This window comes from Ornithodoros turicata, unplaced genomic scaffold (assembly GCF_037126465.1).
Source record: "Ornithodoros turicata isolate Travis unplaced genomic scaffold, ASM3712646v1 Chromosome62, whole genome shotgun sequence".
In the NCBI taxonomy this organism is placed as follows: Eukaryota; Metazoa; Arthropoda; class Arachnida; order Ixodida; family Argasidae; genus Ornithodoros; species Ornithodoros turicata.
In genome coordinates, this window is record NW_026999386.1 from 476,043 (window position 1) to 764,400 (window position 288,358).

General features: G+C 47.0%; 3 protein-coding genes and 1 long non-coding RNA gene across 4 annotated transcripts; 3 read left to right on the forward strand and 1 right to left on the reverse strand.

Annotated features, from left to right (window-relative positions):
• Positions 1-3,633: 3,633 nt before the first annotated feature.
• Positions 3,634-236,865, forward strand: LOC135374465 (uncharacterized). Its single transcript, XM_064607421.1, has 9 exons — positions 3,634-3,700; positions 85,673-85,819; positions 87,557-87,679; positions 119,064-119,207; positions 120,301-120,426; positions 138,884-138,945; positions 166,773-166,884; positions 214,933-215,136; positions 236,646-236,865. Exons 1-9 carry the CDS (start codon positions 3,692-3,694, stop codon positions 236,751-236,753), a joined length of 1,035 nt encoding a protein of 344 aa, XP_064463491.1. The 5' UTR covers positions 3,634-3,691; the 3' UTR covers positions 236,754-236,865.
• On the reverse strand, positions 67,028-71,069 carry LOC135374464 (uncharacterized). The gene is made up of 4 exons (XM_064607420.1): positions 70,995-71,069; positions 69,246-69,304; positions 68,946-69,168; positions 67,028-67,128 (listed from the first exon to the last, which is right to left on the reverse strand). Exons 1-4 carry the CDS (start codon positions 71,053-71,055, stop codon positions 67,112-67,114), a joined length of 360 nt encoding a protein of 119 aa, XP_064463490.1. The 5' UTR covers positions 71,056-71,069; the 3' UTR covers positions 67,028-67,111.
• Positions 236,866-256,819: 19,954 nt separating the features above from the next.
• Positions 256,820-257,262, forward strand: LOC135374459 (uncharacterized). The gene is made up of 3 exons (XR_010416908.1): positions 256,820-256,872; positions 257,009-257,103; positions 257,227-257,262. It is a non-coding gene; the product is annotated as an uncharacterized LOC135374459 (long non-coding RNA).
• A 16,979-nt stretch (positions 257,263-274,241) lies between these two features.
• On the forward strand, positions 274,242-275,904 carry LOC135374457 (uncharacterized). Its single transcript, XM_064607414.1, has 5 exons — positions 274,242-274,293; positions 274,465-274,584; positions 274,713-274,766; positions 274,848-275,628; positions 275,684-275,904. Exons 2-5 carry the CDS (start codon positions 274,576-274,578, stop codon positions 275,902-275,904), a joined length of 1,065 nt encoding a protein of 354 aa, XP_064463484.1. The 5' UTR covers positions 274,242-274,293; positions 274,465-274,575.
• Positions 275,905-288,358: the final 12,454 nt, after the last annotated feature.

Here is a 288,358-nt window from a genome sequence, read left to right on the forward strand (position 1 = left end):
CAAGACAACGTAACGTTTGAGTGTTGTCTATAACAGGATGCGACTGCCGCACATAAATGTGATTGGACAATAAGCTGAACAACTCAGCGTTGTGCAGGATGCGCATATTTCAGTTAAGCGGCACGCCGACTAAGAAGAGCTCAAATATGTGTATATAAAAAAAACTAGTATATAAAAAAAGTAAAAAAGGTGAATACAAGACATGCTTCCACAATATACCCAATGGACACAAGCAGAAACGCCACGGACACACAAACATACAGGAATCAGGCTTCTTGTAATAAGCCAGCTAGCGCACAGTGTCCCTGTGTGTGACGCAGTCCACGCTCTACGGGAATGTGCTCATGTTCGTCACGACACCGCAGGCGGAGCAGAGGCTTCACTTGGTCCGATAACTTGAATTAGATGATGAAAGCCCCATTGGGGTCAACTGCAAGCACAGCAAAGGACAGCTGTGTGACGAAAAGGGAATTATGGTACATGTACCAATGCAGTATGAATACACAGTCTGGCGAAAGGGTTGCACTACGAGGACCTCTCCTGCGAGTTGTATTTCTTCTTGTAGTCAGGGTCCCTGATCGGCATACTACGTAGTGTATACGCCTGGGTCAACGAGCACTGGAAGCAGCTAGTCATTATAGAACCGCTCAAGGTATACCCAACCCATGGATAGCACCCCGGAAACAGCTGCTGTGTTCACGTCCGTACAATCTGACATGCTATCTGGTGGGCCCTCAGTATCTACAACGGCCTTCAGCAACCACACTTTGCATTGCAGCATCATTTCGTTATATCCACGTCTGCAAGTGCGCAGTTGAACGGACTGTGGATTCCCATGCTTGAAATCTGTTGAACAAGTGCACAAGGAATAGCAAGTCGGCTTGTGCCTGGCTGACCTTTCCTTTTTGCCTGCCTTTTTCTTCTTTTTTCGTAATAAACACCCCCCCCCCCAACAAACACACACAAAATGCTTCGCCCTCCGTTTCCGGACGTTCCTGCGGACACGTCTTGCGTACTGTCGCTTCTCCTAGCTCTCGATTGCTTGATTCGTGAGAGTCTGATACTACTGAAAGATTATCCAGATGCCTTTTCTGGTAGGAGCTCAAGACTTGTTCTTTGCGTATCATCCGTTTTCCGCACATAGGTTTCCTGCTATGTGAAAAACCGACCACATCATCATCAAATTTATGTGTGCGTGTGTGCACGCGAAAAACCGTGACTGTGGAGGCACAGCACAACCACTGAACGAAGGATTCCGAGATAAGAGCAATAGCTGCGCGCCCACACTCCATTTATTATCACATGCAAAAAGACAGATTGTGACAATTTATCCAGTTTTTCCCGCTTGTGCAGATTTCTGTGGCATGCAGACAGATGGCACCACCGCGCACAGCCAAAATCCCAGCGGGTCAGCACTGGAAAACCATTGCTCACGAGAATCCGTGTAGCAACTCTATCCTTCGACATAAACAAAATCTTTCGGGACATATCGATTTTAGACATATTTTTCTAGTACTTAGTGGGATTAAAATTCTCACCTTAGGTCTATTTATTTTGTGACCGGCCAACAGAATTGAAGGAAGAGCGAAACGCAATTTCTGACGTCTGCGGAAACATACCAACATAAAAGATGAATTTCAGGCACATTAAGTACTAGAACCCATTGAGATCTTCAATTGAAGACTTATTTTATGCAAATTGAGCAATTTCTTGCGGAGTTATGCTGTTTGAAAAATGCATGAGGAATGCCATTGGACCAGGAGGGTGTTGCACCCCCTTAAAAGTATAAAAGTATACTTACCCGCCATTGCGCAATTCTCTCACAATCTAATAGGATGAACGAAATAGTTTCCGAGCCACCGCGCGTAACTTATCGCTGAGCAAAGAACATACAAGACAGACTAGTAAATGCCAAAGTTAACAAACGCACAGAAGATAACATTGGTTGTCACCGTTGTAATGCAAGTAGATGCCAAATCTGTAAATCAATGCAAGACGCTAAATCTGCAGAAAGTACCAATTCTAATTATCAGGTCAAAATCAATGGCGAAAATTTGAACTGCAATTCTTCAAATGTTGTCTTCCTTCTTCAGTGCAATGCATGTAGCGTCTAATATATCGGCCAGACAGCTACGTCATTCAGAACGCGGTTCAATAACCACAAATCTGACGTCGCAAAAAAACCTAATCTGCCAGTATCACGTCACTTCAGTAAACCAGGTCACTCTGTCACCAACATATCTATTTTCATCCTACAGTCAGGCTTTCCATGCAGGCAGTGCAGGGAACACTGCGAATCTTATCTCATTCATAAATTCCAGTGTCAGATTAACGAAGACCCAGGAATCCTTTCATCTATTCGTCACCTACATTCTCAGTCCTTTCACAATGCATACGTCCTTTAGTCTCTTTCGAGGCTCACGGGTCAAGATCCTGCTGCACAGTTCCTGTCATTCACCTTTCACATGTCATTTCCCAACCTATGATACTCATGGCAAAAGCGCATGCGCTGCAGTCTTTCCCTTGTACATAACCCCATCCCATATATAAAGCATGTTCTTGTCACCAAACCCCAGTACCGTCGAAGCGCCCCAAACCAAGCGCTGACTGCCGAAACGTCGACTCCTATCCCTATATGTGTTAATAAACTCCCCTTGTGTTTTCCTGTAAGCTCTTTGTTGTCTTCTGATTTTTCCTGCTTATTTCATTCTCGTGGTCAACCGCCCTCCTAACCCTTTGAATACATATACGTAAGCAAAATAATAAGACGTGGACGACAGATTACAGGAAAGTTAACAAAAACTAGTTTATTTAGAGGGTAATCTAATACAAATGTTACAATATACTATGAAACGTTTAAAAGAACGGTCGACGTTTCGACAGTGGCACTGTCTTCGTGGTCCTGACGAAGACAGCCGAAGACATCCACTGTCTAAACGTCGACCGTTCTTCTAAACGTTTCATAGTATATTATAATCTTTGTGTCAGATTACCCATTAAATAAACTAGTTTTTGTTAACTTTCCTCTAGTCTGTCGTCCACGTTTTATTATATTGCTTTTATTGAACTTCGCAGCCGTCTGATATATCAACCGCTTTAACCTCTATATATAGATATATAATAAGGGCCCTAAGGGCACACTGCATGGCTTCTACCATGTTGAATGTATATCCTTACCTGGCTGCAACATTGCATACCAATGCAGGTTACAAAGACATTTTGTCTTTTGGTCGTAATGAGACAGCGCCGTAATGAGATACAATCAGACTATCGGTCGTAATGAGACTTCGGCCGTAATGAGATGTTACCCACTTTCCTTATGTTAACCACGCTCTGAGAGGTATGTATGTTCAATCGCAGCAGTCACTCCTTCGACGTGTGGCTGTCATCAAGGGCGGATCTAGAGGGGGGGGATGTCTTGACCCCCTCCTCAGTTTCTGTCTTCACATAGTGTAATTGACCCAAATCATTTAATTACTATGCTGGCCAAGGCTGGTCCCCCTCTCAGAAATATCTTTGATCTGCCCCTGGCTGTCAGTTACCTTTGCGTATCTCCGTATGTCAGTGCGTTCGTCAGACATGACGCTATCCGGTGTTGAATCAGCATTCGCACACGGCTTCCGCTTCCCGCAGTCGCGGAATCCTCAAAGGAAACCCTCGTTCTGTGGAGCGTCTTCTCACATATTCCAGCATGAGCACGGCAAGTTGATTTTATATTTTCTTCTCCGCGTCTGTCTTATCTTACAATTATGAAGCACAATTCATGTGCACAGTAATACTAATAATTGGGAGTAGGTATGTAATGTAATGTTATGTGGACAGTAATGTTCAGTGCCTTATGTAGCTTCTGCACAATGTAGTTGTAGTTGTGGAATTCGTTATTCTCGACCTCATTAACGAATAATCTGCTTGCCAGCCAGAAATCGGAGCCTCAAACTTACTGTCATCAATAATGTCTTCACGACTTTTGCGAAATATGAATAGTAAAATGGAACTAGAGCCTTTAATGAGTTGTGTAGTGAGCAGCTTCAGCGAGGCAGTATGAAACGAATGGAACGACATTTTTTGTTTATACCTCTGGTTATGACGACAACACGATCTCAAATTCTGTGCATGACGCCTGAACTCAGCAGTGTGTCTACTCTCATATGATCCAAGGGCGCTTTCACTTGTGACTGAATAATATAATAACGGGGTCGCGAGACAAGCACGGCCATTGGCGACGTCACAGTGGCCTTGCGAAGTGCAAAATATTTTCTATTCTATAAACGTTTTATTTAGCAACTTCAAACAATATTTCTCGTTACAAATACAGTGTAAAAGAGCGAAATTACAGAAAATATATGAACTTGCGAAGCGCGTATTTATAGTTTCCTTCCAAAGGGCGTCCGCATGAAATTCGCCTGATATGCGTATACAGTTTCTCATGGCATAATGTTTCCTAGCACTACGGTCCAAGTTTTGTTTACTTTGTACGCGAAACAGTGTATATTTATATATATACCATATAAATATTTCGGGAACGGTTCTATGGGGACTTTACATGGTGGAGGAGGATTACCCCTCCTTTTCCTCTACCAAATGCACTATCAAAAGTACCATTTCGGGGGTGGACAACCAGAACCCCCCCCCCCCCGGCTATGCCACTGTTACTCATCGACAACATTGAAGAACTACTACTAGTTCGTGAAGTCCCCGTGTTGAAGGGAAATTCATGGCAAGTCAGGTTCAAAAATCTGAGAAAATGTGGGGAAAAATTGACATTGTCACATAGTATTCTAAAACTGCGATCTAACGATGGACACACATACTTCCTGACTACTACTGGATTGCATTAGACTCCTTAGTCGAACACCGTGCTTTCTTCTATTTTTTCTTTTATTGGAAGCTACCTGGAAACACTTAATTCATTCCTAATTTTATTAATATATCACTCATTTAACTTTTCACATGTATCAGGGTAGGGTACCGTTTCTCCCGACGTCTTTGTTGTTGGCATTCAATCACTTAGCAGTTGCAAACTGTGTCAACTGATGCCCCGTTTTGACATGGAGGAAGGAAAAGAGGAGGAGCCCTATTGCTCTGAGAAGTGAAGTCGAGATTAGAGGCTACTCTAGTGACATCATCGCTCGCCTTCCGGTTTCGGTTACATACATCTCTATGGGAGCCCCAACGCATAGTTTCGGAATACGTGGAGGGGTGTGGTGCTAGCGCGCCGAAGTGGCCCCCAAAGTAGCGTGTGCAAAGCGACCTCATTGGGCTATTCAGGTATCGTGACCCCCGTGTGCCTCCAAAGAAGCTACAGCTCATCTCCTATCCTCACGTCACTTGCCCCACGCTTCTCTCTTCCGTTAAAGAGCCGTTGGGGCGCCTCTTTTTGTTCTTTCCTCCATGCGTTTAGATAATCTATCTTTCAAACTTGAGGAAACATGTTTAGAAACATGTGCGTCAGATGCTATCACGTTAATTGAGAAAGATGGCGCGAGTGTGTGCGCCTGAGTGAGTGCGACTCGCAACGATGTAAAAGAAAATGTGTGCGTGGTTCTCGCCGTGGCTTGGTGTGTTCATGAAAAGATATCTAGCCTGTTTCGCGGTCACCGACCTCACAAGAACAAGAAACAAAGGCAACTTCGCAATCGCCACCTAAGATCACCTAGCGTGCACGCTCAGTGTTGACTTTGAACCAAACGGCGTCTTCCCGAACGCACAGTCAAACGCAACATTTTCTCCTTTGGGAACAAGATACATAGCACGATCCCCAACACAGTTGTGTTTATGATGTCATACCAAGGTATATGTAAGAAGGTAGCGATACCCCCATAAGGCCCTGCGTCTTCAAATCTACGCCATCTTTTGGCGGTCAGCGCCATCCATCCGTTGTGCGGACAACTACAATTGTGACGTCACTCATGACATCTAGTGACGTCACAGTCGGGGTCAGTTGTGACGTCGGTTCACGCACTCCCGTTTACTACCCTTTCCCTCTCATCCCGCAACCGCATCGTTTTCTTTACTTCCATCGCGACATCGAACAGTTCCAACAGTTGTTCCAAGGCCGATGGACCGCCTGTTTGACCATGGAAGTAGCCCACTGAACAGAGCAATGAAATACAAGACAGACAACACTTCATGTAAGCGGGCACAGGTAACATGTTTAATGACAAATCACACATAGTTACATATAACAAATCGTGCGAACAGTGTGGTAGCCTGACGTTTAGAGGACCCGCTATCAGCCATACGCAAGGCTACACTCTAAATCTGGTACCTTCTAGTAAAGGGTAAAAATTTCAAAATTTTTACCCTCTATTTCACAAGTTACTCTGTTAACCTACAGGTAATACCCTCTATAAACGTTATACAGATCACCTATAAATAGAGGTTTCTGTTTCCTAACCGCCACACTGACGTAAAAGTTACAGTTTCGCCAGGCTAAGACGCCGGTCTCTTAACAGACGCTACAGTACAAATGATGCTCAAAATGTGATATCATCAGTGCAGAACGCATGCTGTCATTCGCAACATATAGCTATAATACACGTAATTCATCTAAAGGCATCCATTGGCGAAAAGCGAGTGATCACTACATGTACAGATTCATATGCACAACAAATGAAAGAAAGAAATATTTGCAACTGCAGCATATGTATTATTTAATTGGCAAACCTGGGACTACAACCGAGGCAAGAGCACGAAGACGTCACAATGTCAACACTTCAGCTGTGGTGAACGACATTCAGTTTCAAGGCGGCATGCTCTTTACAGTCCTCACGTTGTTGCAACTCCCTCTCCAGTGCGCCGGAAACATTTCTATTCTTTTCTAATATGTCAGAATGACACATCAGCGACGCGGCTACGGTTAATGAGAAGCACACGAAGAAGTAAATCACAAGGATGACAAAGAACTAAGCAAATAACGGACGTAAGATACACACGTACACACTGTGCTGAACCGTTGAACCGTGTTGGAGAGACAGACTGTGCTGCGATTAATATTCCTAGACTGTCCAGCGAAAACGTAACTACGTAAACTTTGTAGTGAATGTACGCGTAGAAATACCCTGATAAAGTTCTATCACTTCAGCCTTATGCTTTCTTCGCAATTCGGAACACGATCCGCAGTTCGTGCAGACGCAAAGACAGAATAACGACACACGCACACTGATCCGAAACTCTCGTACTGAATGATTGAATGTACGGCTTGAACGAGAACACAGTGACTTTTGAGCAGTACCTTTTATAAAGGTTACCTTGCAAAGAAACAAGAAAAACAAACGAAGGAAATTCAAACGCTGAATTTGTTTAAGGTTACAACGTTCCTATAAAGGATACAGTTATAAGTTACGACGATTGGATTTCTGTTGTCCTCTGAAGTAACCTCTATTGCTCCTCCAGTGTCACGTTACAAGTCGTGGTTAAGAGGGGATATCACCGAGGAGCCATCTCCGATTCACGACTTTGTCGCATGTAGATGGCGCCACACAAACATCCGGGTCTCATCAAGGTGAAAGCTCTAATCAATACCCCTGTTACGAGTTTCTCCTCCGCGGGATTGTGTAGTTCCATAAACACGTGTGACCTCCTTGACTATTGAGGTGCCGGGATCTCCCGTCATGTGTGGGCTGCCAAGGTCAACTGAGCTAAAGGAAAAAAGACAGGTCCGACCAAGGCGAATTCCTCTTCATTGTCTCTTTGTGGACTGCATCTCCTGACTTCTGGGGCTGACGTTATCTTTGCTTTCCTAAGCTTTCCATATCTGAGTTCTTCGACACCAGCACGCAAAGTCGAAGTGTTACGTTTCGTTCGCCGCGCTCATTTCTTTAAAATTATATTGACCTGCTGATGTTTCTTTGGCTGGGAGTTACAAAACATTTCGCAGATAGAAGCTAGGCTTTCGTAAAGCCAAGTGCTGTGTATTCACAGAAAAAGTGTGGTGCATTGATTGATTGATTACATTACCATATAGAATTTCTCCAATCTGCAAAAAACACACGCAAGCGAACCTATGCTTGATTAACGATGAAAGAAGAAAGTCACTGAAAAGGTTAGCCAGCTGTAGGACTCGAACCCACATCTTAGTTCTTTCATGTCTATGCTTGATGTTTACGAGTCTCATACCATTTTTTATTTCTCCTTTATTGGAAACGGTCACAATCGGGCAGGGGGACACAAATAGGCGACAAAACACTTTTGTTTAGAACTTCTACTACAATGTCATACCTTCGTCCTATTCGATGTCTGACTTATGGGTGACGGAATAAATGGTCCTAGAATATGAACCCACAGAAGAAAAAGAAAAGGCCATGGCAGTAAAAGAGTCGCAGTCGGTAAAAATGTGAGCGATATCGTTGGGTGAGCTCTTGTCCGATGAGCGATTGTCGGCGCCCTGGTGAACTTCATTCCGATAGAAATTAATTCGCAGTGGCACTACATGCGAAACGAATTGTAAATAGCTGTATTCGAAACGAATCTGCGAAATTTTCCTTCTTTTTTTTTGTTTGGTTTTTCAGCTGAAGAGGGGAGACCACTGGTTATTTTCATATCTTTGTCATTCACGAACAGCACAGCGGAATAGAACAGTGCGGAACAATCACGCATACCAGTAGGACACATATTGAAAAAAAAAAAAAATTACCCCAAGCTGGGAGCAACCTCTACATTTTCTGGGCACCTTTTTCATTGGTAGGGAAAGATCTGAAATGGGATAGCGATATGTGCGCGTAAGCTACCCGAAATCTGCGGGTGCTACGAAGATAATTTCGCCATGGTACAACGAAAAATATTGAATTAACAGCCATATAAAACCTTAGTTCAACGTTGTTTATAGTATGCATCTGCAGTCTTTCGATTTTCGGTTTCGGTGAATCTGCGTTTGAAGAAACGTTCATTCGACGAAATGGCGTTCGATGAAACGGTGCTCTATGAAATGTCCAGGAACGAGTTCATATCTCCATTCTTATAAAATACATTTCTATATTTTGTGTGTGTTCCGAGTAATCGATTACCCAGTAATTGGTTACTTTTCTGGCAGAGATTAACTTGTCTTTCTGATGTTCCGCACCAAGTCAAGCCCGTCAGCCTTAGTTGGGCCGTTCTTCTTTTTTAGTGACTCTAGTTCTACTATAGCAAGCGGAGGTCATTGTAATAACGTTCTGGAATCTCAGGGTCTCTCTCCCTAATCCCTTCCTACACCAGAGGTGTGGTACATGAAGCTTTTGGGGTTTAGTGAGTCATGGGGAAGTTCCACGCAATGTTCTCCCACAATCGGGTCAATGGCTTCTGGGGCCATAAATACAGTAGCCGTACAGATCTACCTCTTCTACTGTGTTTTTTGCTGTTCTTCAGCTGTTCCGCTGTTGAACGGCTTCTTCTTTTCCTTTACTTTCTTTCTTTTCTTCTTTTTTTTTCTTGAGGCACACAAGGACGGGTATAATTTGCGTGAATGTAGAGTAACGACCGGACTAACGCGTTACTTTTCTACTCGTTACTCAATCACATTTGGGGTCGAGTAATCGAGTAGTCGACTTTTCTTCTTTTTTTTCTTGAGGCACATAAGAACGGGTATAATTTGCGTGAATGTAGAGTAACGACCGGAGTAACGCGTTACTTTTCTACTCGTTACTCGATCACATTTGGAGTCCAGTAATTGGTAACGGTAATCAATTAGCTTTTGCGTAGAAGTAACGGCAACGGTAATCAATTACTTTTGTCGAGTAACGGGCACAAGACTGCTTGAGGGGCCATTTTTTGTCGACCATTTTTTTCTACACCCGTACGCATGGTATCCACCACATGCGAAATCATTGTTCAGCACGAAAAGGACGTTAATCTTTAAATTTCCTTATCAACTTAGCTTATCTTGCTACAATTTACCTAGACGTTTCGTGTCCTCCGTTGCTTTCCATGCTGGAGCAGCGCTCACATTATTTTATGCCCTCTAGTCTAACGTGCGCAGCTTCGACATTATTGAAATGTTTCTCCCTGGTTTTCTTTTAAATAATCAATCAATCAATTATTGAAATGTGTTCGGTTTAGACGAAACATCGATGCGATTAGGAATTCGAGCGTCGAATTGCATGTTTGATTCGGAATTCAAACAGAATATACGACTACTCACTTCGGTTGACCTTTCCTTTTTTCCCTTTTCTTTAATTCATCTTCATATCCCCCGCCCCTCGGTGTTTATTCACACTGTAGCAAAAAGCCGACGTCCAAAGTGAACAAGCCCACGCGCATCAATATTGGATGTCCCTCAGGGGACATTTTTTTGTGCACATTTCTTCCAGCTGATAATTTTTTCGGTGGCATTTTGATTTTTTGGGGGGTGGGGGCATTTTTTCCTAAACCCCTGCACCGGTGCAACTAATAACAAAAGCAGTGCCGATTTTCATACTCAGTGCAATTAAAAACTTGTATGCTTTCAAAGACAGCACCATATAAAAGTAGGATACATGGTCCTTTCACCGAAAAATTGGCGGCCACTGTGCACAGAAAACAAACAAGGGTGATCGACATAGCTGCAGACTTGCCTGCCGGAAAACTTGCATTGCCATACCGATCAGGTCGGAAAACCCTAGGCAGGGAACAGACTGGGAGATTGCGACACACATACTATCTCCAACAATCCCAAACAGCAGACGCTTTTGTCATTCCCTTACCTAATCTCCCAAAAAGAGCTGTTTCAAAGCCTTCATCAGAGGGAATGGAACCTTTCAGGAAAGGGAATCTAGGATAGGGTGTTGGATTTACGCTGCTGTGTGGCGGAGTGATTCTTTGGACCCCTTTAGCCCGCGATATGGCGCCACAGGGAGGCGCAAAATGCAGCGCGTTACCAACCTTCACATTTTATCATATATCGAGAGAACAGATAATCGGATGTGGATGATCCTCGTGTTAAAATGCTCTAGAAAGATCTTTGCTTTGCCGCTCCAGGAAACTTTCCGCATAGGTCTCTTAGTTTTTTTATCAAAGCGTGTCAAAGCTTGAGTATCCAATTTTGGTAATTTTTTGTACTTCAATAACTCGTTTAGAAAAATGTATTGAGAAAAGCAATATTTTTTTCCTGAAGCGACAAAGCGCATTCCCGAATGCTATCCAACAAGACCAGTTTCGTGAAAATCGGTTCATTATTTACCGAAAGAGACTGCAAAGTTTGTCCCATAGAAAATACATGGGGCCGCCGGAGGTGGTATCCCCTCTTAACCTCTAAATAGAGGTATCGGACGTGTAACCTTTACGATATTTGGAAATCTACGACTATATAAAGGTTACACCTTGTTAAAAGTTACAATAGAGGGAACCGAGTTAAGAGTGTATGCACAGTACAAGACATTGTGTGGTGCACTTATAATCTCATAAGGGTCCTGGTCAAGTTTGGATTACAGGAAAGCTTTCAAAGAAGCTAGTTCACTGCACCATCTCAAGTCACTGCAACGCGAGGCCTACAATGTGTGGGAGTGCACTATGCAATATATGCCACTGGTATTGTACCACATGCTATAACGCTCAATATACAATATGTATATCACCTGTAACTTTTTTTGTCCTGACGAAGACAGTGCCACTGTCGAAACGTCGACCATTCTTTTTTTAATCTATGTGTTAAATTACACATTAAATATTGTTAACGTTGCTACGTCTTATTATTTCACTTTTATTCAACTTCGTAGCCGTCTGATGTATTAACCTATTTGACCTGTAACTTCCACATGCAGATAACAAGTGAACGTAGGACACAACGAGGCGGCACTCGAAAGGGTATGGATGGTTACTTTACCTGGCACATGTGTCATAATGCTGTGTGGATTGCTTCACCTTTCTAAAACGTGTTGAGTAATTCAAGGTAGCAATTCTCAGACGCTGAAAGAGGCCAAAAAGCAGCAAGTGTGCATGGCCCCTTGTCCATGGTATATGCACATGTCAGTCAACCTGAGACACTCAAGATAACAGAATCCAAAGCACAAAATGCTTGACAAGCACCAAGCCACACTATATTACTTAGTAAAGCAGTCCGTACTACGAAAATGTTTCTAAGCTACCCAGAAACATTTACGTGGTCTTCATGTGCACCGAGCAAAATTATGAAAGAGGTCAGACAAATATGTACAAACAGCAGCCCAACAACCACAACCTCAGTCTTGCAACTTGCCCTGTTGTCCTCGGATGCACTGTACGGTCCTTCAACCTTGCATTTCTGCGTCCTCACAGATCAAAACAAACGCACTCGAAGAAAAGGACTGAATAAGTCAGCATACACGGACAGAGAACACAAAGTTGAAATGTTTCGTTTGACCATATCTAATCCTTCCTGAGAGCTTACCCCCTGACCCCTTATGCGGTAAGAAACCTGTCAACTTTTGGAAGAAGAAGCTCAGAAGCTTCTTCACAGGTGTTAGCAAATGCCGCCATGTTCTTTCAGACTCTGCACGAATTCACAGTTTGTTCTTGATTGCTGACGTCGCTGTAGACCTTTGTGCAGTTTTTCGTTGCAAGCCTGGAGTCTGTGCACCTTTTCGCGCAGTTCCTGCAGCTTGCTCCTTGGGTGTTGAAGTGCTGTCTCGTATTTAATCACATGCTGCTGAAGAAGGCATTGCTCACCCGTGCCTATAGGAATGATGAAGGTCACGAATTGCAGTAATTGTGAGAACAAAGCTACTCAATAGGCGTGCATACCTGCAGCTTGGGTTGGTGGTCCTGATGGCACTTGTAGAATATTGTCAAGTGCAGATGCACAGACCCTGCTCGCATAGCAGTGGTCCTGAAGGGAGGAGTCGTGCGTCACGATGCTCAGTAATCTGCTGGGTGGTGAGATCTCTGTCCCATTCCCTGTTGTGCAATGCAAGGTGGTGCACTGTTAACTTCAGCTTATGCCACTTTCTCATGTCAGTGTACCTGTCTATCAGGGTGATGGTAATGATCCTGAAGGGGTAAGTGCGGTGACACAGTGCTCTCCGTATCATCTCCTATCCCTGCAGTTTCATCACAGACGGGCCTGCTGGGCACCAAGATGATGGCATGTTGTCTGCTGTCCTCCCCGACGGGTCAGCTTTATGCTATACGGTGTCAACATACGTCTGTACAACAATACATGCATCTGTTTTACTCCTTTTGAGGTCATGCTGATGTAATGAAAACACAGAAAATATTGCGCAGTTCTATGTTTCTGTTGGCCCCATACTTACCGGTACTATATGAAGAGCACTAAGTGTCGCGACTGCATCCCACCTGAGCCTTCCTGTACGTAAAATTGCAGCCTGTGCAAAGTGTTGTGCACAGAGCAACGCGAGGTGCGAAGGAAACAGAACAGCTCTGCAGCTTCACGTCACAAAATTCCAGCCATGCTAGCACCTGTAAAATGGTTCCCATTGTAACTAGAGGTTACACAAAAATGTAAGCAGCATATTGTACAAGAACTGGCCGGTATACCAAGCATGCATCTGACTGTGGAACACCAAGCACCACATGTAGCAACAGCCCTTAACAAAAAGAGCAAGGGAGCTCCTAAACCACCACTTTCTCATCCCTTCCACAAGCGCGATGGGGCAGTGTACCGCCATAACGACGGAGAATGACCCACCACATCATCATCCCATTTATGTGTGTGTGTGTGTGCGCGCGCGCGCGGTAAACTGCCAAGAGCGCAGTTAGACTAACTGGAACAGGAACATGCAGACACCGAACTTGTACTGACCTAATAAAAAAACTAACCAACGTGCTGTTCCGTCGTGTCCGCCCTGCTAAGCGTAAGCCGCTAAAATGTGGCTTTCGTTCGCTAAAATGACTTGGACAGACATCGAAATTTCGTGAATATGTGTGGTAAATAGTGAGGTAAATAGTGATGTCGGATTTTTGAACATGGTATATCATCTTACGAAGCAATTGAGCATTCTCGTTGGTTTTCCTTGTTTCGAGAAAGTGAATTGGGGTTCCAGAAAAATGGCCCCTGATTCCGTGGGCGGAAATAATGGTCCCGCGTTGTCCGTGCGTCGAAAAATACAGGTGCATCATTGTGAACAACTGAGGAAGCGGATCATAAACGATCAACTGCTATGATTCGCCCTCATTATTTGTTGAAATTGGGACACAGGCTTGTTTAAAATTAACATTGATTTTAAAGAACAATAAAAGCTACAAGCCATTGAACGAGGAATATAAAAGAGGTTACATTCGCTGCACCGCTTGTATTGCGCGGATTGTATCTGTTCTTTCTATTCCGCTCTCCCTCTATTTTATTTTGCTGACTACAGGCAACATGGCCAGATTAGGAAGCAATTCTACAACAAAAGTTAAATCTTCAAATATTTCATGTGGAACAAGAAAATATATGCTTTTTTTGTGTAAAATAACTCCTGAAGCGTATTTTTTCCCTCCAGATTTCGTCGTGTTGGACGCCGAGGTTTCAGTTAATTCAATTCAAACTTAAAAAAACGTGTAATTCGTCATGAAAAAAAAAACTGAAACACGGCACACTTTAATTGTGAGCAAGTTTATGCGTATTTTAGGCAAATCACTATTCTTGTAGGGCAACACAGACACAAATGAACAAAATGGGGGTTTCCAGAGATGAATCTGAGCGCTGGTCAATTGCCAATTGAAGGAATGATCACGGAGAAGTTATTTCATATAATCAAAGCTCGCCCGAGAGGCCGATTTTTCGAAGGCTGTTATCTCGCCGGGTTCCGGAAAAACGGTCCCGAAAAAATTTGGTCCCCGAAAAAATGGTCCCTGATTGCATGGGCGGAAATAATGACCCCTCAGGGTTCCGCACGGCGAAAAATACAAAAGCTGTGGGACCCTTTTCCCACGTCTCGGAACCATGCTCGCTCGCCTGGCTAGCCCGGCGAAAAGGAATGGAACGGATTACAGCGACAAGCAATGTATGTTTGTTTTACCTTGATACCAACCGCCTTCCGCTCCAGTTCTCCGAACGCTCACACACCCCATGCGGCCCAATGAAGGAACGTCCCGCATGAGTCAATGCATCAATGAGGAAAAGGTTTATTGCATACCTTCGTTCAGAATGCCCCAGGCGACTGCCCGACAACGCAGCTCTCCCTGACGAGCTCGATGCTCCGCTTTTTATCCCATTTTTCCCTCGCCCCCCGCGATGCTGTCAGCATATCAGAGCAAGCAACGCCGCCTCGGGGCGCGCAACACAAGTTGTGGTTCTCACATCTCCCCCCACCAAAAAAAGGGAAACAGGAAAACGCGTCGGGCACTCGAAAATTACAATTGTCCATCGGGGTCCAAGTCGATGAGATCATTATCTGCTGGGTCTGGTTGTACCTGTTGTCGTTCTGTTTCCCGTAGAAGATCTGGACGGAGTCGACGAAGCGTTGAGAGGGCGGTAGAGACATCGATGGATTCCGGTCGAGCCTGCTCAATGCGGGAACGGTGAAGCTCACCCAGCCGGTGGGCTGTGCGGTGCACTTCTGGTACTTCACAAACGGGGCATAATATACGCTGCTCCTCTGCTGACAAGGGTTGGAGTGGGTCTGCTGGGTTTCGCTCCAGCATAGTGAGACCCCGAAACGGTAGTGGGGTGGATGCCGGGTCCGCATTCCTAAGGGGGCGGGGCTGCGCAGACCATCTGTTGTGTGAAGCCCAGGAAACCGGGTAGCCCAGGTGGACTACCGTCCAGGTAGACACCGATCTTTGTTGAGGGCCAGGAGACCGGGACTGCTCAGTCCTCCAAGGGGGCCGTCAAGAGCGACGAGACGGCCGGGGGTCGTTCATATGTTAATGTTGCGTGCTGAAGCTAGAAGAGAAGGGAACAGCAGTAAGAGGGTGACTCCGTACCGCGAGTGCCTGCAGCTGCCAGGCGCTCGAGCAGGCCGGAAAACTCGGGACGTTCACCGCCCACTCAGTAGTGCTGAAACTTTGAGACGATTGCGTGAAAAAAACAAAACAAAAGAAACACTGGGGTTTCCGGCTATGCTGTCCTCCCGACAGGCATACCGGCCGCCCAGTCCCCGGGACAACAGCGCGAGGCTGTTACAGACTTCCCTAAATAAGAAAGGTTAAAAAAAAAACATGGATACGCATTCCGGCCTCCCGGTTCACATCGCCGGTGGAACGGGTCTACCTCCAAAACGTTGGGCGCCACTTGTGGGACCCTTTTCCCACGTCTCGGAACCATGCTCGCTCGCCTGGCTAGCCCGGCGAAAAGGAATGGAACGGATTACCGCCACAAGCAATGGATGTTTGTTTTACCTTGATACCAACCGCCTTCCGCTCCAGTTCTCCGAACGCTCACACACCCCATGCGGCCCAATGAAGGAACGTCCCACATGAGTCAATGCATCAATGAGGAAGAGGTTTATTGCATACCTTCAGAATGCCCCAGGCGACTGCCAGACAACGCAGCTCTCCCTGACGAGCTCGATGCTCCGCTTTTTATCCCATTTTTCCCTCGCCCCCCGCAATGCTATCAGCATATCACAGCAAGCAACGCCCCCTCGGAGCGCGCAACACAAGTTGTGGTTCCCACAGAGCATAGTTGTGAACAACTGGGGAAACGAATCATAGTCGATCAAGTGCTATCATTCGCCCTCGTTATTTGTTGAAATTGGGACACAGGCTTTTTAAAATTAACATTGATTTTAATGAACAATAAAAGCTGCATGCCATTGAACAGGGAACATCAAAGCGGTTACATTCGCTGCGCCGCTTGTATTGTGGGGATTGCATCTGTTCTTTCTGTTCCTCTCTCCCTCTACTTTATTTTGCTGAGTACGGACAACGCGGCAAGATTAGGAAGCAATTATCCAACAACAAATAAATCTTATGATAATGATAATAATGATAATAATAATATGATAATAAAATTATGACAGGAGCCGTTTGATCGAATGCGTGACGTTTGGTCGAAAGCCATTTGATCGAAACGGCAGCGGTCGTTTGATCGTTTTTCTTATCGGTTCACCTGGAGCGTTGATAAGAAAAAAGAAAAATGAAAAAAGAAAGAAAGAGAACAGCAAAGAAATTCCTCATGCTAACCCACTTTTTCACATCCAAAAAGCCGTCCAAGGGCCGGGTTGTTCACCCCGGCCCGGCACTAAACATGCCATACATGTCTTTCATTCCTAATCCCCGCCCCTTTTTCAAGTAATAATTGATGTAACAAATAAACATTCTTGACAAATAAATAAATGACATCTTTGGATGATTTGGATGATGCTCACTGGGTGGTGCTCCTATATCGCATATCGCAGAGCCGTTTATAGGGAGAGTTTGGCCATTAGGAGGAGCCTAACTTAAAGCGCGTCATGCGACGTCACGGCTAAGCCACCTTCCTTGCCGTGCTCTATTGTTGTCCCGTTGTCAGCCGGTCGCCGACGCCATATTGATGCTGGTCGTCGTTTACGATGCAAGGCGGCCAGACACGTGCGTACATTGTCCTTCGAAAGCCCTTCGTCCTTGAACTCTTTCAGTTTGGCAACAAAGCCCCTTATCACAGGCGGCTGTGGGTCATAAGCCGGTTATTCCTGTAGATTGCATTCATTGCGACAACAAAGCTGGCGGACAGCATCAATATGGCGCGCACCAGATGGCTGATAAGCGGATTCTGCTTGGATTCAGGCTTTTTAGGCGGCGCATCGACGACTCTGACGTCGAAATAGGCTCCACCCACGAGGCGGCAAAAGATCAAAGAATGGCCAAACTCTCCCTATAAATGGCTCTGGCATATCGTATTTCCTATATCGTATTTTCCTATTGTTGGTGAGACACAGACTTTGCAGTTGTTCTCTCATGCTTTCTATGTCAATGAACCGTATCTCCAGCAGAAGCGGAGTTGTACGAGCAATGAAACAATGAATAAACGGGTGTACAGTTTCTATTGTCCATAACGTCGACACAGAAAAGATGAAGGGGAAAAAAGTAAAACCCCTGTCCGGCCAACAGTAGAAAAATACTAGCATCCAGAGAAGGACATCACTAGCGCACTAGTGCAGCGAATGATATCGATTTTATTTTGCGCATTGAATGGAATTTCAACAAATCGAGAGAGCGAAATAATAGCACTCGGTCGGCTGTGACGTGCTTCATGGGATATCTGCAACTACGCTCCTGTATTTTTGGCAGCGCTTTTTTCTAGCGGCCATTTTTTTTTGCCGCTCACACAACCAGGGAACCTTTTTTTCCGGGACCATTTTTCCCTATACCCCGTGAATTTCGAGATCTGGGATTTCGCAACCGGGAATATCGAGGTCCTCCCGAAACCTTCATAAGTTCAGAACTGACTGAGGCGTACACTCTTAGCGAAAAGAAAAGAAAACGGCGATTTAGTATTATGGGAGCCGACGGTAGAATTTCAAGCATTGCTTCATCATTACGAACATTACAGGAGCGTCTTGTTGAACGTTACTGGAATGACTGTAAAGCCCGGCTTGCAGTAACAGGAAATACGAGATATTCTCTTTAGCATTATGAGACAGCTCATATAGTTGGCTGTGTCCGTGTAAACTCGAACCGGCATAATCGGGCAAATTGACGTTTCACGTGAAGCTCATAAATTCGTCTCACTTCTCTTTACGCGCACCATGCACAAAGAGAGAGAGAGAGAGAGAGAGAAAGAAAAGAAGAGGGTTGTTGGCCTTAGAGTCACTAAATAAGCTTCGCTTCAGAGTATCGACACTGAAGTCTCAGGGAGAGCGCGAGCGCCATATTGTTTCCGCACTGCACCGCTACCATCCCCAGTTGAGGATCAAAGACGACAAACATAATGCTCGCTGTAGGATAGAGAAGCGTGCAATGAGTGCTGTGCGATAATCTATATATTTATTGTCCACCCGAGCGTCCCGAGGACGTCAAGGTGAGCTCAGGGCCGTTAACCTTGATGGGCTGCTTACAAGACGAAGGAGCATTTTACCCACGCACGGTAGATGGCATCGTGCGCTAATGTGCGCTCTGAAGTGCGCGTGGCTACCGAGCCGCCGAAACAAGATGGCGCATGCTCGCTCAACGCTGCTCATCGCTTAACCCCTGAATGGACTTCACTGCAAATCCGAATCTACAGTCCTGTTTTTCCCTTTTTTTTTCACTTTTTTTACGGACCTGCGTTAGTCGTGACGTTGCCCGCCTTGCGAGGCCGACTACGGCAAGCAGTTACACCACCACCACCACCTTGGAAGTCAGTGTCGATACTCTGAAGCAAAGCTTATTTAGTGACTCTAGTTGGTCTCAGTGTGCTTTCGCTTTACATTACATGGCCCACGACTATGCAGGCTCAGAGGATAATCCCTTTATGCCTTTATGAGCAGCTAAGCAACCTTTTGTAGTGGTCTCTAAGGCCATGCCCTAAGTCAGTGGGCCATGAAAGTGAAGGGGGCGAGAGAGAGAGAGAGAGAGGATGCAGGAACCAGCCACCTCCAGTCCAATGCGCGCCGGCGCAACGCGCAATCTGCGGAAGGATACCGCCAAGTGCAGCTTTCCCTATGCAACACCAGATGGCGGCATATGGCGACATGGTCCCCACAGCGTTTAGTGGTGGAGTAGAGGACTTCAGTTTTTACGTTTTTGCGTGAGAGATGATGAAAGTCGTAGTTATGACATTTTGATGTCTATGGTTTCTTAGAACATTTTTAAGTCGATTCTGACCAACGGATTTTCCCTGCTCGTAGTAGAAATGGGCCACGAAAATAATGCGTTCTCGACGAACGTTCACGGGGTCTGGACTTGAGAACCGACCCATCTCGTCATCCTCTTTCCAATGAGTCCACCAGTGTTAAAGGATGTGGGAACCGCGGCCCACAAACCCGGGGTGGTTCCGTAATCGACCCGCCGCAACCCCGAAGAACACGAACACCGCAATTGAACAAGAGAAACAGTGTTTATTCTCTTACATGTTCAAGCGCAGAGCAGCGTCGGTCGTGTCGCCGCAAGACGCAGTCCAGGCAAAAACTAGCTCCCGCTGCCTTCCACCGTCGCTTAAGTAACATCTCGGAGACAGGGGCGTCTCCCCCAATCGCACAAACCTTATCTCTAGGTGTACACATGTCTGAACCGGAAGCGGCAGCCCACACCTCCCCTCCCTTTAAATGTCCGGTAAGTCCAGAATGATATCTTCCGTGTTGCGAGAAGTCAGAGGCCGAGCCAACAACTGTGGAGCGAAGCGAGTGACGAGGTGTATCGCCATGGTCATATCCTGGGGTGAAGGGGTGGTCTGAAGCTGAGGGGTCACTTGAGGGGAGCGTGACACATGAAGAGCGCCGGCCAGATGAGTCTCGGGGTGGATCAGTAATGTCCCGCAGGTAGAGCATAGACGGAAGCGTTCCTCGTTGGTGTAGGTGGGCGCTGGCTAGGTAGGATGCCTGTCGTCCAGGCATTGTCCTCGAAACGGTTCAGGGATGGCGGGTCACCCTTCAGTGGGCGGGCCTGGTTCCTCCAACGGGTTCGAGAGCAGTAGCCCACGCTGGCGTCTCCCACTAGTACAGTCCACGTCGCAACGCTAGTGGAGCGAGGAAGTCGCAGACGAATTCCGGTTGGTAGGCGTAGGGGCGTTGCGCTGAGCAAGCCAACGACGTTCACCGCCACGGCGGCGAGAGGTGGGTGGTCCCCGGGAGGGTGGCGGACGACTCAGGGCAGAACGGCCCCCAGGCATCTGCGAAAAACAAAGGAAAACCATCCCCTTGGAGGTTTACGAGGGCGAAGGTTATAACGAGGGGACCCCGGTAACCCGCCCTGAGCTGTCCCATCATCAGCGGGCTGTGCCTCCGTGTCGATGGGGCCGTGGAAGGGTTGGGATTGCGACGAACTTGTGCCGGAGTCCTCTTGCCCTTCATCTTGCTCCAAGATGCGATCGATGAATCCCTTGAGGTCTGTGATGTGAACCGGGCCAGTCTCTTCGCTTGTACTGCAATGTTCAAGTCTGTAAGTAACGGGTGTAAGTTGCGCACTCACCCGGTGAGGCCCATCCCATCGGTCCGCGAGAGAAGCTGCGAAGCCCTTCGCCGCGTCGCTAAGTGGATGCGTCCGCCTCAAGTCTCCTACGCGTTATGTTACCTGGCGTCGACCCTTGTTGTACTGGGATGCTTGCTCCAGTCGTGCGACATCAAGATTCTCACGTGCACAACGAACTGCAGTTGAGAGACGGTTGCGAATGTCTTCCGCATATCGTGCATACGGGCGACGGGGTTGTTCCCTCAGTGTTCGTAGCGTGTTTTCGAGTGGAAATACTATTTCCCGTCCAAAATTCAAATAGGCAGGGGTGAACCCAGTGGACCTATTTTCCGTCGTACGAGTGGCGAAGCCAATCTCCGTTAGACGCGCGTCCCAATCCTTATGCCTGCTAGTAAGCGTTACCACCATTTTGATATTCCTATTAACCCGCTCAGCTATGTTTGCCTGAGGGTGATAGGGGGACGTCTTCTTGTGTCGGATACTCAATGCCGAGCATGTGTCGACGAACACCTTACTTGTAAAGTACGAGGCGTTATCCGTGATAAGCTGGTCCGGGAATCCAAACCGCGAAAAGACATCTAGCAGTCGATCCCAGATCCGAGCTGACACCAATTTCCGCAGGGGATACAGCTCAACCCACTTCGTGAAGTGATCTGTAATGACTAACAGGTATTGGTTACCACGGGGACTTCTGGGGTATGGCCCCATTACGTCACATGCGACTATCTGCCAAGGCTCCTGACTGACAATCGGTTGCAGCAATCCTGGCGGCTGTCCGCCCCTAGGTTTCGACTTCTGACACACTGGACAGCTGCGAGTAAACCGCAAAACATCCAGTCTCATGCCCGGCCACGTCGCGATACGACATAACTTAGAATAAGTCTTGCTGCCGCTACCGTGACCTGCCAAAGCAGAGTCATGGAAATATCTGAGGAAAAACTTACGTAGCTTTCGTGGTACTACGATCCTGAAAGTGTTGCCACCGACCTCCTCGTCGTCCGCCTGGGGAATGTACCTCACCAGAAGACCATCCTCGCTCAGCTGATAGGAGTCGAACCTCTCTTCAGCGTCTCCGGCGTCCGCTGGGCCCGTTGTCTCCAGCCACCTTACTACACGCTGACAGAGTCCGTCCGTCCTCTGGGCGTCCACGATGTCCTTCCGGCTCACGATGTGTCCCCACGCCGCTCTGTCCGTTCCGACTTGTCCAACCGCGGCTACGAGCTCCTGCGTGGTAACGACGTCCTCCAGGGGCAGAGGTGCTCGAGACAGCGCATCTGCCACTTTGTTAGAGGTCCCCCTCCGATGTTCGATCGAGAAGTCGTACCGTTGCAACGTCAGACTCCAACGTGCAAGTCTTCCGGCGGGATTTTTCAATCTACTCAGCCAGGTGAGTGCCTGATGGTCAGTCTTGATTGCAAATTTCGCACCATCCAGATACATGTCAAACTTATTCAGTGCGAACATGATAGCTAGGCAGTCTTTCTCTGTCACGGTGTAATTTGGTTCCGGTGATGTCAGCGTGCGGCTTGCAAATGCCACCGGCCGAAGTTCACCTTCGTGCTGTTGTAACCACACTGCGCCCAGTCCATAATCGCTCGAGTCTGTCTGCGTTACAAATGGGCGATTAAGATCTGGGAGATACAGATAGGTTATCTGCGGTATCGCTTCCGTCAGGGCGGAGAATGCATTCTCCTGTGCTTCTCCCCATGACCAGCGCGCACCTTTCCGCAATAGCCAGGTTAGTGGCTGCGTCATGTCCGAACACCGCGGTATGAATTGTCTATAAAATCCAATCATACCAAGGAAGCGCTGCAAGCTCTTTACGTCCTGCGGGCGAGGGTAGTCTAGGATAGCCTCCAGCTTGTCCTCGTTCGGCCTGACCGTGCCGGACTCCACTGTAAACCCGAGCAGATCGATGCGGTTAGTCGCCAACTGCATCTTTCGAGGATTGACCGTCAACCCAGCAGCTTGCATACGTCCTAACACCACTTTCAGGTGTGAAAGGTGTTCCTGGAATGAACGTGAAAAAATTACTACGTCATCCATATAAGCCATGGCGAAGTTGTACTTCGCATCGCCGAGCACCTCGTCCATCATACGCTGAAAACTAGCCGGGGAATTGGACTGTCCGAAGGGAAGCCGGACGAACTCAAACAGTCCCCTATGACAGGTAAAAGGCTGTCTTTTCGACATCATTAGGTGCTATCGGTATCTGCAGGAATCCTCGACTGCAGCCCAAGATTGTAAACACACGGGCTGATCCCAGCGTGTACATGATCGAGTCTATAGAGGGAAATGGATACGAATCTCTCACCGTCACCTCGTTCAACCGGCGGTAGTCCACGCACAACCTTGCGGTTCCATCTTTCTTCGGAGCGAATACCACCGGAAAGGCCCACGGGCTGCGCGAGGGTCTCACAGCACCCGTCTCGATCATTTCGTTCAGCGCAGCATCGAGCAACTTGCGCTTGTGGACGCTAAGCGGCCGCAGGTTGCATCTCCAAGGCCTTGCGTTGCCGGTGTCTATGCCGTGTTCCAAGACTTCGGTCAAACCTGGTTTTTCCGTAAACATCCGGGAAAAGGGTAGCAATGCTTGCTCCAGCATTTCTCGTTGCTCTGAGGTTCCAGGAAACCCTTGCAGACCCTAGTGCAAGGCAGCAGTTGCAACTACAGGAGTTTGGTATCCCGTTCCGTGATGCTGTCCAACGGGCAGTGATGGTCCAGCGCCGCGAAGTACTCCAGCGGCTTGCTGCTTTCCCGGTTCATCGCTGTTGCCAGTCGGTTCCCGGTTTCGCTTTGGGCAGTCGTCCTGGGTTCCCTCACCAGTCCGGCGTTGGTCCGCTCCAGGGGTTGTCCACTCCAGGAATGGGTAGAAGGTACTGCTGCATGCATGCTGGTAGCCTACGCGACGCAAGTCCAGGACAAGTCCCATCCGGATAATGAAGTCGCGTCCCAGGATCATTGCTCCTGCCAGTCCAGGAAGGTAAACAAAGCGTTGTCTGTCCATCGACAGTCAAGGTAAGGCGCACCGCGCCACCGGCAGGGACAACCGCATCAGAGGCCAGCCTTAGGAGAGTCCTGGTCGTCCGTACCGAGATGTTCCGCTCCCGGCACCAGTCGTGGATGGTGTCGCCGATCAGGGAAACAGCTGCTCCGGTGTCCACCAAACCTGCAACGTCTTTGCCCAGAACGCGCACCACGATGAACGGTCCAATGTTGCAGATGTCATCTTGCAATCGGCACGCAAACGGGACCGAGGCCACTGTAGTATCAGAAAAGATAGCACGGTTAGAAGTAACTTGCCTCTTATCAATGTTCGCTCCGGCCGACGACGGGAATTCGTAATCTGCGGTTACCGCCGTCGGCGTTCCGAGTTTCCCTGGGGGGTTCTTTCGGGGGTGGCCGAAGTACGATGTGGGCAGTCCCGAGGGATGTGTCCGTGTTGCCCGCAACCGTAACAACGCGGTCTCCCAACGTTTAGTCCATTAAAGCGCGGTGGGGTTGATCCTTAGTCCTGTCGTTGCGCCGGTATTCTGACGTTCGGCGACGTTCGCTACCGATCTGTCCTGCGCTCCTCGAAGTCTCCTCAACAAGCCTCGCTCGGTTCCTTTGCTCGTGCGCAAAAGGATCGAGTGAGCGGTGTGAAGGACCTGCCGACGCTCCGCTATTCGGTCCTGCAGGCCAACGGGGATGCAGCTCCGTTGCCTGTACCGGTCCGCCCCATGCACAACTAGGCTCAAGAGTCTCCTCCGGTCTAGGGGGTGGGCGGTAACGCAGTTCAGCTAGGAAGTCGGCCTGAATGCTGCGCGCTTCTGTAGCTAACTCCGACAGGGAAGTAAAACTTCGACCCCGTAAATATGGCTTGAACCGAGGGTGGCACTGTCGGATAACGCGTGCCACCTGCTCTTTTTCGTCTACGAGAGGGTCCGCTCTCCGATACAGTTCCTGAATCGCCCGAATGTATTCCAAAAGGCTCTCATCACTATGCTGCGTTCGGGCTGCAAGCTCTTCGCGCATACGCATTTCGTAATCCGGAGGCAAAAATTCCTCCCGAAACAGCCGCTGAAATTCGGTCATAGACGGAAATGCGGGTTGAGACCGGCGCCACACAGCAGCTGAGCTTACCAATGCAGCGGGTAGTATCCGGCGCAGGACGGCTTCGTCGGTTGCTCCAACGGCTGTCTGGTAAGCTTCCAGGTCCGCAAGGAAATCTTCGACGGACTTGGCGTCGCTGTAGCCCGAAACTGTCGGTACCGTCAGATTCAGGCGTAGCGGCGTGTCCGGGGACGGCTGGGCGGCGGGCGTACTGCTACCAAGCTGCTGCGTCAGTAACGTACAGAGGGATGCCATCTGTCGAAGCAAGTCCTCAGCCACTGGCGCAGGCTCGTCCTCGTCGCTGTCTGGGTCGTGCTTCTTCCTGGGAGGCATCTCCGGTCGAAGAACCTGCGCTGCAACGCAGACGGCGGCAGAACGAAAAACAAACAAAACAAAGATGCACACTACCTGCAACTATGCTGTGCCCTCCGGGGAAAACGGTACGGCGAGTCGAAAACACCACTGTTGGGCGCCAATTTTGTGGGAACCGCGGCCCACAAACCCGGGGTGGTTCCGTAATCGACCCACCGCAACCCCGAAGAACACGAACACCGCAACTGAACAAGAGAAACTGTGTTTATTCTCTTACATGTTCAAGCGCAGAGCAGCGTCGGTCGTGTCGCAGCAAGACCCAGTCCAGGCAAAAACTAGCTCCCGCTGCCTTCCACCGTCGCTTAAGTAACATTTCGGAGACAGGGGCGTCTCCCTCTATCGCACAAACCTTATGTCTAGGTGTACACGTGTCTGAACCGGAAGCGGCAGCCCACAAGGAGCATGGAAGTGAGCCCCAAAATATATTTTTGTTTTTTTCTGCAACGTCTCCTGTAACGAATAAAATGAGCTCCTGCGAAACAACGATGAGCGCAGGTAACCTACAGAGCGCGCGCAAGGCTCTGTTCCACACACTTTTCAAAAACCCTCTCCACATCCAAAGAGCGCATCGGTGAAGCAGAAGACGTTGTGACGTACCGGCACGTGTCCAGTGATGTCCAACGGCACAGCTCAAGCATGTATAAGCGGCGCGTGAGCCGAGAAGAAAAACAAAAAACAAAGATAAAAGACCCTGAGCAGTTTCTACGTTGGGCTACGCGGGGCTCGTGTCTCTCGTCCGCGACTCCTTTTTCCGACTGTCTTTTGTATATTTTATTGCGCAGTGACAATACGCCGCGGAGCGAAAATATGTTGCATGATGACTCCTTGTGGACAGCTTCACAGATGAAGTAGGGTTTCGAGTCATGTTAAACGACACTTTCATGCTCCATTAATATCTGTCGACTAGTTTTCGAGAAAAACCATAAATCGGCTCGATAGAAAATACATGGGGACGGAGAGCTGCTATGCCCTCTTAAGAGCGGGGACAGGTCATCACCTCTCAAATCTCGACCGATCTCTTTGACCAGCATATGCTGTAAAATCCTTGAACACATCATTTATTCGGCACTTTATTTGGAATCTAACAACTACCTCTTCCGATATCAGCACAGCTTTCGTAAGGGGTTCTCCTGCGAAACTCAGTTAGCATCATTCATCTTCGATATCACATCTCACATGGTTCATTCTGTCCAGACTGATGCGATTTTTCTGGACTTCAAAAAAGCATTCGATTTTGTGTCTTATGCTGGCCTGCTTGATAAATTATCTCTGCTCAATATTTACCCTGGTGTCTTCCGTTGGATCCGGAGTTACCTTTCTGACCTAACGCAGGCCACACACATTAAAGGAGCTCTGAAAGCCATCTAAAAAAATTTCCGTTCCGAACGCGTTGTGGAAGCAGGTAACATAACTTGATGATTAACACGAAAATTTTCTCTGTACGCGATGTTTTTCGTAGAAAAAAAGACAGAACATCGCCGCGCGCGTTCCCACTTGACTCGCTCCTCCGGGTCAAACGAGGAGGAGAATGAAAAAAACGTCATTGGTGACGTAATAAAAGCTGAAAGCGGCGACCGCGCTTCTGTCCGGGTCAGTGCTGACTGGTTTTCTTTTCTTTCTTTCCGTTTTCTTTCCCCCTGCTTTCTCCCTGTCAAGCGATGAATAACGGAGGACCTCGATAGTCCTGGTCGTGAAACCCCCGTTCTCGAAATTCATGTTCTGGAAACAAGGAAAACCGGGGGAAATGCTGCTTCGTAAGATGATATGCAGCGATTAAGAGCATCACTATTTAACCACTTCAATTCAGGGGTTTTCTATATGTGTCCAAGTCGTCTTAGCGAACGAAAGACACGTTTTAGCAGCCATTTGGCTTAGCAGGGCGGCATGTTGGTTAGTTGTGTGCTTGCAATATTATGGCTGGGATAGTCACAGTTTGCCGTTGGCAGTTTTCCGCGCGCGACATGTGCATTTTATAGTCAGCTAAAATTTACGCTAGTCACGTGTTGTTTCAGTGCAGGTTGATATGATGGGGGACGCAAACTTAACTGGCGTTGTTGGTCACTATATGGTGGATAAAACTGATGCATTTTATGGTGACAAAACAAAAGGCGCCGAGCACGGATGAACTCAAACTTGCGTGTCTGCGTCGTCCACATTTGTAGTCTGCATCGGCCAATTCTCGTTTAGCTCGATGATTGGTAAGTTGACCATAAACTATGGTGGTCTTATGACACTGCTTGGCTATGTTGGTGTGTAACTCAGACAATGAATGTTCAACCCCTGATACCACGATGTCCCGGCGACGGCATATTGCGATAGATTTCACTGGATTGTATATGACAACGTATGGGCAAGAACACTGCTCCAGCTGAATAAGGAATTAACTGAATGGCTAACAAAGTTGCTAGTCGAAGTGACGGGCACTAGTGATCATAGCGAATTAGTGATGTAGCGAATATTGATATAGTGACATAGCGAACGGAATTAGTAATCATAGCGATGCAGCGATCATTTTGAGGCATGAACTGAAGCAGCGCTTAGTGCTGCACTGTGTTTATACGTATTGCCACCAACAACACAACAACAAACAGTCACCACGATAACGAACAGCATACAAAACACAGACACGGACAGAACAGCGTTCAACTGGCACCTGAAGTTTATTTTCGTAATCCACCTACTCCGGAAGGTCGCATTAGAGAAAGCAAGGTCGAGCGGGGTGAGGTGGACCGATTTTGGTTGACTTTGCTCGGGGAGTTCAATGAGGATGGCCTTCACAAATTCACGGCCTAACCTTGAACAGTGTCTGTAGACCAATCTTCGTTTACTGTATCTGATAAACCAAAGGAAAAGCAAAAATAAACCTCTTCCACCGTTGCGGCGGGATTCCGGGTGAAAAATAGCAGACGACGTTCCTCGAAACCAATCAGCGGCTCCACTTTTCTGACGTCAAAATGACGCAAGCGGCTCGACGGCTCGTTCCGGGCATTGCCACCGTTGCGCACGGTCGCGATTTTCAAAATCGAATTCTGCGATATTTGTGCACCTGTTGATAGAATTACTTCGCATGGTGCGTTTTAATAAGCTTACGAACCGCTTGGTTAAAAAAAATGGTAGCGATTAAAGTGCTTTCCGAGCTCCTTTAACGACGTTCTTTCTCCTTTCCTCCCTGTTTTTTTTTTGTGTGTGTGTGTGTTCCGCAAGGTTTCGTTCTCGGACCTCTGCTTTTCTGTCTTCATGAACGATCCCCTAGTTCTATAAGATCTTCTATCAGTCTTTTTGCAGATGACTGTGTGCTCTATCGGCCTATACGTTCTCCTTCTGACCAGTTGGCCCTCCAGCAGGACCTCAACTCCATCTTTACTTGGTGTACTTTATGGCTGCTATACCACGAAATGCTTCAAAATGTCGGCACCTACCTTTTTCTCGGTCCAGGTCAGCCCTGGCCCATCAATACTACATTGGTCCTCCTCCCGTCCTCCAATTCTTACAAATACCTGGGCCTTAACCTCTCTACTAGCCTCTCTTGGTCCGACCATATCGAAGCTGTTGTTAACGATGCAAATCGGGGCTTAGGATTCCTTCGTCGTACTTTAAAGTAGCACAGAAGTCATTTTTAACACCCTGTTTTCTTCCTATGAAACTGTTAATTAGGCCAGTAAGGTGCACCATGAGAAGTAATTCACACCACAGGGTCATAATTATCGCATAAATTGAATTTAAAGTACACCTCAAAAAGCGACCGTGCGCAATGGCCGTGGAGAGCAGTACCAGCCTGTGAGCTGCCTAGGACCTCGCGCTGATGCAACAGGAGCCACGCTCGCTGATTGGCCCAGAGAAATGTTGTGTGCTACTCCGCTATCGTCTACTACTAGTATGGTGGCTAGATGAATATTCGCGTCTTTCGCCAAATCGACGCCGCACAGCGGTGAAACTCGGGACTAGCCGATCCAGGTATATACACACGGCCGACCCCGCGTTCTATTGCGGAGAAGTTGCTGCTTTTCGCATGCGTCACTGACCTGCACCTGTATTTTGCTGTTGAAATCATGGATGAAGGAAACAGTGCAGAGAACGACCAGCAAATTAGACTAAACTACTTTTGTTCTGTGCTGCAATGCGACTTCGCGCCGAGGGGCAGCCAGTTTGTCTTTCCGCGTTTTCTTCTTTCCACACATGGAATACCGCCTACTTTGACGCATCCTCGGAAGAGATGGATTGAGCGATTCGAAATCAGCAAACCTGATTCATCAGCAATGGTTGTGTTTGTATGGCAGAGCTCTTGGAGCGGTACTGCCTACATATCTGATGAACGTTCTTATTTTTCTTTTTCTATGCAACACTGTGTTTCACACTTCTGTGCAACTCACGTCAGGAAGGGAAGCACAACCTTGTCTAGGCAAAACATAACTTTTTTTTTAACAATTGAGCAGCCATTATGTGCAGGAAAGCGCAGGGAATAGCGCGAAAACATATACCAAGTCAGTTTTATAACTGTGCATTTGAATCAGCGCGTCAAATCACTTGGAGAGAGAATTCAGAAAGAATGCGACGTTTCGTTAAAGGGACCATGAAACGATATTTGACAAGCCCACAATTATTTTTAATTAGTTCCCCTGTAATAAAGCATTCACTCTGTGAAATATGAAGTTGAAAATCGTACAAATAGTGAAAATATTGTATATTTACTACAGGCGTGAACGGCGGCTGCTACGGCCCGCCTCCAAGGTGAACTGGCCGTGACATCATACACAGAACATGTTGCCGATTCGCGGACGGGCTTTTGCGAGCAAAGTGCAAAATTTTCAAACAAGCTTGCATACTTCATCATGAAATATGTTTTAATTTGACTTGAAGACAAGATTGTAACTAACCGTTAACACAGAATCCTACGAGAAATGTAATATAGCCGTTGACTATCAACATGGTTACCGGAGCACTTTTTCCCCTTTGAACTTCTTCTTCGTCGGAACATTCCTTCGTACATTTTACGAGGTGCTGCGTACCGAACGATCCATAGACGCTGTGTGTGTCGCATAGCCTCTTCCTCCATTGCTGATAGTTTGCCTTTCGCCATATTTTAAGTGATTTCGACGGGAGATATATAACGCCGTTGTTGTCCAAACCGAAACCATGCACCCACGTGGTCCGGCGGGGTGTGTCCTCCTCGTCGTTCACAGTTGGCTGAGAGGATTGGATGGCGATGACGTAAGCCCACTTCGAAGGCATATATCCAGCGGTCACGCCCTGTTATTTTTGTCTGGCAACTGCGCCCCCGTTGTACTGAATACAGTTAAAAGTCGATGTGTGTACGATAGTGATGGATCATGAGAACGGTTTCCTCCAGAGTACTCGGGATTCTCGAAAATCATTTCATGGTCCCTTTAAGGTTTCCCCAAAACATGCGCACCAGTGACACACGGGTGTGGCAACATTACCCTGTAAATTCTAAACTACATTCCTACATGCGCTACATGTCTCTGACATTCCTGCAGCGGAGTACACTCGCTGCTTGCTATTTCGGCCTCGCAACCGGTAAACGTGGAATTCACCTTCACGAAGTGTGTTTGATCAAACAAGCCGGAACTTCGCAAATAATACGCTACAACTATAGCCCTTTGGACAACTCGATTACGCCGGCGGGAAGTATATGAGCAGCGTTTAGTACACGGTCGCCTTCAACGCATCGAGAATCAACATAGCAGTTCAGAAATATCAAAATCGAAACTAACGACAACCTGGTTACGTTCGCCATGTTGGAGGTTAGATGCGCCACCTACAGGTCGCGCAAAACTCGAATTGTGTGGTGTGAGGAGCGGCCACAGCCTCCTACCCGACGGAGCGGGACTGTTGCGGAAGACGGCCACCAAGCACGCTGCTCCACGGATGTATGCTAGTTTCTGGTCGCTCTGGCTTGTCCCCGGGCAGAGTTCTTCTGTGCGTGACGTATCAGAGGGTGGGATAGCGACGCTGTCGCGTCTTTGAAGTGCTTTATTTTACTTTATCGTCGGCTGTGCACTGTTTCTGTGGAATGGTGAACCTCGAGAAGACGTCTGACGCCCCTGTGAAGAAAAAGCAGCGTGCAAAAACGAACAGAGCGCAGTCCATACGTCGTCGTACATGAACGAATTCAACAGGGGGGCCTACGCTACTGTTCAGAAACACTCTTCAAGCGTTTCTCCAAACTTGAAGATACATTCACAAGGTTGTTTTCGTGTCATAAAGGGCATGCAGACAGCCTACTAGAAGTCATGGCATGTGATACGGGAAGTGATGGGCAGTACTTGATGTACCAAGTACTCAAGTAGTACTTTAAGTACTTGTACTTTACTTTCTGTGTACTTGTACTTTACTTTAAAGTGACTATGAAATTTCCCGAACCCCCACATTTTTTTGCTGGAAACTCCTTCCCGCCGGATGAGGCAGCAAAACGCGGCACACGCACTGCTGCAGTATTTTTCGACATTAAACAGGCCTTCAATATGGTTTCACACAAAGCGCCCTCGACGCACTAACAGCAGTAGGCATTGGCGTGCGTACAGTGCGCTTCGTCTACGCTTTTCTTACTGACCGGCATTTTGAAGTACGTCTTGGAAACATCTTCAGCAGTACCAGATTACAGAATGTAGGACAACCGCAAGGCAATGTGCCGAGCCCGCTACTTTTCAATCTCGTTATGGCAGGACATCCAGCAGCCATCCCTGAGACGACACCATGTATCAAGATATCCTTGTATGCGGACGATATCTGCATATGGGCAGCAAGCAAAAGTCTCAGTACTGCGCTGCCAATCCTCGCTCAATCTTACTCGGAGACTAGCAAGCCCCACTTCAGGCTGTCCACAGAGCACTATACAACTCGTTCATAGTGCCCTTACAGTGGCTAGACTCATGTACGCTTACCCGCTCTAAGTTCCCGTGAGCCCTTTTCTTTTTTGATTCCCCTTTTTGTTTTTTCTTTCTCCTTCCTTTTCTTTTTCGTTTTCCCCTTCCCCCTTTCTTCCTTTTTTTCGGAATAGCAAGCCGGCTCTCTGTCTGCTAACCTTTCCTTTCTTTTTTTTTCTTAATAAACATATCCCCCCGTACGCAAAGCTTAGTGAGTCGTCACGAATAGTGCTAGAAAGGATTCACCTCAGGGTACTGAAAAGTGCCATCGGAGTTCCTCTGAGTACGAGAAACGTAGCAACGTATGCAGGAGTTCCAGCGGTGCCTCTTCCCCTACTCGCAACCAAACAACTGCTACAACAAATCACTAGATTGGAGAAGACAAAACCAAGAAGAGCTCTCCTTAACCGACTTAAGAACAGACAACCCTCTCGCTTTGTAACAACGCTGAGAACTCGCAGGTTGATCGGAATCCACACAGCAAGACCGCCAAAAAGCCCAGCTCCATGGTCTGTACGCCAACCACATTGTAAGACAATTCCATGCATGAAGAAAAAAGGAAATACGCCACACATAGTTGTTTGGAAGCTAACCGAGACTACATACACGAACACCACTATGCTTCACTACAAATATTCACGGACGCATCAATTGTCAGAAATACTGGGAACAGGGCAGCAGCATTCTGCATTCCAGCTCTGAACGTCGATTGGGCAGAAGCCATCCATGGGACGACGTCGACTAGGGATGCTGAAATGACCGCTATCCTGGCTGCAGTAATGAAAACAAATGAAATGAATCAACAGCCTGGCCCCATGGTAATTCTATCAGACTCAAAAGCCCCCTTCAAACAATATCCAACAACTACGAAGACCACCCTGTTGCATTGCAAATTCTCGAAATCAAAAAAGAACTAGAGATCAGAGGCAATATAATCGCCTTGCAATGGGTGCCATCGCACATGGGCCTACCTGGAAATGAAAGAGCCGACACACTAGCCAAGGAGGCTGCAAGGCTTCCTCCTACACTCCTCGCTATTCCAAGTAATGCTCAAGCACAAACTGCTATAAATGAACATGTATGGCGCTTTCACACCGATGCCAGGACAGCGATGCAAACAGCTCCCCCCCCCCCTCTGCGTCACAAGGGGTTTCACAAGGGAAGAAACTTCGCTTCTAATGTGATTGCGAACTCGAAGCGCCAAGACTAAGGACGTCCTCTGCATCACAGGACGAAGTAAAGATGCGCTGTGCAACACCTGTGATGTCGAGGAAAATATAGAACATATCTTGCTTCCCTGCAGAACGTACGAACAGCAAAGGAAACGCCTAATGAAAAAAATAAGGAACCTAGGTCATCCAGACCCCTTTCTAGAGTCACTCATTTACCCTACTGGACCAATGTCAACGCGGCGGGCAACACAAATCATAGTCCTAGATTTCATGAGGGAGAGTAACCTCCTCGGTATTCTCTGACAGCAAAGAAGAAATAGACAACACTGTGAACTGAGTTACCAACAAGCTATGACAACTGTGAACAACGAACCTGTGACCAGCTGAAAGTGATTATGGTGAACTGTATGGTGTGAGCGGAAGGTGACCACCAGATGGCAGAGCCACCGAACTTTGCACTGCACGTAACATCGCCATGTGGCATGTGTCTAGTTGCTGTGTCCCGTTTTTTTCTTGCCTTTGTTTTCTTTTTTTTTTCTCTCTGTGGCAACTTGCCGCCCGTCTCGGGAAGCAGACCGTCCTCTCTATCTTATTTTTTAAAATTCTTTAGATAAACGATACCCCCCCCCCCCTTTGCCGAGAAACTAATATGCCAGAAATGTTTCCGGGCGAAATCGCTCGCTCCACTCTGTGAGAAGCGCGCGCCTGAAGTCTCCCTTCCGCATTCCTCCTCTCCCGCGCGCACTCTCCTGTATATTGAGCAACTGTACGGACTGTTCTCCGACCTGCGTTACGTCCCGGAGTTGCGCAATGGCAAGTAATGCTCGCCATAGGCAGCTGAGCCCGCTGCCGCTGGCAGTCCTCCTCAGGTAACCGAGGATGCGGCTGTAGAGTATGTACCACTGCGCCGATCTACAACGTTACAAGCTAATTGGCCGAGACTGTGCACGCGCTCCGATTGGTCGACAATGTTTTGAAATCGCATTTTGTACGCGCTCATGTGCGTGCAGCGTCCCGGCGACCGTTTCAGCATCGTTTCGAAATAGGACGCATCGGCTGGCACGGCGTCCGTCCTTTTGTGTTCCGCGTTTCGGTGGTGTCAATCGGCAGAACATTTTGTGATTCTACGCGTGTTGTGCTGTTCCTGGACACAACTATTATCCCACGAACTGTCTGTCAACTCCGGAACTGGAATGCTTCGTGAGTTGGAGCGGTTGAAGAGTGAAGAACACACTCGGGCGCCATTAGATTTAGAGGGCTGACAACAAAGACAGCATTACGTGCCACACAAGCGCTTTTAAGGCTTCGGTCCCACTCCTCTTGTGAAAACTGCCATGTTTGCCAAGAGACTGGGCCGCTCCTGTTTGTCTGACTTTGGAAGTATTGATATCCTAGGAAAGCATTTTTTCTATACAAATGTTCTACAGCGCCCTTTTGTTTATACATCGCTCAGCTGTTCTACTATAAAGCGAGGAACATGACCATAGTCTCATTTTTTGCTCATCTTTGCCAAGGTTTTACGCGAAGAAAAAAGAAAATAGCGCTATGTAGTTTTTTGCAGCGTTGTGTCCTGGGATACAAAAAGTGTGCCACAGCCCCGTATTATTGATATTTGACGTAGGTAATTTATAAACACTCCCAAGAAAACCTGAAAAATTGGATTTTTCAACTTTTCATTTTGTATTGTTCTAATGCTTCTTTGGAAGCCAAATCCGCACTGAAGAGAGACAATTATGCACAGAACAAAATCCTGAAATTTTCACCGTAATCGGAATGTATTGTGGCGGCGCCGAAGACGATCGCACCACCCGTACCACCCGCGCTTCTTCTCGCGCCTTTACCGGTGCGTGCACTACTTCGATTCCTGTCCGGCTCCGGTGAACAGCACCGTTCCCCGGCTGCAGTCTTGTAAATAAACTCAGATGGCTTCCCCTCAAGCTGGTGACCCGAACGCGGACCTTGCCCCTTCCGCTTCGCCGTCAGCGATACCGGCCTCTTCAGCCAGCCCGGCATTAAGCATCTCGGCTTCCACGCAAGTCCGTCTCCCCCCATTCTGGGCCCATGATCCCCTCCTCTGGTTTGTCCAGGTGGACAATTTCTTCCACATGCGACACATCACATCAGAAACCACCAAGTACCAGCACCTGGTTGAAAGTCTTCCCCCGTCCGCCGCCGCTGAGGTTCGGGACATTCTCCTCGCGCCGGCGGCAGACAAACCCTATTCAGTCCTCCGGGACGCTCTCGTTAAACGGCTCATGTCATCCCAGGAGCACCGTTTGCAGCAAGTGCTTTCATCTGAAGAGCTCGGTGATCGTCGCCCCACTCAATTTCTCCGCCATCTGCAGTTCCTTCTTGGCGACAAGGCATCATCTATTGACCCTGCTATCCTCAAGGAACTTTTCCTCCAGAGACTCCCTCCCCATGTACGCGTGTCACTAGCAGCATCGGGCGCCCTGCCCCTCTCAGAGCTAGCAGAACTCGCCGACCGCGTCCTGGACATCGCCCCTCCCACCGTCGCCGCGATGCCCTGCAATACGCAATCTGATGATTCCGAACTCGGCCAGCTGCGCCAGGAAGTTGCGCGCCTCGCCGAACTTGTCTCACACCTGTCGCAGCAGCGCTTCCCGAACCGCCGGGCAAGCCCCTCACGGCGCACACCTTCGCCGGCGCGTCGTTTGCAGTCCCCCACGCGCTCCCGCCGCACTTCACCACCGGCCTCCACCTACTGTTGGTACCATCACACATTCCGCAACCGCGCTCGTCGCTGCCAGCAGCCCTGTACTTGGCCGTCGGGAAACGGCCTGGGCGATCATTAACGGCGGCTAGTGATTCCCACCCCCCTGAGTGCCGTCTCTTTTTCGTCACGGACAAGATTTCCGGCACCCGTTTTCTCGTGGATACTGGTGCCGAAGTCAGTATTATTCCGACGACGCCATTCTACAAAAGAACTCGGCAGCAAACCTCTCCACTACGGGCCGTCAACTCATCCTCCATTGCCACGTACGGCCAACGTTCGCTCACCATCGACGTTGGCCTTCGCCGCCGCTTTCAGTGGTTATTTTGGATTGCCACTATCCGTCATGCTATCCTTGGAGCCGATTTCCTCCGCCACTTTGGACTCCTTGTCGACGTCGCCCGCCGCCGCCTTGTTGACGCCAATACACACCTTACTGTTCACGGCGTTGCCACCGCATTGCAACCGCTGCACCCCACTTTCGTGCCGGCTCCCGCCACGTCTGTTTTTGAGGCGATACTTCAAGAGTTTCCCGATATCACTCGTCCACCTAACGTCAACAGCCCGGTCAAGCACCATGTCACACATTTCATCACGACAACGGGCCCGCCAGTACATTGCCGCCCACGGCGACTCGCTCCAGAACGCCTTACCATCGCCCGCGCGGAGTTTGAGCATCTCCTACAACTGGGCTTTGTCCGACCTTCGTCAAGTCCATGGTCATCCGCATTACACATGGTCCCTAAAAAGACCGGCGACTGGAGACCATGTGGCGACTACCGCGCGCTCAACAACGTGACAGTTCCTGATCGATATCCCTTGCCGAACATACAAGATTGCACGGCCCATCTGCACGAATGCACTACCTTCAGCAAGATTGATCTCATCAAAGCATATCATCAGATTCCGGTTGAGCCCTCCGACATCCCAAAAACCGCCATCACCACACCATTTGGTTTATTTGAGTACCTGAGGATGCCATTTGGTCTGCGAAACGCTGCACAGACATTTCAGAGATTCATTGACGAAGCATTGCGAGACCTTCCCTTCTGCTTTGCGTATCTCGACGACTTGCTCATCGCCAGCGCCGACGAGGAACAGCACATGATGCACCTCCGTCAACTTTTCCGTCGTCTCCACGAGTACGGCATCGTCATAAATCCTGCCAAGTGCCAGTTTGGCGTGTCCGAGCTGGACTTCCTCGGACACCGAGTAACCGCCGCAGGAATTCGTCCCCTCGACGGCAAGGTTGAGGCAGTCCGGAACTTCCCCCAGCCCACCACCAAACGCAAGCTGCGTGAGTTCCTTGGACTGGTCAATTTCTACCGGCGTTTCATTCCCGGTTGCTCGGCCATCATACACCATCTGGAAGCGATGCTTTCTTCTGCTGCGCCGCGTACCACCCTCGACTGGACACCTTCGGCCATCGAAGCTTTCAGCGCCATCAAAGCCGCATTGGCGAATGCCTCGCTCCTTGTGTATCCAATTCCAGGCTCTCCAACATGCCTGATGGTGGATGCTTCCAACATTGCTTTAGGAGCTGTCCTTCAACAGAAGTTGCATGGCGTCTGGCAACCCATTTCATATTTTTCACGTAAGCTCAAACCACCGGAGACACGGTACAGCACTTTCGGCAGGGAGCTGCTCGCCATCTATAGTGCTGTACGTCATTTCCAACATTTCTTGGAAGGCCGTAACTTCTTCGTGTGCACTGACCACAAGCCGCTCACCTCAGCCATTACGTCGAACTCTACCAACCGCTCACCGCGCGAAGCTCGCCATTTATCCTTCATCGCCGAGTTCACTTCCGACATCAGGCACGTCAGCGCCAAGGATAACCCCGTCGCTGACGCGCTTTCACGAATCTCCGTGGGTGCCCTTACCTTTCCCTGCACTGCTACTCCCTCCATGGATGACATCGCTGCCTGTCAAGATACCGACCCTGAATTACTCACCCTTCGATCGTCAACCTCCACTCCGCTCCGCTTCGACGACATCACCCTACCGCACTCCTCTAGACCTGTGGTTTGTGACACCTCCACCGGCACGCCACGTCCTTATATCCCTCTTCGGTACCGCAAGCTTATATTCGACGTTCTCCACAACCTATCCCATCCCAGCATCCGAGCGACACAACAGCTCATCACCAGCAGATACGTCTGGCCTGGCATCAATCGCGACATCAGATACTGGACCCGCGCATGCATCCCGTGCCAGCGTGCCAAAGTTCATCGGCACACTCATCCGCCCACCGGGCAGTTCCTTCCACCTGACGCCCGTTTCAGCCACGTCCACCTGGACATTGTAGGGCCCCTACCCCCCAGCAACGGTTACTCTTACATCCTCACCTGCATCGACCGCTTTACTCGCTGGCCAGAAGCGATCCCCATTTCCAACATCACTGCAGACACCGTCGCGCAAGCTTTCGTCGTGGGGTGGATCAGCCGCTTCGGGGTGCCCGCCACAATTACAACTGACCGCGGACGTCAGTTCGAGTCGGCGCTCTTCAACAGACTCTTGCGAACGTTCGGCTGTAGGCGCGTCCGAACTACCGCGTACCACCCCATGGCCAATGGGCTCGTCGAAAGGTTGCACCGACAACTCAAGTCAGCCATCCGTGCCTATCCGGCTGGAGAGTCATGGACGGAGATTCTTCCTTTAGCCCTCCTTGGCATCCGCACCGCCATCAAGAAGGATATGGGCTGCACTGTTTCGGAGATGGTGTACGGCACATCCCTCCGCCTTCCCGGCGATTTCTTCCCGTCATCCCCCTATCCGCCCCCTGACTATACCACGTACGTCAACCGCCTCCGTTCCGCCATGCATTCTCTCCACCCTCCGCCGTCACGCAACTCGCAGCCGCGGTCCATCTACGTGCCGGTGGCACTGGAGACCGCCTCGCACGTCTTCATCCGCAAAGACTCCGTGCGGGGTCCCCTCCAGCCTCCCTATGAAGGCCCATACCCCGTGCTTGCTCGCTCGGAACACCACTTCACCGTCCAACTCCCTCGACGACAGGACGTCGTCGCGAAGGCAAGACTGAAGCCCGCCTTTCTAGACGAAACCGCAACCACCCTTCCTGTGCCTACATCTGGGCCCCCTCTGCTACCGCCGAAACGCCCCCGCAGGGTTCACTGGGCGCTACCGCTTCTCCGGGTGGGGGGCTCCTGTGGCGGCGCCGAAGACGATCGCACCACCCGTACCACCCGCGCTTCTTCTCGCGCCTTTACCGGTGCGTGCACTACTTCGATTCCTGTCCGGCTCCGGTGAACAGCACCGTTCCCCGGCTGCAGTCTTGTAAATAAACTCAGATGGCTTCCCCTCAGTATCAAGGGGAGCCCGAATGCCTAAAAGCTACCCGCTCACCGCCCAGCGAAACCGAAACCGATGGGCTGTGGCAAGCGAGATTTACCGCGTAAGTTGGTAACCATGGTTTGTAAGTCCCAGCCTTCCCCGAGAGATGTCGCAGGCAAATACCGAAAGAAGATGTTTTCTGCTACAGCTATACCAGCTGTTTCTGCACTTTTCGTTGTATGTTTTTTTTTTTCATTTTCTGTCATGAACTTTCTGTGAATTATGCCGTTCATTTCCTTCATTCTTTTTTTTTAATGTAGTGTATTGGTTTCATTGAATTGAACTCGGGAACTTGCAGTCAGTCACTGTAACCGACCGTCTGCGAACTTTTTTCCTTTTCAACCGTATTGATCTTCCTCGTGTTTATTATTATTATTATTATTATTATTATTTAGATTTTATTTTTTTATCTACATGGCTAACAATGCGCTTTGTGCCTTTCGCTTTCCACTAAACCTGCCGTGCACTTTTGGTTTCGATAAAGAAAAGTTGGATTAGCTTGTCAATATTATCAGCATATTTACTGGAATTAAGATGAATTATGTAAATACGTAATGGCAGGTTACGGCAAAGGTTCACACTACCCAGGCAGCACAATGTACTGAAAGTCGAGTGCAATGGGGGTGGACGGGTAGGTGGAAGGCCTTTAACAGAGCCGTGAAACTAAAGAACGTTGATAAGACACATGCCGTCTACCCCTGTTGCATTCGACTTTCAGTACATTGTGCTGCTTGGGTAAGAAGACTGCCTACCGCACACATTTTTCCGGCTTATATTTTGGAGTGGTAATCAGGACGTGTTGCTCGCCCATCTCAGAATCACAATATAATTGTTCTTATTCCTATCTTGTGTTTGTATCTTGTTCGTAAAAGGTCTCTATTCCATATCCGCACCCTCTAAGCTAATCCGCGCATAGTTTGTCTAGATGCAACCAACCCGATAATATTCCTGTGTCAAGCCACTTAGATGGTTGTGATAATAAATTGCACGTAGAGAACATTTCATTATTAAAGATGAATGGCGAAGTTGCAAAATTTATGTGTACCTGAGAAGGCGCTTGCTTCATTTCTTTTTTACTGGTCAGTCAAATCGGTTTCTAATACGAAAAGGAAATAGGAGTGTCCTCTTTAGCATAACCGGGTTGTGCCTAGAATAAGTAATCAATGTTGTGCAAGAACCAGTAGTCAGTTTCGTACAGACTAGGACTCGAGCTATAGGCTAAATTTTCGTCTATTTTCATCTCGTTCTCATATACATTTGCAAAGCATGCTAAGAACAGCGCAAATTCACCGGTGGTTGAACCCCGGAAAACACAATCTGGAGGTTCCTTCCCGTCCCTGGTTGACCTTGTTTATTGCAAAACGCGACAAGACGCGTCTTTTTGCCCCTGTGTATTGTTTGTGAATGTAACGTAGAGTAGTCATAGTTAGGTTTAAGATCTTGGGGCGCCCTCGAGGGCGCCGAACGGCAGGCCCTGGCAGGTTGGTTGGACAGGATAAAGCGGGAACGAAGGAAATTTGAATTTACGATCTCGGCAGTGCAAATAAGCGTTTTCGTTTCTTTGTTTACTGGGCTTCTGACGGCACTTGGAGAAGGGGGGGGGGGGGCTTCAGATTTACCCTGCCCTGGCCGCAAACTTGCCTCGCTACGGCTCTGATCGTGGGGAATTCCTCTTTGTGTCGTTTGCAGGGTGATTGCCCTGCGGATCGTCTGAGAAACCTTTGGGTACTGTAACCCTAAAAGAAGGCATGCATACTCATACGAAGAGAGAAAACTGATCAGATTAGGTAACGTTCGTTGTGGAAGTCGTTTCCGTTGATATAGCGAAACTAATTGTGCATGGTTGCTACGAGTAAAAAATGATTCCTTAGCATCAGCACACGTAAACAAAAGCCGAGCCAAGAGTATAGTACTCATTTGAAATATCATTCCTTTATTATATTATGGAGGGTGTTTCACCTAAGGTGATAAAACATTCTAACTGGTTACGTACTCGCCGGAGGATTGTCAGACTTCCGGCAATTACCTTCTGGAAAATTTTGGCACCATTGAGGAATACTTTGGATAATTTTTAATTGCAGAAAATTTACTTTTTCAATTGAACTTTGAAAATTGCCAAGCGATCGAACCTCACTTTTTTATAGAAATATGAAGTCCTCCAGGGGATAACCACAGATCCCCCAAAATTAGTACAAATTCGGCTTTGGCGCCGCCTGCTTGGTTGTCACAAAGAAAAGGCCACGGTATTTGAGGGGAGAGGGGGAAGTGCTCCGGCCTTTTGTTTTACCTTCCTTTTCGCCGCGTTGACATTGATGCTGGTGACAACCGTCTTATCACAAAGAAAACAACCGGTCTTGATCACAAAGGCCAAAACAAATGAAGGCGGGAGACACTTTCTCGTGTAGACTTAGATTTCGCGTACGTTTCTCTGCGAAAATCAAGCAGGCGGGGCTACAGCGTAATTTTTACATTCTATTTTGTTTTTCTTACTATTTCGGTTGCGATACTGTGCATAGTCTTTGTTGGGTCTGCGGTTATCCCTGGAGGACACCATATTTCTGTAAAAAAGAAGTAAGGTACGCTTGGCAATCTTCGAAGTTCAATTGCAAAAAATAAATTTCCCCCAATTACAAATTTTCCAAAGCCTTCTGTAGTCTGGTCTTTCGCATTGCATGATCTCGAAAAGCTTCCGAAAACGTTCCTTCCATCTCCAACGTCCTTGACTCTTGCGAGTGAACATGCACGCGTCCTTACATATGTGGCTTCTCAGCTAATAGTTCTTCTTATGAAGCCACAAAAATGTGGTTGTTAGTTAGTTAGATAACTTAGTAAAATAAAAATAAAAACACGGTATTTCTGTAACCATGTCAACTGCTTTACATGGCATATCGTATAACCAAAAATGCAACAATGCAATTCACCTTCCTGAAGTTGTACAAGTTGATGCATAACTTTCCAATCAAGACAAGAAGAAAAGAAAAAAAAGGGTGCCGCGGAAGACACGACGGAGCTACGGCAGACGAGGACAATACGGAAAGGACGGAAAGGGCACCACACCGCCCTTTTCCGTATTGTACTCTGTAGGAAGAGCGCTCCTTAACCGACTTAAGAGGGGATATCACCGAGGAGCCATCTCCGATTCACGACTTTGTCGCATGTAGATGGCGCCACACAAACATCCGGGTCTCATCAAGGTGAAAGCTCTAATCAATACCCCTGTTACGAGTTTCTCCTCCGCGGGATTGTGTAGTTCCATAAACACGTGTGACCTCCTTGACTATTGAGGTGCCGGGATCTCCCGTCATGTGTGGGCTGCCAAGGTCAACTGAGCTAAAGGAAAAAAGACAGGTCCGACCAAGGCGAATTCCTCTTCATTGTCTCTTTGTGGACTGCATCTCCTGACTTCTGGGGCTGACGTTATCTTTGCTTTCCTAAGCTTTCCATATCTGAGTTCTTCGACACCAGCACGCAAAGTCGAAGTGTTACGTTTCGTTCGCCGCGCTCATTTCTTTAAAATTATATTGACCTGCTGATGTTTCTTTGGCTGGGAGTTACAAAACATTTCGCAGATAGAAGCTAGGCTTTCGTAAAGCCAAGTGCTGTGTATTCACAGAAAAAGTGTGGTGCATTGATTGATTGATTACATTACCATATAGAATTTCTCCAATCTGCAAAAAACACACGCAAGCGAACCTATGCTTGATTAACGATGAAAGAAGAAAGTCACTGAAAAGGTTAGCCAGCTGTAGGACTCGAACCCACATCTTAGTTCTTTCATGTCTATGCTTGATGTTTACGAGTCTCATACCATTTTTTATTTCTCCTTTATTGGAAACGGTCACAATCGGGCAGGGGGACACAAATAGGCGACAAAACACTTTTGTTTAGAACTTCTACTACAATGTCATACCTTCGTCCTATTCGATGTCTGACTTATGGGTGACGGAATAAATGGTCCTAGAATATGAACCCACAGAAGAAAAAGAAAAGGCCATGGCAGTAAAAGAGTCGCAGTCGGTAAAAATGTGAGCGATATCGTTGGGTGAGCTCTTGTCCGATGAGCGATTGTCGGCGCCCTGGTGAACTTCATTCCGATAGAAATTAATTCGCAGTGGCACTACATGCGAAACGAATTGTAAATAGCTGTATTCGAAACGAATCTGCGAAATTTTCCTTCTTTTTTTTTGTTTGGTTTTTCAGCTGAAGAGGGGAGACCACTGGTTATTTTCATATCTTTGTCATTCACGAACAGCACAGCGGAATAGAACAGTGCGGAACAATCACGCATACCAGTAGGACACATATTGAAAAAAAAAAAAAATTACCCCAAGCTGGGAGCAACCTCTACATTTTCTGGGCACCTTTTTCATTGGTAGGGAAAGATCTGAAATGGGATAGCGATATGTGCGCGTAAGCTACCTGAAATCTGCGGGTGCTACGAAGATAATTTCGCCATGGTACAACGAAAAATATTGAATTAACAGCCATATAAAACCTTAGTTCAACGTTGTTTATAGTATGCATCTGCAGTCTTTCGATTTTCGGTTTCGGTGAATCTGCGTTTGAAGAAACGTTCATTCGACGAAATGGCGTTCGATGAAACGGTGCTCTATGAAATGTCCAGGAACGAGTTCATATCTCCATTCTTATAAAATACATTTCTATATTTTGTGTGTGTTCCGAGTAATCGATTACCCAGTAATTGGTTACTTTTCTGGCAGAGATTAACTTGTCTTTCTGATGTTCCGCACCAAGTCAAGCCCGTCAGCCTTAGTTGGGCCGTTCTTCTTTTTTAGTGACTCTAGTTCTACTATAGCAAGCGGAGGTCATTGTAATAACGTTCTGGAATCTCAGGGTCTCTCTCCCTAATCCCTTCCTACACCAGAGGTGTGGTACATGAAGCTTTTGGGGTTTAGTGAGTCATGGGGAAGTTCCACGCAATGTTCTCCCACAATCGGGTCAATGGCTTCTGGGGCCATAAATACAGTAGCCGTACAGATCTACCTCTTCTACTGTGTTTTTTGCTGTTCTTCAGCTGTTCCGCTGTTGAACGGCTTCTTCTTTTCCTTTACTTTCTTTCTTTTCTTCTTTTTTTTTCTTGAGGCACACAAGGACGGGTATAATTTGCGTGAATGTAGAGTAACGACCGGACTAACGCGTTACTTTTCTACTCGTTACTCAATCACATTTGGGGTCGAGTAATCGAGTAGTCGACTTTTCTTCTTTTTTTTCTTGAGGCACATAAGAACGGGTATAATTTGCGTGAATGTAGAGTAACGACCGGAGTAACGCGTTACTTTTCTACTCGTTACTCGATCACATTTGGAGTCCAGTAATTGGTAACGGTAATCAATTAGCTTTTGCGTAGAAGTAACGGCAACGGTAATCAATTACTTTTGTCGAGTAACGGGCACAAGACTGCTTGAGGGGCCATTTTTTGTCGACCATTTTTTTCTACAGCCGTACGCATGGTATCCACCACATGCGAAATCATTGTTCAGCACGAAAAGGACGTTAATCTTTAAATTTCCTTATCAACTTAGCTTATCTTGCTACAATTTACCTAGACGTTTCGTGTCCTCCGTTGCTTTCCATGCTGGAGCAGCGCTCACATTATTTTATGCCCTCTAGTCTAACGTGCGCAGCTTCGACATTATTGAAATGTTTCTCCCTGGTTTTCTTTTAAATAATCAATCAATCAATTATTGAAATGTGTTCGGTTTAGACGAAACATCGATGCGATTAGGAATTCGAGCGTCGAATTGCATGTTTGATTCGGAATTCAAACAGAATATACGACTACTCACTTCGGTTGACCTTTCCTTTTTTCCCTTTTCTTTAATTCATCTTCATATCCCCCCCCCCCCTCGGTGTTTATTCACACTGTAGCAAAAAGCCGACGTCCAAAGTGAACAAGCCCACGCGCATCAATATTGGATGTCCCTCAGGGGACATTTTTTTGTGCACATTTCTTCCAGCTGATAATTTTTTCGGTGGCATTTTGATTTTTTGGGGGGTGGGGGCATTTTTTCCTAAACCCCTGCACCGGTGCAACTAATAACAAAAGCAGTGCCGATTTTCATACTCAGTGCAATTAAAAACTTGTATGCTTTCAAAGACAGCACCATATAAAAGTAGGATACATGGTCCTTTCACCGAAAAATTGGCGGCCACTGTGCACAGAAAACAAACAAGGGTGATCGACATAGCTGCAGACTTGCCTGCCGGAAAACTTGCATTGCCATACCGATCAGGTCGGAAAACCCTAGGCAGGGAACAGACTGGGAGATTGCGACACACATACTATCTCCAACAATCCCAAACAGCAGACGCTTTTGTCATTCCCTTACCTAATCTCCCAAAAAGAGCTGTTTCAAAGCCTTCATCAGAGGGAATGGAACCTTTCAGGAAAGGGAATCTAGGATAGGGTGTTGGATTTACGCTGCTGTGTGGCGGAGTGATTCTTTGGACCCCTTTAGCCCGCGATATGGCGCCACAGGGAGGCGCAAAATGCAGCGCGTTACCAACCTTCACATTTTATCATATATCGAGAGAACAGATAATCGGATGTGGATGATCCTCGTGTTAAAATGCTCTAGAAAGATCTTTGCTTTGCCGCTCCAGGAAACTTTCCGCATAGGTCTCTTAGTTTTTTTATCAAAGCGTGTCAAAGCTTGAGTATCCAATTTTGGTAATTTTTTGTACTTCAATAACTCGTTTAGAAAAATGTATTGAGAAAAGCAATATTTTTTTCCTGAAGCGACAAAGCGCATTCCCGAATGCTATCCAACAAGACCAGTTTCGTGAAAATCGGTTCATTATTTACCGAAAGAGACTGCAAAGTTTGTCCCATAGAAAATACATGGGGCCGCCGGAGGTGGTATCCCCTCTTAAGAACAGACAACGCTCTCGCTTTGTAACAACGCTGAGAACTCGCAGGTTGATCGGAATCCACACAGCAAGACCGCCAAAAAGCCCAGCTCCATGGTCTGTACGCCAACCACGTTGTAAGACAATTCCATGCATGAAGAAAAAAGGAAATACGCCAGACATAGTTGCTCGGAAGCTAACCGAGACTACATACACGGACACCACTATGCTTCACTACAAATATTCACGGACGCATCAATTGTCAGAAATACTGGGACCAGGGCAGCAGCATTCTGCATTCCAGCTCTGAACGTCGATTGGGCAGAAGCCATCCATGGGACGACGTCGACTAGGGATGCTGAAATGACCGCTATCCTGGCTGCAGTAATGAAAACAAAAGAAATGAATCAACAACCTGGCCCCATGGTAATTCTATCAGACTCAAAAGCCCCCTTCAAACAATATCCAACAACTACGAGGACCACCCTGTCACCATCATAAAATGGTACGCACTCACAAGACTGCCTCGGTATTAAGAAATGAACGGTGTGTTCGTCTTGCTTCAAGTTCGAACGTGGCTGCAGTATGTCAACAACGCAGTGGACTTTGTATTTGCAGTGCACCCATGTATTAGGTCTTTGAATCAGTGCTTTGTGTCAAATAAATATTTCTTTTAGCCAAAAGAAGCTTCAGTTATTTTGAATATCGGGTAACGGCGGTAGGCGTGAAATCCGGTAGAAGTCAATGGTAGCCAGAACCGGCCGAAAGGTCAGCCAAAGTTAAGGCTCCTGATTGGCCGACTGGCTATGCATAAATTCTACAACGTTGCACTGTCCTTGGTCGTGTGCCCAGTGTTGTGTGAATCATCTCAAACTATGGGCTGTATGGGGAGCTGTTGGAGCCTGCCGCTGGCTCCAGCCAGTCGCATCTATAAGGTCACAAGGTCTCTGGTCGCGTCTGAGGGGTAAAGCATTACGTTTGTCTTGGTCGCTGGCGTTCTTACGTTCGGATAACACGCTATAATGAACAGCTTTTTGTGTGTGAATCGTTTACTACACTTGCGCTGGCAGGTATGACGTGAGAGCGGCACTTTTTCATCGAATGTAATCGTCTTCTGCTGGAATGTAATCGTCTTCGGCTGCCGTTCACAACAAGGAAGCCAAGCATCTCTGTGGCTACGAGATTTCTGCTGAGGAGTTACGTGGCCTCTAGGGATTCACCGCAACGTTGCACTGGTTCTATCGTCGTCACCAATGGAAAGTGTCTGGTGGATGCCTGGCGTTGCAATTACATTGACGTTAGTTGCAGTTATATTTACGTGTTGGCAATCTGACAACAAAGCCAGTGCGTTGTGGAGTGCGACTGCTATATTTGGAAGCTGTCTCCCTTTGTTGCTCGATTTATTTGCACGAGTTACCGTACAAGACTGGGTAGTGTAATGTGTTGTTGTACTGTGTTTTAACTCGTGTTCTTCGTTATCATTACTATTATTATACAAAGCAGCTTCGCGCTTTCAAGCGATTCTGATTTACTCTGCATTTTGTGGTCTACAGACGGGACGGGCTGGTTGTATTTCCTTCCGTCGAAGGACTTGTTGTTTGCCTAAGAATAGGTTTCACGCAAGAACTTGTGTTTTATGAGGTATTCAATGTTGAGCACGTCGTAAATCTGAACAGTTAGCTTTAACAACAACCATGCCTACAGAAACTCAACTGCAGCGTATTCTGTAAGAGTATGCTGCACATCGTATTTATTTCTAAGAACTGTTTGTTGTTTATTAACTTCATTGTTCAACCAGGTTTCTAATATTATTAATACGTCCATAACCCCTAGACTGAGGGACACAAACTAACGACACCAGCTCACCTGCTTCATTACCACCTTATGATATTGTGTTACATAGGCTTGAAGTCACCAGTTGAGGTACCTGGAAAGAAGCAAAAAGCCCCAGTAGTCACGTAACATGCCCTATATTAACGAGAAGAAATTGGTACTATTTCAAATAAACTGCTTTTTGGTCTTCTGGCAGAAATCTGCCTTCTTTGTAAAAGAACTGTTCAATTTGCGACTTGGACAGGGTCCTCAGCTGTGCAGGCTACACCGAGGATGTCGACCCACTTGTATATGTGTCAGGGATGAGGGCACCAGGCTCAAACAGCTGAAATGTCGGCATTTAGTTCAAGTAGTACCATAACACATTATATGCACACAATAGTACACATTATATGCTACACGTGCATAATTTTTATGCATTTGCAAACACAGGATGTATTCTGTTTTACACTGTCACACAGCTGTATTTGCACCAATGTTACCAGCAAATATGAGCTAAAGTACGTAGCTGCACAGGCTTAGCAGGATGCCCAGAGTAAGTTGAACTGTTGGTTGAACTCAGCAGAGCACCACTGGTAATGGTTGGTAAGGTCATTTTTGGTAATGTAAAACAAAGTGCAGAGTTGTAGCAGGAACAAAATCTCCTGAGGACATAGTGCATCAAACTTAGGTTTATTTATTTTAGAGGTGAACTGCAGAGCACTGGCTGTAGTGTTTCTGGCATGTCACCCTGGTGAAAGACTTCAGCTGCCATACACATGGGTTGCCCTGGTTTGAGGGAAGAAAATGAATACCGCAGTATGCAACTCCAGTTCGGGTGAATGTAAATGGATGTAGTAATCCAGTAATGATTATAAGATAAGGAACAAAAGTGTGCACCTGTTAAAAGCATCGTAGCTTATTCAGGTGTAACGTGAAAGGGTGAAAATGTCCCCCTCAATATCATATTTGTGCACATGCTGAATAAAACTGAAATCAAATAATAAAAAAAGAACTTGTCAACAACACACAGAGCCCAATGGTGGGCAAGACAATGCTGCAAAGAGGAATCTCGAAGGAGTCTGCACAACATTGGTCTGCTCTGAATTGTGGGTTGCAGTGATCATGCTGTCTCACCTCGGGGGTTTCAGGCTCCGCTGAGGAAGTTACCTGTAAACATGAACATGAAAGCAGATGAGTGAAGAGAAAAGAACGGATACATATGTTCAATGTATTACATAAATATTCTGTTAAAGTATGCTTTCTAAGATCATGCTAAACGGAGTCTGTTTTTATCAACAGTGTCCCACCAGAGTTTACTGACTAACTTCTATTTTGTCTTTCTTTTACTCTCTCTCTCTCTCCCTCTTGTGTGCCGTAATCGGCCGCAAGATTACAACTTCCCAAGTCACGCAGATGAGAATTAACCATTTACGCATTCCTGAAATATGTGATATCATTTGGACATCACGCACAGAGAGACGTTTGCTAGCCGCAATAACGAAAAGTACTTGTAGTCACTGCAAAGCTACTAGAACAATAATTAGGTCGGGTTCACGTTGGCAGAGAGTTTAATGACCAGCTCTCCGGGAACAGCTGAAGAACAGCAGCTGATCAGCTGTGGGCCAGCTGACGAATGAAACAGCAGGTCACGAGCCTCGCTCCGTCATACCTCGGTCGTCGTTGTCTACATCAGTACTCACACTTTTGCGCCGTTTAGGTGGATGTTCTTTCCCCGGTGAGGACACGTATTGTGATGGTGCTACAACTCGATTCAATTCAACAAACGACACTCAGCTCGTTATCCAGTACGTTGAAGAGATTCAGCGCTTCGTAATCGCAATCATGCAAATGTTCGCTACAAACAGGAGCAGTCGACGTCACTGCACCGTCTTTCCATTCCGGCGGTCCGATTGCTTCGTGGCATCAAAAGCTGTCCGTCTCCTCTCTGGGAAGCATATGACATTGGATGCCCAGCGAATATTGACGTGAATTAGGGCAAACAACCATCCAACATCGTCTCGGCATGTCGGCGAAAACCACAGGATGCGACTGCGATATACTGCGACGATCTCCCGGAAGCTGGCGCCATGGAGGTTTCCACTCCCGATGAGCTCATACGCGGGAAACTTACGGCGCATGCTCCTGGCAGGACCGCGACACGTCACGATGACGTGTCGTGGACCTGGCCGTGGTCCCGCCAAGTTGCTCGCTGTGCTTCCGCGCGGCAGCTTGCCACAGCGCGGCGCCAGCAGTACTCCCCTCACCACTTCGTTTAAATTCGCTCCCGAGAATGCTACTTGCATGGCGAACGTAAAATTTTGGTTCTAGGCTCAGAAAAAGGTTTTCTCTCTGATGAAAGCGAGAAAAAAATCATTTCATAGTCCCTTTAAGTACATTTTAAACCGTGTACATTGTACCGTACTTAAAGTACTTCTTTCCGAGTACTTTCCCATGAAGTGCTCAAGTACACAAACGTGGACTCCAGACCAAAGTTCACAAAAGAGTATCAAAAATGCACCCTAAAATGCCCTCTAATGCTCCCTTAATGACCCCGAAATGACCCCTATGATGATAAAATGACCCCTAAAATGCGCCCTAAATGACAATAAGAAAACGAAAACACACAGATAGCGTTATCTGTGTGTTTTCGTCTTCTTGCTGTCAATTTGGCGCTTTTAGTGGGGATGCAGTACCAAGAGTCCCATTCTAACATTTTACCAAAAAGGATTTTTGTGCTGTTAAAGAGCATATTTGTTGAAGCAAATTTATTGTTGAGACGCTTGGAACGTTGAGAAAGTATCAATACTTCTATGATTATGTAAAACGAATGGAATGCACAGACATCCACACATTATTACACTGCAACCGGCAGCACAATGACTTGGTCAATTGTCATTTCAGTTCTTCCAATGCAGGGTTCTATGCTTTTTTTATATTATTTCCTTCATTGGCAATTAATAATCATTTTATATCACAATGTGTGATTGCATTACACGATGAACAATCTGAAAGACTCACATGCTTTAATTTTTACATTTTACGTTTTTTTAATTGGTCGCATGGATTACATTGCTGCAGATCACAGTCGTATAAAAATGATGGCTTACATTGTGCTTCATCCTTTTTTACTTTCTTCATACTCTTTTTTTAAGCATGTTGTATTTCAAAAAGCAGCACGGAATGCCCAGAAACCGGAACACCACACTAGGCAGGTGATCTTCGATCAGTCATTCGATCCGTTCGACGGGACGCCGTTGGATGAATCAGCAGCCTACCACAGCTCCCCCCCAGGGAATGAAAAGCTTGATATGGCATCTCCTGGTGCCTTATACGAGTCCAATGTTTCGCTGGCAGGCTCTTACGAGAACATCAACTTTGAAAAGCCGTGGACTAATTGCCCTAAATTTCCCACTATTGAGAGGAGCAGGAACCCAGAGATTCCCTCCACAGTGACAACAGAGGGTATAATACATAATCACAGGCCAGATGACTGATTACCTCTCTACGTGCAACTGCAAATTTTGTCATCTGATTAAGTTCATACTCACGGGTTAGCACTAACTTAGAACTTTAAGGCTTTAGAGCATTTGTCAAGAATGCTCGCTAAAGTTTTGCCAAAGAAGCAAGCCAAATATACTAAGCAGTGAAATGCAAAGTGATACAAATTAAATTCGCAATGTTCTTGGTGAATACTTCAAGTACTTTGCCTAGTACTTTGTACTTTACTTGAAGTACATTTGGAATTGGGTATTTTGTACTGTACTTGAAGTACTAATGACGCCAGGTACTTGGTACTTCACTTGAAGTATAATTTTTAGGTACTTTGCCCATCACTGCCTAGGAGAAGCCTTGAGATTGTTGGCTGTCAAACCCATAGTGAATATCTCACAATGAACATTGTAAGATTCTAGGCTGTCATGAGAATGCACTTCCTCGTATCGGGCATTGACCGTTTTCACGCAGCGCGGAGCAAAAAGCAGAAACTTTCAAAGGAGGCGCGTCTCCAGTGAATACACTTATGTGAGCATTCAGACTCGTGTACAGATGTTCTTTGTTTTCATTGTGTGCATATGTATGTACATATATATCATGATGAGGTGACGAAACAGGTTGTTTATATTGCTGTGTATATAATAAGTCTTGTTTTGGCATTGCAGGGTTGAAATTTTGAGATGATCATGTCTTCACTGACTGATATGAAACTTTATACATCGAGGAACAAAAAGAAAGATTAACCGGCCTTGTTGCTGTGACATTCAAAAAAAGAAAACTAAAAGTAAAAATGACCAAAGAAAAATAACCTGATAAAAGGAAGAGTTACAAAAGTTGAAAACGGAGGTTGCCAGCAATTTGTCACGTCCGAGCTACGCATTGGACATACAAAGCTGGGTACCTGATCCTTTGCATGCTTGGATAAACGATCTTCAATGTGTTTTAAGCTATGACCATTACTGTTTTGTTTTCCATTGATATTTACCCCTCACCGTTCTATTCCTCCGCAAAACTTCTCGGCCACATGGGCGAAAATGGCCCGTTCAGCAGACGCGCTTCGGGAGCGTTCGGGAGAATCTTCGCATTTAGACCTGTGCGCCGCCGATTCGCGCCGCCGTCGCCGCCGATCCGCCTTACGCCGGCGCCGCCGCTGGCGCCAGCCCGGCGCGCCGAGGGACCACGCGCGTTCGGTACGGCGTTCCGTGGTTGATCTCGTTTCGTGTGCGGACGAGCGCAAGCGGGAAGCTCAAAACGATTGCGCGGTGCTGCCTTCGAGGTTTGCCATGACATCGGAAACGAGTTGTCCGTTCCGAAGGAAAGTGTCGTTGTTCTCTATCGATAAAAGTTCAAAGGCCACAAAAACGAGCGGGGTCTGGCGCTACTTTGGTGGTCTTGTTCTGCAAGATGGTGACAAGAAGAGGAACATCGGTTCTGATTTATTCTGTGAAGAGTGCCTGGTGCGCGCGAAGGAGAAGGACGGAGACAAATCATTTGAAAAGTTAGTATCTTGAAGAAGCATCTGTCTGATGTCTGACAGTTCTGCTTTTTGCGCAATAGGAAACCACACGCGTTTATGCGCGTAGTGCCTCCTCGCACGCAAATAACCAGATGATTACTGCTACATCCCATGTTAGGTACCACAGGGCCCACGCTGGCCCACGCTAATGGCAACGGTTAGCATCTGCATGCTCGCGCCGCCGACGCCGCCGACCGAAAAACCGGCTTGACGCCGCCGCCGGTCAAACTGCCATCGGCGCACAGGTCTACTTCGCATACATCCGTGTTGGCGCGTCACCTGACGGCGTCTTCCGCGAACGGGCCGCCCCTCACACCAGACAATATTCATCAAGCAACCATACCACTCGGCTGTTCCGAGTTCTGAAAAAGCATTGCTTCTGGCTCGGTCGTAATGCGGCCGCTCCTTCTATCCCAAATTCTCCGAGAGAACTGGCAAAACTGGTTTACGGCGGCAAAGGGACAGGGCGCTGACCCCCACTAATCCGCGAGATAGAACCAGGCTCCCACAGCTCCCCATAGAGCCCATAGTTTGAGATAATTCAGGCAACACTGGACTTGAACCAATGAAAATGAACTATGATGCCTACCTTTCGGCCAATCAGGGGTCTCTCAGTTTGGCTCGCCTTTCGTCCCGGTACTGGCCAGCAGTGATGGCCAGTAGTTAACTACATGTAGTTAAACTACTAGTTAAACTACCTGATTGTAGTTAAAAAGTAGTTATCAACTACTTGCAGAAATGTAGTGGCAACTACTAGTTAAACTACTATTTTAAGTAGTTAACTACAGTAGTTGGGTTACTGAAGGCGCCAACTACTTCCGATTTTGCCGTAACCTTTACGGCACGATTGTGCTTCCGACTTTTACCTTGAGCTACTGGTTTGATGAGAACGGAGGTGCAGAGCAATTGTGTCGTGCATGTGTACTAAATCTTCACTTTTAATGCTTTAAAACAGGTTGCTTTAAAACAATGTTTAAAACAGGTTGTTGAACGTACACCATAGCTGATCTGTTCTGTTTCCCACCACTGTACTACCGCACATGCTTTATTTGTTGTTTTTTTGTAACGTCCGCAGTTTGATTCCAAAGCGTAAGGATTTGTGTAGTTTGTTGCAATCCTGTGAATGTGACCCTGTTGCACTTCCTGAAACTTGGTTATCGCCAGATATAAGAGACAGTGAGCTGTTACCAGAGTGTCCTGGCTTTACCTTCTATCGCTGTGATCGCTAAATAGACGAGAAGGTGGTGTTTGACTCGCCGTTAAAAACTGTTTTAAATCATATGCTGTTCATTGTACACTTCCTATCGAAGTCACGTGGGTATTGATTGACTGCGTCACGTGTAGATTAGTAGTTGGTGCATGCTATCGACCTCCCTCAAGCAATGCATTCATCCCAGAATTCAAAGGTTATTCTTCTTGGTGATTTCAACTACCCCTCAATTAATTGGAGATCCACCTGAGCCTCTGGCAGTGAAGAACGTTCTTTCATTGATTTGTGTCATGTGTTTGACCTTCATCAGGTGGTTCATGAACCCACCCGTGTAACTCCCACCTCATCAAACATCCTAGACCTAATCCTCACTAACGACCCAGATATAGTAGGTTCTGTATTTTCTCCATGCGCCTTGAGTGATCACAAAGTACTACACTTTACTATACATGTCCCCAGCGTGCCCCGTCGTTCCTCGTGCAAACGCATAAGATCGATAAGGGTAACTACGACCAAATAAATTCTGAATTATCCAATTACTTGGCTAACTTTCTCGCTAATTTTGAAGTACGGACAGTTGAGGAAAACTGGTATTTATACAAATCCAAGATTAATGCACTTATTGAAGCCTATATACCCTCCATTATCATCAAGACATATTGTCATGCCCCATGGTACAATCATGAAATCAAACTGTTCGCCCGTAAAAAGAAACGTCTGTACAGGCTTGCTAAGCGCTGTAAGTCTGCATCATCACTGCTAATATCAAGAGTGCGCCCGGAAATACGTCTCATTGGTGACTTCTTCAAAACGCAGGTTCTATAGCGAGGGCCTCGTTAACCTCTTGAAGCACAACCCCAAAGCATTCTACAAAGTTATAAACCCAAAATCTCCATCGGTAAACATCCAACTGAAAGATCGTAATGGTAATTTTGTTAGAGATAACCAGTGTTCTCTTATCTTCAATAACGCATTTGCAAGCGTGTTCACCAACGAAGACACAACTCCCCCTGCCGCGCCTCCCACATCCATCTTCAATGGCATATGTCACCGATAGCGATATCTCCTGCTGGCATTGAAAAGATTATCTCTTCCATCAAGGTTTCCTCCTCTGCTGGTTTCGATGGAATAAACAGCAAAATTCTTAAAAACACAAAGGCTCACTCGAGCAGATTTCTTGCTGCAATATTCCAACAATCACTTAATAGTTCATAGATGGGTAGAAATCCAGCGAACCGGTAGAGATGTAGGAAGGGAGTTGCCTCAGGACAGAAGCCGCCGATATTTCGAACAGAGACTGTTCTTCTTCTGGGCACCGTCCTCATCATTGGCATGATTTAAAGGGACAATTCGCATGAACCTTTGAACACGTCACACCTAACCCTTTATATACCATGCCAATGATGAGGACGGTGCCCAGAAAAAGAACAGTCTCTGTTCGAAATATCGGCGGCTTCTCTCATGAGGCAACTCCCTTCCTACTTAATAGTTCAGTTCTGCCAGAAGACTGGCGTCGGGGAATGATAATACCAGTGCATAAAAGTGGTGTCACTCATTCACCGTTGAACTATAGACCAATCTCCATTACCCGCGTCCCCTGCAAAATCATGGAACACATTATATATTCGCAGGTAATCAACTTCCTAGAGTCAAATGCTTTCTTTCCCCCCTGCCAGCATGGCTTCCGTAAAAATTTCTCACAACTATATAGCTGGTTTTATCCACGACCTCCACTCAAATATGGACAGTTCTACTCAAACAGATGCCGTGTTCCTGGACTTTGCTAAAGCCTTTGATTCTGTACCGCACGCTAGATTAATGGTTAAACTCTCACAACTAGGCCTTGATGCACATGTTCTCTCCTGGATTAATATGTTCTTAACTGACCGCCTCCAGTCCACTTTCGTGAACAACCATTCCTCGTCCTTTTGTCACGTATCAACTGGTGTCCCCCAGGGTATGGCTTTTGGGGTATGTGAATAAATAAATAAATAATGCTTGTCTAGTGAAGCCTCATTTGCTGTGAAATAATTCTGCAATTTAGTTTATCGCGTAGGCACAAAAAGAATTTCGCCGCAAGCTTTGTGTTTGACGATCGTAGCAATGGCTTGAGCCAAAGTTTATCATTGCTTGTGATTCATATTTAGGTGTCCAAGAACACTACAAGGGATTGGTGTTGATGGACAACGTTAAGTAGTTATAGATGTAGTTAAACTACATTGCAGTAGTTAAGAAGTAGTTTTAACTACTCCCCTGAAAAGTAGTTGAACTACGAGTTAAACTACTCAATCGCAAAGTAGTTAGTAGTTATAGTTAAACTACTGTAGAAGTAGTTAGTGGCCATCACTGCTGGCCAGTACTGGCTACCATCGGCTTTAACTTTTACTGTTTTCATGCCCGACGCTTGTTATTCCGTATTCCAGAACTACTAGGCCAATTTTTGACAAAATACGCATTTATTTGAAACATCGTACTGATTCAATAGCCTGACACAAATATTCACCGTGCCTACAGAGTCCAAATCGTTGCGTTCGTTGACCAAGTTCGGACTCGAAAAACACACACACACTCTACTCCCAGAAGTGAGCGACGCTCACACGAGTGCATGCGATTTCACAGTGAGCCTTTCACCTTTCGTTGGTTGCAGTGCGAAGGTTTCGACGAAGCGGGCAATGCTTGTCGCACGGACACCGAATCCTGTCTCCGTTGTGACTGCATTTGAAAATGCGACGGCGCTCACAAGTGTTCCTCAGGCGTCAGCTCACCACTGCATTCCAGTTCTGAACTCGAGAGACTGTTCGTACGTAGGATAGTTGTGTCGGGAAATATCACAACACGCGCTGAGCCACTTTGACACACGAACAAATCTGAGACTTCTCTTTGAACAATGCCATCATACCGTGGTGTCAACTGACATCGTCGAGACGCGAGACGCCGCTGCCACTTCTCTCCCTTCTCTTCTCGTAACTGCCCGCCAGACAGGCAGCCCGCGAAAGAATGCGGGGAATGAACAGGGGCGCGAAGCTGTAGTAGAAATCTATTGTAGCTGAAAACTCACGTGACCTCCGGAGCTCGACCAATGACTGAGGACTAGCCACCCTATTTTTTTTCTTTTTTGATTATGTCGCGAATGACGTAAATGACGTGTTATCCGTTTTTCTCTCACTACTTTCCTCCTCTCTGCTCTGCTTCCCGTCTTCTTTTGTTGTTCCTTTTTTTTTCTTCCATGCACTGTTTTTTGGTTCGCGTTTGTCGGAATGCAGTGGGAGTTACAGGAATACGACAGAGCCTTGGTTGTTTGTCACATGAAGTATTTTATTGTGCAACATACGGTTATGCAAGCAAGACGTACACAGGATGACATTAATATTGCTCCAGAATTTGCTTGAAGAAGCTTGATAATGTCGGACTGCCTCTGGCAAGGACTGCTACTGGGAACTGGAGTTCAGTGGCTGCAAGATGAAAAAAAAATTGTATCAGATATACGGTTATGCATGTGAAAGTTGCAATGTAAATAGAAAGAATAAAGGTGCTATTGAACGCGAAAAAGAAGAGCGGTGGTAGGGTTGCGAGAAGCTCGCAGCCATGGGGTGTGATGAGCGACCTTAGTATAAAAAATACCTTTTATTGCGCTACTTCACAATGATATATTCCGGCCGATTAGCCTGACAATCTTGGCTTTGGCGCTACGTACAGAACAGCTACTAAGTCAACGCGTCGTACGAAACTTGTCGAGCGAAATCACCAAGAATCAGACTTACAGTAGCGTCATACCTTTATACAGTACGACGTGAACGGGTATTTAATCATAACGTTTAGATGATATTGTTTCACGAAAAGAAATATAGTCTACCATCGTATCTGCAAAGCTACGCTGTCTGTCTCGGTCACCGCGTATTCCGGTAACTGTTAAGCAACTTATTCACAATACACGAAGTGAATGCGGTGTTGTAAGGCAACAAGCAACGACAAATGACTTACCTCTCCGCAGTCGTTGACCAGGTATCGGGTACGAGGCGTTCGGGCGCTCGAATACTTTCTACACCAAGAAGCAGAGCACAAATGTTGCGCAGGCATCTTCCCTGGCAGCTGTTACTGTTCGAGGACACTCACATGATACAGCTTGCGTTTTTAAACAGGAAAAATCAGAACTCATAGTCCAACACAACCGCTACACAACACGAGCCGTCCGAAACGGACGCCGTCGACTCCGTGGACGCCGGTTCCAACCGGCACAGCCGCCGCGCTGTCGCCTGTTCGAGCGCCCGCGAACAAATTTGAAAACGGCCAATCATCGCTCAGAAAACGAATTCATCCTCATGGGAACCAATCAGTAATCACTAGCCACCGGATGTCTCCATGACGTTCAATTTATGACGTTTTCTGACGTCCGATGACGTGAAACGCATGAAGCGCCTCACTTTATCCCGCAAAGGAACTGGCGAGTTTCGGGCCCTTGGAATGAACGTGTAGTATATTTCTATTGTCGGGAAAAACTCACGTGACCTCTGACGTCGGGCCAATCGTTGGGCCTCGGTAGAGAAGTTTTTTGCTTTCTTTTATTTTGTCTCCCTGGGTGACGGGTGACGTAAAGCGACGCTACCGAGGCGTTCTTTTTCCCTTTCCCCTCTGTTCTCTCCCCCGCTTTGGCGGTTCTGCATTTTCGTTCGCATCCAGTGAAATAAATAAAACGCGGAAGCGTTGGCTCTTTCTGTTGCACAAGGTGCTTTATTTTTCGGGATTGGTATTTCCAAATCATACATATGCAGTCTTCTGTATCTGCGCGAAACACAAACTTCACATGAACATTGTTTCTGAAGTTCGAGTAATATATGCCGAAGCAACTCCGCTTTCACTGTGAGCTGATATGTCTCACGTGGAAGATTTCACAGTAGATCAGTAAATTAACTGCACAGGCACACACATTCACAAATCCAGCATGACAGAAAACATGTTCATATTCCTTTGCTGCTTGTGTAGTGGCACATGTCAAGGCTGACCCGTCACAAAGGAACCTGTGCTGCTGCTAAACCAAAAGATGATGTTCCAACCACTCAGAGTGGCATATCCATTCTATTGCGTCCATGCAGATGCTTTTCTGAAGCAGATATGAGTTGAGCAGTACCTAGTTGATACCTGAGCAAGAAAGGCCAGAACAGGGATCAGAAAACGTGAAAACTAAAAATTCTACCGGCCGAAATGTTGCGTATATGCCACAGGTGCGGTGCTATGCTATGTTACTCTAAGCGGCAGAATGGAATAGGAACTGACTTACCTGCCATCGAGTGGAAAAACACAGATGCTTCTTGAATCGTTGTCGCGCCAAGCAAGCGAAGCAGTCCTGCCTTCCACTTATCTATCACTGAATTTACTTGCAGAAGTATCCAAGAGGATTCGACTTTTGCAGAGTCGGTATCGACGGGCACTAAAACCATCCAAAGCGGCACCGGCAAAGATGCTTTGCGTGCGTCCCTGCTGCACCATATATTTCGAAACTTTACGGCGAGCTGCTCCGGCCGCTCCGGCACTCCAGACAGGCGCCCACAGCTCCCCATAGAGCCCATAGTTTGAGATAATTCAGGCAACACTGGACATACGACCAATGAAAATGCGTCGTGATGCCTAGCAGCCAACCAATCAGCAACCTCTCAGTTTGGCTCGGCTTTCGGCCGGCCCTGGCTGCCATTGACTTCAACTGGTTTTCATACCTGGCGCCCGTTATTCCAAAATAACCAAGACATTTTTGATAGGCGAAATACATATTTATTGATGCAACGTATAAACTCAAATGTTTGACTCATATATTCACCGTGCGTACAGGACGTTTCGTTCCTTGAATAGACAGCAACAAACCAAGTTCGAACTTGCAAAGCACACATACAGTCTACTTCTGGAAGCGAGCGAAGTCCACGAGTGCGTGCGTTTCACAGATGAGCATCTTCTTCTCATTCTGGCGATGCACCGTAGGTCACACAGTCACGGGAAATACTTTTGTCGTTACGAACACTCTCTTCTTAGTCACTGTATTTGAAAATGCGACAGCGCTCGAAAGTGTTCCTCAGGCGTCAGCTCACCAAACATTCCAGTTCCGACCCGGCAAGAATGTCCGTAGGTTGACACTTTATCGGAGATCAGTACATGGCCAGAGTCACTATAGCTCACGAACAAACCCGCGCGTACACTTCCTCCTTTGGTCGTTGTGGTCAACCGACATCGGCGAGCCGCGGAGACGCAGCGACCTTGCTTGGAGCTGCCCGCCTGGCCGACTGCCCAGACTGCCCGCGAAAAGTGAGCTGTCAGATATTTCGAAACTTTATCAACCAATCCCGGAGCGCGCATCCTCCTTTGGCCAATGGGCATCCGTCATGATGCCTGACGATGTAATACCACGTGACTGTGACGTGATTTTATTTTTCTACTGCCGCAAATGCGGGGAGCTGTGGAGGCCTGCTCCAGACACGGCGGTGCCGGCTTTCCCGCGCCATGAAGAGGTTATAATTTCAAACCGACCAATGAGCGCTCGCATACCAGAGGAGCGGCCGCAGGAGCCAATGGGATGCTCTCGGTAGAGAACTCGTGCTTCGACGTAAAAATTTTGACGTTTCATGACGTTTGATGACGCGAAAGGCTCGCAGCGCCTCACTTTAGTCCGCAAAGGAACTCGCGAGTTTCATCCCCTTGGAATGCTCTTTTGAAACTTTGCCAACCAATAGCGGAGCGCGCAATGTCCTTCTGCCAATGGGTATCAACTATGATGCCTGACGGAGTAATATCACGTGTTTATGACGTGCAAACATTTTTTTAGAGCCGCGAAGAGGGGGAGCTGTGGGGGCCTGATAGAACGAGTTCCTTCTGTTACGTCGTGGGTGACGTGGGATCATATCTTCTCCTCCTCGTTATACCCGGAGTGACGAGTTAAGGGTGAACTCGCGGAGCCATGTTTATGTGAGTTTTTTTTTTTTTTCTGGGAAACAAATTGCACACGTCAAAACCTTTCGCGCTATTCGGTAAAATGACACACATATACATTCATTAGACTCCATAATCTGAAAAAATAACAAATATTGGATTGCCCTCTGTACTTCTCTAAAAGCAGCACCACAAACACACATGAATGGGATGATGATGTGGTGGGTCATTCTCCGCCGTTATGGCGGTAGACTTCCCCATTGCGCTTGTGGAAGGGGTGAGAAAGTGGTGATGATGGAAAGGTGTCCTATTAGAGTTCGTCCATTAGTCCAGTGCTGGAGAGAAAAAGCAGCACCAGCCTCTGTCAGATGACTTGCGTATCAGGCACTAGTTCGGCCTAAATTAGAATTCGCAACGAGCATCTGGAACCCTCGTCATGCTAATCACATCAGTCTTCTAGAATCTGTGCAAAATCGCGCTACCAGGTTTATCCTCTCCAATTACGCTTACCCTTCAAGCATCACTTCGCTTAAGTCATCACTTGGTCTGCCGTTACTCTGTTTACGTAGGGAATGTTCCCACATATGTGTCTTTCACAAACTCTACTATTGTTCTTCCATTCGCCCTCGTTTCATACGTCCTACCAACTACATCCCATCTAGGCGAGATCATTCCTGTAAAGTAGAGCCCATCAGTTGTCACAGTTGCTACCTCATGCACTCGTTTTTTTCTAGAGCGATATCCGACTGGAACGACCTACTGCAGTCACTCGTATCCATAACTAACATTGCCTCACTTCGTTGTAATTGCCTCATTTCGTTGAATGCCAGTGTCAGCCAGCATATATATTTTGTCTTTATATTTATGTATTCCCCGGTCATGTATCGCCTCTGTATGGCATTTATGGTTATTGTCATAAATAATAAATAAATAAATATACCTTCTCGTTCTGGGGAACCAAAAACGTCCACTAATTTTTGCGACCGTTCTCTCTTTGGCGAAGTGTCCCATTAATGGCGTAGTTCGCTCTCTAGCGAAACTTGAAAAAACGTGCTGGATGTGTGGTGGTGACGGAAACCAGTTTGCCATTGTTGGCTTCACTTACATGCGAAGCGTCACCACTGTAGCCAGGATGACATAAGATGATGTGATAACAGATGAAAGAATGGTGACGGCCGAAAGTTAAGATCTAGGGCAGTCACTATCAGAATTGGTGAGAAGTCCGAGCAGTACTCATATACCTGTATTCACAAACTTCCTTAAACCATTGGTTTAGTGACGTCGGGTTTAAATTGATCACATGAGACTTTCGTTCGCCAATCCTGGATCACCACCACAGCGAGCTTCCTGCATGGTGCATGCTCATTTCGCCAGACTCTGCCAGAAGCGGTGGTGACTGGTAGGCCTAATCCCCGGTTCACGAAGAATTTTTCATCAAATCTTGGGTAAGTTTTGATTGATATAATTACTAGAAGCGCACAGGAGGCGGATTTTATCGCAATAGGGCGAATATTTGCTTCAAATATTCCATTTCGATCATCTACCCAAGCTGCTTAAACCACTGGTTTAAGACCTATGCATTTGAATGGAACGTATTTTAAACTAGGGGATGGGCTAGTTTAAAGTCGGTCTAAGTACGTTACAACTGTGAACCTGTGTATTGAAAAAAAAAAACTACCGTAGAGTGGTTGCGGTAGGGTGTTTGCACTAATTCGAAGTCTGACTGGTGTAAAAATGAAGCAGAATCGTTTTAAATGCACAGTTAGTAAAGAAAAGCGGCGTAACGCTTGACCGGGTGCACGGAATGTTGCAGTTGTTTTTAGAAGACGCTATTGCGAAGTCTTGCATGTTGAACGCAAAAAGCACCGTCAAAGTGTGGTCAAAGAGATTGACATCGACATGTGCCACTGGAGAAAATCCAAATACGAATCCAATGGGCAGAGAGAGGGCGTGCAGATGGCCGAACGTCAATGTGCATCTTCAAAAACAAACTATAAGTAGTGCTGGCGCTTATTATGAGTGTCATCTCCTGTGATACACACTGAAGGCACCCACGTCATTGTACAGTAAGAGCAATAACATGCTAGATGGTTGTTGCGAGCCCCGATGGAGAAATTGAAGGGAGTTATCCACTGGCATGTTTATCAACCATCCCAGTATGGCAGTATCTATCATCTCTTCGCAGCGCGTCTAATCTCCAGAGACATTTAACCGTGCGATAGGACTGATCGTAAAGTGCATTAGCTTCTTGCGGTTGTTGTGTGGGTACTGTCGAGGCATGGGGATATTGCATGTTGCTGCGCTGCACTGAACACGAAATTTGAGCAGGTTTTGCTTTCCCAGATTATGAAAATACCGGAACAAAAGCGAACGAGGTCCCCATTTTCCCTGGATTCACATGCAAGCATAGGTGAAACTGAGATGTGTGTTGCTACAGCAGAAGAGACCGTGTTATTGCAGCTACATTAGAAAACATTCAAAAGGCAGCTGCTTACTTCTACTTTAATGTATCGTCTGTAACAGTAGATCTGCTTCTGTAGGGCTGCTTCTGCAAAAGACACTACACAGCAACGTGCTAAAGGAGGCTGCAAACCTTTTGGAAGCATCATTACTTTTGGTGGTTAACTCTAGCAGGTACATAACCATGACCAATCACTGACAGCTTTTGTGCATCATATAAGCACAGATATTCTGGAGATCCTTTCTCGAGAATTATCTGCTATGGACTCATTTATCATAGCAACTTTGTATTCGTGAGCTTTTTGTTTATATGCAGAAAATAAAGGCTATTACGTAGTTCCACAAGGATGACTTTTTTCATAGAAGTGTGCACTCTGAATATACTGCTCAATTAGTTGCCAAGGTCACATGAGAACATAAGTGAACAATGGTGTACAAGGAAAAAAAATCCTTGCTAAATTCCACATGCTGACTCCACTAATATATCTGAGGTGTCGTACTGCAATAGAGCTGAATCGTACAGGAATAAAGTGCAATGTGTACAGGAATTCGAAGCTCCCTTGCTCCCATTGCAGGGCACTTAAAGTTCAAAATTAGATCAACTGCAATTACTGCATATATTGCCTTCCAGATGAATATAACAAAACGTAGGCTATAGACTCATCAATGGATAGTATTGACAATTATAATAGTAGTATAATGGTATATTGGTAAATGGTAATGGTAGCATAATAGTAGTATGTATAATGGAAATGTGGTTCTGCCATAGCTGTAGCATGAGCGCATGGATAAATTGTACATGGCCACATGACTGTTGTCAACTACTTAAAGGTGCTGTAAAGCAGCAGACAAACAGTTTATGTTGACGGCATCGTCTAACAGCTTGTTGCTTGTAAACTCAGCCGAACAAGTTATACGTGTGATAGACAACACAAAATATTTTTAATTTGCAAGGAAAATTGCGCTAAAACAGCTCGGGGCGACGCCAGGTGGGAAAAAAACGTCAAATCGTCAAGCAACAGTGATACACGTCCCGGAATTTCCGGAACTATTGCAACTTGAGTTGGCGCCCCTAGTGGCCACGTAGCTTAATTTTTTTCTGTCTTTATTTATTCCTCGAATGTACCCAAACAACTCAACTTGGGCACTTACGGGTTTTTATTAATTTACAAGACAGATTGCACCCTCAGTAAATACATCTCACCGAAGCGATCGTAGCGCAGGCGCACAACCGTCGCACCTTGCGCTGACATTCGCACCATCAGCACAGGAGTGCCACTGCGAGAGTTTCGCGGCCGTGCCAAGTGTGTCGCAACGGTAGTATCGATTGGGGCGCCATCACTTCGCAAGACTTCTTCATCACGAAAACAAAACTCGACTTAATAAGTGTACTTCTTCTACAACAACTGGACATAGTGCGAGCCTATGTTTCTTTGAGTAAACTCGTTCTCTTCGATTTAGAATCGTTACGGCAGTTGCAGGTAATTTGTAGCATTAATACCGCATAGAATAGATTACTCGCGCTGCAGCTTTGACAGGTTTTGCGTATTATCCCGTTACGCAGGAATAGTCCTTAATCTGTGCACAGTTCGCAGGGCGCAAGTCCGGTGAACGACACAACGGCCATGCCGAACGTGGTGCATAACATCCCAGGCAAAAATCTAGAGTGGGACCAGTTCAAAGTGGTTTTTGAGACAGGTCTCATGCTGGTCCCCATTCCCAGGTTGTCCCTGTAGGGAACCACTCTGGAATGGGGACTGATTGGGATCTGGAACCAGTCAGGAACTGGGACCACTTGACGGATGGTATTTCCAGTCCGGGCCCTGATCCCAAATTGGTGTCGGATGCGGAGCGTCCCGGACCGAATGCAATGGTTCCCTCAGCTAAAGGGCACGAAAAGTAGCTACATAGCTGTTGGGATGATTAGACCAGTGCTGAAAGGAAGCTTGATTTTGTGCACATGTATATCATCCTATTAAAATATTTATGGCAAGCCTACAGTTCTACATTGTATTCAGCACTGTGAATGATATAGTATATACGTAGTATACCGAAACATTGCAAAAAGATACTGGGAACATAGGCACGTTACATACCCCCGTTAAGGACTAATGAGCCAATATATTAGCAAAAAATGTTAATAAAACAGAAATGAGATTAAGAAAAGAGGGAGCACAAAGGTACATTGCACAACCCCGTGAAGGACGGATGAGTCAGCACATTAGCAAAAAATGTGAATGACACACAAATGAGACTCAGAAAAGTGGCGTGTAAGTCTACAGCAGTTACTAATAGAACTGTGGGTGCAAAACATGTACGTAAAATGAGACAAGATATCCGAATGTACAACAACTCACTCAGAATGTGCACGCAGAGAAAGACTGAATAGGATGATAAGAGCTAATATTACACGCATTCCAAAAATCAATGAGCAGGAAAACGGCAGACCATACAAGACAGGCTTGAACTGACAAAACGAGAATCTGAAGAACTGAAAAGCAGAAGCAGGTCATTTAAGGAAGGGGGAATGTGGCTGCCGCTGCATAAGACAGGTGAAGAGGAGCCTGTCTTTGTGGGGCCCAGGTAGCCGCATTCCCCCTTCCTTACGTGACCTGATTCTGCTTTTGTGGGGCTGTGCTTGGCGTCTAAATTAAGAAGTTCAGTTGTCAGTTCGAACCTGATTTGTATCGTTTGTTGTATTTCTGGTCGTTGATATGTGCCATGCGTTTCAATCAACTAGCCTTGCTTTCTGCGCTGAATATGGATCTTCCCCTGCGCTCCCAGTGCTTGGTGTCTAATGGAGTGAGCAGTATTTCCACTACTATCCAGGAAGTCCACAGCAAAACAGGTACAGACAAACAGGGCACTTTTGTTAACTTACAAGTGTCAAAGATTTGTAGGCTCAAATAAAGTATACAGCACACCCCATTTATTCTTCATAAGCTGCACTTCGCAGAACTGTTTGCGATATTACTGTTGATGACGTAAATAATAAAAGAACAAACATCTTCAACCAGCTTCTATCTTCTTAAATCACTGAATGTACCGCACATTTGCTGGCTCCGTGTGTACTGACGGAAATGTGCCCACAGCGGCAAGAAAAAAAAAGACAAAGTGACAATCATGTTGTAACTGTTCATTGCTTGCAGTAATTCCTGCAGACACCTAACACTGTAACAATAACTTGTGCGAGTGACCGCTGCTCACGATGGTGCTTCACATAGGAATGCGCCTCTTTACAGCCTTTCGTGCATCTTGGATCTTTTCGGATAGAATGACTCCTCTTTTCTCGATGTATGAAGACACATCTACTTGCTTCTGCTTGCCTCAGTATGTGACAGTATCTGAAATAACCAGTATTAAAAAATATGTCAATAAAAACGATAACGTTTCTTACTCAGATGAATCCATACATTATTTATTGTCATCATATACTATTTGGAAATGCAGTCATGGATTCAGGATTCTTTTTACAAGATTGCCATTTCATATGAATCAATGTAACAATGTTGCTTCATCTTCTGTGTCACCTCCCCATGTAACCCTGCCATGAGTTCATTTGCCCACCATTATCACCTTTCCAGTAGACCACTCTCTTTAAAGTAAAGAATCATGAACCAGCTGATATTCAATGGTACAGGTGGAGAGGTCCACGATAAAAAGTTCCGGATTTGCGCACAGATTCCTACAAATACCTTGGTGTTCACCACTCTTCCAACTTAACCTGGAACGAACACATTAATCATATCGTGTCCAATGCCTCTCACACCTTGAGCTTTGTCAGATGCACTCCGAAATCTGCCCCTGCCCATCTCAAGCTTCTAGCCTTCACCACTCTGGTACGTGGTAAGCCTCCCGTCATCAATTGCAACCATTAACGACCATACAGTTTTCCGCAGCTCCCTTTCTCAATTTCTTCAACTTCAAATATGTTAGTTTTGTTGTATTTCTAGGTTATCCCTCTGTATAGTTGGTTGTATTTGTTCTTATTCTGTTATTCCAAGATTTTGTGGTTGTTTTGTTTCCTTTTTTCCTGTGTTTTCGTTGTCATTGTATTCTTGATGTTCCCACCCCTATGTAATGTTCTCCGGACCCTTGGTTTTTTTTTAAATAAATAAATAAATAAACTTGCAAACTGCAAAAATGACGCCAGAATACGAGAAAAGCATAGTGGCATTCACAATGATGGAGGCTTGGAGAGGATATCTCCCGGAAGCGTGGAGGTGCAAGACTTTTCGGAAGGATCAATTGTGCTACCGAAATATGCAAACACAGGGAGAAAAAGAACAAAGAAACATATTCAGCCATTTCGTTTAGGAGTATAAAAGGCAGTATGTGAACAGTAATCGCTGTCAAGGAAATGATGTGGGACAAATATACAAGCGGCAGCACTACACATTGCGGTCACAGGAGAGGTGAAGCGACTGTGTTAAAACTGATTCAAAAAGGGCGAGCTGGTTATGAAGGAACCTGAATGTGTGACTAATAGCCTGAGAAGACGAAGAGAATGTTGGTTAAGGCTTCACATGATGGAAACGTGAAAAGACGCAGCTCTCAAGGATACTGACGACCCCACTGGAGGTCGCCTTTGTATTACTTTACCTTCCTGGCCGAGTTGTTGTTGGTCAATAAACCAGTTGAACGCCATCCGTATCCGTTAGTTTTTTCTGTTCCTTTCATGTCAAATATGACTAATATTTGCTAATTAGGCATTTTCATATTTTTGCAGATATTTCATGATTTCAAAATAATAGTAAATATGAATAAGGAGGTGGCTCTGATAAATCATTTATACATGAAATGAGAACAATCAAGTGGAAATAGTTTGATTACCGACAAAAGCAGGCTATTTGAGCTTGCCCTGTGTTCTTGCTCCATACAGAGGGTGCAGTACACCCTCAGGGCCCGTCATGCGATGGACGGAAGGTTCCCTCAGGGTGCACTGCACCCTGACGATTAAGCTGGGTTTATTGTTTGTCTACACTTATTTTTTATCATTAAAGAGTTAATGAGATTTCTACATCTGCAACTAAATTCAAAAGTGTTCAAAATACAGGTATTAAATATACAAGCTCATTATGCATCAGGTATACGTAAATACAGCTCAGCGTAAAAATGAGCACACCTATACAAAGCAGGAAAGAATGGTTCGTGATCGTACCGACAATAAGGGCGACTTTCGCTGGTGTGAGCTCTTTCCTTGATGGGGTATCAGGATCCTGGCGGTCCTTTGGTGAAGCCTTCCCACTGTATGTGCGTTGAGCACGGACGGAGTCTACCCATATAATTTTAGCCATATCTTTCATTACAAGTGTTGGCCTCTTGTTGCTGAATATTTTCAGACCTTGTGCCTCTGTCAGGAAAAATCCATTCGTGATATGGAACTGCAAAATGCAATATGGAAATGCAATAAAAATATATTGTCAAACACGACAACAAGGTTGTAGTTCGGTGAGCTTACCCGTCCATCGGCCAACTTTGTCAAGGGCTGTGCGCTGCTCAAGGTGCGGTCATAAATACCTGCATAAGAATAGACAAATTTACATGGTGTCAGAATTACATTTTATGCTATGAGAATGAGCATTTCTAAAGATGGAGTAAAATGCAAAGGACATCATATTGCAGCATCTTGTGGCAAAGCTGTATCTCTGTAGAGAGGAAGGCATAATTTTTTTCGCGCTTAACTTCGGATGGCAAAACACCCTAAGCACAGCATCAGAACACGTGGGAATAAATTCTCCACTTCCTACAGCACCTTATACAGTGCAATTTTTTTTACCTGCAACATACCTTTTTTTTATAAAAAAAGGCAAGTTGCATTTGTGCAGCTTTTATTTACATACATTTATATACAGCAAAGCCACTCGGAGTGCCGGTTACCAAGCCAAAGAGCGCTTCTACAGTTCAGCGGCTAATTAACAAGAATATTTTGATTAACTTTTTTAATGGGTGACATTAGAGGGCATATTGCAACTGTGCAATTGAAGCCCAGCTTATTATTAAACTACACGCTCACATTTCCCCAAGCACTACCATTGCCCGAGTTATTAGTCTAATTTATTCACCTCCACAGACTGCTTAAAATAAAAAAAATTATGTGGTGAGCGGTAAGAGTGACAACAACATCTATATCTCTGCCTTGTCTTACGCCATAGAAACATTAGATTCCAACATGTCCCTATTGTGGTGCGCACTGCACTTTTTGGTTTTCTATTTGCTTTCTTTCATTCTTTTTGTGTTCACAGTCGGTGATTCATTCACATCATCCTGCTAGAGACGCCCTCCTCGGTGGCTCAGTCGGTAGCGTGTCCGCCTACTGATCCCGAGATTGTGGGTTCGAACCCTGCCGACGACAGTGACAACTTGTTGGAAGGGTACAAGTTGCTCGGCCACGCGGTCTTCCGCAAGGGACCATAAATACGGTGCGCTGTGTGTCACGGTTTCGGCGCACGTTAAAGAACCACGGTCAGCCAAAAACCCGACCACTGTGGCGCCAATATTATTCGCTGGAGACTAGTCTCGGCTTTCACTTGAGCTTTAACAGCTGCTGCATGCACAGCCAAGCGAAATAGGAACACAAAAAAGAACAAAAGAAAGCAAAAAGAAAACAAGCATCAACCATACCATGACAGGGGTGTTTCAGAATCGCATATGACTTCTTTCTGTGATGTAGAGCAAAGCAAAGATTTGGACGTCACTGCTGTCCTTTTCCCCACTTAGTTTCCATTTGAAGCAGCCCACGAATGTGAATGAATGAATTAGGCTAATAACTCAAACAGCGGTATAGCGCAGGCACTAATTTGAGAGTGCAGTTAAGATGATATGGAGGCTGGACTTCAAGGCTATAATTGCAATATGCCCTCTAAAACCACACCCAAAATGCTTCCACTCCAAGTTACCACTTCCACTACCAAGCTTCCACTAAGTTTACAGCAAAATCAAAACTCTGCTAATGAAAGCTGTCTTTTTAAGATATGTCGCCCGAAAAAAGGAACACCTTGTTTTATAGCTAGTGCCTCCCATAACGATGAGCAATATTATTTATCTTATCAGGATTTAATGTACAACAAAGCACAAATGACTCATGCATTACATTTGCCGTCGGTCCAATTGCAACTACATATTCTCACCAGGGGAACCGGAGGCAGGTGCAACAATAGGTCTTAATTGTAATTGTAGGTAATTGTTGTCGCCGGGCACACTGGGGTACCTTTCTGTTTGTTCTTTGCTGGAGTTTCTGGGGCTTGAACATCCGGGCACCCAGTTGTCATGGCATGGAGTTTGAGGTTGCATCTCATCGGCAGCCCCTTCTGTGATAACGTTTCCCCCAGAAATAGTTCAAAAAGGGAAATTTCACATGAGATGCTGATTATGAATGTTTCCTACAGGGTAAAGCTCTAACCTGCGTTTCCTGGCTCGTCATGCATGACAATGTCATCATCCATGTCCTCAACATCTAAGTTCAGTTCACAGTCACTGACTTGCAATCTGCCTGCAGTTAACACAGCTTCTTTAAAAGAGTATTCAAGTGCCAGAAAGGAATATTCTGGTTTTGACTATAATTGAAGGTATGACCACAGAATAGCATTTTCCTGCAAGAGTTACGGCCCTGGGTGAAAGAATGACAAGCACAGGTGATGTTTCTTTTCCCTCCTTGAGAACAGCACTCTCTATTTTTTGTAACCCAATGTATTTTTGTAACTTCGTCAGAGGTCATGCAAAGCTCTGACCTAAATTATCATAGCCACTCTCAGCGCTGCTTGGGGGTTCACCTCACAGGCATGCGCGGTATAGCCTTACTATTGTTCCCCTGTCCTACCCTGCTCCTTTTTGGAGCGATTAGTGCCAATTCCAGGTGCACAACTGTTATTTGTCATTTTTAGAATTTTCTGAGTGTGCCATAAAACATTATTGTGCCACCTCCTTGCTTAAAATTTCATATATTAAAAAAAAACAAGGATAAACAAATGCTAACTTTTTCACACAGCTTGAAACCTTCACTTGGAGTGTATCCCAAACAATATCAAGTTTAGACACGATATATTTCTGTCATAGATATTCCTGTCGATTGCACACAAACCAGAACTTCAGATTGCCTTTTAGCAGACAAAATTGGCATTTGAATGCTCTTTTAATGTCAGCATAGCAAGTATCACTCAACATTTTGTTATCATAAACCTATTACTGTGCAACTGTTTACTAATTTTCATGGATCCTCCTGAGGACAGCAGCGTGTTCAAGTTCCCCACCATGTCATGCACTGAAGAGAGAAAGTTTCATCACTTATCTGTGATATCAAGGCAGTGTTCTCATGTCTACAGCTTACTTTCTGTCACCTTCGCGTCCATCATGGACTCTAGAAATACCACACGTGCCATCAGGTCGGCAGTTTTTTGTTGTTCCACCTTCAGCTCTGTCCTCAACCTGGCTGCTTCTTTTTCTGCAATTTTCACGTGTGATAACAAAGCAATGCTGTCATCACTCCCGCTGTCGCTGTCAATGTTCAGTGGCGACTGCCTCCGCACCCTCTTTTTTAGTCTCTGGAAGGTAGTCACGTTAGCATTTGGTATGCACACTATGATAATAAGGGGGCGTTCACATGGGCCGATTTTCAGCACCAACTCAGACAAACTCAAAGCAACGTCTTTGTACCAACTTCAAGACAGTACCGTCTCAATGTTCACACGTACCAACTCGTTAGCTCCGTCCACAACCAACCTTACGGCAATCGGGGTGTATGGGTTCAAGTCGAACCGCTGGTGACTTTTTTAAAACTGTCATTAATCAAAGCGAAGTCATTTTATTTCGCCAGAAGAACACCAGTATCCCCAAAAGATGTCTCTATTGATATATATTGATATGTTTATATGCCGCTAGTAACAACAAAAAAAAAAAAAAAAACATTCTCAAGTAACCCTGTAGGATTTGAACCCATGCCAGGCAATACGACAGGAACGAAATCGCTTGACGCCCTCTAGGGCCACGTGGCAATGCTCCTCACGTTGATTGGTTAGACCACCACCAACTCTTGGAAGTTTTCGCTCGGCGACCGATTCCCAGCAACTCGAGTTGGTCATGGTTGGTGATGTGGGCCAACTGCCACCAACTCCAAGGTTGGTCCGAGTTGGTGCAGAAAATTGGCCTGTGTGAACGCCCAAAAAGTGTCGTGTAGCAACATATTTAGCACACATACTTAAACAAAACATATTATGGCGTAGAACAGCATGACTGGTTAATGCATGATGAGTTCTTTCACACTGAAAGTTCATCCCATAACACAATTTCAGGTCACATCATCAGTGCAAGGAAATAATTTAGAGAGGGGGGAATGAGAGATGAAAACCGGTAAATCAAATAGAAGCGAGACAGGTTTATGAGACCTCACAATATGGGCTGCATGGGTATATATATATGCTTGTCAGCTCGGCAGCAGTATTTGGATCCAGCAGCCACCATCACCAGTGTATGGAACTGTAACCTACTTTGAGTGACAAAGTATAGTAGCTTATATATACTAAGTTTTATACGTGACCAACACTCAAGCACTCAGAACTCCGACTGGTCAAGAGATTGGTAATATGGAAGTGAAGTCGCGCAGTCACTGAAGCCCGCAGTCGTGACTCACATTTGGTGGTTGTAACTCCGCCTCCTTCTTTTTGGCATGCAGAAAACGTGCCAAAATCTCATCAGCCTGGATTTTTGTCGCATCACGTGCGTTTTGTCGTTTCTTCTTTTCAGCCTGTAGGTGAATTGTGCAGTGGAAAAAAATTACAGCCAGCCTTGTGCTGGAAACAAGACGCTCAGACAAAAAATAAACCTTGTTGTCCTGTGACGACACGCCCACATCGTACTCTTCCACTTCGGACATCGGCACTTTCGGAATCCGAACGCGTTTATTTCCCTGCTTTTCCTGTAGCTCGGCCTCAGTTGCTGAAATTAAGTTTGGTCAGAGGCGTTCAAGGTACATTAAAAACACATACCTGCTACCATTAACACTAAAACGGAGTACGTCCCGCTGACACTGTCATCCTTCGGGTCTTTCCAATACGCCGTGTACATCTTGTTGGGGTCAAAGTTGTTGCTCTCCTCGGGGAAGTTTATGATGTCCCTGACGGGGATCACGTAGTTCTTATCATCGAACTGTTTCAGGAATCGCACGAGTGCGAACATTGTGGTACAATCCGGTAAAGACGCCAACAATCAGGACTGAGACGCAAAACCAAAACCGCCAAAACATGCGTTCACGCGTTTTCACTTTGCACTGTCGGTTGGCTTTGGCTTGGCCGTTGTAACGTTAAAACGGTCTCGGCTAGGAGGCGATACGCCGCGTCGCCTGGAGTGCGCAGTGCAACTGAAACTGCATAAACTGAACTGCATTATATAATTATTAACAGTGAGGATTACGTAAGCTCCGAACTACAGAACTGACTCACGTTTTGTGCTCGTTTCGTGTGTTTTAACGTTTAAGATAAGATAATAAATACTAACGTTCGAATGTAATTAAGTAGAGTATAAATACATCAAAATTAAAGTAATTAAGATAGAGTACAAAATACTTCAAGAAGTATTTGAAATACAATTAAGTTACTATTTATCCTTGAACGCAAAAAGTCACCGGTCACTGGTCAATGCGGCAAGTCGCCGCTATGTCACATGAATTACCTAAACCCCGCGCACTACGCTAGCCGCCGCTGTGTGATAGGAGTCATCTAAACACAAGTCCCAAAAGAGATGACAAATGATACCACATAACTCCACTAAGTATATGTGACCCAGAACAAAGCAAACTTCTAGCAGGTCCCTGCTCGGCGAGGTCAGAATTCGGCATCACTGCGTCAGGGCACACATAATAGAACCCTCACTGGCCAATGATTAGTACACATGGGGCAAGATCTCTAAATGGAGACTTCCAGAAAGGGCCAATGTGTGGGCTTGGAGTCACTATACGGGTCAAGTCCGAGGGACTCAGGAAATTTCCACTGAACAAGCAAGATATAATGGAAAGATGAGACACAGAATGTTTGAGTGGGAGATCCAAAACATGTAAATAGAGTATTGAGTAGAAAATACCATAAAATATATTTTAAATAGAGTACAAATACACACAAGAAAAAGTATTGAGTAGAGTACCAAAATACCGCAAATTGTATTTAAAATACAGTATTTTAAATACAATACTCCAAATACGTACAAGTCTGGTTCTATGGAGAACAATGGGGGATGCCGCACTGAGTTTTTCATGTTACCATAACCTCAATCTGCGTCTGCTCTCTACTCGCCGAATAATAACTTGTGAGTGTTTGTTTCACAAAATTGATTATCATAATAATTCCGCGGAAATTCGAGCCATCTACCTGCCTTCACTGGCGGCACTTTGCTCGGTGATGGGACGAAGAGGGGGAGATGAAGAGGAAGGCTCACGCGTCTGGCTGACATGACCGTTGCGCGGCATAGTCATTTTTCAATTTCCACGTCGTACGTGTTGTCATTGCTCCAGTTGACCAAAATGTTTCATGTACTTGTTTATTTACCTCCACATATCTGCGCAATTTTTTCATGTGGGTTTAAATCTTGTATGCTGCTATGTTAACATTATTCTACCAAATGTTAACCTCCCGTTTGTATTGCCTCATGGCCGCGAGGGTAAATAAATAAATTAGTCTGTAGGTCTCACAGCACAACAACCGTCCACCTACCGCGTACAAATTCTTTGAAAGCGATAAATCAGCTTCTTTTGCGGGACTCGCCGATGCCACGCAACTACTGAAGTTTCTCTCTCTCTCTCTCTCTCTCTGTTTCCTTTTTTTTTTTTCTTACAGCGGCCGCAGACCGGCCACTGCTGCACGGCTCATGATGTGCTCGTACCGGGCCATCAAGCGCGGTATTATTATTCTATCTGTATCTTGTAGAGTTGCCCGCTTCATCACGCCTTCCGCGTTAACCACACGACAGACAGAAAGGCGAGGGCGATTGCAGCAGCTATCAACGAAACCAGTGCACAAAAGTAACGACTGACTTGTTGTTTTGTTTGATTTTAGAGAATCTTTTTTCCTTCCATACTTCATCCAATGAAATCATTCCTTGTTCATCAAGATATCTACTGGAGCTGATAGCACTGCGATCTTGTCTTGAGTAGGAAGTATGCTAGGACGTTGCCAAAGCTTATTCGCTCTGCGCGCGTTCTTGCTATTGTTCTTGTATGCAAGAGCTTTTGTGCCCGTATAGCACTGCGGCTGAGAATTCTGGGAGTCTGCGACGGGAGTACGAACAGATGGGCTTTCCTATATGTCTTCAGACTGCCTGGTTGCCGTAGAACGAATAATTGCTAGAACGGTAATTTATAATCTGTATGAGAATATGCAAGGAATATATTACACATCCGTGAGAAAGCTGGTGGACATTATAAAGGGATCTGGTGCGAACGTCAGACTGCTCACTGACAGCAAAACGGAAGTTGCTAAATTCACATGATTAACAGGAAAGAATGTCGATTTACTTCTTGAGAATCTACCACGCTTTGTGACCCTAGTCCTCTCCTCGGACACCAGAGATGAACGAGCGCAGTTATGGGATCTTTTCAGAGGTGTGGTAAAAGAATTTGAGCAGGATACTGCACGGAAAGATCTGCGTCAGGAGACGTTAAACGTCCTAACTATGTTTCTAGATCTGGGAACCAAATGCAAGGGGTACGGACAGGAAAGCGTGGCCCCGTATATACATGTTTTTTCCCATCACGCCGCGATGAGCCACATGCAACAGCGCTGACTAGGATGGTTTTCTAGCCAAGGACTAGAAAAGAAAAATTGTGCCTTAGACAACCTACATCATCGGCGAACAAACAAATGGGACGCAACATGGGATGGGCTAAAATATATGTTAAAGGATGGAAGAAAATTCATCAGCGCTACAGGTTAGGAGATACCAGAAACGTGACCTCACGTACTGGGAAGAAGGTGGCATCCAAGAGACAAGAGGAAAGAGGACACGTTTAAGTGTCGAACTCGAACAGCGCGTGTCACGCATGTTAGATGTGGACTCTATGACGCGAGGTGAGCTAAGAACGGAAATCGGGAACGACGTCCAAAGATCCAGACGACCCGATCCAGCTGAGGCAAATGTTGCGTCACAGTTTGAGTAAGGTGGTTTGAAGTGCCCCCGTTTATTTTGGCTTCAACGTTAAAAGGAGGAGATTGTGATCGCATATGCAGCCATGCGAAGTTTTTCCCAACATGAAGACGTCACTAACTCTGATGTGTAAATCAAATGTTCATCGTGCTTCATTCGTATTTATTCGATTCGTACGTACTAGCAATCGATGCTACACAAGTGACTTTTACGTGGTGCACGCAGTAGCTTATCAACCAGTCAATAAACTTTTCTTCACACCTACAGAAACAAAGATGTACGAATGAAAAAAGACGCGATAGTGAACAACACAGTCCCAAGCAGTCTGCTGAAAGCGCGAGCATGTACGGCTGGATCAAGATTGTAAATCTTCAGAAAAACGCTGATAAGACAGCACACCTGCTAGCACCTTCTCCACAGACGAAAAGAAAAGCCAAGAGTACGGCTGTCGAAAAACACGTGGGATTAGGCTGCAATAGGGATAGATTTGATCCACTACGGCGTTAGCTGTATTAAGTATGGAAAATAAAAGACAGGAACACAGAACAATATTTTCCTTTTTTTCGTTGTCTGAAATTGTGCTTATTTTGATGGATTTTGATAGATACATTTTGAGAGATGACAACAACAGAAAGTTGCCAGAAAATCGCAAATCAAACTCAAACTCAAACAACAGAAAGTCGTGATCTCTTAATTTTTTTTTTTGTAGTTTCGAGGTGAACGACAAATCTACAGTATCTAAAAAATGCAGATGACATTGACAAGGCAACGAGCATTATTGTGATCAAAAGAGAGCAGAGTAATGCGTTATAATACAAATGGGCCAAGTGACCGCCTTTTACAATTGCGTTTTCCTCCCTAGAGAGGCTCCTGCGTTCGCAAGGAAGCGTGACATCCTATAGCTGTATCATAAATTGTCTTCAGGTATTAATAACCCCCCCCCCCTCAAAAAAAAAAAATAGAAGAAGGAAGGAGAGAGCGAGAAAGAAGAAACGAAAACGAAGCCTCTCGGATATCTTTCCTAGCCGGTCGCATCAGTGTTCGATGGCTAACTAAAATGGTATACTTAATTAGCTTCACTAATTTTCAAAGATTGACCCAATGACAGCATCGAAGCCCTTGGAGTCATTGTACATTCTCTATGACCGACACATTGGTGTCTATAATTATGAACCTATCCTCGATAAACTTGGTTTGACAACCTTAGCACATCGTAGAACCTCAGATATCACATTTTCCTGTGCAAAGTAGTACATGTCGTCTTAAGCTGTCGTTGGTCTATTTTCTGCCGTTCATTTTAGTCCTTTCTTGTATTTGCATCCTTCCTTCATCATCTTCACATAACGTTCCACGTGCAGTGGTGTAGGGCACGCACCTCCGCAGTGAAACACCCCATCTCATCGTCATCATTTATTGTTGTTGTTGTTGTGCCGTTCACTCCCACTACACCTTTATTTTATGTTTTGTTTGATTGCTCACAGTTTAGCAGATACGAACAGACTTCGTAACAGCCATAATATACACACGTTTGCCCTTTATAACAACCTCAACGATGTTAGTTCTCCTAACAGCTGTCAAGTTTTTAGATTTTTATATCCTATACCCTTACCACGTGATGTTACACACAAATCTCTGCTCCCCGTATTGTTATTTCTTGTTTGTCTTCTCTTGTAGTCTCTTCTGCGCTGAGCCATTTCCCAAACCTGTGGTTGCGCGTGGCCTTGAACGTAGGCTTCGCCGCAACGTGCTCTTGCGGCGCGAAAATCATAACGCCGAACTATCATAAGGCCGAAAGTCAAAAGGCCGAAAAATTAGAACGCCGAACTATCATAAGGCCGAAAGCCAAAAGGCCGAAAAATCATAACGCCGAAGTGTCAGAAGGCCGAAAAATAATAAGGCCAGGCAATGAGAAGGCCGAAAGTCAAAAGGCCGAAAATCAGAACACCGAACCGAACACCGAAATAAAACGGCCATTGAAACAGGAGACCTAGTGTAAGCATCCCTGTGAATGACCACTGAAAGGGAATTGCTCTTTTCATTTAAAAAAAAAACAATGAACTATAACCTCGTATTGCCAACCTAATCTAGCAATAATATATAACATGTTTACTACAAAGAGGAAGTGTGTGGTAGGTGAATGCCAGTGAATGACTTGTATCACGCACTGAATGAATTGTAGAGGAAATGGTGTTTCTCTACATTTTTTAACCCGAACCTGATTGCCACCGTGTACAATAAACACACAATAACACAGTGGTTCACATCTCTACTTTTCCTTTTTGTTTTCCCCTAAGTTATCGAAAGTACTTTATTAATGCGATGTTCGACGAAACGATTTATTTGCTGTATTAATTCCCAACAAGTTTATTCTATTTAATCTGTAGAGCTTTTTTTTGTTGTCGCAGTTGGAATACCAGTTCTCGTATCCTGGGTTCCTCATTTGTCGGCGTTTCGATAATTCGGTTTTGTGACTTTTCGGCCTTGTGATTTTTCGGTATTTTGAATTTTCGGTCTTCCGGTTTTCGGCCTTATAATTGTTCGATGTTTTGATTTTTCGGCCTTTTGAGTTTTGGTCTTTTGATAATTCGGCCTTGTGAGTTTCGGCCTTATGATTGCCACCCTATTTTTTCTGGACAAGTCGAAGGTGTGACCCGGACCAACCTGTCTGCCTTGACGTGAAATCACCCTACTATGAGAGACGATGAATATTTAAAACAAAGCAAATACCCGTATACAGCGAGAAACCATGCACATGAATGACTATGCGAAAACTTGTAATGCGATAGACCCAACAACAACAACAAATAAGTTAGCGATAGACCCAAAGCATTCAACACAATGCAGAAACTTGTTCAGCTCTCCGCAACCTTAACTTGAACGCGGCTTCGACCGGCGGAGCGGGAGCAGAGATACTCTAGTGGGATTCAGCTGAATTATTGGGAGAGGCCGTTTCTGGCTGTCAGCATATTCGTCATTTCCAAGCTGGGCCCCAGAAACCGTCGCCAAATTCCAGGGTGTGCTGTACGCCTAATCAGAGGGCATTACCCGTCACAGTCATATAGAGGATATTATGATTACATCAGTACATTTCAGGTGGGCTTCTGTCATGTCAGCAGTGCAACGTGTGATTGACATGATTTTGTTTTTTGTCCTTGAAGCTGTATGTACTTTTTAAACCCAATTAAAAAGCATTTAGAGTTCCGCAATTGTCATGTTCTCTACATAGTAACTGTGCTAGCTTTGGAGTAAACTTAGTGGCTATGAAGGTCAAGAAGGAGTGAATTTTTGTAGTTTTTGAAGTAATGCTTTTGAAAAAAACCATCACAGTGCACAACCAATAAGTAGACAAACTTGAACCAACAAACCTTATGTGGGTTCACGGCTGTCAATGTCAGTTGACCTGGCGCTGCTGTGTTGTTTGAGAGCGCATGTATAGAACGGCCACAAGTGGAGTTTTTCATGCAATTCGTATTGCTTTTAATTTTTTAATAGTTTGTTTCCTGAAATTATTTCATTATACACTCAACCATGGACTGGTTTTTGGGATTTCATTTATTAGAGACAAATAACTCACACGAATTAACCACGCTGAAGTGAAAACTAACAATGCATGTATTACACCACAGTTGTTATGCCTGTGTACCTGAAACAACATCTACATGAATGACGAATCGCCATGCCTACCGAGCGGGGGACTATCTGTGCTGTTCCATCGTTGACGTACGACAAAAATACTCGGCGGTGATTAATAATCGGGCTCGCTGAAGTATAGACTGCATATTCGAAGGTTTGTGTCAGCCCTGATGACGATGATATGAAAGCTTTCTATGACACTGTAGGTTTCATGACATAATATAATGCTGACGTGCAGTCGATAAAAGTTAAAAAGTTAAGCAGAACGTGATTACATGATGGCAGTAGGTCTTAGTTCTCTCATTGTTCCTTCTTTGAGGCACGCAAACCTTCGGCTTGCAAGGCCGCCGTGATGATCTACTATGCTAATGTGCACACTAGGAAGACAAGATAGCTGGCACCCTAGTGCCACCTTATATGTAGGTACAGATTCCGACAAAAGCTTACACAACACGATGTCGCCGTATTTCCTAACCGGAGCTACATCCTAGCAGCGAACAGATGTGGATGCAACTACAAACAGGTGGCCTGGCACCCACCTGTGAGTGTGTCAGCTCCCGTTCGTGGCTAGAGCGGCACTCCGAAGAAGAAATATGCCAACCCCGTGTTCTGTCGGTATTTTTATCGGAATCTGTAGGTCCATATGTTTGACTTGGTGGCAAAGATGGAGCATTGTACTTATCTTATGGCAACTCTGTTGTCCATTGTGTGATCACCAGGCGTGCAACACCAAGAAAGGGCCCACAGGATAAAGTTCGATAACTACTCTTCACTGTTATATACCCTTCTAGCAAGCCCGCCCCAATACCACACGAAGCTGTTGTAAGACATTTACTTCAGCACGCGCAGTGAGGTGAATGAATCTCACTTAGTTAGGGAATGTACTCTGTTGAACATAGTAATTAATTGCTGTACATAAAATAATGCAAGCCAGGAAAGTGGGGTAACTGAAACTGAACTCTTAGGTGCCACCAGTGTTGGAAAATTTCCAAGAACTCTCATGACTTGGAGAAGTATTTCAGGTACTCCAGGGCTCGCACTGAAAAAAATAAAAAAATAGTAGAAATAAATAAATTACTTTGATACATTCTTTTATCCTAAACCTTTACTTCTAAACACTCTCGGAAGAGCCGCAAGGCTTTAGTTGTACGAACATGGGGCTCAATTTGTAAAATCAGCCTCATTGTAAAATTGGTCTAAAATCATAGCATGCAAAATAGGTTATTCAGGAAGCAACACTTGTCTCTGTGTAAAGCAATAGGTGGCCCTGAGAAGGGCCTTTTTTGTTCATTTTCTTTCTTGTCATGCCTTCTGAAGGGCCATAAGGGTCAGCAGACGAGAAAGCCACAGTCACAACTTTCACTTCCGGAACCTAGGAAGATGGTGGTGGTGATGGTTGGAACCTAGCAAGAAAAGTGCAGAATGCAATTGAATGCCGAGACGTGATAGTAAGCAGGAGGAAAGTAGCTGGTCCAATGCTTACACACCTTGCCCAGTGCTTTTCCACAGCTTCTGCCGGAGTTGGTATTTCACCATACGTTGCTGAACGTGGTGGTCCAGATTCGACAGTCGCAGGCTCCTTTCGATGTTCTTGTATGCGAGGCAGTACCTCACCAATGAGGACTGATTCATAATCTAAAAAACGAGAAAACATGATTTGGCCACAAAATGCGTGGCACTTTGGGGACATGATAGTTGCAACTAGATAGCTGATGACATAAAATTTATGACTCAACTTCTTCTTCACATTCTTCTGACTTTTGGGCGAAAGCGAGATAGCAGAATGAAGACAATCTTACAGATTTTTAAGATAGATTGGCTTTCAACCAGGATTGTCTCCCATTCTTCTTTTGTGTATTCTCATTTTTATACCTGAAAGCTTCCTAAGCGAAAAGTAAACAGATTTTAGGTAATTGGTCATCAAGTAGTTGCATACTATTTCTTAGATAGAAAATTGATCTGCCTGTTCAAGACAAATGACAAAACAGCATCTATCTGGCCCTCATGGCCTGTTTGTACGAAATGTGTAACGAATAATCATCAAGAACACCCTGATTGTAAACTTCATAGTATCGACAAATAAGAGGTTGAGATATGCTGAGTTGTGCTGCTGTTCAGGAGACCGCTTTCATGTGATTGTTTGGCTGACCTTTGTTGTAAGGATGGAGCGGTGACCGTGACCCTGTAGCACGTTATAGCTTCCTTCTGAACTATCAACAATTTCTGTGTGTCAAAAACATTTGCCAACGATTTGAAATCATTGTGAATGTCGGTCATGTAAGACAGGGTTAGCAGCACTCTGCGTTACTGTAAACCGGTAAGTGCATCTAAATAACATGCAGAAACATTTCTTCCCTGCGTTATATCAAGCACAAAAAGACCTATTTTCAGACTTTATTACCAAGGGTGGCAGTTGGAACAGCAGTCTGAGTTTTCCTGCATTAGTGCATTTCGTGCATTTTTCTTGTTAAGCTTATGTGGCACCAAGGTGTACAGGAAGCCACATTGGCTAACTATCTGATAGAGAAGCGAATGTTTGAGGGGTATAGAACATCCTGGATGAGTACTTGACAAACCGAAGGAACATGATTTCGTAGCACGCTTGCCTATTAATATCCTCACACTGCATCAGGGAAAATACCTACTGTATGGTTTTGAGGGGTTTCCTTTCTTTCTTTATTTAGAGGTTAGGTGAACTGTCTCGTTTTAATTAACTCTTGTAAAAGCACTGCGTGTTGTGTACATACCATCTTCTTGTAATGTTGTTGACACCATGTGTTGCGAAACAGGACATGCAGTAAAACTTGTAGATGGCACTCCTCCTCCTTATATAATGCAGTCATGTGATATCGCCTCTGTCAGCAGGAAAACAGCTAGATAAGCATGTTATGTACATAACATCTTCTGGTAATATTGTTGGTCCTATGTGCTGTGAGAGAGGACGTGTATTGGTACCACTTATGCGCAATTCTCCTGCTTATAATGCAAGCATGTTATATTACCTCTATCAACAGGCTGCGCAAGACTCAAGAGTTGGAATATGGTGCGAGCCATGGGACATCTTATGTTTCCTTATTAGTGAAAATATCATCGCCACACATGTTACAAAAGACGATATTACTATTAATACTACTAATGAGACTACTAATGCTAATACTCTGCTAGCAGACAATCACTAACACACTGCCAATAATAAGAGATGATGTTGTTGCACACGCCACTTGAAGCAGGTTCCATCATGGTGCTTGACTGAGCCTATAATAGAAATACAGTATTTTATATAGAGAAAATGACGCATATGAAATGGCGGCTATTTACACTGCTAAGTGTTATTCGAAAGAAGCACTCGAAGCGTAACCGTTACATGCGCCATGTGTGAGGGGCTAATAGTTCATCTTCAATAGGCACCAGCAAGCAGCGATTGGGACGAAATCCTGCCTCTTGTAAAGTATACTCAGCGGATTCTGAACATGCTTACGCAGACAAACTGGAGGGGATACAAGATATCGTCACAAGGGCCACAGAGGGAGCAGGCGACGTTTATTCAGCCTCGCTCTGGTTTTACAGACGAAGTTCCGTCGTGTAGACTTGCAAGCAAATAAAACTGCCAGACAATTCTGGCTGGAAAGAACTACGACGTGTGCACACGATACCACTATGTTTTCTTTTGTTGCGTTCCATTCGGAGCGAACTGACAGCTAAAGCTTAATCTTGTCCAAGGCACGTAGCGGCTTTCAAGTGGTTCTGGGAACAACGTAGCTAACATAGCAACTCTGTGCATAGCAACTCTAACATAGCAGCTGAGTACTGCTAGCCGACAGACGTTCAACTTGGCTGCAATTCTTGGCCCATGTCAGAGCCATGTGCAACACCGTCGATGTCTTCTGATGTTCTTGGAGTTCATCTTGTCTACCGGTTTGCTCCAGGTCCTCCCCTGTATGTCAATGACCATTGGTGCTTCTTTCACGCGTTTTTTTTTCTTCATCTTCCTTTTTTTCTGATTTAGTGCAGCGCAACCAGTGGAGGAGAGCTCAGTCGTTGTACTTACACATAACTTTAACTTCATTTTCATATCTCACATCTAATGCTTCGTGTGTAATGGGGTAGTGTACTGCTCTCCAGTGGTGAATCACCCCAGGTCATAGTCACAATTTATTTGTTCTTATTGTGTTGTAGCTAACATAGGCCTTAGCCGCCTTCGTTTTGGACTGAACCCGTGGTGAACTTGCATAATGTCCGTCACAGATAAGCTTCGTTACCGAAATGTGAGGAAGAGATGTGCGGAACACAGCGTCCTTTTTGCATAGCAGGATACCTGCAGGGATTGCTGCCTCCCATTTTCGTTTGTGTCACTGTCACTCGGCTGGTGAAACGATAATTACGGTTTCGCCGTGCACGAATTCGTGCATTCAGGAACATAACATTGGGTTCTTCTACTCGTCGATATGGTAGTCTCCCTAGGTAGAAGGTATCACATCAAAACAATTCAAATATGGACGGATGTCACAAAGTCGAAGCGGCCTCGATTGCTATCGTTGGTGGAGCAACTCGACAGCTCTCTGATTCGGTCACGTCATGGTCCGAACCACGTCACAATGATGTCGTTGCTGCTGGGGCTTCCGCGCCCGTAGAGGCTACGCTAACTTTGCAATATGTTCAATTAAAATAAATTAAAGAACGCGGATATAAAGGGAAACAGCAACAGCTGTTGTATTGTTGACTCGATGAGATAAGCCACAGAAGATTGTGTACTCATCATCCTAAACAGCTGTTTCGGACTTATTTGGCCATTATCAGCAGCGTGCAGGTGGGCAACGATTCAGTGGGTGGCGCCGGAAAGTCACATAGAACGTGATGTCCTCTCGTCAAGGTGAGAGTTTCACTGTTTCTTTGACGTTGCCTGCCTGTACAGTGCTGACGATTGCAAGATAAGGCTAAAACAGCTGCCCAGCGCTGGCACGGCGACGTTTCAGTTATAACACATTACACTTCGTCCAGCGCGCATCCAAAGAGCTTCGGTTTCTTTTTTCATTACATGCTCTCTTAACAGTGAGACCCTTTCTAAGGAGTCTGTGATTTCTGCTTCGAAAGAATTTGAAAATCCATTCTAATGATGTGCCACCCCCTTAGGTTGTGCCTGCAGCGTCGTCGTTTCCGAGGCCTCTGAAACGCGGTTATTTGACGGAGCTCGTTGGACGTCGGTGGTTCTTCCAACCTGTGTGGAAGAGACGCTTCTGCGTTCTCAACGGCAACACAATTTACCTGTACGACCAAGAGGTGAGGTTGACAACGAGAGCACAAATTCTAGAACTTGCAAACTTAGTGGCTATAGTCGTGTTCAAATTAAGAAGGGAGAGAAATCTAGTCTGTCAGCTCCCAAAATATTACTGCGCCGCGGATAGGATGTCTGTACATCCTAGCTCCTTGCGCCAGATAATGAAATCCATCATGCTCACTCTGCTTCTGTATTGGCTGTTAAAACTAGCCGCATGAGACCAATCTGCGGCAGAAAGTGCGCTCTCCTACTGTGGGCGCATAGTGGCACTGTAGTAGCTACTTCTCCTGGCGCCCTATTGCTTCTCCTTATCTCCAACAGTCTATGTAGTTGACGGACTAAATTGCTTTTCCTTCTTAAATTGAACACGACATATAGTTGGACTTTATGGGAGAGCGTCTGCGACCGAACCATCTTCCGAAAGGTAGGGCAAAACGAGGCATTTTTTATTTGATATCAGCTATCTTGAGAGAGCGCGCTGCTTCTTTTAAGTTCACACTTTACTGTGATGTATGCCTACGTGTCCGCTTCATTATACTTGCGAATTGTCGTGATTGGTGCATTTGTCGAAGAGGGAGAAAAAAATCGTCTCTTCCTGCCTGGAAGGTAAAGATTCGCCAAGAAGGCGCGAATTTCTATAGTAACTTTTCTTTCAATGAGTGCCGTGGCGCTTTACAAGTGTCTTATGTCAAAGCGAGTTCGCATTGCATTTATCTATTTATTTGCCTAACAAGATTTACACCAAACATTAGCGAACTGGCCTTGCCGGTTTCGAGCAGAAAATAAATACTTAGTAGGCTTATACACGTGGCGTAACTCGACAATGTGTCATTTATGGCGAATTCACGTGGTCAAAATGTGGCAACACGGCCTAGCGCAAGCTCACGACCCGAACGTGGGTGCCTAGAGGCCAGCGGTTTTAGTCGCTTCGATCATGCTAGGAGGGGCATGCCGGTCGGTCGTGTTCCGCTTCCGTCGTCTGCTAACCCACATTAACTTAAATTACACGTGCGGGCCCTCGCGATGCAGCTTTGACGGCGCCTTCGGCAACCCGCTGCCCGGCTATTCCAAGGTAAAGCAAAAAAAAAAAAAAAAAAAAGGAAGCTGGAGAATTCCTCGCGCTTGGAAAGCGCTGCACGAGCTTGCAATGAAGTATATGTATACTTGTTCTTCAGGTATTTCTTTTTCACTCGTTCTCTTCGAGGTTTCGAGCATTAAAGAAACAAGCAGATCTTGTGATGTGGGAAATGAAGACGTAGCAAAACAAACCAATATCGTAATAATAATTGGGCGGTGTTGGAGTCAGTGAAATGAAACCAAGATTGTGTTCTGCGCCTGGTGCTAAATTACTCCTTTGAAAGCACTAAAACGCTACCATACACAGAGGAACGACACGAAGCCCTTCGTTTTTTTTTCTTTCACTCTATTAAACATACCCCCCCCCCCCCTTGGTGTTGTATGCGCGTATATAGAAGACGAAAAGAAACGTCAATGATTAATAGAGCAGTGAGGATAATGCCTAGACGTTGTCTGGTAAATGCGCATAGTCGGTCAGGGAGGGCTATTTAATGGTGTCGGAGTTGGGCTCCATACCAAAGGCTACCTGTGACGTTGCTAACACCCTTATCGACGCTAAAAAAGTCAAACATAACATTACTTGAGAAAAACTCGAATTGTCCGCATGTCATCTTAAATTTTTTGCAATTGAAACGTGAAATGACATTGGCCGGACTCCGCAGGATAGCACCGGGGAAGAGGGGACTGTCATCTGCCTGCAGGAGTTCGACGTGTGTCAGGAGCAGAACTACAACAGAACATCTCATGTCTTTGTGCTAACAACGTCTTCGAAACACTTTTTTCAAGTAAGTAAATGGCGCATCCCATGCTACAAACACGATTTCCCATGATTGTGTTCAACTTGTTTTCGTACCCCACAAAATGAAAAAGAGAGAGAGAGAGAGAGAGAGAGAGAGAGACATCACCCCTCCCTCTCCGCGAGTGCATATCCACATGCGTATCTGCATCACGATCTACGCTATACTAGAGACCAGGACATATGGCAATCGCCTATGGGAGAGCCGGGTCATGGGTTAGTTACGCTAGTGACCGCTGCAAGCACCACATAGCATTACTGGGGAGAGGAAATGACATGTGCACTACTATCATCATAGCCGCCGTCGTCCGTCTGTTAATCAGGGCTACACGATTCCCCCCCATTTAATCTCAACCGTTCCGATTCCCCCACGAAACAATCAGCTCATCTCCACTGCCCCAATAGGCCCCGTGCACTAGTGTTTCGAAGGGGCGACGACAGCGCCCCAAGCCACACAAGCGGCGAGGAGGTGCGAAACCGCACTGAAGGCGAATCCGCTCTCGCCTTCCTGCCGCACGCAGATGCTGTTGATTTTTTTCCCACTTTTGCAACGACCAGTACGTTTCGGGTACCCCAGATCCGCATGGCTCATATTGCTATGTCGTTGCGAGCTCCGAGAACCAAGGGAAATGTAGTTTTATCGTTTCCCTGCCCAGCTGTACAAGCGCGACCGCAGGCAACGCTGGATACAAGTCATTTGGCGGGACAACAAAGTATGATCTATCCTGCAAATTCTACTCACGTGATGCCTGCGTCCTGTTTTACAGTGAATGTGAACCTCTTCATTTGTGCAATCTGCATATGATTTATTTTACTACGTTGTATCAAAAGCATCGAGGTAAAACTTCTGTAGACACGTCATCTGCTGTGCATAATGTTTGCACAGCAGTTTCATCGTAGCAGAAAATAACTGGTGATGAAAACAATAAGGCTTCTCTTAGTCTTCCATTCTCCTCGAAATTGGGATTTATCCCCGCCACTGTGGCAAATTGGTGAGAGACGCCTGTCACCTGTTTTGGAATAAACGGCTGTAGCTCGCTTTATTCCCTAGAAATTGTTATATCCTGAAGAAAACACTCGGTCCGCGTCCCAGAAGCTGCGTTTACTTTATTCCATCCAACCGCGTGCCCAGAGAACGCATCATCTTTCTTTTTCTTTTTTTCACTTCGTTGTCCTGTGTTCCCACGGACATAACATACTTCCCCTCCTCAAGAAAATAAAATAAACCAGGAGAACATTAGGGCGCGTATCGCTGCGGAGGACTCCGGTTGCGTCGAGGTCGCTGCGGCATAGTGGAAGGGTCTTGACCATTGCTACTTGCCATTTCTACCGTTACGTTTGTTTCCTTCAAATGACTCACGGAGAGCTGTGAAGCATTATTGGCGCCGAGAAGTTCGGGAGTCACTGTAACTAAGAGAAACGAAACCGAAACGAGGATCCCCACCAATAGGTGGCACAGTGGCGCCCCTATAGCATAGGTGGGGAAGTTGCTTTTATTTCGTAGTGCACTACCGTTACTCACTACTTTTTCAAAAAGTAACGCGCTACGTTATTCGTTACTGTTGCGGTAGTAGGTAACGCGTTACTAACGCCGTTACTTCTGATAAGTAATGCCGTTACTTTTGCATCACTTCACCAGTTGTCCTTAAAATATGCACCATTTCTTGCTGAGTTACATAAGCGCATTCCGCAAACCAATACAAGCAATGTTGGACATAAACAAGGGTAACGCATGAACACAACTTACATGTACGATTTATTGCAACGCAGAAGTAGTTGATGTTCAAAATTTTCATCTGTGAGCTTCGCCCGTTGGGCTAAGAGGACGCCTAATGACCAGTGAGTGCTCCTTGTCAAGGTTGATAGAGACGGTGAGCTTTTACCTCGCACAGTACAAACCGAAGCAGCCAATCTCTTGGTGCTTTGTTACTTGTTCAGAGGGTAGAGGCTACTTTTCTGCCGCTTTTTCCCCATTCGTCCGAATAATACCAGAGGGAGTGAAAAACAGAGGTGGAAAACAAAGGTGACATCTCAACTAGGGTAGGTGAACAACCCTTCTTTTGCGGTCTTCGTGGGTGTCGATGTGACCTTCTTGTCAATGTTGAAGAATAATAGAAAAAAATCGGAGATTTTGCCGGATTCTGCAGGCACGGTCCTCGCTCAAGCTTTCAAATTTAGACGATGAAGCAATGTTCCCAAACACGCAGTAACGCATAACGCCATTGCGCGTTAGTTAGTAAAAATGTAATGACGTTACGTTACTCATTACTTTTCTCCCAAATGTAATGCGTTACCATATTTCACTACTCGAATGTAACGCGTTACCGGTAACGCACTACTTTGTAACGCGTTACTCCCCACCTATGCCCTATAGTGAGGATAGGTGCTTCCACCCTTCATCTAGTAGGGCGCCGGTCCAAGTGGGCGCTCTATTTGGGTGGATGCCCTAAAGGTGGGGTTGCCTTTGGACTGATTTGCAGGCAGCTTGATTCGGACGAAGTCTCATCCACGGAAACGTGGCTCCCGAACAGAAAGGAGCAGGACTACAGCGCTTCATCAACGTGGACGCTATTTGCAAATGTTCATCCGTTTCTCCTTTCTATCGCTAAAGCGAGTACCTGACCACTAAAGACGTCAATGCAGACAACACCAATGGGCTATTAGCCACGCATTTCCTGATAAGAGCAGTTTTATGGGAGATATAAAAGTGGAAGCGTTTAACCGGTTCGCGAACCGTTTCGGTTTTTGGGTGTGGCCGAACCGGAACTGAATCAGAACGAAATCCAAGCAACGCGAACCGGAACCGAACCCGTATTGTTTTGCGGTTCGAAACCCTGCTGCTTAGTACAGACTATACCGGGGTGAGATTCGTGGGTGAGATCGATTACGCTTTTTGGGAGACGTGAAGGTGAGAACCTTTCACCTCGAATCAGAAGACCTTGCAGAGAGGAAAGCTCTTCCCCGGTGACGTAGTAAAGGACGAAATCCCTGTCATTTCTCGCATCCGTGGGCCAAGAGCAGCTGAGAAATGTTACGACTCACTTGAACGTAGGGTCGTCGTCCATCGTCAAAGGCGGGGTTGTATGGAGCCTTCTTGTACTGTACTTGACAGTTGTATCGAAGCAAGCGAGTAGCCCATCGAGCAATTCTCATGGATTGGCGGTCAGTTCCGTAGGTTGAGCAGAGCGTAGCCAAGGCTTGATTGTCCGTGCACAGAGTGAATAGAAACGTGTGCCATCTTTCACAAGCCCAGAGAAAGGACGACTGACCAACCATTCCTCCCTTTCTTTTTTTCAATAAACATATCTCCCCCCCCCCTCCCCTCAGAGAAAGGCTAAAGCTTCTTTCTCTTCTGTTGAGTAGCCGGCCTCAGTGGTAGATAGCGCGCGAGAAGCAAAGCTTACAGTTCGAATCCCCTCAGGGTGCACTTGGTGCAATACGGCACCTAGTTCGCAATTAGTCGCGTCAACTGACACAATTGAACCTCTGTATGCAATAAGGGGATAAGTCGAAAAGTATGAATCTGAGAAAAATAGAAAAGTTGCTTTTCAGAACCTCTCACACTGTGTGCGTGTCATGTCAGGTACAAATAACTTAACTAATGCATAGCTTTGTGTCTGAAGTACATTCCATTTGCGTAATATCCCCCCCAGGATCTAGGGATTTAGAAATAACAAAGAACAAACGCTGTATATCGACTTATCCCCTTTTTTAGTATAACACTATTCAAAAGTGAGTACATGTCAGCGAAAATGCCCGCTTTCATAAAGAAAACGATTTGATTGATGTACCAACCCAGCATTAACATGAGAACTGATTTAGGTGAATTCACTTTATGAACTCAGTCTTTCATCACGATATTTCGCAAAGTGGAGCTTCATAGAATTTTCTGCTTTCCGTGACATACGACAGAAGCCTCCTTGCGTATCGAACTTTAGGAGGTGGTCCTCCAGGAGGACACACCTTGCAGGTGCGGAGACCTGTTAAGAGACATTTCATGCAGAGTGGATAGATGAATGTTGCGTCTTTGGCGTAATCTGTTTAAAGAGTAACTCGTCCAGGTTCATAAATCATATAACATGCTCCAGATATCTTCATTTTGCTTGGTTTCTTCACTTTCTTTCGGAGTGCTGCATCGTAGCTTTGAATGATGCCGTTTTCTGCAGCATTAACCATTAAGAATGAGGGTCCCTTGGCAGCTTTGATCATATTCACGTATTCTTCCACTGGTCTCGCAACCTGTCACGGCAAAATTCTCCGAACAGTTCATACAACTGAGTGAGATCGAGTTCCTCGTTCAGGAAGTAGTTCAAATCAGTAACTTGACTTTTGTAATGCGACTTTGTGTGGAACAGACTCACAATGCACGATAACAATATCCTTGACCTCTTCTGTCAGTTTAACTCGGTGCTTGTCATGTTTTCCCCTGTTTTCCCCCGATCAAAGAGGTCGATGTTCTGCGCAATCTTTCTCTGTAACATCTTAACACGGCGCTCGCAGAACCCAAAAGTGTTGCAGAAGTAGTACTTGCAAACAGGAACTTCTTTTTCTGGCATATGGAGTTCATATAACCTGGGGGCTTAATCACTTCCATCGTTCGCGAGCCAACGAGGGGCGGAGCTCTCGTTAACACGAACACGTGACACGTTTCACGTGACGCGTGAGGCGCTTTTTTCGTTAACGGGACAAAGGCGTAATCTCTTGCTCGCGTAACGACCGACGGTGTCGTCTGCCTAACGAATGTGTTCACGTGCTCACAGGCTTCATCGCCTACATGGCTCATGATCTAACGAGGCGCGAGGCACTCGGGAGCTCGAGCACGTGGTGTATGACGCGCTCTTTTCGTTAAAGTGACAGGGGCGTAATCTCTCGGTCCAGTTACGATCAAATTAGATCGTTTGCCTAACGAGTGGGTCTACCCACTCGTTAGAATGTGAAACATCTTCATTTGGAGATTTGCAGAAACGGAATTTCTGCAGAAACGAACATGTATTGCTCCACGACTGTGTACAAAATGACATGCTCCCCCTTTCATCGTATTTACACCAGTGGTTACATGAGGGCTGTGAGATATTCTCGAGAAGATGCAGATGAAGACGATAAAGAAGACGAAGAAGTGACAACGACAAGCCATAGACAAACCATAGACAAACCATGCGAGCTATCCAAACAAAATTAAACAACCTCATTGGTCGACAAGATTACAGCCTCGTTGGCAGCTGTAGTTTGTTCAGGGTGGTGACATCACAACGCGTAATGGCTCGTTACGAGCACGATAGCCTCAACGAAGAAGCTAAACGAGGAGCAGGGATTGTGCCACAGCAGGGCGTTCTCTGTGTTTCGTTACACGCACTCGTTGGACTTTCAATTTTGTTTTCTTCATTAGTGTAGACAGTGCCGCATTTTACTTTAGGTAATCTGCAAGAGACCAAAACTATTCGTGAAGTGTTTTCGCTGTGTCATATGGTATTATTTTGTAGCTGCCTTTCCTTTGGCAGCAGGAATCAACGCGTGCAGGTCTGTTCTCGGCCATGTTCATTCCCTTTGACGATTCGTACAGTTCACCCTGAAAAGTAATTATCTATAAATAAAGTTGTTTGTGATGATTGGCACATGGTGGAGAAGTCGTGGCTAAGTGTCGTGTGTGTATATGGTTGCATAGTAAGTTAAGACGAGTAAATGAGCGGATTTTTCGTGTACGTTTCAGCGTACAAAATATCCGTGTGTTGGCGAAAAATACGGCCATATTCTACCATTCTCGACAGAAAAATGTAATGTGTTCATATAATGTTTCTACAGAAATACTTAATGCACCGAGTGTGTCTTCCACTTGTTGGTCTTTCCAAGAACCTGCCTTGCTCTTTTGACATTTCCTCACGCTTCTTGTCCAGTTGCTGACGACTCATTTTCGTTTCCGGCACTCATTATCAATGCTTTGATGTTCATAGAGGCTATGTTCTGACAAATCAGAACAAAAGCTGCTCTCAGCTTCCTCCTCATACATAGTGACACCAAAGAATGACACCGTCTGCACGCAGAGCTAAGCAGACGATGTCCGTCTGCTTCACGATGGAGGGTCCTATGAAAGGATCTCTCAGAAGAACTCTAGGAAAAGGAAGAAACTGCAATATCTTCCACACTTTTTCATCACATGCTGCTCTTGTTTTACATGTCACCATAATGCTTCATGCTCAAAACAAGAGCTCGGCGCAAGTGATATGCAGATGTTGTCTGCTCACAACCCGTACCAGGCCTCCACAGTTCCCCGCATTTGCGGCAGTAGAAAAATAAAATCACGTCACAGTCACTTGGTATTACATCGTCAGGCATCATGACGGATGCACATTGGCCAAAGGAGGATGCGCGCTCCGGGTTTGGTTGATAAAGTTTCGAAATATCTGACAGCTCACTTTTCGGGGGCAGTCGGCCAGGCGGGCACCTCCAAACAAGGTCGGTGCGTCTCCGCGGCTCGCCGATGTCGGTTGACCACAAAGGACCAAAGAGGAAGTGTACGCGCGGGGTTGTTCGTGAGCTATAGTGACTCTGGCCATGTACTGATCTCCAATAAAGTGTCAACCTACGGACATTCTTGCCGGGTCGGAACTGGAATGCTTGATGAGCTGACGCCTGAGGAACACTTTCGAGCGCTGTCGCATTTTCAAATGCAGTGACTAAGAAGAAAGTGTTCGTAACGACAAAAGTATTTCCCGTGACTGTGTGACCTACGGTGCATCGCCAGAATGAGAAGAAGATGCTCATCTGTGGAACGCACGCACGCGTGGACTTCGCTCGCCTCCAGAGGTAGACTGTATGTGTGCTTTGCAAGTTCGAACTTGGTTTGGTTGCTGTCTATTCAAGGAACGAAACGTCCTGTACGCACGGTGAATATATGAGTCAAGCATTTGAGTTTATACGTTGCATCAATAAATATGTATTTCGCCTATCAAAAATGTCTAGTTATTTTGGAATAACGGGCGCCAGGTATGAAAACCCGTAGAAGTCAATGGCAGCCAGGGCTGGCCGAAAGCCGAGCCAAACTGAGAGGTTGCTGATTGGTTGGCTGCTAGGCATCACGACGCATTTTCCCCTTACTGCATACAGAGGCTCAATGTAGGAAGCGACGAGTGAAATGACGTGTGTTCCTCGAGGATGTGCTTTATCTTGGTGAAAGCATTCTCGTGTTCCATACCTCAGGCATAAGGAACACCTTTCCGCAGCAACATGCGTAGGAGCTCAACTTCTGAAGCGGAGTGGGGGACGAACTTCAGAGAATAGGCGACAGTAACGCAGTGATGTCTTCCGGAATCGGAGCTTCAACGATAGCGTGAATTGAACTTTGTTCTGGTTTAATGCTCCCCCGAGTCAAAATATGACCCAAGAAACATGCCTCTTCGACCGTAAACACACACTTCTTTCAATTCAATCGTAAGTCTGCTTTGTCTAGGCGCTGCAGAATGCTGGAGAGTTTGCGATCATGTTTCTCCTTTGAGGGTGCAAAAACGAGAATGTCATCGAGAAAATGAAGTACGCCGGCACAACCGCCCAGAACAATGCTGCGGCGTTAGATGCAAGGCCAAAGCACGAAAGAGCGAAAAAAGCCATCATTGTAGCGAAAAAGGCCATCATGCGTAAGGCGGTTAGGTTCCGGCTTCCTTCATCCAATTTGAGCTTGTGGTAAGAAAATGGGAGGTCAGATTTCGAGAAATACTGTGCCCCTGCAAGTTTCTGGAACAAATCTTCCGGGTGAGGAAGTGGTTGACTGTCCACCACAATGGCTTCGTTGGGTCTTCCTAGGTCAACGCATAGTCGTAGTTCTCCAGTTTTCTCCCAGACCACAACGATTGGTGAGATCCATTCGGATGCATCAGTTCTTTCAATGATGACTACTTCCTCCAGTTTGCGTGGTTCAGCAGAAACTTTCTCTCCAACCTCAAGAGGAAGACATCGTAACTTCTGCTGGGCTGGGCTGAGAGACGACTTCATAGTCACTTTGTGGGATAATGCATGAACGTATCCCAGACCCTCAGGAAATAAATCGGGGAACTTTTGCGGAAAATAATCAGCATTGGATGACTGTGTACTTGTAGCTTTGTAGCAACGACCTTCTGCTGTGTGCAATGCTATATCCAACCAGCGCATAATATCGATTTCAAGGATCGGTGTTCCCATGCATGTCACTCGAAAGAGCAAGAAGCTGCACGGCTGCCAAACGCTACGGGTACGTCTAACATGCCTTCTACGAGAATCATAGCCTTAGTATAGCTATAAAGGGAGGTGTCTGCAATCCTCAGAGGAAATTCCTTTAAATTCCTTTTGTATAGATGTAGGGCAGTAAAGGAACAGAGGAACCCGTGTCCATGAGCAATCGTAACAACAAAACAACAACATTATTTTGAGATGGAGAGTGGGGAGGTTCATCGCCAGAGGCAATACTCTACCCCATTGCTGGTGGGGATGTGGGGAATAAAATAATGAGCCCCTTCACAATAACGATCGAAGTGCGATTGTGTCCAGAAATGTCAAAATAGCTTTGAGCGCAGATCGTTGAGCAATCGTAAGAGCTTGCCGTTGATATGTGGTTAGCAGAAGATTTGGATGACTTCTTTGTAGACGAGGCATTCAGAACAGACTCGCCGGCTCGGTGTAGAGATTTCCTATCAGAGGCTGTACCTTGACAGGCAGACGCGTAATGTTCTTTTTTGTTACACTTCCGGCATACCTTGTTTCTCGATGGGTAAGAAGAGATGTTAGCCATGTGCCTTGTGAAACTACATCAAAAAGACATGCGTCCTCTGGCAGGCGCGTTGTTCCTAGAACGTCGTATCGCCGACACCACGGGAGCATCGGAATTGTCGCTTGACAAGATGACTGATTCTTGGATGACTTGCTAGACGATCTCTGATCTCCTTCCTTCAAGTCTTCTCGACTGCTTGGTCGCAAATAAGCTAATTAGTGAGCGTGCCAAAACTGCATGATGATGCAAGATTTCTTAATGCAGCAACATAACCGCAACACTTCCTTCAAGAAATTGGTAACGGGGTCGTAATTTATATGGCTCCATCGTTCTGTTGATGGATACCATGAAGCGAAGTCGCACCTTCCCAACGGCTGCGTCGTAAGGGTCCTGCACCGGAGGTGTGCGAGCGGTTGAAGCACCGGCGTTTGAAGAATCATCAGGAAAAACTTCGGTACGGGCAGGCTGAGACACCTGTGGAAGTTGCCGAAATTACTTCTGACCTTCCATATACAGGCAGTTAAATAAAATAGATACTTGTTTGTTTGTTTGTAAGGAACAAAATCGAGGAGAAATTGAACTCGTCTCCCTGTAGAGGAGGTGGTGTGCCTCTACATGAGTCCTGACCGGCTATGATGGAATGTCCCAGCGGGCAGATGGTCGTGGTCTCAAGCTAGGACGGTGCCGGTAGAACTGGATGGCAAGCGCAGTGGCGCACGCCAGCAGAGGCACGTCTTCATCGTCTTCCACGGGCCGCCACATCACTCCCCCCCCCCCCCCTCAGACGCGGAGCGGTGTTGAGCTAGCGGTTGAGGTCCGCGTCGATACGTGAAGAGGAGGAAGAAGGGCGACACGTGGAACAGGGACGGCTGGACTTGCGTCTTGCGCTGAGTGGGCGGGATGAATGGTGCAGACAGGAGCTTGCCGGGGGGGTTCCGAATCTGCAAATCCGAATCTACAGTCCTGTCTTTCCCGTTTCCTTTTTTTTTTTTTTTTTTTTACGGACCTGCGTTAGTCGTGACGTTGCCCGCCTTGCGAGGCCGACTACGGCAAGCAGTTACACCACAACCACCACCACCACCGGGAGGGTTCCAGGAACGGGCGGGCCGAAGCGGAGAGCCGGCAAGTGTGCCGATGTGATACAGAAATGGCGGCGACAGAAACGCGACCGTGAGCAGTGTAATGTTATCGCCAGGGTGAGTGCCGGGGAGGACCATCGCGAAGCACGAGGAGACCGAGAGTAGAACTCAGTGGCCTCCGTGCGGGTCCCCGGTGGAACGCTGGCCCGATGCCTCTTGAGCGTCATTGGATGGACAGCCAGCACCCTGTATCGAAGTCCACAATTATCCACTATTCACAATTATCCCAAGATAATTTCCGCTTCCAAGATACTTTCCGCTTGCTGTCGAAGGTATTTCCATTCTGCATAATTCCATTCCATTCCGTAGGCATTCCGCAAGCTAAAATGTACGTTTCGAAGAGCATGGACCATTCGGTCCTTGGCAAAGCAGGTTTCCCAGGTGAAGGAAGGAAAAGTGGCGGCAGATGCAGGTTCATAGTTGCGTACTCAACGGCTGCCGGCTGCACCAAACTTGTTATATGCTGAAGAAAATAATCAGTCGACGTCCCACAAGCCCATAGAAATAATAAGGAGAGAGGCTAGAAGAAAAGCAGGGAGAGAGAGTGATGGAGGAGAGCAAAAGGAGTTCTACGGAGGCAAGACCCAAGACCGGAGGCAAGACCCAATGTCCGAGTCCGAGAGGGGTCATGTTCGATATTCTGGATTCGGTCGGATTCGGCCACAGCCTTTCAAAGTGCACGACCTACTACTATACTAGAGACCTGGACATCCGCAAAACTCCCAGCACCGGGGTAGTAGTTCTGACAGTCGCCGCTGCGCTATGGGATTTGGGGCTATTCGTTACCACGTGATTTGCCCAAACCGCGGCAATGTACAATGGGCTGTGTGGGCTTTCAGACATATGTCGGCACAGTTCCCCTAGAAGTCGACCCAGGACGCACATTTCCCCAGGGCGTCAGTCGTGACGTTGCCCACATACGTGAGGCCGACAACGGCAAGCCCTTTCACCATCACCACCATCACCACCACCACCGCTGTGTTAACAACGACGAAAAGGTACGGAAGAGGGTAGCCCGTGCTTAGCAACAACCTAGGGTGCGTTTTCTTATGGCGAATTCAGGTGGTCATTTCGTAGCAACTTTTTTTGCCAGATGTCGAGCAGTCATGTTCGCATGGTCAAAATGAAGCAATCTCACATGTTCGCGTGGCCCTCCGAGCGCTCGGAATTTGCCAGCCTGCACTTTTTTTTGCCCGGTCTCAAAACGATCGAGCAGCAGATTGCTCAACTGTATCCGGTGTCGGCACATCCGCACTGCAACGAAGGTGAGCGCCCTCATTGGCCCGCATATTGAAATCACGTGGTTTAACAGACGACAGAACTCGAAGACGTGCGACCGCGACGCCCCTAGCGTGATCCAAGTACCTAAAACCGCTAGATTCTTAGCAATGATGTTCGTGTGGCAACGGTCACGTGATCCAGCTCGGTCACCGACCTAGCAATTTCCGAGCGCTCGGCCGTGTTGCTACGAAATGACCACCCGAATTCGTTATTATTCAACTCTGGCAACTCCGAGTTACTCTCAGCCGGCGAAACATAGCCAGAGTAGCCAGATTAGCGGAAATGACGTCATAACTGTGCTGGGAAAATTAGCCAGAAAATTTTCTTATTCAACCCAAGTAGCCAGGGAGTTGGGTAATGACGTCAGAGCCTTTATCATCACGTGACTCCAGAGTAGCCACCTTTGACCGTAATTTTCGAACGGCTAGAGTTACTCTGCGCTCAAAATGGCGGACTGGCCTGACGTGCGAAACCAACCAGGCGAGACGATGTGGAAGTGCTGGCAGACACTCTGTTTAACAACTTAACGCAGATGCGTGCACTCCAGCAGATTTTGAAAATGCTCGACAGTTTTTAACCAGTCCTACATTTCGAAATTGAACACCACCCATATTGTCTGTCAACAGGACGGTTGGTAGCATCCTCGTCTGCTAGCTTGTGTGTGACGTCAGAACGACAGCCACCGTTCTTCAGAGTAGTAGTTCTGGTCTCCCTTCAAATCCGCGTATTGATCTTTCAATCTTTCGGGGTGGAGGGAGGCGAAAGGGAGCCGGTCCTTCATATTTCGAGAAGGGCCCCTTGATAACGCGGTCCGCCCCCGGGTGGGCCGTGTCTTGGAATGCGCGGCCCGTAAAACGGTCGTCGGGGCAGCATCGCTTGCGGTGTTGTTTCCGGGAAGATTTTTTCTAAAGAGTACAGTATGGCTGGTCTTCCACGATGATGCCAATACACAGTTGTCACTCCCTGGCTGACTAGTCAGCTCGCTAGGACTGTACTGCACTCTGCAGCGACTCTCCCGTGTTTGGATTGTTCGCTTGGTATGGTTAGTGTCTGTCCAAACGGGACTACCTCCATAGGTAGCTATCCTGTTTGATGACAATACACACTTCGACTGGGAGGTACCCGGGTTCGAATCCCGGTGCCGGCTGTGCTGTCTGGGGTTTTTCCTGGGTTTTCCTCAGACGCTTTCAGACATATGTCGGCACAGTTCCCTTAGAAGTCGGCCCAGGACGCACATTCCCCCAGGGCGTGAGTCGTGACGTTGCCCACATACGTGAGGCCGACAACGGCAAGCCCTATCACCACCACCACCACCACCACCCTTCGGCTAATTTTCGTCATTTCCGCTAACATGGCTACTCTGGCTATTTTTCGCCGGCTGAGAGTAACTCGAAGTTGCCAGAGTTGAATAAGAACACGCACCCCTAGTAGCCCTGTGTAGCAGACGAACGACGGTGGCAATGATGATAGTAGTGCATAGTGATGTGTCGTTCGCGAATGAACAGTTCGGAGTGAACGAATCCCGGGCACAAACTGAACGACCTCATTCACTATCGTCGATCGTACTCGTTCACCAGTTTTTGTTTTTTCATTTCATTTCATTTATTTCTGTTTGTGTCAAACACAAAACAAAGTTCACTTAGACGTTCCCGTTTTGTCAGGTTTCTCAGCGTTTGCTTCACAGTTTCTCGTTTCTCCACTCTCCTACAGTCGATGGTATTGCGTGTCGCCATCTAGGTTCGCCCCTGTAAAGCAGTGTTGAACGCATGCGCAGTAGTTAGCCAGGCAAAGCTCAGCGCGCGACCCCATGTGTTCGTTCAAATCAGTGAACATTAGGGACTCGTTCGAAAGATTCGTTCGTGATTCATTGACGTCATTGGGTCATGTGACCTTGATCATTACTAGTTTTCTATGCGGAGCCTCTACCATAACCACTGAGGCGCCAAATTCGAAGTAGGCAGGCACCGGGGGACTGGTTTAAGTTTTCTCAGTACTGTTCATTACAAAATACGTGGAAAATATGACCGCCATCCCACATACTAACCAGAAAGGGCGTTTTCGGGTATACCTGACAAATAACTTGGAATTATCGAGTGCAGATCGCCACCAGCGATACGTAGAGCGAGCCGAAATTAAACAAAAAATCAGAAAATACATTTTTGATTCTGAAGATGTCCACCCATACGACGTCCGCCACAAAGCTCGATATCGACGCGCCGTAGTGAACCAACGCTAAGATTCCAAAGGAGACCAGCAAGAACAACGCAATTGTACGCAGGGAGTCGCGGAGAACCGAAGAACCCATGAACCACATGAACCAGTGTGCCGTTTGAGAGGAAACGATTCTGTTGTTCTTCGATTCAGCCCGCGAGTGAATGGTTCTCCTCGTTCTCCTACTCCTTCGATTCCTTCGATTCAGTTGAGTTCTCTATTGTTCTTCGATCCCCGGCTTTGCGACTCGCTTCGCGACTCGTGGGGCTCGGCCAATCACAAACTAATAGGCTCTACGTGTGGCCAATCGAGCTCGTGACCTGCCATATTCAAGCTTCGGAGGAATGCCAGCAGATGGCGCCCGCACTGGAATAGTTGAGTGCTGATTCATTCGACCGCCGGGAACAACGGACACACAACCTCTAGCGGGAAGTAAGCTCGATCGTGGGTGGCTTTCGATTCTTACTAACCGGTCGCAGTGAGTCTCGCTGTTTTCCGTAGACTAAGTTCATTCTTTTCGAAAGAAAAGTGCTGCACCGGTCCATCACCAGTTCTTATATACATGCGAGGTCCATGGCGAAAATAATACGAGAGGGTTGCACTGCTTGAACTAGTTCAGGGGGTGCAGGCGAAAAGAATGGACCTATACTATGAAGGGGACCAAAAAGTAACTATGAAAGATATTTTACGTGACCAAAGCAAGCTTTGCCAAGAGGCGGAAGCAAGCGGAAAGTGGACTGAAGAAAATGTAAACTACGAGCGAATTACAGTGCGGCAGAATGAATTGTTTCTTTTCTTCATGATAGCGAGAGACGGTCCCATAAACATGCATTCGCTTACCGCAACATATGACCAATATGACCGGCAGGTGACTGTCAGATTTAGCGCGGTAATGTGTTGAACGAACACATCATGCAACACATACTCGCCCACAAAACAGAACTCTTACTCAGTTACTCTCTACAACACTGCACATAAGTAGGTGCCGCCGTCTCTGTCTCACTAATTATTACCGTTCCGACGCTAATAACGGTGTGAAAGATGTAGATGCAGCTGGCGTTACAATAAAATTCTAGAAGACATGCACGCCGGAGAAAATGGCCACCGACATCGCCGTTCAGATTGGTCACATGATGTTGTGATGGCGGCTCACATGTTGAGATGCCCCTAGAGGTGTGCGCCACGCCGCCGCCGCCGGTTCGCTGTCGGTGAACGAATTTTTTTTTTTTCTGCGGATTTTACAAGTCAACAGGGTGAAAACATGAGTTCCTGGGAATAATATTGTGACTGTCCCATAGACCGTCCAGTTATTATGGCGAACTGGAGCTTCAGCTCTCAGCAACAATGAAACAGCAATGGTATTGGCACCGCCAGTAAAAGATGATAGCAACTTCGAGGAGTGCATTGGCAGACACGGAGTAAAGATTGGGAGGAAGAAGACAAACATGCTAGTGTGAAGTCGCACTCACAAATGCCCATAGCACGTTCGCGATTTCTCGTGACACTTTAGGCTAGGTTGGGTTGGATTGGGTTAGGTTAGGTTAGGTTAGCCAAACCAAATCTGAAGATGAACTCACACAGATTCCAACGGTGTTAGAAAAAAGAAAAGAAAAGAAATCTCTTTACATCAAGAGGCAACTTCATCACAGAATAAACATCGCGATCATCATATTCATACGAGAATGTTCCCACCATCTGAGTCCGTCACGCGCTGCAGAGAGAAACCCGAATGGCAGATTCCAAGAATACATCGCATTCAATAAGGTGTTATAAGAAAATGTATTTGCTAATTTAGATAGCCTAATAAAACAAAGCACGGGTTTAGGAAGCAGACAGTTCGTAGACGCGAGTCCGGAACAACCAACTAAAACGACTGTATCAAGAAATAATGCTACATCGGGTTGATTTTCACATTTCTGAATTGGTTCATACACGAATCAGGCGTGGACCTAAGGGGGAGGGGGCATGGCTTGGTCCCCTAAATTTCTGTCAATAAATAGCGCTTCAATTAGCTTTAGGTAGCGCATGTGTATAGCATGTTGTCCAAGGTCGGAGCCCTATACCCTGAAGAAAAATCCTTGATCCTCTACCGCACCGGATACACGTAAAGGACAAATATGGGTTTCACCGAATGAAGTGAGCCATGAATCGCATGGCGACGATAAGCATAGCCGCAGCGGTCAGTCGGGGTGCATGGGATTCCGCGTCATGAGGCTTTGTTTCTTTCTTTTTTTTAAATGGTCATTCGTATGAAGCATACAATTTTTCGGATATCCCTCATAACCTCCGATCTTGACTGTGAGCAGGATAGAGTTCTCGGAGGGAGCCCGGCTCTCCATGTGAAAGTTCCGGGGGGGGGGGGGGGCGGTGTCTGAGGACCACAGCTCCCCACAGTCGGCGCCGGACGTTACAGGTTTGATTACCTTGGAAGTGATTTTCCCGCAGTTCGAAACGTTGTTGACGCAATCTAACATTTCGTGCCACGATTATATACCCTGTTGTGTTTAGTGTAAATCGGAAGAGGCACTCACTGCGAGGCGGACGCAGCCAGTAAATGTGTAATTTGACTAGAGCGCTGAGTACAAAAAGCACTTTTATGCGCAATGAGATTAACTTCGCCGCCATTGTGCGTCCGAGAAAGAGAGAGAAAAAAAATCGCGCCATAACTGCCGACGCAGAAACGGGGGACGCGTCTCGAAGATTCCTGTATATCGTGTTGCATAAAGGTGGAATGTGTAAATGTTATTAACATAGCCTAATAAACTTGATATTTTAAAAACAGACATTTAGCGGACTATTCCAGTATCGATTTTTAACAATAGCGGTAGTGGTTCCTCTTTTAGCTCATTTACAGTTTTTTTGTTTTTTTTCTTCCTCTCTTTTCACTTTAGGGCTTCTGTACAGCGATCAGAAACCGTAACACGCTAGAAGCATTTATGTGCGACACGACCAGCATACACAAAATATCGATACAAAAATGCGGCTTGGTGACCTACTAAGTGTCTGAAATAAATTTAAGAACAGATGTTGAGTACACCGCACTGACTACCAAGTTTTTAATCTGTTATGGGGGCTGATTGACTCTTGTATGACTGCGCATGTAGCACCAACTTGAACGACGGTTTGACGAAACTTTAAGGCAAATAGTTTTCACCGAGTTGAGTTGAGTTGATAAGAAAAGAAAAAAAAAGAAGAAATAGGCACTCATTACGAGAGTCGGCTACTCCAGTTCACTTAGGAAAACACAAATGGCTATCTACAATAAAAGCAATGAGTGACAAAGACCCTCAGTCAGTCACTCACACACACTGTCCACACACGCTGTCAATCACACTGTGTCCATCGACTTGGAGTCTGCGCAGAATCGCACAAACGCCTGCATGGCGTGAAACTGATGGTCGGGTGTCCAAGGGCCCAGAACCTTAACGACATCAAATGGTCTGCCATCCAGTCGAGCTAAGGAAGCTTGTAGAGATTGTCTGTGCTGCTGATACCGTGGACAGGATAATAAGATATGTTCAGTGTCCTCAACAGTCCCACAGGTGCCACAGATGAGTGAATCCTCCTTTCCAAGCTTGTGAAGGATACGTCGGCTGCAGGGCACGTTGAGGCGGAGCCGGTGGTAAAGTGACGCAAACGGCCTAGGGAACGATGTCGGGAAAATAGAGGCAAGCTCCAGGTCAAGGCGGTGTAGCAGCGACGCGCGAGCCCTGACAGAGAGCCACTGTGCCTCAGCCACTTGGCGACACAAAGCAGTCAACATGGCCCTAGCGCCGGACTTGGTGAAATATATGAGTCGTGACGCGCACGCTTCTGATGTGCTCTGCGTGCCGCATCATGCCCAGGCATCCCGCAGTGTCCTGGAATCCATTGAAAGAACATGTCGTGTCCAGCAGCCACCGCCTCTGCGTGTAGTTTTACAACATCAGCAACTACAGGGTTGCCAGCAGTGGTAGTTCCTGCAGAAACAAGGGACTGCAGAGCAGCCTGGGAATCCAAGATAATAACCCACTTGGTCCGTGAATGAGCCGACGCTATATATTCTATAGCCATGAGCAGAGCGTACAGTTCAGCTAAAACCATTCTCTCCATCAGTTTCCCCATACAGCTTGCAGGCTCACCGGGCGAAAGGAGGATAGGGAATTTGGGGGCTTGCCTGGTTTCAGGATGGGAACAACCAATGCCTCCTTCCATGTATGTGGTAAAGATCATTGTTGCCAAGACGTATTATAGACATGAAGGAGAGCTTGGAGTGACCGCCCGTCAAGGTTTCGTAGGGCGGCATAGGTGATTTTATCGGGCCCAGGGGACGAGGCGGCGTTCACAAGCTTCAACGCTGCCTTTAGCTCGATTAGTGTGAAGTCGCGGTCCATAACTTCCGGGGGACGGGGCCAGTCGTGGTGAAGTTCAGCCGTCAAACTGTGGACAAAACTGCGGTGTAGGGGCGTGGTCGAGGCAGCCGCCGGAGTCGTTAGTACCACACAGAAGTCCGTCGCAAGCGTGTTTTCGTCTACACGCTGAACGATAGCCAAGGCCGCGAGAGGATTCTTTTGAGGGGGCGCCTCCTTCAGAGATCGGATTGTCCGCCAGATCTTCGTGGCCGGATCAAACGGTGAAAGGTGGTTGCAAAACTTACGCCAACGCTTCCTGTCCTCGTTTTTAAGTTCTCGTGTTACTTTAGCTTTCATCCGGCGGTATTCCACAATGTCCGTAAGTTGCCCTGTCCGACGAGCCGTTCTTTCTGCTCGGCGACGTAATGCTCTAAGGTGATTAATGGCTGGGGAATGGCCGACATGGCCTGTTACCCTTTTAGACATGACCACCGCGTCCTGAAAACCGCGGGTAATTGTTTGAGAGAGAGCCTCTGGGGACATACCGGTGTGCACAGATGTTCTGAGGCCCGCACGAAAACGTCTCCAGTTTGTGAAAGAAATCAGTCCAGCAGTGTCTGAGAGGGGCAGTCTGTCGTGATGATGATGATCGCTACCTCTAGTGTCGACGTCCGTAGCGCACGACAAGTGGCGAATTATGTCGCTTGAGCACCACGAGAGGTCCAATACATCAAGTGATGTTGGGGATCGCATGTAAGTGGGCTCGCGGTTGTTCAGCAGGCACACGTTATTATTCTCCATTGCCTCCAACAACCTCCTACCCCTACTGTCCGTCCTTCGGCTTCCCCAGGCCGAGTGATGTGCATTGAAGTCCCCTAGCACAAGCGCCGGGGCTTCCAGAGAACCAAGTAAGCGTTCGAAGTCACTCCACGGGACCTGTACCGCGGGACGGATATAGATACTGACGACCGTTAGCAGCATGGGGCCAAGGCGGATCCTGCAGGTGACGTAATCATAAGAGCGATGACAAACTGAGCCGATGGGTGCAGCAACGAGGTCATTGCGAACGTATAGCGCTGCTCTGCTCTCAGGGCAATCATGAGAGCGATAGATTCTGTATCCATTAACACGATGTGTACAATCCATGCCGTGTTCGCATATAGCTATGAAAGGGAACTTGTACTGTTGTAGATGTAATTTAAAATCTGGGAGCTTGTTACGGAGGGTTCGAGGATTCCACTGCATAGCCAGGTCCTTTTTATACAATTCCGTCATGCTGATGCGAAGATAATGCCTCCAGTGCCAGAAGCGCTTGAACCTCGGGCAGTTGCGACGCACCAGGAAAAGCAGAGACAATGGCCTTAAGGGCAGCGAGTACCGCTGAGAAGAGTCCCAGAGAAGGCATATATTGAGAGGCTGATGAGGGTAACTGTCGCCTCGAGCGTGCTGGTTCCGTCACACTGGCGTAAGTGTTTGTAAACTGTCTTGCTGGACGAGGAGGCGGTGGGCTTGTGATAGGCGTAGCCGCGACTGTGTTCAGCGACCCTCGTTCAGCTGGTGCAGATCGAGGGGGTAGTGCAGGAAATTCTTCTGCATTTGTACGAGACGGGACTGTGGTACTAGCATCCATAGGAGCGTCAGACGGAAGTCGTAGGGTCCGGTCTTGGTGCCTCTTGGTGGACATAAAGAAAATGATGCGGGATGGCTGGATTTGCACTTAGCACACTTTGGCTCTCTTTTATTGTTGCAGTCTGTTCTCCGGTGAGGTCCTGCGCAGATGCCACACCGTGTAGAACCTCGGCAATTCCGTGCAATATGGCCAAATCGTTGGCAGTTATAACACTGTATGGGGCCTTCTATGTACTCTTGGACTGTGAAGGTCTGAAACCCAAGGGCAATTCGGGGAGGAAGACGGATTGTAGGTTCAAAAGTCAGGATAACGCTCCGTAATGGGGTAAACACATCACTGCCATCTTCTGCTATGGAATGCCGAACCTGTCGCCGTGCAGATAAAACCCCTGCGTCTTTAAGGTAGAGCACGAGGTCGTCGTTCGAATACTCTCTTGGAACATCATATATCTTGCCCATATTTCTGGCGTACGATTGGGGTATTGATGGTATCACCGGAATCCCAGCTAAGCACCTAGCAGACAAAAGGTTGCGGGCGGCTGCTTCGGACCGTACGGAGACGAAGAGAGAACCATCTCGGTGGAAACAGTGGTGCATAACCTGTTGTTGGGTTAGCAGGCGTATCTCACTAGCGACCGCATTAGGATTCACCTTCCAGAAGGAGGAGTCACCAGGAGGAGGAGCCTCGACTGGTGGCTTGAAAAACAACTTGCGTTCCCTCACGAAATGGCTGGATTTCGTCGCTACCGAAGCTCCATGGATCCAGTTCTCGACCTAGTCTCCACAGTTCAACATGCTCGAGCCCATCGACGGATCGTCCGATCGGTCTTCCTCGACATCAAGCGCGCATATGATACCGTCTTGCACATTTGTGTGCTGCACGCCTTGCGCTCGTTTGGAGTATCCGGTCGGCTCTTCATCTGGCTCCAAGACTTCCTTACGGACCGAACTGTCGCTGTCCGTACGTCCCAAGGCCAAAGCCCTCAGCATCCTGTTCCTCAAGGAGTCCCCCAAGGAAGCATTCTCAGCCCGACACCCTTTAACGTGGTGATGGCCGGCCTACAATCAGTAATTCCTCGCAAAGTGTCGTTCTCCGTCTATGCAGATGACGTCGCCCTTTGGACAGTAGGAAAATCACGCCCGGCTCTCCAGCGCCGCCTTCCAGCTCGCTTTAAACAATATTCATACGTACCTCACGCACCTCGGGATGGACCTTTCACCCGAAAAGTGTGTCGAGCTCCCTTTCACGCGTAAAGCTATGGCCAATTTCCCTCTTTGGCTTGGCTTAAAGAAGCTTGACCCGGTACGCTTTCACCGCTTCCTTGGCGTGGTAATCGACTCGGACTTGCGCTGGGCTCGGCACATTAAACATCTTGAAACTAAAGTGCAGCGATGGCTCCCCGCAATTCAACATCTTTCTGGCTCAGGATGGGGCTGTGATCAGCGTTCCCTGCTCGCGGTTCACGCGGCATTGGTGAGGGCAACTGTGCTTTACAGCCTTCCTATTCTGCACAGGATATCAACAACTTCATTAAATACACTTCGGTCCCTGTTTGCTCGAAGCCTTCGTCGATGCCTCGGAGTTCCCGGAATGGCTGAAACACGGCAAGTACTGGCTGAAGCTGGTGAGCTCCCGATTGAAGTTCTCCGTGAACGGGAAACGGCTCGGCACTACCTCCGTTTGCGTGCTCACATTCCCCGCCACCCGCTACTCAGGAAAATTCGATACCGCCCTGAAAGCGACTTCTATCGAGTAGCGAAGAGGACACGCCAGACTCTCACTGGCTTCATAACTAAGGACACTATACCGCCGGAAGCCCCCTGGTCTCTACCGGTACCGCCCACTTTTGTACGCCTCCCAAACCTTCTGGAAAGAAGAGATCAGGTCCCCCCTCAAGTCCTCCGAGCCCATTTTCATGCTCTGGTAGACGCGAAGTTTTCTACGTTTACGGCAGCATATACTGATGGCGCATCCCGAAACAAGAAGTCCGCCTCAGCCTTCGTCATTTCATCCGAAGGCGTCGTGCACGGAAGACGCCTCTCACATCCAACCTCGTCCACAGCTGCGGAACTCTATGTCATTCTTTTCTTTCTACAACACATCGCTGATTTTCCACCCCGGGAATGGGCATTCTTTACAGACTCAAAATCTGCCCTTCAAGCAATTGAAAATTCCGGCATACGAGGCCCATCCGCACTCCTAGTCACAGACGTGCTAATGGCTTACCACACTATCTACGCCGCAGGCCACAGGCTAGTTCTCCAGTGGGTTCCAGCCCACTGTGGTGTCGTGGGGAACGAGCAGGCCGACAGCGCCGCAGAAGCAGCACTCTCGTATCGGAAACGGACCCGTATTGTTCTGCTGAGAGGAGACCGCTGTTCCATTCTGCGACGCCTAGTGACACCCCTGGCTTCCCGCCAACGGACAACCGACATTCTTCCCCCCTCTATGTTGAACAGAGTTGATCCCACGCTCGCTTTCCGCATGCCACGAAACACCTCTCGTCAAGATGCTGCATTAATCCACCGAATGCGCCTCGATGTGGCCTTTACAGCTCAGTGGCGTTACCGCTTGAGGCAAGTTGACTCTCCCACCTGCTGCCACTGTGGTGCTCTTGAGGATCTGGAGCACATTCTTCTTCATTGCCCTCACTACGAACCTTCCCGAACCACACTCTCCGAGTCTCTTCGTCAGCTGGACTCTCGCCCTTTCTCCCTCTCGAAATTGCTTGGTCCCTGGCCCAATCCAGCCCAGCAACGCTCTGCGCTCAAAGCTCTTCTGACATTTCTGGACACCATCGGACTTTTATCGTTATTGTGTAGGGGCTCGTTATTTTATTCCCCCCATTCCATCCAGCAATGGGGTAGAGCATCGCCTGTGGCGATGAAACTCCCCACTCTCCAAGGTCGAAAATAAAGTTGTTGTTGTTACAGTTCAGCTGCTGTCGACGATGTCGCATGGGACAAACGCACTCCACTTTCAGCACCACAAGCAGGTATGACGAAGGCACGCGTCGATCCAGTCGTTGTAGTGGAGCCATCTGTGTATACTACCACTCGGTCTTGGATTTTATGTCAGCAGATCAAGTCAGCAGTCAGCTGCCGCTGGACACAGATAGGTACATATTTCATCACAGAGAGATTCGGAACCGTCAGCCTCACCCTCAGGATCTCCATACTCCAGACAGGAAGCGGTGACTTGAGCCGCCTATGTCGGGGTATAGTACCACGGTATGGTTGGAGAGCTTGTGAGTAGGAGGAGCACGACCTCTGATGCATGGCCTGAACTAGGTAGTGGCGATTATGACGCGTAGACCAACGGGCGAAATGCCGAAACGACTCTTGCATCGGAAGGGCTGCCAGCGGTAGTTCCGTGGCCTCAGCAATCGCCAGCTTGTTTGATGTGGATGCGTGGACACCTAAGCATACTTTGAGGCTTTTGGCCAGTACACTCTCGAGTACAGACTCTGTAGCGCTACACAAGCCAATCGTAAAATGTAAAATCGGGACATGATACGCCAATAGTCGGCGAATCAGGGAGCGATTCAGTTTTCACTGTTCTGAATTGGTGTTATATCTTTTGTTGAATTGAGTTCCCTGCAGTTCGAAACATCTTTGGCATAAATAACCATTTCGTGCCTCGAGTAAAGCCTGTTATATTTCGTATCAATCGAAAAAGAATCTCACATAGAGGCGAACGCAGTCAGTAAAAATGCTATTCGACTAGATGCTCTTTTATGCACATTGAGATCGCCGGCATCGTGCCTCCGAGAAAGACAGAACGTTCATCCCATCCCATAACCACTATAACTGCCGACGCAGAAAGGAGACGCCTCTAGAAGATTCCAGTACATCGCGCGTTTCCAAAACGGCATGGTTTTGACCAGTTTGGACCAGTATAGGTATTCCAGAAAGGAGGATGACGAGGGAAGGAGGTACGAACTGATAAACGAATACAAGCAACAAACAGTAATAGCGTCGACAGCGTCCCTAACTTCTGGATACCAGGTGTCAACGCAAGAGGCACTTTGCGCTGTCGACTTAAACCACAATGCTGAAGTTCCTGCGATGGATCTTAACTTCACCCCTCTGGAGCTGGAAACAGCCATTCAAGCGTGCAATCTCCGGTCGTCCCCGGGCCCGGATGGGGTATCGTACCAAATGATAATGCATCTTGGCCATGTGGCTCGGAATGTATTGCTTCGGTTGATGAATGACCAATGGCATAAGGGAACTATCCCTGAGGACTGGAAGGTATCGCGAGCAATACCTATTCTGAAGCCGGGGAAAGCACCAAATCAAATAGACTCGTTTCGCCCAATAAGCTTGACAAGCTGCTTCTACAAGATTATGGAACGTATTATCTTATCTCGGATTGAGTGGTATTTGGAATCTCGCAATCGTCTGCCGAAAGAGATGGCGGGGTTCCGAAAAGGAAGGTGTACAATGGATTGCGTACTGGACCTAGTATCAACAGTTGAACAGGAGCGATTGGGTGGACGATTGACTGCAGCTGTGTTCCTTGACATCACAAGGGCGTATGACATTGCAAGTCACCCTCATGTTCTGCATGGCCTCTATTCCCTCGGCATAAGGGGGCGAGCGCTGAGGTGGATTGCTAACTATTTAAGTGGCCGGGCGGTGTTCATGCGTACCAGCACCGGGGATACACAGAAACACTCAGTGACAGCAGGAGTGCCGCAGGGAGCAGTACTGAGTCCCATGCTTTTTAATGCCCTACTGGCGACACTCCCGTCCCTGTTGCCACGAGGTGTACGTCTGAGTATGTCTGCCGATGACTTATGTCTGTGGTCTTCCAGGAAACAGTGGCCAGCGCTTCGTACACGTCTTCAGGAGGCACTAGACAAGGTTACCATCGTCTTGTCTCAACGGGGCATGGATGTGTCGTTAGAGAAAACAGTAGTGATGCCGTTCACGAGTAAACGTTTACCGAACTTTCAGCTTCAAGTCAATGGTCAACAACTCCGAAGAGTAACACATCACAGGTTCCTTGAGATCATCGTGGACATGTCTCTGCCCTGGTCAGCCGAAGTTCAACGCATAAAGGAGAAAACTACATCAGCCGTTAATGTCATGCGCTACATCGCATGCAGTCGATGGGGAGCGTCTCCGACGGCTATGCTCGGTCTGCATCATTCACTAATTCGTCAGATGTTGGCGTACTCCCTGCCACTTCTACAAGGCCTGTGTCCCACCTCAGAATCTATCCTCGAGAGTGTGGTTGCAAGGAGCGTAAAAGTGTGCTTGGGGGTTCATCGGTCAGCTTCTAACCAGCTCACAGTTAGAAGCGAAGGAACCTCCGGTACCAGCTCTAAGAGGAATCACTTCGTCACTTCATCCGACTGTCAATGCGGCATCGTCGGCACCACCTTGTTGAAGCAATTAATAAGAGAGATAATTCCACTTTTCACCAGGCCATTCTGCCATACCGAGGCATCTCACCATCATATAAACGCATTCCAGCATCGCCTTTGCCATGGTGGGGTGTTGTCCCTCTCAGAGTCAATACAGAGGTTCCAGGCCTTTCGTCGAAGAAGTCCTTAGGTCCTTGCATGCAGCGACAGCTGAGCTTGGAACTGATCCAACGTCGTGATGATCGGATGATCGCACGGCGGTATATGCGGATGGCTCCACAATATCTACAGGATCCGCCTATGCCTTCGTTGTACTAGCGTCGAATACTGCGTGCAGTGCTCGACTATCGCATCGTACTTCATCGACAGCCGCAGAGCTACACGCTCTTCTTCTAGCCATAGAGCATATCTCGTGCGCGCCTTCCCAGGCAAAATGGGTTATTTTCTGTGATTCTAAAGCCGCGTTACAGACCCTTATGACGCCGGGTACACACCACCTCTCAGCTCCTGTACTTAATGACATACTAGTAGCACACCAAAAAGCAGTGACCCCTGGCCATGACGTGACTTTCCGGTGGATACCTGGCCACTGTGGGATCACCGGACATGATGCGGCCGATCACAACGCCGGGAAAGCACATGAAAATAGTACATTCCGCAGTGTTTACTTCACGAAGGCGGACGCCAAGAATGCCTTAAAGTCTCTGAGCCATAAGCTGTCAAAAGATCAATGGTTTTGTGGCGAGGCTGGATCTTCCCTTCTGCACCGGGTTGACCCCGAACTAGTCCTGGTCCTCCCAACATCCATGCCACGGCAGCTTACGTCACAGGCTCCGGCTAATGTACCATACAGTGCAAGACTCCTGTACAGGCTTGGGAAGGCGGACTCTCCTAATTGTCCAGTCTGTGGCTTTATCGAAGACGTCGAACATATTATAGTTATGTGCCCAAGATACTCTGAGTGTCGTGACAGACTTGTAGCCGCGTTAGGCTGGGGGGGGGGGGATATGTTTAATAGAGTGAAAAGATGAAAACGGAAATGTCAGCCAGGCTATTGCCAGCTTGCTATTCCGAGAAAGAAAAGAACAAGGAACTGAGAATAAACAGATGAAATAAAAGAAAGGAAAAGATGACAGAAAAACAGGCACGAAGGAAAGTTCGAAGAACGTCCAGTCAGAGGGCAGACGCAAGGCCAGAGTCATTTAAGAAGCGGAGCAGGGCTGTGGTGATGGCCCACTGAGTAGGCCGAGGGACGGGACCGAAGAGGGTGGCCATGGACAGTGTGTTGTAGCCCAGCTGTATTAGACGGCGATGGAGGGCTTGCCGTTGGGGGATGTGCTGCTGGCAGTGCAGAAGACAATGAGCAATGTCGCCCACCTCGCCACAGCTGGAACGCAAGGGGGAGCTGGATTGGCCCATTTCGTACAGGAGCAATGGGGTGCGGGCAACGTTGAGACGGAGGCGGTGCAGCAATGATTCGTCCTGACGACTACAGCGACACGCAATGAAAAAGCTAACCGAGGGGTCGATGGACTGCACGTGACTGTTGTAGGCGACGGCTTGAGATCTAAATGCTTGGGCCCGGGTTGCACACCGGCGGCGAATAGCTAAATGGCAAGCCGAAAGTGCAAGTGGTGGACGTGCAGTGGCAGGAGTAACAGCTGCGGCGGCTCGTCTAGCAGCCGCGTCTGCGCGTGTGTTACCGGTCAGGCCCACATGACCGGGCTGAAGGGACAAAGCATGACCATTGGCACGGAGTCCGTTATACCTCTGAAGGATCAAGCTGGGTATACCCTGTATGAGGTTGGAGCGGGCCGACATCAAGCGGAGGAGAGACGCCTTGCTGTCTGTGAGGATGACCCGTTTCCCAGGTGGCAAGTCAGTTATATATTCTAGGGCAGTAAGAATGGCGAACAGTTCAGCCTCGGTGGACGACATGGGGTAGGGCAGTTTGTAGACCTGTTCATGGTCTGTATCGGCAACGTAAAAGGCCACGCCCGCTGCGTCAGACATTACGGAAGCATCGGTGAAGATTTGTCGGCAATGGGGATGGGTAGAGGTGAGATGGGCCAAAGCGAGTTGTTGGGCTACCACAGGGCTGATTGCCTGTTTTCGGGGAAAGTCTGGTATAGTGGCGTGAATGGGAGGCCGTTTTAAGGTCCACATTGCTGGCGCAAAGGTAGTGGCAGGTGTCGAGGACGGGAGACAGTCTCGTAAGCGGGCAACTGCTTTGGCAAAAGCGGATGCAGGGCAGCTCACAGCAATGCGGCGAAGAGGATGAGAGGGTTGCGTCAGGCAGCGGGCGTAGACGCGAAGGGTGGCTGAGTCCCGCAGAATGGGTATAGGGTGCTCCTGAGCTTCGACGAGTACGGAATATGTCTCCGTTGTTCGAGGGACACCAAGGCAAACACGGAGACTGCGGGCTTGGAGGTTCAGGAGCTCCTGCTCTCGTGTGCAGCTGAGGTCATGAAGGATCGGGAGGCTGTATCGCAGTGTGCCCAAAACAAGAGCCGTATGAACTCGGTGGAGGTCCTGGCAACATGGGCCCCAGGACGCACATGCGATACGTTTGAGGACATTGACCTGGCTGGAGGCTTTCGTGGCAAGCGCCTTCACGTGAGATGACCATGTGAGGCCTTGGTCGATTGTGAAGCCCAGATAACGGCAGGTTTTCACAGAGGTTAAGGGCGAACCGTCGATGAAGAGTGGATATTTGTGGAACGATCTCCGCGAAAAGGCCATGGCGACAGTTTTGGCGGGTGAGATGGCTAGGCCGCGGTCGGCAAGATAGTTGGAGATTGTGTTCAAGGAGCGTTGTAGACGGCGTTGAATCACATCACGACGAAGAGCAGAGGTCCAAATACAAATGTCATCTGCATAGATTGTGATGTGGGTGTGGCTGGGCAGCTGTGCAGGGAGGGAGGCCATAATGATGTTGAACAGGAGGGGGCTGAGTACGCTTCCCTGCGGGACGCCTCGGTGAACGGGATACAATGTGGTATCTCCGTCAGCAGTGCGGACAAAGAATTTGCCATTGCCGACAAATCTTCACCAGTGTGCAATGTTTTGACAGCGGCCTGTGAGGAAGTCCCGGATCCATGATAGGGGGCATACCCCTACGTTAGTGTCCTGGAGAGCCGTAAGGATTGCATTATGTTGGACACTGTCACAGGCTTTCTTGATATCCAGGAAAACAGCAGCGGTCTGGAAGCCGTCTGCGCGGGCCTGCTGCGTCTCACTGACCAGAGCAATGACACTATCGAGTGACGAACGGCCTGAGCGAAAGCCCATCATTGTTTCCGGGAAGAAACGAGTACTCTCAAGGTGCCAGATGAGACGGGTGAAAATCATTCGTTCCAGAGTTTTACCCACGCAGCTTGTAAGGGCTATCGGGTGGAAGGAGTCGAGGTGATGGGGCGACTGGCCGGGTTTGAGCAAGGGGACAACCATCGCCAATTTCCATTCCTCGGGTATTCGCCCCTGCTGCCAACTGTCATTGAAGAATCGTAAGAGGTGCTGCTTCCCCATATGCGGAAGGTGCTGGAGCGCCTTGTAGAGATCTGGTCTGCACCTGGGGAGGTATGTTGGGGCGAGGCACATAGGGCAGAGTCTAACTCCTCTAGTGTAAAAGGTAAGTCCTGGACTGTGTTGCTGGTAGATGGCATCGGAGTAGTAGCAGTTTGAGTTGAAGCAGGCAAGGCGATGAGGCGGGCACAAAAGTCCTCTGCAACGTCAATTTCGGTGCGTGATGTGGCCAGAGACAAGGAGCGGAACGGGTGGCGTTGCGCTACAGGTGTCGAAAGGCCTTTAAGCACTGCCCAAATGCGAGACAGAGGTGTGCGGGGCGAAAGGGACGATGCAAAGTTACGCCAACGGTCCCGTGTGAGTGTCTGGAGGCGTCGCTGAACAGCCTTCTGAATTCGTTTCGCAGCCTGCCGGTCATGGGGTAGGAGGGTGCGCCGTTCTGCGCGTCGCCGGAGTGCACGGAGCCGCTCGTATTCCGCATCTGTAGCGGGACGCGGTGCACTGTGGTTGCTTCCTGGGTTGCGGTGGCCACAGCGCGACAGAAGTCTTGCGCATTGCTTAGCCCGTCATATGCAAGGGAAGACTCGAGCACTCGCGCAAATCGTGGCCAATCGGTCCGCTTGACGGAGTGCGAGCTGGAAGATCGGCGGCCATGCGGGATGCCGACCAGGACAGGTAGGTGGTCGCTGCCAAGGGTGTCCGCATCAACACTCCAGAGGAGCCGATGAGCGATGGACGCTGACGCGACGGTGAGGTCAAGACAAGAAGAGCGGTAAGTCGGGTAGACGAAAGTTGGAGAGCCATCGTTTAAAACGCAGAGATTCTTGTCCGCGAAGAGGTCTGCTAGTTGCTGGCCTCTGGTGTCAGTACGCATGCTGCCCCAGACTTCATTGTGGGCATTAAAGTCCCCGCAGAGTACGAAAGGCGAGGGGAGGCCAGCTATAATGGAGCCCAGCTCATCCACGTTGTATCTGACCGATGGTGGTATATATAGTCACACTATGGTGACGTCAAGTGAGCCCACACGAACAGAGCAGCAGACGTAGTCGCCGATCCCAACTGTTCGCAGGTCGCGCTGGATCGCCGGGAGGTCGGCACGGACAAAGAGCGCAGCACGGCTGGTCTGTCCACGGGGCTCCGAAACAAAGGTCACGTAATTCGAGAGACGAAAGTCATCCTTAATGCCGCTTTCTGAGATGCATAACACAGGGAATTTGTGGCGCCACACAAACTGACGGAAGTCAAACAACTTCGATTGCAGGCTGCGTGAATTCCAGTGGAAGATCGTGGTTGATTGATAATGAACCATTGAGGCGCGAGGCCGACCATTATTCATTATCGGGCGTAAGGAAGGAGCCAGTACGGAGGAGAGGTTCCAGTGCAAGTATAGCTTGAACTGCAGGTACGTCTGCCGCCGTTGGGAGCTGCTGGACGATGGCGCGTAAGGCGGCGAAGAGCATTGCGACTACAGTGTGCGATGTATTGCTTTGTCCCTCCAACAGATGGGGCTTCGGAATTTTAGGGTCTGGTGTCCGCTGTCCACTGGCCTGGGCCGCGATGCGCGCGATATGTGGCACTTGCTTGACGGCAGAGGCAAAAGACTTGGAAGGGCCGTGATCAGCGTGTGCGGGTGTCGCGGAACAGCCAGATAGGCGCGGAAAGTAAGCAGTGTGGAGATTAGTGGAGCGACGGGGTGGAGGGGCATGCGATGTTCCACTGAGCATGCGCCGTCGGTGTGAAGCTGTTGCTGCCCTTGCAACCGTACAGGCACGGTACGTTGCAGCGTGGTGGCCGCCACAGTTTGCGCATGTGGGCTCACATCGTGATCTACGTATTCCGACACGGGGAAGTACGTGAAGCCGAGGGGAATCTCCGCTGGTAGCGCCTGGCCAGGTTTGAAGGTCAGGAGTACGCTACTCTTGACGATGGTGTGTGCGGACCCGTCATTCTCTCGAGAGTAGGCAAGTTCCCGTTTTGCCTCAGTGACACCGCTGGAACAGAAGTATTCGAGTAGCTGTTCCTCGCTGTAACGTCGAGGGACGCCAGTGATTCTTCCGGTAGTGCGCAGGGATAGAGGCTTTGACTGAGATCCCAGCGACGGACCTAAGGCTCAGAAGGCCTTGTGCTGAATGCTCCGACAAGACGTGAACTATGAGGGTGCCATGTTTGTTGATTCGGTGGTGGAGAACCTTCTCTTGCGTCGTGGTGAGTACATCATGGGCTATTGAGTTGGGGTTGACATTCCAGAAAGAATCCAACTCCCCCACACATTTGAAGACAACTGGGATTCCACTTGGGCGGCTTTTCTTGTATGTAACGATTTGGAATGGTGAGCTAGGGGGGGGGAGGGTCGTGCGGAACATCCATGGACGTGGGCACTTTGACAATTGCGTGTTTGTTGCGTGTCTACACTCTTTGATCTGGAGCATATGATTCACGATGGAGTTTTAATACGACTTCATGACTTTCCTGTTGGGGGGGGGGGCAGCAGTGTATGTGTTGGTCACGGTGTTCCCTTTTTTCGTTTTTGCATGACAAAGTTATGCAGAATTATGTAGTGCGAATCAATGGGACCCCTGTATTTTGTGTACACTCCTACGTGATCTGGAGTTTTGCGTAATCCGTTTTGTGTACGTTTTGCATTTACTGTTTGCAATTTCTTACTACCTGCCATTCTACCTTCAATAAATCCGAGTTGCACCAATTTGTTGTGTTCTTTCAATATATAAATCTGGAGAGATTGTTACATTGAAACACTGGCATCAAATGTGTGGGATTTAGGGTTCATATCTTCCAGCACAAGCTATCTAGGAGGGGATGTCCAAGCGGACGACGTTAAGTCTCAAAACTAAAGGTAAACTCGCACTTGGAAACTCATTTATTCAGGCTCTAACAATTCAACGGTGCGTAGAACCGCATGCCAGTGTACGTCATACACGTTTCCGGAGCGACTGTCACTTTAATGGAATTGGAAGTTTATCCAGTAATTCTTGGCCCGGACAATATGGGGCGACTGCCGAAGGGTTCGGACAAACGAGACAGGACTCGTGACGATGGTGGTGGCCACAAGAATCCCATGATAGAAGTACAATCTGTTCTGTTATATCACTTGACGATGTACTTATGTCTCCATACAAACATCATGCAGGTTTGCCACGTGTTCTCCGCAGACAGTGAACCTGAAATGTGTGACTGGATTGCAGCGATCTGTGGCCGACTATCACAACGGCCGCTTGCAAAGAAACCTTCATCCAGACGCTTACTTGGTGCCAGACGACAGACAAAATCACAGGTATGTCACACAATAATCACTGAAAGGATTCCAAAGAACCATGAAAGCTCATTCGAAACGCTCCGGCATGATATCAAAGCTGTATGTACGATACGCTTTGCTCACGTTTCTGTACGATTTCTGTACGAATTTGCTTTTTCTGCTTTTTGGTTTTGTTTTTAATAGCGGCACAATTCACAACACAGCAGGGACTTTTTCCTGAAATGAATATTTCAGCGTTCAACGTTTTCAACGTTTATTAGCAACTGCAAAAAGCACAGTGTAACAGAAGCGTCGACCGGTATAGCTACATAGGTGACCCAAACTTATAGGGCAGCACCGCGGTATGACTGAAACCGCTACCGCTATATTGTGACCCACAGTTGCCCGGCGTGTCCTGGCGGAGTTTTCGAGCGTCAAAACCAACCTTTTTTTTTAAATTCCGTGTGAGCGAAGCGAAGTAACTGTGGCTATGAGCGGCGTATACAGACGTGACAGATGGAGAGAGGACAGCAGGAAGGAGTGGGGGACAGGTGGGTAATAACAAATAAAAGTTTCTGAAATGAGTGTGTAAAACACACTTTAAGACAACGCTGAGTCGTGTGACGAGCTTTTTATTGTTCCCGTAGAACATTCCTCTGTTTAAACGGTTGAAATCGATCGTGAAACATTCTGGTTAGCGCTGGCTACGATGGCTGCGGTTCAGATTAAACTTCGATTGGTTTCGTAGCACACTAAATCTGCTATGAGCCACCTTCGGAGCACAATGCATAGAGACAAGTTCTACTTCGACACATTTAGGTGTGGTAAATTTCATACTGATAACTAGGGCCCGGGATTTTATGCACAAAAATCTTGCAAAATATGCATGCAACTATGCTGCGTGAAACATCTAAATATGAACAAAATATGCAGAAATATTGTGATGCCGAGAATGTTGCTTGGGAAGCTTTTGCGTATCTTGGTACTGTATAAATACCAAAATTATTTAAAAAGAGTTCTACACATGAAAATGCACATTCCGTAGTGGCAGATGGAACGTACGTACTCCTGCCTCGTTGGTCATTGCAGTATGCCACCATAGCCATACTCAGATTTTGGCATTGCGATGCAGGGCCCTGACGTCAGTGAGACATTCGAAGGGATTCAGTTACCCGGCGCGCTTCCTAGCATCACGAAAAGCAGGCCAAGAGGTCCATCTGGAAGGCGGCTCCCTCAGCGCAAGTCCCAGGTTGCGAAAGTAAGACAGGCCTTCTTCTATTTTCTAGCTCTGTACATACTTGAAATGGGAAGTACGCATGCGATGTCTTGTAGAAACGTAGGGACGCCATCCAATCAGCAACTGGGAAGCTATTTTACAAAACTACAGAAGCCGTAAGGGCAAAATGCTCAACTTGAATTTTTTACCTCGTATACATTTCTCGTACGTCGGTTATGAAATACAGACTTGTCAGAAGGCGCTCTAAAAATCGGAAAGAAATTGGGTCAGCTACGGTGCTCCCGTTATAGTTTACTTGGCGGTAATATTGTTGCTTCCTTTCCTTCTTTTTCTGATCATTTGTTTTCTGCTAGCAGTTTGCAGTTTCAACAATTCAGCAAGAAGGAAGCACAGCAAAAGGGGGTGGGAGGAATGAAGGGATGAAGCCCGGTGTCAGAGAGAGGGTTTGACGTTCAACTACGGACATGTTGTGCGCTATGGTTGGCGTCGTTTGGACTCCTTTTGTTGCTGTAATGGCCGATGTCGACACGAGTGGCCTCCTATTTCTTTCTCTGTCTATAAAGTCCAGAACGTTCTACAGCAGTGAGTGGCCCCCATTCGGTGGTGCATTAGACAAAAAGTCCTTTATTCTTCAAAGATGCGCTTTTAAAGCTGTCGGGTTACGCCGCCGCAGTGCCTGTGTAGAAGCAGTCACAAGTGATACGCGGCTACGAGACTGCTAGCGTAAACATTGATAAGTTCCGTATGGGTCTCCAGTCTTCTTTAACGAGTTCATGATAATTTTCACTGCAACCTCCGCGAGCCCATTACATTGCGGATAGCGGGGACTAGAAGTAATGTGGGTGAACTTGTGTGCTTGGGCGAACCGCTTGAATTCGGCGCCTGAAAATTGTGGTCAATTATCACTGATGACTTCGTCGGGAATGCCATGCCTTGCAAAAAGCAGACTTTCAATGCTAGATAACTGTTTTAGAAGTCTTCAAACGGCGCAATTTCAGGAAAGCGAGAATAATAGTCCGTGATCACCAGCCACCACTTGCCTCCCAACGAAAAGAGATCCATAGCAATCCTTTGCCAGGGCCTACGAGGAAGTTCCATAGGCAGGAGTTGCATTCGCCTGTTCCTTCGATACTGAATGCACTGTGTGCAAGCTTTGACGTTAGCTGCAACGTCTGTGCCGACAACGGGCCACCAGACGCTGTCTTCCGCACGTGATATGCACTTCGTTACACCCTGATGCCCCATATGTAGCTGCTGCAGGATGTAATCTTGATAGGAGACCAGTACGACGATCCTGTTCTTCCACATAAGAAGGCTTTCGTGAGCCGCGATAGCATGACGGTGCTCCGAATCATACCTGGGTAAATTACTTCTAAAATGTAATTAAATTACATTGCTCATTACTCGAGCTAGAATTTATTTAAATTACATTACTCATTACTGCAATTAAAATGTAATGAACTCACATTACAAGTACAACGCATTATTCGCATACATGTTCCCGAGTTTTGTGGAAGTCACAAGGGACAAAAACGCAAAAGTTGACGAAACTTGCCTTCCCCGAAGTTCGAGGAAATGTATGCTGACAATGCAACAATAGTTAGCTGGTACACTTCTATTTGTCTCTTCTACATGTCAAGCTAGTGTGCCACGCAAGGCGTATGGTTCCACAATGTAGAGAATAAGATGACACAATGTATCACGACAACAGGAAGATTGTCAGGAGGATGGGGCCCCCAAACAATGATTCTCCAAGGCTACAAACCATTGACCTGAAGAACGTTTGTTTGTGGGTGCTCTAGCTAAGGCAACTGACTCTTCGAAGGGAACTGACATTCCACGTGCCGATTAAGTGCGTCACCGCTCATAGTGGGCGTGGGGATTCTTTTAATTCGCCAGTCCTAAACTCTCTTTCTGTCAAGTGGCAACACAGAACACACACTCGATTCTTTTGCAAAAAGTAATGAGCAATGTCATCAAAATTACTGCCCGAATGTAATTACGTTACATTACAAATTACATAATGTCAAAAGTAATGAATTACATTACAAATTACCAGAAAAAGTAATTAATTACTGTAATTTCATTACTACACATGAGCTTCCAATAAGCCTTGAAATCTGTGCGAAGATCGCGTCGGGGAGGTCACCCGGCGCTGCTGAACTTGAGAAGCGTTTGACATATCTTGTCTTTCTGCTTCTCAGCTTTGATAGCATCCAGGCTCGATGATGTGAAGGGGACAGAATTAAAGGTCAGCTACGCCGATTTCCCGATGTGTTAAAACGGTTGTGATATTCAGAACAAGCACGTCCAGCTGCCCCCCAAACGCACAAACCAAACAAGCCAACAAGAAACCAAAACAAGCCATGGGCGCAGCCATTTTTGTGACGTAGATGGGAAAAACTTGCTCCATCTACGTAGATAGAGAATCGTGCATCTGATGGGATGAAAGCTGAGGCTTTCTCCGACTTCCCTGGCGGCTTCTCCTGTTTGCGAGGAAATCCAGTTATGGCGGCCGGCTACGATGAGCGTTTCGTCCGAGGTAATCCCGAGAACTATTGAACCCAGGCAGAAATCTGGAATGGGACCATTTCAAAATGGTTTAACGAACTGGTCCCACTCTGGCCCCCACTCTGGTCCCAGCCTAGTAATGGTCCCACTCTGGTCCCACTTGCCAAGTGGTCCCATGGGGGACCAGTTCGTTAAACCACTTCAGAATGGGACCACTCTGGAGTGGGACCACTTCAAAGTGGTTTATTGGACAGGTCCCACTTTGAGTGTGTCCCACTTAGTGACTGGGACCAGTTGAAAGTGGAACCAGCTTCACGATGGTCCCACTTGAACTGGAACCAGTGGTCCCCTCTGCTAAGTGGTCCGGGATCCGGCCACTTTGCAGCTGGGGCCACTGAATGCATGACTGAAAATGATGCGTAGAAATGCACATATTGCTCAAGTAAATACCGTTTATTCTGCTAAAAGCATACACTGAGCAGAAAGAAATAATCAATACATCTCTACATGTTCATACTACGTAGTATAAGCAGGCCCCCATAGCTCCCACTCTTCGCGGCTCTAAAAAAATGTTTGCACGTCATCACGTGGTATTACTCCGTCAGGCATCATAGTTGATACCCATTGGCCGAAGGACATTGCGCGCTCCGCTATTGGTTGACAAAGTTTCAAAAGAGCATTCCTTCGCGGGCTGCCTGTCTGGCGGGCAGTTATGAGAAGAGAAGGGAGAGAAGTGGCAGCGGCGTCCCGCGTCTCGACGATGTCAGTTGACAGCACCGTATGACTATGACCACATTTTTCAAAGAGAAGTGGAGAAGTCGCAGAATTGTTAGTGTGTCAAAGTGACTCAGCGCGTTTTGTGGTGTTTCCCGACGCAAGTATCCTACGTACCAGTCTCTCGAGTTCAGAACTGGAATGCAGTGGTGAGCTGACGCCTGAGGAACACTTGTGAGCGCCGTCGCATTTCCAAATGCAGTCACAACGAAGACAGGATTCGGTGTCCGTGCGACAAGCATTTCCCGCTTCGATGAAACCTTCACACTGCGACCAACGAAAGGAGATGGTCACCGTGAAATCGCATGCACTCGTGTGAGCGTCGCTCGCTTCTAGGAGTAGACTGTGTGTGTTTTGCAAGTTCGAACTTGGTCAACGAACGCAACGATTTGGACTCTACGCACGGTGAATATTTGTGTCAGACTATTGAGTCAGTACGATGTTTCAAATAAATGTGTATTTTGTCCAAAATTTGCCTAGTTGTTCTGGAATACGGGATAACGAGCGTCGGGCATGAAAGCGAGCAAAAGTAAAAGCCGATGGTAGCCGGTACCGGGCCGAAAGCGAGCCAAACTGAGAGGCTCCTGATTGGCCGAATGGTAGGCATCATAGTTCATTTTCATTGGTTGCATGCCCAGTGTTGCCTGAATTATCTCAAACTATGGGCTCTATGGGGAGCTGTGGGAGCCTGGTATAAGTCGGATCACTCACTGTGTCTTCACAAAGCATATGCCTGACTGTGCGATGCACTCACGGACCACAGGGAGCTTTCGTTCGTTGGCCACCTCACATCTTGTATTTTCTTAGAGAAGATGACACATGACACTCCTGTTTTCCTTTGCAGGTCGCGACACCCACTTCCTCTTCACCGTACGTTCGGAATCTTCTTATCCTGTTTCTCTTCAAGTTCCTCCAAAGTTTCTAAAATGAAACATCTGTTTAATAGTAATCAAAACATCACGGTCATCACTCATACCTGCAAACATTCGCGACGTGCAGTCCGATTGGTGTTTCACAGTGCGTTTTGCCCCTACGCCGTTTAGGTCTTCTTGGCGTCAAAACTCTTCCGGGAAATCGACAATGTGTTGCACAGGAACCATTGTCATCGCATTGTCTTACAAAGCCCACTAAAACACACGTAAATACTGCACAGGAGATACACCATCCTTGCGACGGCAACTGAAGACAAAACCAACTTGCTGCGACGCGTTCAAGATCCAACTGCCATGCCGCCATGCCACCTGCCACTCTCGCCCTCTCCTCTCCCTCTCGGCTCTCGCCGTTTGAAGTTTGAATTTGTAGCCGCCGTAGCGTCTTCACATTGCATCAGCCTCTGCAGTTACCTTTTCTTTTTTGTCGTTGTCTTTCTTCTAGTTATTTAGCTTAATTTTTGTTGTTGTTGAGATGTATTTTTTACCTTTCTCTGGTACTTAATATGTTATGATGTGCACCTTCAGATGAGAATATGTGCTCGAATTGGAGTTACAGGGATACAGCATATATTTGATCGCAGACGCACGCACCTGGATAAAAAGAGATCATGCATGTGCTAAAATAGATCAGAGTAATAGATCAAACAAAATCAGGATATATGGCAAGTGTGGACAAGATGAAATCTCAAAGGGGGAAGCTGGGAAGCTGCCCAACTTGGAGTCTCAAGTGACCATTCTGGGAACAAAATGGCACCTGTGAGGCTCCAGCTGGAACTGCTGGAACCATCTGAGCCCAAAGTGGAACCCGCTTAAAGCCAGAGTGGGAACCACACACCACTTTGGCAGCCTTCTGGGCCCAGAATGGAACCCACTTAAAGCCAGAGTGGGAACCGCACACCACTTTGGCACCCATCTGCGCCCAGAATGGAACCCGCTTAAAGCCAGAGTGGGAACATTGCACCACTTTGGGACCCATCTGGGCCCAGAATGGAACCCGCTTAAAGCCAGAATGGGACCACTAACGCCACTTGGGGACCCATCTGGGACCAGAATGAAACCCGCTTAAAGCCAGAGTGGGACCATTAATACCACTTGGGGACCCATCTGGGACCATTCAACTGCAAATGGAACCACTTGGGGACCATTCGGGAACCAGTCCTGATTTCTGCCTGGGAACGATGGAAACAAGAACTGCGAACTGACCTCACCAACATTTTCGACATGCAATTATTGTGATTATGTGCTCGAGAACTTTGCACTTCAACCGTTCAGCTGCCATTCACGTCGACCCGTTTGTTGCTTTTACTGCAAGTGCAGGAATGGGAGAGATTGAGCAACAACGTGAGACTTGGTGGTCGTTTGAGCCTATAGCTGCAGAGGACTGGGCTTCAAAGACAGAAGACCGCATTTCTGCCCATGTGCACATCGTGCGATTGCCAGACTTGTTACACACGATACATATATTGTGCAGCATCATAGCACGACCGCAATGAACGACGTAGGAATGTATCGTGACCGTTCGAACTGCATTCGTTCAACCATTCGTCGGTTATATGAAAGTGGTCATTAGAGTTGCCCCGCACAAAGTGTTGGATGTAGTTTTGTAGTGTGTCGTTTATCTTGTAGAGCACGTCTCGGCATGTAGATCGAAAGCCCTTATACGTATTTTTTGCATGTTTACTTGAGTGTGCGCATTGGTCTATACCACACAGGCCATATTTCATTCATAATAGTTTCGCAAATAACCACGTACGGGTCGATCTCATACTGCTTTTGAGTTAGGCTGAGTTATATTCAAATCAAGTTATATGTATCCGATTTGCTGGGTCCAACAAATGTTATAAAGGGTAGTGCAACATTTCCCACTTCTTGAACCATGCTAACATTGCCAGAATAAGGAATATTACACTGTGTTGTGCATTCCACACTCAGTTGTCTCGTGATGTAAACCCCCAATTACTATATTGTGTACTCCACATGTTTAACCAGGCAGCACGTCCCATACCCTAATTTTTTTTAAACATGCGCTTAAAATTGCACAACTGCCACTCAAGTAACTTTTCCACCAAATTAGTCAGTGACAAAAGGTATATGTACTTTATCACAAATTTAATAACCTTGGTGGAAATGGTTTATGCTGTCCTGTGCCCTGTACGGTGCACTTCGTAGCAAAATACAGAGTCCAAATGTTTTCCTTGTCCACAAATGCCCTGTCAAAGCTGGAAGACCCTTATCGAAATGGGGAAGCCCGGGCTAGCTTGTCGAGAGAAACAAATATGAAACTGCAGCACTCAACGTAAATAACTGCATGCTCAGCAACTAAGGCTGGTGATGCAGAAGACCTAATATTCCTGGGTTAAAAGGAAAAAAAGCAGAAAAGAGCACTGCGGCGTATTTATGTTACTTCAAAAGTATAACACTACGAAATTTGTAAGAGTCAGTTGGTGTATTTATTGATTTGGTCACCTCCCGCACCAATTTTTAATAAGGATCAATTACGTTGCTACTAACCAGGACCTAAGCCTGACCTATGATCTAATAATAATAATTGCATCTGTATATGACCTATATGGACCTTCAACACTAGTTTGGTCTAGGCTTCACACGTGGCTTTTAGTGAAATTCGAAGCTGCTCTGTAGAGCTGACAGGAGACTTGCAGAGTAGAGAATTTGTTCATTAGAACGTGTAAAAGACAATGTGCTGTACCAACTGTATTCAAACAAATACAAATATACTTTGTTTTAGCTATGTGCATGTTAGCAGATTACAGATGACACAATGGGCGTCAAGGGTGAGAACACAAGTATGTACGAAGTATGTACATGTGTATGAACACTGCAAGCACTGCCCTGAAATTCTAAATCACCATTTGTCAGAAAGCAATGACCACGCACAGCCTAAGGATCATATTGAGTTCCTTGCACTATTTTTTTTTATTGAGAGCACGTTGGCTGCCATCCAGTTCATAAAAGTGACATTTATTGTAGAAAGAACGGTTCAATAGCAAGCGAGCTGGTGATAGTGTCCATGAATGCGAGACCCGAAGGGGAGATACAAGAAGGGACATACACACACAATGTTGAGACATTGTGTATGCCTTCCTATCCCCCGTCCTATGGTTTTTGCTATGGACCTTAATCATGTTTCCTTCCGGAAACTTTATATATTTTTATGTAGAATTGTGAAGGTACAGCCAGGTGCTGTTCGCAAATCACACAGTACGTTTCTTGAAACAAGAATCAATAGAAGGTACACAGTCATCTTCAGCATTGCACATATCGTTGGGACATGTTAATCACTTTGGAATGCCACAGATATGTCATGGAGGCCGGCATATGACAAGTGGTGTTGAACAGACAACTATTTGTCATCTTTTAGGCACACAAAGCAGTTTTGACACCTGTATGTTGAGACAGATGTATCTCTACATACTTTGCCATGACACAATTATATGAAGCAACAAATGTACTCTCTATTTTCTTATGGTTATTAGTCAACACTGCCAAGAATGTGGGAACACAGTCTTGTGCCAGCTATACACTCCTCAAAATGACCTTCACACACAACACATTGTAGGTCAACGAGAGTCCAGAATGATGTCCTCTCCCTCCCCATTGGCTGAAAACATTTTTCTGCGATTTTGCATAAGGGACATCCTGGAAAATCATCGACTTGATCTCCCACTGAAAGGACTTTCCCGCAGTCAACAAACCCTGCTCTTCAGGTTGCGAACAAGAAGCGCTTTCACTAAATCACAATTATTCAAGATTGGCTCTCTAGACAACGCAAACTGCATACATTGTCAGCAAATTGAAACTATCGAACATATCCTACTGCATTGCGGTGCATATGCTGCGGTGCGGGAGAAATACCTTGGCCATTGCAGGAATTGTACGGTGGATGATGTCCTCCATCCCAGAGGCGCTTTCAGGAAAAGATACTCCAAAATTCGCAGCCTCGTCTGCTTTCTCCAGGAATCGGGCCTCGCTCAAAGGCTATGAGCACTGCTCGGACTTTTCATCAACTCTGGCAGTGACTGCCTTAGATAGTAACTTTCGGCCGTCATCATTCCTTCATCTGTTATCACATAATCTCATCTCATCCTGGCTACAGTCGTGACGCAGCCCACATTCGTGAGGCCAACAACGGCAAGCCGGTTTACGCCACCACCACCACCACCACAGCATAAGGGGAAGTTAGTTCAAGAAACGCACACGTTCCTTTTTTGAGCAAATCAGTATTCAGAGCGTTACCATACTGTGGTGGGCCTGCAGTGCATTACGTGGTACAGCACACACTGTAAAAAAATTCACCGTAGAACATGTCCCCTGTTCGAATGACAGTCTTCTCCAGTTTTTCAAACTGCCATTTCCCATAGTGGTTTATGATATGAGACACTATTTCTAAATCTATACTGTAGTTTACCGGTTGTAGCAGAAAAAGATATCATTGTTTCCGATCACAGGACGCAAGCCATAAATGCCTATACGGCAACAGTACATGCTGCTGTCTAGCAGTTGTTCGTGTTTGGACATGGTATGGTGCATGCAGGGTAAATTCCATGGTTAAAATATCCAAACGTGAACAACTGTTAGATTACATGATGTATAATGCTGTATAGTATTTATGTCCCGTGTCATGTGAGCAAAAACAATATGTGCTTTTGCTCATGCTGCACAGCCCAGGCGAAATGAGCTGCATGTGAGGATAACAACATGCGACTATCGCGAAGCGTGCCGTCTCCAGCGTCTCACCCGGCGTCACTTACAAAAGTTATCCCGGCAAGAGTTGGCAGTCGTTCTGCTCCAGACTTACACCATTTATCCCCGCTACACGTGTGTAGCATATGATAAATGCACTTGGGTCAACAAATAGACAGCTGTACCCGTTCAGAGCACTTGCCCTGCATCGAAACTCCGATGAGAGATTCATCGCAAACTAATTCTGCGGCCTGCTTACTAGGCCATCCGAGGCGTCAAAGTCTCAATCATATCGCCTGTCGGAAGAGATCGCCAAGAACACTACAATACTGACCGAAGATGCCTCTCCAGGTGCATTAGGCCTGAGCTTCACTCTCGCTGAGCTTAATGCAGCGACACAATCACGAAGCAGCAAATCATCACCGGGTCCCGACGGTGTCACGTACAAACATATCCGCTGGCTGGATGTCGCAGCACAGAAGACTTTACTAGATATCTTTAACAAAAGCTGGTACGATGCTGAACTTCTCACATCGTGGAAAGTAGCCAGGATCATCCCGGTCTTAATGCCAGGGAAATCACCCCGGGACATATCAATCTTCAGGCCAATAAGTCTATCGAGCTGTGTATGTAAAGTGCTAGAAAAGATGGTTTTAAGCCGACTGGAGTGGTTTTTAGAGACGGAGAAGCAATTCCCAGACTGCATGTCCGGCTTTCGCAAAGGCAGGTCCACCATGGACGGGATCCTGGACCTAATTACCTTTGTAGAACACGAGCGCGCCGAGGGTCGGATTATGGTCGCAGTGTTCCTCGATGTCCGAAGAGCGTACGACACGGTAAGCCACAGCCATGTTGTCCATGAACTGTATGCTCGCGGGATCAAGGGTCGGACCCTACATTGGGTTGCGGATTTACTTCGACGGCGGTCCGTATACATGAAGACAGAAGATGGAGACAGCGACAGATACGCCCTCTCGAGTGGAGTGCCACAAGGCATCGTTCTCAGTCCGTTGCTTTTCAATGTGGTTATGGCGGACCTTCCACAGCAACTGCACAAAAATATACACATCAGTATGTACGCCGATGACATCTGCCTATGGACATCGGGCGTACAGTTACCAGCGCTGCAACGGCGGCTTCAAGATGCCCTCGACTGTACGCTAGCATTCTTGACACAGAGGGGAATGGACATATCTCTCGAAAAGACGGTCTTCCTACCCTTCACACGGAAAAAGATGAACAACTTCCAATTGCAGCTCTCGACGCAGCCAGTCCAACGGGTTTCACATCATCGCTTTCTGGGAGTTATAATCGACGCACAACTAACATGGGCCGCCCATACCAAGTATCTGAAGGGCAGAGCTGACGCTCGGATTAACATACTACGGCATCTCATGGGACCCCGGTGGGGAATGTCAACGTCGTCACTACTGACTGTGCACAGAGCCCTCATCCAGCAAATGGCAGCGTATCACCTTCCAGTTCTGAACAACATTTGCGCTACGTCGGAGAACATGCTGCAAAGCGTCTTAGCAAGGAGTTTGAAGGTCTGCCTTGGGGTACCCAATGCCACCTCTAACACACTGACCGTAGCAGAGGCCAAAGAACCTCGATTCGAGGCACTAAGGATGCGTGAAACGGTTCGGCATTACCTTCGCCTGTGCACTCAGCATGATCACCATCCCCTGGTGCGGAAGCTGCTTCGCCGAAACTCTTAATTCTTTCTTAAAAGCACTCTCTCCATATCGACGTACATTGCCAACAGCACGGCCGCAACAAGCGGACCCGCACCCTCCATGGACACTACAGACACCTCCTATCTGTACCATCGTGCCCGGGATCAACCAGGGAAAGTCAAGCCTCCCGCCTTTGGCCATGAGACTGCACTGCCTCGAATTGATGGAAAGGCACAAAGGTCGTGTAGCCATCTTCACCGACGGGTCCACGACTCTATCCGGGTCTGCCTCCGCATTTGTAACACCAGGGCACAAGAGGGAAGGCATAGCACGATTGTCTCACAGGACATCATCGTCGACAGCGGAGCTGGTAGCTGTACAGCTAGCCATGACTTACCTTGCCACGCTCGAGCTGCCTGCGCAATCGATAGTGTACTGTGACTCCAAAGCCGGCGTTGAAGCTATCTCATCGTTATTGGAAAAAGGCCGTACGGCGTCAACAGTACGAGACCTCCTGTTAGTGTGTCGCAAGTGCACAGACATCGGTCACGACGTCATTCTTCAGTGGATACCTGGCCATATTGGCATAAGTGGTAACGAGAAGGCGGACGAAATGGCGAACATCGCACACCTGTCATCGACAGAACATCTAGTCACGTTTTCCAAGCAGGACATCAAATCTCTCCCAAAATCTATGACGGATGACATCCGCAGGAAAAAATGGCACCAAGCCGACAGGGGTCCGTCACTGCTCCGCACGCTAGACCCGGAGCTGAGTTTTACCATACCTTCAAAAACGCCCGGACACATAGAAACTCTCCTGCATCGTCTACGCCTGAATGTGCCATATGTTCACCAGTTTTTTCATAAAGTGGGCAAGGTGGACTCGCCCAACTGTTTACTGTGCGGGACAGTGGAAGACACTGAACATATCATCATGTATTGTCCAAAACATGCTGCCCCCCTGTTGAAAAATCCCACAAAACTTCGATGTGGGATTCTGGTGTAAGATCCCACATAGCATATTGATGTGGGATCTCATATCGCATATCGATGTGGGATCTCATATCTCATACTGACGTGGGATCTCATATCGCATATCGATGTGGGATCTCATATCTCATACTGACGTGGGATCTCATATTCCATATCGATGTGGCATCCCACATCCCATATTGATGTAGGATCCCACACCCCATATTGATGTGGGGTCCCACATCCACGTAGGGCCCATATTTTGTGGGGTCTCATGTTTTCCGTAACAGATATGCGTCTAAATAATAGCATGCCCGTGACTTGACACTGCAGCAGCAGCAGAGCACCTTGGGATGATGTGAAAGCATACAGTGCACATATAGAAGTGTTGACATTTGTTTTTTTATTGAGGACATTTAGCATCCCACGCACATTGTGCACGGAACGAACCTTTCCTTGTTGCCTTTTCTTTCTCATCTTGCACAACACTGTCTATATACTTGTTGAATGCATCTGAAACAGTAGCAAAGAAAAAATTGTAAGACATCAACAGTTCAATGGATGATACTGGTGCACGACAACATCTCCTCTACCCCACGACTGCGCTTAAAACTGTCTAGTATTCGGAAAACAGAAATAACAAGAAAAAAAACATACTGTGCAGCATGAAAACTACGGTGTCGTAGAACCCCTGCTCCGTATGCACGTACAGTTCGGTGACTGGGATGGGTGATGTCTTTCTATTTTTACTTTTTCATCTTTTCAGTTTTCTTTCTCTTTTCATTCATTTCATTTCCTTTGTGGGAGTAGCAGAATTCGTCAGTGACGAATTCAATATCTTCCGTTTTTTTCTATAATCAAACTCAAACTAAGAACACAGACACCTCAGGCATGGTTACTCTAAGTTAGTGAGCAACAGCAAGGGTATACAAATAAAAGAAGTCGAGCACAAGTGATGCAATGCACTTCATTCATCAGAAAATGAAATGTCTCAGTACCAGGTGTCACCGTCCCGTCAACAAAAACAGATGAATTCTGAAGGGGTGTCTGGTTGGCACTGGTGACAGCCTTCAGCTTGAAACCCGAAAGGTGATAGTTGAGACGTGGAATGCAAGCTTTTCGGTGGTGCCAGAATGCCTGCGAAATCATTTAACAAATAAGGCAATTCCAAATCTGTTCTGAGAATACACCCGCTGGGGCATAATCTCTAAAAGATGAAGCAGTAACTGACAGATAGCGTATTTTTCTTTTCTATGTGATGGCATTTGCACCGCATGACTGACTTGTCTAACATTACGCGACTTACCTTTATCTGCTGCCTTGTCCTGCCTCTACAATTTCCTGCTGCAGATAAGGTTGGCACAGCATCCCGACGCGGTATCTTCGGCTTCCTGTGAAACAAGTTGCGCATTGCTTCCGTAACATCCGTATGAGCGAAATGAACAGATCAAATCGCTGTTTTCGAAGGTGGCACCCAGTCGGAGCTGTAACCGATTGTTGCAGTCAATAGCTTTATCTTTCCCCTTTCGGAAAGTTGTGGTTTGAAACATTGGAACTGCGTGCTGGAGTGTTCTTGCAGACGGGAGCAAAACGCTCGCGCATTCTAGGCACGCAGCACAGAACACGAAACACACCAGGAAGTCTGTACTGGCCTAGCAAATGATTTGCAGTCGAATCAAGCAAAACTCACGCTCCTCGTGGGAACAGTCAAGTCACAGAAATATATTGGCTCCCTAATAGCGAACTGTTTATCACTTCCCCAATGTCAATCTGCGCAGCAGACGGCTCGGCAGAAGAAACCGGCCGGCTTGGCGGAAGAAACCAAGCCAAATGTCATGCCAAGCCGGAGCACGGGCAGACCACGAATGCGTCGTCGACACAGGGTTTGCGGGCCACAAGACGGAATGTCAGTGAAACTAAGAATTCACTTTTTCGAAAAACCGCGAGGAGTTTGGGATAATTATTTTGCACACATAATCAGTGTTCCCTTATGAACACATCGTGTGAGTACCATTCCATTCTGTAACACTCGAAAATCGGCGTAGCTGAGCTTTAAAAGGTGAGAGTCACGAACTGTTGCACTCTTTCTAGTGTCGTTGACGAAGCTGACGCTAAAGAACTGCGCGATAGAGCGTCTGCGAGGACAAGTTCTTTGCCGATCACATGGATAATGTTGTAACTGTACCGCAGCAATCGCAACAGCATGTTCAGTAGCCGCGGCGTTAGCTGGTCCTCACTCCCTCAAGCGAGTAGCATAACACCTTTCTCCTTACCGGAGAGTAATATTACTCCCCAGCAGGGAGAAGGTGGTATGCTACTCCCTTGAGGGAGTGAGGAGACACCCTTTTGAGCGTAATTGTACTCTCCAAAAGGGTGTTATATATGTGGGAAGGAAAGGAGTTAAAGTACACCCTTTTTTTAAGAGTGTAGTCCTGTTAGGATCTCCATTATACGTCGTTGGAAATGTTCGGGTGCAGGGGAGATGCCAAAAGGTAGACGATTAAAACAGAACAGTCTGAAGGGACTAATGAAGGTGGTGAGGAGGAGGCTCTCTTTACTCAGATGAATCGGCGGAAAGCCAGAATTTGCGCCGAGCTTCGAAAAGATGCGAGCACCAGACAGTCTACCAAGGGTGTGCTCCACAGACGGAATGGGGTACCATTCGCGAAGGACGAAACGATTAAGCTTCGTCAGGTCAACACAGATGTGCACGCCGGCGGTCTTTTTCGGTATCACTATCATAGCAGCGCACCAGTCTGTTGGCTCTTGGACCTCTGTGATGACTCTCAGTCGCTCCATCTCACGCAATTCCGTTCGTGTCTGTACGTACAACGGTAGTGGCACTCTGCGTGGAGAGGTGATTACAAATGGAGTCGCGTCTGATCTCAGCCGGAGACAGTAGTCGCCACGAATAGTTCCACGACCTCGAGATAGTTGAGGGTACGCCGACAGGGGTTGCAGTAACGTCGGTCCAACGTCGTATATTGGAGCGAGGAGACAGAGTCCTTCAATTGCGTGTTTTCACAGTAAGTTGTGTCTCAAATGTCGAATAACTAATACTTCTTGCTGAGATTGTACACTGTTTGACGAAAGTCGCATAAGTTGCTTCCCTATTACCTTCAAGGACCGACCGTAAGGACCCGACAGCTGCCGATTTGGAGGTTGAAGAACCAACTGGGGAAACCGCTTCCGGAACGAATCTTCTGACACAACCGTCTCATCTGCTCCGGAATCAATGCGAAACAGAATCGATTGATCATTTACCGCAATGGTGATGTCCCCGTTAGAACGTGCAGACGTCGTAGTCGTTGCTGACGATGTCCCAAGAAAGCCTTGTACACTTTTGTTGCTGGAGGTCGAACGACAAACATTGGCACAATGTCCTTTTTTGTTGCACTTATGACAGGTAGACCCTTTTGCACGGCATTGGGACCAGGGATGAGGCTGTAAACCGCACCAAGGACACACTTTCCGGCCACGGGTACGTGAGGGCCGCTTCTTACTCTTTGTGGGTTCAAGCCTGGTGCCTGTAGGGAGTTGAATAGCGTCTGCCCACCTAGTCGTAACCCGTGCAACGTCGCAGTTGTCCCCCAAGGTACGAAGTTCGCCTCGTTGCTGCTTCACAGCTTCGTACTGACGCGCAGTCGTTAGTGCCTTCTCTAACGTCAGCGTAGAATCCAGTTGGAGCCTTTTAGGCAAGAGGGTGTCTCCGAGGCCTACCACGAGACGGTCACGTAGCAAGTCGTCATTGAGCGTTTCATAGTCACATGTTTCAGATGACCTGTGTAGGGAGGTTGCGAAATCGTCGACCGATTCTCGTTCCAATTTTCGTGTTGAATTTTGCCCGCTCATAAATTCTGTTCCGACGAGGAATGAAGTACGTGTTTGTCGAACTTCTCGAGGACCACTTTGAAGTCAGAGGTTTCGCTCGTCGCGAGGTTGAACGTCTGGAATATGTCTTCGTCTGAGGCCCGAGAATGCACACCGAAACTTCACTGGCAGAAGCAGAGCAACCTCTACAAGATTATTGCGGAAGCAAAGCCTAAATTTCTCACGTTTGTAGTAACCGAACAGTGTCTTCGTCTCCCTCGTGATCTCTCTCACTGCCCTCGCTCCCTGGTATTCCGGGACTCAACGTTAAAAAAAGCAAGTGCCATCGTCAGTCCTTCGCCAGATGTCATTGGACATGATGTTAAGCGTATACGCTGAGCATCTGCCGTCTACACCGATGGGTCATCTACACCTGTATGTTCATCGAGCGCCTTCGTTATTTCATCGGTCCAGGTGTCTCACGGGTATCGCCTGGCACACTGCACTTCATCTACGTCCGCAGAGCTTTGCGGCATCTTGTCGTTCCTCTGCGCGAGGCTCCGCGAATGTGGGTTGTGCACGGACCCCAGGCCAGCCCTGCAGTGCATAGAGAGCATGGGTGCGCGAGGCACATTAGCTCCAATTGTCACGGACATCCTCAGCGACGTTCGGCGTCTGTGCGACGTAGGTCACTCCATCACTTTTCAGTAGATCCCAGGTCACTGTGAACTAAGCGGAAATGTAGGGGCTGGCAGAGTGGCTGCTGCTGCCAGATTATGCCAGGCTGTGATACAGAATATGTTGACCCGTGGTGCCAGGACGACATTCTTGTCGGAGATGATGCAACCAATGGCGGCGCAACAATATCGCCGGGACATTACAGACGGGTCCTGCATGCCGTAGATCCAACTTTGTCGTTTTCCCTCCCCAGGCCCTTTGCCCCGCTGTCTCTCCTCCCTTCTGCATCGACTTCGCCTCAATGCGGCTTTCACACCGCAGTTCAGACACAGACTAGGGTATGCTTCAACCGGCTCGTGTTTCAACTGCGGCATGGTGGCAAGCATTCGACATGCCCTCATCGACTGCCCTTTATACAATTTGGGGAGGGCAATGCTCCAGTCCCAACTGATCCGTATAAACAACAAGCCGCTCAGCCTTGCAGCAACCCTGGGTCCTTGTTCTAACCCCGTGCAGCACCGTCAATGCCTGCACTCATTCTATCTGTTCTTGACGTCCACTTGCCTGTTTGAACTCATCTGACCTCGGAGCTTTTGCCATGAATGCGGAGGTGTGATCTGCACAGGACTACATCTCCGGTGGCCGAACGGATGTACACCTATCCTCATCAGTTACGACGCACCCGCGTGTGTGATGCCTCATTTACGTGCGTCATGTGTGTGTGCGAGTGTGCATGCCTCATCTTTTTCATCGTCATCCCACTCATATGTTAACCCACATGCACTGATTTATGGTACCGCAAGTGCTGCGGTGAATGACCTCACCTCACGCTGTTGTTGTTGTTACACCATGGAGGCGACTAGCTGCTGCCCAAATTGCCAGTCCAGAGACTGTGTAGGAACGGAGAAACCGACGTTTCCAAGTAGGCCATTCGTTTGGAGCTGAGAAGTTAAAACTTGCAGGCGGTTCCACCCCAAAAGCCGTTGCAAGCATGTTTCCGTCATGGCTTCTGCCGTCATGATGGTGTATAGTGAGCTCGCAGAACAGGAAGCGATACGAAAGGCATTTAGGTTGTCGTGAACTCTGACACCATGTTTTGTCGAGGCATCCTTAGAGTGCGACGTGCACTAGAAAAAAAGCCTTTTATTTTCCAAATCTGCGCTTTTAAAGCTGCCGGGATACGCCCTCCGTAGCGCGTGTACAAGCAATCACAAGTGATGCGCGGTTACATGACGGCTAGCGCAAACAGTGATAAGCAAGCTACATCTAGAACAGTGAATGCGTATCACACAGAACTTGGACTACGACTTGAAGGAACTGGTCTGAGAGCAATTCCAATAACAGCTGGATCATCGGTGTCGTCAGCAGTACTGCGTTCGTGTTGGCACTCGGCTCTGACAGTCACGGCAGGGCTCAAGGCTGAAGCTGGAGTCACTATGGATGGTGCACTTCTACTACCTTGCAGTTCTTTAAACTGGGCTGAATGTTAGACTCTGATGTGTTTCCACACGGCTGATGTTGTACGTGAGCCTTTCCCTCTGGAGATACTTCCAGAACACGGGTGCAACGGGCTGTATGGTAACTGCAGTATGTGGCCCTGTTTACGCAGGGAAGAAAATAATCCTCACTTTACTCCCTGTGTAGAAAGGGCTTTCGTGTCATTTTTTGTCTGGGGAGATCTTGAGGGAGAAGTATGACAATAAATTGTCTGGACGAAATTATGATTTACCGGTCCGATGATTTACAGGTATGATGTAGTCGTCGACTCGATCACTGGTGTCATTAATACCACAGAGATGTCCATCACGAGCCCTCAAGAGGATACAGGGCGCATATATGAAAGTGGTCACTATACCTATGATCCAGAACCGCACGAAAAGTGTCGAGCTATGTCTGCGGAACACTACGAAAAGTCTAATACATCGAGTGGCGCGTTCACAACTGCGTGAAAATATCTCTAAGTTGATTTGAAAGTAGAAGCCTGGAAAGGGACTGCGATTCAACAATTTTTAGAAAGCTTGCTATAAAAATGTGGTGCTTGTTCCCTGAACGTGTGGATCAAAGGGGAGCTTGGTGTAGCGCCTTGTCAATCGACGGGTGTGAAAGCACATTTTTTGCAGTTGTCTTTACAAAAATGGCCTGGAGACGGCCTTGTGTCCCTAATGTGTTTGATCAGTACGGTACATTAACGCCAGGGGATCCCATGCTGTTGGTAAACAGTACTAAAGCCCTGTACAGTACAGTACAGGGCTACAGTACTAAATCCCTGTATTTGGCTACTCCTCGAAGTGGTTTTGAACATCTGTGAAAGCAAGAGCGCTCTTTGTTGTACTATGTAGGCTTGGAACTACGTGACCTGCTGTGGGCGCCCGTATATACCTTCCATGAACTGAAATCATTCTTCTTTTTTTTTTAATACAGAGTATGGCGGCAGTTAATTCAAGTCAGCTTCCGACGGTGTTAGAACCAGTGCTACGAAATTGGTAAGTGACATCGCTTAAGAATCTGTTGTGACTGAGACGACAAACAGGTCTGAGAGGAATAGCCTTTAACATGACCGAACGGTCCTAAAGACAGAGCCGAACTAATGGCTCTCGCGCCTGTGGCGCGTAGCTTGAACCAAGGCGCGGGACGAGAATTGGCAATGGGGCTTCCACATCACTCCCCTTCCCCCATGGAAAAAGAAAACGTCAGAAGTCTGGGCGGTAAAAACGGCATAGGATGGCGCTCCAAGATACCGTTTTGGGAGGAACGAGAGCAGGTGTAGTAGCCGTTGCGACGCCTGGCGGATTGGTGGGAGGGTCAAGGTCACCTGGCAGGGTGAAGGTGGCCAGTAACGACGCGTCAACGTTTGAGCCGGCCGGTTTGAGACGGTCAAGAGAGACTGTGTCAGGGGGCCCCTGGGTGCACAGCCGGTGCCACTTGGGGTGTTGTTCTCGGACGAGGTAGGTGCCGTCGTAGTGTGGTTGCAACGCGCGTCGGACGGAGTCGCGCCGAACGAAAACGTGCGTTGATGTCACAAGGTCCGGTGCGACGAACGTATGGCTTCGAAGATGACGGCGGGTCGGGGAGGGCCGGATTCAAGACATGGTTGCACGAAGCTTTGCAATAAAAAAAGATGCATCCGCCAGATTGGGAGAACCGGCAGGCTCGAATAATTCGGGGGGGGGGGGGTATATGTTTATTCACACAAAAAGGAGATGTCAGTCAGGCAAATGCCAGCTTGCTACTCCTTAAAAAAACAGGTGCGGGAAAAGCCGCGATGGCAACGATGCGCTGCGGGCGGTGAGGCTTGCCGCCTGTGCTTCAGAGGGTGGTCATCAAGTCGGTGGCCTTAAGGTACTCGGAGAGTGCCTTGGTAACAACCCGTTGTCCAGGGCGCGGGACAGGCCCGAGGAGTGTAACGAGCGAGAGGGGGTGGTGACCCAAGGCTTGGAGGCGTCGGGCGAGGGCGGCACGAGGCACCGAGAACGTCGGGCACGTGAGCAGGAGGTGGGCTACGTCAGCCATGGCGTCGCAGGCATCGCAGTTTGCGTTGCCGCGTCTGTTCATCTTGTGCAGGAGTGACGGAGTGTAGGCGACGTTAAGGTGGAGGCGATGAAGGAGGGTTTCCTCGGGCCTGGTAAGGTGTTGGGAGGGGTAAAGTTGCATCGCGGGGTCGATGGCTCGAAGAAAGGTGTTGCATCGAATAGCGTCTGAAATGAAGTGGCGGGTTTCAGAGGCAGACCATCGACGAATTTGAAGGAGGCAAGCTGATGCCGTGAGCGGTAGGTTGGCGATGGGGCTGTCACAGCTATGCGCGCGGCTTGCAGCAGCGTCGGCACGGATTTCCCTGGGAGGCCTATGTGGCTGGGAACCCACTGGAGCCAGACGGTATGACCGGAGGCGAGAACGGAGTTGTATGACGAGATAGTCATTGCGTGGAGGTCGATGAGCGTCTGGGATCCATGTGAGCTGATAACCTCTAACACTGCCTTACTATCCGTAAAGGTGGACCAGTTTCTCTGTGGCGAGATGGAGATGTGCTCGAGCGCCGCGTACACGGCAAGCCTCCGTTGTTGACTTCTCGTTTGCAAGTTTAAAGGTGCGCTCGATGTCCTCGTGGGGCACATAAAATGCTGCGCTCGCTCTGTCAGGTACGACGGACCCGTCGGTGTAAACTGCTAGCCGCTGGTCATGTAGCGTGGAGAGGTGCTCCAGGGGAAGCTGACGTGCGACAACGGAAGGCGTGTCATTCTTTCGCCCAAGGCCAGGGATAGTGGAGCACACGAAGGGCCGGTCGAGGGCCCACAAAGGAGGGGCAAATGACACGGCACAACCACCCGCAGGCAGTCGACAGCGCCACCAAAGGCAGAGTCGTGGCAGTCACTTCCTATGAGTCGGAGATAGTGGAAGGGGTGCCGCGTTAGGATCCGCGTGTAGACTCGAAGGGTCTCCCTGTCACGCAGGATGTTTGCAGGTGGTTCATGTGCCTCCGCAAAGACTGAGTATGTTTCGGTCGTCTTAGGCAAGCCCAGACACACTCGAAGGCTCCGGGCCTGGATATTGAGGAGCTCACGCTCGCCAGGCCTACTCAGGCCGTGCAGCACCGGTGCCCGTATTCACCAGTCACACTTAGCCACTGGTTTAGTGGCGTCTGGTTTAAGTTGATCACGTGATCTCTCCGGCTCTGAAGTCTTTGACCACAACGCATGCGCATTATTCACATTGTCACGGGATGGTTGAGGGGAGGGAGAAATTAGCAGACGACGGAAGGGCCGCGAAGAGGAAGATGCCTGTTTTTTTTTTTTCTTTTTCTTTTTGCTATGAGGTTGATAAAGAAAAGTTCAGGCGGCGCTGCTACAGGTGGTTGCGTGATGGTGTGTGGGTAGCCGGCAGTTAAGCCTGCTTTTGTGTTTGTTCATATGATCGCTAAAACAATGTACAAAGAGCGCGTTTGCCAAGTTATCGAAGAGGCAGGAGTACGTATTCTCGTGGAGGCGATCGTTGTACTTTTGTCAGTGTTCGGTCGTCGATTGTGGTTGCGTATAATAACTGCACCTCCATGGACCATCGCTTGTTTATTGTTTGTTGTGCGTCCTGTGTGGTGAATTGCAACGATCAAGATAGCCTTTCGATCGATGGGGCATGTCAGCAGCGTGTTTTTACGCTTTCAAGCCTGGTGTCATGTGCGTAGCGTGTGTGCAGGCGCATCATCACGGTAGGCTGCCTGTAAGTAAACAGCAATACCATTGATGCAAGGGTGGCCATATCCTGCATCGGACTCCCACACGCCTAACTTTTATAGTGTTATGGTTTGAAGAAATTGACGTAGTACTTTACAAGGTGTCACAAATCTGCAACGCATTAAAGCATCGCTTCGCTGGCTGCGTTTGTTCTGGCGCACGACGGAAAACGAACGGTGCAGTCCTGTTTACGTCCGCGTCCTGTGTGTGTGTGTGTGTTAGCGCTGTTTTCGTTGTGTTACCCACAACGAAAAGTTTTCGTTAGTGTGTTTCGTGTGTGCCCCTGCCTGTGAGTTGTGTGGAAGTTGCCAGTGTCGTGACCTCCTGTCGTTCTATCAGTGCGGTGCTATGGTTAATTGTGACCTCCTTTATCTGCGTATCTCTGCATATAACATTCCTGTACAAATCATCAAGCACTGAATTGATTTATTCTGTTCAGCTAACAAAGACTGGCTGTGCTGTGACTGTCACTTGCTGGAACTTAATATAATGGGAATGTACACATTTGGCCTACAGTCATATATTGAGCGCACTTGACATCACAGATGCCATATCTGCAAAAATAAAAGGGCACACTTTAGTGTCGTTACAATAGATCCGAGCCATTCAGAATTTGTTGTTTATTGAGACCACATACACAAAATACAAACAATCTTCTCTTTGCTGTTAAAATGGGTAAAATATCTCGTACAGAAGGTCTTATTTGTCTCAATAATCGTGTTTCAAGGGTGGAGCAAACATACAATGGACAAAGGCAAACACATACAACAACAGCTGCAACATCAGCTACAAGCCAATCCGTGCTGCTATTTGCATTGTGCTTGCTTGTTCAGATTCATATATTATTGAGGAAACACTTTTACATACCTGGTCAGGGACTTGTGTATTTTTCTGCGATCATTCTTTATGAGCTCCTCTCTTGACTTCATACTGGCATTGTAAACAACCTCACTTCCATTATCATTGCACCATTACATGCCAAACAATCACCACCACCAATGCCTAAAAACTCCCCACAGCTTATGCCACGCTATAATACACCAGCTGAGACTTTCAATTTAGGCTTTTTGTTCAGGAAGAATTTCTATGGTAATGCAGTTGCAGTTACCACTTCACTTTGACACAGATAGCTGAACTTTGACAGTAAAATCACACGAGAGGCCCGTGTGACCTCTGCTTCTCCTTTGGCAAGGCTGCTCTGAGAACTGCCACTGTCCAATTGTGCAAAGTAAGGTACTGCACGATTACATCAGCAGCTCTATACAGCGTTCTTGAGGATTTTCTTTTTTAGCTTTTAAGTCACGCTATAGTCCTCTGACTGTGCCCAGTTTTCTACACTGTCCTGTATTGCAGACAACCTGAAATACAGATGGTAAAGCTCTGAAAAATTTGTGCATGTGCCCCATGCATTTGTGCACTGCGTAGTTACGCAGTTATAAACCGCACAACTGTGTGGTGAGAGATTGTGCTATTTCTTGAGAAACAACACCGTGGAATATCAAAGCAAACAGCAGCACCGATCATTGTCTGCTAGCTTTCTGTATTGATATGTATTGGACAGTAAGTGGAAGGCTGCAATGGACAAATGAATGCAATGCAAATAAGCTCATATAAAGAAAAGAATGAAACTTGAAACCAGATGCATCTTATCTACAATGTGCTGCTATTACTTTTTAGGAAATACAGGATTGTATATCTTTCTTCCACATTTTCTGTTATCTTTTGAGACACTTTGGCAGTTGTAACTTTGCAAAAGCCGACATATTCATTCAGCTATATCAGCACAAAGCTATACAACCAGACAGTATATTAGTTTTGTGAACGCGGTGTACTGCATCATCAAGGACAAAGTCTGGGAGCAGAAATGTGGGACATTGCTTAATATGCAGAAAAGTAACATAGACGAATTTGCATGGCTGACCACCTAACTTCAATAGCCAGTGATGAACATGCGATGTCTTCAGCTGGTGTATTCTGGAAATTAATAGGTGACGTATGGTCAGGGGGAATGGTTGCAAGCTAACAGTACCCAACAGCAACAACAGTTTCACAGATTTTGGGCAAACACATCTATGTTGGCACACATGAAGGGCATATAGTTATTTCAATACACTTTATTGAACTTTATATACCCATATGGGTGCATTACAAAAAAATGTGGAGGGGGCAGGGTTACAAAAAAAGAAACAGAGGTAGAGGTAGTGCGAAACTCTTCTTGAGAAGAAAGGAAAAATTCCGCATACACAACCACAATATTCCTGAAGCAATGGTTTCTACTCTTACAATGGTTAGTCACGTTCCAGCCACATATCTGTAGGACAATTAGTTTTCTTCACGTATTGCATTAAAGAACTGCTTTCCTGAAACAAACTAAATAAGAAGGTGTATCATATGTCACAGGCATTTTGTGCCGGTTATGCAGTAAAACTAGTACGCTTGAGGCGCCACATATCCTCCTGGTGATGATGTGAAGGAAGGAAGCTTCAATCTTTCCAAGTGTAAATGAGTGCCGTGGTGTCTTGCATTGTAACAGCATCTAGGCACTCTTTCCTGTGGGCTTTCGAGTGACAGATTCATGCACATTAGAATCATTTGTAATGATGCTGATAACAACACTCTTAATCAGATGAGAATTTTGTGACGGTAGTATGCCCATATTGCGTTCATCTTTCATTCACTGGTGTACATTTAGGGGTGGAGTGTGAGTCAAGGCAGAGGTGAGCTAGTACGCAATGGGAGTACCTGTTCCTATCAGGTAATATACAGGACATGTCAAAATGGAAGAATCGTGGGCACTTAGCACGTACCTGTACAGGTGTAAGGAGAACGAAGTTGCAACGTAATTGAAAGTGCAGTGAAGTGAAGTGTATATTAGAAGTGGCCATTGGTTTGGTTCATGCAGTATTACTACACTGCTATTCAGAACACATTGAAGACAGACACAACAGAACGAAATTACAGGCATTTGGGCATTCACGATGAATAGAGGCATGGTTGCAATGTGTATGTGAATGCAGATGTATATAATAAATCTTGTGACCTGATTACACAGGGACGTGTTTTTCTACTCTTAAGATTTGCCTTGCAGCATATGAGACTACACAACAAGTGCACAGATCACACCAGTGTAAAGCTGGAGTGTCGTTGACATCCGTGTCGCCACCATGTCATGACATCAGTGTCATGACAGCTGTCAACAATGCATAGCATGTGAGATTTGCCGGGAAATCTTGCAAAAAACGAGCATGCCTGTGTTCTCAGATCACGTGATCTGATCTGTCATACATCTGCAGTCACATCATAATGATACCCATGATTTAGCATAGATGATACAAATGTCAATCTGCCACGTGGTGACTGTCCTCAGCATAGCTGCGTTTCAGACAGATCGATGTACTTGTGCGCCGCAGTACAAGGTGGAAAAACAGCATTACCAATAACAACAGGTCCCTGTGATCTACGTATATTTCAAGGTACTGGTAATTTTCTTACTGGTTCTCTTTGCACCGGCTCAGACACACCCTACATGTCCTTCCTTCACAGTTCCCTTTTTCATGATCTCTATTTTTGTTTGTTATGTGTAACAGACAGCATTTCCGGTATTCAATCACGCTTCATGTCCAATGTACAGCAGTAATTTCAACTGTTCCGTGTTGGTACTTCCTGTGCCAGTAAGAGTGTCAGCTAGTGCTTCTGCTTTTCATGCTAAACTGCCCAATAGAATTCCGCTCTGTTGCACTATCAATGCATTGGAGTTGTGTCTCCACGCACAATGTAGTAAATATTTCTTTTTTCCATAGCATGTGGCATGGGACAAACATCTGTACTCCACAACTAATAGTTGATATCCTTAATAATAATAATCCTTGTGGAGATGCGTAACAAGTTTTATTGATTTAATGCAAAGAAACAACTCAAAAGCATGGGGTTCAGGCACTGCTGTGCCCATAACAAATAATTTGGAAGAAAAGAAACAAAGTGTTGGGCATACACAGTGCTGCTCACACAATGAAGGGGAACACTGTGTGAATCATGGTCATGGGCTTGTATTGGCAGTAATCGCATTCCAGAAATATGTTGCTTTGATAAAGTCTGCAGCCAGGTTTCTTGTGTTTTGTGTCTTGCGGTGGCAGTCTACAAAGCCACATCTACTGTTAGCAGATGATAAATGTGAGCATAAAAGTAACCCTTCTGCTGTGGTGTGCTGGAAGCGGTAGAGCACACATTTTAGCTATACATGTACTTACATGTGCGTCCTTATAAAATTTTGAGACCTTCACTTCTCTGTGGATTTTCTCCTGAACCGGCAAGGTGAAACCTGCTCACAATTTTGCACGCAGCATCTGAACACTCCTGACAGTGGTATCGACATCATGACTACATGGGCTGCTTGACACTCTAGTGTTGTGTTTATATGACCCCGTGAAGGCTCTCATTTGTCCATACAAATTTGTTGACACAAAACACTGCTCGCAATATTTCCTTGTATGCCTCTGCGGGATATTTCTACCTGTACTTTTATCGAATAACCAAGTCTGATATCCTAAAGACACGGCTTTTTTGTTAAAATTTCTCCCAGTCGACATATACAGCAGCACCCTGCATTGAAGCCGATAAGCATAGCCAGATCTCACCAGCACAAAATTGTGCCAAGAAACATGCTCATAGCGATTTCCAAAAAAACATTAGTGCTTTCATAATGACAGAACACAATAGTGCTTTCCTATGGGGCTTGCATCTTTCTGGGCAAGCAAATCAAGCTTCCAAGGGGATCTAGAGCTTCCTCCATATGGTGCCCTTTCCAGAGTCAAATCTGAAATATTGCGCCTTGTTAATGCACTGGGACATCCAACATATAACTCCAGGTACCCTCTAAATGCTACTATTTTGGAATGTCACTCATAGCATTTCAAAGGCGAGCTACGTGCTTGATATTTGTGCTTTTACATGCTGGGTAACATGTACCATACTCCGCTGTATAGCTGTAAGGCACATGGAGGTATAACTGCTTCATGGAACCTCCCCTCCCTCTTGTGACCTCCGTTCAGTTTAGAAGACAAACATGATGGATGCATTTTTAACAGGAAACACTTAACAGTAATCTAGGAACACAAAGCTCGTTCACAAGTACCGGCGATCACTGTAGTGTGCCGCAAGTCGTTAAATGTATCAATCAGAACCAGTATAACGGCAGCACAGTACGAACTATTGTTAGTGATGTATAACAGAGGCACAAGGGGCTGTATTAAAAGTACCACGCACTATCAGCGTCGTTTTTGTTGCTGGAGGTAACAGCTGTTTGTGCACGACCTCCTGTCAGCTTTGGATCGGAAAGTGACTTGTGTCTAGCTGCCAATGTTGACATCACTAACTTTGACGATGTTGGTCCTAAATTAGGAGAGCGGATTTCAAAATTTCACTTCATACCGATCGTTAACTTTTAACTCACTGGCGGGTTTATTACTTCACTTACTTCGCTCACCTGTTCCTGATTGATTGATTTTAAAAGAAAAAAATGTTCCTGTTCCTCACAACGTTCTTTTTGCTTAATTTGCGCAATTTCGACTTGAAAACTATTGAAAACTTGAAAACAGCGTCCAGCAAAAACTATTTTTGGGTTGTTTCTCGAAAGGCTCATTCACAGCTGCTCCGCGGTAGACCGGCTTTAAACTACCCCCACCCCTAGTTTAAATCAGTCCTATGCAAATTCATGGGAGTTAGACCATCGCTAGGCCGCCGGGTTTACGTCGTGTGAACGGCGAACGAAGTGAGACGTTGAGGGCAAATATTGATTGGAGTGCAACAACATTCGCCTTACAAACACTTCTAGTAGCTTTACAAGTCAAAACTTACCTGTATTTCGCCGAAAAATTTCCGGCGAAGCGTAGATTAGGCCTATACGTTGTGCACACAAACTCCATGGACGCAGCCATGGGCTTCACGGTAGCCGGGTTAGACCAGCGGGGTGGTTGTCCGTGATTGGCGGACGAAGTACTCACGTGATCAACTTAAACCAGACGTCACTAAACCAGTGGCTAAGTGGGACTGGTGAATACGGGCACGGGAGGCTGTAGCGCAGCAGGCCTAACACGAGGGAGGTGTGTACTCTGCGCAGGTCGTCACAAGACGGACCCCAGGACAGTCCAGAGACCCGTCGCAGGACGTTCGCAAAGTTGGACGTCTCGGCCGAGAGAGCCGTGATGTGGTGGGACTATGAGAGGCGTTTGTCAATGATTACGCCGAGATATTTGCAGTGCGGCACAAATTGGAGAGGGGTTTCAGAGACATGAAGAGGGTGGCGGGCGAATGACCGCCCGGTAAACGCCATACCGACTCTCTTGCTCGGGGAGACACGTAGTCCCCTATCGGCCAGGTATAACACGATGGTGTTCAGGGCGTCTTGTTGGCGATGCTGAATGGCGTCACGCCTCATGGCAGAGGTCCATATGCAAATGTCGTCAGCGTAAATTGTAATGTTGGTATGCTCAGACAAGTGCGTCGGGAGTGAAGCCGTGATGAGGTTGAATAGGAGCGGACTTAACACACTGCCTTGCGGAACGCCGCGATAGACAGGGAACGGGGCTGTGTCACCTTGCGTGGTGCGCACAAATAGAGTCCGATCCGACAGGAAGTCTCGGATCCACGCCGTCATGCGGGCCCCGACACCCGACTCTTGCAGCGTTGCGACAACCGCGCTGTGGAGAACGCTGTCATAGGCTTTCATAACGTCCAGGAAAACAGCGGCTGTGAGTTGGCCTTGAGACTGTGCTTGTTGAACGCTAGACACGACATCAACCACGTTGTCGATGGACGATCTTCCCTGCCGAAAGCGCGCCATGGCTTCGGGGAAGTACCTCGTGGTTTCAAATTACCAGCTCAACCGTGCGTGAATCATGCGCTCCATGATCTTCGCCACACAGCTAGTAAGGGCTAAAGGGAGTCTATGTCGTGAGGTGATTTTCCGGGTTTCTACGATGGGAACAACAACCGCCACCTTCCACTCCTGGGGCACAGCGCCAGCGCACCAAGACTCGTTGAGTATCCGTGAAAGCAGCTGTCGTCCACGCAGCGGGAGGTTATGGAGAGCCTTGTAGATGACTAGGTCTGCCCCGGGGGATGTATGCAATGGCGAACGAAGCAGAGCCAATTCCAGTTCCATGAGCGAGAACGGTTGACCCAGAGAGGGCTGAGTTGGAGGATCCGGAACAACCGGGATGTCACGGGCTGACGCTGAGCTGTCGGGGGGTTGGGACGTAAGTCTGCCGCAGTACTCCTCTGCCAGCTCTAATTCGGAGCGTCCTGTTGCCACGGAGAGTGATCGGAACGGGTCTCTCTGGGTAACAGGTTCGGCTAGTCCTCTGAGTACCATCCACATTCGGGACAGGGGTGTTCGCGGAGATAGGGAGGAAGCAAAGTTCCTCCAGTGATTTCTGGCCAATTTACAGATGTGTCTATGGACGGCTTTTTGTATCCGTCGCGCTTCCAGCATATGGGCCAAGAGATGCGTGCGACGAGCCCGCCTCTCTGCTCTCCACCGGATCGCACGTAGTCTGGCGTACTCCGCGTCGACCGCTAAGAACTTGGTGGGAAGGTGAAAGACTCTCGTGGCACAGTGTGTAGCGCCGACCACCAGGCGACAGAAGTCGCCGTGGCTGGCGTTCCCAAGTACGGGGTCTGGGAAGGTGGAATCAACGGCAGCCCTGTAGCGTTGCCAGTCGGTTCTCTTGACTGCGCGCTTGAGCTGTGGCCCAGGTTCTCCGCGAATGTTGACTAACACCGGGGCATGATCGCTGCCAAGCATATCAGCGCCAACAGTCCAAGTGAAGTGCCGCGCCACCGAAGCAGACACAACCGTCAGGTCCAGGCACGACGATCTGCGTGGTGACTGTACAAAGGTTGGGGAACCGTCGTTAAGGATGTGGAGGTTTCGCTCTTCGAACAGCGCAGCAAGCCGCTGTCCTCGCTAGTCGGACCGCACGCTGCCCCAGATGGTATGATGGGCTTTAAAGTCTCCACATAAGACATATGGCGTAGGGACACTGTATAGGATGTTTTTTCCTGGTCGCTTACATCATATGGGACAGCGGGTGGTATGTAGAGGGAGACAACTGTAAGGTCCCGGGCGGCCCACTAGAATCGAGCAGCAGACGTATTCCCCTTCGCTCGTTGCCACAATGCTCCTCTGCACAGCCGGTATGTCCGAGCGGATGAAGATGGCTGCCCGACGTTTTGTTCCGCTTGGTTGTGAGACATATGTGATGTAATTCGACAGACGGAAATCGGCTCGGAGCCCGCATTCCGAGATGCACATGAGGGGGAACTTGTGCCGCCACGCAAACTGGCGAAAGTCTGATATTTTGGATTGAAGGCCTCCTGAATTCCACTGGAAGATTGTTGTCGTCAGATACTGCACTATTGTTGGCACCGCCATTAAGCCATCCAGGGAGCGATGCCCTCACACAGCCGGGGCTTAGCGTCCAACCGGCTCGGTTGGCAGTAAGGGGGTGATTGCGTTTTCAAGTTGTAGGATCGATTGGGTTTCAGTGAGCGCCTTACACTCGGGGCACGCAGAGACTATAGCCTTTAGTGCCACGAAATGCAGTCTGATTATCACTGATTGCATGTCAGCTGGAGCGCAAGACGATGAAGCGGGAGATGCGCGGCGGGCTACCTGGGAGTGGGTCGCTCCCGTGCAGCTCTTGGGTGCATAGTTCGGTGGTGCTTGCGCAATGTCGTGGAGGGGTGTTGGTGGGAAGTGACTGTCCTTCCAGGCAAGCTTCTTCTCGGCAGCAGGCGTAGAGGGTGGTTGCCGCGGCACAGATCTTTGGCGTCTTCGTCTGCGGTTCCTTCGGCGGTCCTTCTTTAGGACTTGTTCCTTTGACTCTCTATAGCTGCTGCTAGGACGCGAGCGCTCTCTGGCGATGCGTCTTTGCAGCTTGAATTTGGGACATTCGCTTGATGTCGCTGGGTGCTTCCCATGACAGTTGACACACAAGGGGTCATTGTGCGTGCAGTCAGCACAGTCATGGGACGCTCCGCAGGTTGCACAAACCTTTCTCCGGCTGCAGCACACAGCTACGTGGCCGTGCCTCAAACAATTGCGGCATTCTGGGACGCGCAGTAGGTAGTCCTTGACTCGCATTGTCAGGAGATGGAAGCTGATGTCCTTCGGTCTGTGTGACCCGGAAAAAATTAGTCTCACAGCTCCTGATGCTTTCCGTAATCGCCTTGCCGCAAGAACCAGAGGCTCAGACCTGATAGCCTCCTTTATGTGATCGTCAGAGAGCGAGACATCGATTCCGTGATAACACCGTAGCACGGATTGAGGGGGCGCGGTTCGTAGGCGCGGACGGGAACACTACAGATCCTGTCTCAAGAGGGACGCTTTTGCCGGTAGGGAAATGACTTCCACAGCAAGGATGTTCTTTGCATAGTTGGGACGTATTTCCTTAATCCTTCCTGGCACCTTAGAGGAAAGAAATTCGGAGAGCTTGGGATGATTCAGGTTTGCGAGTTTGGACGCCGGGTCCAGTGGCGCGAACAACACTGTGGTTCCCTCAAGTTTGGTAGACCGTCCATGGCTGGGGTGGGCAGTCTTTCGTGCCCTTATGGCAACATCTTGGGAGGGGCATTCATCGTCGTCAGCGTCAGAGGAGATAAGCGCGGGACTATCGCTCATCCGCTTCCGAAGGAGGATCGTACTGCCGCTAAGAGACGAATCAGTGTCGCCGGCACTGACCTCCTCCGTTGACGACCCATGATCTTCGTTCGCGACCACTTCCATGAGCACACAGCCCCTTCTGCGTCGCGCAGCAGGGCAAGACCTGCTTATGTCCACCCTCGGAGGGGGAAATTCAGCAGTAGTAGAGGCAGAAACAGGGACTCTGGTAAAAAAGACTACGGAGCAGAAAAATCGTACGTCTGAACAGTTTCGGATGGAAGCCGAAGTGATGTGCCGTACACTAGCTCTGCGCTGGAGGTACCCAGGTCTTGTTTGAAGGCGGTGCGAATTCCGAGAAGGGCAGTTGGCACGGTTTCGAACCAGGTTGAGCGGTCTTGAGCACACGAGATAGCGGCCTCAAATGACGATGAAAACGTTCGACGAAGCCATTTGCTGGCGGATGGTAAGCGGTAGTTCGTGCGCGATGCGTTCCCAGAAAGTACAGGAGGTACGCGAAGAGGTGGGATTTGAACTGTCGTCCACGGTCAGTAGAAATGGTAGGGGGCACGCCGAAGCGGGCTACCCAACCGTGGAGAAAGGCCCTTGCGACAGTCCCGGCTGTGATGTCGATGATGGGTATTGCTTCAGGCCATCGGGTGAAACCATCGACGCACGTCAGGATGTACGAATGGCCGCGTGATGGTGGTAGTGGTCCTACGATGTCAATATGGACATGAGAAAAGCGGGTATTGGGAAGAGGGAAAGCGGTGAAAGGCGTTTTGGTGTGCCGCTGCACCTTGACAAGCTGGCAGACGAGGCAACAGCGGGCCCAAGCTCGCACGTCGGCATTAGTGGCCGGCCACACGAAGCGTGCGATGATGAGCTTTTAGTACGCGCGAATTCCAGGGTGGTCGAGAGAATTAATGCTGTCGAAGATCTGCCGTCTGAAGGATGGTGGAACGAAAGGTCTTTCTCTACCAGTTGAGGTATCACGGATCATCTTGCGGCGAGAACCATGGAGTGGGACTACCTCAAAAGAAAGTAACGTGGAAGAGCTGCGAAGCTGCTCTTCCAGATTCCTCCGCCTCAGCTATTCGGACGTAATCAATGTTCACATGAGGAAGCGAGATAGCGTTAACGGCCACTCGGGAAAGTGCACCGACAACTGGATTGTCGGCGCCCTTGACATGACGGATGTCGACGATAAATTCGCTGATGAAAGCGAGTTGTCGGGCGTTTCTGGATGTATATCTGTCGGCTCCTTTGAAGAGAAAAGCGAAGATGAGCGGTTTGTGATCCGTGAGGATGTGAAATGGCCGGCCTTCCAAAAAGTAGCGCTAGTTCCGCTAGCAGCTCACGGCCGAAACTGCTGTAGTGAGCCTGCTGCGGCGAAAGCTTCTGCGAGAAAGAAACGAGTGGCTTCCATTGGTTGTCCACGAACTGTTGCAGAACGCCGCCGACAGCAATGTCCGAGGCATCGATCATAACGTTGGTGGGAGCGCCGTGCTTCGGGAACGTCAGCACTGAGGCATCTGCTAACGCTTGTTTCACCTTGACGAAAGCAGCGTTCAGCGGTAACCGCATCGACGCTTTCTCGAGGGAAAAACTACTAACTTTCCCATCGGCACGACAACTCGACGGAAGAATGGCGGTACGAACCGCATGCACAGATTTCCACTGCGGCGGACGGTGGCGCCCTGGCGGGCGTTTCGGTAGTCCGTGTTAAATTTTGACTTCAAACTAACTGATAAATATTTTGCTACACATAGAAAAGTTATAGTGGCACACAGAAGTTCTTGCGGTCAAAGCATATTCGCGAAGCAAGCGGTACAAAAGCGCCCTCATACAGCTGCAGGCGGGCGACAGCATGCTTCCCAGTTCCCAGGTTGGTCATACGGGCATCCGAAATGCCCGCCACGTCCGCTCGTGGAACGATAGCGCGTGGAGCGGTCCTATTGGCTGCCATCGAGCGGCCGCTTCCACTCTTCGCCGGATTTTTGTGTCCACCGCTGTCGTCGAGAAATCGGTGAAGTTCCCATTGATCGCGTCGGCTCACCGGAAAAACGGTGACGGTGGCCGGTTTTCCGTCGAGAATCCGTCGTATGCGGTACCGCTTTAGAGTCCTGGGACTAAGGAAAACCAGCAGTTTTCTTCTGAGGCATTCGCAGCATATCCGTCAGCGGTCGTAACGCATGAGCTCATGCTGGGATGAAACGCCGGTAAAAATTGATTAGCTCCAAGAATTCTCCCAGTTGGCGGAAAGACGTTGGCGCAGGGAAATTCCGTACTTCTTCAACCTTCTTGTCCAGGAGACGAATGCGTTCGCTGGTGATGAGGTGGCCGAGGAACTCCAGAGATGACTTGCCGAATTTACATTTCGCTGCATTGATGACAATTCCGTACTTATCCAGCTGAGAGAAAACTGCGCGGAGATGGGTCTCGTGTTCTTCCGGTGAAGTACTGGCAACCAGTATGTCATCAATATAAGCGAACGCAAATGGAAGCCCTCGCAAAACTTGATCTATGAAATGTTGGAAGGTTTGCGGAGCGTTACGCCGACCGAGGAGCATCCGAAGGTGTTCAAACATACCGAATGGTGTTACAGTGGCAGTTTTCGGGATGTGTGAGGGCTCGACTGGAATTTGATGATATGTCTTGACGAGGTCTGCCTTAGAGAAGAGGACTGTTCCGTGCAGGTTACAGGCAAAGTCGTGAATGTGCGGAATATGGTACTAGTCAGGGATTGTGGCTTTGTTCAGCTCCCAGTAATCACCACAGGGCTTCCAGTCGCCAGTCTTCTTCGGCACCATGTGCAAAGCAGACGACCAATCGCTGAAGGAAGGACGAATAATACCAAGTTGGAGCATGTGATCAAACTCTCTTTTTAGCGATAGCGAGGCACAGTGGGGCAAGACGACGAGGTCGAGCGTGCACGGGAGGTCCATTGGTCTCGATGAAATGAGTCACACTATGGCCAATTGGATGTTCAGTGTTGCACGGCCCTAGGAGCGATGGGAACTTCTGTACGTATCAGTTGGAGGGACTCTTGCAGAGAGAGAGACGCGATTGGAAACTTCTTGATGGCACGGAAGTCCGTTGACATGAAGCTTGGTCTCTGCGTCGCACAACACTCGCTTCTTCATGTTGACCAAGAGACCAAAGTGGCTCAAGAAGTCCGATCCCAGAATGGGGTACTGGAGCTGGAGATCGCCAACCAAGAATACCCAAGCAAAAGTTCGTCAAAGTCCAAGGTTCAAAAAGGAAATGCTCTCCGTACGTAGCAATGGGCGTTCCATTCACGGCTTGCAGAGTGCGGGAAGTCCGTTGCTGACGACGGTGGAAGAAAGAAGATGGCAAAACACTCACGTCAGCACCAGTGTCCACCAAAAATTTGAGTCCAGAGTTTTTGTAGATGACAAAGAAGAGGTGGGTAGGCGATGCGCCAGTGTCACCAGCCGCCATTTCTAGTGACTGGCGCGGTCGTTTTCCGAAAATGTGCATGGTGGAGCGCATTTGCGAGCTCTTGCACGAAAACGGTAGTGGTACCAACACATGCGAGCAGGAGATGGGGAACGGCGGCGATGCGATTACAGCGAGCGCTGCGGTGAGCGGGAAGACCGTCGGAGGGCTACAACTTCGAAGCGCCGCAATCTGGTCGTCGAGTACGGAAAGGTTAAGCGGGTGTGCCGAGCTGGCGGTGGCGGCATGGGGTGGACTGAGCTCGGATTGCCGTGGCGGAGCTACGGCAGCAATCTGAGGTGGTGCCATGTCCAGAACTCGGTCGGCGAGATTGGCCAGGTCGTTGAGGCTCATGTTGTCAGCAGCGGTCAGAACCATGCAAACATGCGCTGATTAAGAAATTGTGGAAATAACTTTTATTTGCCTATGTGTGATCGCAGTAATACTCTCCACCTTGACTACATGCAGTGGGAGCCCAGCGTATCCACCGAAATGTATTAGCAATGACTGGTTAAGAAATTGTGGAACTAATTTTTATTTGCCTATGTGTGATCGTGGTAATACTCTCCACCTTGATTACATGCAGTGGGAGCCCTGCGTATCCACTGAAATGTATTAGCAATGTCTGGTTAAGAAATTGTGAAACTAATTTTTATTTGCCTATGTGTGATCGCGGTAATACTCTCCACCTTGACTTCATGCAGTGGGAGCCCTGCGTATCCACTGAAATGTATTAGCAATGACTGGTTAAGAAATTGTGGAACTAATTTTTATTTGCCTGTGTGTGATCGCGGTAATACTATCCACCTTGACTATATGCAGTGGGAGCTGTGCGTATCCACTGAAATGTATTAGCAATGACTGGTTAAGAAATTGTGGAACTAATTTTTATTTGCCTATGTGTGATCGCGGTAATACTATCCACCTTGACTATATGCAGTGGGAGCTGTGCGTATCCACTGAAATGTATTAGCAATGACTGGTTAAGAAATTGTGGAACTAATTTTTATTTGCCTATGTGTGATCGCGGTAATACTATCCACCTTGACTATATGCAGTGGGAGCTGTGCGTATCCACTGAAATGTATTAGCAATGACTGGTTAAGAAATTGTGGAACTAATTTTTATTTGCCTATGTGTGATCGCGGTAATACTATCCACCTTGACTATATGCAGTGGGAGCCCTGCGTATCCACTGAAATGTATTAGCAATGTCTGGTTAAGAAATTGTGGAACTAATTTTTATTTGCCTGTGTGTGATCGCGGTAATACTATCCACCTTGACTATATGCAGTGGGAGCTGTGCGTATCCACTGAAATGTATTAGCAATGACTGGTTAAGAAATTGTGGAACTAATATTTATTTGCCTATGTGTGATCGCGGTAATACTATCCACCTTGACTATATGCAGTGGGAGCTGTGCGTATCCACTGAAATGTATTAGCAATGACTGGTTAAGAAATTGTGGAACTAATTTTTATTTGCCTATGTGTGATCGCGGTAATACTATCCACCTGGACTATATGCAGTGGGAGCTGTGCGTATCCACTGAAATGTATTAGCAATGACTGGTTAAGAAATTGTGTCACTAATTTTTATTTGCCTATGTGTGATCCCGGTAATACTCTCCACCTTGATTACATGCAGTGGGAGCCCTGCGTATCCACTGAAATGTATCACCAATGACTGGTTAAGAAATTGTGGAACTAATTTTTATTTGCCTATGTGTGATCGCGGTAATACTATCCACCTTGACTATATGCAGTGGGAGCTGTGCGTATCCACTGAAATGTATTTGCAATGACTGGTTAAGAAATTGTGGAACTAATTTTTATTTGCCTATGTGTGATCGCGGTAATACTATCCACCTTGACTATATGCAGTGGGAGCTGTGCGTATCCACTGAAATGTCTTAGCAATGACTGGTTAAGAAATTGTGGAACTAATTTTTATTTGCCTATGTGTGATCGCGGTAATACTATCCACCTTGACTATATGCAGTGGGAGCTGTGCGTATCCACTGAAATGTATTAGCAATGACTGGTTAAGAAATTGTGGAACTAATTTTTATTTGCCTATGTGTGATCGCGGTGATACTATCCACCTTGACTACATGCAGTGGGAGCTCTCCGTATCCACTGAAATGTATTAGCAATGACTGGTTAAGAAATTGTGGAACTAATTTTTATTTGCCTATGTGTGATCGCGGTAATACTCTCCACTAGCCCTCACTAGCTGTGTGGCGAAGATCATGGAGCGCATGATTCACGCACGGTTGAGCTGGCACTTTGAAACCACGAGGTACTTCCCCGAAGCCATGGTGATCAGAGCCAGATCGTCCATTGACAACGTGGTTGATGTCGTGTCTAGCGTTCAACAAGCACAGTCTGAAGGCCAACTCACAGCCGCTGTTTTCCTGGACGTCATGAAAGCCTATGACAGCGTCCTCCACAGCGCGGTTGTCGCAACGCTGCAAGAGTCGGGTGTCGGGGCACGCACGACGGCGTGGATCCGCGACTTCCTGTCGGATCGGTCTCTATTTGTGCGCACCACGCAAGGTGACACAGCCCTGTTCCCTGTCCATCGCGGCGTACCGCAAGGCAGTGTGTTAAGTCCGCTCCTATTCAACCTCACCATGGCTTGACTCCCGACGCACTTGTCTGAGCATACCAACATTACAATTTACGCTGACGACATTTGCATATGGACCTCTGCCATGCGACGTGACGCCATTCAACATCGCCTACAAAACGCCCTCAATACCATCGTGTTATGCCTTACCGATAGGGGACTACGTGTCTCCCCGAGCAAGACAGTCGGTATGGCGTTTACCGGGCGGTCATTCGCCCGCTACCCTCTTCATGTCTCTGGAACTCCTCTCCTATTCGTGCCGCACTGCAAATATCTTGGCGTTATCATTGACAAACGCCTGTCATGGTCCCACAACATCAAGGCACTCTCGGCCAAGACGTCTAACTTTGCGAACGTCCTGCGACGGGTCGCTGGACTGTCGTGGGGTCCGTCTTGTGACGACCTGCGCCGAGTACACCACTCCCTCGTGTTAGGCCTGCTGCGCTATAGCCTCCAGGTGTTGCACGGCCTGAGTAGGCCTGGCGAGCGTGAGCTCCTCAATATCCAGGCCCGCATCCTTCGGGTGCGTCTGGGCTTGCCTAAGACGACCGAAACATACTCAGTCCTTGCGGAGGCATGTGAACCACCTGCAAACATCCTGCGTGACAGGGAGACCCTTCGAGTCTACACGCGGATCCTAACGCGGCACCCCTTCCACTATCTCCGACTCATAGGAAGTGACTGCCCCGACTCTGCCTTTGGTGGCGCTGTCGACCACCTGCGGGTGGTTGTGCCCCAGCCCTCTTCTACCGTGTCCTTCACCCCTCCTTTGTGGGCCCTCGACCGGCCCTTCGTGCGCTCCACTATCCCCGGCCTTGGGCGAAAGAATGTCACTCCTTCCGTTGTCACACGTCAGCTTGCCCTGGAGCACCTCTTCACGCTACATGACCAGCGGCTAGCAGTTCACACCGATGGGTCGGTGGTACCTGACAGAGCGAGCGCAGCATTTTATGTGCCCCACGAGGACGTCGAGCGCACCTTTATAAACTTGCAAACGAGACGTCATCCACGGAGGCTGAACTCTTTGCCGGGTACGCGGTGCTTGAGCACATTTCCACCTCGCCACAGGGAAACTGGTCCATCTTTACGGATAGTAAGGCAGCGTTAGAGGTTATCAGCTCACATGGATCCCAGACGCTCAACGACCTCCACGCAATGACTATCTCGTCATACAACTCCGTTCTCGCCTACGGTCATACCGTCGGGCTCCAGTGGGTTCCCAGCCACATGGGCCTCCCTGGGAATACCCGTGCCGACGCTGCTGCAAGGCGCGCGCATAGCTGGGTAGTTTCATTTTAAATCGAACAACGTATGAAAGTCGTATTTTTTAATTCGCCCAGAAAAAATATATGTTAGAGGACAGTTCAAACGACGCAAATCGCGCCACGTGCGATGCTCGTGCGTATAGTAGTTCCCGCGTAGGAGAGGGGGAAAGCCGGAGGCTGCTTGGGCGCGCTTTCTTCTGGACCGACTTTGACGGGATCTAGCACCGCTGACTTTATGCCTAGGAACTGGAGGATTTTTGTGATTATAGGCTGCACAATAGACACTGTCGACAGCCACCCACAGAACTCTGAGAGCCACAGATTTTCTGTTAAAAAATGCCAAACTTGGCGTAAACGTTCAGAAAGGCCAAACTTTGCTACCAATTTCCTTCATGACGGAACGTCTGAGAACATCGAGCTTAGTGCCATTCGATAGGACGTTGAAAGAGATTTCGTGCTGTATAAAATTCATTTTTCTCAGCCCAGTTGTTTCTGCGTTATTAGCTTGAGAATCACACATGGTAGGCGGAAATTGCCAATGTCGCATCCCAATTTTCTCAAAACTGCCACCTTCGATTTCCTTGATTATTTTTCAAAAGCTGGCGTCATGTCTCTACTTTAGACGCCAAGTGAGACAATCTTTTATTTTTGCCTGAGAGACGCGCAGCGATTTTTTTTTTGTCAGGCAGGGTGCACGAGGCTGCAGCCTTGCGCGCCCCACCCACGAGGACGCGACCATCAACCTCTTCTTTGCTACATGTGTCCCGCTGACGGAGAAATCAATGACCACACTGCGTGAGCTTGTTGTAGTGTCCCCGGAGCATCACTTTACGTTTATCCAATGGTCTCTCAGTTCCGTCAGGCTCAGTTGCCTGTGCGCCCTTGCCGAGAAGCCCCAGTTCGACGAACATACCGACAAAGCAGTGAGAAGAAACGAAGCGACTCGTAGAGATCTTTATCCACTGGTAACATCTTAGCTTTTGTTTCAGGTTGCCGCCAGTCCCCCAGGCAGTGTGAAAGGCACACCCTTTTCATTGGTAAAAGAACGAAAACCGAAAGTTTCGAAAAACGTAAAATGTGCCCATTGCGAGACCCCTGCAGGTGGTGGCTGCAACCATTGGATTAGCATCATCCGATAGCTTTAGACATGACCTTTCACATGATATAAAGTGACTGGGTTCAAGCGCATTCTTTGTCCGCCTAGTATCGCAAAACCACGAGTGGTACGGAAAATTTTGCATGTTCGATCTTAATTATTTCTAAAAAGCCGGAATATTTTTCACGATGTATTCCACAGGGGCAGAATTATGCCGGTACTTTGCGCTGCTGGTAAAATACCCTTTCTCTTTTTGATTGAGACGTAGGTCTACCTTTCCGCGGAGCGATTTTTCCAGACAAAGGCGCTCTTCGTATGTTTACGAGCGCGTTTTGCTTCGTAGTCTTTGCTTCGTAATTTAATGCCCAGATGTTGCATTATGTACTTATTTTGCACTTATGGTACGTATGTTTATTTTTTCCTTTGGAGACGCAGGGCAATACTTTCGTGGGCGACTTGAACTTGCTATTACGCACTTTCATGGGAGTCACACGCACGACGTGTGCGTATACGCACGTGCGCATATTCACTATTCTCCCGCACATGTGCTTGAGGCAATACACATACGCACGCTATGAGGCTGTCGTGCGAGTTAATATTAAGAAGGCAGAACTACGGCGACAGGGGACAGAAAGTTACAACATCTGAGAATACAAACTTGTGGTCGCGTGGTTGCAGTCGCCTCTTAGCTTGGGCGCAATAAGTGATAGTTCCGAAGGTGTGCATACTCTCTTTAATTAGTTTTATGCTCCGTAGCGTTATTTCGGAAGCACGACGAGTGGTACAAAACCCGTAAGACCGCTGTGATGACAGTTGCTGCTCTCAAGTATAACACGTTAGCCCTCACCGAGATATGTCAGTGTCACCGTGGGAATCAACAGAACAACAACTGACAGAACAACGCACAACTAAAATCCCTCGTTTCCGGTAGCCGTAAGTACCTTAAACCCTCGGTGTGGTCTTCAGTAGTCCTTCTGGCATCCATGCGCTTGAACCCATTCACTTTATATCATGTGAAAGGACATGTGTAAAGCTATCGGATGATGCTAATCCAACGGTGGCAGCCACCACCTGCAGGGGTCTCGCAATGGGCACATTTTACGTTTTTCGAAACTTCCGTTTTTCGTTCTTTTACCAATGAAAAGGATGTGACTTTCACACTTCCTGGGGGACTGGCGGCAACCTCAAACAAAAACTAAGATGTCACCAGTGGATAAAGATCTCTACGAAGCGCTTCGTTTCTTCTCACTGCTTTGTCGGCATGTTCGTCGAACTGGGGCTTCTCGTCAAGGGCGCACAGGCAACTCATGTACTCTCCCACGGTTTGAATGAGCCTGACGGAACTGGGAGACCATTGGGTAAACGTAAAGTGATGCTCTGGGGACACTACAACAAGCTCACGCAGTGTGGTCATTGATTTCTCCGTCAGCGGGACACTTGTAGCAAAGAAGAGGTTGAAGGTCTCGTGCTCGTGTGTGGGGCGCGCAAGGCCGCAGCCTCGTGCACCTTGCCTGACAAAAAAAATCGCTGCGCGTCTCTCAGGCAAAAATAAAAGATTGTCTCACTTGGCGTCTAAAGTAGAGACATGACGCCACCTTTTGAAAAATAATCAAGGAAATCGAAGATGGCATTTTTGAGAAAACTGAGATGCAACATTGGCAATTTTCGCCTACCATGTGTGATTCTCAAGCTAATAACGCAGAAACAACTGGGCTGAGAAAAATGAGCTCTATACAGCACGAAAGCTCTTTCAATGTCCTATCGAATGGCACTAAGCTCGATGTTCTCAGAGGTTCCGTCATGAAGCAAATTGGTAACAAAGTTTGGCCTTTTTGAACGTTTACGCCAAGTTTGACATTTTTTAACAGAAAATCTGTGGCTCTCAGAGTTTTGTGGGTGACTGTCGACAGTGTCTATGGTGCAGCCTATAATCACAAAAAACCTCCAGTTCGTAGACATAAAATTAGCGGTGCTAGATCCGGTCAAAGTCGGTCCAGAAGAAAGCGTGCTCAAGCAGCATCAGACTTTCCCCCTCTCCTACGCGGAAACTACTACACGCACGAGCGTCGCACGTGGCGCAATTTGCGTCGTTTGAGCTGTCCTCTAACATATATTTTTTTCTCGGCGAATTAAAAAATACGACTTTCACACGTTGTTCGATTTAAAATGAAACTACCCAGCTGTGACAGCCCCATCGCAAACCTACCGCTCACGGTATCAGCTTGCCAGCTTAAAATCCGTCGATGGTCTGCCTCTGAAACCCGCCACTTCAGTGCAGACGCTATTCGATGAAACACCTTTCTTCGAGCCATCGACCCCGCGATGCAACTTTACCCCTCCCAACACCTTACCAGGCCCGAGGAAACCCTCCTTCATCGCCTCCGCCTTAACGTCGCCTACACTCCGTCACTCCTGCACAAGATGGGCAGACGCGGCAACGCAAACTGCGATGCCTGCGGCGCCATCGCTGACGTAGCCCACCTCCTGCTAACGTGCCCGACGTTCTCGGCGCCCCGTGCCGCCCTCGCCCGACGCCTCCAAGCCTTGGGCCACCACCCAAGCAATAATAAATTACAGTTCCCCGAACCGGGAAAAATCAGGAACATAGTACGTCTGCATTTTCCTTCCAAGCGTACTATACGAAGTAATTAGAAGCACTTCCCACCGCCAGCCGCTTGTACCCGATGCATCGCACTCTCAATAGGAAATACGCCACGCCAAATCTCTCAAGCCCCAAGCGCTTGTCGTCTGCTCCGGTGCACCTGTAGCGGGCCGTGGCCATCTTCGTTGCGTGTTCGAAGGTCGAAGGTCGAAGATCGAAGGTTGCGTGTTCAAATCACGTCCGGGTCACCAGTGTTGAGTCAGAGAAAGGACTGCAACGGAAGGTTCTTTATTGCCGGCTGGGTGCCAACTGAACTCGATCAGGGTGGCCGAGTAGAATGGTCAAAGGCTGGCGCGTAACACGAGGGGCGTGCAAAACTCGATGTGCCTGCGCACGGCGCACGCCATCTGTGTCGTCTGCTACAGGGCGGTACGTAAGCGGTCGGCGATTCAGTCGCTAGGAGAAGGGCAGACGTGATGCTGTCGTTGTGAGCCGGACGGTGAAATGCTTCACGGCTGCAGAGGTGGGCCGGGCCGTGCTGGACGGTGAGGCCGCAGACGGAAAGGCGCCGGGTACGTTAATGGCGGGGTTGGCAGGCGGTGGGTCCAAGTATAGGGCGCTGTGGTAGTGCTCGTCGAAGGCGTCGTCAGGAATTTGGGATAGTAAAGAGCCGATTTGCTCCGAACATGGTGTTCGTTGTTCGGGTCACCAAATGTAGAGGACGATGGTCTTCCTCTACATGAGCCCCGACTGGCGATGATGGTATGCCACGGAGAGGCGATGACGGTGGCCAATCTCTATGGCCGCGCCGGTGGAACTAAGGCAGGTGCTTCAGGCGCGTGGCCATCTTCGTCATTGTCCACGGCCCGCTACACACCCATTTGAGATGGAAGCGCCAAAACCTCGGTGATGTCTGAGGGCCGATTCACACGATGCAACTTTATTTATTGCATTTTATTTATTTTTTTGCTGCAACTCCGCAACAGCTGCGCGCAACCGAAGTTGCACCAAATAGTAGGTCCCTTTCACAAGGCGAGTAACTCGGAATGTCGTAGTGGTCACGGAGCTCGCCAGATGGTGCGAAAAAGCATCATTGTCATCATTTTCGTCCAATCGCACTGCGACCTTCAATCCGCTGCCACTTCCATAATTTCCACTGATCAGTGATAATTTCAACCTCGCCCGTCCTGCCCTCCAGCGACTCCTCCAACACGCTCTCGATACTATCCAGCAGTACCTGTCACTGGCGGGCTTAGACATCTCGTTGGAAAAGACAGTAATACTCCCTTTCACAAGGCGGAACATGCGGTCCTTCCAGCTTTCGGTTGCTGGCATACCATTGAAGCACGTGTCTCACCATAGGTTTCTAGGTTTCGCTGTTGATACTGGGCTCTCTTGGCGGAAGCATATTGCAAGCTTGGAGATCAAGATCCACCGTTGGATTGCGGTGATCCGTCGCTTGACAGGCATGAGATGGGGCAGTGACACGAGCTCTCTGTTGGCCGTCCACAGGGCTTTCGTTCGAGGGTCCCTCGCGTATAGTTTTTACGATGCTTAATGGCCTGCCGACATCTTCAGATCATAGGTTGCAGTGCCTCCTGGAGCGAAGCTTTCGTATGTGCCTTGGCATTCCCCAAGCAGCAGAGACCCGAGCAGTTATTGCTGAAGCGAAGGACAGCACGCTGGACGTTCTTCGCTACGGTGAGACCTGCCGACTTTTCCGCCGCCTTTTATCCCATCATCGGCGGCACCCGCTCGTATCGAAGATCTTGAGTCGCAAGCATTGCAAGGTCCGCCCGATGATGGCTAAGCTGAAGCCTAGCGTTCCGCGTTTCGTGGTGAAGACAGTGGCTCCTAGTGCCCCTACATGGTCTCTGTCAAGCCCAGACACCCGCATAACTGTTCCTGGCCTGCATGGAAGGAAAAAGGTATACAGCCCCGTGTGTCGCCAAACAGCTTACCTGCGCATGATGAATGACAAGTACACGGCGCCAACGTCGGATTTCACTGAAGGGTCATCTACTCGGGATGGCTCGTCCTCGGCATTTGTCATTCCATCTCAGTCAGTCTCCTGTGGTCATCGTCTTTCTCACAGAACATCGTCTACGTGTGCCGAGCTCTACGACATTCTCTTTGCTATGCAAAAAATATGAGCCCGTCCAGCTCAGTCCTGGGTCGTCTTTACAGACTCAAGACCCGCGCTCCAGTGTGTGGCCAACTTGAGGATACGTGGGTCCCTCGGTCCTGTTGTCTTTGACATCCTGCAAGTTTATAAGAAGGCAGCCATTGCAGGGCACACTGTCGCATTGCAGTGGATCCCCGGACGTGTCGGCATCAGCGGCAATGAAGAAGCAGACAGAGCCGACTTGAGCGCCCATCAGCACACAGCTTTTTCCCCGATAATGATGTCGTCGGGCGACCGAAGACATCTCCTTTTGACACTCACCGGCACCAAGATGCAGGCTCAGTGGCAACACGACATAGCTCACTCCCTTCTCTCGGATGTAGACCGCACGCTTTCTCTCGTACTTCCTCCGCGACTACCGCACCCCTTTACTGTTCTCTTCCACCACATGAGGCTCAACGTTGCCTTTACACCTGCCTTAACACCGTCTCGGCTCCACCTTGTCTTCCCTCTGCCCCACTTGTGGACTGCACGGCGACCTCTGCCACGTCATCTTCGTTTGAGGGCAATATCACCACGAGCGTGCACTAATGGAAGTCTCTATGCAACGTATTGACCGTTCAACCTCGCAAAGATCCTCGGACCGTGGTGGAACGCTGCCCACCAGATGCAAGGTCTTTGTCTTCTTGCGGTGTACTTGTGCTCCACCGGTCTGGTGAGGGCTCTCTGAAAGCCCCCATAATCATCCACTCATCCTTTCCCAACGCGCTATAGGGCAGTGTACCGCCTCAGCGGCGGTGAATCGCCCATCCCATCGTCATCCAATGTATGTGTGTGTGTGTCATCCTCGGACCGTGGTCGAACGCTGCCCACCAGATGCAAGGCCTTCGTCGTCTTGCGGAGTACTTTTGCTCCACCGGTCTGGTGACGGCTCTCTGAAAGTGCTCCCCACACCATCATCCCCTCATCCGTTCCCAATGTGCAATACGGCAGTATACCGCCTCATCGGCGGTGAATCGTCCACCTCATCAACATCCAATGTATGTGTGTGTGTGTGTGTGTGTGTCATCGTCCCGCGTATACTGTCACTGCAACAACTGATACACGAAAGTTTCGTCAAGGAAATTGCGCATGGCAGGCAGTCGTTCTGAATGGACGCGCTTGGAAGGAGGAGCCATGTGAGTGATGTGATAGAAAAAAAAAGAGCCATATAATTGACATGCTGCACCTAGAGTCGCAGAAGAAATCGCTCATGGAGCGATCGGCTCTGCAACTCGGGTTGCGCAACCGTTCGCTTTGCCGTTCACACGGTGCAACCTGGTGGTGCAACTAAAGTGTGAGTCGACCCTCCCACTTCGGAGTGCGCCTATGGCGCGAAGCACTCGCGCTCAGGGGCGCCTATTTAACGCACGTTGAAGAACGTTTAATCGTTTTGTGGACTTTCAAAAAGAGCAACGGACGCGCGCAAGTAAAAGTAAAATATATTTCCGTATCTGTATTAAGTGGAAGGAGTTAGAAGTGCTTTCCGAATGGAAAACGCAGCAGAACAGAGCTATCATCATTATACATTCGCCGCGTTACCACGAGCAGTGAGGAAGAATATCGCATTTGGCAATTATACACCCCAGTCATTATCATCGAAAGAAAGTTGTTTGGACAGAATGGCGTAGATGGAGACTAGCTGGTGTATAAACGCCATGATTGGCAAGCCTGAGCCATCGTGTTCTGTTTTGTTTACGTGTCTTTGCCTAGGCTTGCCTATCATTGTTGTTTGAAGCATGAAGCAATTCGAGGGCACATACACTGGTTATGTGTACTTTGTCACTGCTTCCTTTTTTGTAGTTCAATATACATACCGGGCGTCCGCTTTTCAAAAACGTTCAGGACCCCAAGTGCACTACCACAGTCTGTCAGAGATGAGTTGAATACAGGGTAAATACCAGGAAATATCCTCTATCTGTTCTTACTTTGGATTGCCTCTGAAGGAAAACATGGGAGGCTGGACAAGCCTGCGAGGATTTTGGCCGTAAAATTTACTTTCGTGCGCTTTAATTGATTACTTTTATTTACTAATGACTAAATTAAATTAATTACACTAATTGCATTATTTTCGGCCTACATCAAACCGTAACGCCAAACTGCTACATTAAATTTCTTAAGTGTCAGCCATATAAACGATGGTGAAAGACGTAAATATACTGCGTCAAAAGTATGTTCATGGCAAAAAAAGAAATTCCTATTTCAGGTCCAATGACGCATCGTGTGACTCTTCCAAGAAAAGCTCCAGTCAAGTAGATGAAGCAGAAGACTTTTTTCCCCAGCCACGACAAGCAACTTTAATGGGAAACACAGCTCAGGTACAGCGAATTCTTTAATTGCTGTCCCCAGCATAGGGCATGACTCTAACTGGTTCAAGTACAATTTCACGGAAGAGCGTCGTGACACGATGAAGGAACCTCACATTTGGTGAAAACCACTAAAGCAAAAGCTGGAGAGGTTTTCTGCGTTATCAGCCACAGTCATGTCTCGCTTATCGGGACGCCTTATGCTCACCTTCTATCGTTGAAATAGTGAATAAGCAATACGCGAATCAAATGCGGGGATGCGTGTAGTTCCCCTGTACTTATCTTTTTGCCGCAAAACTGGGTACATCGTGGGCTTTCGAACGTCAACTCCCAGTATATATACGAGCTGGGCCTCCTACGTCATTGATTACGTAACACCGCCGCACAAAGCATGCTGGTGGGCAGTATCAGCTTTATCAACCTGTCAGCCGACACGTTTTTCCGGCTTCTTGCCCACCACAGCAAAATATAACCTCGAACCAGTCTTATCATGCGTCACATGTTTGTAAACAGGGGGTCGTCTATAGAAGCACTGGACACAAGCATAAAGGCTAGCAATACTTTCACGTGGTTTAGATATCGAGCTTTTGTGTCTGGTACAAGTCGGACATCTCTTGCGCTTCTCGGAAACTCTCTCCACACCAGTCTCAAGTGGCCGATCCCTGACAAAATGGGGTCAAAGAGGAGGATAGAGGCCAACATCAGCAAATACCTAGGACGGAGGCCACGTTTCCGTATAAGCGAATCAGAATGCTGCTGCTTCTGGAACGTTGTTTCCATTACTTTACGTCCGGATGCGGTAAGTAGTAGTGAGAGTAGTAGCCATCCTCTAGTAGCCCATCAGCTCTCCTTGACACATATCAACTCTACCTACTATTGCTGTCGTCAAATCTTCACAGATGCATCTGTGATGCGTGACACGTCGGGGGCAGCCTTTTGCATCGCAGATACGGACCACCAACAAGCCTACACGTTGCCCAGTCCTGTGTCCTCTACTGAGGCGGAACAGTATACCATCCTCGCAGCCTTAGAATACATTGCTGGCCTGCGACCTAAGAAGACTTGGGTTGTCCTCACTGACAGCAGGGCGTCCCTGCTTCTTTTGCTGTCTTCCCGCCTCGCCATCATACGTGACCTGCCCAGCATTGTCATCCAGGCATACAATCGGCTCTGTGTCAGTGGTCACGTTCTGTCTGCAATGGATTCCCGGTCATGTGGGCCTATCCGGCAATTCACGCGTGCTGCACAAGTTGTGACTCATGCCACTGCACATCTGCCCCTTACTATTTCTGCCTGTCGTCTGTCTATACGCCGCCGGTGCGCTGCTCGTGCCCAAGCGTTCACAGCAGAGGCTGCCTCATACAACAGTCACCAGCAATCAATCGACCCCTCAGTGGACTTCTTCATTCCGTGTCGCTGCACTCGTCACGAGGAATCGCTCCTTCACCGCCTCCGTCTAAACGCCGCCCGAACAGCGCTGCATCTGCTCCCCTCTGCACTAGCTGTGGCGTTGTGGCTGATATTCACCACTGTATCCTACACTATCGGCAGCACCTTGTGCACCGTGACTCCCTCTGTAGTCGTGTATCCGCTCCTTTCTATAGAGTTTCTTCAGCAGCTGGAGCGCCCTGTACCAGCCACATGTTAACATTTGGGTAGTAATTTCGGCCGGATCTCCTACTTTCCTTCGTTTAGACTTGTCTCGCTAAATGGTACCCACTAAAGCGAAGCTTATTACAATCGCTCAGTACAGCGCGCCTTTATTTAGTGGCTCTAGGTTAGACAACAACAACAGATAAATTAATGATGATGAATGGGGAAATTAGGATAGGTTAGGTTGGGTTAGACTAGACTAGACTAGACTACTATACTAGCAAGACAAGACAAGACAAAGTCACACTGTGCGTTCGTATATATATATATATATATATTTTTTTTTTTTGTAATGAAATATGTATGAGACGCGACAAGCCTGCCAGGTAAACCTCGCCGAAATAAAGGGAAGTCGAATACTCCCAATTTCCCCGGTGGGTTTGACATTTTATGGTTGCCGGTTTTTACGGTTGTCTTTTCTTTTTTCTTTTTTGCGGTGGGTTTGATTTTTTCTGGTGTCTGACGGATTGGCTGGTGTTCTCCTTTGATACACTGTTTGTGAAATTCGAGGGTGAGGTGAAATTGCGGAGCTACACGGTCATCCTTATAGGAAGGGCCCGTAATAACTAATAGTGAGTTTTAGCATACCGTACGCTGTCGCCTTTGCGTACGTAAGTGATAGCGTCTTGGTTCTGCGCAATGCACAAAGCCCTGCTTATGTCTTGCGCGTGTGAAGATCCACCAACGCGAACCGTGCGGAAAGGCGACAGCGTACGTTGTACTAAAACTCACTATTAGAGCTCAGCTACGCCGATTTTCGAGTGTTACAGAATGGAATGGTACTCACACTATGATTTCATAAGAGGACACTGATTATGTGTGCAAAATAGTTATCCCAAACACCTCGCGGTTTTTCCAGAAAGTGAATTTTTAGTTTCACTGACATTCCGTCTTGTGGCCCGCAAACCCTGTGTCGACGACACATTCGTGGTCTGGGGGTGCTCCGGCTTAACATGACATTTGGCTTGGTTTCTTCCGCGGAGCCGCCCGGTTTCTTTTGCCGAGCCGTCTGCTGCGGAGATTGAGATTGGGGTAATGATATACCAGTTCGCTATTAGGGAGCCAATATATTTCTGTGACTTCACTGAACCCACGAGGAACGTGAATTTTGCTTTCTTCGACTGCAAAGCATTTGCTAGGCCAGTACAAACTTCCTGGTGTGTTTCGTGTTCTGTGCTGCGTGCCAAGAATGCGTGAGGGGGGCGGAATACATATTTATTGAAAGGAAAGGTCTGCCATACCAAGGTCGGCATGCTATTCCATTAAAAAAAAACGAAGAGTAAATAGAAAGAAAAGGAAGAAGAGGAAAAAGGTGAGACTCTATAAAAAAGGAAGAAAAACAAAAACGAAAAGGAAAGAAAGAAGGGAAGAAGAAGAATAAAGCAATGAAGAAAGAAGAAAGAGAAAAAAGTAAAAAGAAGAAAGAGAAAGAACTTGAGACGCGCAGCTCAGAGCGCGAACGAGTGCGCAGCTCAGAGCTTAGAGGCCAGGCCAGTGCACTTTAGAAAGTGCAGTAAAGCAGTTGTGACGGCCCACTGTTGGTGCTGAGGCACAGGGCCAAGAAGTGCGGCCAGCGTCAGTTGATGAAGAATTTTGCTCCCGTCTGCAAGAACACTTCAGCATGCAGTTCCAATGTTTCAAACCACAAGTGTCCGAAAGACGAAAGGAAAAGCTATTGACTGCAACAATCGGTTACAACTCCGACTCTGCGCCACCTTCGAAAGCAGCGATTTGATCTGTTCATTTCGCCCATATGAATGTTACGGAAGCAATGCGCAACTTGTTGTTTCACACGAAGCCGACGATATCTCGACTGGGATGCTGTGCCAACCTTATCTGCAGCTGGAGATTGCAGAGCAAGGACAAGGCAACAGATGGAGGTAAGTCGCGTAATGTTAGACAAGTCAGTCACGCGGTGCAAATGCGATCACATAGAAAGAAAAGAAAAATACGCTGTGTGTCAGTTACTGCTTCACCTTTTAGAGATTAGGCCACAGCGGGTGTATTTTCATGTTTTATCTTCAGTGCTGATTTGGAATTGCCTTATTTGTTAAATGATTTCGCAGGCATTCTGGCACCACCGAGAAATTTGCACTCCACGTCCCAACTATCACATTCTAGGTTTCAAGCTGAAGGCTGTACCTGCCACCCAGACTCTTCTTCAAAGTTCATCTGTTTTTGTTGACGGAACAGAGACACCTGCATCTGGTACTGAGACATTTCATTTTCTGATGAATGATGCATTGTATCACTTGTGCTCACCTTCTTTTTTTGTTCGTATACCCCAGGAATGGGCATAAATACATTTTCTGAATATTTAAATATAAATATGAAATACTTTGTTGAAAGAGGTATCTAAATACTCTTCATAAATACTTTTCAACATCAGTATCTAAATACAAAATATAAATACAGTATAAATACCGCAACTACTAATAAATACTGTGAGGAAAATGTCATCTGGAATTACAGAAATAACGATGACCATAACAACAAATCAGCAACGAACAATAACATTTATGTGTTAGATTGTCATGGCGATTTTAACATTAGAAGTTTCTGGAAGACTTCTGTTCGGATCTTCTGTTCTGCCACACAGTCAGATTCGCAAAGGAGAACAGCATCTCCACAGGTGCCGATGAACAAATGCTTGTATTACATTAAATTTGACAAAGCTGCTTCGTACAACAAGGTAATTGGTTAGTCGCGATCGTTGTCCACAACAACAGCGAAAAACTTGCCAATTAAAATGGTTTGTCGCATGCGCATGCTAGCGCAAACACGGCATAACTGCGCACCAAACTCTCCCTTCTTCCCGAAAGGTGAAATGCAGGGCAACTTCAAGATATGAGTCACTATATACATACAGTATTTAGGAGTATTTATAAAGTATTTACAAAAATAAATACCCAAAAATTGGTATTTATAAATAGAATTATAAACACACGTTTCAGGTCTGTATTTCAATACAAAATATAAATACATGTATTTATATTTTAAATACTATTTTAATTACAATGTATTTAAATACTGCCCATCCCTGGTATACCCTTGCTGTTGCGCGCTAGCTTAGAGCAACCATGCCTGAGGTGCTTGTGTTCTTATTCCAGTGATTTCAGTGTACATCTAAGCAGCATCATATGCATGGCAGCACATCTTGTGTATTTTGAGTAAGGTATAAACTTAAATATTGGTTCAGTTGTTGTATTTTATCGCATTGTTGTATCACAAATAAGGTGTTCTTCCAGAGCCTTAAAGGGTTACATTGAAGCAGTTTCATGTGTGCAACAGCACATACCTTTTCTCAGTTTTGAGTAAGGTAAATATAAGTCTTCCAGCTGACGTCTTACGGTCACAAATTGTGTTTTTCGAGACGTTTCAGGATTACATTCAAGCAGCATCATGTGTGCAACAGTTGTGTTCTGGCAATGCAACAGAAGCTTGTGTAGAGTTCAAGTGGTGTCATGTATACAAAAACTTGTTTTATGCCTTTCTGTAGCTGCTGTACTAATATTGTGAGTACAGAGATATTCCTGCAGAACATATCAGAGCATCTTCTGTGCTATTGTTGGTATGATCTGCAGCAGTATATTGATAAGTTAATTATTCAATGACTTCAGGTAACATTTACGTTCTTACTTCCAGATAAACCTGTCACGGAAATGCCCTACTCCTTGATATGTTTAGTTCGAGATTTTGTCGAAACAATCCGCCTGGAGCATTATTTTTCAACTGGCAGTGGCAATACTATCACGACACACCACGCACTCCATGTCTAAGGTGCATGTACAATGTATCTAACTGATTCTCAGGTGCTGGCGAGCTCGCACACATTTACAACATGAAACAAGTGACACAGAGATCGTATAGTCATGCCTTTTCCTCCGAGCCTCGGGTTTCATGTTGTTATCCTCACATGCAGCTGATTTCGCCTGTGCTGGGCAGCATGAGCAAAAGCGCAAGTTGTTTTCGATCACAGGACACGGCGCATAAATGCTATACATCATTCTACATAATGTAATCTAACAGTTGTTCATGTTTTTTGTATGTCAGGGTGTACCGTTGCCGTATAGCATTTATGGCTTGTGTCCTGTGATCGGAAACAATGGTATATTTTTGTGCTACAACCGGTAAACTACAGTAAAGATTTAGAAAGACTGTGTCATACCGTAAACCACTCTGGGAAATGCCAGTTTGAAAGACTATTGGAGACTGTCATTATAACGGGGGAAATGTTCTAGGGTGAATTTTTTACAGTGTGTGCCGCACTACATAATGCACTGCAGGCCCACCAAAGTATGGTATGGAGGACAGCAGTGTCCTCCATACCATACTGGACGCACAGCAGTATGCGTACGGCAGGATATCGTTGCCACTCAATTGAATGTGGACTCTCAGTCCCCTTTTGACGCTGTGCAGTGCAAGATACAGTTGGGCAGAACCCCATTGTCCGTTTTAAGCATGTACGCCCGGCCTTCTCTGCAAGTGTCGAAGACTATGCTGCGGTCAGTCTTACAAGGCTTAGAGGCCTCTTTCTTGGTGGTTTGTGATATTAACGTCCATGATCCTTTGTGGGGAAGCCGTAAGAGGGACAGCAAATGGTCCATCTGGCTTGACATAATGGATGATATGGACCTTAGCATCATAAATGACGGATCTCCTACGTTTCTTCATCAGGACTTTTCTACTGATGCTCTTTATATCTCGCTTTGTTCCAAGGACATTGGTTCCCGCTTCACCTGGTCGACGGATGTGGATGGAAGTGTTAGTGACAATATTCATATTTTCATCGTATATGACAAGTTTACGGTCAAGGCCCACAAGATCGCTTGGCTCACGAACTGGAATGCATTCCGGGATTTGTGCAGATATGGGGCACATAGTGAAATCACGGTTGAGAACATGACTCGTCTCATCATGACAAATCTAGAGTCGGGTACCGCGACAGTGAAGGTCTGTGCCGGACACGCAGGTACCAACCAAAAATTTGATTGTCTTCGGGCACACAGAAGGCGTGCTGAGGTCAACTGCTCGATGTTCAAGAGGCGCGCCGCTCCACCAGACTTGTGCAAAAAGCGTTGAAAACTTTGAACAGGGACAGATAGCGCAAATTTTGCACATCCCTATCTCCTTCAGCTCGCCCAGCTAAGATCTGGAGAGTGGCATGGAGCTTAAAAGTCGCTCCTGTGAAGAACCCTCTGCGAGCTTTGTCCCTGTCTCTATCCAAGCCAGAAAAAAAGGTGGCCCAAGACTTTTGCCGGATTATAGCGAGACGTTCTGAGGCAGCAAACAGTGGAAGGTTCAGTGCATCTGTACATCTGTGTACATCTGTGCACAAGTAAACTGCGATTACGCATGCCTCTCCTGTGGCGGATCCTGCTATGGACGCGGACTTCACGATGGCGGAACTCACGACTGCTATAGCCCTTTCCCAGAAGGCGTCATGCCCTGGCCCTGACAAGGTCTCTTATGCAGCTGTCAAGAACCTTGATGCCAGCTGTCTCCAGGCGCTTCTTGAAATTCATAATACTTTTTGGAGACAAAGGCAGGCCCCTCCTTGTGGAAGGAAGCACAAGTTGTCCCCATACTGAAGCCAGGAAAACACCCATCAGACTTGGCATCGTTTCGCCCTGTCAGTTTAACCAGTTGCTTATGCAAGGTCCTTGAGCGAATTGTTTTACACAGGCTGGAGTGGTGGCTGGAGGGACATTCTGCCTTCCCTCAAGAAATTGCAGGATTCCGCCGTCACCGTAGCTCCATGGACTCATGCTTGACTTAGTATCCACCGTGGAGGAAGCGAAGATCCTCAAGAAGATAACCACAGCCGTCTTCCTTGACGTACGTAAAACGGATCTACGATACAGTGAATCACACCTGTGTTCTGTACGCGCTTCTACAGGCCCGAGTCCCCCAAAGGGCTTTTGCATGGATTAGTGACTTCTTGCGCCAGAGATCAATATTTGTCAAGACTGGAGAAGGTGATACATGCCGGACTACGCTACTGCAGGGAGTCCCCCAGGGCAGTGTTTTGAGTCCTTTGCTCTTTAACATTGTCATGGTGGGTCTCAAAAGCTGCGTTTCCAAGGTCGTGAACCTGTCAGTATACGCGGATTACGTATACACATGGACAGTAGGATAATCTCGTCCTGCCATACAAGCCCGGCTACAACGCTCCTGGACGCCATCAGCAACTTCTACCTGGATGCAGGGATGGAAATCTCAGCTGAAAAATGCGCGGTTCTCTCATTTACGAAGAAGCATATGCATCGTTTTCGGCTTCATCTCGGAATGAATCATCTGCAGCAAGTAACTCACCATAAGTTCCTGGGAGTTATTTTAGACCGCAGTCTATCCTGGCGCCGGCATGTGGGCTACTTCGTTCCTAAGGCGCAGCGCTGGATAAATGTGCTCCGCCACTTTGCTGGTGCACGATGGGGCAGTAAGGAACGGGACTGTCGACATTATATTGCCAAAAGGGGATAGACGGTCTTACCTGTCAGCGCTTGCATCAGCAAAGGCCGCCCATCAATGGCGTCAAGACATTCCGGAACTCCTCCACTCAGTAGATCCCACACTGTCCTTCATAATGCTGTCTACCCTTCGTCGGACCATTACGTATATCATCCGTCGACTTCGTTTGAACGTCGCATTCACCCCATACTTTCGCCACAAGCTGGGCTATAGTAACACAATGCTATGCCCTTGCTGTAATACTCCAAGTACTGTCAAGCACATTCTCATCGACTGTCAGAAGTATTTCACTGAGCGACGCGTCCTCCAGCGCTAACTTGAAGCCACTGGGGCGCCCTCACTTGCCCTCCCTCAACTGCTTGGGCCTTCGGTCAATCCTGCGCATCAGCTACGAGCTCTTCAAGCCCTCATCTCCTTCTTAGCAGCAACAGAGCTCCTGCGTGAACTCTGAACATTCATCTTCGTCATCACTCACCATTTTCTCCCCCTCAAACAATGGGATAGGGTGCTGCCTCAGCGCGAGACATCCCACTACATCATCATTACTTATTTGTTACCATTGTTGTATGGTAACGGTCGTAATACTGATTTGCTCAAAAAAGGAACGTGTGCATTTCTTGTACTAACTTCCCTTTATGGTGTTGGTGGTGGTGGTGGTGGTGACGAAAACCGGCTTGCCGTTGTTGGCCTCACGAATGTAGGCTGCGTCACGACTGTAGCCAGGATGAGATGAGATGATGTGATAACTTCCCTTTATGCAAAGTCATAAAAAAATGTTTTCAACCAATGGGGAGGGAGAGGACATCATTCTGGACTCTCTTGACCTACAATGTGTTGTGTGCGAAGGTCATTTTGAAGAGTGTAGGTGGTACAAGACTGTGTTCCCACATTCGTGGCAGTGTTGACTAATAACCATAATAAAGTAGAGAGTATATTTCTGTCATGGCAAAGTTATGTAGAGATATATCTGTCTCAACATACAGGTACCAAAACTGCTTTTTGTGCCTAAAAATGATATGACAAATAGTTGTCTGTTAAATAGCACTAATCTTGTGCCGGATTCCATGACATGTCTGTGACATTTCAAAGTGATTAATATGCACCATGTAGATATCTGCAATGCTGAAGACGACTGTAAACCTTCTATGGATTGTTGTTTCAAGAAAAGTACAGTGTGATTTGCGAACAGCGCCAGGCTGTACCGTCACAATTCTACATAAAAATATATAAAGGTTCAGAAAGGAAACATGATGAAGGTCCATAGCAAACAGCCTGAGACGAGGGATAGGGAGGGAGATAGACAATGTCTCAACATTGTGTGTGTATGTCTCTTCTTGTATTTCCTCTTGGGGTCTCGCCATCATGGATACTATCACCAGCTCGCTTACTATTGAACAGTTCTTTCAACGATAAGTATCACTTTCATGAACTGAATGGCAGCCAGCGTGCTGTCAATAAAAAGAATACTGGAACTACAATATGATCTTTAGGCTGTGCGTGGTAATTTCTTTCTCATAAATGGTGGCTTAGAATTTCAGGACAGTGCCTGCAGTGGTAGTATACTTGTGCTTTTTTTTTTGGGGGGGGGGGCTCCACCTGGGCGTAGCAAGCCGACATAGGTCTGGCTGACCTCTCCCTGCGTGGACGCCACCTCCTGTTCATTAAACTTATATACCCCCCCCCCCTTTGTGTGCGGTCGGCCACCTGTAATCTGCTAACATGCGCATGGCTAAAACAAATTATATTTGTATTTGTTTGAATACAGTTGGTACAGCACATTGTTTTTTTACACGTTCTTTGGAAAATATAAATAAGTTATCTACTCTGCAAGTCTCTTGTCAGCTATGCAGAGCAACTTCGAATTTCACTAAAAGACACGGGTGAAACCTAGCGAAACAAGTGTTGAAGGTCCATATAGGTCATGGATAGATTCTATTATTATTATTATTAGATCATAGGTCAGGCTTAGGTCCTGGTTGGTAGCAACGTAATTGATACTTATTAAAAATTGGTGCAGGAGGTGACCAACATCACTAAATACACCAACTGACTCTTACAAATTTTGTGGTGTTATACTTTTGAAGTAACATTAATAAGCCGCAGTGCTCTTTTCTCTTTTGTTCCTTTTAACCCAGGAATATTAGGTCTTCGGCATCACCAGCCTTAGTTGCTGAGCATGCAGTTATTTACGTTGAGTGCTGCAGTTTCATATTTGTTTCTCTGGACGAGCAAGCCCGGGCTTCCCCATTTTGATAAAGGCCTTTCAGCTTTGACAGGGCATTTGTAGACAGGGAAAACGTTTGGAACCTGTATGTTGCTACGAAGTGCACCGTACAAGACAGAGGACAGCGCCAACCACTTCCACCGAGGTTATTGGGTTTGTGACAAAATGTATATACCTTTTGTCACTAACTTGGTGGCAAAGTTGCTTGAGTGGCAGTTGCACAATTTTAAGCACATGTTCTAAAAAAATTAGGTATATAGAAGTTCTACCTGGTTCAGCATGTGGAGTACACAATATTGCCACGAATCATCATCACGAAACTTCCAGGGTAGGCATGAAACGGTACATCTCATCCCGGCGCATGCTGAAGAAGAAGCAAGAAGCTTCCAGACACATCGCCTGCTCTCTGGCAAACGCACGTGCTGTTTCTAGACTTTTCGGCGCGACGCTTAAATGCTTGTGCGCTCCAAGCTGGAGCATTCATTCTTTGGACTCAGTTGTGTTCAGAGAGCTATCACTCTTGTGTTTTGCTACCAAGTAGTCTAATAAACCGTTCGCTGTTTATTCGACGACTCGCCGACCCATTTCGCTTCGTGACATTTCTTGTGGAGGTGCGGGGCATCCCTTGTCCAACGGCCTGGAAAACCAACTGCGACAAAGCAGAAGACAGCTTGGTCTGCCTGCAGAATTCAGTCCATTAGAACCCCCTAACCGCAAGAAGAAGACTGCGGAGACCAGTACCCAAGTGGCGCATCCTGTTGCCACGCCCATAGCCCCTGCACGGTCGCCGAAGACATTCAGCGGTGAGTATTACGACGACGTGGACGATTGGGTCGACCACTACGAGCGGATCGCCAAGTTCAACAACTGGAGTGACGACAAGAAGCTCGTCAACGTCTATTTCTCCCTGGAATGCACCGCGAAGACATGGTTCGAGAACCGGGAGACTTCGCTCACATCCTGGGACGTCTTCAAAAGCAACTGAACTGAGAGCGCAAGATACACGGACAAAGAACGGAGAAATAGACAGGACGGGCGCTAACTTCCAACTAAGTTTATTGAAGAAAATGAGCACAAATGCAGAAACCCCTCACAGCACACGTGTCACTTTCTGGGCGCACCGGTTCTGAGCACACCGGTTCTGAGGAAGATCAGTTCCTTTTCGGTTAGAGATACAGAAGGTGTGCTAACGCATACATCTTGATGGTTATTAATCTTTTCTGCTTCTATTATTTCTCTTGTTGTAGTTCCCTTGTTATTGTCCGTGTATCTTGCGCTCTCAGTTCAGATGTCTCATTACCAACTAGCAAAATCCTCAACCCTTCAAAAGCAAACTCCGCGAGGCGTTCGCTTTTCAACAACGAGCTGAACGCGCTGAGCATCTGCTCCAGAGACGGATCCAGCTGCCATACGAAAGCGTTACAGGCTTCGTCGAAGATGTGTTGTGGCTCTTCCGGCGAGCTGACCCGAAAGCACCCGAGGAGAAGAAGGTTCAGCGACTCATGAGGGGCGTAAAAGAAGAAATTTTTCGCGCCCTGTCCCGGGATCCACCCGCCACGACCGACGCTTTTCTGGACGAAGCCGTCCGCATTGAGAGGACCCTGCTCTCTCGCGCTACCGTCGACCAACGACACCAGGGCTACGAGGCTTTCTCCACGACCGCTGGCCTCGATGTCGGATCGCTCTGACAGCTGATTCGAGAGGTGGTACGCGAAGAAGTACGAGCTCTCCTCTGTCCTGAGGAGGACGAGGTTCAGCAGGCAATCCAGACATCGTCAACCGCCAACCCCGACGCCGAAGTACCGAGACCAACCTACATCGCCGCTCTGAGATAGGTGCCACCTACTCGTCCGTCGTACTACGGAAACCGTTGGACGCCTCCTCGGCCTGTCCAACCTACTCCGAGCGTCCCGCCACACTCTCAGCCGTTTCGCAAAACGAACGTTTGGCGGACTCCCGACTTCAGACCGTTCTTCTACAACTGCGGAGATGCCAACCACGTCTATCGCCGATGTCCCTACCTGGCCTTGGCCTTCACTGTTTTTCACCCGACGCCCCCCGCCCCCAGCGCGGTAGTCGCCCCGCCGCAATTGAAGACTATCTACGGCACCAGAAGACAAGTGGTGGGCACGAATAACCGCGGAGAAAGGCGCAAACACAGACGTAACCGCCGTGACGACTCAGCACGTCAACCTGCCTCCCTTGTCGTCAGTCCTTGTGACCGCTACGTGCGACAGAGCACCGACTGGCTGTTTGTTGGCTGAAGGCAACACGCAACTTCTCCTCGAACGAGGAATTGTGATAGCAAGAGGAATTGTGCCAGTAAGAAACGGAATATTTGAACTCCTGGTCACACATTTTCGCCCGGAGCCACAACACCTGGCGAACGGCACGAAGATAGCCGTCATCGTAGACCAATACTCCACCACGGATGTTTGCCTGATGGACACTGCTCGCATCGCGGTCACCACGGAACACGAGGCCGGACATTTCGACGTAAACCCTCAACTCAATACAACTCAAAAGCAGACACTTCTCCAGATGCTCAACGATTTTAGTGACTGCTTCGCTGCATCGTCGAAGGTAAGACAAACGCCCATTGCGAAGCACCGCATCATCGTCGACGAAAAGGCCCGTCCAATTCACCGCATGCCGTACCGCATACCGGGTCTCCTGCAAAGAGCGAGAAACGATCCGATCGCAAGTAGAAGAGATGCTAAGAGATGACATTATCCAGCCGTCGACCAGTCCGCGGGCATCGCCGGTGGTACTAGTGAAGAAGAAGGACGGAACACTCAGGTTCTGCGTCGACTACCGGAAACTGAATGAGATAACGAAGAAGGGCGTCTACCCGTTACCGCGCATCGACGACACGCTCGATCGCCTTCAAAACGCAAATTTTTTCTCTTCCATGGACCTCAAGACAGGGTACTGGCGAATTGAAGTCGACGAACGGGACCGTGAGAAGACTGCCTTCGTAACTCCGGATGGACTTTTCGAATTCAAGGTTATGCCTTTCGGCCTTTGCACAGCACCAGCGACGTTCCAGCGTGTTATGGATACAGTTCTCGCCGGGTTGAAGTGGCAAACCTGCCTGGTGTACCTCGACGATGTTGTCGTCTTCGCAAGAACATTCGAAGAACATGTTGAACGGCTAAAGCAAGTCCTCGAGGCTATCAGAACTGCAGGACTGACGTTGAAGCCTCAGAAGTGTCGATTCGGCTAGAGGAACTCAGATTTCTCGGCCATCTCGTGAGCAGCGACGACGTACGCCCCGACCCCGAGAAGACGGCGGCCATCGCAAATTACCATGTTCCTTCTAACGTGAAAGACGTTCGAAGCTTTCTTGGTCTTTGCGCCTACTATCGACGGTTCATTCCGAACTTTTCAAGAATTGCGTCACCCCTGAATGCCTTCACGAATGGCGGATCCACGTTTATCTGGAGTGAAGCCCTGCAACAGGCGTTTGATGAATTGAAGACGCATCTACAGACCGCACCCGTGCTTTCCCACTTCGATCCAAACGCCGAAACAGAAATACACACCGACGCAAGCAACGATGGTCTAGGAGCCGTGCTCGTTCAACTTCACAACGGCGTCGAACGTGTCATCGCTTACGCAAGCAGAACGCTAACCAAGGCAGAGAAGAACTATTCGACGACCGAAAAAGAGTGCCTTGCACTCATATAGGCCATCACAAAGTTGCACCCCTACCTGTACTGACGGCCGTTCAAGGTGGTAACAGAACATCATTCTCTGTGCTGGCTGGCTGGTTTAAGGGACCCCTCAGGACGCCTAGCGAAATGGGTCGGCGAGTCGGCGAATAAACAGCGAACGGTTTATTAGACTACTTGGTAGCAAAACACAAGAGTGATAGCTCTCTGGACACAACTGAGTCCAAAGAATGAATGCTCCAGCTTGGAGCGCACAACCATTTAAGCGTCGCGCCGAAAAGTCTAGAAACAGCACCTGCGTTTGCCAGAGAGCAGGCGATGTGTCTGGAAGCTTCTTGCTTCTTCTTCATGCGCCGGGATGAGATGTACCGTTTCGTGCCTACCCTGGAAGTTTCGTGATGATGATTCGTGGCAATATAATAATTGGGGGTTTACGTCGCGAGACAACTGAGTGTGGAGTACACAGTACAGTGTAATGTTCGTTATTCTAGCAATGTTAGCATGGTTCAAGAAGTGGGAAATGTGGCACTACCATTGATAACATCTGTTGGGGGGGGATATGTTTAATAGAGTGAAAGAAAAAAGGAAATGTCAGCCAGTCTACTGCCAGCTTGCTACTGGCTATTCCGAAAAAGAAACTGAAAAATAAACAACAAAAAAAGAGACTCAAAATAAACAAAAAGAAAGACGGAAAGGAAAAATGAAAGAAGATCGGGCACGCAGTGCAGTGCAGTGCAGTACAGGCACGAAAGAAAGTCCCAAGAATGTCCAGTCAGAGGGCAGACGCAAGGCCCGAGTCTTTCAAGAAGCGGAGCAGGGCTGTGGTGATGGCCCACTCAGTAGGCCGAGGGATGGGACGAAGGAGAATGGCCGTGGACAATGTGTTGCAGCCCAGCTGTATTAGACGGTGATGGAGGGCATGCCGTTGGGGAATGTGCTGCTGGAAGTGCAGAAGACAGTGGGGAATGTCGGCCACCTCCCACAGCTAGAACACAAGGGGGAGCTGGATTGGTCCATTTTGTAAAGAAGCGATGGGGTGCGGGCAACGTTGAGACGGAGGCGGTGCAGCAGTGATTCCTCCTGACGACTGCAGCTACAAGCAATGAAAAAGGTAACGGAGGGGTCCATGGATTGCACTTGACTGTTGTAGGCTGCGGCCTGAGACCTAAATGCTTGGGCTCGGGCTGCACACCGGCGGCGAATAGCTAAATGGCAAGCCAAAAGTGTAAGTGGTGGACGTGCAGTGGCAGGAGTAGCAGCTGCGACGGCTCGTCTTGCAGCCGCGTCTGCGCATGTGTTAGCGGTCAGGCCCACACGACCGGGCATATATTGAAGGGACAAAGCATGACCATTGGCACGGAGTCTGTTGTACATCGGAATGATCATGCTGGGTATACCCTGTATGAGGTTGGGGCTGTGTAAAATGTGTAAAATGATTTACTGTGTAGGCCCAAAACAAGAGCCGTATGAACCCAGTGGAGGTCCTGGCAACACGAGCCCCAGGACGCACATGCGATACGTTTGAGGACATTGACCTGGCTGGAGGCTTTCGTAACAAGCGTCTTCACGTCAGATGACCATGTGAGGCCTTGGTCAATTGTGAAGCCCAGGTAACGACAGGTTTTGACAAAGGTTAGCGGCGAACCGTCGATGAAGAGTGGATATTTGTGGAACGATCTCCGTGAAAAGGCCATGGCGACAATCTTGGCGGGTGAGATGGCTAGGCCGCGGTCGGCAAGATAGTGGGTGATTGTGTCCAAGCAGCGTTGTAGACGACGTTGGGTCGCATCACGACGAAGAGCAGAGGTCCAAATACAAATGTCATCTGCATCGATTGTGATGTCAGTTTGGCTAGGCAGCTGTGCAGGGAGGGAGGCCATAATGATGTTGAACAAGAGGGGGCTGAGTACGCTTCCCTGCCGGACGCCACGGTGAACGGGATACAAGGCTGTATCTCCGTCAGCAGTGCGGACAAAGAGGGAACGGTCTGCGCGGAAGTCTCGGATCCATGATAGAGAGCATACCCCTACGTTAGCGCCCTGGAGAGCCGTAAGGATTGCATTATGTTGGACACTGTCATAGGCTTTCTTGATATCCAGGAAAAGAGCAGCGGTCAGGAAGACGTCCGCGCGAGCCTGTTGCGTCTTACTGATCAGAGCAATGACACCATGGTGTCATTGCTCTGGTCATCGAGTGACTCGTCACTCGATGCATCGAGTGACGAACGGCCTGAGCGAAAGCCCATCACTGTTTCCGGGTACAAACGAGCACTCTCAGGGTGCCAGATGAAACGGGTGAAAATCATTCGTTCCACAGTTTTACCCACGCAGCTGGTAAGGGCTATCCGGTGGAAAGAGTCGAGGTCCAGCAAACAGGATACCCTGATTTGAAGATACTATGCGTAACTCAAAAGCAGTGAGATCGAACCTTACGTGTTTATTTGCGAAACTATTGTGAATGGAATATGGCTTGTGTGGGATAGAGGAATGCGCACACTCAAGTAATAATTTAGAGGAATTTTAGAGGAATTGTAACTCAAAAATACGTATAAGGGCTCTCGATCTACATGCCTCGACGCGCTCTAAAAGATAAACAACACTACTACAAAACTACATCCAACACTTTTTGTGCAGGGCCATTCTAATGATCACTTTCATATAACATACGAATGGTTCAACGAATGCAGTTCGAATGGTCGCGATACATTCCTACGTCGCGTATGATACTGCACAATATATGTATATCTCGTGTAACAAGCCTGGAATTCTTCTGTGCCCCACTCCCACCCTCAACGCATTAACCTCATGCTTTCCTTTTAAAGTCATCTTCTGTGATTCATCTCATCATTCTTGCACCGTTTGTTAGTCATCTTTTTTTTTGTCATCTTTGTCTTTTATCTACCTCAACCTTCTTTCATCATTTGTTAGTTTTTCGTTATTTCCTAATTCTTTTTATTTTTATTTATTTATTATATCTTAATTTTATTTATTTATTTATTTATTATTCCTTCCTATTTCTTTCTTTCTTTAATTCTTATCTTTTCTTTTTATTTATTTATTAGTATTGCCACGGTCCCTCAATACTCTTTCTGGTCAGGAAACTCCCGCGAAAAGTTCGCTTAGGGCGCCCCGACGACACGTGGCGGCGCATCGTCGCTCGGGAGGAGACTTTCGTGTCCGCCGCTGCCTGCGCGTATCGATTGCATGTGTTTCTGCGGGTGTTTGGAAGTGAGAACTTTTTCTTTTTTGGTGCTTGCGTTTCGCGTGCGTAAACAGAGGTTCATTTTTTTAAATATCCTTGAAATTTACTGCAATCTTTGCACTCTGTTCGTGTGTAAGAATGATCTACACAGATGAAGGAGGCTGATACGAGCACGCAGCATTTTGGAATGACTATATTCCTCGGAACCTTAACTTTACGAGAAGTGAATGAAAGTATTTTTTTCTTTGTCTACAAAGCAGCGATGACTTGGTATACGGGAATAAATACAAACCATTCGCTACTAGCCTTATTGGAGGTGTACTGCGATGAGCGTGATTTGTGGAGCATCAAACACTATAAGAACCGTAAAATTTTCAAATGATATGTCTTTCAACATGATGTCAATACAATAACATTTCTTATGGTACAACTTGCGAGGAAAGATGCAGCAGTAAACGAAGTTAGCTAATACCCGTTTACTCGTTTACGCATCCGTTTACATACCGGCTTATATATTCGTTTTTGCTGAATCGTAAGCGGGGAGAGGGAGGGATGATGTTTTCACTTTTTACCTTTTCATTTTTCTTTTTCCTTTCTGATCTGCAATACGTGAAATTTTTTTGCGGCCTATACACTACAGACTCTAGAGCTACAAAATATCGTTTCTTTGGCTTCATCATTACTTTCAAGCGAAAGACTGACTCATTAAATTTTCTGCATTTCTTCTTACTTATCTCTTTCCGGTTATTATATATATATTTGTCACCAGATACCGCAACGTTTTTCTTGTAAATGTAGTTCTTGGCCAGTCCTAAAATGTATTTCCGAGCTATGAGAACAGTGGCCGCTCCCGCATAAAAATTCATTCTGTAGCAGCACACGCCGCTACAATTTTATCATTTTAAATAGTTTGTTCATTGGAACGTCCTGGCACTGATCTGCGCCGAGGCTACCTCCAACGCGATGAATTTGACACCTGAATCTCGTCAGCCAATTTCTATAACTGAAAAGTGCTATTAGATCCACACTTCAGTAAGCGGAAATTCTATCCTGTTAATTTAGTCACCCGGCTTAAATCATGTTAGAATCTCCTTATTACCACTGGTTGGTCAGTCAGTTCAAGCCGCAAAAATAGTAGGAATACTTGAAGGGTTCTTCATAAATATTATCATGGGATGATCATGTGCATTATGTTTAAAAGGAACGCATGAGAGCCATTGCTATCATAAGTCGATAAGTCTTCCCAAAGTGTGTAAAGATATCTACAATACGTTAATAGTGTAATATAGATCAGTTATTGTCAACCGCATCGAAAAACAACATAAGTTTATTTCTTCACCAAAAACGATCGAGTCATGCTATTTATAGCATGTGTATCCCCCGTCTCTCATACCGCCAGAGACGACTTTCAGGTGATCATGATTACAACGCAGGATTTCTATAAGTACTTCTTCTGAAGTCTTATCTGTCTTCTCTGAAATAGAATCACCTCGTAATTTTATCTCTGCTCAGATTGCAACAAACTGCATGCTACGAGGAAACCACGCGTTTGGAAAGTTTCGCCCTCACGAAATAACTACCGAAAGCGGCATTACTTTATAACACATCACTAGTTTGTGTGATTGTGTAACAGAATGAATTAATATGTTTCTCAACCTTCATTGAGAGATATAAGTCAGAGTAAAATCAATATTTTCCGTGTCAGAAAAAGACAACAACGAAAGTTGCAATCTACGCGGAAAATCTGCAAATTTACGCTAACTGAACTAAAATGTGCGGGCTGAACTCATGAACCTATTCCAGAATTATTTCTGCTCTAAACACGAAATGAACTTTAAAAAGTAGCTGATCAAATCTTCCCTAAAAGCACGCAGCGCTATGGAAACGTCGTCTGCTCCACGAGGGTGTCTCCTCCCGAACGACGCGATCGCCCCATGCGGGAGCAATTGTCCCTAAGTGACCTTGTCTATTGTATTCGAGCGGAGTTTCCAGACCAGAAAGAGTATTGAGGGACCGTGGTATTGCTTATCTCTGGAATAGCAAGCCGACGTCTCGTTTGGCTGACCTTTCCTTGTTTTTTTTTTCCTTTTCGTCTAATAAATATACCCCCACCCCCCTGGCAATCGCACGATGTGCACACGAACAGTTCTCACTCCCAGCTAAGTTCTACGGCCGCTACGTACATCTACGTAGCGGCCGTAGAACTTAGCTGGGAGTGAGAACTGTTCGTGTGCACATCGTGCGATTCGTTCCTACGACGTTCGTTCGACACGTTCGTCATCCCAGACAGGGACCACGTCGATGAATTCCACTCGGTTCTCAACTCCATTGAATCATCGATCAATTTCACGTATGAAGTTGAGCAGGGCGGCAAGCTTCCTTTCTTGGATGTATGTGTATGCAGGGACAGCACGGGGAGCATCCATACGTGTGTCTACAGAAAGCCCTGCGATACCGGCACTTTCCTAAGTTTTGGCTCACATCACCCCACGGAACACAAGCGAAGTGTGGTGCGAACTTTATTGCACCGTTCAGAGCAATTGTCATCTTGCAGCGAGCTACGGGCTTGTGAAGATGCGACGATCACCGCTTCCCTGGACAAGCGAGGCTACCCACACAGGTTTATTGAGGACACCCGGAAACGTATGCAGCTATGTAAACCGCAAGATGAGGACCGCTCCCGCCTGACCCGGGTCACAATTCTATACGTCAAAGGCGTTTCGGAATCTATCCGCCGGGCGCTACTTCCATTGAAAATCTGGACGACTTTCCGACCGCACGTTAAACTGCGCAGCCTCATCTCCAAGCCAAAGGACACTGTCGCCCCAGAAGACCAGTCCTGCGTGGTGTACAAGCTACAATGTCTAGGCTATGACACGTGCTATATTGGTGAGACAGGCCGGAAAAGAAGGATCCGCATAAAAGAACACAAGAGCGACGTCCGGAACGCAACACATGCCACACGGCTTAGGAGGAGGAGTGTCGTTGGGAGGAACCGAGAGGTCTGCCTGCCTGATTAGGCGGCATGTTTCTCGGGAAGGGAAAGGTGGTGGAGAAGAGGAGAGGAAAGGGTGAAGTGGAAGACCGAGCGGAATCCGCTCGGGGGGAGGATAGCTGCGTCCATGGGCCGACTTCAGGGGAACTGTGCCGGCATACGCCTATTACACATCTGAGGGAAACCCAGGAAAAACCCCAGACGGCACAGCCGGCCCGCGGATTCGAACCGCGGACCTCCCAGTCTCCAAGCGCACGCGTTACCGCTGCGCCACTGGAGCTGGTGCCACACGGCTTAAAACCGAACTCTGCAAGCATTTTTGGAACACGGGGCATTGTTTTGACTACGATAACGCGGTGACCTTGGCATGCGAGCAAAGACTGGGACCGAGGAAGCTCCTGGAATCCTGGCACATACGCGCTGATCCCTTGCATTGTACCCAAAACCGGGTGTTGTTTCCAATGCAGCCCCCAATAGACGGATTATCTCCGATGAATAGAAGGATTACCCATTGTGTAGGGTACATCACTAGAGGGCGCTACGAGCGACGCCTGACCACTAGGGGCCGCTGCTGTCGCATTCCGCGGATGACGTCATTGCTCCTTCGGGGAACATGGTGAGAGATAGCGGGAGGCATTGGATGGCGATGCGAAATAGAGCGCCTCCTTGTGCAAGGCTGTGGTGGCGCTGCGGGCGACCTCTGCAGAACAGACGCTGTCGGTGGCGGATCTCCACGGCGTTGTTATGGTCTCGTGACCGGGGTACGCGGCGTCCGCGGCTAAAGGGTTTTGGGTCCAGCGTTGTGTACGAGTCTTTGAGCGAGTTTATATTAATCTCACTCCGTTTATTGTTCAACTGATGGTTGTTGTTTGAGAGCTCAATTGCTATGCTGTGAGATTGTGGTGTACGACACGCATATACGGCATACGACAATATAAATAAATACGTATAAACAAAAGGACGTGCACGATAAATTACGCCACATTATTATAGCTTCCCGTGTTGCTACACTTTGCATTATAAAGGCGCTTTCGCGAACCAGTCCGTTCACAAACAGCCGTGTGCGTCCCGTCGTGTATATATTAGACTTGGATACTTTCCTTTTAATTGCCTAATAACGCTTTTGCGACTCGAGCGCGTATATTAGCAGGCTCCAGACTCGCGCAATATTATTTTGGTGATGGTGCATATGTTCAGACAAGAGCGGAGGAAAGTTGTTCCCCCCTATTTGCTTTATGTATTTATTCACTTCAGTATATCATTCTCACATACTAGTTTAAATTTAATTAGCGATTAGTAATACTGCAGTGTATGCAATTTAGCACACTACAGTGCTGTAAGATATATTGTAAGCACCTTGGCTGCAGAATCACTGGGTGGATATCTGTAAAATTTTAATGCCTTCTTTTCTGTGGTGGTCACTGTCACTAATAGTGATTCAGTTAAGTGTTGTGGCAATTCCAATGTAAACAGTCATCTGCCAGATTGGAAAGTGAGTGATTATGGTCAAACAAGTCTCAATAAACATGATACCTTCTACAATAATAGAAATTTCAAAAACACGTGGTCTGCCTTATTGTTGCTCATGTTACACCGGTGTGTTCATGACCCAATACTGGCTCAGATTTTGATTCGATATCAGGTGTTGCACACTAGATGTCCAGCACATTGAACATAAAAGATATGAAAATGTTTGAGAAATTTTAAAAAATACCTAGATGAGCATGACAAATGTGCAAGATGGAACAGCGGTTTGCAACTTGTTGACATGTGGTCTGCCTTTTTGTTGCTCATGTTACACCGGTGTGTTCATGACCCAATACTGGCTCAGATTTTAATTCGATATCAGGTGTTGCACACTAGATGTCCAGCACGTTGAATATAAAAGCTATGGAAATGTTTGAGAAATTTCAAAAATACCAAGATGTACATGACCTACTGACATGATCGTTGCAACTGCAATAATCATCATGCTTTCCTTATTGCAAATGTGTTTGACTGCACATATCTGCATTTGTGTAGTTAAATTATGTTACCAGAGGCAAACCCAAGACCCGTTTCTTTTTTGTTTGTTTTCTGGGTGTTTGTAGATGGGGGGGGGGATGTGGAAGAACTTGCTTTGAATAGCATGCACTACGTTAACATTCCTTCATACCTTGTCATACCGACATTTAGGAACCACAGATGGTATTGTAGAAGGTATCATGTTTATTTTGACTTGTTTGACCATAATCACTCACTTTCCAATATAGCAGATGACTGTTTACATTGGAATTGCCACAACACTCAAATGAATCCCTATTAGTGACAGTGACCACCACAGAAATGAAGGCACTAAAATTTTACAGATATCCAACCAGTGATTCTGCAGCCATAAGGTGCTTACAATATATCTTGCAGCACTGTAGTGTGCTAAATTGTTTATACTGCAGTATTACTAATCACTAATTAAATTTAAACTAGTATGTGAGAATGATATACTGAAGTGAATAAATACATAAAGCAAATAGGGGGGAACAACTTTCCTCCGCTCTTGTCTGAACATAAGCACCATCACCAAAATAATATTGCGCGAGTCTGGAGCCTGCTAATATACGTGCTCGAGTCGCAAAAGCGTCATTAGGCAATTCAAAGGAAAGTATCCAAGTCTAATATATACACGACGGGATGCACACGGCTGTTTGTGGACGGACTGGTTCGCGAAAGCGCCTTTATAATGCAAAGTGTAGCAACACGGGAAGCCGTAATAATCTGGCGTAATTTATCGTGCACATCCTTTTGTTTATATTTATTTATGTATATTGTCGTATGCCGTATGCGTGCCGTACACCCCAATCTCACAGCAGAGCAATTGAGCTCTCAAACAACAACCATCAGTTGAACAATAAACGGAGTGAGATTAATATAAACTCGCTCAAAGACTCGTACACAACGCTGGATCCAAAACCCTTTAGCCGCCGACGCCGCGTATCGCGGTCACGAGACCATAACAACGCCGTGGAGAGCCGCCACCGAGAGCGTCTGTTCTGCAGAGGTCGCCCGCAGCGCCACCACAGCCTTGCACAAGGGGGCGCTCTATTTCGTATCGCCATCCAATGCCTCCCGCTATCTCTCACCATACTCCCCGAAGGAGCAATGACGTCATCCGCGGAATGCGACAGCAGCGGCCCCTAGTGGTGAGGCGTCGCTCGTAGCGCCCTCTAGTGGTGTACCCTACACAATGGGTAATCCTTCTATTCATCGGAGATAATCCGTCTATTGGGGGCTGCATTGGAAACAACACCCGTCTTGCACTGATGATGCCCGTCGTGTGACAGGCGAAACGTCTGCTTAAAGTTTATTGTTTGTTACGTTAAGTCGGAGTCCTCTCTTTCTTTCGTTATGTCATCTCTCGGCTTTTGGAGTATTTTCGCGACTATAGACCTCTACAGGTATATGCTCAAACGATCTCTACGTCCCACGTTGTTGTTTAATCGCTTCCATACTTGCACGTGCACTAAAAGCAACAAACGGGTCGACGTTGTGCCAGTTGAACTGCGAAGTTCTCGAGCACATAATCACAATTTCACGTCGAAAATGTTGTTGAGATCAGTTGGGCGATTCCACGTGAAACGATCCAGTGGACCAGCTCGGCCCTCAGAAAACTCTCGCGAATTTTTCCGAAAATTTTTAGCAGTCCCTAATAGTGCAAAACGACATACCACGAAACGTTTCTTCAAAGATATCAATGTAGCGGGTGCTAGACACGAGCAAAGCTGGCAACGCTGGCTAAAACCGTGCCTGGCGTGAACGGCAGCTGCGGCTCATAGAAAGCACCTAGAAGTGTGCGGCTTTCTTTTGCGTATAGAGGAAGCCATGCTCTACACAGCGTCGCAAAGTCTGGTTGTCACGCTGTAATCGGTGCTGGTATACACAGCCCGGAAATTTCGCAGTTTTCCTCCTATTTCGCGATTTTCTGTAGAAAATCAAACCATTAAATTTTAATGAATATTCTTTCTTTCCAAGGTCTCATGGAATGCTTCAACAGGAAAAATCGCAAGACACGTAACTTTCGTAGTTATTGCAGGAAAAATAGAGGAAGTATGCGTTTTTTCCCAAATTCGCTTAAATCGAGAGTAAAACAGGTGTTTTCGAGGTGTTTTTTTTTTTTTCAAGGAGACATTTTTTTTTGTAGTAGAGGGTAGCACGCCCAAAGTGACCCACATTGCATGTATTCGGTGGGGTGCTCTGGACTTGTTTCTTGGGGTCATGTTTTAATTCTCTATAGTTCCGATTTTTCTGGTTGGTTTTCAATATGAAACCATCCGGACCAAGGGAACATGGCTCCAGTTCAGCGCTCTGGAGTTCCAATTCACCGGTATGAATATTAGGCGCCTAGATACATGTTTAGTTGATCAAAGTTCCCGTTAACTGTCACATTTAAATGCTGAACAATTCAGGAAAAATATTAACCACGAAAAGCCTAAGAAATTATAACGTTGCAGGAAAAGACGAACATAAAAAAACGTCATTTACATGGCAGAACTACTGGAAGCGACGGAATCTTGTGGCGGTGATCCTTCGCCCATGCTGTACTAGGTTCCAGTGAGGCTCACAGCTAAAGTCCTGCACCATCCGCGGATGGAAGCATGGACATCCGCAAGAAATTTCTGGGCGGGTTCGGATAAGATATGGACGCTTGTTGTGATCTGCAGATAGGACGCGGATGGCGCCGGATCAGGAACGGATCGGATGCGGTAAACCGCGAGATTGCGCCATGAATTTTCGTCACACTAACGAACACAGAGTACAAGGTGAACGCAAGCCGCTCGGGTGTCTGGGACAGGTCTCTGGCGTCTCGAGTCGAGGTGCGCGTTCGGCGCCGATCTTGCATTCCACTTGCAATAAACTCTATCTATCTCATTTGTTGAAAAATGTGTTGCTGTGATATTCGGTGTGCCGTGTATTCTTTCGTGGCAGTTAAATCTGTGCTTGCTGTCGTGTATCCTTTGGTGGCATCATGGGCGCTCAGGACCTGTCCTCGCTACAAAAGCTATGCCACACCGGTGATCTCACTGTGAGAACAAGAGAGAGGACGTCGCCCGTGTGGATGAAGTTCCGTGACAGCTGTTCTTGATAGTCTTTTTTCTGTGTTGTTTTGTGCTGACGGGAAATAACGTTTATTTCCTGGAAAATTGGCTAGATATATCGAGCCCAGAAACTGAACTATCGCTGCGTGCCGTGGGGGGTAGGATGGGCATGTCAAAAAGCTCATCCGCGCAGGGCTTTAGTTCACACGACGAAAAGTATTACTTAGACCTGGCCATCACCGCTAATCCACAATCTCCGTCGCCAGCACCGTGCACACAGGAAACAATGCAATAAACTTAACCACCCAGGATTGCAATAGGCGCGTTATGCAACAGAAGAAAAGACTGTGGGAACCTTGCAGAAGTTTGTGCCACAGCATATTGCTTGCACATTGAAACCCAGCCAGACCAGAAAAAATAGAAATAGAGAATTAAAACAGGAGCCCAATAAACAAATATAGCACCCCACCGGAGACATGCAACGTGAGTCACTGTGTCCGAATATCCTCTACTACAAAAAAAAAGAAAAAAGACAGTTATTTTTTTTTTCTTATACGAAAAAAAACCCTCGAGATTTTTTAATGTGTAGTAGAGGAGGGCTCATTCTATAAAACTGCATTGGTTTCAGACGTCTCTTTAGCGAATTTGGGAAAAGGTGCATAGTGTAGCGCCCTTGGTGGCCACGCTAGAAAGGAAGGACGAAGAATAAACGAGAGCGCCCAGTTGATTCCTGGCAGCCGCTCAGCACGGACTCTTGTTCTGTCCCGCTAGTTCTATAAATTTGGTGACCCGAACTCAGCGCACCTCATGAGCGAACCTCAGACCCCCCAGACCGCTCACGGAGACGGAGTTAGCCCTCACGATGGAGGTTCCGGCACGACATCGTCCACTCCAGCTCCGACAATTTCCACGACTACGACTCTATACGACCCCCGTCGTTTTGGATCAAGAATCAAAAGACCTGGTTTCGACAAGTCGAAGCGCTCTTCCAGGCCCGTCGCATCCAGAACCAGATGACGAAGTACCGTGAAGTGCTGCCGCTTATCCCCCCGGAGCTCATCGACGACATTGATCACGTTCTTTCGTCGATACGGCCTGACAACGCGTATGATACGTCGAAATCTGCCATTGTCTCGCGCACGACGGTTTCGGAGCGGGCGAGGATACAGCAGCTCCTTACGACTGAGGAACTTGGTGACCGCCGTCCGTCGCAGCTCCTGCATCGAATGAGACAGCTCCTGGGAGATCGATCAGACGACCACTCCGCGATCCTCCGCGAGCTCTTCCTCAACCGACTTCCGCAAGATGTACGACTCATCTTGGCTGGGAACGACGATGTTGCCTTAGACCGTTTGGCCGACCTCGCTGACCGCATCACAGATTATGCTTCAGCCGGCGTGGCAACAGTGCGTTCCCCTACCGCCGCGCCGCCTCCAGCGACTAGCGAACTGGAAGGTGCCATTGCCCGTTTGGCGGGAGAGATGGAAAAAATGTCGACGCAACTGGCTGATCTGCAAGCAAGTCTCCACGGCCAAACTCGCATGCCCACACGCCGCACAGTCTTCGTTAGCCAGGACCTAAGCACGGCGACGCATGTTTTCGTCAGAAACGACCGTGCGAAGCCCTCGCTGACGCCGTCTTACTCCGGTCCCTATCCCGTCCTATCCCGGACACCCAAGACTGTGCGTATCGAGATCAACGGCAAGTCGGACACCGTCGCCCTCGATCGAGTCAAGCCCGCCTCCATAGCATCCTGCCTCCCGTCGTCCACTTCCCTTACCCTCGACAGCTCCTCTCCACATCAGGGCACACCAACCAAACGTGTCACTTGGGCTTTAGATACGTCGACCGTTCCTTTTAAGTACGGTCTGGGGGGGAGCCCTGTAGCGCCCTTGGTGGCCAGGCTAGAAAGGAAGGACGAAGAATAAACGAGCGCGCCCAGTTGATTCCTGGCAGCCGCTCAGCACGGACTCTTGTTCTGTCCCGCTAGTTCTACACATAGCTCCCCTATTTTTCCTGCAATGACTACGAAAGTTACCTGTCTTGCGATTTTTCCTGTCGAAGTACTGCATGAGACCTTGGAAGTAAAAAATATGCATTAAAATTTAAAGGTTTGATTTTCACACAAAAAATCGCAAAATAGGAGGAAAATTGCGAAACTTCCGGCTTGTGTATACCAGGCCGGATCGTTTCACGTGGAAGGGCCCAGTTCCCAGTTGTTTACATGGGGATAACCTCGGACAAAACCCAAAAAACCATAGCCGGCCGCCATAACTGGATTTCCTCGCAAACGGGAGAAGCCGCGAGGAAGTCGGAGAAAGCCTCAGCTTTTATCCAATCAGAAGCACGATTCTCTCTGGATGGAATTCTACGTCACGAAAATGGCTGCGCCCATGGCTTGTTTTGGTTTCTTTGATTAATTAATTTTCGTAATAAGACAAAATTGGGAAACGAAGGTGCGTTTCGGGGACAGTTGGATGTGCTCGTTCTAAATATCAAAAACGTTTCAACACATCGAGGAATCGGCGTAGCTGACCTTTAAGCGTGCAGCAAAATACGCGGAAATCCACCCCTCTGATTACAGAGCTTTCTAAACGACAAGGTAAAAAGACCTTACGTAATATATTAAGTTAAAGGTGTCGTCATGTCTACTGTTCAATGAAAGAAGTTACAACACACACACACACACACATAAAGATACGAGGATGAGATAAGGCTGATGCCGGCCAGCGGGCTGGGCGCTGCCCCAGTGCCATTTGTAGGTAATGAGAGATGATGATAGAGATGAGGATTCCGGTAATCAAAGCAGGGTGGAGAGGCCTGTTGATGACACGAAATCCCAAAGGTGACGGAGACCTTGGTGCATATGAACGGTACTGGACCAGGGGCCCAGCACCTTGCTATGGTAAATGGGTGGTGATCGATTGCATGCAGTCCGTGCTACAAGATCTCACGCTCCCGCTGGTGGTCAGGGCAGTCCATAAGTAGGTGGTGCAGGTCAGCGCGCACATTACATGATGTACAAAGGTCCAATGGCGCATGGCCAAGACGCTGCCTCATAACTGGTGTAAATGCAACATTCAGCCGCATGCGGTGAAGAAGGGAAGCGTAGTGTCGCGGAAGGCGATGAGGAAGCGACAGTGAGAGAGACGGCTCCACTACGTGGAGCAGAGAGTAAGGTGTAATGTCATGCAACCACTGTGATCTTGTTTTGTCTGCAGAGATAGCACGGACGAGAAGAAGTTCTAAAAATTGCTGTGTAGTTCTGTGTGTGTGGTAGTGTGTGGTTCGACATTTCATTTTCGTTTCGAATGTTTCTGCAGAGTGCACCATTAAAGTTGTGCAATGAGCTCTCACAGACGTAATTTCGTTGATGCCAGGGAGCCACCAGGCCAACGAAACGCCAGCTAAGTATACATGGCAATTTTAATCGAAATTTATTATCACCTGTACCGTTTGTGAATAGTGTATGCAAACCCAGTGACCAATGTAGCTGTGACCTACCTCCTCTCCGCCTGTTTTAAAGGGACTCTGACCAGAAACTGTGGGAGCTCTTTCGTACTTGTAGTCGATAAAGCACCCAACAAGGACTCTCCATGCGAAAATTCACGCATTAAAACCCCACGGTTTCTCTAAACTCGAATTTTAAACATTCGACTTCATCCGAGTGCAGCACGCCTAGCGTCAAACCGAGAAAACATACGTTTATATAGAATATCCACCCCGGCCCACCATCAAGATGACGTCAACACGGGGGCCACTCGCAACACCCACAATTGGCTCAAACGCGTCACGTGGTCACACAAAAGCTGTCAATTTCCTTCATGAAATGGCATTTCTACGTTAATATGTTTTTGTTACAGAGCCTCAAAAAGAAAAATATACCCTGCATTTATCACCTGCAACAGTTTCTACGATTTTCTTTTCAATCTGTACACGGCGTTCGATACATGCTTCCGTATTCGGTCAGCTGTAATGGATGCCGTATGCCGAGCTTGCGAACTGCGAACTTGTGTGACTCCCGGTTCATCCTTTTTGTTCGGGTCATTCGGGTTGTTCGGGTTGGTCTTGGAGTTGGTCACCATATTCTGAACGTTTCACCTATCGTTGCGGTGTACTGTTCTTGATCTGCTGCGAAGCGACGAACCGCAACGGCAGTCACTCGCCTCCGCGAACTTCTGTCTGCTGCATCTCAAAGGAGCATGGGGACCTGATGATACCTTCAGCTAAAGAAACCAAATGTGCTCTCGTGTGGTCCTGACGGAAAAGTAGTACCAACAAGGTTAGCACATTTATTTTTCAGTTCCAAGTCTAGGTACTGAAAACCATGCAGGTGCAGTCGATCATTCTCGTAGCTGTTGTGTAACGCGTATGCTTTCTTACATATCCCACAGAACTCTCCACTTTTTCAACCAAGTTATCTTTATGAGATCCTTCTGATGGCTTCTTACTAGGCTATGCCGCTCCGAAGCATTGAGATGACGAAGCGTCGTGGTAGCTGCACCTCTGCCTTCGAAAGATGAATCAGTCATTCCACACTGTGCTTACTGGCTTTGTATAGAGTCTGGCAAATCCGACAGACTTGGACTGCCTTTTTCAAGAAAGTTTGAGTATACATTGGTTTCACATATCCACCACATATTGAGCGTGTGTATGATTGTACTTTATATGCTACAGCGTATCAGCATACATTATTATTCAACACGTAGTGTGGCAAACTCGACATCAGTCACACAAAGCCAACAGTTGCCTTTTCTTCAATTGCTTATTTTTATCATATCATGTTTTTGTCTATATCTCAATTTACCAACCAACAAAGTATATTATTTTAGTATAATCGTCTGATATTTAACAAGTCACAGTTTTATCATGGTTTTGGCGCACTATAGCCCGAGTTGCTTATGCGTCATTAAATTGAATCATCATCATCTTCAACTGCCATTATTGAATTGAAGTGCCAGGTGGATATAATGATATGGCGAGATATATTTTTTGCTGTCATTCTGGAATTGCTCATTTCATAGTCACCGTGAAGTTTGTTTTCGTTTTCGGAAACATTAAGAGGACTAAAACCAAACACTTTTCGTTCAGAGCATCCCTTATGCACCTGCATTTCAATTCCAATCTGTATTACAAGAATGACAGACCACTCAACAGAGATGAACATCTGAAAGTGAAAGAGCTTGAATGAAGATACGTTAATCTGTGTCAAAGGTTCTTAGTATGTGTGCGAGTCGAGGACATAGGTCTCAAGCTTATTCCTGTCTTCAGAAGAGGTGGCAACTATGCTCCTTCTATCTATTAACCAGCTCCACTTTTTAGGGTTCCCTGTAAACTAATGGAGGACATCATGCACTACCATGTCGATTTCTTTTTTTAAATTCCAGCATGGCTTTAGAAAAGGGTATTCGGGCAAAACTAACGTAGTGGAATTCGTTCACAGCATTTCAAACTGTCTTGATTTCTGGGTCCACGTAGATGTAGTATTCTTTTTATTTTATAAGGGCTTTTGACACTGTGCTCTATGCTCGCGTGTTGGCCAAAGTAACCTAATTAAAATTTGATCCTGCTACCTGGATATGCAGTTTCTAACCGTAACCGTGGCGACAACTCGTGAGGAGAACCTATCATATCGGCACCATGCAGCATTTGTTATGTTACAATCGCTTCACATTTTAATCTAGTCAAAAGCAAAGACTTTTGGTGATCGCTCTTGTATGATTACGTGCCCCTCCGTTATGTAACACCACCTGGGCTCTTCAACCTATGATAGATAAATAAATATATTGCCAAGTAAATTGTCTACAAGGCTCGTTATTCCATTTCGCCACACTACCACAAGCAATTCTTAGAGTCGTGGCCCAGGGTATGAAGCGTGCCACTAATCATCATTCAAACAAAGTTCATAATGTAAAATCCTTTACTCAGAACACTGGCTTAACACAACAATTAAGAATAAAGAGAGTAAACATTTCATTGCCTATCCAGGTGGCATCATCCCTCCAACAGAGAACAATCAAAAACAACATCAAAGGAGTCAAATCGGTGGTCCGCATTCCTTTCATCCAACGTATTTCATACGCTATTTGGAGGGCACTGTGCCCATCAGGCATTTTGACTGTGCATATCAAGTTGAGTGCATAGAATGTGATGCAACCTACATTGGCGAGATAGACAAAAGACGTGGGACAAGACTAAAAGAGCCAGTTGCCAGGGCTACTAATGCTTAGCTTAACTAAACAGGACCGAATCAGTCTACCACTGCTGTCCTAAGGGACATATATTTTGATGGTGCAGTAACCTTTGCTCATGACTAGCGATGGGGCCCTAGAAAGTTCTTAGAATCCTGCTTTATCAGGCGTGATGCTTCAGCCTGTAACAGATACCGTGGCCCCCTATCGGATGTGTAAGATTCCCTCTTAGATAGGCTGATGTGCTCATCTTTGGCCTCTGTTGTACTGATGATGCCACCCGGATAGGCGACAAAACGTTTACGCTCTGTTTTTATTCGTTGTGTTGAGCGGTGTTTGCAGTAAAGGACGCTACATTATGAGGTTGTCACCCGGCTTTTAGAATATATTTTCAAATAAAGTTGTTGTTTTACAAAGCTCAATACATTGCAGAAATCATTATTGCTGCCTATTGTTTTGGGGGTGCCGTCCTTGCAGTCACATGAAGCACTGAAGGGCCAACTTAAAAAGTAAAGGCAATCTGATTTATGTTCTTGCCGACATGGCACAGCGTATGTACGAGGTAGCTCCATTTCAGAAGCCTGAGAACACTCAAAGCAATTAGTGTGCTAGCATCAGATATAGTGTACAGCATTACATATTTGCTTTTGCTAGGGCAACTAAGAATGGTGGATAGAAAGGCAGTTACAACCTGTTTCCACAAAACACACTCAGATTCATTAGCAATTTCCTCCAAGAGAGCCAAGGCTTTTTCTAGATTACTAGAACATGGGTACCTGGTTATAAATAACAAGAATTCATCTACCAGAAGTCAGTGTTTCACACACTCTGCTTTCCATCAACACTATTAAAAGCTGTACAAAATTCCTGGAGAGTCTTTACTGGACACTGTTGCTGTCCCTCTCACCAGGTGCTCTCTATGAACCCGATTCACAGTTCTGGATGCACTGCATGAGCTAACTTCAGCATGCTTTCCCAACACGAATGGTAACTGCTATGAGGAGTGTTGTAGTTACTGAAAGCAACATGAAATGCTGTACATTGAAAGGTAATGTTGATATCCTTCTTAAGACCGTAGAGAGATGTTCCTTGCTCCCTTTCTTCCAAATCTTACTATCAGACGCAAGCCCACTTGCCACCAAGCCAATGAGTTGTGCCTCACAGTCAGTGCAATCAAGGGAATCTATCACTGAGGCTCAGAAAAGCTGTTTTCCATCGGGATCTGATCCAGCACTGAGCCGTGAGTAGCCCCGTGAAAGTACCAGGGTTTCTTCGAATTTTAGATGTGCCAGCGTTTGTTTTCCTCCCCTCCTTCTTTTTATGTAGTAGCTGATTACTTTAGCCTTGTACTGCTTTGGAGATTGAAGATGTGGAGATGATGTAAGAGGTGGAACTAGGCTTTATGCAAAATGAGGCAAAGTGTGACTACGTACAAATCTTATGAGAATGTTTATGTATCATTCACACAAAGAGAGGATACGTGTTACATCTTTTTCCGGTTTTGATATTTATTTATTTATGAACATATCTCAAAGGCCATTGCAGGCATTACATGAGGGGGGACATCAACATGGGTCATTTAACAAATACGGAAGTTACAAGGAACATACATATTTGGAAGAGAAGACTATTTTTCGTTCGTTCATCAGTCTTGCTCAAGAAATTGTTCATTGTAGCAATGGTACACAATGTCATGAAAGGAGTGCTCATCTATCGTTCCGCAAGACTCATTAAAAAGCACTAGTGTTGTGTTTCAACACAACATGTTGAACTCATGAACCATGCATCATCCTGAGAGCTATAGATCATCCTAAATACAGATGCTGAATTATTTTAAATGTGATAGACGAGCTGTGCGAAGAGGTACCCCCAGTTAGGATCTTGGGTACTTGAAGCCTGTGGCATTTACTGTGGGAAAGGCTTGCCAGACCATCTTCACTGCACAGGCTGGGATGACCATGATCTTGTTTTTCCCAAGCTTGTGCCATACTCACCTTGCTAACTGGCGATACGCAGTGTATCTGCATGTACACAGATGTACATAAAATATAGTTTAGGCAAATAGGTAACCGGTTACAGTACAGTGTGTGTGCAATGTCATTCCTACATGTACCTGAGAGCGACTGCAGTTTACCTGCCCACACCTTGTACATTACTACACATGCTGTGTTCTTTTAGAACCCAACATTGTTTTACTTTTCACTGAATCGACAATCAAGAACACTCAGTATCGCTAAAAACCTACGCTAAAACCTTATGCACAGGGCAATAGATAAAAACGTGACTCAGGACACAGCACACTGACAATTACAAAATTGCCTACATTGGTTTTCTCCAGTTCAGAGTCGTGTACTGTATAGCCTTTTTATGTGCTGCGCCTTGTACTGGAGTTTTTAACGACTTTATTGCAGGACCAAACCAGTTTTGGGCGCCCCAATTTTAACATCGTTCGACAAGGACACATGTGACTTACTTGTGAATATAGTCGCTCATAGGTTCGCGCTGCCCACGGAGTTCAATATGCGACCTTCAGGACAGTCATATTGAAGAATAGAAGTTGGAAACCTTTGTGGGTTGTAATGCACTCATACTGTAGTCATTCGGCAGTGTTTTCCAGTGATGGCCAGTAGTTAACTAGATGTAGTTAAACTACTAGTTAAACTACCTGATTGTAGTTAAAAAGTAGTTATCAACTACTTGCAGAAATGTAGTGGCAACTACTAGTTAAACTACTATTTTAAGTAGTTAACTACAGTAGTTAGGTTACTGAAGGCGCCAACTATTTCCGATTGTGCCGCAAGCCTTACGGCACGATTGTGCTTCCGACTTTTACCTTGAGCTACTTGTTTGATGAGAACGGAGGTGCAGAGCAATTGTGCCGTGCATGTGTACTAAATCTTCACTTTTAATGCTTGTCTAGTGAAGCCTCATTTGCTGTCAAATAATTCTGCAACTTAGTTTATCGCGTAGGCACAGAAAGAATCCCACCGCAAGCTTTGTATTTGACGATCGTAGCAATGGCTTGAGCCAAAGTTTAGTATTGCTTGTGATTCATATTTGGGTGTCCAAGAACACTACAAGGGATTGGTGTTGGTGGACAACGTTAAGTAGTTACAGGTGTAGTTAAACTACATTGCAGTAGTTAAAAAAGTAGTTTGAACTACTCCGCTGAAAAGTAGTTGAACTACTAGTTAAACTACTCAATCACAAAGTAGTTAGTAGTTATAGTTAAACTACTGTAGTAGTAGTTAGTGGCCATCACTGGTGTTTTCGAGCTCCTTGCAGCACAAGCATTCGATCTCCTTCGGCATTATGACACATCAGCCACACCGGCACCATGAACAGCAAGTGCGCATTAGATATCAGAACACGAAATTTCTGAGAACGTTTACATGTTCGATCACAGTGTGCGTTAAAAAGCTCATCGCTTACCTGAAGACAGGCGACTCATGCTGTTTGCTTCATCTGTGACTGATGTTCGTAGAGCTCTAACTTCGTCTCGCATTCGCGGCATCGGCGACGTTTCGAAAGCCAACCGAGCTGTTCAGCACGCAGAATTTTCCTCTCGATCGCAGAAAGGTCAGAAAGAAGTTCCGGGCTCGAAGTCTCCGCATTTCTTCCTTCGACGTCCATATTGAAGATCGCTTTCCGGACGGATGCCGGCGCTCTCACAAACTCACTAACAACAGAACTTCCGGTCCGGGCGCCCAATGAAACGCGGCCCTCGTGATTTCGTCACGCACACGGAAATTGGCGGATGTCCACTGCAAAGAGGCTAGATTTCGGCCCCCATTGCGCGAGTTGAGGGGGAAAAGCGAAGCCAGTTTTCAGCTCCCCGTTTGGCAAACTTTGCCTCCGCGCACAGCCAAAATATTTCGCGTGTGGCTTGGAGGCATATTATACCTTCGTAATAGATGCAAACGAAATATTTGTCGAACTTCTGGTCAGAGTCCCTTTAACTCTACATACAACCCCCCCCCCCCCGTAACTATAATAATGTCATAACCGTTCAACCAGAACATGACAATTACATGCCTGAGATTACATGATATTACATTCCATGAGATTATATGCCTGCGCAAATAGAATTTCCCAAAAGTCGGCAATTTTGGCATGGTTCCAAGCCAGCACACATTACGACAATGCGCCGGGACATCTTCAGCACTAGTCGAGTGATGTGCATTCACAGGCCCTTGACCCTTTGACAGCGCTACTTTGTCAAAAAATTTGTCCAGGAAGTTCATGGTCCAGAAACCATGTCAACAATCAGCAACTTTAGCTATTTCTAAGGCCAAGAGGAGAAGGAACAGACGTAACGCAGTCAAATCGCGTAATCAAAGCAAGCGAGGATACGCACCCTTCACTACTCAACATTTTGCACAGCACTGGTAGGGGACATACGACGCTGGCTCCACCTGCTTGGTGCAAGGAGCGGGTCCCAACTTGGCTACAGCACTATAACACTGCTTACCTTGCTGGGTCCTGTTCTTCAGCACACCCAGTGGGCCGTCACCACTGCGCTCCTCCGCGTTCTCCACACTTCGAACCTTGTCAACGCCTTGTGACTGTGTGAACGTGTGTGATTTTTCAGTTTTCGTTTTGTGTGTTTTTGTTCTTCTTGTCTTTTCCTCCTCTTCTTTTCCTTTCCTTTTCTTCTTCTTCCTTTTCTTTATTATTATTATTTTTTTTTTGAATAGCAAGCCGAGCTCTGTCTGGCTGACCTTTCCTTTCTTTTTTCTTAGTAAACATATCCCCCGAGCCCTTGATAACGTGGCTTTCGAAGTGCTGTATCTACCACACCTAATCAACAGATAAGATTCTGAGTCATGCACGCTGTCATTAGTTCCGGTAGGTACGGGAGCTCCACGATGAGGGTATCAACGGTCTACTAACATTCTGTAGTGAGTTTTAGTGCATCGTACGTGTTCACCTTTGCGTATGTGTGGGATACCGATGGTGGTTCTGCGCACGCGCAAAACATAAAGAGCGCTTCGCGCATTGCGCAGAACCACCACGCTATCCTTTTTGTACGCAAAGGCGGTGTAGCGCCACCGCCATCTAACGATGGTCACGCTCCTCGAAGACTTCTCCTTCTCTCTCGAGCTTTCGGTTCTTTTCGGGCAGTGCCGAAGTGGCACCGCACATTAAGCACAGCTTTTCCCGTGGACTCGTTTTACTCCGGCTTCACCAGATGCTGAAGCTGGAGTAAAACGAGTCCACATTAGACTCCGGCAGAAAGGGGAAAACTGTGTTTAATGCGCGGTGGCGCTACAGGCTCCCCCCTCTGGAAGCAGAGAGAGCGAGCACACACGCTGCTGAGACGTGCTGTTCTGTCTAAAGATGAAGGAAGGTAGGCGGTTTCGAGTCCCAGTGGACCCTGCGAGTCGTTGACGAGTTTGTCCGCAAACGGAGGAAGTACCTAGCCGTTTCACGTTCATGTAGAACCTCAACCATTGACTTTGGTCATTGGACTTGCCATTTCTGGATGCGCCATCTGCATATGCTGCAGACGTAGAAAACTTCTCGTCTACCAGAGCGTAAAAATTGCCTCGAAGAACTTGAGGGGGAACCTGATTTCTTGGTTCCAGAAGGTCCGGAAGACGTACGAAGATGAGTGGCACCGGCAGAGACCAGGGCGCTTCCGGCGCTGTTACATCCTCAGCTACGAAGCCAGTGAGACTCTGGCGTGTCCTCTGCGCTACTTGATAGAAGTCGCTTTCAGGGCGGTATCGAACTTTCCTGGGGTAGTGGGGAATGTTTGTCCGCAAACGGAGGAAGTGCCTAGCCGTTTCACGTTCATGTAGAACCTCAGCCGGGAGTTCACCAGCGTCAGCCACGACGTGCCGTGTTTCACCTATTCTTGGAAATCCAAGGCAGCGACGATGGCTTCGAGCAAATCGGGCCCGAAGAGTATTTTATGGTGTTGTGGAAATCCTGTGCAGGATTGGAAGGCTGTAAAGCGCAGTCGACCTCACCAAAGCTCGCTGAAAAGCTCGCGTGAAAACTCGTGATTCGTTATACGATCTGCGTGACGAGTCAACTTTGCTCACATTATTTTTTATCCGGTATCAATAGTGACTTTTACTGCATCGTGCGTTATCGCTGTGGAAGCCGGAGTAAAACGAGTCCACACTAGACTCCGACAGAAAGGGGAAAACTGTGTTTAATGCGCCGTGCCACTTCGGCACTGCCCGAAAGGAACCGAAAGCTCGAGAGAAAAGAAGTCGTCTTCGAGGAGCGTGACCAACATTAGATGGCGGTGGCGCTACAGGCTCCCCCCTCTGGAAGCACGGAGAGCGAGCACACATGCTGCTCAGACGTGCTGTTCCGTCTAAAGGCGAAGGAAGGCAGGCGGTTTTGAGTCCCAGTGGACCCTGCGAGACGAAGCCGGGGTGACGGGGGAGACGGGGGCCGAAAGCGCTGAGGAAGACGGAATGTCCATGTACGCGGGCTTAATGCCATCCGTTGAAACCGCATCGGAGCGCCTGTTGATGAGGAGGGTGAAGGACTTCGGACGGCGACTTTGGACGAGGTAGGGGCCGTTGTATGGGTTCTGTAGGGGCTGACGATGGCCGTCGTGGCGTACGAAAACATGTGACGTCGTTGCCAGGTCGGGGTGCACAAAGATGCGACGATTGGATGAGGGTCGGTAAGGCGGCGCCCGCAGGGTGGCACAAAATGAGGAGAGCCGGGTGGCAAAATCTTGCACGAACCGCTGCGTGGCACGTATACCGGGGAGGGCGAGGCAGTGGAACGCGTCGAAGACCTGGCGTCGAAAGTCCTGAGGAACATATGGTCTGGGCGTTCCCGTTGAAGTGTCACAGACCCCTCCACCATGACTACCGACCGGGGACGGCAATTTGAATCGTCCATCTTTGCTGCCCTCACTGCGCTTCGTGGCACCCACCGCACTCGCACCACCGCCTACCACCCTTCATCTAACGGCCTGGTGGAGCGGTTGCAAAAACCACGTTCGGCGAGAAACTCGTGACCCTGAATCTCGGGCTACGACGTGTTTGCCGCTGGGTCTTCATCCTCGCCAAGGTCCCCCACGCCACCCTGGGAGCTGACTTCTTGGCTCATTTCGGCCTACTTGTTGACATGAGCCGCCGCCGTTTGATAGGCACCACCACTAACCTGTCTGTTCAGGGCGCCGTTACTTCAACGCATATCGTCGGACCAACCCTCCGGCTGCCGCCCCCTCAAACCCCGTATGAGGCCGTTCTTGAAGACTTTCCGGCGCTTACTCAACCCCCTAGCTGGAAGTTGCCACCGTCATGGCCACCGGGCCGCCTGTTCATGTTCGCCCTCGCCGCTTCGCCCCGGAGAAGCTGAAAGTGACCAGAGCAGAGTTCGAGCACATGCTCGACCTCGACATCGTCCAACCATTCTCCAGTAACTGGTCTTCAGCTTTCTACATGGTACCCAAGAAGACCGGGGATTGGCGGCCATGTGGAGACTACAGAGCCCTGAACCGTGTCACGGTGACAGATCGGTACCCCATTCCTCACGTGCAAGATTTCACCGCTCATCTTCACGGCGCCAGACTTTTCTCGAAGGTCGACCTGGTACGTGCGTACCATCAGATCCTGGTCGCGCCCGAGGATGTCGGCAAAACTGCAATCACCACGCCGTTTGGATTGTTTGAGTTTCTGCGGATGCCGTTTGACCTGCGAAACGCGGCACAAACCTTCCAACGGTTCATCGACTCAGTCATCAGAGGTCTCCCGTTTGTGTTTGCATACATCGACGATCTACTCATCGCAAGTTCTACGCCGCAGGAGCATGTCGAACATCTCCGTGCACTTTTCACCCGGCTCAGCGACATTGACATTGTAATCAATGCCGCTAAGTTCGAATTCGGCGTAGAGCGGCTCGAATTCCTTGGCCACGTTATCACGAGCACCGGTATCATCCAGCCAAGGTTCAAGCCATACGAGACTTTCCCCAGCCGCCTTCGGCACGCACGCTGCGGAAATTTCTCGGCCTTGCCAACTTTTATCGCCTGTTCATACCCGGCTGCGCATCAACTCTTCAGCCTTTAGAAGCATTACTCGCCTCAGCCAAGAGTCGTTCTGCCACCCTCGACTGGCCGCAGTCCACCATCGACGCATTTGACAAGATTAAGCTCGCCTTGGCGAACGCCACTCTTCTCGCGCATCCGGTACCCGACGCGCCCACTGTCCTCATGGTAGAGGCGTCCGCCTCGGCCGTCGGCGCTGTCCTGCAGCAGCAAGTTTCCAACTAATGGCAGCCCCTATCTTTCTTTTCGCGCAAGCTCAAGGACAGGGAGGTGCGCTATAGCATGTTTTCACGTGAACTCCTCGCCGTCTTCCTAGCCGTGAAACACTTTCGCCATTTTCTCGAGGGTCGGCTTTTCACCTCGGCTCGTTGACACCGATCACAAGCCTCTAACCTACGCCTTCGTTTCATCCAGCACCAACTACAGCCCTCGAGAAATCCGCCAACTCTCATTCATTTCTCAATTCTCCACTGATATCAGACACATCAGCGGCACGGACAATACTGTTGCGGATACCCTCAGCCGTATCAACGCCTTGTCACGGGACCCGCGTCTTGTCCCCGACAATCGTTTCTCCCTCGAAAGGTTGCCCAGTCATCAGGCTTCAGACGAAGAATTGGCCCGCTCCGCGCGGATCCCAATTCGGCGCTCCGTTTTGAGGACCTGCTGCTCCCAGGAGCCACGTCGACTATCGTTTGTGACACCTCTCTTGGCAACCCTCGGCCTTTCGTACCGGTCGCTCTCCGCCAGCAAGTTTTCAACACCCTCCACGCGTTGTCTCATCCTGGCATACGGGAAATGCAGAAGTTGATCGCATCGCGATACGTCTGGCCTCGCATGCACGCCCAGATCAAGCAGTGGCCACGTTCCTGCTTGCACTGCCAACGGGCCAAAATACACCGCCACACTTCTGCACCTGTCGCAAGTTTCCTTCCGCCAGATCAGCGTTTTGACAAGGTGCACCTCGACATCGTGGGCCCTCTGCCACCTTCGCAAGGGCACCGCTACCTGCTTACTGTCATTGACAGGTTCACGAGATGGCCCGAGGCCGCCCCTATTCCTGACATCACCGCCAGCGCTGTCGCCGCTGCCATCGTATCGACGTGGGTGTCCCGTTTCGGGGTCCCCTCCACCGTGACTACCGACCGGGGACGGCAATTTGAATCGTCTCTCTTTGCCGCCCTCACTGCGCTCCTTGATACCCACCGCACTCGCACCACCGCCTACCAACCCGCACCTAACGGCCTGGTGGAGCGGTTTCATCGTCACCTTAAAGCCTCCTTGCGAGCCCACTCCAACCGCTCAGCCTGGACTGAAGCCTTACAAGTCATCCTTCTCGGCCTACGGTCGGTTTTCAAGCCTGACTTGGGATGCACTGCCGCGCAGCTGGTGTACGGCACGACCCTTCGCCTTCCTGGCGAGTTCTTCGCGCCTGTGTCCGCCAACACCGTTCCCGACCCCGCAGACTACGTTTCTCGGCTGCGAGCCGTTTTCGCCGACCTGCGTCCGACGCCCCCGCGTCGCACCGCTGGCGCGAAGGTCTACGTTTATCGGGACCTGCTCACGTGTACGCACGTTTTTGTGCGTATCGACACTGTACGCAAGCCCCTTCAACCGCCCTACAACGGACCCTACCCCGTCATCAGCAGTGCACCGAAGCACTTCACGCTGCGCATCAACGGGAAGGACGACCAAGTTTCTATTGACCGGCTCAAGCCGGCTTACACGGAAGCCTTCCCGCAGCTAGACTACACAATTACTCAACTCCAAGCGCCTGCAAGTCCCTGCCCTACAGCCTCCGCCCGCCAGCTCCCGCCGCGCCGCCAGGTGTCCTGGGCGCCGGTACTGTGCACGCCCATTCATGGACTTCGCCCATTCACTAGGAGGGGGGCAGCTGTAGCGGTTCCAGCACCATCGCCATACAGCGCCATCGCTATCCTCTCGTGCCGAGCCGTTGCCGGCACGACCTCCGCTGGAATAAAATCACTTCTTGAATATCACGGAACATGAAGGTTGTCTCGCCTGTTTCCTTCACATGTTAGAAGGTAGCTGTTGCCCGAAGAAGGTGGAAGGGGACCGACGAGGTCGATGTGGATGTGCCGGAAACGGGCTTCGGGTACGGGGAAAGCAGCGGAGGGCGACGACGTGTGACGATGCACTTTGGCTCGTTGGTATGGCAGACATGTGCGGGTCCAGTGACGTACGTCCTTCTGCATGCTGTGCCACAGGAAACGGGTGAAGATAAGAGGCTGCGTGGCACGTATACCGGGGTTGGCGAGGCAGTGGAACGCGTCGAAGACCTGGCGTCGAAAGTCCTGAGGGACATATGGTCTGGGCGTTCCCGTTGAAGTGTCACACAGAAGGGGTTGAGCGCGAGGGGTTTATGACCACATGAGTCTCCCGGTTCGGTGCGCCAACCACTATCATCACTGACCGCGGTCGCCAATTTACTTCCCGCCTTTTCGCCGCGATATGCAGATTCCTGGGAGCCCGGCACCGTCTGACCACTGCATATCATCCCTGTTCTAACGGGCTCGTGGAGAGGCTCCGTAGACAGCTCAAGGCAGCCCTGAGGACCTCTGAGTTTCCGGACCGTTGGTCCGAGCACTTGCCCTTGGTTCTGCTCGGTATCCGCAGCGCCATCAAAGACTATGGTGTTTCCGCAGCAGATTTGCTGTACGGCGGTTCCCTTCGTCTTCCCAGTGAATTCTTCGCTCTCGGCGAAAGCCAGCCCCTGCCCGACCCACAAGAGTTTGCCACCCGGCTCTCCTCATTTTGTGCCACCCTGCGTGCGCCGTCTTACCGCCTCTCATCCAATCGTCGCATCTTTGTACACCCCGACCTGGCAACGACGTCACATGTTTTCGTACGCCGCGACAGACATCGTCAGCCCCTACATAACCCATACGACGGCCCGTACCTCGTCCAAAGTCGCCGTCCGAAGTCCTTCACCCTCCTCATCAACGGACGCTCCGATGTGGTTTCAACGGATCGCATTAAGCCCGCGTACATGGACATTCCGTCTCCCTCAGCGCTTTCGTCCCCCGTCTCTTCGGTCCCCTCCCCCGTCACCCCGGTTTCGTCAACGACTCGCAGGGTCCACTGGGACTCGAAACCGCCTACCTTCCTTCACCTTTAGACGGAACAGCACGTCTGAGCAGCATGTGTGCTCGCTCTCCGTGCTTCCAGAGGGGGGGGGGGGGGCCTGTAGCGCCACCGCCATCTAATGTTGGTCACGCCCCTCGAAGACGACTTCTTCTCTCTCGAGCTTTCGGTTCTTTTCGGGCAGTGCCGAAGTGGCACCGTGCATTAAACACAGTTTTCCCCTTTCTGTCGGAGTCTAGTGTGGACTCGTTTTACTCCGGCTTCCACAGCGATAACGCACTATGCAGTAAAAGTCACTATTGATACCGCATAAAAAATAATGTGAGCAAAGTTGACTCGTCACGCAGATCGTATAAGGAGTCACGAGTTTTCACGCGAGCTTTTCAGCGAGCTTTGGTGAGATCGACTGCGCTTTACAGCCTTCCAATCCTGCACAGGATTTCCACAACACCATAAAATACTCTTCGGACCCGATTTGCTCGAAGCCTTCGTCGCTGCCTTGGATTTCCAAGAATAGGTGAAACACGGCACGTCGTGGCTGAAGCTGGTGAACTCCCGGCTGAGGTTCTACATGAACGTGAAACGGCTAGGCACTTCCTCCGTTTGCGGACAAACATTCCCCACTACCCCAGGAAAGTTCGATACCGCCCTGAAAGCGACTTCTATCAAGTAGCGCAGAGGACACGCCAGAGTCTCACTGGCTTCGTAGCTGAGGATGTAACAGCGCCGGAAGCGCCCTGGTCTCTGCCGGTGCCACTCATCTTCGTACGTCTTCCGGACCTTCTGGAACCAAGAAATCAGGTTCCCCCTCAAGTTCTTCGAGGCAATTTTTACGCTCTGGTAGACGAGAAGTTTTCTACGTCTGCAGCATATGCAGATGGCGCATCCAGAAATGGCAAGTCCGCCTCGTCATTCGTCATACCATCCGAGGGCGTAGTGCAAGGACGACGCCTTTCGCATCAATGCCATTAACTCTATGCCATTCTTTTCTTTTTGTAGCACATTGTTGATTTTACCCCGCGGAAATGGGCAGTGTTCACTGAGTCGAAACCTGCACTGCAAGCTATTGAACATTCTTCCATACGAGGCTCATCCGCACCCATAGTGACGGATGTTTTAATGGCTTACCACTTTGTGTACAAAGCAGGGCACAGGCTGGTTCTCCAATGGGTTCCAGCCCATTGTGTTGTGTCGTGGGGAATGAACAGGCCGACAGCGCCGCAGAAGCAGCTCTCTGTTCTCAGAGACGGACAAGTATTGCGCTGCTGACAGGAGATAGTCGTTCCATTCTTTGACGCCTCGTGGTACCCCTGGCTTCCCGCCAATGGACAACTGACAGTCTCCCCCATCTATGCTGAGAAGAGCTGCTTCAACGCTCGCTTCCCGCATGCCACGAAACGCCTCTCGTCAGGATGCTGCATTAATTCATCGAATGCGACTCGATGTGGCTTTTACAGCTGAGTGGCGTTACCGCTTGAGGCAAACTAACTCTCGCAGATGCAGTCACTGCAGTGCTCTAGAAAACTTAGAGTACATTCTACTGCATTGCCCACACTACCAACGTTCCGGAAGCGCACTCGCCGGGTCTCTTAATCAGCTGAACTCTCACCCCCTCTCTCTTTAAAAATTGCTTTGCCCCTGGCTAAATCGAGCCCACCAACGCTCTGCACTCAAAGCTCTCTTCACCTTTCTGGACACAATCGGACTTCGATCCTTATTGTGAAGGGACTCATTATTTCATTTCCCATATCACCACCAGCAATGGGGTAGAGTATCGCCCCTGGCGATGAAATTCCCCATTCGCCATCTTAAAATAAATATGTTGCTTGTTGTCCGGTTAACTGAGTATACGGATAAACAAGACATCTCAAATTTGTTGGTGTATCATATAACTCCGACAAGTTGGTTTATCTCATGAGAAGTCATTAAAGAGGCACTTTTTCAATCTCGGCTCAGGGTATTAGGAACATTACGTGCTTCCAGGAATCCCCCCCTTCCGCCAAAAAAAAAAGAAAAAAAGAGAAAGAAAAAGAACCACATAGTTTCGGGCTCTCCAATACTAGACGACGTTACCATGATCTCTGGAGTCTGTGTCCGAGCAATATCCGTTCTCTGTATATCGCTCTCGGCGTCGGAAGATTGCGAGCTGCTTCGATGAGGAGACGGAAAGCAACATTGGAAACAGGGCCGGCAATAGGGGGAGGGGGACGAGTAAGGCGACCGCTTTAGGCCCCGCGCTTGCATAGGCCCCGCGCACGAAGCCCTCAACCAGGGATTACTTTTTTTTAAATAATAAGCATGCACTTAATCGTGTGAAACAGGCCCCGCGATGTGCCTTTGCTTCAGGCCCCGCACACCCCTAGCACCGGCCCTGCTTGCAGAAGCAAGGCGGGTGCAAGTTATGATGTCACACTTGTCAAAATTTGCAACTCATCTTGTGACACTTCCCGGTCACGTGAAGAAGAAAGCAATGCGAGGCAGGTAAATTAGGTTGGATTCTCAAGGTTCGCTAAATAAATAAGCGATGGTCATGGTGGTGTGATAAAGAAAAAAAATTGGGATGTGAAATGTCTTCACAGCTTTACGTTTCGCCGTCCTTGTAAAAGTACGAAACGACGGTTTCCTAGCTGAACGAGCTAAATCTCACCCCATAATGAAGGACGCCAGAAACATTCTAAATGATTCTCCTCCGATTACTGTGGGTCGACTCTTGACAAGTCACGAAGGCGCCTAATATACCTAGCACAACCAGAGACTATATGCCTTGTTTAGTTATAGCAGTACCCCAGTATGTTCGCAAAACGAACCTAGGATGCTAAACATTTCAAGTATGGCCAACAAGTGGTATTCGTGTGCACCTTAAACAGCCTTCCAAATGTTTATTCTACATGTGGTTTCTCCTGCGCTTTGGCTTTCGAGAGGTAACCGTCACTTTATAGTAGGGCTGGTGCGAATAGAAAAAATACGACATTGACGACATTTCAATAAGCTGGACTGTGTATTATTTTGCCCTCTTGGCTGTGCGAATAGTAAAAATGTCGAACACGAAGCCAGTACTTGAAATATCGAATCGAATAATGTCTTGAAGCAACCCTGTTTGCTATAATGTGCACAAACAGCACATAAAACCACATTTTGATAATCGCAAGAATATGTAGGAAAGCATCAACTATATAAAAGGACGAGGAAAATGTTCCCACTCCCGTGAGACAATTCACACTGTTGCAGGTCCAAATGTAAAGTTCCTCAAATGAAGACGGTGTATTTGATGCACTGTGACTGTCCAAGACTCAGGTTTTTCACATTATTGAGTGACTCCAAGTCATTAGCCACGTACCACATGCTCAGCAGCAACATCTTGAGCTCAATGGTGGATATAAGAAGGTAGCAGGTTAGACAAAAAAAAACTGTGGTTTTCTCACGACGTTCGCACATCACCCGGGATGCTGTCGTGGCAGGCGGTAGAGACGCGGCCCGACATCTCTCGAAAATGACGTCCTTGTTGGCTAATTGTAACCGGGCACCGCTGCTCTTATTAGAGACTTGAACCTCCACCTTCAGCGATGCTAAAGGGACGCACACCGAGTACTGTCATTCCAGCTATCTTTCGAGTCAAAGCTGCTGCTCTCTCACATGACAGAGCGCGGGTGCTTTCGCTTTATGACAAATGTGATTGCTGGGACACTTCCCGTCGTGTTCACAACTACTGCCTTTGAGAAACTCGCTCGAGATACTAGGGTGCAGTTCCAAATGACTGTGCAACGGATATGCGGTACTTTGCTGGTGTTTAGAAAATTTGATGGCAAGCATCACACTCCGCCGTCGCTGGCGATTTGCGCGTTATGTCTCCCTTCCGTGCGCCTTATCTAACTGGCAGTCTGCATGTTCACACGCTGCGCAACGCACCTGCAGCCTTTGGTGTGCATGTCATTTGGCTATCCCGACAATGATTCCTTGTTCAGCTGCAGCATTTGAATATGCCAACCAGGCGATGAGGCGCCAGCAGAACACGAACTCACTCACATGAACGGCGAAGCGAAACCAAATGTGCACTAAACGTCTGGTATAGTGCCGGTAGCGATTCCACACACGAATGCAACCAGCGCGCACCGCAGTTCGTAGTTAGGCTCCCGTGCGTGAACCAGGCGAAATTGACAGCCGGATAGATGATCCAAAGAGCGCATTGGTGCACTGCTCCGCGAAAGAAATATGTAAACCGAAACCGATTAATTACTCGAAAAAATCACCAAGTCATCGTCAAGTATCGACGCGGTTGGTCTCTTTGAATACTTTTCGATGAAGGCCCAGATACGTAAAACAGAGGATTCGTAAGCGTGCCAAGTAACATTCAAAAGTTGGGATGTTTATTTAACTAGTAAGCGTATGCAAATGAGTCGCTCACTACTCAGTTCATGGCCGATGTCCCAAGGATCTTTACCAAAAAGAAAGTTATTCGATGGCGCCACCTATTTTGAATTATTCAGCCGGGGGACCTTCGTGAAACACCCGGTATATGTCAGAATTGGCACCTGTTGATCCAATTTTGCTTTGCAGTATGACAGAATTCGCTCTTTGTACGTGTTAGCTCGCTAACTTGTACGTTTGTACGTGGTAACGACACTCATCACGAAAATGTTTCCAGTGCCTCCGACCGTGCTTCGTAGGCTCATCATGAATGGCTACAATAAATATAAAATATGCGATACTTTTAATGCTCGCATTGAAGACCATGGTCACCATAATATTTCTGAATATATCATGTACAAAAAGGAGCAGTCGTGTATCATGTCTTGCAAACAGAGGTGATATTGTCGCAGAACGTGCTATTTTAAAACATCTGTTTGAACAGTACCTGTTTTCAGCCGACGCCGTGCACTTTAGTTGCTCAATCAGCGCAAAGGTATAATTGCAGATGATTTACACGGAAGCACGCAGACCGTCCACGGCGACCAAAAACTGTAGAGAATGTAAAACTCCAATTGGCATGTACCAGTGTCAGTTCGGAGGCAGGGACTTTCCCAGCACCCCTCCACCCCCAGTAAACCCCCAAAAATCTTGCAATGCCCCCCCCCCAAAAAAAACCCTGCCAAACAGGCCGAAAGAACTCCAAAATGGGCCAAGAATGCCCCCATAAAAAGAGCGGGCGTCACACCCCCTCCCCCCCCCCTTACACACACCACACGGAATTTCAACTCCCCATCCGAGTTGAAAATCTGATGCCTGCGCATGAAAGACAAACTGTTTCACGAAAACGATTGAAAGTGCACGTCTACCTGCGAATGGTTGAGAACATATGAAACCGTATTTAACTGTAGAATGTTCGGCAGGTAAATTAAAAAATGCCGAGGGCAAGAACTACTTACAAATGTGCCTCACCCCTGCAGTCGCCGCAGAAGCAACACTTCCTGGTACATGAGGCAACATGTATGTGATCGCTAGTTTCTTTCCATGCAGGGACCCTGGGAACATGAGTTACGTATTGTTGGCGACAAGATCGAGGTTCTGGAGGATAGCATGGAAATGGTACGAGGAGACCTGCGCAATCTGCAGGACAACGTCTCAGAGTCGTGCGCGGAGTCACTCAACGCCAAAAGGGGGGTTGACCAAATTGCTGAGAGACTACTACGTTGCGAAAAATCTCTCGAGTATATTCTGCAGGTACGTATTCTAACTTCGAGGTGGTCTTTCAATAGGAAATGCGCCCACACAGTCAGCAGCTTCAATCTCTTACCACGGTCCATTGACCGTGACCTTGACGAACCATGGCCTAACGTTCCGAATACCCGGGCTGTTACGAGGAGTGATTGGCAAAGTACGCGATGCAAGGCACTCGGATGCATTCATAGTGCGGAGGAATATGCTACCATGCAGTGTACGTAACTCGTTACAAGTAACTGGTTACCCAGTAACCAGTCACCTTTTTCGGTAACCAAGTAACGATCTAGTTACTTTTCTAAAAATTGTAACGAATAACGTATTCAGTTACAAAAATCGGTAACTCGTTACTCATGTTACTCGTTTCTTTCCTTCGTTTACGCTCGGCTTCAACATGGACGATATGGTCAATTACTATGGGTGATTTCACGCCGGATCAGCTGGGTGGTCCGGTCGACCTCTCCAATTTTTTTCTTTGAAACATATATTAAAGCCTTGTCCCTAGGAGGCATATTGGCACAGAAAGTAGTTGAAAATAATTGGTGGTTATTTTATCATTCAGATGTGGGCATTTCGACCATTGCGCTTCCTAAGCAGTTTGACGCCACGTATCTTCATAACTATTTGACATATTCAGCTGAAATTTTTTCCACATATTGTCTGGGGTGAGTAGCATCGCATCCTAAGTTCTGGAGATTCGAAGGTTTGCCTTTGAAGAGATAAAAGTCGCAAAGTTGCCTCATTTGTAAAATATGGTACGTTTTGGGAACCTCACAACTCGTCCCCCAGTAGACATACCCGAAAGTAATCTACATCATTGTGTTCGTCTCGAAATGCCATTTCTTGGCATAGCGAGTACGTCGTATTGTGAATTAGGGCAACGCCCCCAGCAGTCTTTTTGTGAGGGGTGTCTACGGAAAATGCGTAATTTCGACAGCGCGCATCTCATATATTCCCACGCGTGACATCGTTCATTTTACTCACAAACGTTCTTCATGACGATTCAAAACAGCATATCAAAAAACTTTTGCTTCAGAGATGGTCGAAGTTACTTCGTAACTCAACGTGGTTCGCAACGTAAATAAAAATAAACGCACAATATCGCGCTTAAGTCGTGTAACTTCCTAACAGTGGTGCCAAAATAAGCGAATAAAAGCAGCTGTTGACATTGAATTCACAGAACAAACAAAGAAGGAAAATCAGCGTCGTTACTAATCAGGCGCATCCAATACATGCATCAAACAAAGGTATCTGTATTTCGATGCAGCCATGCCTTTCCACAGCAATTTTTCAGTCTTGCCACAGAGGCTCTCTCGAGCAAACGCACCAAAAATAACCAATGCCCATTCCGAGTACCAACTATTCTTCAATGCGAATGCCGTGGAAATTGTCGGACCAAATAAAGCGCGTGTCATTATTGATTTTGACATGGTTATGGCTCTGTAATAGCGTGGTATCGTAAAAGTAACTCGTTACTGTCGAGTAACGGGAACGCGTTCTTTTTTCTTGGTAACGAGTAACGGTATTTAGTTCCTTTTTTTTTCGGTAACGTGTACAAGTCGGCTACCATGTCGCGTAAGAAGCACCGTATGATTAACACTCACAAAATACGTTTATGTTTGGGTTTTATGTTGACGGGAATATGTCGACAAGCACGGAATATAAATGAAGTGACATGACGTCAAAATGACGTTTCCTGTGACGTGTGATCAGGGCAAGGTGGAGATTTTGCCATAAGAGACCTCTTGGTGGTAGTTACAAGAATGACAGGTGTGAAACACCCCTGCGCAGTAGTAACTATCGGGGATTCCTGGAAAGAGGTTCCTACTCCAGTTGTAGGATGGAAAAACTGAAACTTTAACAGAAAACTTCGCTGTTGTAAAGAAGAGTCGTCTCGCTATGGGCTCCGTGCACTTCACCAGGGGCCACCTCGAAAATCAGTGCCGTGTATGCCAAAGGGAGTCTGGCCATTAAGGGCAATCTCCATGGCGCGAATGTTTTGCAACGAAGTTCGCGCGGCAGACTGTCACGCGCGTTCCGCCGCCACTTGTGCGCCGGCACCAGCTACATGGAACGAAAAACCAGCGGACGGCGTCGGGAAGTCATGATGTGACGTCACTGTTGCCAGAGTACAAGGTGCAAGCTTAGTGAAATCAATTGCTCAAAAAAATGCATTTAATGTCACAAATTTTGCAACTAAATCCAAAAACTGTCTGAAAAGATGCGCCCAGAAATGTACCGAAAGGCATATTCACTACTGCGAAAGGAAAACATGTTTCTTGCAGAGAATGCCTCACGTTCTAGCGACGCAGTTGGCGAAACAGCGAGCAGACGACAGCATCCAGTTGCAAGAAGAGGACGATGACGAGGATTCACGAGAGCAGACGACCACGTGCAAACGATCTGGCGTAGATTCGTAGCGGAAGAGCGCTTTGATTGGTTCATCTGCAGTTGACGCTTCCGGAATCGCAGACGCTGGGCGAAAATATCTGGGCAGATCGGCGGCGGACGCTTACATTTTTGACGCCTCGCGCAGGCCGTCCGACGCTGAACGAAGTTCGCAGCTTTTTCTCTGTACATTCGCTCCATGGAGGTTGCCTTTTAGGAGGAGCGTTTTTCATTGGCTGCTGTTTTCTATGCGAGCCGCCATGACACCAAACTTTTCTCGAAAATGGCGGCGTAGCTTGGAACGGCGAAGCGAGAATTTCATGACCAATTTTTTTTCCCGCAAATTACGTCAATTTTATTCCGCAAGTGTACATTCTGTTGCAAATATCTTGCAACTCACCTTTAAATTACGCTCCAGTGTTGATGTTTACCTGAAAATAACATGTTTCGTCGTCCTTGTTAGGCCTAGTAACGACAGCAACCAGAGGCAAATAGCAAGAAAAACGCTACGGATTGACAAAAATTTGCATTTTATGACATACTTTTATTCATGTACACACCTTTGCCCAATCTTGATTCAATCATGTTATGTTTTATAGTTAAAATACGTATAATACCGGCAATCTGTTCCAACTAGCGGTTCTACCGGCCAATCAGTTCTGCTAGCATACACTTCTGCTTCTGCTACTTTTGCCTTTCTGCTATTCTGCGTCTTCCCGACATGCCTCTCTCCATCCAGATGGCGCCCCAAAAGTGGACGCAAAATCCATTATATTGCTTGGTCGTCAGAGAATATACTATTCAATCCAATCCAATCCAGTTTACCCAAAATGTCGGCACCCAGTGAATAGAGGTAATTTATAGCTTGGATAGCCTGGGATTAATAGCGAACTGAATTCTGCCTCATGATTGGCCAGAGAGCTCAAAAAGTGGGTGGAGCTCCAGGTATAGGCAGGTCCCGTTAATGGCCAGACTCCCTTTGGCATACACGGCTCTGTCGAAAACTGCCTTCGTGCGCCACCCATTGGCGTTATTCGTGGTGTTCTTCGCGAGGAGAACCTATCATACCTCCACTTTGCGGTGTATAGCGGAAACGGTCAACAGTATGGATCGGCGCGGGCAATTCGCATTACATGCTTTATGTTCCATGCGTTCCCTCTGCTTTGGGGTCTTTGGTAGCAGCGTGACAACAGGAAATGTGAGATGTAAATTTTGTGAGAGGTAAGACGCTATGTCAGTGCACATACGAATTGGTATTTTGTCGTGAGCAGGAATAACCCGTCCTTTTGACGGCACAAAATTGTGACATTGAAGCATTTGTTGGCTAATACTGTACGTGCGAGCAGTTTTAATTACAAAGTTCCGATACATGTACGTAACTTCAAGCAATACAGCTAATATTCCAATATGGCACAATTAATCAGATTCTTATGAAGTGATCGGTGGAGTTGGCGGAGGGCCTTCGTTTACCGTCGGATATTTTTCAACCTGGGCCGACTTCTCTTACGATATTTTTTCCGGCGCGCGGTGGGTGGTGCGCGGGTGAGGGGCTGTCCGGGAGCTTACCAGCTGTCCGGAGGGCTGGGCGTGCCTTTATCGTTGTGTATTTTTCACCCTGGGCCGACTTCTCTGGTGATTTTTCCGACTGGGCCGACTTCGTTCGCAATTTTTTAGGTGGTGCGTGAGTGGTTTACATGTAAGTAGGGGCAGGCACACTGACAACACCTGGGCCGAATTCATTCACATTTTTAACCCTGGGCCGACTTGTCTGGCGATTTTTCCGATTGGACCGACTTCGTTCGCAATTTTTTTAGGTGGTGCGTGAGTGGTTTACATGTAAGTAGGGGCATGCACACTGACAACACCTGGGCCGAATTCATTCACATTTTTCACCCTGGACGGACTTCGTTCGCAATTTTTTCAGGTGGTGCGTGAGTGGCTGTCCGAGTGCCTACCAGCGAGCCGGAGGGCTGCGCGTGCCCTATCGTTTTGTATTTTTTCACCTGGGCCGACTTCTTTGGCGATTTTTCCGCCTGAGCCGACTTCTTTCGCAATTTTATCAGGCGGCGCGTGACTGGTTTACATGCAAGTAGAGACATGCACAGTGTCATCCCAGCCAGGCGATGATACTATCACACCTGGACCGACTTCTTTGGTAATTTTTCCGCCTGGGCCGACTTCTTTCATATTTTTTTCTTTTCGCTACAACAGCGGCAAGTAGGGGCATGCACACTGACAACACCTGGGCCGACTTCATTCGTAATTTTTTCCGCTACCACAGCTGTGCGGTGGGCGGTTCACATGCAAGTATACTTATGCAAACGTTAGCCATATACAAAAGTACAAGATGAAATATATTTATTGAAGCCAAATAGTGACAGGAATTATGTTGTAACTCTGCGTGAAGGAGGAAAAACTCAACCAACAAAGACAACAGAAGAAACGCAATACACGTAATAAAGAATATGGGAAGCTAGGTTGAATATTCCAACACGACACAATTAATCAATTTCTTATGACGTGAATAGCACACACGCAAGGAAATAACGAGAAACACGATCAACAGCTAATAGAGAGTCAAACCAATGCATCATCCAAACAAGAGATACATACAGGAAAATAATTGAAAAACAATCTATCCAAACGAGAAACATCACTATTTTAGTACAGCGACTAGCACAGAGCTAACGCTGAATAGTAGATAAACACTTTGAACGGCGCATCATCCACAAGTAAACAATAGATACATGCAAGGAAATAATGAGAAACACGATCAACAGCTAATAGAGAGCACCATCGAACACGTAAACAAGAGGTACACAAAGGAAAAATAACTTGAAAACAATCTATCAAAACGATAAACATGCACGGAATTAACACTGAATAGCAGAGAAACACTCTAAACGGCACATCTGCCAACGTGTAAACAACAGACACACGCAGGAAAATAATATCGAAACAAACTATCAAACAAGAAACATTACAAATTTAATTAATTGAAATGGAAGTAATCTATCTTTTGAACCATCATAAAATCATCCTTGCGACCTAATCTAGTCGAACAATATACAATTTTCGTCCTACTCAGGCACTATAAACATTACCTTGACAGAGGTATCCAACACACACAGTACAGCCAAGCTTTACACAGTACAGCCAATCTTTGCTACTTGAGCATGGTGGGGGTCACTCTCTCTCCCTCTATACAGCCCAAAGCGAAGCAACCGAACGTCCTTTGTCAATCTATTGGGTGGGGCACTCTCTCTCTCTCTCTCTCTTTCTTTCACATTCTTTCCTCCAAAGGGAAATATTCTTAGGGCTGGTCAAGTTTGCACAGAGGCGAAATTTTTTATTGATGAACTATCGCAAATGGATGTTAGCATTATTCGATTCTCAAGAACACCATAAGAATTCTATCAAAAACAAACAGTAGCAAGCAAAAAATTTAGGAATAGACGTCAATACAATCAATGCAATCAATGCAAACTGGTTTTAGACAAACATTATCTAAGCAAGCGAGAAATATCTTCTGCGGAAACAATACTAAATCAAAACGAGAAACGTTGCATTTAATGTACATCAGATCAGACACAACTATCATGCATACATCATTCTCAACTCATAAAATATCAACAACAACAGCAACAATGAATGAAGAAGTGATGATGACATGGGATGTTTCCCCGTGGTAGCCACAGGACCCTACCCCACTTCACAGTGGTTAATATGAGAGGATGAATTATGGTGAGATTGAAGCGACGACAGGTCGGAGTTCTGTTTACAGCTCTTCGAGGAGTCCAGTGGCTTGCATGACAGCAAAAAGGGAGCGAAGAGCCCGGCACTGATGCGCAGGGGAGCTCCATGGGCCATTCAGCCTGTCCACAAAATATCAATCGAGTGAACATCTGAAGCAAACAGAGAAAGTCAAGTTTATTCAGTGATTGAAACAATACTAATTCGAAACGAGAAACAAGTTTAATTACATCATTTTTATGATAACTTTGCAACATTAATTTCTACACGCAGAAGCCACAAACAAACAACTCATCTGAAATGCAAATTATTGTAAAAGCTTTCCATAGCGGAAATCAACGCACACAGCTCAAAAATACATTCCCATCTAGTAAAATATTTTTTTATTAATATCAATCGAGTGATCATCTGAAACAAAGTCAAAGCAGTAATTAATTTAGGCAAACATTTTCCTAACCACGCAGCGCAAATACATCACAGAAACACGTATTTTTCATTCAGGACCCACTAGTGGATTCGAAGTGAGAGAGGGAAGCCGCTAGCCATAAAGTTCCCATACACTTTCATTAAGGTTATGCCCGCAGGGAGTAGGGGAATTCTACAATGGTCTTGGTACACAATGTATAGTTGAAAACTATGAACTCGCTCATGCAAGTCAAGTTAGGAAAGGGAGGTTTCTCGCGCGATCTTGTACGTAGAATGATTGAAAGCACACGTTTTTCTTACTCATCACATCTTCTTGTAAATTGATTTTCATAATTCTCACAGCCGGTGGATATTAATAACTTTCTAAACCTGAATAAAATGAGCACCGATGTGATTTAATTAAGTGTAGAAGCACACTAGAAAACAGAACAACGAAGAGATGGATGGATTTAGTACTCGTTATCATAGGTCATGGGAGGAGATGATAAAAAGCTGCTTCGAAAAAGAAGAGCAACGAAATGATTCTATTATCACAGCATTTGAATACGTCTTAGATATGGTGGTATTTGGAGATATGGTACAAATTACGGAATTGAAGGTGCAAGAACATGTATGCCGAATCTACAATAGTTATAAAAATATTTGCACGTCAACAACGGAAGGGCCGCTGGGATTGATGGTGGCGTTTTTGAGGTTTGCTAATGAAGAATTGAAATACACTAGACCAGATGTAATTGTAATCATTTCAATGGGCATTGGATTAATCAAGAAAACAATCAGATCAAATTACCATATACAAGCAGTATATATCGCGCGATTCATGACGAATTTGTTGAAATTATACCTAACGGTTGAAATGGAAAGTACATAAAAAATCTTATCACGTGATATGTTCCACTAGAGCGTCTACACAATTATTTTCTTCTATACCAGTTCTTGCAATGATGTCGAATGAACAGAAGTTCAATATTAGCGTACAAGGTCTGATGTATCTGTGTAGAATATATTACATTGATGACGAATATATTACATTTATTATTTCAGTTATACACTTGTTTATTTCAATAAATTACAGTTCTATTTCAAACTCTGAAGTTTTCGTTTGTTGTCTTCATTGATGAATTCCGAAGATATCAAATAGTTTAGTCTGATTGTTGGGCGCTTGAATCCAGCATTGATTAACGCAGGCGATATGTTGTCGCCGTGTTTGTATTGCTTCAACAACTTGCACTTTGTCGCGATGAACTTGCACAGTCTGTTATTGATGTTTCCTTTTTTTGTATGAAGAGTCTTGAATGCCGTACAAGAGAGTATTAGATGAAAATCGTCCGGTGGTCCACCGCAGTTGATATGTTCGTTGAGCTTCAATAAGACGGTACATCAGACCTTGTACGCTAATATTGAACTTCTGTTCGTTCGACATCATTGCAAGAACTGGTATAGAAGAAAATAATTGTGTAGACGCTCTAGTGGAACATATCACGTGATAAGATTTCTTAATGTACTTTCCATTTCAACATTTCACTGTTTCAAATTCAACTGTTAGGTGTAATTTCAACAAATTCGTAATGAATCGCGCGATATAGACTGCTTGTGTATGATAATTTGATCTGATTGCTTTCTTGATTAATGCAATGCTCATTGAAATGATTACAATTACATCTGGTCTAGTGTATTTCAATTCTAAACCTCAAAAACTCCACGATCAATCCCAGCGGCCCTTCCGTTGTTGACGTGCAAATATTTTTATAACTATTGTAGATTCGGCATACAAGTTCTTGCACCTTCAATTCCGTAATTTGTACCATATCTCCGAATACGACCATATCTAAGACGTATTCAAATGCTGTGATAATAGAATCATTTCGTTGCTCTTCTTTGTCGAAGCAGCTTTTTATCATGTCCTCCCTTGACCTATGATAACGAGTACTAAAACCCAAGCAGCACAATGTACTGAAAGTCGAGTGCAATAGGGGTGGACGGTATGTGTCTTATCAACGTTCTTTATTTTCACGATTTTGTTGAAGGCCCTCCACCTACCCGTCCACCCCTATTGCAGTCAACTTTCAGTGCATTGTGCTGCTTGGGAATCCATCCATCTCTTCGTTGAAACTTCCTTGTTCGGTTTTCTAGTGTGCTTCTAAACTTAATTAAATCATATCGGTGCTCAGGTTTAGAAAGTTATTAATATCCACCTGCCGTGAGAATTATGAAAATCAATTTACAAGAAGATGTGATGAGTAAGAATAACGTGTGCTTTCAATGATTCTACGTACAAGAACGCGCTAGAAACCTCCCTTCCCTAACTTGACTTGCAGGAGCGAGTTTATGGTTTTCAACTATACGTTATGTACCAAGACCATTGTAGAATTCCTTTACTCCCTGTGGGCGTAACCTTAATGAAAGTGTATGGAAACTTTATGGCTAGCGGCTTCCCTCTCTCACTTCGAATCCACTAGTGGGTCCTGAATGAAAAATACGTGTTTCTGTGATGTATTTGCGCTGCGTGGTTAGGAAAATGTTTGCCTAAATTAATTACTGCTTTGACTTTGTTTCAGATGATCACTCGATTGATATTAATAAAAAATATTCTACGAGATGGGAATGTATTTTTGAGCTGTGTGCGTTGATTTCCGCTATAGAAAGCTTTTACAATAATTTGCATTTCAGATGAGTTGTTTGTTTGTGGCTTCTGCGTGTAGAAATTAGTGTTGCAAAGTTGTCATAAAAAATGATGTAATTAAACTTGTTTCTCGTTTCGAATTAGTATTGTTTCAATCACTGAATAAACTTGACTTTCTCTCTTTGCTTCAGATGTTCACTCGATTGATATTTTGTGAGTTGAGAATAATGTATGCATGATAGTTGTGTCTGATCTGAAGAACATTAAATGCAACGTTTCTCGTTTTGATTGAGTATTGTTTCTGCAGATGATATTTCTCGCTTGCTTAGATAATGTTTGTCTAAAACCAGTTTGCACTGATATTGACGTCTATTCCTAGATGTTTTGCTTGCTACTGTTTGTTTTTAATAGAATTCTTATGGTGTTCTTGAGAATCGAATAATGCTAACAGCTATTTACGATAGATGATCAATAAAAACATTTCGTTTCTGTGCAAACTTGACCAGTCCTAAGAATATTTCCCTTTGGAGGAAAGAATGTGAAAGAAAGAGAGAGAGAGAGAGAGAGAGAGTGCCCCACCCAATAGATTGACAAAGGACGTTCGGTTGCTTCGCTTTGGGCTGTATAGAGGGAGAGAGAGTGACCCCCACCAGGCTCAAGTAGCAAAGATTGGCTGTACTGTGTTGGATACCTCTGTCAAGGTAATGTTTATAGTGCCTGAGTAGGACGAAAATTGTATATTGTTCGCCTAGATTAGGTCGCAAGGATGATTTTATGATGGTTCAAAAGATAGATTACTTCCATTTCAATTCATTAAATTTGTAATGTTTCTTGTTTGATAGTTTGTTTCGATATTATTTTCCTGCATGTGTCTGTTGTTTACACGTTGGCAGATGTGCCGTTTAGAGTGTCTCTCTGCTATTCAGTGTTAATTCCGTGCATGTTTATGGTTTTGATAGATTGTTTTTAAGTTATTTTTCCTTTGTGTACCCCTTGTTTACGTGTTCGATGGTGCATTGGTTTGTCTCTCTATTAACTGTTGATCGTGTTTCTCATTATTCCCTTGCATGGATCTATTGTTTACTTGTGGATAATGCGCCGTTCAAAGTGTTTATCTGCTATTCAGCGTTAGCTCTGTGCTAGTCGCTGTATTAAAATAGTGATGTTTCTCGTTTTGATAGATTGTTTTTCAATTATTTTCCTGTATGTATCTCTTGTTTGGATGATGCATTGGTTTGGCTCTCTATTAGCTGTTGATCGTGTTTCTCGTTATTTCCTTGCGTGTGTGCTATTCACGTCATAAGAAATTGATTAATTGTGTCGTGTTGGAATATTCAACCTAGCTTCCCATATTCTTTATTACGTGTATTGCGTTTCTTCTGCTTTCTTTTTTGGTTGAGTTTTTTCTCCTTCACGCAGAGTCACAACGTAATTCTTGCCACTACTTGGCTTTAATAAATAGACCTCGGATGTTTAGGCACCAAAAGCGCAGTTTTAGGCTCAATCAAATTGAGCATTTCGCCCCTGATTGCTAGGGCTGCCAGGACTTTTCTGAGTGGGGCGAATCCGCATCCGCGCCGTGTACAGGGTGTGGCAAGGCACCGATTTTGTCCTCAAATGTCGTCAAAATGAAATAATTTCCGCGGCCAGGAGGGTAACGGCCCCCTTTGCCTCACCCCCCTTCGCGGCGCCCATGGTAGCAACGGCTGAGTGAAGGTTAGCGTTAGGTCCTTTTCCGCTACGGGCTCTTTCGTCTGTATTCAACTTTATTTAAAGGTACTGTAAAGCAGCACCGATCAAATGTCATTTAGTGTGGCTTTTTTTTTTTTTTCAATTTTCAATTCAATTTTATTAGTAATATTTGCAATACATAGTACACAGTGGGGGCCCCGTAGCATAGCTAGAGGTGGGGCCTCCCGGAAACAATCTGAATATCATATCATATGTGGCGACAACATCAGAACAAGGTATCCAATACAGTATGGGACAAAGCACAATACGCACAAAAGAAAAAGAAGAACAAACAAATTAAATAAATATAAGAAATAAAAACAACTGAGATTGAGCAAAATTGTGACGTTTATGAAGGTGAACAGCGTAGGCGAAAAAACCCATGGCAGAAAAAAGACAAATAGTTGAAAAAGCATGCATGAAAAGAATGTGTATGAATATGAGTAACTAATTCATGAAATGGTTCCTTAAGATGATCCGAAAACGATGGAACGAACGTACTGACTTTAGGTTATCGGGCAAGGCGTTCCATAGTTTGGCAGCAACGAAGGTGAATGTTTGCTTCCCGTAGTTGGTTGTTGTGCGTGGCAGGAGAAAATTACCGGAGCGAGGTGATCTAGATGGAACGACTACTGCAAGACACTGATTGTTGAAGACACCTGACAAATGCTTGTACAGAAGCAGTAGAACGCGGAAATGAAACAGCTGCATGAGTGGCAAAATACGCAGTGATATGAAGAGGTGGCGACTGCTGCATACTGTGGGAGTGAATGTAATGATGCGAATAGCTCTTCTTTGTAAGCGGTTTAGAGACGAGAGATGAGAGATATATGTGGATCCCCATGATGTGATGCAGTAAGAGAGATGGGAATGTATGAAAGCGTAATATAATGACACAAGTGTATGGAGTGGAAAAAAATATTTGACCTTGGATAACGCATGAAGGCCGTAAGCCGCACGACGACATATGTTTGAGATGTGTGATGTGAACTTCAAATGGGTATCTAGCGTTACTCCCAGGAACGTTACCTTGCCAGTAGGTAAAAGAGAGCTACCATTTAGCGTTAAAGTTGGCAGTAGCGGTAGTTTCCTCTGAGGGCTATGGAAGAGAATGAATTCAGTTTTTTTATTATTAATAGTTAGCTTGTTGGTGCGGCACCAGTCAACAACATTAGTAAGGTCCTCATTTAGTTTAGCCTGCAATGAGTTAATGTCATTTTCAGCTAAGAAGATGGTGGTGTCATCAGCGTACAAAATGCACTGTGAGTGAATGGTGGAGCTAGGTAAGTCATTAACATATAGTAAAAACAGTAGGGGACCTAGAATAGAGCCCTGGGGAACACCTCTATTAGTTGTTACGGGTGAAGACAACGCATCATTAATTTTAACCACCTGCGAGCGATTGGACAGATAGTTAGATATAAGTGTGTAAGCAGGACCACAAATGCCATAGCTATTTAATTTAGACAAAAGAATGGTATGGTCAATAGTGTCGAATGCCTTGCTTAAATCGATGAGAACAGCTGCGGTCACTTGGCCCGAGTCGATTGCACCTCTGATCTTGTTAGTAAGTTCAAGTACAGCATATTCAGTGGACGAGTGGCGCCTAAATCCAAACTGGCTCGGCGTGAGCAGGTTGAACTTCTCAATGTAATTATTGAGACGAATCACAAGAAGTTTCTCGAAGACCTTGCTAAAAAATGGCAGGATGGCAATGGGACGATAGTTATCGATAAGGGTGGGCTTGCCTTTTTTGTAGACTGGTGTAATTCTAGCAAGTTTTAAAGGAGTAGGGAAAGTGCCGGTCTTAAACATGAGGTTAAAAATGTGTGCTAATACGGGAGCAAGAGTGTGCTTTACAAGTTTGATGTGACTCGAGCAAATACCATCAAGACCAGGAGCGGTATTACGCAGATCTGATATCACGTTTGCTACCTCCTCAGGGGACATGGGTCGCAAGTAGAAAGAATGATGACGCCTACTCAGAGGTACAAATGGCGAAGTTGCGCAAGTCTGACTGGGTGTTGTAGTGAAATGGATACTGAAAGCGTTGGCGATTTCACTGTCACCTTTTAAAAGATTTTCACCCGAGGACATTTCGGGGGGGAAAGCATGTGCCTTATTTCTGCCTAGAAAATTATTGATGACCCTCCAACTTTTCCTGGGGTCGCTTTTATATTTTTCAATTTCACCAAAGTAATATTCCCTTTTAGCGACCCTAAGAAGAGTGGTTAAATTATTTGAAAAATTCTTGTATCGATTCTTAAGGTTATTGTCATGAGGGTATCTTTTTAACTTCTTGTAGAGATTATTCCTCCTACGAATGGAATTGAGGAGGCCAGTGGTTACCCACGGGTTCACGGGACTACTAAACCTCCCACCGCACCTTTTATATGTTGTGCACCGAGCGCGTGCATTGGTGATGAGGGACACAAAAGCTGCGTAAGCTTCTTCACTGGACTCTAGCTCGTAAATGTCAGACCAATCTGTGGTATTCCGTATCTCGATGTATTTGTCTTGATTGAGAGATGGTTTCAAGAAAGTATTTCGGTTAACCTTAACGTGAAAATCGCAAGTTGCAAAAATAGGATAGTGGTCAGTGATCTCATGGCGTATTACCCCTGAAGCGTGTATGTGGTCGAAATTGGTGAAGATGTGGTCGATAGTGCTGCTGCATGAGTCAGACACCCTAGTTGGAATGTTGACAACGGATGTAAAACCATAGCTAACTAAGCACTCAAAATATTCGGAGCAGGCCGATGCAGATGTATCACCAAGGTTAATATTGACATCACCGAGTAAAAATACATATTTGTTTTCCCGACAAACGGTGCTTAATAACACGTCTAAATAATGACAGAAATCTGTGTAACAAGAGCTCGGAGAGCGATACAAAATACCAATGATAATGTTTCGACGAAGCCCCGAGAAACAACATTTGTCTAGTTCAATCCAAATAGACTCACATTTCTCACTGGCAATATATAAATCTCTTCTCGGAATGTACAACAAATCACTAGAAATGAACACACCAGCACCGCCATGTGGGCTTTCTTTGCGACAAACAAACTCAGAGCAATAACCGGGTATCTGATAAAGGGATGTTTCAGCCTCATTTAGCCATGTCTCAGTGACTCCGATAACCGAAAATGCCAATTTGGAGCTTAACAGCATATTGCCTAGATCATCATGATGTCTTCGAAGGCTACGAACGTTTAAATGAAGAACAGAAAATGCATTTTTAGTGAAACAATCTAGTTCATCAACGGAATAATAATGACAGTCAATTGGCCTAGTCGGCATAACTATCAGCCCATGCACACACAAAAGATACAAAGAGAGCAACTATAATTACTTCATTTTGGACAGGTCATCAGGACTGAGAATACTAACAATTGGGGATGATTCATCTTGCCGGGCGAAAATCTTACCATGCTTCACCCATGCGAATTTCCATTTCATTTCTTTTTTTGCAGCAACAGTCATCCCCAGTAGCTTTTTTAAATCGGGGCACAAGTACAAGTAGTTTTCGATAGTACAAGGCACCAGGACAAAAACTGTGCAAGTTTCATTCCAATCGACGGTGCAGTTAATTAGAAAATTACAATTAAAGATTACGGGCAACACTGTACTAGGTATTCGAAATGAATCCGTGCTTCTGACACATACGGCGGCAACCACATTGCATGCGTATAACACTGGGCCCGACATAACAATCCACCACAATCCACCATAAAATCCGCCCCTGCAATCCACACAACGATCCACATCTGAGGATAAACGGATAAGCGAACTGAAATGAAATGCTGAGCCGTTGAAAAAAAATGTGTCAGACGTTCAAGAAGCCAGACAGCGTCGGGACCTGTTTGTTCATAGAGGTTCACAGAGAGAGTTTGTTCGTTCGAAAGAGGCCGCGAACAAAAGGAGCGCGCAGACGCAGCAGAGCACTGCAGCAGAGAAGTAGGGAGAGCCCCCATCGAACAGCGGCCAGCACTGGGTTACTTCGCAAAAACAGGGGTTAACAGGTTAAACTGTTAACAGGGATTTCAGAATGCATAGATAAACAGGAAAACTAATAATATGGTTACTAAAATAACGAAGTTCCGATGTCATAGTGCGTAATACCAATTTTCAGTGTTGCCCGCTGTACAGGGGGTTGTTTGACACCAGGCGTCGCACCGCTCCACTACGCCGCATCTTTCATGGCAAATTAAAAAAAAATTATAGCGCGTTGTCGGTCATATGGTTCCGCTTATGGTATTTAGAAGCAACAAAGTCTCTAGTCACATCACCGGCATATCATGCTTGTCTACTGCTTTACAGTACCTTTAACATGAATCTCAATAAACTGCAGTGAACTTGAGAACAGCAGCGGATTAGCTGAAGTAGGAAAGTCACGGAACAGCTAAAGCATAAACAAACACGCACCAGCCGTAGTTGTAGAAGCAATATGAAACAATCACCATTTCCAGATTTGCCGGCGTAAAGCTCCGGCGCTTGTCACCAAGCACGAGCTTGTAGGCTGAAAAGGTGCGCTCCACATCCACTGAGGTCAGCGGTGCGAATTTCAATGTGGGAATGTCTGAAGGCCGGATATCCTCTGGCACAGCTGAGCCAGTCCCAGCTAATACCGCTGCCACTGACTCCATCCTTTTGAACCCCGGGTTTCTCTGCAGGACATACTCAAGCTTTCGCACGACCCTGTCGTTCAGGGGACCTCCTGTTACGTTGTGGACTCGCTCCTGTAGGGCTGACAGTCTGACACTATAGCAACCGCGTCGCACAAAGCTTGGCCGGATGTTTCCAGACCCATGATGTTGTCGGCGATGAAAGTGTAATTCGCAGAAATGTGCGCCAGTTCAGCAGGGATCGCTGTCAACTGCAAGATATCTTGAGCACGCTTCACGCTCTCAGCTTCTTCCCTCGGGAACTGCTGAATGACGGCTTGAAGCCCCTCAAAGTTGGCGTGGAGGTACTGGACAGCTTTGAGCCACGTGCCCCAACGCGTCAAAATCGGTTCGGGGGGGAAGCGGGACGTCAGGTAGCCTGTCCTTGAACACCTTCACTCTCGAAGGGGATTTGAGAAACACCTTCTTCACTGATGCGATGAGCTTGTTTACTTCTGCGAAATTGTTCCTGATTTCTTCTGCAACTCAATGCAAAGCGTGCGCGACACAGGTAACGTGTATCATCCTGGGATAGAACACTTTTGGCAAGTTCGCGGCGCGATGCATGTATGCTGCAGCGTCAGTGTATAGGAGCAACACTTTCTCATCCTTAATTCCTGATGGATACAACACTTTCATGGCATCGTTGACAAAGTAAGCCACCGTGTCGCCGTTCCTCTTTTCCAGTGGCTTGCAGGCTATCAGGAATGGACGACTGGGTTGATCTGGATCTAATTTTCCGACCACCAAGTTGGCAATATATCGCCCATTTGCGTCCGTCGTCTCGTCCACCCCAATCCAGATGCAGGACTCTCCTACCTCTGAGCGAATGCTGTTAAGCACCCTTTCGTACGTCGGGACCAAGTAATTTTTACACAGCGTAGATACACACGGAATTTTCGTCTTACAGTACTTTTCCAGGAAATTCTTGCAGACGGGGGTTCTGGAGCTTCGCCCAGGGTATATTTGCCGCTACAAGTGCCGTGCACAAGTCAGCGTGATAAATATATTTCATCTTGTGCTTTTGTATATGGCTAACGTTTGCATAAGTATACTTGCATGTGAACCGCCCACCGCGCACCTGTTGTAGCGGAAGAAATTACGAATGAAGTCGGTCCAGGTGTTGTCAGTGTGCATGCCCCTACTTGCGTGTAAACTGCCTACCGCACCGCTGTTGTAGCGAAAAGAAAAAAAAATATGAAAGAAGTTACCCCAGGGAGAAAAATTGCCAAAGAAGTCGGCCCAGGTGTGATGGTATCATCGCCTGGCTGGGATGACAGTGTGCATGTCTTTACTTGCATGTAAACCAGTCACGCGCCGCCTGATAAAATTGCGAACGAAGTCGGCTCAGGCGGAAAAATCGCCAAAGAAGTCGGCCCAGGTGAAAAAATACAGACCGACAGGGCACGCGCAGCCCTCCGGCTCGCTGGTAGGCACTCGGACAGCCCCTCACCCGCGTGTACCTACTTGCTTGTATACCACTCACGCACCACCTGAAAAAATTGCGAACGAAGTCGGCCAAATTGTGAATGAATTCGGCCCAGGTGTTGTCAGTGTGCATGCGCCTACTCACATGTAAACCACTCACGCACCACCGAAAAAAATTGCGAACAAAGTCGGCCCAGTCGGAAAAATCACCAGCGAAGTCGGCCCAGGGTGAAAAATACACAACGATAAGGGCACGCCCAGCCTTTCGGACCACTGGTAAGCTCCCGGACAGCCCCTCACCCGCGCACCACCCACCGCGCGCCGGAAAAAAAATCGTGAGAGAAGTCGGCCTAGGTTGAAAAATCCCCGACGATAAACGAAGGCCCTCCGCCAACTCCACTGATCACTTCATAAGAATCTGATTAATTGTGCCATATTGGAATATTAGCTGTTGTGCTTGAAGTTACGTACATCTATCGGAACTTTGTAATTAAAACTGCTCTATGGTGCTCACATATAATAATGTTAGACTTTCTATAATAAAACTTGTAATTTTCATTGTAATCCATTGATTAAAAATATCTTCTTTGATTAAATGTGCTACCCCATTTTAGTTATGATTCATTGAAAACTTGTATGATTATCATTAATAAAAAATATTGTGTATGATATGTGATACCCCTTCAATGCTATAGCATCATGACACGTAATAAGTATAGTCTTTGTGACGTGTATCGTATTGTGTTTCTTCTGCTTCAGGTTTTTTGGTTGGGTTTTTCTCCACACAGAGTCATAACATAATTCCCGACACTATTGACTTTAATAAATATATTCCCACTTGTACTTTTGTGTATGGCAATCCCTTGCATGTAAACCGCCTACTGTACACCTGTTGTAGCGGGAAAAAAATTACGAGTGAAGTCGGTTCAGGTGGAGAAATGGCGAAAGAAGTCGGCCCAGGCTGAAAAATGTGCGAGGGTAAGCACGCACGCAGCCCTCCGGCCACGCGCCGCCTGGCGCGCGCGGGAAAAATACGCGAGTGAAGTCGGCCCAGACGCTGTGGGGGTTCGAACCAGGCACCGAGGGTCGAGTCTGAACACCTATCTATACTACTGTTATTCCTCCTCTCAATGCATTCCTCGAAGCATTTATGGTGTATTTATTCGGTACATCACGTCTGAACGATTAAGCAAAAGAATGCGCCTAGTCCTTTGAGTGCCTCCCAAAATTCATCGAGTACTCGTCTCAGGAGTTCGTTGAACGTTTCATACTGTCGAAGAATCTAAACACTTGTTCACTTTGTTGTTTACTTTCAATGTCCTTTTCACTGCTCACTGTAATGGAGCACTTTGGGAACGGCAGCTTCTCACAGCAGGTCATATTATCTATTGTAGCGTGCAGTGTTCTGCGTATGTTATTCAAACGTCTGGGATCCTTAGTGCCCCTTATTTAGTTAGCCTCCACTTCACTAGTAGGGCAAGGTGGGGCAAGATGAGACACGGGGCAAGACACGACATTTTTTGCTCGACGCCGCCTGTCTCAGAGACGCTATGCTCCGCGTGCTTGAAAATTCACACATAGGTGGCTCTGCATGTCCGCTTGATTGCACGTGAGAACTGTCCGGATTGGTGTATGCGGTTGAAGAGAAAAAAATCGGTAACTTCTGCCTGGAATGCAAAGACCCGTCAAAAAGGCGGGTTTTTCTGTAGTCCTTTTCTTTTCTTTTTTTTGTCATCTGTGCAGCAGCGTTTCGCAGGTTTATTCTGTCAATGTAACTTCACATCCTATTTCTTTATTCATCATCTGGACATATGCCGAATATGGGCACTCTGGGTTATCCGGTGTCGAACAGAAAAATTATTGCATCCGATGGTATGCACGGGGCAAAACGCCACAACTTTTTTAAAGTTGAATTTAATACAATTTAAATTTAATGTAATTTAGAAAGGGTAAGTCAGCTATTAGGTGGCTTTATGCTTGTTCCACAGATATTTCTTGTTTGCGTATTGCCTAGGGTTTTCCAGCAAATTTTCCTGTTTCTTAGGATATTTCCAGCAAATCAGAAGCGCGCGCAAAAGCGAGTGACCAGCGACACATCAAACAGGTGGTGTCTTGTTTGCAAAGGACGGTGGAGCAAAATAGCATCGGGTTCTGTGTGGTCTTATATGCACATCATGTGGGCGGCGGGCTCAAGGGGGTTGTGTAGGGGGCCACGGGCTTTACTATGTCTGCTTGGATTGCAAAAAGTAGTTTGTATAGTTCATTACCATGGAGTGTCTCATATACACCACGCGATGTCTCGTCTTGCCCCGAGGGTTGGGGCAAGATGAAACGATCTGGATTTTTTGATTTCCTGTTCTGTGTTTACTTTAGACCGGCTACGTCCGTTCTGCATTTACAGGTCAGAAGCTCTAGACCCCTGAGAATGTGTTTATGACTTGCTTTCTTTAAAAAAAAATAAAAAATAAAAAATCCTGTTCAATTGCAAAGTTGTCCCATCTTGCCCCACCTTACCCTACGGGTGAAATACGTATTGAGGCTGGTGTGCACCTGTTCCGAATGATCCTTATCCCAAAGAGTGCGGGCTGATTATACACAGCTGCCGTCACACGCTAACCCGAAAAGAGCTCGCATGAGTGATCCCATCAATACGATAAATTGTATCACGCACTTGTTGCTTTGTGGCGACTTGCTACGCAGTAGTGCAGAAGAACCGGAAGGTTGCACCAGTGATTTATCCGGACCCCCCCCCCCCGCAAACCCCTAACCCCCCCCCCAAATGTTCAAACAAAGGGATTGCTTGGATCACAAGCATACGTCGAATGTAAATCTAAAGTAACAACTGAAATATGGCAGTCGCCGAAAAAGTCAGTGGGCGGCGGGATTTGAACCTGGCATCTCTCCTTGTGGCTTGTGCTGTGCCCGTCTGTTTGTGTGTTTCGTGACGTTCAATGTAGGTTCCTTTCATACTGCTGTGCATAACATCCTTTACTGCTGCTGTGTGAAGACTCTTCTACAGGATTTTGTCGTATAAATGTCACCTCGTTACGCGCATTCGATATTTTGAGTTACTGCGACTGTCAAATGCGTACGTTGCCATTAGCTGTCTAACAAAAACAAAGGTCCCTTCAGCTAGTCATCACTAGTTTCTGCCTGTTTTCAGAAGGCCAGTTCATTATCTGACTATCTCTATCGAACCTTTTCAAGGGTTTCATTTACAACAACCTAGCTCGCCAGCAGTCGAGCCCCACCGGAGGAAGCACAGGAGATATATGCTGGTTGGTATGATTTTCACGCAGTATATATGGACGTGGAAGTAATTTGCTTGAACGTTATCAGGTGACGGGTTATCAAGTGCTTACCAGAAAACAAGTGAACATGTTAGCTACAACTCTCGCACAATAGATGTATCATGCAGGTTCGGTCGAACACTTTATTAGCTGCAGACAGTAATATAAATGAACCAGAACTATGCCCTGAGAGCGCATTTCATGCGGAACCGATGATAGAACACTCACTCCAAACCACAGACAGTCCCAAACGTGTTCATATCTTCAGAAACAAACCACAAAACAAACTCCGTTGACTCCGGCCGTCACTCACCGCCCTGCTAACCAACCCTAAACAACGTCAAACGAAAAGAATACCAACCAACCTCCTGATTGGCTCGCGAGACTGGCTGCCGAGGCTGCAGAGCATACAGAACCCATAGCGAGCCCTTTCAACAGCACCACTGCCACAGCAAGCAAAATTCAGATTAGGGAGCAGCAGGGAATTTCTGCAGCTCGGCAGCGCTGCTGCTCTAGCCCAGTGCTATGGGACCGCTCGTGTCGCTGCCGCTCTGCTGCTGTTGCTCTGCTGCTGCTGCTGCTCTGCTGCTGCTGCTCAGATCGAGGCTATGGCCTTACTTTCCATCGTGCTAATAGTAACAAGTGAGTAACACCAGGTGATGTCAGAATTTTTACGAACCGTATCTGTGTTGTCTCCCTTTACTGTCTAGAAATGTTCGTTGGTCAAGTGTTTGTTAGACATCATGGCATATTTCGTAAGCTATCTCCAATCCTAAGTTTGACACACCGAACGTTTGGTTGTTTCTTGTCCTTCGTGAAGGCATGAAAGCTACTTCCGGGCTAAAGAACTCTACGATTGGCTTTTTCGACGTCTGCCATCTTTTTACGTTTAATGTTTTGAGGTAACTTGATGGTTGATGCTTTGATGTGCCTGTCCTTCCGTGCTCCAGCCTCCAAACGGCTTTCCATCATGCACAACACAGCAACAACCAACAATTTTCCCATAATTGCTTTTAACGCCATGCAGGTCTATCGTGCCATCCCCACAATTCGAAGCGCCCTCAGCGCCGCCCATAGGCCGTTCTTCTCGCCAATGCAGTTGGACATGCTTGTTTCTGCTTGGTTTCCTGATTATTTCCACTTTCACATTGGTGGTATTATACTTGGTGCACTGCGGTTCATATTGGTTGTACTTATTCATTGCAGAAAGTAGATCTGCTGTTTCAACAACAGCTTGTGAGAGAAGACAAAAGCGACGAAGAACAAGAGAGTCGTGAACCTACTGGTCTCATAACGGAAGTTTCAAGTGTTTGAAGACGTCACTGTGTTTTGCAGGTCATTGTTGCATGATTTCTTTTCAAACTGACGCTGTGCAACGCTATTACATGTCAAAAGGTCGGACGAAATAAAACATTCATTGTACTTACTTAAAGTGACAGTCCAGGAAAACTTGGTGACATTTTGAAACGAATTTTGTCAAAATGCTACATAAGCATACATGCTATGTGCAAAATTTCACATTTCAAAATTACGTGGTTTTCGAGAAACCGAATAAAATGAAATCCGCTGCCGACATCCGGTTTTGATTTTCGCCTACTCATCTCCTGAAGAATCCCTTAGGTACGTCATCCCTCACGTGAGCCCTCAAGGGACCATGGTGTCACTAAATACAGCGGCGATGGCGGCAACAGTCGGTCTGCGGTAGAACATACGAACTGGAGGCAAGCAAGCTGGGTGTGTAGGATCAGATGGCAACATCCCCTTGAGTTTGAAGAGCAACTTACAACACAGGGGCAGAGGACAAACCAAGGGAAATACACACGGACAGACTCAAGAACCAGCAATGACAGCAACCATATTGACTTGGAACACAAGATGACCGTGCCGTAGAATGTTCCGTGGAATTCAGTGCATGCAGGATCCGTGACGATCGTGTGTCAGACAATAGTCTGTCTTATAGTGACCGAGCAATTGTGCTATGTAGTTTTAATTTGATACTCTATGCAGCGAGGTGTTTTGTTCGATGCGTGTAGTGAATCAAAGGCTGCACCTGTGTTTACATAAACGCTATTCTGCATGATACGCATAATTGCAACTCGAGCGCATCGCAATGGAACATACCGTCGTACGTGGCGTGGTGCAGCAACCACTAGCGGTCACGTTTCGGATACCCACACCAGTATGTTTCCGCGGAGGTATGGAATAGACCTCTACCTGTTTGTAAACAAATGACGTCATAATGTTCGACAGCGCCACGAGTTTGGTAGAGTTGAACTACGTTCAAAGCTAGTGGCGAACAAGGTAATAATAATAATAATGTTTTTATTCACAAAAGCGTGAAAAGGAGATGAACAAAAAGTCGCAGGGTGCGACTTGACGAGGCTCACCTCCCATACAGCAGTGCAACAGCAGAAAGCAACTAGTAAACACATTAATGTGATGGCTGTGTAACTTACACTAGCAAATAATAATAATAAAAACGTAAAAAAAGAAAATGTTAAACACACAGCATTTATACTAAACACTTATTGAAAAACACGAAGCTTGCACTCAAATGGTCATGAAACGTAACTAGAACGACTCAAAAATACAAAAAGTAATTGACAATGTCACCCTTCTTACTATACACTAGGTCAGTACCTGCATCATCAGTTCTATTAGGAAGCACAGGAACAGTAAATTCATTTGCTTGCCATAATTTGTTCGGGGTCGAGGAATAACCCAACCGCGGCCAAGACGAGAAGGGTAATGGTGCAGTGAGCGGGAAAGTTTAAATAATGACAGAAATACTTTGTTATTTACTTTAATTGCTGCACGGTATGTTAAAGACAACCTGTAGTTGTATAGTCTCCAGATATTAATAATTCTATATTTTTCAAAAAGACCTTTTGTAGTGTGGCGGGATGGAATATCATCTAGTATACGAAGTACTTTTTTTGGGCGAGGAATAGAATAGAATAGAATAGAAGGTCGCGCCTGAAAGCCATGGTCTTGAGGGGATGACGATGGTCTCTGAAAGGGACGCGACCTTCGGTCCTACTTTCTTTCAGCGAACAATTGCTCATTCGTGGAACCCAGCTTTCCCCTTCCGATCTGTTTTGGTTTCGGTCTGTCTACCAACGTCATGATGACGTTTGTCGGGTAGAAGTTTATAGAACAATAGTCCGGTCGACATAGGAAGGCATAAGGTCACAGTAATAACGGTAACAAGTTGTGGACGAATTTATATTGGACAAGCTGGCAGCGGAGGCACATGAGACTTGTCCCTTTCACCACCACCACTTGTTCATCATTGTCTCTCCTCAATCTCAAAGAATGCCATTATCTCCATTGTTAAGGACGACGAATGAGAGTCCTCGCGCCTTATTATCGTGCACGGAGTCCCCGTGCTAAGGATCGTTCTTCGTTTTAATCTTGATACTGTAAAACCCCGGAAACGACGCCTCTCTCTGGCTCCTTCCTCTACTCTAACAGATGGTGCCAAAACCCAGGAGATTGAGTGGAATCTGCAACTGGAAACCATAGAGGAACTCTTTGGCCAGCCTAATAGCGGAGGCGTCGGACGAATCGGTGAATAAAACTTTGCTCCTTCAGAAGAACAAACCACACCGGCAAAGACTTACGATGATGCTAAACAAGGCTCAACAAGCCATTGAGAACACGGACCGTTCTATTAGTCGCTGCGAGGTACTACAGTCGGCAGCAACTTGGAAGTTCCCATTGGATCAAGCTGATGGAGAATTCGATAGGGTCGTGAAATATCAAGACCGGGTGGCTACTCTCACCTGTCTGCTAAGGCAACGGCTAAGTGTACAGCCCTCAAGATCTGAGATGGCAGCGAAGACCGATGAGTACGGAGGAGAACTGGAGCGTGCCTTTCGAGTTTCCGAAGTCGTCCCACCTGTTGTCCAGCAAAGCGCTGCAATAAGTCGTGCCCGATCTGATTTACCCAAACTTAAAGTCGTCAAGTTCACCGGTGATCAAGCTCATCGGCAGGAATTTTCGCTTCGGTTCGAGTCACGTGTTCACAACAACTCCGTCATAACCAACCATGAGAAAATGTTGTACTTGACGTCTGTGCTGACAGGGGAAGCAGCAGCATCAATCAAGGGCTTTAAAGGGGCGGTCGCGTACACCTTGGCCAGTTTATAAAGTGTACCATTCGATTCTCCGTTGCTGAAAATGAAACACTGCAAATTTGCTGGACTAGAATCGCCACGGTTATCAAATAAACGAATTAAGTTGATAAGGACGGCATAGCATATCAGGATCTGTGCTGGCAACAACAATATCCGGTACATCTCGTTGCGGTGGAAAGGGTGGAAAGCAGACGTGATTGGATGCAGAAATCGTCTGCTCGTGCGCGCTTTTACACTTGCGAGAGCAGACTACGTAGTTTCTGAACTGACATGGGACCGTGGGAACTCCCACACATTTTCTTTCACTTCGCAGCAAAAGACGCGCGTTCTAGGAAACGGCATACATTGTCAACCCAACTAGTGTCCACGTTTGCAGAGAAAAGGGATACTTATGGGGATGACTTGACCCAAATAAGATAATTTCGCGCTGATGAGCTTGTCTCGTATCGTTCCGTCTCTCTTCATTCGTCTTCGTTTCACCGTCTTTCGAAAGGAACATGCCGAGTGGTGGAAACTACGTGCCCGGGTGTAGCAACAGATATGCTGCAAGTAGCAACATGAGTTTCCATGCTCTGCCGAAAGACGAAACGATGAAGCGCAAATGGGAAGCAGCTATCGGGAGCCAAGCGCCTTCAACCACGGGCCTGGTTCTGACACGCGTATGTTCCGCACATTTCGCGGACGATGCGTATGTCTTCAGGCGGGACGTTCGTCAAGAGCGATGTGGGACGGCGCCGAAGAGGAAGCGGCTCAAGGTAGGAGCCGTCCCTTCGGTTTTTGAAGCCACTACTACGGATAACGACAACGACGTTGGCCACGTTGCACAGAGTTGTGGCGTAAGTGCATTTGGTTGATAGATATACATGATATGATATAGAGCTATTGATAAAGCAGATTTACCGCGAAATATCGATTACGCGCGTAAAGCGTGAAACAGAAAATGATCTAGCAAGTTCAATTTTTGTTTTGTGCATAGTCTTTCTAGGAGTCACTCCAGCCGGCATCATGCATCAACAGATATCGTGAGTACCGAGCGCACGTTTCTTATCGTTGTAAATTTTAGTACGTCGGAAGAGCTCTGCGAACACTGTACGATAAAGGAAGTATAATCAAATCCAAGCTTGAGTGTTTGTTTTTCAAAGAGAACTGTGACGGGTAAAAAAAAAAGATGGGAATTGAAGCAGATGCGACTGCGATGTCATCCACTTCAAAGAAACTGTAATTTGCTTATGTTTTCGGAAGTGTCGCGTGAACCACTTTCCAATGTACAAAAACTCGCTCGCATATACGCACATATGACAAGTATACATCAGTGACATTTGCATGTTGCATGACATTCGCATTTCACATCATCGCGTACAATGCTAAACGTTATGGGTTGCTACAGTTCATATTCATTTTGGATCACCAGACCAGAACTTGTGAATCTAATTTAGCATTTTTATTAATGAGCATACGATGAGCACATGAGCGTTGCATATATATGACCGCATATAGAACGGCCGACGGGGTATTTATGTGCGAAATGGCAAAGCAGCTGGTTCACTTATTTTCATTTATTTGTTTATTGTCCTTTTACCCTTTCAGAAGGTGACACTTCAAAGGGATGGAGCTGTGAGAGCAGGGGGGGACTTCCTTTCTCTGCCAGGACCAGCATTTCATGATGCAGTGTGTGGAAACCTACGTTCCCACAAGCTCGAGGAGTCAGCAGCCCGTCTGTTCCGTGCGCGAAGGAACAAGCAGCACAACCAGAAATTCAAACAAACGTACCAGGTTTATTCAGGGAAAAGCAAGCCAACAGTCCAGCCAACAATCACGCAACGACAACGACAAAAAAGGAACGCCCTTCTTTCCGCACCGCTTTTTTACCCATAGGGAACGCCCCCCACCATGGAGGAAGGAAACACAGGAGCGGCCCTTCCAACTTTTTGCCATTGGGACGAACGTGTCGGCCTTCGCATTGCATTCTGGGATGCTCCTGTCTACCATGTGACCGCTCACGTGACCCCAAGAGCATGCGCAGGCCAGCTCTCTAAGCAGACGACGGGAGTAGTGATTCTCTTGCAGTTGCATTGTGATGAACGCCGCACGTCCAGTTTTATTTGTGTGTGTTCGGAGGTTTACTCTTGGTTTTTCCTTCTACTACGAGACCGGTCACGGTCTGTAGGACAAGGACGCAGTACTAGAAACATCATCCGTGGCAGCGACGTTTGTGTAACGACGTCGCTACCTTTTTTGTGTCGTTGCTGAAGTGGTAAAGCGTGCCAGTAATCAAACTTGCACAACAATGGAGGAAATCAAATGAATCTGCAACTGTAGCACAGCGCCAGCTTGCAAAGGAACGATTCAAGATGACTATCACAGACAGAGGTACGAAACAACCGATCAAGTACGTACTGACGAATGAAACGTTACTCCCATGACAAAGCCGCTTTCTGTTGAACGACAGCCGCAGCCGTGGTCAGAACACGTTAACGTAACGTTGTCTCCGCAATGGTGCTCACATCTTAAGAATAAATGACGTTCGAAATGCATAAAAGCACGGAAAGCAGCGCGAGCAACAAAGCGTTGCCAAACCGAAACTTTAGAGAGGATCACGTGGTGGACAGGAAGTAATGGCGGATTTGACAGGAGCGACCGCCAGAGGGGTCCCACGGAAATCTGTTCGAAACGGCCGCTCCTGTGTTTCCTTCCTCCACGCCCCCCACAGTCCCGACCTGCTCCCACCGGTGTCGCTATCTTCCGCCTGTCGGCGGAACCACTGCGATGTGGTTGCCACACTTCCCCCACCTTCGGAGGGACAGCAGGTCTTCCATTAGAGTGTCCTCGGGTGATACCGTAATACGGGCGCCTGCACTTGGGGTGGGAGCGTTGCCGGAGGTGGTGGCAGTGACTCCGCTAGTAGTTCCGGGCGGAGGCGTCGGAGTGTGCTGAGTGCAGCGGAGACGTCCTGGGATGAACGTACGGCTTCGGTGCGGGCTTGATGTAGGGAGCCCCGTCGATGAGCTACTCTGTGTAACTCCGGGACCTGGCAGAGGGGGCAGAGGATCCTTCGTTCCTCCGTTGAAAGCGGCTGGAGAGGGTCGGATGGGTGCCGCTCGGCGAGCGTGAGGCCGTGAAAAGGAGCTGGCGTTTGTGTCAGGTCGTCTCCCCTCCGGGGATAAGGCTGACATGTTCATCGTGAGCGGGAAGCCCACGACACGGGCTGGCCGTTTGACACCACCGTCCAAGTCGCGATCCGTCATGGTGCTGTGGGACCTGCACTTGGGCCCAATCTGGAGGTCCGGAGGGGTTCGGGCGGCTTCCGCGGGAACGGGAGCGGGGTGCCGAGCGAGCGGGCTGCTGGTTGCGTCCCGTTTCTCCGGTTCGACGCGAGGAGAGAAAAAGGGAACACGGTAAGAGGGTATCTCCCAGCCGTGAGCGCCGTAAGGGCACTCCCTAGGACAAACAGCGGAAAACTGTGCAACAGAAATCACACTAATAAAACACTATCACAAGCACTATGCTTAGTGATGGAGATAGTGGCAGCTACGTGCCCCGCCTACGGGGACGCAAGCGACTGGGCGCAGGTCCGGGAAAGGGATCCGGGTTCTAGAGGGAGGCAGGTTGCAAATCGGGCTCCTCTCCGTCAGGGTTTCGGAGGTGGTAAGACTTCAAGTCCGAGATGTGAACTGGCCCAGTTTCTTCGCCGGTGTCGCAGCGACGAAGCCTGTAAGTGAGGCCGGAGGAGCACGTACTTCCCTCGAAGGGCCATCCCACCTATCTGCGAGTGAAGTTGCGCGGGTGAGTCCGTCGAAGGACGAGGTCACCGACGCTGTAGGTGAGGTTCCGACGTCTACGGTTGTACTGGCGAGCCTGGTTCAACCTTGCGACGTCCAGGTTCTCCTGAGCCGTCCGGGCTGCATCATCCAGTCGACTCCGGTGGTCCTCCGCAAACCTTGAATAAGGAGGCCGGGTAGCACCATCCCGGAGGCCCAAAGCATTCTCCTTTGGAAAAGGGGCCTCTCGTCCCAAGTTCAGGAACGCCGGGGTGAAGCCTGTAGATCTATTTACAGTCGTCCGTGTAGCGAACGCCAGCTCAGCCAGGCGAAGATGCCAATCACGGTGGTGCTGACTAGTAAAAGCAACCAACATCATTTTCAGGTTCCGATTAACACGTTCGGTAATGTTAGCCTGAGGGTGATACGGGGAAGTCTTCTTATGCTGAATGCCTAAGACAGCGCAAGAATCTAAGAACACATTACTTGTAAAGTAGGTTGCGTTGTCGGTGATCAGCTGTGCGGGAAACCCGAACCGGCAAAAGGTGCCGAGTAGTTTTTCCCACACTCTTTGGGAAGTCAGCGTCCTGAGAGTAAACAGCTCAACCCATTTCGTGAAATGATCAGTAACCACAAATAAATACTGGTTACCTCTAGGACTACGGGGAAATGGTCCCATCACATCATAAGCAACTATCTGCCAGGGTCTATTGCTCTGAACAGGCTGTTAGCGCCCAGGGGGTAAACCACCACGAGGTTTTGCTCTCTGGCATACGGGACAAGTACGAACATACTTTGTTACGTCCTGCCTCATTCCTGGCCATGTCGCAACACGACACAATTTTTCATAAGTTTTCCTGCCGCTGCTGTGACCTGCCAAGGCAGAGTCATGAAAGTAACGTATGAAAGACTTACCGCCGTATTCTTGAACAAGCCTTGACTCGACGCTCCGCCTCGACTCCAACGAGTGGAGGAAAGTGGCGCTGCTCCACTCGAAGAGCCAATGCATTTCATGATCCCGCTTCGGGGATTCCTCCGCCAAGGCGCTCCTCGAGAAACCGTCCTCGAATAAAGCTGTAGTCTCGTCCCCAGCCGTGTTTCGGGACCACTCGAAAATGTTAATTATCGTGCTTAAAGCACACTTGTGGCATGAAAAATAAATGTAATTCTTTACTTTATTTCGACCAAAGTGCATTACAAATACAAACACAAAGGTGTGCAAGTGTTTGAAGAAGGGTGCAGGTGTTTCGAACAGTGAAACAGACTGATAGGTTTCCTAGTTTTCTGGTCTGGCAATTACAACCACAACGGCAGCAGCTAGCTTAATGACATGGTCACCTCGTATCAAATAATATGAAAGATGATGTCACTGCTTGTCACTCTTCTATTATGTTAGAATATGTGGCGTGAATGACTGTTTGTTAGCGGATGGGTACGTTTACCCAACGCCTTGAGGGTGGCTATAAACAATCAAACAAACAAAACAGATTTTACAACAACATCCCGAGCAAAGAATCGGGGAGACCATTCTTGGGGAGTCACCGCGAGCTGTCGTACGAACTTTTATGGCCCTCAACCGCGCCCTGCCTAAACGGTGGAGCCTGTTATCCCACCCAACAAACGGAATTCGTACTGTTGGAACAACAACTGCAAAAAAAAAAAAAAAAAAGAACGAGAAAAAAAAAAACATGAATGGAAGATTTGTTGGGCCGTTTTGGTGATAGCTGGAGCAGGGGTTGGGCCAGCTTGATACAGTATAAAGATTACGGAAAAACATTGAGGAGGCAGATCAGATGTTTATTTTTTTTTTAGATATCCAGTCAATGCACTGTTTTTTTTTTGTTTTTTTTTGCACCACTTTTTGCGTGAAGACATCCTTCAAACACACCTTCTTTGCGCTAAATAGCGCGACAGAAGGAAATTTTATTACACCTTGTCTTGAAAAGTGTGCCTGCGAGAAGGTGTGGGATTTTTTCCACAACGCTGCACACCGTCGTTTCTGACACATTCACAATGTCTCCCGTGGCAGTTCGAAAAGTCCTAACGCCATAAAATCACATGTCGACGGGCAGATGTAGCACAGGAGGTAAAGGCAGCCCACGATTGCACATATTTTCCTCCACTGGCAATGTATACAAAAGGCTTCGTACGGTTTTCTTCATGAAGCGGTACCGCATACCATATGAGGAACTCGTGATCATCAAAATGGTAAAGAGTTTGATGGCCCCTTATTGAACGTTGTCGCTCAGTGGTAATGTTGTCAGCACCCAGTTAAAGGCCATCGTGGCACAAAACGCAGTCGATGGACGTAGCGAACGACCTGTCTTCCGCCATGACCCAGCCAAACTCGAGTTGAGGAGCGTTCTCGAGGTAGCACCGATGCTACCTCGAGATTTTCGAGGAATGCACGGAGGAATTCCTCCACTCGAGGAGCGTTTCGAGTCAAGGCCGATTTATGAAGCGCAAAACCGGCCTCAAGGAGCAGCTCGAGTCGAGTCGAGGCTCGTTCAAGAATACGGCGGTTACGCAACTTCCGTGGCACCACGACTCTGAACGGGGATGAGCCGTCGTCCTCATCCGCCCGGGGTATGTATCTGAACAGGATGCCATCCTCGCCCAGCAGATAGGAGTCGTGCCGTCCGTCAGTCGTTCCGGTGCCTGCCGAGTCTTGCTCAGCTATCCACTGCGACACCCGCTGACAAAGGCCGTCCGCTCTCTGAGCGTCTAGGAGCTGCTCTCTGCTCACGACCGTGCCCCAAGACCAAGATACGTCTCGTGCCACCTGTGCTGCTGCCAGAAGTTGAGAAGGCGCCTCGGTGCCTTCCTCTTCCCCCTCCGGTAGAGGCGCGCGGGACAGCGCGTCTGCTAGCACGTTCGTTGAGCCCCGCCTGTACTCCACGTTGGAGGAGTAGCCTTGTAGCGTCAGGGCCCACCTGGCAAGTCGTCCAGACGGGTTATAGAGTCGCTGCAGCCAAGAAAGTGCCTGGTGGTCAGTCTGGACAGTGAAGATACCGCTGTCCAGGTAAAGGTCGAACTTCCTGAAAGCGAAGATGATCGCCAAGCACTCCTTTTCCGTCACGGAGCAGTTCCGTTCTGCCGGATTCAGCGTGCGACTTGCAAAACCCACTGGACAAAGAGTATAGCGTCATGCTCCTGCAAGAGAACTGCCAAGAGAACACCATAGTCGCTTGCATCTGTTTGCACAACAAATGGTTTGTTAAGGTCGGGCAGATAAAGCCTAGCCGTATCAGCGATTGCTTGTGATAGAGCGCGAAATGATCGTTCCTGCTCTTCTCCCCAATTCCAGCGCGTGTCCTTGGGCACCAACTGGTTAAGCGGCTGCGCTAGCTCGGCACAATTAGGAATGAATTGTCTGTAAAAACCAACCATACCTAGGAAGCGCTGCAAGGCTTTGACGTTACCGGGAACTGGAAGCTCCGTGATCGCCTTTAGCTTGTCGTTAGGACGGATGGTCCCTCCGTCCACCACAAAGCCGAGAAGGCTGATCCTAGACGATGCCAGCTGCACCTTGCGGGGGTTGATCGTTATACCCGCTTCACTCATCCTTGCAAGGACGATTGACAGATGTTCCAAGTGTTCCTTAAAATTTCTAGAAAACACTACGACATCATCCATGTATGCTATTGTGAAATTGTACTTCGCATCTCCCAACACTGTATCCATCAACCGCTGGAAACTGGCGGGTGAATTAGACAGTCCGAAAGGCATTCGTACAAATTCGAACAAACCTCTATGACACGTAAAGGCTGTTTTTGGGGCATCCTCCGGGGCAACTTGGATTTGCAAAAGTCATCTACTACAATCCAGCGTTGAAAACACAGTTGCGTTGCACAGGGAATACAAGATTGACTCAATGGACGGGAAGGGGCAAGAGTCCCTTACAGTTACTGCGTTCAGTCGACAGTAGTCGACGCATAACCTAGCCGTACCATCTCGTTTCGGAGCCAGGACGACAGGAAATGCCCAAGGACTTTGGGACCTTCGAACTGCACCGGTTTGGAGCATTTCGTTAAGAGCAGCGTCTAATAAAGCACGCTTATGCACACTCAGTGGTCTGGGTCAACGCCAGGATCTACCGTTACGGGTGTCTATGCTATGCTGTAACACAGACGACTTACCCGGTTTTTCGGTAAAGATTCCGTCAAACTGGCGCAGTACTTGTTCAAGCTGACGGCGTTGCTGCTCGGGACCACGGAATGACCCCAAGACAGTCGGCAGCCCAGACGTTTCAACGGACGCTGCCACAGCTGGCTGTGCTGTGCAGTGTTCCAGTGCTGCGGCGAAGCGGAAAAATCCCGACGAGCCGTACGTGATACACGTATCCTCCATTGGGCAGGTCCAGCACCAACTTCTGCCGGATGATGAAGTCTCTACCCAGGATAACAGGAACTGCCAGGCCAGGAAGGTGCACGAAGCGCTGCTTTCGTAGTCTCCCATCAAAACGTATCCAGAGCACAACTGCAGCCTGTGCTGGAACGGGGTCATTGGAAGAAAGTCTAAGCGTAACATCTGTGGTTTGCAATTCCGCATGCCGCGATACGCAATGTTCGTAAACACTGTCCCCGATAAGGGAAAGCGTAGCTCCTGTGTCGATAAGGGCGATGTAATCTTTACCCAAAATTCGAACGGCGATGTTTGGTTCCTTATCCTCGATGAAATCTCGGACAGAAAAAGCAAGAGGAGCCAAAGCATCTCTTTGCGTTATCTTACCGCTTGCAAAGCTAGTTTTTGACTGATCAAGGCCACGGATAGTAACGCCCGCTCGCTTTCTTTGCCACTTGCCGACGTCGTTGAGCGAGCATTCATGGACGCCGGCTGCGACCGTTTCCCGATGGCTCATTACGGGTGTTTGGTCTTTGTCGCGGACATTCCCGACGAAAATGGTGAGGGCTGCCGCAATTCCAACAGCCGTTGGGCGCTCGTGGCTGCGGGGGCGCAGGATGATGCCGCTCCCGCTGCCGTGGGGTTTCGCTATTTGAAAGGCCAGATTGAGTGCGACTTCGGGGCGGGACGGGTCTGTCAAGGCTCATTCCTGCGGGGATCGTCCTCTGGCCATAGAGGAAGGGATCTAGGGCTCGGTGGGAGGACTCCGCATTGTATGAATTATGGGGGTTGTCACCGAAACCGCAGGCGTTCGACCGAGGCGGCTCCTCCCGACCAGGCACAGCGCGGTTCCAACGCTAGCTCCGGGGGCGGAGGGGGCCGGTATTCGAGCTCTGCCAGGAGGTCGCCTTGTATTGAACGAGCCTCCTGGGCCAACGCCTCAAGGGTTTTATAGCGATGGGCTCTTAAGTAGGGCCGGAAGCGCGGGTGGCACTGACGGATAGCCCGTGCGACGCGCTGCTCTTCCGTAGCAGTGGGATCCGCTCTGCTGTACAGATCCTGCAACGCCCGAACGAATTCAGATAAGCATTCCTCAGGATGTTATGCAATTCCTCTAGGACACTGTATTCGTAATCCGGGGGAAGAAATTCGTTGTTGAACCGCTTCTGGAAGTCCTGAAAGGACGTAAACTCCGATTGCAACCGAAGCCAGCGGGCGGCGTCTCCGACCAAAGCAACCTGCAGGATGCGTTGTATTAGAACTTCGTCCGAAATTCCCATACCCGTCTGATAGGCGGTAAGGTCGTCCAGGAAATCGGCAACAGACTTCTTATCGGTGTAACCTGAGAAGGTAGGCACCAGTAAGTTGAGTCGTAGAGGTGTTTGAGCCTGTGGCGGCGAAACAGACCCGGCATCCAGGCGTTGGGGCACCAACGAGCACAACTCCGTCATGCGTGACAGAAGGTCTGCCGTTGCAATGGCGTCTGACTGCGGCGTGGACACCTTCGCCTTGTCAGCCATCAGCTCCGAGGGCACGTCCACCGGGTGGGAGCTGAAAAACTCGAAGAAAAACACACGCGCAAACACAAAAAAAGAAACAGCAATGAAACACAAACAATTGAACCGCAAACTAAAACAACTACTATAAACCACGCAAGACGCGTGCAGCGTGTTTCCCGTCACGGAACAGACGAGCTCGGACCCCAAACGTTGGGCGCCAGTTGTGCACACCTACGTTCCCACAACCTCGGGGCGTCAGCCCTTCCGTTCCGTGCGCGAAGGAACAAGCAGCACAACCAGAAATTCAAACGAACATACCAGGTTTATTCAGGGAAAAGCAAGCCAACGGTCCAGCCAACAATCACGCAACGACAACGACAGAAAAGGAACGCCCTTCTTTCCGCGCCGCTCTTTAACCCATAGGGAACGCCCCCCACGGTCCCGACCGGTTCCCACCGGTGTCGCTATCTTCCGCCTGTCGGTGGAACCACTGCGATGTGGTTGCCACAAGTGTCATCAACAGGTATGTAGCAACTCAGTCACAGCTTGCTTGAACTGAATGATGGCAGGTGAAGAAAGAAGAACATAGCTTGTTTACTTTCTTCTGCCATTGGCACGAACATAGAATAATATTGGTGTATAAATATATCATTTCCTTAATATAAAGAATTATGGTAGTTACAATAACAAAATAAATTACTTTATTGATACACAGTGAACATTTATAAAGCACTGCTACAAATGCATATTGCTTATCAAATATTGACAATGAGGGACATACTAATGTACATCAGTTAAGAAATGCGATGGAAAACACAGAAATTGACAGAACAGAATATGAATAGATCAGCCATAGATGTAAGCTAGCTCCATGACAGGAGAATCTGAGCAATGGACAACATGATGCTCATTGCTCAGGCTTGCCGGTCATGTAACTATAGATTTCCCCCTACTTTACAGTGGACGTGCTGGTGCTAGATGGTTTGCACTTGGAGCACCTGTCACCATACCGAACTGTCAGCCAGTACGGCTTCATGCCATACTTGTGCCATATAAACCAAATAAAGGAGCCAGAACTCCGAACAAGGCAACACAAACCGCTGTTCCATCTTGCACACTTGGTATGCAATCTAAGTACCTCAAATACTATGTACTATTCATTTGAACTGATTTCTGTTTGCGGATGTTACAAATAGCATATGGCTTTCAGGAACACAGACCCATAGGCAGCTTTTTGTCTGGGACCACCGCCATCTCTTGATGGAAACGGAAATAAATAAAAAAATATGCATCGCCCTGGTGCGTCTGCACAAACAATAGTTTCGGTGCATCCCTCCAGTACAGCCCCATACGCATCATCCAGCAGCCACAGCAGTTACATGGATGAGTGTGGTGACAGCGAGATGGGCAGCTATCTCGAGATGCCACCACCACAGACGTCCAACCCAGAGGTTGCAGCCTCAACTGTTGATAACAGCCTGCCATCGGTTCTGTCCTCCACGCCAATACCAAGGGAGCTTGACACGACTGCTGAGTCTGAATGGTCAGTATTTGAATACAAGCCGTTTTATGGTACAGCATGTACGTCAACTGGAAAAACCCAGAAAACTACACACATCATGATATGACAAAAACAATTTGTGCACAACCTTGTTGCTTTGCTCGTGGAATAGAGTTTTCTTGAAATGTTATTGTCCTACTCTGCAGCACACCTGATCCACATGACACAACTTTTGAGCTGTCCAATGTTTCGGGAAGCACAGACTCTGTCGAGTAAGCTTATGTGACTAAAATTTATGTAATTTTATACCTATTTTTGAATTGGTTATGCTCTTTTAGGTTTCAGTACCAGGAGCAATCCAAGTCGCAGCATTCTTCCCAAGTTTGTAAGACGTAAGCATAACTGATATGTCTGTGCTTAAATTTTCATGCGTACTGCTTTCTTGTCCTGAACAGCTTATTATATAACAGGCATGAGAAAATTCAGAAAGTGTTTTGAATTATCAATGTATTCCCAGTATTTGAATAATGTTGCACGATACTTATTTCTGTTGCAACAAAATGCTGTTCCACACTGCATATAGCCTTAGTTTTGTAATCCATTACTGACATTGTACATCCTTTGCACATCCACTGCACATCGTGTTTAATCACTTCATGCTGAAAGTGCACTATGTCTGCTGTGCATTTTATTATGTCTTATGTGCATTGTGTGTTATCTCATCAATGACAATTAATATGGTGTACTGTGTTCTAAGTAAACATTTTTTTTAAATATCATGTTTGTACTTTCTAGGTCTGCTACAGAACGGATGTTCATTGTAACAGAGTCTTGCTTACGAGAGCTGCTGTCATTCTGTCCGCAATGCCAGAGAAGTGATGTCACAACAAATCTCACCCTCAAGGGCACCTGCGTCAGAGCAACAATGACCTGCAGCTGCCAAAAGGAAAGGCTGAGGCAGAGCTAGCCATGGGTAGGAAACAGGCCACTTGGAAATGACTTGTTGTGCTGTGGAATCCTCTTTTCTGGGACAAACATTGCCAGAGCCCTCAGTATGCTTCAGCTAGTGGGAGTCCCAGCACTTTCAAGGTCCCAGTACAACAAGGCACAGCAGTGCTACTTGTTTCCTGCAGTGAATGACGTGAATACTTCTGATTTTTAGGATATGCTGACAGGGTGACTGACAAATGACATCAAGTAGCATTCATAGAATACAAATATTGCCACAAGTATGAAATCCCAATGCTTTATCGTAAGGAGTATGTACAACGAACCCTCATTAGGCCACAAAAGAGGTCGGTTGGTAACAGAAAAACGCTATATTTCTCAACCCCGGTCAAAATGTTGAACAACTGACGAATATAATGAACTATGCAGAACAAAAGCCTGGTTAGTTGTGCATAAATCAATAAGGTGTTCAACACTGTCATTGCAGGTGTACGAGATGAAGCAGAAAGAGTTATTGGAAAAGCTGCGCCCAACCCCACTGACATTTGCCGGTGATGGGAGATGCGACTCTCCAGGTCACACAGCTCTCTACGGCGCATACACACTGCTAGAAACCAGTGCCAATCGCATTGTGCACTTTGAGTTAGTCAAGGTAAAAACTGGTTACATCTTTGGGCATTATGTGAAACGTATTTAGTGCACTAGCTTTAAGGACTCTTTTATTGCAAATTTTTGGCAAAACTCTATCTGAAATGTTATTCAATTTATATAGAGCACTTGGTGATAGATTGTTTCCTTTTCACTACTTTTAACTACTAGGTAACCGAGGTGGCAAGCAGCAATGCAATGGAATACAGAGGTGTCAGCAGAATTTTTGTAAATGTAGGTTCAACGTTTGAGGTGCAAAGGACGTGAAGGCAATCCTGAAGTCCGCCCCAATCTTCATGAAAAGTTTGCCACCACACCTGAAAGAAGATTGGAAGAAAAAACAACTAAAAAAACGGCCCTTCTCAGGGTCACCCAAATTTCTACAACAGAGGCCAGCAATGCAGCATGAAACCCTTTCATACAGATTTAGATTTGCAGATCTCATTTTCATTACTGTGCATGGATTAATGAGATCCTCACTGTCCTTATAAAGTGGCAGCAGAGATCTCACTGTCCTAAAATGTGCCCTCTGGAGGGCGATCAGCAGATGGTGTGTCCAATGCCAGCACAGGCAGTGTGAATAGTTCTGATCATCTGAAGTAATTTTAGTCTCAGTGATGTGTTACTCTAGGATAGGTGCTGCAACAACAACAACAACAACAACAAATAAATCATCACTATTGCCTGGGGTGATTCACCGCTTGAGAGCAGTACACTACCCCATTACACGAGAAACATGAGATGTGAAATATGAAAATGAAGTTATGTGCAAGTACAACTCTTGAACTCCCCTCCACTGGTTGCGCAACGCTACGTCACACAAAAGGACGAGAGAAACACATGAAAAAAGCGCCAAGGGTCCTTGAGATGCAGGGGAGGACCCTACAGAGTCTGGAGCAAGCAAGGTAGCCAAGAGGAACTCCAACAACATCAGAAGACCTCGACGGTGTTGCACATGGCTCTGACATAGGCCAAGAATTGCAGCCAGGTTGAACGTCTGTCGGCTAGCACCACTCAGCTGAGCACAGAGTTGCCGCCTCTCCGTTTCGTAGAGCTTACGTTCTATTAGGACGTGCTCAATGTTCGCTACGACGCCACATTTGGACCATAGGCTGCTGTCACAGTATCCGATTCGGCACTTGAATTGGGGAGTGAATGCTACATTGAGACGAAGCCTGTGCAGGAGGGACGTAAAATAGCGTGGTAAACGGTCAGGAACTGAGATGGACATAGTTGGATTCACCGAATACATGAGAGACCTGTCAGTGATGTCCCGACTCCACTGCTGGCGAGCTAGTGGCTGAATGAGCTCATTCAGAAGTGATCTCCTGTCTCCTCTTGATAACACCGTTGGTACAACACTCCGAGACTGTTGGGCAACAACAACAACATATATATTGTAATGATGAAGTGGGGAGGTTTTCCACTCTAGGAGTGAAACGCTACCCCATAGCTAGGGGTCTAATATGAGTGGTGACAATGATGAGTAATGACGATGAGAGATGACGGGAATGATCGAAGTGGCGATGGCGATGCTGAACGTGATCGTGATGGTGGGAATGTCGCGCTGGGGTCATAATGAGTCCTTTAGGCCTCTCGCCTCAAAGAAGTCAACCACATGACGTAAGGCCGCCCTGGAGTCGGCCGCGGTGTCCCAAGGGCCGAGGATGGTCGACAAGTTGAAGGGGCGGCAGCCAAGGGTGGCATGCTGTGACTGCAATGTACGCCTCTCGTTGATATAGGTCGTCCGACAGCGGAGGAGTATGTGCTCAATGTCGGCAAGTACGCCACACTCGTTGCACATAGGGCTAGTCTCACAGCCTAGCTGGTATCGATAGGACGGAATGAAGGCCACATTCATACGTAGCCTGTGGATGAGCGACTTCAGAGGACGAGGAAGCTTGACAGGCAGCCGGTATGACAGCGTTGGGTCTACACTTCCCAAAGAGGGCCTAGTTGGAATGTCGTGTTGCCACTGTAGGGTAGACCAGGAATCGGACAAATGCTTGAGGAGGGATCTTCTGTCTCCTCTCGAGAGTATAATGGGCATCGAAGGCCGTTGCTGGTGTGCAGCGGCAGCGGCAGCGTCGGCCTCGTGGTTCCCAGTTATTCTGCAATGCCCTGGAACCCACTGAAAGGCAACGTAGTGGGAGCGATCTTGTAGGGACTTCAGGGCGCACAGGATGTCTATCACCACTGAGGAAAGGGAACCGTGGATGCCCATGTTTTTAATGCACAGGAGAGCTGCTTTGGAGTCGGTGTAAATTACCCACTGCCGCGGCTCGCAGTCTTCCGCATATGTCAAGAATAACAAGATAGCATAAAGTTCGGCGGAGGTCGATGAGGTACGGTGAGATAGACGACACCCACATGTAGCAGACTCCGATGGAATGGCAAAGGCTGAAGATGAAGTGTCCCTGGTCGACGATCCATCCGTGTATACAGCGGTACTGTTGTTGTATTGAGCCTCGATGAAGTCAAGGGTAAGTTGCCTAAGAATAAAATCAGGATAGCTCATTTTGAGGCCGGGGATGGAGACAGTGACAGGCGGCGATGGCAACGTCCATGGAGGCACTTTGGGCGCCGTCGGGTCGATTATGAATTTGGGGATATGAGGTCTGAATGATGTCACAACAGCATGAACCGTCGCGTTCCGTCTAGCGTGACGCTTGCGAATTAGAGAGTGATGAGAGTGAGAGTGAGGTTATAATGGGCACGGAGACGCAGATAGTGGCGTGCAGTTTCCCGAGTACGGAGAACCTCAATGGGGATGTCCCTGGCCTCAGCCACTACTAGACGGGTTTCAGCGCCTCGCGGGACCCCGAGACATACCCGAAGACTGCGCGCGAGCAGGGCTCGAATCCTTTGTATCAGTGTCTGAGGAAGTCCGTGCAGGACGGGAAGGCTGTACATCACTGAGCCAGGAACCAGGGTATTGTGCAGCATGAGGAGATCATTCTCGTCTCGCCCCCATCTCATACCTGCGAAGTGACGAATCACGTTCACCCAGCGTTGACTGTTGGGCAGCCGTTGCCGCTCTGTCGGCTTCTCCGTTTCCGCTCAAACCACCAGATGGTGCAAGCTACCGCCCATCCCAAAGGGAAATCCCACCGCATCCATCCATCGTCAGGCAACTCCGAAACCTACATAGCTCTGTTTTGGCCCCGGCACCAGTGTGTCTATATGTGGTACACAGCTATGCAGGTATTTTATCACTTCCACTTTTCGCCACAGTTGTCCCGTGAAGTGAAGCCACAAATTTCTTATACTTTGAAAGACCCCCTTCTCTCTGTACTGTATTTTTCATCGTAGAACGTGAAGAAAATACCAGAAATGTACCATGTGACTTGGTTTTTGATATATGCTTCACCACTTGTAACAGGTCCTCAAACCTGAAGAAGTGCAGCCTACTGCACGAAAGTCTTGTTTTTATGTACATAGTAAACAGTTGATGCTCTTAACCGTCTTTGTTTTCTGTATTTTTCACTCAGGAATATGTGTGACTGCATTTAATAGAAGACTGCTATTTCGTTACGTATAATTTACATAAACTACTCCAACCACCCCAGGCAAAAATCTAGAGTGGGACCACTTCGAAGTAGATTATCGGACAGGAACCACTTGGAATGTGGAACCATTCAATGGCTGGGACCAGTTAAAAGTGGAACCAGTTTCACGGTGGTACCACTTGAAGTGGAACCAATGGAAATTATCTAGTGGTCCCTTCTGCTAAGTGGTCTCGGATCCGACCACTTAGCAGATGGGACCACTAAATGCATGACCGAAAGTAATGCGTAGAAAAGCACATACTGTTGAAGTAAATATTGTTTATTCTGCTATGAGCATACATTAAAGGTCAGATATGCCGACTTTGAAGTGCCGCAGAACTGAGCGATACTCGCGCTGTGTGTTCATTACCGGACACTGAATATGTGTGCGAAATATCTTGCTCCAACTGTTCGTAGTTTTTTAGAAAACAGTTTTTTTAGTTCCCACGCCCGGCCGTCAGACCGTCGGCTAACCCTGCGCACGGGCGCACCGACGTCACTGCTCTCGGTTTATCTGTCTTTGGCTTGGCATGGACTCTTGGCTTGGCTGCTTGGCTTCTTTCGTTTCCTCCTCTGTGCATCGTACATAAGCGAACAGCTGTTATGTTGTTGCTAAGCCGGAAACAAAGCATGTGAATGTTTTTTTGTTTTTTTTTGGCACAGCGTCGTTTGGAAAGTGCACTTCCTTGTTCTGACCTTGCCTTTTATGGGCTGGAGCGATATGATTCGTGAATATGCCACGGCGAAGTTGTCGAAGATGCGTGATGCGAACAGTGCTACGCTGTTAGAACAATTCATCGGAGCATTCAAGTGTTACCTATTATAAGCATCCAAAAGACCAAGCAGTGCGAAGCTCTTGGCTGACAGTGGTGCCTGCTAATTTCCACTGCAAGGATTTCGTCCACGAATGTTATCATAGGTTACGCGCAACTCCAGAGGCAATTTGGAATCTCGGCACGAAATCGTCTGATGAAAATCTGAGGTGCCCGACGTTTAACATTTTGAACGTGCCACGGAGGATCAAGGCAAAAAACGAGAGCAAAAAAAGGTAAGTCGAGGTTCAGATATAAAAAATAGCAAGCTTAATGAATCGATTGTGCAGCTGTCCTACTGCGCTACTCTGACATAACCACGATTAACAACACAATAGTACTATTGATAATTTAACTTCTGAATTATCACAGGTGCACGCTGAAGGCGGAAATGAAGCATGATCTGGCTTGCATCTGGTCATGAAGAAATTGCTGACACGTTAGTTGCAGTCCACCTCCACCAACAGGTATGACAATGTGATGTTATAATTTGAGTATTCATCTATGTTCAACTTTTCATGTGCACTCGCATGCAGACATCTTGACACCACTTTTAAATCTGCCCTCACAGTTACAACCTGTGCTTTCAGGGTGGAAAACAAAGGTCGCCATTCCGATTAGCTGCTACCTCCCAGTTCAAGCACTTTTGTGTCTGGACACTGGTTCCTGTGGATGGGGTGTTACAGGTATGTTACATTAGTTCAGTTAATTTGTCTTTTGCACATTTTTGTTACTGTTAGCTGGATTACTGTTGGACATACAATCCTTTGACACACCGAAGCTGATGTCGCCTCTGATAACGTTTTAGAATTTTCAGTGTCATCAACGTCCATTGAGGAAGGTGCCTTTACTATCTGTGAATCTTTAACTGAAGAATAGCCCAGAAGTCATGTTAACATTGTCTACTCTTATTAATTCACTGTCTGTTTTCTGAGAGCTAAGAAAAATGGAAACTATTTATTTGTCACAACTTCACGCTGGATACTGGTGTGGTACTGGCTTGACATGTAAGCTAAAATACCTGGATTCTACAATAATTGTGTTCAACTTGGTGCATTACCGTGGGCAATGCCACATTCACTACATTTTTAGTGGGTCCGGTGCACAAATACTGTGTGCATACTGCATACATACATACTGTTCGATAGGCAAAAATACCTGAGCAGTGCTGTGTAGTCTTTTTACCCAAAGTCTTACTGCAAAGTCACAGTACACAGAACAGCAATGTGCAGGTATGCTGCGATAGAGATTCACAACAGAAAGAAGACTGTTGAGAGCATCTAAATTTTAATGAGACGAGACTTTCGTGCACAAGGCTGCTCTTGTTAATGTCTAACATGAAGTTATAAAATCCCAGAATATATAAAACATGTTGTAATGTAGAGAGCGAGGGGTGGTACAGACATAAAGATAATTATATAATCATATATAATAAAATAAAAAGGGGGTACAACTCCCCCCTCAACTCAACTCGACAATTCAATAACTCCACTTATTCTCTACCTTACAACATGTCATATATTCTGGAATTTTGTAACTTGATGTTAGACATCAAGAAGTACAGCCTTCTGTGCAAAAGTATTCTTTCTGTTGTGCACAATCATTATACAGTAAATGCGACTATCCATTTCTTGTCATTAAATGCTTTTCCTTTCTTTCTTTCTTTTTTTCTGCAGTGATGAGCATCCATAAGGACACATGCCAGAAAGGGAGTCTCTTTGGGATGACAAACCCTCATCACCTCATGATGATACAATGGTTGACGAATGGTTCTCAAGCACATCGAAACTTCCAACAAATAATTCATGAAAAAGCCAGTCAGTGCTAGCACCAGGAATTGAACGTGGACCGTCCTGCTACCAGTCAGAGATGTTCAGTGGCGTAGCCACGGTGGGGTTAGGGGGGGCTCGAGCCCCCCCTACCTGCCACGGACTGACCCACACAAATCGTGCAAATCCGAGAACATAATATATGGGGGGGGGGGACCAGTGTGACTATCGCGAAAGTTCTTGCAGTTCATGGCGTCTATCTAAGAAGCACTCTTGAATGGTTTTCAAAGTATGAGCTTTTCAAAATACTTCCAATCTCGTGACACCACTTCATTGGTCAGGACAGCCTATACATGTAATCGTACTGTCAACATCTAAATCAACTATTTTCGTTCCCTTTTTTAATCCTCAGTTTGCAGTGTGCACAAGCATGTGTGTGTTGTCGACACAGGATCAGCGGGGGAGGGGGTGCGAGTTTTCGTATCGAGCCCCCCTACCTTTGAGGTCTGGCTACGCCACTGGAGATGTTACACTTCAGGCGCTCATTGACTTTTGGTGAATTACTTGTTGACTTTGTCCCAAGGTGGAGCTCGCTACAGCTCATTTGCTATCTGTTAATGTTGTGGCGTGTGTTGCGTTTTTCTCTTTGTGTGTTCCAGACTCAGAACGGTTAATTTGGATCAGGTCAGGTACGTTTCATTTAGACATGGCAAACATAAAGTGGTGTTTCTCAACACAACTTAGCAGTGGTCTTCATGCATTACTGCTACAGCCATTAAGCGTGAATACAAACCTGCACATTATCCATGATGTAAAACCCCAAGACTAGGGAACACGAAGGGACAGACACAAACATGTTGTGTCTTCGTCCTCTCTTTGGCTGCAAGATTTTACTCATGACAAACATGTCCCTTTGTGTTCCCTAGTCTCGGGGTTTTACATATGCATCATCTTCACCAGCTCGCTTGCTTGCAGCAATTTTTTCTGCACATTATGTTCACTCTACTTTTATCGTGTGCTATATAATCTTGTTCAAGTTCTGTCAAACAACCTGTAGTGCTATAAAAAAATTCAGTACACTGTTTGTGTGGGTTGAATGGTAGCGCATGAATGCACGAAGGAAACTGTCATGTTATGGCAAGTGTTTACGTATTGTACATTTAACTACTAATTTTATTGGTTAGCTTTCACTGGCGTATCATGTCAAGCCGTGTTATATTAATTTGGAACATGTTCTTCTTAGTAGCCAGAGCAGCTGATACGCAGAGAGAACATAGCCCGTGTGTGTTTGTCTTTTCCACCGCAGCCCTTGGGTTTCCTCCCTGATGGCTACACATGTCACGGATAGGTTTCAGAACCGGTAGTTCCCGCCAAGTGTGAATTGCTTTTCAGGGGATCATCACGCTGGCAGATGAAACATATGGTTTAAATTATTTGCAGGACAGGAATTGCGCAGCTTCACACAAATACTACTACTACGACGTAAGAGTGGTTTCAAATCTAGCTTTTTTGTGTTCCTGACATTATCACACAAGATGTAGTATCCACTATGATCCTTTATGTGGGGAGTATGTACAGTGCAATCAACAGATGCTATTTACAAATCTGTGTTTTCTACTGTGTTCAAATGGGGTAGTTTGTATCTGAGAGCCATAGTGAAACACAGGCCCTCGAGAAACATGGCAACACATTGCAGGGACTCTGGATGCTGCCTAAATTTCCAGAACACACAGCTCAAGGCAGCGGTTAAATAACAAGTGGTTAGAGAAATCCAAGATAGTTGCATCCGTAAGCAGTCCGCTGTTGGATTTGCTTCTGTCAGAGATACGTTATCTCAAAGGGAACGCAGGGACACACTCAGAATGATACTAGGGCTGCCTGTGAAATAGAATGAGGAGAGGGGAAGATATATAACCCTTTGTCTTGTCTGTTATTCTATTGGTTAAATTGTCATTTTCTTAGCAGCATATGTGTGTATACTCCAGAGTCTGCTAATAAATATATCAGTTTAGAGCTAGCAGTCGCATTGTAGATGTCTCATCCTGTCCTTGGTTGCTTGTGATTCACTATGGCCATGCTTGCTATTGCAAAAACAGAAAACCAAAAAAGACAATAGAAAAACACGGAAAGAGCGACCTAAAAAGCTGCCTGTTCTAGTGCTCCCATGGAAGCAATGCAATGAGGTAACATGTTCCATTCATGAACTGTGCATAGTACTAGTACATATCACAAAGGCAACCGATTATTCAGATTTTTCTTAAAGTGCGTTGTTTTTTTAGCTTTGTTTGCACAGTCTATTATTGGAGCTTTATGTGATTCCCCTCTTCAGATACTTTAAGATTGCTGATACTGTGCAGTTTGTTAATTTTGAAACTGTACTGTGCTGAGGTACAAAAACAGAATTGTCATATCTGCATTTGAGCACATAGGAATAATTTGTAAGTACTTTACTTGTTGACATTAATATTTGCACCAGGTTGATTTATGGAAAATGTAAATAAATATATTTATTTGCTTTCCAACCAATGCACAAATGTCTTCTTTTCCAGTGAGATATTCCCTGTTCACCAGACATAAATGTGGAAAAGTTAAAGGGGCACAATGATGGTAGAGTCTAGCGTTGCTTTTTGCCACTTCACATATATGCACTGTTATTCGTGTGCACATGTAGGAATAGGAAGGTAGAGGATGCGCATAAAAAATTTCGTATGCAGCCACACATATGGTTCAGAAGATTAATTAGATGATGTCCAAGCATATATAATTGTGCTTCATGTGCAATGGGTATGCTAACGGATTGCTTCCATGAAGCCTTATTTATTTATTTTTTATAAATTCTTTTTATAAATGTTATTTTTTATTTTATATAAATTTCATATTACATATGTATACTTATATTTTTATAAATTTTATAAACTAAAAACTCAAGTTACACGGCCCCTGTAAGAGTGCCCTTTGCAAATGGTTTGGTAACGTGTCTCGAACTGTAAAGGTAAGAGGCAATCGAGAATGCTGCAGACAAGGTTGCAACTTACATATTGCTTATCACGTCCTACATACAAAGTGATTTGTACAATAATTCCTGAGCACGGAATTAATCCCGAGGCTGGCCAGTGATGTCACCCAGGACGACAAGTCACATAATTGCCTTTAACACTTTTACACCCCATGGGCTGAGTTGTGAATTGAAAGAGCACTCTACAGACGGATAAGGCGCACCTGATTTCTAGGATCTATGCTATGCCCTAACTCTTCAGACACCACATTTCTAAGTGGCAATATGTGCTCTGGTACTTCTTTTGCGTGTGCATAGTGTGCAACCACATGGCTACTGGAGCTTTCGTGTGCATGTTTTTGTGCGACGGTGTTCATTACAAACAATATCCAGATGTTAGACATAAAATGCAGTAGTTTGTAGCGTACCACACAACGCAGCGTGACATGGGAGTGTGTGATTCAAAGAAAGCTTCTGGAAAATGCACAGAATCCCACAAAAAGTTTAAAATGTGATTTGTATTTCGTTTTACGTCTTTCGTCGTTACATACCATCGTCGACGCTGTTGCACATTGATAAATCGTACGTAAAACTTGTCCCATAGCAGTATGCGGTTTCTCAAATACATAGTACAATTTTCCTGCAGTAATAAAACGCTGTCGGCATTTTCTTGCTGACACGGCTGTCGAAACGTCAGTCTCTACAATGGGCAAGTGCTGTAAAGGGGCAAACGCAGACGCGACTTGATACAAATTGTTCGTGCTCACAAAACACAAACAACGAATTCCAGTCACAACATCGCACAGAGGTTGGTTCGCGAATGAGTTCGCAGCTGCTGCACTGTTTACTTATCGCGGAACGGTGGGAACCCAACGTTTATAGATAGGGTCAGTTGGGAAAGCGCGCGGCCTCCCCGTAGAGACGCGGCGGCCCGTTGCTATTGGCTCCCGTTGGATGGCGCTGCCATAGCTTCAGGATCGACTCTCCGCATGTCGTCTGCTCGCTCCGTGTGTTCGAATGGCGCGGATCGCGACATTTCCGAATGCAAAGTACATGCATAGCGAGCAATTATTGCCGGAGTAGGCCTTTTCAAGCAATACATTGCTCGGATGGAATACGTACCAGATCGCGGTCATGAAATTTTCATTAAATTATAGCGGGAATGAAGCGCTCGTACCTCCCGGAAGATGGCAAGTGCGCATATGCTCCTGTGCGTGCGCACGCATAGAGAGCGAACATCTGCCGCTCATGCCTGCTCCTACCAAGTAATAGTTCGCAAACATTTTAATTTTCCTTCTTTCTTACATGAGTTTTACCTTCTTTCTCACAGACGAAACCTTTCCGGGCGCGCTCAACTTTTTTGTGGCATCCTTTGCTGCAAAGTGCATTCTCAGCATAACATACGACTGCAGCAGCTCTGATCTGAGCATATCGCTGTGCTCACTGCATCCTACGCGACGTATATTGCAGTCCCTTATCGCGTCCAAAAGAGTCCAAAAGGTATCCCCACAGAGGCTTCTCTCGTCCAGCAATGTTGACACATTATTCTCAATAGTTCTGAACATTGTGAAGAGCGCCCAAGAGGGATGCGTTAGGCTTCCACGTTCAAACTCCCTCTCCAACGTGAGGAATGCCTCAGGGCACTGCGAACTATCAGACTGAATGTCAGTTGTGCACAGTGAGCACGCCACGTGCTTCAAGAAGGTGTGAACAAGGTAGCCGCACCGGTAGTACACCACACAATCTTGGGCAGCTGGGAGGGCGTATGCGTGTTTTGGTCCACGTGCATGTGCTACTCCTGTACCTTCTTTTTCATTGCATGTTGTAGCACAGAGCTCGGCCATTTTTACGCGTAAATTCTCCTGGATTCTCCTTTCTACCCAATTTCATTGTGTTCTGCACGGCGGCAAGGACCGTTGTCGGCTGTGCTTCAACATTGCCTGTGATGGAGGCCTTTATGGGAGTGTACAAGCTAAGAAGCCTGTATATGTGGGTCAGCCAAGACGTACATCACAGATGTACGTCTTGGCTGTAACCTTCAAATTCTTGCGTGGAATGGCACATTCCCACGCTTTGAGAACGTCGGGCTCGCTTGTGCCGTGGCATAGAAGTTTCCCCTGCTGACTTGTAGCCGCTTTTGCAACCGGGAGCACAGCATGTCGGCATGGTACTTCACCACCGTTACCTTAATACAGGAAGAAATCTCAACTGCCGAAACAAAACTCGCTCCATACGACGCAGCTCCGTAAGCAGCGAATACGATAAGCCGGCGACCTCGATCTCAAAGCGCTGTCAGCGCCATCCCGCGGAGAGCCAATGAAAAGGGGCCGCCGCGGGCGCCGAGTTTCCCAACTGACTCTATCTATAAACGTTGTGGGAACCCGACTGTCCGCCATCTTCAAGCACAGATACGTGAAGCCGCGAGAAGCCGTAGCTGAAATCCACTGACAAGTGCGAAGGCGCGTACACGTCACAATGCCCGTTCGGGTGCATCTACGTCATAAAAATGGCTGCGCCCATGTGTGTTTCGGAATGAATTACCTATTTTTTTGACATGGTACTGTACCGAACTGAGAGAATGAAGGTGTATTTTGGGGAGAGCTGGATGTGGGCTTTCAGAATATCACAACCGTTTCGACTATTTGGGATATCGGCATAGCTGACCTTTAAGGATAAAGAAATAATCGATACATCTCTCACGTACTAAGCCGCACACGGGTAATCACTCACTGCGTTCAGACGAGGCATGTGCTTGTGTTGAAGTTGCGATGCACTCACGGACAACAGGGAACATGGCGTTTTGTTGACCACCTCACACCTGTATTTTCTCAAAGATGACACCTCCGTCCATGTAGGTCGCGGCATGTACCATTTTCCTCTTCACCAAACGATCCTAATGTTTATACTCGTCTTAACCATGTTTCTCAGGTTCCTCTAGCTCCTAAAATAAAACACATAATCAGTAGTAATCGAAGCACCACGGTAAGCACTTATACCTCTTAAAATCGGAAGAAGCATTCTGTGCAGTCCGTTTGGCGTTTCATCGTCCGGTTCTTCTCCGGACGCTGTGTCTTCCTAGCGTCGAAACTTCTCCGAGATATCGCCAATATGTTTCACATGACTCATTGTCATCACGTTGTCTTAGAAAACGCACTAAAACCACGTAAATAGTGCACAGGCGATGCCCGATATCTGCCACGGCAACCGAAGAGAAAAAACGACCTCGCAACGACGCTTCAAGTTCCAACTTCCAACTAACGCGCTCTCTCTGCTCCCTCTCGCGGCCCGCCGTTAGAATTTGAATTGAAAGCCTCCCGCCGCACCGGAGCGCCCTCATAATTATTGCGCGGAGTGTGTCATCTTTGGATTGTGTCTTTTGGCACTTAGCTGGTACATTTTATGACATTTCCCTTTAGATGAGAATATGAGCACGAATTGAAGTTACAGCATATATTTTATCGAAGACGTAAACGGATAAAAAACCCAGAAATATAGATCATACGCGTGCTAAAATACATCAAAATAATGGCTAAAAAAGCAAAAAGAAAACAGAAGGGTATATGGCAAGAGTGGACTCTTCTTCCCCTAACGGATCTCAAAGGGGGAAGCTGCCCAGCTTGGAATCTAAAGTGGTTCAATTGACCATTGTGGGAACAAAATGGTACCTGTGAGGCTCCCACTGTAAGTTCTGGAACCATTTGAGGCCAGAGTGGTACCACTGATTTCACCAATGTGGAACCAGCCACCCCACTTGCGAATCCAGCTGGGACCACCAAGATTCAACTGGAACCATTCCGGAACCATCCACATTCAAATGGAACCAGTCCAGATTCAAATGGAACCATTCTGGAACCAGTCCAGATTTTTGCCTGGGACAGCAAGCTGCACTTCACCACCAGATTCTCTGGATGCTTGTAAGTAACATAACCTGCAATTTATGGCCGAAATGGTTTGAACTTTACTGTAATCAAATGTGTCTCACACATACATATTGCATTGCAGCTGTCTAAAGTGCCAAATACATATGTGGAACTTAGACTGTAGTTTCATCTTGCCTCACATATGCTTACTTTGCAGCAACATCTGGCAAACAATTTGCATTTTCTTCTTCTCATTCCAGCAAAGAACTTGCCGTAAATCAGAGATCTACCATGACCGGCAACAGGATACCGACAGCAACCTTAGGTACACCACTCAGCATCATGATGAGTGGTGACCTTTGCGACATTACAAAATGCTACAGCAGCACAATCTACTTGCATGTCCACCCCATTCTAGGAGGAGCAATCCTTTGTACTTGACTGCAAAAGCTTCCAAATACTGTAAGGTCTGAAAACTTCATACCTGATTCCTGCAGGAGGTTCATTCAGTTGCATATGACAGTGCTATGCCAATGCATGCCAGTTGCATTTGTTGCATAGCTGACCTGCGAAAACATTGCATGTGTAGTAGATAAAATGCTAAGAGCGTTAAAGGAGCATGGAAGGCACTTCGAAATTTTACTGTGTCACATGAGCCTACTACTCTGAAACTGGCACACAAAATATTTCCTTTGGGAGGTGCTAATTTATTTGAAGAATTGCTATGCAAGAGAGTGCGCAGCGGTGGAGACGTCACCCAGTGGATCCTAATGACTCCTCGCAGAGCACATTTCAATGGTCATTGAGAGTCATCTGCAAAAGCTAGCAACCAACCAAGACACGGGACGGGTGGCGCAAAATCGGATTGCAAAAAGGAAGATGAGGGAAGAAGGCACTCGCCTCAGTATTGGCACATAACATTGCGGATTGGCAGCCGAGGGTAGCAGGTTTTCTGACCTACAAGATTAATAGCCCTCTTGCACTCCAAGATTATGTGCTGCTCTCTTAGTGTTTGTGCAAATGTCTATCCCACGACTCGTAATCCTGTTTTGTCTAATCCCGACATGTTTGTTCTCGAGTCCTTGCATGCTCTTTTCAAAAGAAACATGTACCAATACAGCTGCACAGTGTCCAACAAGGATGAAAACACAGTTGGATGATGAGGCAGATGAGGCAGTGTGCTGACCCAGCAGCTCCTGTCCTGCATTGAAAAAAGGTTGAAGAAACGTGATGCCCTTGTCAGGCGTTTCAGGAATGCACGTAAATTAATGAATAACATTTAATATAATTAATAAATATCATCCTCATGAATGACGATAAGGGCTTATTCTATGCAGAGGCATGGTCTCTGATGCAGACATGTGGGGTGGCCCTGATAAGGGCCTTTTTGCCAAAGGCCAAGGGTATTTGCAGACTTTCACGCGGCTTATCCTTATGTTTGTCATTTGCTCCAGGTTCAATGACAAGGACACTGAGAGCAGCTTCCTTCAAAAGACCATTCAAGTCGTGATGCTTATGATGAAGTGCACAAGCCCTGAAATTTTGCATCGTGTACCATGAAGCACGCGTTTTTATATGCAAATAAAGAGCTGTGAAACAAAAACAATACATCACCTTTCAGGGGAAGTAGCCTGTGTACGTGGCTGATGGGAACAGGTTCCGGATTGTGCGGACGACACATCCTGGTATCTGGCGCCTATTCCTTGGACCAAGATATCCCCAGATCCAGTTTGTAAAACATGCATATGCTGCATATCTGATGCACCTGTCAAAAGAAATACAGTTGCATGTAAATCCCGCATTTGTTTCCTTGCGTCACAATAAATGTTAACGTGACATTTTATAAACCAGGGATGTACGGTAGTTAACTACTTGTAATTAAACTACTGTCGGTATTTAAAAAGTAGTTAGAAACTACTTGAAAAAATTTTAGTTATAACTACTAGTTTACTACAGTAGTCAGGTTACAGTGGGCTACAACTACTTCACATTATTTCACTTAGCCTACCATGTGCTTGTTACCGACAACTATGAGAATTTTGTCGTCTTCTGCATCAGACACACAGTGGATCTGACACAACCAGTAAAAACTTATTCAGCATTGTCATTCAGTGAGAGAACTGCATAATGTGCACTGCAATGTTCAACACAGGTGCACAGAGGCGCATGCTTTGCCTGTCACAAGTGTGCAAAGCCCGTGGGACAAGAATGGGTTTCGACAGGGAGTCAGGACAGCATCCAACATGTTGCAACAGGAGTGTTGGTCAAACAGGTTGCGCTGGACTAGTTAGCTGCGGAATGGAGACACTCGTTGTCAAGATTACGTACAGAAATGCTACGGCACATGAGCAGAAAGTATGTTTCTTGTGTTAATCATGTACATAACAATCGACACACAGAGTACATTCAAAGCGCTTACGACCCCACTGTGTCAGATTGGAGGCCATGACTGTATCATTGCATGGCATATCACTACAGCAGTATTGTATGGAGGAAGCTCACTGTCTTCTCACTACCCATGCACATGCTGTTTCTATGCCTCAGGGATTATGGATATAACAATGCGCACAAATACCACAAATGTACCCAGGGAGCACATGGTGGGCTAGTAGACGTCTAAATGACGTCTAAAAAAAGAGATAAGGAATGGCTATAGAATGTCTAGGCACTAGACCAAATGTCAAGTATCCGTTCACTAGACGTCAAATAACACGTCTAACGTTACGCCACCTAGCCATCTAGCCCTAGACATCCGATGTCTATGTACCTAGCCGAGATTTAGACATTCTTTTGACCTGGATGTCTGGAGCAGGGTCAGACACTTAACCATGTATTAGACATGAAGTCTACAGCTAGACCAATTTTATCCCTCCATTCAGGCGATAGGTCTAGGGTTATACATTTCCTGTACCTTACTTTAGCCACCCTTAGACCTACTTTAGACCATGACTAGTCCTGCTACCGTCCTGGCGTGCATTCATGCAGAAATGTAATATAATTGATAGCAACATGGATCTCAGCATGAACATTTATTCACAGTAAACCACACACGAAGTCTATGGTACAAAACTCAGTATAAAACTGGATTGACTTTGCTGCCAAGCAGGGGGTCTTGTGTTTTGACTGATGAGTGTTGTACTGGCAGCAGGGTGTTGAAGGCCACCTCATTCATTTCTTCCAATTAGTGATTGTTGGTGCCGGAGCACTGCCTCCAATGACTCACTGTGGCTAGAAAATAGAACAAAACATGTCAGAAAGCATTATGTAGCCTGCTAGTTCTAACTAGTTTGTTTAGTGGCTATGCACACTCTTTCACGGGATGCTTGTCTGGCCACATAAGAGCAAAAACTGTATGAACACTGATCTGGGAGACACATAAAGAAAAGAAGCCTCACGTACAAAAATCACAGAACTGTTACAGCTACACAACACGAATTGCAGCAACAGCTGAAAATCTGTTTGTGCGTGACTACCTGATGTGGACGCTAGAGCCCTGCACCATCCGCGGATGGAAGCGGATATCCGCAAGATACTTGCGGATTCGGGTGAAAATGTATCACTTTCTGCGGTGTGCGGATCGGATGGCTTGAGGTCGGATGCGGATATACCGCATGCTGTCATTTTTCTACTAGCAATTTATTTGTATTGCGCGCCGACAGCGAGCGCATGCCCGGGTTCACCTTTGACCATGCACGGCCAAGACGGGAGAGAAGGCATTCTGGCGTCCACGCAAGCACCGGCGAGGTAGCATTCCACGCGTTCCAGAAGTATCTCCATATCGCGTTTCTTGAAAGGTTTACCTTTGCTTGTCGTCGTGAGTCCTTCCGTAAGAGCATGGAGGCATCCGAAATTATACCAACATTCTTCCAGAGGTGTTTACGCGTCCTTCGAAACTTGCGGATTTTGCGGATGTAAACGGTTGTGTATGCAGCGGTGCGGATCGGATAACGTGTGCGCGGATGCGGGTCGGGTGCTAAAAATCGTATCCGCGCAGGGCTCTAGCGGACGCTGCCAGAATCTCAGGGAAATGAGGATGTAACAGCTGTCGCTGTGAAAGTACTTCAATGTGACAGGCGTTTTCTCGTGATGTACGACCTTACCTGGTCGAGCAGGCGACTGCGAAGCACTGCATGATTGGCACAGCATTTCCTTCACTGCATTACGCTAAAACAACATCTGTGCTGCTCTCATAACTTTGGTGCGAAAATTCTGTACAGGATAAAAATAAACACTGTGTTTATTATAAAAGACAATACAAAGCAAGAGCTGTATCACCACGTACGTCAAATATTATAAGGTTTATTCACATGACGTCATCCGCAGGAGACCGCCACTGTCGCTAGCAGGCAGATTTGCTGCCATCGGCCTTTGTAGATCACGGCCCTATTGTAGATTTCAGTCAAGCTGTTACCCATATTATACTCACCGTATATCTGGTGCTTAAAACTTGTTGCTCTGTGATTTGTAGAATATCCAAGCAATTTCCATGTTTTCGGTGTTAACAGTCACCTAAAAAGCATAATGCAGCGAACAAATGCAAGGACTTAACATTGAGGGACCTATAGTATGGCGCTGAGGTGACTTCAGTGAATAAACCTTTTAGGAACTCAAATCCTGCACTACTGCCAGATAGCTGTTTGGGTGAAGTAAGACGGAATGACATAGTCACGCTGTTCTCCATACCATACCAAGGATGTTTCAAAACGACTAAGCACAGAAATACTAGTTTTGTACCGTTTGATGAATATTTTGTCTCCTGCCCACACATGTTGTGCGGTTCCTTAGCAAGCTTCTGGCAGTCCTTTCTTCTACATCGCACTTCCCTGCTGACTTTCACAGCATCCGAAAAAAAGTTTCATTTCGTTAACCACACGACAACCATGTAAATGGAAAGCAGTCAGAGCCTTACACCAACTGTATTTGCAATACTTTGTTGACAAAAAATTTAAAGAGGCTCCCTCTAGAGTAAGATTAGGGGGCACATCGAACATCAGGAACATTGGAGGACAACACAGTCAGACGTCAGAGACAACTGCTTCCCCTCACCTCACAGGGAACTGTTAAGCTTATGTGCAAATAGATGTTTCGTAGGGTAGGTTACCACTATTTTCATATCCACCGATGCAAGATAGTCCAAGCACCTATAAAAAGAAAAATGCAATTGCTATGACACCATGACATGCCAACAAAAGTACTTGAGCAAAATTTTCAGTGTGTGGTTTCACTACCAGCGAAAAATGCAACAACCGAAGTCGGGCTGACATGACAATGAACTAACCAGCATTTATGTTCCGGCGTGTCCGCCCTGCAAACCGTAACTGTCGACTTTCGTGTACTCAAGACTTCAACAGTCATCGAAAACTCGTGAATCTCGATGGTTAATTAGTGATACCGCATTTGTTTTAGCACCAAGACGAACCAAGGCACTTACTGAAACGTTGTACTGCCGAACATACAACGTTAATCACTACTTTGAATGCAAGTGCAGTCAGGTCAACCCACACTTCCAATGTGCTTCAATCGGTGATACGAAGCCGAAATAAATAAAGGAAACGATATTCCGATATTATGCCACGCATCTCTACTACATGCGATTTGGTGCACAAAAACAGGCACATACTTTAATGAAGAGTGAACTCACCCCTTCAACTTGAAAGCCAGAGAACAAAGAAACGCTGTCCACCACAGTACTCTGGGAGCTCTGCTGCGCTCAACAGTTTTTATCACTGGACAGCACGGCGTACGTTCTCGCTATGCTCAAAAATTGCAAGAAAAAACGCGCGGGAGATTAGAACTTCGAAAGATTTTCGTATAACAACCAGTGGAATGCAGCCGCCAAGACTCAACTGCTACCCGTTGCGCGTCCAGAAAGTTTGAAGTTTTAACGGTTGAAACTGAACAGGTTCGAACTGGTTGGATGGATGGATGATGGATGGTGATTGGGTAGACGGGCAGACGTCATTGCCATTGCTTTAGCTCGTGCTTATTGAGTGCTTATTTTTTGTAATATCTTTAATTTCGGTGGCCGTTCATTATAATTGGGTGGTGGACGTTAAATGTTAAATAACACATATGCCTATCCAGCGGAAGTGTCACCAACATCATCATCATTATGCCATCGCCATCGTTGTTGCAGCGACGAGTGTCGTATTTTGGGTGCTGTGTGTGTTGAAAATCGCTGTTCCTTTTGCAAACAATTTATCAATGCCTTTGCTACTGAGCTGCAGGTGTACCAAATATGTACCGTATTGCCTGTTCAGCGGTTTCAAAGAGATACCATGGGCAGTTTCAAGATTTTTTTGAAGGGTCCTGAAATCCCTGAGTCACGTCAGATTCCATTTTACTGCTGCAGCTGTGTAGCTTGTGGGAAAATGTTATGTGCAGTAAACAAACATCTGCCATCTGCTGCCCCAGTACGTGCAAAGTGCTTCTGTGTTTATGGAGCAATGTTTTATAGTGCTGCGCTGAACGATCCGTCGGAGTCGTCGACTTTTTTATTGACATTTAAGTGATTCCATAATTTAGTTGCTGATTTCTTTAAGTTGGTGTAGCGTAGTATTCTGCAGCGGAGTTACTGACGTACAACATTTACCAGCAACAGTAACGCCATCTGGAACGCTAGTTCAAGAAACATTGCCCCGAACAAATGTGGGCTTTCGTTAAGAAAAAAGATATATGTTCAGTAAAATAAAATATTACTTCACAGCACTTAGATTCTGGTAATGTTTGTGGATGCTATATATATGTATGCCAGTGAGCCAAAAAAACTCGGATCATCATATGTATGGACATTATTTAAATTATCTACGTACCTCAGTCAGACTGCCTTCATCTGACTGATCTTTTGTTACAATATATGGGCATACAACTCACATAGCATGAAAGGCTACATACTATCCATTTGGTCATAATATAATTGGACAAAGTTAATGTGGTCCATTCGTGCATAGTTTCTGAAAGTCGTTACAGAGTCCAGTTTTATTACCTCAGTATGATCATTTGCAAACAGATTGTACTTGCTGCTTCACACATGTGTGATGGAAAGTAACAGAATAATGAATTTCTTTCATGTATGAGGATCATCCAACAAAAGTTCCTCCGCTGTGAACAAAATAATAAATCTATAGCATAACATTGAAAAAAATTTATGTACAGATTAGAGCTCAACATTACTTCCTAATATAGTCACTTTATTTAGCTGAACATTTTTGATACTGTGATACCAAGTATTCAATACGTTGTCTGTGCCATGCTGTGTCCTGTTTACAAAGTGAGGCATTCACTTTGCATTTCATCTGATCAATTTGTGTTTCATGATCACTTGCGAATTCGTGACTGCCGAGGGGCGCTTTGAGAGGAAGATGGAACAGCAAATTGGGCAAATTTTCATTGAAGTAGGAATCATCACCTTGAGCACGAGGAGAACGAAGTATACAGGAAGCTCACGAAAAGGAAAATCACATTTGTGAGTCTCCTGTATACTTCATTCTCCTCATGCTCAAGGTGATGCTTCCTACTTCTGCGTTGCACCAGCTCACTTGTGTACTTTTTCTCTCTTTGGCAAATTTCCAGATGAATTTCTGTAATAAATCCCAAGTCTTCGAAGACTAGTGCAGACAGTGTTGACGTGGTACGCTACACCCTTCCAAGTCCTGTGCTTTTTTGTTTCGTTGTAGTTTGAAGCTTACCCACGATCTCGCAGTACATCTGCATTTACTGTGATTGTGCGTGTGAGGTAATCTACAAGTTGCACACAACGATAGTCCTAAAACACTGTCGGCATAGCCTTTCCAGACGAAAACACGAGTTTGACCTCTTTCAGAATGCTTTCACCGGGCACCCACCATGACTTCCTATGGTATTTTGTCTCAGCACATGCATAATGCACCCACGTTTAATTAACAATAATTGTTCCAAGAAATTCGTCTTGACAGTCTTGATATCATTGAAGGAAAATGCAAGTTGCGTTCATTCGTTGCTCTTTGCGAACGTTACCGAGCAAATGTGGCCCCCATCTCGCATAACTTTCGTTGACCAAGCTGAAGGAAATTTGTTCCCATTAGTATCAGAGTGCATTACCAGTGACCCGCCAGTCTCCGTTAACAATTCTCGGAATTTCAGAAAAGAAACGTTGTTTCGTGGTGTTATAGCTGATCTCCCACTGTACTGTTCATTGTGCAGATGTTCACGACCCTGTATAGACCTTTCCAGGGGCAACCTGAATACCAGGGCGCATATCGCGCAGCAATAATCTGGGGTGGAGAGTAGCGGGTGCTCCTCCTCTCCTTTCCCTCTCTCTGGACTGTTGGCGTTACTGGCGGCCTGCTGGCGGCTGCCGTGCGAAGTCAGGTCCGCGTGACGAGTGTCCGGTTCTCACGGGAAAAGTATGCCATACAGAAATCCCTATTCATCTGGGCAGCACTGTGTTCTGTATGGGTGCCTAAATAACCAGAAGAAAAGGAACGCTGCAAGAAAACAACCGTGTGATGTTCACGGTGTGCTGCAGGAACAGTGTGGCTGCAACATGTACCTGTTGCACAGGTTCCCAGCCGACCCGGATTTGAAACGATAGTGGTTAAGCGCCGTTAATCGCAAAGATTTCGTACCTTCACCATCTTCGCGCGTGTGCTCCGAGCACTTCGTGGACGGCCGGAAAACATACCAGAACCCCGTGCCCATGCTGTCTCTGGGTTACGACAGAAAGGTATGCGTGCTAATGCTGTTATGCACTTCTACAGAATTCATACTTTGCAGGTACTAAAAGGTCGTCGGCGTACCCAAGCATACCCATGGAACGTCGAAGAGGAAGGTGCGCGGTACCTAGGCGAGTAATGACGTTGATAATCAGGCATTCTGTTTTTTTAGAGAACGCATGAGAGCCAACCGGAGCTACTGTCAACGAGCCCAAGTTCCGCGCGAAGCATGCAAGAGAAGACGTTGAGGAATGAGCCTCGTAAAAGTGCCACTAAGGAACAATGTAACACAGAGGAAGTTGCGGTGTCACAGTTCCTCAGTGCTGCTGCATTGCTTGAGGTACACATGCTCTTATATTACTTTATGGGAATGTGCTGTAGTTTCTCAGAGCAAATTTGAACTGCACAACAGAAATTGTTTAAGTAAAATTCCAGAGAAATAGGTGCACCTGATGATGTGTCTGATGCACAGTGACAGTGTGTTTGTAGAATGTGTATTTGTTCCTTACAGGACAGTGACATTTGCTTTGAGAGTAGTAGCATAGGGCTTCATTCACCATTATCATCAGCACACATTCTTGTGACGGGCTCCCAAGATGCCGAACGTGCACAACCGCAACGAATGGATGCAGTAAGTACAAAACAAAATATGGCTGAAAGTATTGCTACTACTCTAAAGATGGCAGCTTGTGATATTTACATCATGACGAAAAATGGGCTTCTTTTCCAAGGAACTTTGCTAACGCTGCTCTCTTGCAGGCAACCCAGACATCTGCCAGAGGCGGGCTTGCTGTTGAGGAAAGAGTGGATGCCGTAAGTAGAGCAACCATTTTATGAGTCAAACAGTGGCTTGCCACACATTTCTCTTTAACGCCATTTTACTTTGAATTTCAGGGTACCCAGGCAACTGCCACCAGCACGGTAGCAGGACAAACACATGACCAGGGAACGCAATGGGAACGGAACCTCTATGAGGATCACTGTTATGCGCAAATTCCTGCTACTGAGCCGCACCGCACGTCATTTGCCAGCACACTCTCTGCTGATGACATTAATTTCTACACAGGGGTGTCACAGCCAGTGTTTAGTCAGATGGTAGAAATAGTAACAATGCTTGCACAGAAGCCAAGCTTTCTGCCACGCGAAGACCAGCTCTTGCTGTGCCTTATGAGACTGCGTCTGGGGCTCCTCTACGGACATCTTGCAAGAATTTTTCGTGTGTCCGTTTCAAGTGTGGGGAACCACTTTATTTATATACTTGGAATTGTCTCTGATATCATGAAGGAAGTTGTTACCTGGCTACCACGAAGCTACATTCGCAATACCATGCCCGAGTCATTCATTCAGAATGGATATTCATGCACCACATGCATTCTTGACTGTACTGAAGTTGTGCTACAACGTCCGAGGAAGCTCATGCCTACAGCACAGACCTACAGTAACTACAAATATAACAATACAGTGAAGTTTCTGGTGGCAATTGCCCCGAATGGCTTCATAATATTTGTTTCCAAAGCTTATGGTGGGCGTGCATCCGATAAACTTCTCACGAAAGATTGTGGCATCTGTGACCTTTTCATGCCTGGGGATGAAATCATGGCAGATAGAGGCTTCACTCTGGACCACGAACTGCAAGTGCAGGGGATTCGACTTAACACCCCAGCATTCACAAGAGGTAAGTGCCCTAGCTCAAAAGCAGCCATGCATTTAACCGCAATTTTGTTTTGCAGGGAAGTCTCAATTAACACAGGCAGAAGTGACCCAGACAAGACGGATAGCCGCTGTACGGATCCACATTGAAAGAGCGATCAACAGGATCAAGACCTATCGCACATTGAAACAGGCCTTACCTATTGCATCTAAGAAGGTTATCAGTAACATAATTTTTGTATGTGCTGGGCTCTGTAACTTAAAGCCACCCCTGATCAGGGAAGCTCACAGGACAGCATAGGTGGTAAATGTTGTGTGTTGAGCATTTTCCAATAAATCATGTATGTCCTGTGGAGAGGAGTGTGAGTTGACGTAATGGGGGTTCAAATGATGGCCGATATGTTGCGACTTTCACAAGACTAAGATCAATGTTTTAATTACAGCTTCAGGATATTGCAGTATGTTACATTAAGTTCTCTTTGTCCATTTCTGTGGTGCTCTACAAGCATTGGCAACAGTGCACAAAAGTAAAATTTTCTTAGTCGCACAACATTGGTAGCCAAGAACGACGGGTCAAATGGCACTTCAAGAACTATATCAGTCACATCACCACTTGTGGCAACAGACCACACATAAAAATAACACCGTTGTCTTCCAATGCACAGCATCTGGAATTGCACCTGCATGAAGTACCCATTAGGTCCATTCTTTGAAAGAACATAATTCTCGTCGATGAGCCTCACATCGTATTTGCCTTTCGCAATCATTTCCTTGCAGTTTTCGACATGGGGGCACTTAATCTCGAGGACAGCGTCTTTAGATTCAATTATGCCGTCAGGAGAGGCGGCAAGCCATGGGTAATCTTCACTCACGAAAATTCCACACTTCACAACGTGGAGCCCAGTCCTAGCCATAAACCGTTCACGGGCTGCATTTTCACATGCTTTGCCATGTTTCGTCGCTGCATTCCCAAGGAATGATGGCATGGAAATAGCCTTTGCTGCCTTATTGTATGATGTTGTCTCCCTTTTTGGCACCTTCTTGACGTTCGATGCTGTGAGCCTCAAGCGACGTGCTGCATGCCACAGCTCACTGTCCTGGCCTCGTGTATGGTACTCAAGCGTGGATATTGCAGTCGGCGATAGCACAATATAGTTCTCATAAAACGTACTACATGGCGAGCAACTGTGCGGCAGCTCATATTCTGCATCATGGCTTGCATGGTTACTTGGGCATAAGGGCAAATGTTCCATCAGTGGTGACGCAACACCTTTCATATTTCCTCGGTCTTGATTCCGTGGAGGAGGGTGGAAGGTTTCGTTCAGAAGTGTTCCTATATGAAAAAAGAAATAAGTTTGAGCAAAATGTCGGACAGCTGTAAATCCTGCGACATGGCAACACTGAGCTTTTTAGAAATAACAACTGAGCTTCACGACTAACTGAAATGAGCATGTCTGGTCCTGTCACTTCTTGAAAATGCTACCGCACACACACTTTAGTACACAAAATGGACCAAAATACCTTTAACGTTGAAGAGAGGAGACACGGGTGATGACTTGATGAACTCCTTGAAGGTTCTGTCATCCATAGGCGGGTCACTTGGTAGTGCTGCTCTTTTTTCCCTTTTCACATCCGGGTCAAGTATCCGCCTCTGCATTTTGAATGAGATGTCCCCTAGCACAGCTGGTTCCACGTTCCGTTTCGTTCCTCTGTTCCACTGCATTACTGTGTCCGTGCAGGAAATGCCAGTCAGCCCATTGCAAACTGCAAGGTCTATCTTCCAGAGGACTGCTCCAACGTGGCTGCATACTCTGGCTTTCCCTGCCATGCAGGTACAGCCAGCAGTCAGAACTGTGCCACTGTACTTCGCACATATCCACACAGAATGGGGTCTGTTGTGCACATCTTGCTATGGTCTCACCTCACCTTTAACAAACACTATTTCGTTGTCTACTTTGTGGACCAACAGTTTTCCAACCCACCCGCACTGTAGGTAATTGTATGACTCCAGGCTTTTATAGGCCTTCACGTCTTTCAAGTCACAAGCCTTTGAGCTGAAAAGGTAGTAAACGATGTCACCTGAGGCGACTCCCGGCCACAACTTCATATTGTCGCTCCAGCTGTCAAGATCGTCAGGATGAGGGTAGTACCGGCCATCTAGAACTAGAAGTTGAACCTTGTAGCGCAACTACAACTGTGCGTCAGATTCGGTGGAGATATCATTGCCCTGATAAAAACACACAACTGTTAGAGCGCTAGCCACTCACCTTCTATCATTAGCGGGATCTTCGCCTGCTCCGTCTTTGTAGTCGACGGCTCTCGCGAGGCCGGAGCCATCACGACGTAGATATTTTCAAACAGCAACAATACTTCGCGGTAGGCACTGCACCTCGCAACAGTAGCGAGAAAGTAATAAGGAGATGTAAAGATAAACGGAAACAACGATGACAAAAAATAAAAATAGCAAGAAAAGTGCGAAGCGTAAACAGCCCGAGTAATCAACGAGGTAGAAGTAGAAGACCGCGCATCTCCAACAGTCCAATATGGAGGAGAGGAGAAAGCCGGCAGAGGTCGCAGTGGCACTAAACATGGCGCGGCGCAGCGGCTACTCGTTGGAATCATGTATAGAGGACACACCATTTCAATGCCCGTAAAGTGTTTTGTATAAACAGGTGTTAACTGTCAGTGGATATTCTTTAAAGCACTCTTTTTTCTTTTCCGAAAAGTAGGATAGCTCTTACTTACTAGGATAGTCAGACGTACTCGGAAATATTACATCCATGGTTGAATGCCTGACACATAGGTGAATGGCACTCCATTAACCAACATCTGCAGTGCCGGGATGTCACACCCAACTACTACACCATTCAGTTTGTCCTAGTGGTGTTTCCTTTGAATAACAAATATCGGGAAACTTATTTTTGGATGACCCTCCTAATTCCAGTTCTCTTTCTGCATTTGGCTACATTTTTTAGATTTCTTGTGACGACTCTTGTGGACAGATACCAGCATGGAAGACTTAATAATAATTGGGGTTTACATTGCGAGACAACTGAGATCACGAGCGACGCCACAGCAGTGGGTCTGTGGATAGCCCACCTGAGTGTCCTTAAATGTGCAATGAAAGCTCACCACAAAACACACCTATTTAATGTCCCTTGCGGAAGATGGCATATCTAAGCAACTTGTATCTTGGCAGTAAGTTGCTGGTGTTTTTGGCCGGGTTCGAACTGGCGATCTCGGGATCAGAAGGCGAACACACTACAAGCTCAGCCACCAAGGCCGGTTCATGGACAACTTGAACAACACAGTTATGTTAACTCTGCCATCAAGTAATTCAGTTTCCTGCATATGTTTTGTAACAATTGAACTTCAGATTTGTAAGTCTGAAGGCTAAGTTTAGAACCACCTCTTATAATTTAGTGACTCTATTTGATGTGTGAGTGTGTTCACACCTCTTAAAAACCTAATAAGACAAAATCTTTATGATTTCTAATATGTGGTATTTACAAGGCCAGCTACAAGACGTCTACAATTAGACTTCAATTACTAAATGTCTACCAGATGTCTAGTAAATCACTAATTTTAGACGTCTAAATAATAGTAAGACTTTTAGACGTCTACTCAACGTCTAGTTTGGGCACTATCCCTAAAGTCTAGGGTTAGAACAGGTCTGGACACCTAGTAGACTACCATGTGTTCCCTGGGTAGTTACACAATTAACTACATCCTAGTAGTTGCATGTGATGCAGTTAAAGGGACTGTCGCATCCGAAACCGTGGTTACGAATCCAATACCAATGTGTTCGGTACACTACCACCGAGCTATTTGCCAAATTTTCTCCTTCCAAAACGGACCGGGTGATGAGGAATCGAATTTAAAATATACGGTTTCGTTTTGATCCTCGAAAGCGCCAGCGCCAACAACATCTCGTGACGCAAGGTGGAATCTGGCTAATCCGCTGTGAAGGACGCTGTCGTCTGCCGCCAAGTCTGGGGCTGCTTTGTTTTTTTCCGGCACGTCGCCCGTATTCACATGTGACACTTTGTAGTGACGCGGATACTATCTCTACGCTTGCATCCTTCGCGTGATATGTCGTTTGGAAACCGACGCAGCGTTCCGGACTCCAGGAAAACTTCCTTCGAAAACCTCGATGTTTGATTTCGCACGCCAAGGATACAGGTACAGCCAGACCCCAGACGAAGCGAAAGTTGGAAGCAGCTACATCACTAGCGGGTATCCAGATGAAGCAAGGAGTGTTCATGCTGTCCGTGTATGCTCCTCGCATTTCACCGATAATGTGTACCTTGATCAGAACATCGTGCAAGTGCAACTTGGATTGACACAAAAAAGGAACGAATTGAAACTTGACGCCGTTCCGACAGTGTTCCATGAACAAAGCGAGCCAGCAACTTCGACAGTAAGTCACAATGTCTATGTAGTTTCCCAATCGGGTCTGTCACTCTGGCGCGTGAGTAACTTAGCAGCAAAAGACGAAATCGGTACAACGTAAGGTATCCCCTAACCTATGATTAATAACTAGATAAATAAAATACAATAAACAAGTAAAAGAACATGTCATTCATATGAACGTGATTGGCTTTTCTCGTTGTCGGACGCGTTATCATGAAACTTTCCCTGTTACTGAACCTGTGACTTTTGTGGAATGTGGTAGACATAATTGGTTTTCATGTGTATTACAGCTGCAGGCAGCTCGACAGGGTCAAGCGCAAGTGGTACGTATATTACTTAAATACATATAATGTGTTTACAATTTTTGGACACAGAACAGTTCGCAAACTATGAACCCCGATCACTAAAAGGAAGAACTGACGCTGTTTGTGTGCTGGTGTTAGAATCAGGCACTATATACAAACAGTACCTCTGTCCGTAACATAAGCGCCATAAACCACTTCCCAGTTTCCTTTTATCTCTCTGTTTGTGAACTGTTTGTGTGCTGTAGGGCGGCGGTTTTTGCGGTTGTCGTAGCCAACTTGAGGAGCACTTTTGACGTTCTGTATTATAGAAGGACCAGGTGCCTCTGATCCAAGTCCCATCCATCCACGAAACGGCATCAAACAATGTACGTGTGTGCACGGCAATTTTGCTGAGAGACCTGGTTTTTACACTAATGCCTTTACGACGCCTCTGACAAATTAGGATCATCAAGAACAGTGCTTTCTTCATCCAAGTTCAAGAAGTAAAGAGAATGACTTCATGGCTTCTACTGACATCTCACAGCTACATGCCAAGACAAAATAACTTGACAACAGGAAATGAAAAGAAAAAAAAAAGGTCCGTTTCAGGTCCACCCAAATCTTTGTGCAGAGGCTGACAACAACAACGGTATTGTGAGATGATGAATGATGCTGATGCAGCGTTGAGATTAAGCCCTTTTTTCCTTTTTTGCAATGCTATACATTACTGCTGGTTAAATGTAAAATGATGCACGGGCCTGTTAGCAGAACGTACTTTAATAGAATAACGTGCGAAGCGTGCAAAGCATAGCGAGCCTCGCACCACAGATAAAACGAAGAGAAAGAAAAACTTCAATCCGTTGTTAGCGTTATCCAACACCCCAACTCGTTAACAACGATTCCATACAATTCCCACTTGAGTTCTCAGTCGTTCGAAGTTTTGTTTGCAAAGAGCTTTCGTGAAACAGTCCGCCGCCATATTCTTGGTGTCACAGTATTCGAATCGAATTATCTTTTGACTAACCAAGTCACGAATAAAATGGTAGCGAATGTCTATGTGCTTTGTCCGAGTGTTGGAGCTTGCATCCACGGTGAGCCTGATGCAGCCTTGATTGTCTTCGTAAATAACCATTGGTTCAGCCTGTGGCGCTCCCAAATCCAGTAACAGCTGACGTAGCCAAAGCAGTTCTTGAGAAGCACTCGCTGCGGCAACGTATTCAGCTTCGGTGGATGATAATGCAACACAGAGTTGCTTTCGGCTGCCCCAAGACACACTGCTCTCACCAAGCTTAAACAAAAACCCCGATGTTGATTTCCGGTCTTGAGGGTCTCCTGCCCAATCAGCGTCGACGTAGCAAGAAAGCTTGAGTACTGCAGTTACTGGTAATTTCAGTTTCATGTCCTTAGTATGGTTGAGGTAACGTAGTACTCGTTTTAGTGCGTTCCAGTCTCTCTGACGTGGACAGCTAACTCGTCTGCACAAGACGCCTAGCGCAAACGCTATATCTGGCCGTGTTGTCGTCGATATATGCAGTAGAGCCCCAACTGCTTCTTTGTACTTATGACTTGTTGGTAACAAATCCTCGTCTCCCCTACACTGGAGATAGCCTGCGTCCATAGGAGTGGCAGCGCCCCTTGCGTCCTCCATGCCATATCGACTTAGGAGGCCGCCGATTTTGTTGCGTGCAAGGGGCTACCAGAGATGTAGTGTCAATTCAACAGAAAAGCTGCATGTTCTGCGAGGCACTGTCACATAAGCATTGGCCAAATTTGCTGTCCTGTGAGCTTTGATAGGATATGCCGTAGATAGTAAGAGGCCTCTTACTGTAAAAGGGAGGTGCATTACTCGAGTAGTGGGGTCTGAGGCATGAGGGTCATTTCAGGATGTACTAACCCTTCCAAAATTTTACACTTGGTTGTGCCCAGAGATCGATCCAGATCCCCCCCCCCCCCAACACCCCGAGTTTTTTTCCTGTGTACCACTGTTATAATGAAACCATCCAATTTACTGTCCAACCGTCCCGTTTTCATTGCAATTGAAGTACTTACGAAACTGTTTATTTTGTTTTTTATTTTTGTGACTCCCCGCTTCAGATCCCAAGGGACATTGCCAGTGTGGTGCACGCTCATAACTGTCTGTGCATAGCAAATAATAAATATCTGTGCGTGAAGAGTTGGATGTAGACTTGTGCGATGGCTCTTGAATGGACAACACTCAGTCAACACAAAGATTTATTCACATTTGCGTAACTTATTGCCTGTCATTATAATAATAATTATTATAATACATAGACAAGAGGTAATGCTCTGCCAAGGATCTCTGAAGTTACAGTCTTGAAAGCTGTTTTCAAAACAGTGGTGCTAAAAAAATTGGATCAATGGCAGGTATCAAAATTTGTTTTGCTGTATCAAGGCAGAACAATCTTCCGTGGTAATGACAAATTTTGGGCATTCCCAGACAGATGTATCACTTACTATGATAATAAGGTGTAACTGTACCATTAGTGAGTTATGAAACGTTACCTGAAATTATTTGACGTGTTATATCCCTCACATGCTATAATACTGCCAACGATAAGAAGCATTACACTACCATTAAAAGTATAGCTGTCACTTATGGCCAGGTAGTTTATTGCTCCTGCCTATTCCTTTGCACTTCTCGGGATTACTGTGGTAACACAGATTCTGTTTCACACTTCTCAATTGGAAACTACACAAGTCTATTATGGTGTAGGTGTGAACAGGAAATCAGGCACACTAAAGATGATAGTCCCGATAGGACCAGGATGGAAAAACGTTGGCGAATCATGCGGACGACACACCCTGGTATCTGTCGTCTGTTTCTCGGTCCAAGGAATCTCCAAACTCAGCTTGTAAACACACAATAAGCAGTGAACCTGACGTAGCTGTAAAAGGAAAGGACACTTTCCTAAACACGTAGCACAGTAATTTCCTGACAATCATTCTAATCCTAACCCGGCCTTTGAGTTGCACAGTTGGTTAGAGCCTTCGTAACTTGCATGGGGCATTCGTCGTGTGTGCAAACAACGACGACAACTACGAAAATAAGGATTGCTCGACGTGCCTATCTATCGTGGGCACAGTAGGCGAAGACTGTGATCGTCGCTGCAATACTGCGGTGGATACACCACCAGAAGTTCTGGCCGATGACAGAGAGTGTGATGCGTGCGTGTGGTGCGTGCCGTCATTGCACAACTCTGCCACTTCACCAGCACTGCAGCATATAGGTGCTCATCCGGTTCCTGGGAAGCACAGACGCCGCACAAACACTTGGATTGTTTCCTGCGTCGTAGTGTGAATGTCACGGGATTAAGTATTGAGCACTCCGATCATGAACGTACCTAAAGCAGTGGTGCTGAGGCTCGTTCTGTTGCGCTAACGCAGCTGCGGCACGTACATCACCAGCGACTTGCAGAAGAAGCGGATCCGTCGAATATGGGCCGTCATCAAACATGCATATTCGTCACGGGAGCTATTACTAAAGGCATTTGAACAGCACGATTCGCCACTTCCGCGTTCCGAGTCCGCCATCTCCGTATGTGCCGTCGCCTTCGTCTCCCTGACCTTGCTCATGCAAGCTGCAAGCCGCGGGGACTCCTCTGGCTCGCTGCGTTCTTATTGGTCAGATTCCTTGTGACGTTGCTAAAGATTCTCAGCAGGGAGTTCCGCTTGACGACCGCATCCGTCGTCTGCTGTAGCGCCGCTTACACACGAATTATGCAAAAAGTATTCCGTCGATCGGAATGGGACTTTCGGAGTCATGGTCAGTGAAGGACGGGAAATCTCATTTCACTGTGGTTTCGGAATCGATCTGTGGTCGATGCGACTGTCCCTTTAAGCTAATGATTAAACTAAAATTAACACAGTATAGTTAGTAGTTATAGATAAACTACTAAAAAGTAGTTACAGCACATCTGTGTTATAAACAATAGTGCAAGTTCAGAATCACAACACACCTGTTATCGTTAGGATCCAGCGGCCGTAGCTGACGGCTGTGTCGCCGATACGGAGCGCCGATGCCGATCAACAGTTCGACGTGTGCAGAAATCAGGGAACAGCACATGTTGGGTGATGCAATGTACACCGGAGTCAACAGCAACTGCTGCTACCCTGTCTACAGTCATGCAGCATTTATACTCGTCAGTACCTCCTGCTGCGAGCAGTAGCCACACACACACCTGCAACGTTTGTACAGTTTAGAATGGTGTCACGATCAGGCGGAACATATATACGGAAAACGGTGCGCATTATGCATGAGTCTTACCCAAAGTCAATCGGTTCCGAATCATCCACTACTTACACTGGCTGACCACGTTGTTGTGGCAAAGGGTCAGCAGCGAAAGGATCATCAACGTTCCCGTAATTCAATCGGTCGGCGCCGATGAGCTTATCTTCACCGCTTATTGACAGGGACCCGTCACTATCGCTAAATTCGCTGTCAGATATTACGACGTCGAGCGTGACAACTTCAAAGCAAAGCACTCGCAAAGCGCAAACACCTGTCCGACTGTATTGTGCATTGTGCTTCGGTCGCCCAATGGGCGACCTGCCACCATAAATCCCATAACCACGTCACATGTGACGTTGCATGAGAGGGAGTTGAATCCAGCTGCAACTTCCGTCGTCTGCTGTCACGGCACATTTCTTCGAATTTCTCGTAAACCACTTCGTTGTTCTGTTTCAAACTTCGCGACTGTGCTTCTGTAGCGCTCTTGAACATAACTTCAGCTAAGTTTCAGAATCGCTCGATCTGTACGAGACCGTCCCTTTAAAGCTCAGCTACGCAATTTTCGAGTGTCAGAAAATGGAATGGTACTCACACGATGATTTCATAAGGGGACACTGATTATGTGTGCAAAATATTTATCCCAAACTCCTCGCGGTTTTTCGAAAAAGTGAATTTTTAGTTTCACTGACATTCGGTCTTGTGGCCCGCAAACCCTGTGTCGACGACACATTCGTGGTCTGCCACTGCTCCGGCTTGGCATGACATTTGGCGTGGCTTCTTCCGCCAAGCCGGCCGGTTTCTTCTGCCGAGTCGTCTGCTGCGCAGATTGACATTGGTTAAGTGATAAGCAGTTCGCTATTAGGGAGCCAGTCTATTTCTCGACTTCACTAAACCCACCAGGAACGTGAGTTTTGCTTCCTTCGAATGCAAAGCATTTGCTCTTCCAGTACAGACTTCCTGGTGTTTCGTGTTCTGTGCTGCGTGCCGAGAATGCGTGAGCGTTTTGCTCCCGTCTGCAAGAACACTTCAGCATGCAGTTCCAATGTTTCAAACCACAACTTTCCGAAAGGCGAAAGGAAAAGCCATTGACTGCAACAATCGATTACAACTCCGACTGCAGCGACTTCGAAAGCAGCGAATTGATCTGTTCATTTCGCTCATACGAATGTTACGGAAGCAATGCGCAACTTGTTTCAGACGAAGCCGAAGATATCTCGTCTGGGTTGCTGTGCCAACCTGATCTGCAGCAGGTGATTGCAGAGGCAGGACTAGGCAGCAGAAAAAGGTAAGTCGCGTACTGTAAGACAAGTTAGTCATGCGGTACAAATGCCATCAAACAGAAAAGAAAAATACGCTATCTGTCAGTTACTGCTTCATCTTTTAGAGATTAGGCTCCAGCGGATGTATTCTCAGAACAGATTTGGAATTGCCTTATTTGTTAAATGATTTCGCAGGCATTCTGGCACCACCGAAAAGCTTGCATTCCACGTCTCCACTATCACCTTCTGGGTTTCAAGCTGAAGGCTGTCACCAGTGTCAACCAGACGCCCTTTCAAAGTTCATCTGTTTTTGTTGACGGAAGAGTGACACCTTGTACCGAGACATTTCATTTTTTGATGGATCATGTGCATTGCATCACTTGTGCTCGACTTCGTTTATTCGTATACCCTTGCTGTTGCTCGCTAACTTAGAGCAACCATGCCTGAGGTGTTTGTGTTCTTACTCCAGCGCTTTCAGAGTACATTTAAGCAGTATCATCGTATGATATGCACGGCATCACATCTTATGTATTTTGAGTAAGGTATTAATTTAAATGTTGGCTCAGCTGTTGTATTTTGGTCACAAATAAGGTGTTCTTTCAGAGCCCTCAAGGGTTACATTCAAGCAGTTTCATGTGTCAACAGCACATCCTTTTCAACAGCACATACTTTTTCTCAGTTATGAGTAAAGTAAATCGAAATATTCCAGTTGATGTGTTTCTGTCATAAATTATGTTTTTCGAGACGTTTCAGGATTACATTCAAACAGCATAATGTGTGCAACAGTAAATTCTTTTTCTCAGGTTTAGGGAATGTAAATCTGTCCGCTGTTGTGTTCTGGCAATGCAACAGAAGCTTGTGTTGCATTCAAGTGGTATCATGTATTAAAAACTTGGAGTTGGAGTTCGACGGTCTAAAAATAAGAAAATACGAATACAATACAATACAATACAACACAATACAATACATTACAAATAATACAAAAACTTGTTTTATGCCTTTCTGTAGCTGCTGTACTAATATTGTGACTACAGAGACATTCCTGCAGAGCATATCGGAGCATCTTGTGTGCTATTGTTGGTATGATCTGCAGGAGTATATGTATTGATAATGTTAATTATTCAATGACTTCAGCTAACATTTACATTCTGACTTCCAGGTAAACCTGTCATGCAGATGTCCTACCCCTTGGTATGCTTAGTTCAAGATTGTACCGAAACAATCCAACTGGAGCATTATTTTTCAATTGACAGTGGCATTACTATCATAACCCACCACACACTGCATGTCTAAGGTGCGTGTACAATGCATCAAACTTATTCTCAGGTACAGGCGAGCTGGTACGTAATTACAACATGAAACAATTGACACAGAGATCATAAAGTCATGCCTTTTCCTCCGTGCCTCGGGTTTCATGTTGGAGTTGGACGGACTAAAAATAATACGGGTTTCATGTTGTTATCCTCACATGCAGCTCATTTCGCCTGTGCTGTGCAGCATTAGCGAAAGCACGTATTGTTTTTGGTCACGTGACACAGGACATAAATACTATACATCATTCTACATCATGTAATCTAACAGTTGTTCGCGTTTGGATATTTTAACCATGGAATTTACCCTGCATGCACCATACCATGTCCAAACACGAGCAACTGCTAGACAGCAGCATGTACTGTTGCCGTATAGGCATTTATGGCTCGCGTCCTGTGATCGGAAACAATGATATCTTTTTCTGCTACAACCAGTAAACTACAGTAAAGATTTAGAAATAGTGTGTCATATCATAAACCACTATGGGAAGTGGCAGTTTGAAAAACTGGAGAAGACTGTCATTAGAACGGGGGACATGTTCTACGGTGAAATGTTTTACAGTGTGTGCTGTACCACGTAATGCACTGCAGGCCCGCCACAGTATGGTAACGCTCTGCTTACTTATTTGCTCAAAAAAGGAACGTGTGCGTTTCTTGTACTAACTTCCCCTTATGCAAAGTCGTAGAAAAATGTTTCCAGCCAATGCGGAGGGAGAGGACATCATTCTGGACTCTCGTTGACCTACAATGTGTTGTGTGTGAAGGTCATTTTGAAGAGTGTAGGTGATACAAGACTGTGTTCCCGCAATCTTGGCAGTGTTGACTAATAACCATAATAAAGTAGAGAGTTCATTTGTTGCTTCTTATATTTGTGTCATGGCAAAGTATGTAGAGATACATCTGTCTCAACACACAGGTGCCAAAACTGCTTTTGACAAATAGTTGTCTGTTCAACACCACCAATCATGTGCCGGGCTTCATGACATGTCTGTGACATTCCAAAGTGATTAACATGTCCCGTAGATATGTGCACTGCTGAAGGTGACTGTGTACCTTCTATAGATTCTTGTTTCAAGAAAAGTACTGTGTGATTTGCGAACAGCGCCTGGCTGTACCTTCACAATTCTACATAAAAATATGTAAGGCTTCCGGAAGGAAACATGATGAAGGTCCAAAGCAAAAACCATGAGACGAGGGATAGGCAGGGGCATACACAATGTCTCAGCATTGTGTGTGTATG

What these genes read in the sequence shown, in the direction of transcription:
- LOC135374465 (XM_064607421.1), top strand. An exon ending in TAATGGGAAACACAGCTCAG is followed by an intron (nt 166,885 to 214,932) that starts GTACAGCGAATT and finishes CTTTCCATGCAG; the next exon opens with GGACCCTGGGAACATGAGTT. An exon ending in CTCTCGAGTATATTCTGCAG is followed by an intron (nt 215,137 to 236,645) that starts GTACGTATTCTA and finishes TATTCATTGCAG; the next exon opens with AAAGTAGATCTGCTGTTTCA.
- LOC135374464 (XM_064607420.1), bottom strand. Translation starts at nt 71,055, where the DNA reads ATGACAACTGGGTGCCCGGATGTTCAAGCCCCAGAAACTCCAGCAAAG. An exon ending in AGCAAAGAACAAACAGAAAG is followed by an intron (nt 69,305 to 70,994) that starts GTACCCCAGTGT and finishes ATTCTTATGCAG; the next exon opens with GTATTTATGACCGCACCTTG. An exon ending in CAAAGTTGGCCGATGGACGG is followed by an intron (nt 69,169 to 69,245) that starts GTAAGCTCACCG and finishes TGCATTTTGCAG; the next exon opens with TTCCATATCACGAATGGATT.
- LOC135374457 (XM_064607414.1), top strand. An exon ending in TTGAGGAAAGAGTGGATGCC is followed by an intron (nt 274,767 to 274,847) that starts GTAAGTAGAGCA and finishes TTTGAATTTCAG; the next exon opens with GGTACCCAGGCAACTGCCAC. An exon ending in CACCCCAGCATTCACAAGAG is followed by an intron (nt 275,629 to 275,683) that starts GTAAGTGCCCTA and finishes TTTGTTTTGCAG; the next exon opens with GGAAGTCTCAATTAACACAG.